Source organism: Channa argus, chromosome 1 (assembly GCF_033026475.1).
Source record: "Channa argus isolate prfri chromosome 1, Channa argus male v1.0, whole genome shotgun sequence".
NCBI classification, from domain to species: domain Eukaryota; kingdom Metazoa; phylum Chordata; class Actinopteri; order Anabantiformes; family Channidae; genus Channa; species Channa argus.
In genome coordinates, this window is record NC_090197.1 from 45903749 (window position 1) to 46173451 (window position 269703).

General features: G+C 39.7%; 7 protein-coding genes across 15 annotated transcripts; 3 read left to right on the top strand and 4 right to left on the bottom strand.

Annotated features, from left to right (window-relative positions):
• Positions 1-894: 894 nt before the first annotated feature.
• On the bottom strand, positions 895-44679 carry plpp4 (phospholipid phosphatase 4). Its single transcript, XM_067526109.1, has 7 exons — positions 42478-44679; positions 21044-21152; positions 18031-18121; positions 15112-15175; positions 14859-14983; positions 5886-6056; positions 895-4426 (listed from the first exon to the last, which is right to left on the bottom strand). Exons 1-7 carry the CDS (start codon positions 42564-42566, stop codon positions 4218-4220), a joined length of 858 nt encoding a protein of 285 aa, XP_067382210.1. The 5' UTR covers positions 42567-44679; the 3' UTR covers positions 895-4217.
• Positions 44680-57571: 12892 nt separating this feature from the next.
• On the top strand, positions 57572-202252 carry cdh23 (cadherin-related 23). Of its 5 annotated transcripts, XM_067526185.1 has the most exons (69): positions 57572-57681; positions 68710-68803; positions 72979-73053; positions 94578-94720; positions 94998-95045; positions 95424-95516; positions 118420-118614; positions 118722-118850; positions 121846-121924; positions 135515-135627; positions 137381-137569; positions 140573-140722; positions 141018-141176; positions 152373-152437; positions 152740-152977; positions 154736-154841; positions 156443-156570; positions 158691-158763; positions 159477-159593; positions 159918-160030; positions 160266-160373; positions 162237-162426; positions 162728-162873; positions 163280-163499; positions 164005-164157; positions 164397-164510; positions 165171-165319; positions 169221-169281; positions 169777-169925; positions 170421-170556; positions 171099-171487; positions 171874-171975; positions 172125-172127; positions 172952-173101; positions 173626-173754; positions 174125-174253; positions 174466-174693; positions 187319-187540; positions 187648-187767; positions 188222-188402; positions 188485-188618; positions 189104-189313; positions 189699-189806; positions 190464-190566; positions 190996-191121; positions 191211-191414; positions 191678-192136; positions 192249-192365; positions 192462-192686; positions 192861-193030; positions 193513-193650; positions 194023-194142; positions 194452-194629; positions 194866-195077; positions 195205-195399; positions 195490-195603; positions 195719-195848; positions 196115-196378; positions 196470-196631; positions 198293-198549; positions 198651-198748; positions 198934-199054; positions 199137-199216; positions 199378-199418; positions 199564-199624; positions 200182-200311; positions 200429-200548; positions 200830-200940; positions 201465-202252. In XM_067526185.1, exons 2-69 carry the CDS (start codon positions 68719-68721, stop codon positions 201804-201806), a joined length of 10107 nt encoding a protein of 3368 aa, XP_067382286.1. In that variant the 5' UTR covers positions 57572-57681; positions 68710-68718; the 3' UTR covers positions 201807-202252. The 5 variants fall into 5 exon arrangements, with proteins under 5 accessions (XP_067382286.1, XP_067382246.1, XP_067382257.1 ...); XM_067526145.1 differs by lacking the exons at positions 57572-57681; positions 68710-68803; positions 72979-73053; ... (26 more) ...; positions 170421-170556; positions 171099-171487 and having other exon boundaries at positions 171883-171975; positions 172072-172127; XM_067526156.1 differs by lacking the exons at positions 57572-57681; positions 68710-68803; positions 72979-73053; ... (27 more) ...; positions 171099-171487; positions 200830-200940 and having other exon boundaries at positions 171883-171975; positions 172072-172127.
• Positions 165451-168071, bottom strand: LOC137139193 (uncharacterized protein C10orf105-like). 2 transcript variants are annotated; one of them, XM_067526131.1, is made up of 2 exons: positions 167953-168071; positions 165451-166505 (listed from the first exon to the last, which is right to left on the bottom strand). In XM_067526131.1, exon 2 carries the CDS (start codon positions 166491-166493, stop codon positions 166005-166007), a length of 489 nt encoding a protein of 162 aa, XP_067382232.1. In that variant the 5' UTR covers positions 166494-166505; positions 167953-168071; the 3' UTR covers positions 165451-166004. The 2 variants fall into 2 exon arrangements, with proteins under 2 accessions (XP_067382232.1, XP_067382224.1); XM_067526123.1 differs by having other exon boundaries at positions 167947-168071.
• vsir (V-set immunoregulatory receptor) lies at positions 175578-186525 on the bottom strand. Its single transcript, XM_067526218.1, has 7 exons — positions 186271-186525; positions 180600-180998; positions 180307-180357; positions 180102-180212; positions 179820-179847; positions 179114-179289; positions 175578-177574 (listed from the first exon to the last, which is right to left on the bottom strand). Exons 1-7 carry the CDS (start codon positions 186353-186355, stop codon positions 177537-177539), a joined length of 888 nt encoding a protein of 295 aa, XP_067382319.1. The 5' UTR covers positions 186356-186525; the 3' UTR covers positions 175578-177536.
• A 1345-nt stretch (positions 202253-203597) lies between the features above and the next one.
• eif3s6ip (eukaryotic translation initiation factor 3, subunit 6 interacting protein) lies at positions 203598-208179 on the bottom strand. 2 transcript variants are annotated; one of them, XM_067526193.1, is made up of 15 exons: positions 208024-208179; positions 207637-207679; positions 207270-207480; positions 207090-207169; positions 206887-206948; positions 206729-206798; positions 206539-206612; positions 206268-206439; positions 205885-206039; positions 205508-205678; positions 205096-205229; positions 204612-204785; positions 204233-204422; positions 204039-204119; positions 203598-203775 (listed from the first exon to the last, which is right to left on the bottom strand). In XM_067526193.1, the coding sequence occupies exons 1-15, from the start codon at positions 208045-208047 to the stop codon at positions 203698-203700; spliced, it is 1719 nt and encodes a 572-aa protein (XP_067382294.1). In that variant the 5' UTR covers positions 208048-208179; the 3' UTR covers positions 203598-203697. The 2 variants fall into 2 exon arrangements, with proteins under 2 accessions (XP_067382294.1, XP_067382304.1); XM_067526203.1 differs by lacking the exons at positions 207090-207169; positions 207637-207679; positions 208024-208179 and having other exon boundaries at positions 207270-207475.
• Positions 208180-209558: 1379 nt separating this feature from the next.
• On the top strand, positions 209559-229746 carry smoc2 (SPARC related modular calcium binding 2). 3 transcript variants are annotated; one of them, XM_067526230.1, is made up of 13 exons: positions 209559-209954; positions 215460-215622; positions 217661-217767; positions 217887-217986; positions 218693-218737; positions 220941-221021; positions 221768-221842; positions 223400-223586; positions 224110-224192; positions 227605-227704; positions 227860-228107; positions 228814-228851; positions 229243-229746. In XM_067526230.1, the coding sequence occupies exons 1-13, from the start codon at positions 209880-209882 to the stop codon at positions 229264-229266; spliced, it is 1326 nt and encodes a 441-aa protein (XP_067382331.1). In that variant the 5' UTR covers positions 209559-209879; the 3' UTR covers positions 229267-229746. The 3 variants fall into 3 exon arrangements, with proteins under 3 accessions (XP_067382331.1, XP_067382351.1, XP_067382342.1); XM_067526250.1 differs by having other exon boundaries at positions 209561-209954; positions 218693-218728; positions 220974-221021; XM_067526241.1 differs by having other exon boundaries at positions 209598-209954; positions 220974-221021; positions 229243-229745.
• Positions 229747-250487: 20741 nt separating this feature from the next.
• On the top strand, positions 250488-255153 carry dact2 (dishevelled-binding antagonist of beta-catenin 2). Its single transcript, XM_067526259.1, has 4 exons — positions 250488-250985; positions 252236-252368; positions 252495-252785; positions 252900-255153. The coding sequence occupies exons 1-4, from the start codon at positions 250713-250715 to the stop codon at positions 254729-254731; spliced, it is 2529 nt and encodes an 842-aa protein (XP_067382360.1). The 5' UTR covers positions 250488-250712; the 3' UTR covers positions 254732-255153.
• The last annotated feature ends 14550 nt before the right edge of the window (positions 255154-269703 follow it).

The following is a 269703-nucleotide window of genomic DNA, read 5'->3' on the forward strand; positions in this document are numbered from 1 at the left end:
ATTTAGAAGAGATTTTCTTTATTTTACCCTTGTCTACCTTGAGGCCTTGTGATCTTTCCAAATGTCAGCACGCTTTAATAAACTTTGAAGAAGACACATAATCGCAACACCTTATCAGTGTACTGAAGAGGGCAGATGTCTGGGCAGAGCAACCTTATTGATCTGTGCTGTCTTTGTCTTGTTACTCAGAGGGAATTGTTTTCATGAGTAACAATGCCAGAAGGGTTAAAAGCCTGCAGGATTTATTCAGAGAACTACTGAATTTAAATTATACTGCCTTTATTACATTACGATCTGTAAAGTCAGAAGATTTTGTGGTAAATGGTAACTAAGCAGCTAGTTCTTGTTAATTTGGTAAAATTCACTGGTGGAAAACATTTCATCAAGTGGCAATTTACTGATTGCAAAGACGTGCACTTACTTACGTACGTTTGAGAGCATGCAATGAATAAGTTACAAAATAGCAAAATAAAGTTGATGTTTGCAATAAAACTTTGTACAGAATTAATTTCCAAAGGATCAAAATTGATGAGTTTGTTAAATGCCTGATTTTTCCCCTGGTACTGCCATGATTGATACTTGACACTTGACACAATGACTGAGTTTCTGTGACAACTAAATTGTGTAGATGGCCATGAAACCTGGTTCAGGTATCAATACTTAACCGAGGATGAATTTTAATAACTTTGGTGTTCCCCTGATATCTGTTCTAGCATCATAAACATATCAAATTTGTCCAATACTTTATATCCGATTTATGACCTGCAATGACAATATATCCCTGTATACAGCTTTATTTATTGTTTATTAGGTAACACACATTACACCTGCTTAGCAGTGAATTATAATGGCCTGCATGTTAGCATGCTAACATTTCCCTCTGCGTTTTGCATGTTTGCAGGTCACAACAGTGACATATAAAGTATCCTCAGTTCTCAGGAATTGCCAGCAACCTGATTTACTAATGAAAAGCAACAAGTGATCTTAAGCATACACATTTATTAAAAACTCCCTAAACAAGAGTGCAACAAAAATTATACAGAAAGCACAACACACATTTATAGCAGAGTTACATTCACACACACACACACGCACAAACACACACACATACACTCAGTAGCACTGTGCAATCTGACGGCAGAGCCACTAAAGCATAAATTCACTGAAATGAACTTATATAGCTCATTCAAATTCCAACGGCTGCATGATGTAGGACTGTTCATTTGCATATAATAAGTAATAACGTCGACACACACCTATGATCTGATTACAGGGTGGAAATTTTTTATCTAAGCATCCTTATAACTTCATTTGCTTCCAACAATGTTTTGAATCCAGGAGAAATGGCTCAAATGCTGGTTCCGGCGATCACACTTTAACAAGATACATTAGGCTCCTTTGTTTTCTTCATGGACACATTTCAAACAGGTAATTTATTGTAGGCTTCATAAAGTATATAAACAGCAAAACACAGCTCAAAGAATTCTCAAGGCAAGACATGCTTATTCATAAAAAACAACCTTTTCTCACAAATGGAACTGGCATGCCAAGAACAAAGATTCTTACATCTTATACTTTTTTTCTTCAGACATCTATTCATTATAACTGATAATAATTTCTTTATTCTTTAATATTTTTTTAGTAGCTTTTATCCCTTCAGTCCTCGGGAAATTGTAATGATTAAAAAAATAACAGAGAGTAACAAGCACTGGTTGCCCTTGAGCATTTGATTGGAAAAAGATGTATTCTAAGTACTTTTTTTCATTTTTTTGTAGAAAATGACTGAATTTTCATGTCAAAATGACACATCCAACATTTGAAAAATTGACACCCACTGCTACAAAAGTATCTATAGCACCAAATGAAAACAAATAATGGAATGGTTTGAAGTATATTGGGAAAGTAAATCCTTAAATAGCAAAATAATAATAAAAATAGAATAGCATAGAAAGACATTCCTAACAACATACAGTATACACTGCACCACTTCATCTACATCTAATAGGAATAAACTAAATGACAAAGTACAAACATCAGGCTCCCAAGTCAGGCAAATGCAGATCTGTAGAACAACAACAGAAGTCTTTTCTCTTACCATAATTTCTTGCCCAAATCTGTGTCAAGATATCCCACAGTCACAGAGCTCCATGTGTGTGCTGAAATAACTTGGTGGAAACACAGAGAAGATACTCTCAGAGTTCTGTCAAATTCCGTCAAAGAGTCTCATGTGCAGTCGAGCTGCCCTTCCCTCTGGTGGAGATACTGTTCTTTGTAAAGTTTTGTATTGCATCTGTATGGGATAGGCCTGGGCAAAACTGGAAGATACACACACACACACACACACACACACACACACACACACACACACACACACATACACACACACACTTAAGAAGCTGTCAATGGGTTGCATAACAACAGATGTTTAATTGTGGCAGAGTTTAATAGATGAGGTTTAAATGAACAGAGAGCTTTTCTTGTCTCCTCCTTCACTACAAGCCAAACTGTGCTCAGAATTAAGCAACCAGCAGCTAAAAATACAGCTGTCTCAACTCATGTTTTCTACAAAACATGTGTTGTCTTTTGTCATTGGAGGCAGACAAATGTAAAAGCAGGTTTAATAACATGCTGACAAGTTAATACAACCACAAATTGCACATTCTGCCCGCTGATCATTTAATATCATGCTCTATTGATGTGCTGTATCCTGATTTCTCCACATGCTTTCAGTACAAATATACGCTTTCCTATGTAGCTAGTTTGGACCCTCCCATTAATGTCACAGCAAAGGCAAAAGAGTCAGTAACCAAGACGACAAAATGTTCCATTATTTTCTAACAAAACCTGTATAAGGTTCCAAATAGTGTTGCTGATAATGGCGAACCTGTAAACTGTGTGTCATTACTGTTAATAAAACATTACAGGGTACAGCTAATGTAAACAGAAAGCCACAAATCTTTGGTGTCTGCTTTATTTTAACAAAACTCCAGAATAAGGCTGAAAATATTAATAGAAAATAATGAATAATAGATCTAAATATGTGTCATCTAATGAATTCTTGATTGTGTATTTGTGGGGCTACAGTAAAATGCAATTTGCAGTGCTTGGGTTGTTTGTGGGGCATGTCGTATAGTCCTAATGTCCTCATATGCAGCAGGGACTGACCTCCCTTAATGAGGATTAATGCAGGATCAAATTGGAGTTTGTGCCAGTCCAGACACACTTCCGCCACACAATTCCCACGGCTCTTATTGATTGCACTCATTGAGCTACAATTTGGGACCGCATCCCAGGGCAACCTCTGGGAATGTGTTAAATGCGGGGCTGGTGAGAAATGATGTTGGATGGTAACAAGGTGAGGAAGAGGACTAAGGCAAGTGCAATATGCAGGATCGGTTGGGAAAACTACAAAAGCCCAGGGGAAACTTGGAGAAAAGAATAATAGAAAATAGGGGGTACATTACATTTTTCCAGCTCATGGACCAATGCTTCTCTCCAACAGTGAACTGTTCATCCATAGCCTACATTTATCATAATTTTGCTATGGAAAAGGAAAAATTATTAAAAGCAGAGAAGGTAGGAATCTAAAGTTTGTATCCAAACCGACACACTGGTGCTTGTTTAAAATGTCGCACTTGTTGTTCCTTTCAAATCCCAACATTTCTTTATAACTTTGTCATCTAACATACAATGTTAAAATTGTTAAATTGGTTGGATTTGATGGTTTGATTGCTGTGACATTTCATGGGGCTTCTCAGGCTCTCCCTAACCACTTTAGTCAGTTGACAGCTAAGCTTTAAGGATATTCCAGGATAAAACAATCTGCCAACCACATCTGTCATTAAGTAAAAAAACAAATCCAGTAAAAACTGGTAATATTTTCATCTTTCTTCACTGCCATAAGTAAGACTTGCTTCCTCTCATTTTCATTTTCTCAGTTCCCTCTCAGCGGCAATGTCCCATATTCATACATTCCTCTCATACAGTACTTCAGATCTAAATATAGACTTTCACGGCTGCTGAGCAAGAACAAGATATAAAAAAATAAACATGAAGAATGTAGGTGTCTCCGAGACAGGGTGTAGCTGGATGGAGATAGGTGAGGAGCATTACTGTCCACTGGAATGTGTACTAGAGCTAGTCAGTCATTGGGAATGGGGAGGTGGGCTCAGAGGTTTGGTGAGGGTGTTAGGGGGAGTCTCATTTGTGGCCACTAGTCATACTGGCCCTTCGGTCAAGCCCTCCAGGGGAAGAGTGGTGGCATTGTCAGTGGGCTGTGGGTCGTCCTGGGGATGCGCTGGTGCGTGGGTGGCTGCAGCCAGGCTGGCATAAGGCAGGTGGCAGTCCATGTGCAGAAATGGTGGGTAGTGTTGGCGGTAGCAGATGTACGCAAACAGCAACCCGATAACTCCTCCAACAAAGGCGTCTGCAAATTCACAAAAACACATATTTTAAGGTATGCATCTATGGCTAATTTTAGCCAATGCGAAGCGAAATAACACCTGCTCTTAGAATGAGCACATCTAATTAGGCATTGCCGTATGTGCCATGGTGTTTCATTGAGCAAGCATCATGCCTGGCTAGTTTACAGGTGGATTAAAGTAAAATGCAAGGCAAAGTGATGAATAAGATCTACTGAGCACTTACCTTACCTTACACGTCTGTCCATTTGTCATCTATGCTGAACAGTTTGGTCCTGAACATGGCCCCATTTAAGCTACAATATATCAGACATCAGAATACCACACTAACATGGGGAATCTTAAGTCTGTTTTGGTAGGTATTGATCAAAGTGACAAAAAGTAGATGTCTTAATATTGTCAAAATTATATTTTTCTATAGGTCTCCCTTTATTTTCTCCATTTCAGTGGAATTTAATGCAATACAAAAAAATGAAACATCGATTTCCACCATTTAAAAAAATATTGTGTGCAATGCATGAGCTCGCTTTGTGAATGTTTCATTGGCTCTGTCAACTGAATTTAATAGACTTTGACTTGATGCAATATATTAGTTTGGTGGCCTCACTGAGACAGTGATTGGAAGCCCAGTCTCTCCTCTCAGAAGACAGAGCACACCTCTAAAGTGCAAAAGGATGCTGAGAATATTAGTATCCATCACGGCTCAGCAGCCAGGCTAATGGGAGCTTCCAGTTTTTGTTTACACTTGATGCAGAACGGGGCCCCTGACGTTTAGTGTGAGGTAAATAAATCCTGGTTGTTAAAAGAATTGTTTATTTGATAGTTGCCCCCCTCCCCAGGAGCATATGGCTGACTAAAACTAATTAACACCATAGGACAGAGCTGTCATCATCTTGCCACATATTTTCTCCCACACCCCACCCACATACTGTATGCATTCTCTTCACTCTGTCCATCCAAGTCTACCTCCATTTCTGTCCAAACTGTTTTTATAAAAAAAAACTGAAGCTTGTAATTAGGATTTTCTTCCCATTCTGCTAAATTATAGCTACCACCCTGTTATCTGAGGCAGTTTTCTGAAAATCAAAACCTGTCATTATGCTGTGGCTAGCAGAAAACAGTCTTATAAAACACAGTTTTCCATCTATTGGGCAGAGCAAGCAGCCCAGACTGATTTACTGTACATTCTCATGTTTTGGGGCCCTTCCTCAATTTGTGCGCTATGCTGATTGAGTTAAAAATAATGTGTGATTACAGCAGTTTTTCAAATGAGCATCCCTGAACATTTTCCTTTTCTGGATTGTAGTTATAAAAGATCCATAGGCCAGGTGTGATTGAAACAGACTCGTGTCACAATAACACAAGCACTTTTCTCTCATTGTATGTATTAGACAATAATTTTTGTTTTATGCAGGAACATAACATTTATGTTCATGTGTGCAGTGCATAAGCTGCTCGGCAGACCTTGCCAGTGATGTTTGTAGTCACAGGTACGGGACAGAGCAATCATCATGGCACTGTAAAGAGGCAGCACCGTGGCACAGAGACGCCAGCTTCGTCCTCGACCCTGATCCGTGAAACACTGCAGCTTCCCTGCCAGGTAGAAGGAGGTGAAGCCAAGGCCAGAGAACGCAACTAGCAGGTAGAGAAGAGGGCAGACAAAGAGGGAGAAGAGAAATGGATCAGGACTGAACACTGTATTCAGCATTCAAATTTTTTAAGTGAAGAGACAAATCCTCTGCTATTCAATAGAAAAGACATAAAATGTAACTGTGTGTCAAGGACTTTGCAAAAGTCAGTCAGAATGCAACTTAAACAAGTGTGCAATAATAAAATACTGTAAATAAAAATATAGTGTTACAACACAACATTTTACAGACCGAAATTAAAAAGGCAGTTTTGCAACACTTTTGCCACCCACTTGCAGGTAAACTCACTGAGGGACACAACTTCAGCCTGTCAGGTAAATATTTCTCTATTAAATCACTGTGTTGAACAGGTGCCTGAGAACAGGCAAAGGCAAACAGACATACAGTCTCATCCATACAGCCATACAACACTCAACCCACACACTGAAGGAGACTTATTTAGCAGTATTTATACTCTTGAAAAAGCGGAGTGTGTTTATGGCATCAGAGTGCATCCCTGAGCCAATACACATGACAAAATTAGGCTCTTAATGACTGGTTCCTATGCAAAATGCTGCATACAAAGGAGAGGCAGCTATTTGAGTCTGAAATTACACCACATCTCACGATTTGTACATATTTTGATTGAGTTTTTGTGTAATATTAGGTTTGTTCTCTCTGGACAGGGAAAATTAAAGCCTTGTCAGAAAAACTATTGGAACTGAGCTGCTGTGCTGTGCTAACATACAGTAAGTCTACGGCTTAGTTGATGATGGGTCTAATTGTTTGAATTAATGGTTGCCTGATGGAGCCATAAAAGGTAATGCTGAGACAGGGTCATTAGTTTACTGCTGCACTGGGCCAAATAGCACCGATCAGCTGCCTATTTGTCACTCAACCCACAAACTGGCCAGGAATACTAAGGCTGGTGGGACACGTGTTTAGCCTTTAGAAAGACAGAAAAGATGGTGGGAAGAGCAGGCAGAGGAAGAAAATCCAACTGTCTTAGAAGCCATTTGCTTCAGGAGTTGACTTCATGAAGCACTCAGCATTTTTCTTTTTCAATTCAGACCAGAGTTTTGGAATATTGCTGTAGGCCGATGTTGGTTTTTTAAATTGCTGGACATTGTCAGCCACGTTGATAATGACAGTAATGGTTGTTTCATTGTATTTTTACTTCCGGTTGAACTTTTTAGCGGGGATGAAATAAAGGTATTTATTGGATTTGTTAAATTTCTTGTTGCCACGTGGGTTATACGTGGTCAACATGGACCCACAAGAAGGCATAAGCTAGAAAATCATTCCAGGTGAATGCAGGCATCATGCTTGTGCTTCTGCTTATCTATGCAGAGAATAGTGTTACATGCAACTGTAAAGTCAGTTTTAGAGGCTCGTAGAAAAAACAAAGTGCACATCTCCCAAAACTCAGCTAAACACCTCAGGCAAGTTGTCTGGTATAAATATTGGAGCTTAACTGGAAACACTAACAGTAGATGGTTTAAGCTCCAAGCTACAGCTCCCTACAAAAGTATTGTAGCAGCTTATATTGTACTTTAAGGCGTATGATGTACTCTAGCACTTTTTGTTTCACCCAAATTTAATTTGGACCAGAAGTATTAGACTGACAGGTGTTTCTTGTTACCCAAGGCGAGTCCTGGGAAACTGATTGTTCAAACAATAAATAGTTCAAAATCACTCTTGGATTTAGTACTGCTTTTACATTTGAAAACTGCATCTGTTGTGAAAAAAGCAGATTCCTCAATATGAAACCCAGACAGCTATATGAGAGAAAAGACATTTTGAAGCTGGGAAAAGAAAGAAAACAATTAAAGGAAGAGTTCTGTGCATGATACAAACCCTCTAAACTTATCAGCAAAGCACAGCACAAATGGTGTCATGGTTTGGACTATTGATATGATATATATGATTTAATTTATGGTGGTAGAAGTAGAATAAATTCAGAGGTGGGCAGAAACATTTTGTCTGCAAATTTACAGATGAACATGTCAAAACTAACTGCAAGGAGCTTTGTCATGTGGCAAGATAATGACAAAACACACTGCCAACAAAACAAAGAATGTCGTTAGAGGGAATGGTTTAGACTGCCAATCTCCAGACCTTTATCCGTTTGAGTAAGACTTTTAACCTTCTGAAGAAGAGATTAAACAGAGAAAACATCAAAGTCAGCAGGGATCATCCTCATTAAATATGCAAAAAGATTAACAAGCCCAACATATTAAATGGTGTACGTAGTCATCATCAGGGAAAAGAGTACCACATGTGTTTTACAGACAACGGCACATTACTTTGATGCTTTCTGACTCTGGTCATGAAGGTCATGAACAAGCAATCTGGCATCCCCAGGGTCTGCCTCACTCCATGTCTACATATCTCACTTCTCTCCACAATTCCCATTATAGAACATCCCCTACAGCCATTGTAATTGTGCCAAAGTTTATTATATTGCTAATGTGGACAGACAGAACTAAATGAAACTCACCATTTTACATGACAGCATCACACATTTTTCGGATTCTGTAGAGCTAATCCTCATCAGTAACACCAGAACAGACACACTTATCTATTAATCATGGCTTTGGAGGTTTTATCCAGTTTCTTTTCTCCTTGTAATTTGTATCAAACTGCCAATAATCATCATCTAATTTAATTTCTCTGTGTAGACAGAAAACAAAAGAAGCCATTATCAATTTTCATTCACAGTAATGAGAGCCAGGCATACTTTGAAAGGAAGCCAGCCAGACACCATGGAGAGGTCAACATAACTTCAGATCACAGATTTAAACGGGTTGGGGCAATATTCCCATTTTTGGGCCAGAGGAACCAGGAACTTTGGGTAAAAGCATATCACATATCAAATAAAAGCTCCTTGAATTAAGAAAAAATCGAGGTCAAAATGACTACAGATTTAAACAGTCAATTTAATGCTTATGTGCAAATTTTTGTGAGTGTGTGTGATGCTTTGAATGCCAATAAAGTGGTAAAAAAAAAACATGACGTTACTGTAAATCCAGATACCCTTCCTGACGCAACCCTCCCCAATTTCTACCAGGCTTAGACCGGCACTACGCAGGTGGGGATGGGAATGGGCTATTAGACCACTGACTCTGTGGTCTTACCAACTGAGCTACAGCCGCCCCTGACCAGTTATGAATATGAAAAGTTTTTTCATTTAAACCAAGCAAAATGCAAGAATGACCAAATTGATTTTGCATCATAGTAGTAAACATGCATTTTCTTTCTGTAATTTATGCAGCATAAGACTCGTTAATTCTACATCTTGAGCATTATAGTAATAGAAATGCTTTGATGACATGAATAATACATGAGTATAGTAATACAGCTGGTATGTGTCTCTCTTACATATCTACACACAGATGCACAACCCTATTTCTACAGCATATATGTGCACCCGTAGATTTATACAATGAATATTAGGTGTGAAAGGCTCCTCAAGTGTCAGAAGGTTCTCAAAAGGCTAGAAGACAGACTAGAGGCACGCAAAAGGAAAAAATGCATTGTGGTCACAAATCCACTTCACTTTATTTTAAAAACCTTGAAAAGTTAGACCCTAAGATAAAACAAGATGCACAATGAGAGTTATTAGTGTAGTGTGGTTTTGTTTTTTTATCTTCAAACAAGCTCAAGGTTTGTTCAAACACTGTAAGTGAAGAAGAACCAAGTGTGATTGCAGTTTGTAGACAAACATGAAGAGTGATTTCTGTGAGGATGGCAGAACTGAGACAACTCACAACACAATAAAAAGGAAGCAGGGCGTTGATTTTGCTTTGGGGATTAATATGTGATTTGTTGGTTTTCTGCATAAATTGATCATAAAATGTGATGTAATATTAAGTATAATATTAGCACAACACACAGTAGTATTGAGCTATCAGGAAATTAATAGGTTATATCTTGAATAACTAATTTATCTGTGTGGAATTTTTTTGTGCTTGATGGCTGCTGACAATTATGTAGACTTTTCAGGCATGAAGTGTATATTATTCATTATATATACACTCACTGGCCACTTCATTAGGTACGCCGAAACCATCTAATGCAATTCAATGCAGCAGCTCTCCCATAAATTGTACTTCATTCATTTTAAACAGGGAGACCAAAACATCACAACCATCTCTTATTAAAATGCACTCCGGTCTGAATCCCCCATCCACTATGAACTCAATAATAAACTCATAGTAAAATTATCACATTTCTGAATGTTTGAACTTAAAATCTGAGACATTATAACATTGTCCTGACTCCAGTTAACATTGTATTGATGCCCTTAACCTTTAAGGCTTTAACATTCTTTTTCCTGCCCACACTGTGTTATCAATGAACATTATCTACTAATTCAGCTGGGAGTAGCAGTGGCTCAGTTAGTAGAGTGGCAGCCTACTTATTGTAGGCTCAACAATTTATATCACGACTACCCCTGGTAAAGTGAAGACACTGAATGCCCAAACTGACCCACTGTTGTGACCCTGAGCTAACAAGATATGCTAAAGGAGGAAAAAAAAAATAAAAGTTCGACCTATTAGCTTCGATGAAGATCTGATGAGATTTAAAACTACATTTATACGTCAGTGCATTTTGTATTATTTAGGCTTATTGAAGGCTGTAAGGCTTGTTGAGTATTCAAAAAAAAGAGCCACATATACTACTTTCTGTACTTGTATCTTGGAAAAAAAAACATTGCTGGAAACACACAGAACTGTTTAAACACATTACATACACTGTACAACTAAGTACAAGTTGGGAGCAGCTTTTTGTTGATTTTTCTTTCTGGAGTGTAAAAAATACACTAAAGGCCAAAAACTGGCAGAATATCCCCACATTGCACTTTAGCCTTCAGGGACGTTTCATAATCAAGAAATGTTTCAATCTTACATAGATCTTCATTAGGCAAACAGAGCTCAGTAACATACTCTCAGCAACATTCTCTCAGCAACATACAGTACAACACAATAATATCAATTGTGCAAACACTTCATTGGCTCAAACTGGTCGTTGGCTCCTCTAAACAGCAGAAAATAAAAGTTTAACTACTAGAGACCGAATAAAGTGAAAGTAGAAACTTCGGCAATAGCAAGATTGTGTTTGGTATGAATGGGAAAAGAAATGAGCAAAGCAGAAACATGTTATGAAAAGAACATCTTGCCCATCAATGTGTGTGGGTTGCATCTATCATGCTTTGAGGTTATATTGCAGCAAGTGTTACAGGGAGCATTGCAAAGATAGAGGGAAGAATTCATTTCACTAAATATCAGCTAATTGTACACACACATTACACGCAATCTGAGAAAAAGACAGGATAAAGATCTGTACATTCTGCAGAATTCACAGTGGACTCAAGAGAGGCACTGTCCCTTAAAGATTAATAAAAGTAATGTGGTCTGAACTACCAAAATCATTATGTCAGATTTAAGTCTAATATATTTGCCTATGTAACCATCCTTTTAAAGCTTATGACCTTCCCTCCAGCCTTTGTTGTAATGCTTAGCCTATTGGGAAATGTTCGTTTGCCGATGTAAATGCTTATAGGTGCAATTTCTAAGAGCTGACACCTTGCCTGTAGACTCTCAGCTTTGTGGTTCTGAGCCTCTGTAAAACTATACAAAGCCAGTTACATGTATGTTCTAGCCTTTTATAATTTCATTACCACTATTTTTTCTTCTTCAAACACATGAACAATGAAAATGTAGAATGCATATTTATGTAAGTATGTTTAATTTGTATATTTCCCACAGTTCATTTCTGAGCACTGTATGATTTAATATCATGGTGAGGGTTGCAAGGTGTAAATGGTTCGAGGCTTGTGCAACAACAGGGCAAATCATTAACAGGTTAAATGAGATGAGGTCAGAAACTGCATGAATGGGTGATAGCAGAACACCACACAGTGGAAGGTTATAAGGGGCTTTTCTTTTAAACGTAATATGGAGTTTGACAAGCAGGGTCAATGGTTCGATCCCCAGTTTCTCTGGGCAAGACATTGAAACCCCAACAGCCCTTTCCCATCCCTAGCTTTGAAGTGCCGGTACAAGCCCGTTAGAAATTGGGGAGGGTTTTGTCAAGAAGGGACAATCAACATGCAGACAATGATCCACTGTGGCGACCCTGAACTCACGGGATAAGCAGGAAGGACAAAAAATAACAAATAAAAAAATTGATTTTGACAAGTGACAGAAGACTTTTTAAAGTATTTCTTTCTGAATTTAGCCTTGATTGGTGCCATGCTCTGGTCAAAGTATCTGGTAAATTGAGTGATCTGGGTAATATTGGTCTTTTTGGGTCATTTCATTTTCCTTTTTTTTGATGAAATATTTATAATAGACCAACTCGATCACACGCAGACACTAACTGTCTAACCAATCAGTGCCATTAGTGGTTATGTTCTCCATCTCTCAGCCTTCACCACTCTATTTCCCTCCAGTTATGACCTCTGACCCCTGCAGGGACCAGTGGAGCACTCATTTGAGCAGATGCAATAAATATTAAACAAACACTTGACCTTGAAGCTACACGAGTGATTCCTAAAGCAGTTAATATTCAAAAGTCCGAAGATCATTATTAAAGATATACAACTGATGCCTAAGTGCACTATAGTAAACATACAAGAGAACACTTTGCCAAAATGCAGTTCCCTCTAGATACTGAACTAATATGGTGGACATAGCTAGCTAAGGGTAATTTAATATAGATGGGTTTGAGTAAGTGATAGAAGCAATGTGGAGATTCAAAGATGTGATTAGGTCCATCTCACAGGATTAATTTAAACAGTAGAGGAAATGTAGATGGTAAAGATGGCAGATGGTTTTTTAAAGCACATATTAATTGATCATATCTAATATCCGCCATTAGATATACACAGGGGGAGACAGTGATATGAATATGAATAAGGAGACAATTTACAGCTTATACTTTAGGGTCTGCTTGTTTTCCGCTTTGTATATTGGTGCAGTGGCTTCAAGGGAGTGTGTATTTATCTGTTTGTTTTTCTGTTTGTTTACAGACATGTCTCCTCCAATTTCTGAAGCTCTTTGCTATGAGGTGAGGAAAAAAATCTAATCACAGAGAAACTAGACTTCTTGAAAAACTTTGAAATGGAATAATAGTTTGTGGTCTTTATGAAATAGCTGTCATTAAACACTAAAGGCTGATTCTAATGGATTATTTTTGTGAATGCGAATGTAAAGAGTTTCTTTTGCGTATTACCATGTCTTAAGCTTCACCCATTCAGTTTTGGCATGTTTTTGATCCCACTCCATGTCAATTTCGATAATAGTCTAAACGTTCTGTAACTTATGCTTTGTCTCTCCAGTGTTGTCCTAGTGAAAAGGGACAGTGACAGGAAATTGCATTTCTCCTGCTCTATGCATATGGGTGCTTCGTGTTCCTATTCCACGGTCCTCTCAATAACTTTCTTACTCATAGCACAGCAACATAAGGCTATTACAGCTGCTGTGCACATGAATGTAATTCATACACAGAGCTACAGTGAATCACAGAGCAGTGTCCCACTCTGCCATTTCTAATGGAACACAGCAAGCACTTCAAAGCATTTCTTTCTTAAAGCAGGGGACTTGGAAGCTGTAACTTTATTATCAATTTTAAATCAGACCGTACCATGAAATTACAGCCATCTTCAACATCAATGAAAATTTTCACTGTCCATTCCATTTCCATCATCCATTTTGGTACCTTGCTTGTTATTGTAACACAGAAACACCAATTAGTCCCATACTCGATTTGAAATCTTTTATAGAGTGGTTCAAGGCAGTCACACTCAGCAGGATGGAAATTAAAGCCATTCATAAACTATTTAAAAGCAATGCATATCTTACCAAACCATACACGCTTTACCTCTGGAAGATAATTCTTCCTGAACCCACTAATGGTTTTAGTATAATTAATACAGGAAATCAACCTGCGACAATGAAATGATTGGATGCAACCAGTTGATTATTTACACATTCTCGTGACATAGTTCAATGTGGATCTACATGTGGAGTGAAAATTTGAAAATAATTTTAAACATAAGCAAAAAATAATAATAATATAATAGGGCTCAGCTCATTGGAGCATATCTTTTTTTTTTCATTTGCATAATAGATAGCAGGAGGATCTTTGTAATTCCACTTTCAACATTGTCATCTGAGCAAGAGAGATAAGGAAAATTAAAGAATCACAAGTAGTAGGGTTCAATGGTGGCAAGGCTAATAGGTGGTGTTTTCCAGGTGTATCTTTTTACATGACAGATGTACCATATATTTTGTACGTATAATTCTTTAAAATGCTCACGTGAAAATGGCTCGGTGAGCAAAATGGTAAGAAAGATGTCCACTGCTCTATGTTTGTCTGCTCAGCAGGTACACAGCAGGAAGTCTGATGAAGCTGAAATAGTAAATGTAACGCAACAGTATTTAGCAAAATTGAATTTCCTTGAAGCAATCACCCAAACCCATAAGCATCACGACAAGCTACTGTGGGATGTGTAAATTGAATGATCTCATTGCTACATGTTGTAATTACCTTTGAAGAGAGACAGCAACAAGAGCACCACTTTGAACTATGAAGTAAACACCATGACGGCAGCCAGTCAGCAGGCACTGAAATTACCTGTGTGTGTGAAATGTGTTGCTCAGAGGATCAAGATCAAACTGAGTGTATAACTACAGCTACTGTACTGTATGTGACATTTTACTGAGCTAGTGTGTGAGTTCTAGTGTACTTTTTATGCAGCATAACTAACAGTGATCTTCTTGGTGTGATGACTGATACTCACAGGAGGAGTGACTGCTGGGGAAGCTCTTACGCCCCTCTGAGACCAGATCTGCCTCCCCTGTGCAAAGCATCTTTGCATTCATTTGTCCATCAGGGAAACAGCGCTGGAAATAATCAGGTCTGGGTCTGGAAATAAAATAAATAAATAAATATGGTAGTTTCCTTCATCAAACAATTCATTCACTTTAAATCTAGTATAAGCTGAAAATCATAATCTTAACAGCCTGCAAAATGTTTCAAAGTGATGGGCTTACCTGCCAACAATCAACTTGATAGTGTTTGTGAAGACTCCATTGAGGGCAAGAGCCAGGGAGACAGCTGGAGAAGGAAGATTCACACATACAGTGCAATCACATAAGCATGTTACACAGGTTTGTGGTGAGGGGGAAAATGACAAGGTTGTAACAGCAAATTCAGTATTTATTCTTCATAAAAACGAAGTAGCAAATGAATTAAAACACGTTCTGGCAGGTACAAATAAAAAAGTTAATTAGGTTCATGGGAATTTCATTTGCACATGAACAGATGTTGTCAGGTCTATGTGTCATAATTTGTAAGCAGCAACAGTAGCACACATGTCTGTACTTGTATCTTTGTGAGGACATTACCTAGTGTCTACAGTATTCAATATTTAGTCTCTGGCCAACAGATGTGTCGGTACAAAATCCTATTGCCATTTATTTTGTACTGTACTTTGTTCTGGATCAAATAGGCAGGCTGACAAATACACCAAGGCTCCATCCATAGAGCCATGATATAGCATAGGATTTGGAGCCAAAACATCAATAACATACAGTATTAAGCAATTGCAGCTTCAGTTCAACTATGGTAACAGGATACAGGAGGACTACAGGTGGCTTACAAGTAGGCATTGCACTGTAACTATATTATCATTTAATTAGCTTCGAAACAAACCACAGGGCTCATCATTAACCAGAGAACCTGCCCTCATAGGTTAATCCTAGTAGTCTGCAGGCCAATTGAATTCACTCCACATCGCCACCACTCAAATGTGCTATCTTCCTGAGCTGATGAGAGGACCACAGTGTCAATGTTATTTAACAGCTCATTAATTTAGACAAACCTTGTGCAAATCAGATGAAATGAGACAAAAAAATTACGACATGTTCTGTCTGACCAGTTCTGAAATGAAACATTATATTGCTGAGCACTCCCTTTGTCAGAGGCTGATCATTTAGCATAGTGGAAAAATATTGCTTACTCTGCCTTCTCTCAAGTCTGACATGATAAATTTGCTGGTGGTCATTTAAGTATTAATTCATTCTGTGCTAGCTCAATACTAGCAATAGCAGCAATTTGACAGTCAGGTTTTTGCACTTGTACACTTTAAGTGGTAGCATCACACAGAGCCACTTTGGCAGTTAGACTCAGTGACAGCTAATTGAACTCATTGAGAACACACTGTATTCTACTTAAAGATTTTCCGGTGCTGTTTGATAATGTGACACATTTTGTGTCTTTGCTTTGTGTCTGTGTGGCTCTTATTCCAGACTGGACTCACTGCTATTATGAAACAGCTGGGAGGAGCTCCTGTGTTTGGCAATTTTGGAAGACAGCCACAAATGCACCTGCTGATAATGCATTCCTCCTCCTAACCTACTTCACTCTCTTTGACAAATTGCTCTGTGCTCCACTACGAGTGTCTGCCTCTGGTCACTCAAACTGGTCACATTCACATGCATTGGCATGCTGGTGTTCAAATTATTTTCTAATGTTTGACATTCACTGACATGGTAGGAGACCATTAGCAGCAGCCCAGTGGTGTATTCATTCCTGGAGGGTGAGTTAGCGCGTTGACATATTAGTCACAAACTCAATTTTCTAAAAACTCTCCCACTGTCTCACTAGCTGGAATAATACTCCCTCAACACACACTAAACAACAAAGCCTCTGCGTCTACTCAGATTCACATTCAGATGATGAACAGTATTCTTCATGCTCTGTGACGAAAATTCAAACTAATCACTTATGTATCTCTGTGTCATTCTCAGTGTGTAGTGTTTAGGAAAATAAATTCAAATTTCCAAAATGACTGATAATCACACAATTAAGCTGCTGGAGTTATTAGACAACGCTACAAAAGGGAGAACTGTGTTGTTGTTTTTTTACTCCAAAGACAAATAAAGAGGCAATGTGATGGCAGAGTGCACTGTGTCAAACAATAACTGCGTTATATTAGCAAAACCAAGTCCCGCTGGTGTTACAAGGCTGGATATCTTCTTCAAAACAATTTAATTTATGCCAGCTCAATTATATCTGTTTGAAATTTGGATTCATATATTCAGAAGTAGAGGACCCTCAGGGCCAACTTTGAACTTTGTAAATTAGCAGGAATTTAAGCTTTTTTTGTGATATTAGTTAGGGATAAATAAGTTTGTAGATAGTTTAAAATAAGCTACTTTTAACTGCACCCAGCCGAAAAACAAAACATAGTTTTTGATCTAATTAGCTTTACAGGTACCAGCAGTTCAAAGCAAGCAATGTTTAAAACCATGATCATGTAGAAACTTTTATCCTTTGTTCTTTTGAGTGATGTTGTTCAGATTTGTACAGGCAAAAGCCTTGTGCCTTGTTTTTTCTCTGCAGGTGGTGACGGATTTGTTAAGTTGTAGACAGCACACTAATCTCTACACTGATGCACTGAGGCTCCCTCTTTCCACCCGATTCATCTCTGTGTGTCTCTTTAATTGGATTTGTGTTAAACTTTAATTCTCTCTGATGCACCAAGGTCCCTGCAAGACTTTCGACCCAGGAGGAAATGGCAAAGGGGGAAAAAATTAGTGTGAGAGACATGCCTAGATGTAGTATTAAGCAAATACTGACATTTTAAATGTATTAAACAACACGAGGCTGCTGTGATTAATGTTACTTGACTTGATGTTGATTGTAAGAAGGGGTGCAGAGTAGAAAGATTTAACATTAAGTGCATCTATGTGACCAGTAGGCACATTCTTTCACGTGAAACTTGGGAAACATGAAAGATATTAAAGAGCAGGAAAATTACAAAGAGTAAAGACTTTTTTGTAGTTATTAAAAAAAAACCTTGCAAACACAGTATGTGAGGCAACTAAAATATAAATTCTCATTTTTCAGACATCTCAGAGGTAGAGAGGAGCAATTTCATGATATTTCAGGTAATTGGCTCCACATACCTAAACATGCCTCTTTGATCTCTGTCTTGTCCGTCCTCTGAATTATCTTCACAACAAATATCACCGCCAATGGGGTAAGGAATGAAATTGCCTGTGAGGAAATCAAGACAAAAATGTAAAGTTATTACTGAGACATTAGTGATGCGCTGCAGCACTCCAATGGGTTTGTTTTGCAGGTTAATCATAAAATGGCTTTTGCCTCTGGGAATGATCTGAACCTATCCTTTATTTGGAGTTCATTTTGACAAGGCAACCCGAGCAACCAAACGAGCTTCCGTTTTGTTCCCTGCCTGCACACAGAGGAATTTGCTCCTCGTCTGATAAGAGCCCTCAACATTTGGCCTTCATCAACATTATTTAGAATTTATTAATTACTTTCTGCACAAATTCAATGTATTTTCTTTCCTAAAGCAACAGAGGCACTAAAAACACACCACTGACTTGAGTTATATTATTATAATGTGCTTATTGAATATCCATTGAGTGCTGTTTCTCAGTTCAGCTGCGAGTATTTGTGTATCTCCACCGTTTCTAAACAGATTTCGCACTTCACTATGCCCTTTGGAGTAGCCGGGTTTAACCTTGACGTGATGATTGCATTCGCACAAATAAATGCACAATAACTGATTGGATTTTTTATTTAATCACTACTCGTGAAATGAGCAAAGATGTGATTTCTACTGTTTGTACTCTACCTATGAGTGGTGTAGTGCAAAAACTGGGTCCAATATTTGCAGCTCCCATCTCTTTATTACCAATGTTTTAGGAAAAACACGTCTTTCTGTGTCAGGGTTAGAGTTTCACATGGCCTCAGATTTTGTGCTGGGTGAAGCAACTATCCTGGAAGGTATAGTTCCACAGGTACTACTAGTTCAACCTGAACACAGGTTCAGACCTATGTATTATTTTGTCACAATGTGACACCTTGTATAAAATTGCATTTATATATTTAAATGGGATGCATTTTTGCACAGAATAATGATCATTATCACCTAAGATGTTTTGATGTCTTAACACAATTATGGCTACAAACTGTATGTGTATCAGTTAATCTTATGCTGGAAACACTTAAATGAATGAAAAATAGGACTATGCCATTATATAAACCAATTTTATCAAATAATTTATCTTTTATTTCACTTAGTGGGTGGACTGTGCAACTCTCACAATATATGTATTGTTAAAGTACAAACAATAAATTAACAAATAATACAAATATTTCTGCCAAAATGTAAATCCCAACCGTGGACTTTTTTTAATGGCCAGATAAATTCTTCACACCTTCAGGGCCACTGTCAGGGCAGTGACTGCTGGGTGTCAACACTGGTAGTATTTTACCTGGAGAAGGTGCCACCTTTACCCTCCTACAATTTAATCAGCAAAGCTCTGTGGGCATTCGAGTTGATATAAACTGTCAATATTTTTTATAAAGTATGTTGATAAAAGAAATAGAATCAGTAGAGGGCAGGTAATCTATAGATAAGCTCAAGGGTTTATCTGTTGCTACTGCCTGGACATTGTGTACCGCAGGCAGAGGCTTCCTGGCTAATACGTTCTCTAGACCTTATACCAAATACCCAGCAAAGCACTTGCTTTTTAAAGCTCAGATTGATATTTTATTACAATAGTAGCTCAGTTGGTAAAGGTAGTCGTCCACGGACCGCAGGGTGAGTGGTTCGATCCCCAGGCCCTGGCTATATGTCGAAGTGTCCCTGGGCAAAACACTGAACCCCTAACAGCCCATTCCCCTCCCCAGCTGTGCAGTGCCGGTCCAAGCCCGCTAGAAATTGGGGAGGGTTGTGTCAGGAAGCGCATCCGGCGTAAAAAACTGCCAAATCATCATGCGGACAATGATCCGCTGTGGCGACCCTGAACTCACAGGATAAGTCGAAAGGACAAAAAAATAATAATAATAAAAAAAAATAATGAAAAATTGCTCAAGCAAATATGCTGGTGAACATTAGATTACTACAAACTAAGTCTCACTATAAGATAGACATTACATGTACTAGAGTTGACAGTACCTGCTATTATTTCTAGTTTAAAACGACAAACAGGGAGCACTCACCAGCTACTCTGCAGTTATTTCACTGCATAATGAGATGACTGACTTGTGTGGAGGAGCATGGGATGGAGTAAAACGTTAGTCAGTCAAACACTGACAGCTGACAAAGAGGTGAGCTTAACAAGCAATGGTCAAGAAAGTGTTTGCCAGTCAAGTTGGTTCAATGATTTCAATAAACAATGAAAACCCAGGAGAAAGTCGTCAGAGCAGGCTGAAACTCTGGCTATGTGGTATAATTTGTATAAAAACAAATAAGCATATTTCTCAAAATGCTGATGTATTTCTATAAACATAGTTTTCGCACACACCAACACTTCATTTGATTAAATTATGAAGGCTTTTGTTAGCAGATGAAAACTAATGAATAAATGCCAGGATTTAGACCAGCAAGGTCCAATTCTGTTTTGGCAAATTTGGTGTGATGACTCTTTGAAAACAGGAACATCTTGTGTCCACCATCTGAGTAAGAAAACAATGTATGACTCACAACAATGTTGAGAGGAGCTCTGTAATGGTCGGTATGCTGTTTTTTAAGTGTACTGAAAATGGTGCTGCTGCTGAGCACTGTACCGAGAACAAAATGAGCACAGACAGTCTAATATGTGCGGGATGGAAATGTTTGCCATCCTGCACATATGAGATTCTTTAGGTTATTTGCTCAGTGTTTACAGTGTCAGACAGAGCGAAAATATTTTTAGTTCCCGCTGCATTGGTTTGAAATTCATCTTAACCTCGCACCACCCACTGCTGTCCATAAGGTGTTAATATTTACATTAGAAGCGCCAATCAACACAGATCTGTGAAGCCCCTGATTATGGGCCTCACCTCAGCAGTGGAGAGAAGAGGCTTTACACTGTTGATCGCACTAAATGAAGTTTTGCAGCACACAGAATGTAAAAGTTATTTAGTAGCATAAAGGTCAGTAGTAAGAGGAAAGCAGGTACTTACGAACATGACCCTCTTGGGAATGTGGTCTGACTCGACCAGTGGATTCTTGTAGAGCCAAATCTCCTCTGGTTGAATCACTCTCTCAAAGGGCTCCAGAAACTCTGTAAATCTGTGGCAAAGAACAAATATACACTGATCATTTCCTCACTTTTAGATAGTTGGCAAATGCATTTACAACCAATTCATAAAAAGTTGGGACAATGTGTAAATCGTAAATTTAAACACAATGCAGTGATTTGTAACTCTCGTCAACCCATAGTTAATTCACAATAGGTCAAAACACATCAGATGTTGAAACTGAGACATTTTAAAATTTTATGGAAAACATGACATTATTTTGAATTTGATGGCAGCATCACATCATAGGGTGATGTTCACCAGTTTGTAGCATCCGTTCCTCTTTTAACGACTGTCTGTAATCATCTGGGAAGTGAGGAGACCAGTTTCTGGAGTTTAGGAGAGGAATGTTGTCCCATTCTTGTCTGATGCAGGATTCTAGCTGCTCAAAAGTCCTGAGCCTTTGTAGATTTTTCATATTATGATGTGCCAAAAGTTCTCTATTGGTAAAAGCTGTTTACTGCAGGCAGGCCACTTCAGCACCCAGACTCTTCTCCTGCAAAGCCATGCTGTTGTGATGGATGCAATGTGATGGGTTTAGCACTGTCTTGTTAAAATATGTTAGGCCTTCCCTCAATGACACGTTGTCTGGATGGGAGCATATGTTTCTCCAAAACTTTTTATAGCATTGATGGTGCCTTTCCAGATGTGTAAGCTTCCCACGCCATAGGGACAAATGCACCCCCATACCATCAGAGATGCAGGCTTTTCAGCTGTCTGCTGATAACAAGCTGGATGTTCCCTCTCCCCTTTAATCCACAGAACCAACTTGATTCATCTGACCACAGAACAGTTTTTATTTTGCCTCAGACCATTTTAAATGAGCTCTGGCTAAGAGAACAGGGCTGCATTTCTGGATCATGTTCACATATGGCTTTTTCTTTGCATGATACACCTTTAACTTACATTGGTGGATTGCAAAGCGAACTGTGTTAATAGACAGTAATTTCTGGAAGACATTACCCCATACAGTGATGTCCAGTAGAGAATCAGGACTGTTTTTAATGCAGGGCCACTTAAGGGCCTGAAGATTACATGCATCCAGTTTTGACCTTCAGCCTTGTCCCTTGTGCAAAGAGATTCCTCCTGATTCTATGAATCTTTTTATTATATTACATACTACCAGATCTTCAAAGTTTTTACAATTTTATGTTGAACATTTTTCTGAAATTGTTCCACAATTTTTAGACACAGTTTGTTAGAGATCAGTAAACGTCTGCCAAGCTTTACATTCATTTCAGAGAGCATTTCTGAGTCACAACTTTTTTTTAATTGGGGTTGTAAGTAGAGCAGCATAAAATGCTGTTTGTAGTTGGATCATCTTTAAAGTTCTGCCTTTGCAGAGCTCCAGAATAGAGGAAGTGTCTATTCTTCCATAAAGTAAAAATAACTCAGGCTGTATGAATATGGCAAGAGCACCTACTGTACATTAAAGAGACATGCTATCTTAAACTCTCGATGAGGAGGAGCAAATTAGCATGCTGCTGCTTCCTCCAGCCCTCCCTGGCTACCAGTAATCTGTCAGACACGACCTTGTTCTCTGTCGTCTCAACAAAGTCTTTTTGTCACTGCACTTTAAAACAATTCAATACACTACTCTGTCGTGCAGTTGTGATATGAGATATCTGCAAGGGCCACAGTTCCAATTAATTAAAATCTAAAGTTAAAGTAGAAGTTTGAAACTGCTGCAAAGTGTTCCTGGAATATCGTCTTAAATATTACTGATAATCTTTCTTTGTATTACAGTAAAATAGGGGAAAGAGAGGGAGCATGGTGGAGGAGTGGTTAGCACTGCTGCCTCTGCCTTGAAGATCCCCAGTTTAAATCTACCTGCCAGCTGTGGCCTGTGGCTGTAGTTTTGAATAAAAAGCAAAAATCTGTAACAATAACTCTTTATTACACATAAACTGCTTGAGTCTAAGTGGGAATAGTGACTGAGTAATATTCTCGCCACTCAGCAAGGCCTGCATTGCGCATCTGCTCTGACAGAACTGCCCACAGCTTTGCAGCAGAATTGTGAGGAAATCCTCGACACTCCTCAGTGTGAATCTAACTGTGGAAACATGAAGGAGGCCATTAGCAATAGGCACATGTATCTTCTGCAAGCATTTCCTACATAAATGTTCAACCGATTTTCCTATTTACCCTCTCTACAGCTATAGGAAAATCACACGTGCATTAATATCTCTAAGACATATGTAGTGTTTTACACATTGATGAAAGTCAATTTGTTGGTCCAGTATGTGTCATGATGTTTTTGCAGGGGAGCAGCCTAATCAGTACTGGCTCATTTTACACCTTGCTGAGCCCATGTGCATGAATCTCTTCAGCCGCATTACATTTGTGGCTGTGGCTCATAAAAAATTATACAGTGCTAATGGCACACTTCATGAATTACTCTATCTTACTAGTTTGTCCTCTCCTCAGCTCACTTATTCAGACATCAGTGACAGGGAATGTGATTTTAGTTCCCCCCCAGGGCCAGGCAGACCCCCAAACACACACATAAACCCAAACACACACACACACAGCTCTCAGATCATTAAATAGCAGTGGTCTACCTGTCACCATGCAAGGCTTATCTTGCTTCCATCCTCATCTTAATGAGTTTGGGCACATGCTCCCCCTAAGGTAAATACATAGATATAATTCATTTTCCCAACATTTGCTTCGATGGGTTCTAGTAGACTTTGCTGCAGTAGGGAAAGAATGATCACAAAAGGCAATTTGATCAATTACTGCAACAACAAGCTTTAGATTAAAAAGAAAAGTTTATGGTTTATAACAGTTCGGGTTGTAAAACCGTTCACAAAAAATGGCATAGGACTTTGGACTGGTAGGAGAAAAGTAATAAATAAAATCATGGAGGTAATGAACTCCTCAGATTTCAAAACAGCAAATATTTTTGTTTTCAAATATTTTTGCAACTGCCTTGTTTGCTGCTTGAATCCTAAGCTCAAAATTAAAATGCCTCCTGGACATAATAAGTAATAATGTTGCTCTTTCTTTTTGAGAATTTGTATCACATCACCTCCAAATCAATAACTCTCTGAATGGATTTCCCTTGGCTTATGAATCAGATTGCATTTCTTCCGCATCTTCTTTTTTCCCATGAAAAACCATATTAAAAGTGTGGTGTAGGTGTGCTTAAAGGGCTTGAAGCTGCAAACATGGTTGGAATTAATGAAAGTGTCTGGCATTTGGGGGAATTAATTTTACTTTTACTGTAATTTACAAGCCAAGATGAAGGGAGTAGGATCTGTGGCATTTACAGGCTGGTGATAGATGATGTACCCCAGCAAAGAAGACAATGTGGATTACAGTCACATGAGTGGAGCTAATGTCAAAGCGTGGAGTGGTAATGACATACACAGCATGCACCCCAATTTATCCTGCTGGGAAATAATTGTAATCACATTGACTAAAAAAAAAGACAAAGAGGGCAGGATGTGATGATAGGCTGCATTACAGTAGAGTCATATTCGAGCAGAATGTGCCAGCGTGATTATGTTTATTGCATTTAGAGTATAGCCTATAGAGACATGCCAAAGAAGAAGAGAAGAAAAATAGTACAGCAGTATTTCTACGAGAGAAGTCTTCCTTTAATGCTCCATTGAGACCTAAGGCACAATCCTGGACAGACCCTGACCTCAGCACCGCCTGGTGGCTGTCTAGAGTTCTTCATTGTCTAATGTGAACTTCTGTTTACTTGTGGAGTGACCTTATTGAGCCCAAACATGCAGGCTTCTGTAGGGGCAAAAGCATTATACTTTAGATTAACCGTCAACCTAGTGGCTATGATGGTGAATATTTCAAGTTTTGAGATAATAAATGTTTAGATGAAACTTTTGGAAAGTATTAGAGATTTACAGTGGTGCAGGAAACCTACCCTTTTTTCTGCAAATTGTTTAATTGCTGGCATAATTTATGCTTAGTGGACCCAGAGTAAATATACGGTGTATTCATATTAATTTCCATAAGGAGAAAACTTGCAGTATATCCTTAGCTTCACTTGTTTTTAAACAAAAAAAACTTTTTTGCTTTTTATCTCTTCCCTGTTCATCTTTATTAAAGCTCTGCAATTGAGACAGTTCATCATCATCAATTTTTATCCATCTCTGCTAGATGCATATTATAAATCTGACGAGCAAAGCCTCAGCCAAGGAAATAAAACTGAATTATTTTTCCTCTTTCTTCCCCTGTTCTGAAACTCTTTGGAGATTTAGCACACAACAGCATCAAGAACAATACGAGAAGCTAATTTGAAAGCTCCTGATTTACAATTCACTGTGGGCAGATTCTGTGGCCTCAGGAAATCATGTATTGTCAGCTGTGCCACTGTGACAGAAAGTAAAATACTGTTGAGAAATGTCTCCTTAATTAGTTATACACGCTGCGAAGCAATTAGAATACAGAATGGTAGAAAAACTTGCCTGGATTAACTTGAGGTAAACTCTTCTTTTCACAAAACTACAGCTGAGTGAAATCTCATGGCTGAATGTGTGAGTGTGTTCATTCATCATGGGTATATCCAAACAGAAGATGAGTGCTTTCATCAATACTTTTCTCATCTGCTAGCAAGGGGTTGGCCAAGCAGGAGCCAAAAGCCCAGGGCCCTTTCTGAACTGGAGTCACACAGCATTGATCTACAGATGCAAGTGGTCACAAAGCAGTTCTTAACTGTTTACTAGATAGCTCACTTAGCAGGCAGTGTGTGTGTGACCTTCACCTCTAAAGGGGAAATGGAAAATATCAGGGAGCCTTAAAATGTCTTTATCACAGAGCCAAAAAGCATCACATGGTACATCTAGAGTGTTTAGATGTCTTGGGTTTGACTCTCTCTAAAGGGGAAGGGTTAAGTTGTCTTTCCTCAGTTTGTTGCCCTTTCCACCAGAGTTGTTCACAGGTATGACTGTTACATTACCTGCTACGGTCCAGGACAGTCATAAAGGTGCAGGGCATTGATTGCATTTACACTCTTAGGAGGTACACATTTGGCAATCAACTGAGGAATGAAGAGTGTGTGCGTGTTTGTGTCTGTCTGGCAAAAGGACTTAGGGGAAGAAAAAAAATGGAGCCAACCATCTGGCAGATTTGAGACAGAACTTGAAATGACTTTTCCCACCAGATTAGAGGTGGGCGCTCATCACTGTTTATGTCTCAGTCTGAATGTCCGCTCACATCGCCCCCTACTTATTACTCCAGTCATTTAATCATATATTTAATCTTTTAGTCCCATGGCAGGGAGCTATTGAAAAATTACTTCTGAGATTTACGAGCTATTAGGATCAAACGTTGTGTTGAACCCCGGGGGAAATTCCCATCCTTCTCTGTTCAGTAGATCTTCTGGTTCTTTTACTGCTGGTAAATTCCAATGTCTCTTCTTGCACGTCATAGAATCCAACTGGGGAACCTCTGCCTTTCAAAAACGCTAAATTTTGAGTGGTGAATGTTTAACTCTGAGCTTGGCCCTGTCTAGGTGTTTATTATACAAAATACTATGCATGGCAGTGAGGAGGATGGATTGAATGAGAAATTGTAAGTGACAGATGAACACAGAAAATAATGGAGCAGACTATTTTCTGGGTCTCTGATTCTTGGATGACATAAGTCCCAGTGGTGGCCGCCTGACAGATAGTTCTGGCGCGGCTAAATCAGCAGCATACTGCTTGGGTGGACACACAACACATCTATGCTCCCCAGATCATCTGAAAAGGGGCCACTGGTTGTTGCACAAACCAGTATTAAAGTAAAATCTCACGACATTATAGGATTTAGTTTAATGTTTAAAATGCACTTTTTTGCTTTGTTTTATATTATTTTTTAAAGCACTCTGTTGTATAGTTGAAGGTGTTACAGCATTAAGCTAATCTGACTTCACCTCACTCACTGCACAGGGTTTTAATTTGCATGGAAAAGAAGACAATTACCATGGATCACATTAGGAGTAGATAAGATATAAAGATAAAAACATTTTTTAACTTTGTATTAGTATAATGTTGAAAGTGGCAAAGCATTACAAAAGAAAATAAATACATTAAAAGGCAGTTTGACATTTTGGATACATTTGAACACATCACTGTGTTTCTGTCGGTTCAAACTGAAGCTACAGCCAGCAGCAGGCTAGCTCATATGGAACATGGTTCTAACTAGAATAACAAAATCCACCTGCCAGCATCTCTAAACTTCACTAATTAAAATGTTATACTGTTTAATTGAACCCATATAAAAACAAAAGACATAGTAAAATCAAATATCCATATAAACAAAAGGAAAAGTGCTGGTTTTACAGGGGAGTTCAATGCCAACCTGTTTCATTAATATGCTGATGAGGAACTTTGTTAGCTTCAGACAGAGGCAGGCTTCTGTAGCAGGTCCTCCCTGCTTGAAGTTGCCAGGTCAAGCTAAGCTAAATTGGTGCTGGCTGTTCTTTCTTAATGAACAGAGAAATGCAAAGCCTGGCATATATTGTCTTGTGATTTTTTGCAAACCAAATCTTGTTATGAAAAAGCACAAATGCAAAATTAATTATCAGGTTTTAGAATGCACAAGTGTGCCTATTAACCCAGAAAAGTGGGCCAAAAACACAACTTTCCAATTCTCAGGCTGATAGAATCATACTGAATTAATTTATGTTGCATATGAGATCATATGAGATCACATCAGCTTTTTTGTGTGTTGTTCATGTGAAAAATGTGCTGTCAAAAAGTTTCAATCTACTAAAGAGAAAAGTGTAATGATTCATAGATGAGAGTCACAGCAGGTGAATCTGGGTTTATCACAAATCCACAACTTACACACTCAACTCAGCTGGAAGGAGAAAGTTTAGCAAGTGTTTTGCTTTCCATTTCTTCCTCCACAGTGAAATTATGGCATTTGCTACTAAAACAAAATCAAATCAAAACTTATTCATCTGCTACTAAAATAGGGAAGAATCGAAATCAGTGATTTACCGTTCCTGCAATTCAATTAGAGGTGGGTCACAGGGAGATAAATGTGAGCCAACTGACTGAGAGAGGATACATTCTCAATCTAATAATTCTGCTTTATTTCATTTATTAGTGAACCTCTAAGAGAGCACAGTACCTTATGTGTGATGTCGTTGAGAGGCTGGAGCGTTTTAAAAAAACATAAGTTTCAGCTGGGAGACAGACCACCTGCAAGATTCCAACTAGATTAAAGTCATGTTAAAATCAGTTAAAATCATGGCTTATGATTTTGGCCATGCGTTTTAAAGGCTGGAGTTTGGATACAAAAATTAGGCCTGAGGATTATTGGACTGCATTATTTTGCCTTGAAAGAAAGGCATATGAATCGCCACTGTGACAGTGTGAAAACAAAAGTGCAAACAAAATGGAGGCATGCACCTGCTCTTGGGAAAATAATGCTCTCATCATATTAATTTCCTCTTCTGAAACTCCCTTACTGCTAATAGAATGGCTGATATTATGACATTTATTTAGTGTAATCATTGGGATGTGTTCAAATCAGATGTTACACATTTTCCTAAATACTTTTTATACTGTACTTTGCAAATGCAAGTCAGAAATTTTGGGAATGCAATCAATGTCAGATCCCCTCTGTCTCTCTCTCTTTGTGTTAGTGGTTACAGTCAGGGCCTTGACCGAACGTGCCGGGAATGCACAGCATCGGTCCTGTCACCAACGGCGAAGAGAAGAGGCGTCCAGGATAGATGCTGAGTGACACTCCACCATAGCTGTGGCTTCCCCAGAGAAATCCCCTTCTCAGATCAGTTACAGAGGGAAAAAAGAAAAAACCTGTCTTGTCACAGAAAATCCTGGTATTGAGATACAATAGAAAATGTGGGGCCAGTCATTTAGTTTTAATTAGCTACTCACACCTGCTAATTCAACAGGCTGTACTGAAACTCTACTAAATAATGCGTAATGAAAAAAGCTGGCCAGACTATAGGTGTCTGTTCACAATAAATCCCACGGGGACACTTTGAGAAAGCTCACTGGCCAGTATTTGAGACAGGCATCAGGAAACTCTGTGGTCTAATGCTAGCAGGACATGGCCAAAGGGACGCAGAGGGATTGGTGAATCACAGCACGAAGGAAAATAGCTGCTATGCACTGGTGGTTTGCCAGAAGGCTCAACAAGAGCTCCCCAGGTCCAAAGCTCATATTTGTGGATACTTGCTGAGTAAATGCATCAAGTGTACTAACCCACTGGTGCCGGCTCATCACATTTGTTAAGCTTTTTCTCCCTCTGTTCCCCTAAACTGTGAAATGCTGTGTAAAGAAACTGTGACCCTCTGATGCCTCTTTATATTGTAATGTACTACTGTAGTGTAACGCAGTTAGTCTATAGTGAAGGGTTGTGGTAGCTTCTCTGTTGTACACAAAGGAATCAGGTTACACAAGAACAAGCCAGGAACATCCTGATCACTATTGATCTAATAATGAATAGTTCTTCATCAACTCCAAGTAAAAAAAACTACAAAATGATGAGTTACTGCAGAACAAACTCAGAGATATTCATGAATCATTAGGTAAAGATTAGTTCAGAAGTGTGTGTGAATCAGAGGAATGCACAACATCTTCCTCTGCATCGAAGAGAATCTAAGGGGGGATCAGCTGCCCCATCATTATTGTTTGGCCCACAGTGAGGTTTCTATGGAAGATGTGACATGCGGCTGAGTTGTTTTACATTGTGCATTGAGCAAGTAATTGATTGCATCCTTCAAATGTCTCAAAGGCCAATTCTTCATAATCTCACACAAATTCGTATTGATCTTATCATCTACGTCTCTGAAGGAAAAATAAGACAGAAAAACACATGTACTTCTCAAAATGCTGAACTATTACTTTCATTATAAATTGCAACAGAAGAAAAGATAATTTCCGCTGCACATTTAAACACCTCACATTTTCGCTACATTTCATTGTATTATTATCATTTCACTGTTCATCGTAAAATCGCCATGTTGTCTGTGGACCAAGTCATTTGCAAATGGCTGCTTTAGAAGCTTTCAACAATACAGTACCTGATGTTTTTCAATAGACACTGTTTCCAAACTGCACTGTCCACACAAGATGCAATGGCAGCTGCTTAATGACAGCATTCACTTGATTTATTCTTTTTTGTTGCTTTAACTGGTGAAAAATTCAACTCTTTGTGTCTGCTGTACATTTAGGACAAAGGTTTTTCTGCAGCTACAGTGCACTCACCGTAGTGTAATTATTGTGTGACCTTTTGGGGAAGCCACCGTCACTGAACAGTGACTCCACATGGAATCTGTGTACTTATCAGTTAACCTTGAAATGTTTTCATCCACAAAAGTCAAGTCTGAATTTCAGTTCATTCCTTTGCTCTGTAACCATTTATTATTATAAGTAGATAATTAATTCTACAGGCAGAATAGTTGACATCTGTGGCCACCTCTAAGACAATTAAGAATCTGATCTGATCATTTTAAGTCATTTGGGTGAGCATGTGCGTTTGTGTTTGCCTTTGTTTGCATGTGTGTTAATTCATTTGGGCATGAGAATAACAATCCTTGTCAGGAAAAAAGTATGGAAGGGATAGGAAGGTGTGAGGAATTAAACAAAGGCAGCCTGATCATTCACACCATCTGCGATGTTGGACACAGATATGGGACTGGGACACAAGGCTGACATTTATCTGTGTTGTCATGCACAATCTTCATCCTTGCAAATGTCAAAGTCGACAATGACAGGAGAGAGATTTCAGCTTTGTTTTTGTTCAAAGGAAGGGTGAACATACCCTCATCAGCATCCACGGAGCATTAAAGCTGGTGATTAGTGGCACCAGAAGCCATTGTACTACACAAATACACTGCCTGCCACCTGGAGTTAAGTAAGCAAATGGGTAAGAGCCTTCCATTGGATAATTATTGCAGTGATGAATGTGTCTCAGCTGGCAACAAGTTATTCAGCACTAACTAATGCAATGAGTAACTTCTAATATCTTCTCAATCATGTTGGAAGACATGTCCTGTAGTCTTGAAAAAGCGGTACAGTAAGATGTACTGTATCTGAAGGGTCAAACTGTGGGCAACCAAGGCAACCAAGGAGATTCCGAAACCTTAACCCCAGTGAGAATAATCAACACCAGATCTTGGTTGAGAAATTAATGCAGCTCTGGATGGAAAAAAAATGTGGTGACATTTCATAAAATCATTGAAAGGATGCCATAGCAAATAGTGCTGTAATCAAAGAAAATATTAGTGTGCGACTTCTTTTATTGGCTGGGCAACCGCACAGATTCCAATACATAAATACTTTTCTTCTATTCATATTATCTTTGTCTTACAGCGATGAACATGTGCATAAACACACACAATAAAGCTATACTTTCATGGATTATAATCACTTCCATTTCACAGTATTTGCTAATTTTTAAGGTTTATATACTGACTGTTCTCTTGGTCTAAAACTCCCTTTCCTCAGGCTAAGTTTATTTGCAATTTGTTTTATTTCCTTTTCTGTTTATTTTGTATGTGGGTCTCTGTCAACCAATCTACAGTACACTGGCATGAGTTTTGACATCATTTTTCTTTCTAGAAAATCATCCTTTTCATGTATATTTTTTCTTCCATTTACTTTATTTATTTTCTTGAAGGGTGTGTTGTTTCAGTTGCCTGGAGGAATTTACTTGTCACATGCAAGCAAATTGAATAACCTTGTCTTTCTTCTGCAGTTCTGTGGGTAAATAGAAAAATGAAACAAATGTTCCCTCAGCACGTGTGTAATTTGCAGCACTGTGAGAATGAATCCCAGTCACAACAATAGACACTCAAAAAGGTATATCATTCATTCGCGCTGATTAACCTCCTTTAGGGAGAAGTTAGGTGAAGCTACGTTGGCAGTAGTGAGGACACGGATGCCACAGAGTGGATGAAAGTGCTGAGGGGAAAAAGGGGAATATGATGACTTCGGAAAATCAGGAAGAAATCAGTAAAAACACTCTGTCCTCTTTTAAGTGATAGAAATTAAATCAGATAAGTTACAGTGAAGACATTCTTCACTCTTTTTCTCCCCCTGGCCTTGACTGCTGTGGCACAAGAGCCCAAAAGTTGTTCATTTTGTTGTTGTCCCTTCCTTCACAAGTTGTGAATGAACTTAACTTGAAAGTTTATTTGTACTTTGCACATTCAACAATGAGAGTATTTTTAGAAGCTGGGGTTTTAGGACACAAATCATTTGATATACAGTTACTCATTCCTACTCTGGTTTTGGATTATATTTGTGCATGTTTGATCTGCTCCATCATTTCTTTAGTCGTCAACCAGACGACATGAATTTGTTCCTGCTAACACAGGACTTTTTTTTTTTTTATCTATTTTGTTTTAAAAGAAACAAGCAGTAGGTGAAAGTGTTCCACAGATTGTGGCTCAGAAATGTGACATAATTATACTTTGTTTCTGATTCATTCGGTGACCACAAGTAAAAAGATCAAGATCAAAACCCTCCACCTGAGCTCAGGAAACAGAACAGAAAATAAGGAAATTTGTCTTAAAAACACTGCAACTGATAGATTCAGAATGGCCCAGTATGATGATTGAAGTGTAATTTGATGCTGAAGTGCATTTTTAGATGAACGTGGGTTATAAACCATGGCCCTCATTTCAGTTCAGTCCCAGTCCGGGTGGAAATATTTGCAGAAACTGTGGAAAGCAAAAAAAAAAACATTGTCTCATCAAACATGGTCTAGTCAGTCTAATTCATTTTAATGGAAACAACCGATGAGTGAGATATAAACATTTATTATAAAAGTGTATTTTTAATTTCCAAGTACAGGAAAAGTCTTGGCCAAACTCTATTGACAGCAGGGAAATAACATCATAAGGTTTGTGATGGTGATTTTAATTCTAAACCTGATACTATCAGACACTGGCTTTAAATGGTAAACGCTCTGCACTTATACAGCGCTTTTCTATCTATTGGTACTCAAAGTGCTTTACACTGCTTCTCATTCACCCATTCGCACTCACAATCACACACACACCGGGAGCAACTAAGTTGTGGTTCAGTGTCTTGCTCAAGGACACTTCAACATGTGACCAGAGGAGCCGGGGATTGAACCAACAGCTGGACAATTGGTGGATAACCGCTCTATTTTCCTGCGCCACAGTCGCAGAAAGAAAGGCTGCTTGTTTTTGACATTTGACACCTTAAATAATAATTAGAGGGTCTAAGTGAAAACTGCAGAAAACTTTTTTTTTTTAAAAAGAAAGACTTATGATAATTAGGGGTTCTTTTTCAATCTACCACAGATAGCACATACAGTAATACCAGCACAGATGCAAGAAAGGCTGAGACATTGTACAAACAATGTTACATGTGGTCATGTAAAGAAAATTATTATTAGTGCTTTATTTCAGTAGCCTTGTAACCTATCGACTCAAGTTCTGTTCCTGTAGTGTCTTTCTCGCTCCGTGGCTGCTAACAAGCTGTTTTTTAATTGCTCTCTCCCCTGGGAGATGCCATCCTGTTTTTCCACAATTGTATCTCCATTCTGAAGTCCATCACTCTTCCCATCTGCACTGCTGCTTGGCACCTATTTAAACAGCTGAATGAACATGACAGATGCCCTACACATGTTGGCAGTGAGTTGCTCAGTTTTCTCTAGTCACAATGTTTGCCATTAGCAGAGGCCATTTGGTTGGTTTGGCAATAGCACTGCTTAGCCTGACTTATCTCCTACAGGAATGGCACCATTTTGTCCACCTTAATGTTCCAACTGAAACTGACTGACAGAGTGTTGTGCTGCAATATAAAGAAACAGAAGTGTGATGAACCTTTGTCTCTTAAACGAGACACTTAGTCGTTTAATTTAGTCCAGATCAAGATCTTTATTTTGCCGTTGTTGTCCGTGCCTTGACTCAAAGATTGAATGCTGCTTTACTCCAAGTATTTGTTTGTCGTCATGACCAGAGAGCTCAGCAAACTGATCTCTCTCACTTTGTTTTGGCCCATTTCTTGCTCAATCCCTCTTGTCAGTGCTGAAAGATACTTTGCATACTATCTTTAGTTCCAGAGCAGACGTTTTGGCCAGCAGTTAAACAGGTCCTTGAACACACTATGCCTCTGAACAGCATCATGCAACAACACCTCTGACTAAACCAAGGCACTGCTTTTGTCCCTCAGAAAAATCTAGAGAGGTGGAGGTCTGCTCTGGAAAGCAGAGGAATGAAGCTTAGCTGCAGCAAGATAGAATACATGTGTATGAATGAGAGGGACCCAAGTGGAACAGTGAGGTTACAGGGAGCAGAGGTGAAGAAGCTGCAGGACTTTAAGTACTTAGTGTCAATGGTTCAGAGTAACGGAGAGTGTGGAAAAGAGGTAAAGCAGGTTGGAATGGGTGGAAAAAAGACCAGCAATGTTGTTCGGCTTAGAGACAGTGGCACTGAAGAAAAGACAGGAGGCAGAGCTGGAGGTAGCAGAGCTTAAGATGTTGAGGTTCTCTTTGGGAGTGACGAGGATGGACAGGATCAGAGGGACATACATCAGAGGGACAGCTCATGTTAGATGTGTTAGAGATAAAGTCAGAGAGGCCAGATTGAGGTGGTTTGGACATGTTCAGAGGAGAAACTGTGAATATATCGGTTACTTATGGATGTAATGAGAGAGGACATGAAGTTAGTTGGTGTGAGAGAAGAGGATGCAGAGGACAGGGTTAGATGGAGGCACATGATTCGCTGTGGCGACACCTGAAAGGGAACAGCCGAATGGAAAAGAAGAACGAGCTCATCTCTCTTCTGGCCCAGCTAAAGCTGTAAAGCCTTCATTTTGGTATCTAGGGACAGAGCAACCAAACATGGGACACCCATAACCAGTGGTGATGGACGATAAGCCTGAATCCCAAAGTCCAGACAGCAATCATTTCTCTCAGAATAATGCTGAACCTCAGAGTAGTCTCCCAGAAGCATCAATGAAGGATGGTGACAGACTTAAGCCAGTGCCTTCAGGCTTATCTGTGTGTGAGTGGGGACTGAAAACTAAGCTTGTTCAGATGATGGGAGCGATCCAGCATAGCAGAACTCAAACTATCTGCCTTAGAAATATTGACGAACAACTGTGGTTCTCCGTGTCACAACCAAGCAATTTTCTTATGGTTCTTCCGGGCTTCTTGTGACATCACAGTAGTAACCATAGTATTTAGTTTATCTTTTTTTGTTTTTGTGGTAACACAATGGTTGTTATTAATCTTATTAAGTTATAGAATTTATGAAAGAGATATGTCACCAACTTTCATTCCTCCCTTTGACTAAGACATATCTGCCTTGTTTACTTTGCCTTGGCAAAAAGTAAGGTCTCACTCCGCACTGACAACTAAGAAGTCATCAAGGAAAGAGGCTGGTCTGACGGCACAGCCCAGGGGCCTGAGGGACACACACACACACACACACACACACATAATAAAGGCTTCTACAGAAGGAGAAGGCCTTGTTGTTATGTGGTATATTTTGAGATTTGGGGCCAGGAAACTGGAGGTTCTTTCATCTTCTCAGTCCCTCAGCTGTCTTTGAACAGATAAGAGCATAATGCTGGAAATGACAGTAATAGAGCAGATCTGTGAAAATACCTGAGAAAGGGACAAAGGAGGGGACAATAGATGAAGAGAAAAGGCAGAAGGGATAGAGGTAATAATAATAAAAAATATCATGATGGGATAAAGTGTAAAACTATGGAGGGAGCTTCTTCCCTGCTCTGACAGCATCTCTTACTTTCACAACTTCCAGATCTGCAGCATTCCTGCCCTGCTCGGTTTTCGTCTACTGTGCCACAGTTATGGCTCAAATATAATGTCATCTATAAAATAGCATACAGTATATTTTTTAAAATGTTTTTGGGATCATTCACAAATAATCACCATATATCCTTAAATGGTCTTTTTGATATTAGACAACAGACTTCTTTATAGTTTCCAGGTTAAGACAAATCACATCACGTACAGCTATCTTCTTGGCAGCTTACTAAATAATTCCAAGCTTCTCTAAAATGTGTAAAATAAATGTTTATAGTTAAATTTTCGTTACAGTGAGAACTTCTTCCTAAAGTTCAGGGTATCTAAAACCCAATTTGATGATAGCAGGAATACAACTCTAGCAAGAGATTATCCAGCTGTGAAATTAATTTGTGAAATGCCTCCCAGCATAAGCACAATCTTTACTGTGTCTGTGGCCTTAATGACTGGAGTTTTGATTTAATGCCCTGTCTAAACAGTGTGATTAATTTTCTTAATTCCGCTTTGTAATTAGAGCTATAGGGGCGAGTTGGGAATTAAGTCAAATTTGCAATGAAAACTGCATTTTCACAAATTGTGATAAATTTGCATTTCTCGTCATTGTCACTAAAACCTATTCCATCAAATTGAGAAAATCTGCTCTAAGTTGTGTCAAAACTCTTTGTGATACACAAGACTAGATGTAGAGTAGATGAGAAAATATTTAAATCTGCTTCAGATAATGTCTGCTTTGATTAATTGGTTGACCTGAATCTGTCAGAAAAAAAAGCTTTTGCCTGCTTTTGACCAAATGTGTTATTCTCTGTGCCTCCTGTCATTGTAAAAACAGTCTCTGACCACTCTAGTGACTTTGTGAGGCTGCAGCCACAGCTGCGCTCTCAGCTCAATGCTATTGTGAATGTGCAGATTTTTAGCAACTGTTATGTTGTTCACTATTTTTGTTTACAAAGCCAACATATGCAATTGCCATAATGGGATTAGTTTTTTCAGGTATTTGGTCATAAACCAGTGCTAACAGATGACATCTGAAGAGATTACACATGAGTAGCTGAGCCAATTTTTCAAGACATGGCATTTTCAAGCCACCACATAATGATGAGACATTTTAGTTTTGCTTATCATTGTCTGATGTATAAATTAACCTACAGGGCAATATGTGCTAAATCTTGGCATGTTCCTCTAAGGAGAACTGGTGAAATGTACATAGTGATCTGATGCCTATGGCAGGATAAAGAGATGGGGCTGGATAGATGGCAGCAGGGACAGTGAGACATAATGAGCTGATCAAATGAATGTGGAGAATAAAATGCCAGAGTAACTTAGAGTGGTGACACACTGAGCTGTCAGGGAATCCCTGGTCATGGTGAGCTAGTCAACCGCATCTGCTCATGTTAGAATCATGGCTATTTCTGCCACAGCACCTGCAGAGCTTCCTCCATTTCCTGTCTTCTTCTGCTAAACAACTCCATTCTAATAATTTTTGGTCCATCTGTTCTTTACATAATTCTTCATTTCTTTGCATTTCCTGTTCCTTTGTCCCTCCATCTATCTTGCACTATCATTTTTTTTACAGACCTCTCAGATACTAAACTCACCATCATCAGATATGAAACGCAACACACAAATCTGTCTTGTCATCATTTTCCATCTTTGTGTGGACAAGTGTGATTTCAACTTTTTTGTTCAACTGGATGTTTCTACCAGCTTTCACAGGCTTCTAATTTAAGAAGTCTATGTTAAGTATAGTTAATCGGGTTGATTAGACATAATCAAATACAACAATGGGCATTCTTTGTCGTTTTAGACAAAATAGATGAACACTCTTTTTTTATCGTTGACTTCTAGCCTCCAGTGGGGAAGTATTTGTCTGTCCCTCCAGCCACAGTCAGCTGTCAAACCTGCATACCCAGGTTTTTTTTCTTCATCTCCAAGGTAATGTGGGTCACAGATTGGATGACCTGTGATTCAGTGCCTCAGATGTTAGCTGCCAATTTAAGCAACACAGAGGGAGAATACACTGTAATAATCATTTGCCGTGAAATGTAAACAAAGGCCAAATTGATCAAACTAGAGATGTGTCACACAGTTGATTTCTGACGTGAAGAGAACAGAAAGGCTCCAGAACAAATTGGAAAGCATTAATTGCATATATGCAAAAACAGAAACAGAACATCATGAGCCTCACATTGGAGATCTCTTTCTAACAATGTGATTATCCTAAACGAATAGTATCTCTAAATGCTACCTGTAAGACTTACTGCATCAGCAGCATTTACTTCTGCTATCTGCTGTCTCCAACTGCTCAGGCATAGTAAAATCAGCATCAATGAGCTTGTTTGCTTGGAGATTTTGCCCGTGGGAGGAGTTGTTTGGACGAAACCATTCAGATCGGTGAAATAAAACAAAGAGCTGTAGGCTGCAGAGTTGCAGAGTAGAGTGTTTATTCCCAGTGGAGTTGGCTGTATAAGAAAGCATTTTACATTATGCTGAATATTTTCAGTGTCACCATTTTATCTGCAATTATCTTTCAATTTATTTGCATTCAGTAATAATCTCTCTCTTCATTGTAGTTTTTATTGGAAGCGGTGAAGTCCACTATTCTGTAGATCATGCTGCAGCTAATGTTAGACAACTATGTCATAGTTAAAACAGTGCAAGTTTGTGTGATTACCCTGTAAACAGACAAACTTCTTCTTTTTCTACTTTTTTTCTAATAAAGTTTTTTTTCAAAGACTGTTTATTTAGACCATTTACATTTAAGTTGCCTTCAACTAAACCATGCTAATCATGGGCCTCCCCAAATAAAATATCACAGACACGTTTACTTTATCATTAATCCAATAACCTTAAGAGACCCTAACATTCTCTTAGATAATATATAATGTTTAATTCATATCATCCTGATGACACTGTGACCAATTTTCTACAAAGGTATTTACTCCACAAAACCAGCAGGTGGGTGCTTCCATCCTAGACATGGAAGCTAAACAAATCACTTACTCAGAAACAAGCTAAGGCTCTGATGTTCACCAACATCTCACAAAGCTTTCTGAGACTTGCCAGAGTGCTAGGCTACATCCCTGGGTTGCTTTTAAGCCTCGCTCTGAGAGGAGGGGATGATACAGTGTGAGTCAAGCACTGTTTTGTGGGATGAACCGTGTTGTTTTAGAGCACGTTATTAACCTTATTTGAACAATAGTCACACTTTTTTTTAAATGTCAGCACCAGAGGGCATTTAACTCATCACACAACTGGCATTCTGACACGCTTCAATGCCAGAACATGTGAAAAACAAAAGCAGCTACTTTACCACCATCGTTTTCTGCAATAAAAGAGTCTATTCTGCTGAGGCCCAAATTATTACTCTTGGCACAAACAAATCTATTCTACTTTGTGGTGTACACCAGCCCGTAAAATAGCTGCCCTCTTTGGCCAATCGCTCCATCGAGAAGCATTTAGAGGAGAGTACTGATAGGAATCCTCAGAGTGGTTTTGGTGCCTCGCTATTTGATGTGCCTTCGCTTCTAATCATTAGAATCTCAAAACAATCCAGATCTCCCCAAAGTCGTATCTTCTATCTACTACTCTCCCTCCTTTGCTTCCTTTTCGTCTATGTGTCCTTTGAGTTATGTCTCCTTCTTCTGTTCTACCTGATTTAGAGGAATTTTCTTGCTTATTCAAGTGACCAACAATGAGCTGAGGCACAAGGAAACTTTACCTCTGAGTTTTTTTTTTTTGTTTTTTTTTTTGATTGATTGAGGACATGGGCGCAATCACATGACCACTCATGGAAGAAATAACTTCTTGGTATTTGGCTAAGCTCTTGCTTGTTGTGCTCTGGATTACACGGAAAGTGAAATAACACCAATCTCAACATATTTCTTTTCTGAGTATTATAGCTAACCACGGAAAGCAATATAAGCTTTTGTGTTTTTTCCCCACTCTGTTACATGTTAAGATCCATTTCCATTTAAACTGGACTTTTGGAAGATGTGTATTTCTGGGCCGCCAACCAAGCTGTGGTGACCACATGGCATTCGTGATTCGGTAGCAAAGGGTCAAACAAACGTCACACACTTGGCTTGCTGTTGAGGTCATTGCACCTCCTGGGGACTAGAGCAGACAGACAGCTTGGCAAGCAAGGGCAAATGAAATGTAATATATCCTTAAAGGCAGGTCATCTTTGGGAAAACTTGAAATTGAATTATGCAAGGGATTGCAAGGGATTTTTCCTCTATACAGAAACAGCAGTCAGAGAGTACAGACCTTCAGTTTAATGTGCGGTGGAGAAAAAAAAAAAAAAAACTGTTTCTGTGGGTGATTAGTTGAGCATTGACAATAATGTCAATGTATTTTGGTAACAGTCAACACATTTAAAAAAAATTTCAAAACATCAATGTGTGATATGTGATTAAAGAGACCAACTGTATGTGCTTATCAACCCAAACTAAAGAAAGATTATTCATGTTCAGCCTCATTTGGAAACAAATATGAAGGAATACGAGCAGCTAAATTTATTTTGGGAGAATTTTGAAGGAAGAAAGGGAATACGTGACAGATAAATTATGTTGGTAAACATGCACAGATGAGGCTGCTATTTTCTTCCCTAAATAAAATTACAGCACGCTATGACTGCAAAGCAGGCACAGACGGTGACAGCTAAAAACTATCCTTTACACTTCCAGTGAAGAAAGCAACTAGTCCTACTTGACCCCAATTATCCTGGCCTCATCTCAGGCTCCTATGTTTGATGTGAACAGGGACCTGCTGCCCTTGATGGACAGAGGTTGACCCCGTTTGATCTGCTGGGCATAAGGCTTGATTTAATACATCAATTACTGCTAGTCCCAAAGAAATTTAGTGGACCAAATGCTCCAACTGACAAAATACAATCTGCAAGCAGGCAGATTATGCTGCCAAGGGATGGATTTTCCCCTCTCAACATTTATTATTATTATATATTTTTTATATTTTTATTTGGAGGTTAAGTTGTTAGACTATGTGAAATATATACATACAAATAAGTAACAATAGCTTTATAAGCACATTATTATTATTAAACAATGTAATATTTCTGAAAAGATACAACATTTTAAGCATGTGCCCCAGTCTGGCCAAAAAACCATTCAGATCTGCGTCTGACTTCAATTAATAGAAAAATAAAGGGAACTGGGTTTTTACAGCTGCCTGTCACAGGATTTCACAGTATCACAGTTGTCCGTATAATCCTGTCAAAAACTCACAACGCCTGATCAATGTGCAGTGCAGATATAAAGATTATGTGTCTTTAGGCATGTGGCAAACTGCCTTTAATGTCCGTGTTAATTTTAATTGATCTGAGTGTTAGGGGCACTAGTGCATTTAACAGATCAAGTTTACTGACAGAGCTTCATACAAACTGTGTTTTAGGCTTAGCTTTTTTCTGAGCAGTAAAGAAAGAATACAGGGAGTAAAACTCAATTCATTACAGTGATCAAGGTCTTTATGACTGGGCGAGGAGGGGTGTAGGAGATGGGTGGGTGGTGGGTGGGGGGCTCTCTGTGGCAGAACACAGCAGTTAGTTGATGATGATGGTGATTTTGTGTGAAATTGTTTTCATGTGGCCCCCAGCCCTGACACACACAACAGCAAATCAGCCCGAAAAGTGAATCTCCCAGACTCACATACAAACACACAAAAAGCAAAACCAATATGCTTCAAGCCTCCTCTCTGATATGCTTCATTTTTGTCCTCAAGCTGAGTTCAGCTGAGTTTGCCTATGACACATAATGTGACTGTGCAGCAGCGACAGAATTATTTTATTTCCTTTTATGACAACAGCTCACAAATCTTGACCACCAAGCCAAAGGACTGATATTAATGATAACGTATGTGTGGGCTCTGTAGCTACACACTCCTAATCACAGACTTTTTTGTTTTCCAGAGGTAAAATTACAGCTGCAGCAAGGTGTATTTCAGATAACAGTATCAAGCAGAAAGTCAATAATCACACTCATGATGCAAACGAGAGTCAACGCTTCCAGGCTTAAAAACAATTAATAATTCATATTTATGTTAGTTTTGAAGGTTGCTCCTATGAGACACAACCTTCTCACAAAGTGTCAAGCTGCAAAAAATGCTATATCTGTATATGAATCTATTTGGAGCGTCCCTCACTGCCCATTTCTTGGGGAGTGAAGGGGTCTAACAAGCTGCCTGCCTGTCTCTCTGCCTGCCTCTAATAAGAATAAATGGTTCCACCAGGAGATTTCTAAAATGTCATCCAAAAGTGAGACACTGATTCGTTCCATAAAGAGAAATGCTGCCGGTGTTCAACTTGTTTTTGTTTCAACCTGTTAACGCTGCGCCTGTCTCCTGTCGTTTAGCAGTGATCTGTCCATGGTGCTGAACTGAGAACTAACACAGGGATCTGTTCGTCCAGCATCACACCGCGGAGAATGAGTCTGAATACAACCGCTTGGTGTCTAAAGCGTGAAAAGGTCTCACAGACAACGTCAGTCAGGAAACTCAATGTTATCGACAGTGCACCGGACTAGATTGATCGAGGGACGGATAACTCAGCAGGTAAAAGCTTTACTTACACGAAAACTCCGAAAAGCAGAACTCGGATGCCAATCTCCAAAGCCAGTTCCCGCATGTTTTTCCTTCGGTCTGGGGGCGAGACATTCATGTTTCTGAGATAATCCGTCAAGTGAAAGAGACAAAGGCGGCCCCGGTTTGTCCTGAAGGTTGTTCACTTTGTAATCCACCTTCACAAAGCGAGCGCTTCCCGCAGCGTCGCTCCCTAATCATACATGCTGTGCGCCTCCATCGCCACTTGGTCACCTGAAGCAGTCTTCCCTCTTCCTTTTTTTCGCCTGTCTTCGCTCTCCTCCGTCTGTTTCAAGTCCCTCGGGCGCTTTTCTTTATTGGAACTCTGTTGCTGACAGCTGCTCCACTATCGAACGAAAGTCTTCCTCCTTCCTCTCCATCAATTACTTCAACTGGGTTGGAGTTTTGGGAGCAGAAGACATCGGCAGAGACGGGAAAACATTAGAGGTGTGGGTTAGTACACGGGGTGAAAGGGATGGGAGACAGCAAAGTATAGAGAGAAACTGAGCGTCACGAGTGTGGGCCTCTCTCTCTCTCTCCCTCTCTTTCATCCCTCTGCTTCACTTTGGAGAATCAGATGACTAGAATCCTCTGGAACACCACACAGGACCTCACACGGAGCCACAGGAATAAGTTCAGCTCTGGTGTCCATAATGCAATGCTGTAATGTCTATTCTGAAGCCAAGACTCACTGATCTCAAACAAACACCTTATCATAAATAATGAAGCCCTTGCAGTAAATGTGACATAAGCAAAGCATATAACCACTCAGGTGGTGAAGTCTGGGAGCTGGGAGTAGGAGCTGATGAAGATTGTCACAGTGGGCGAACAGCTACTGGAACCAATCCATCGACACAGGCATTAGGCTCAACACTCACCCTGGCACATGATATTACATTGCTGTGCCAAAAGAAAGCCAATTCAAGAGAGCCCCTTTCTCTGTTGGTGCGTCTTCATACGGTCCAGTCTCACTGCTATGAAGAACAAGGCCCCTTTGGGTCTGAGCAGCCAGACAGTGATAAAGGAGGACAGGTAGCAGTATACCTGCAGGCAGGGAAACCTGGCTGGCACTTCATAGATGCCCATGAATATTTGATGTCCTCCAAAACTGGCCTCCCTGCATTATCAACCAGCCCAAGTTGTGTGTAATTGTGTGTGTGAGTCTGTGTGTATATCTGGGAGTGTTCAGAAAAAAAGGAGGGAAACCATTGTGGAAAAAGCCCCTGACCCAAAAACTTTCCGGCAGCTTTTCTAGGCCACAGGCTTGACAAGCTAGAAACTGACTCTGCAGATGCAATTTAGAAAGTGAGCATTGGTGCTGGTTAACAAGGCATCCTGTCAGCTACAGTATGTATGACTAAGATAAATACATACACACACACATACAGTGGAGGTTTTAATCTATTCTTTTGTTTCAAAGTTGAGTTCTGCGGGATGTGCCTGAAGTCTCTGCCCGTTCCCTAATGAAAACAAAACAAAAATGGTGGTAGGTTAGGAGGTGAGATCTAACTTCAAAGCTTTCTGGCAGGAAGATGATTTTTCTTTTAGCTTTTAAAAAGTATGACATGTTTATTACGAGCAAGCAACATGATTTTACCTCATAGCACTACAGTGCTCATGATTCTGATGATTTACTCTGATCAAGAATTTTCTAGACCTTTCCAAGCACCAGCATAGGACTACATACTGTAATTCATTACTTTGTTGTCTCCTGTTAACACCACGCTGAGTTGCAAGCAAGAGCTTCATGAAAAAGTTCCTCTTTCCTTTTTATCTCTAGTATGTTTAATTGCAATCAACATTTTAATAATTCAGATTTTTGATTCACATCAATTATTTTCTTTATCTGCAGTTTACTGTGTTACACTGCGAGGTTATATGGCATTCTCTAAAGTAGGCTGTACTTCAAGACAAAGTGGAATACATCATTACAGAGTGCTCCTAATTACCACCATGGGTATGGGTGCATGTCCCATTATGCTCTGCGACAGAGTGACTCATCTGGCTACCCAGGGACTGGTCTGTTGCTCCCTGAGTTTTAGGCTGTATTGGACATCTCTCCTCATTACACTTTGGGGATTGGTTTTATTGGACAGTATCCCTCATTCATGGTTTATGTATAAAGTAAAATCAGTCTGTGGGCAGCATTTTCACATTCTGATCCACCCGAGGGGGTTTGAAGTTTCATGCTTTTGTAAAAACCTACTAACAAACTCCTTGGCTGTGCACTGTATTGTTGGCTAAGTGAGAAAAAAGTAATCTTTTGGAACTTGAAAACTGATGTGTTGTGCTTTTAACCAAATAAAGGGCAGCAAAAGGGTAAAGTCATACATTTTGTTTTCTCCTGGGACTAAAAATTTGAATCAGCACTTGAGCCAAAATATCCAGCTGTGTCAGTTGATTTAACAACTCCCCGAAGTGGAGAGACATATTTCAGCAATCAGAATGTTTAGCATCCCTCATTTATAATGTGGCGAATCTGAATTTATCATCCTTTTTTTTTTTCAGTTTTGTCATTATCAACAACACCTTCATCATCTTGGTGTTTTGCATTTTTGGCTAAATCCATACAACAAAAATTGGTTCTGGTAAAATAAAACAAGTAATTAATCCAAGAATTAGTGTAATCCAGGAGTTTTAAAGCCAAATAAATGGATCACATCTGGTAACTTTGAAGCCTAATGATAATTGAAATTTGAGCAGCTGAGTTTAGATTCAGGACATTTCAGGACAAATGTCACTGTATAAATGTGACAAAGATCCTTTATGGTCGAATTTGCCCTTTTCATATGTGTTTCACAAACATATTACAAGATTATTCAGGGAGATTGTGAAATGCCTAAAATACACAACTGTGTTTTTTTATTTTTTTTATTTCAGGCTTAGTTGATCTTATCATGTTCTATACTGTAAAGTGCACTGCTTCAAATTTTAAGTGAGGGGAAATTCCTCTTTAAACTTTTTATATTTTACCTTGATGCACTTTGGGACAAGTCAAACGTTTTTCATCTAACAGATCACAAATAAAAAGCTCCAGCGTCATTTTTGTTATAACGCTGACGCAGTGAAGCTGTTTTTTACGTATTCTGCACTGGTTTATTTAAACCAGAGTACATGTTAAATACAATTTACTTTGCCATTAGGGTCTGTTTTAATCACTGCCTGGGAAGGATTTTTTTTTGCCATCTAAAGCAAAGAGCAGAGAGAAATCAATAGACTATTTCACTGCAATTACACTGTCTCACAACAACCTGGCTCCAAGTTTGGTTTATGGACAGCTGATATGAACATTTTGGCTAGAGCAACAGTCTACTTTGTAAATGAAATTTGCTTGAGAGTCATGGATGACATGATGTTTAGAACGAGTTCAGTAGCATATTTTGCAGGTTATGGATAGGGACTGGATTGATACATAGCATACTGACAATGAAACTCTAAACATATTACTCTTCACTACCATTCAATACTGTGTCGGACCAAAACTTTGACAAGTTGTATAAATGGAGTAATGAGTACCTTAGGATGGATGTTGAGATTCAAATGTCAGCTGCCAAAATTCAGTCACAGCTCTTATAAACTGTGAAGCATGTCAACAATAAATCTGCAGATCGTTTCGAGAGTTCCTGCTCATTTCCACCTAGACCATACTTTTACTTTTTAAAACATTATAGTTGTTGATATCTTTTTATTATTTGTTTGCTTAGTTTTTATTGTCTTTGTTTACTAAAATATATTAAATGTTCATAGTATCACATTCAGTGTCTTGGATGGATACATTTTTTAAGGTTTCAGGTTTGAATTAAACCTGTAATTCAGTGGTGTTGGGATGATGTGATAACAACAGAGAATTTGGAGAAAAGTCTTCTCTCACAGTTTCTAAATTTTAGCACATTCACAATCTTGCTCTGGGTCTTTAAGCATAATGCAGCTTGACTAATCCGATCATCATCACACTTATCAGTGTTAATGCCATCAGTGAAATTAGTAATTAATGTCAGCAATTAGTTCTGGCTTTGAAAATGACACAAAGTGATGAAATATTCAACTGCAACAAGAATAGAAATGTTCATGCAGCTCTTTTTCTCCGAGCAGGACCTATTGGCTTTATTTGATTTGTAACTCAGTAGGAAAAAAAAACCCAAAAACAAACCTTTTCCAGTGCTGTTTTATATATGTGCATCCTCTCATAGTCTTCACAGTGTGAACTATTCTAGTATCTTCTTATCAGTAGATTAGACACTGGAGCTTCAACAACTTATTATTTAGAGCGAGAATATGATTATTGAGCAATCTCTTAAACACCTGCAGCGAAAAAATCATTGTGATCTAAGACTGGATCCAAAACTCTTCAAACAACAGCAAGAGAAAATGGATTGATTTGGCTCTCAGATGTTTCTTGTAGAGTAAGAAAAAATATTGATTTATCCAGGGTTGTACTGTTGAGTACACAGCTTTCTATTTGCCGGTAATTCCACAGCTGTTCTCCATACCTCCATGGCTATTTTACCCAGCTGATGGGATTGTCACAGCCACATACAGTATGTCTAATATATAGCAAATATCCACATTCAGTAAACATCAAATAGACATTTTTGGTACATGAGGTTCACAGAAAAAACTTTGAACTTTAGTGACCTCCCATTCTTAATCCATAGGGTTTAATATGACGTCGGCCCACCCTTATAACGACTATAACAGCTTCAACTCTTCTGGGAAGGCTTTCCACGAGGTTTAGGAGTGTGTTTATGAAATACATAATACACAGTGCTCGCAGTCTTTACTCCAATTCATCCCAAAGATGTTCTATCGGGTTGAGGTCAGGACTCTGTGCAGGCCAGTCAAGTTCTTTCACACCAAACTCACTCATCCACGTCTTTATGGACCTGGCTTTGTGGACCTGAATTCATTTATTTAGATGGGTGAGCGAATACTTTTGGCAATATAGTGTATTTCTCATGGCTCCACATTATGTTGAATTAAACCCATGTCTGTGGAAAAACTGATTGTGGATGAGGAGGAACCTTTACATGTTCTCTCAAGAACTTCCCCACAGCCTTGACTCTCCACTTCTAAATATCAGACTGTTTTTTTTTTCATCATTTTCAAACAATATAATCACTACACACTAAGACAACCATACTGTAGAAGTACTGGTAAGTAAGTCTGTCTTGGTTTTTATCAAGATCTCTTGTCACTTTTTATTTCTGAATACATAATTATGCCTATTAAGGTATCATGATGGTGATTAGGAAGGGATCGTTGTTTCCTGTTCTCACAAATTTATACTGAAAAATGTGTTTAGGCAGAGAACTATCATGAAGGGCAAAAAGATAAGACTCTCTAATTAACTGAACATTACAAGTTCTAAATCTTATCCCAATACAGTGATATTGTACAGCTTTTTGGTAAAGGTCAGGAATGGCTCTGTTATTACCTATAAAAAGTCACAATAGCCCAACTGCTCCTCTAAGATGTGGGGATTTCTTTGGAGGCAGTAATATGTGACACTGTCTGCACTCTGACTTGAAATACTATAGTTATGACTTAGAATAATATATCCCACATACAGCATGTGCTAAATGCTAACTACTTTGTAAAAAAGATAAAGGTATCTAAACCTACCATGTGGAAAGGTGATAGGTGATCCTTTCAATGGGCAAAGACTGGATAAAAAAAACACAACACACACAGTCCCCAGGTAGCACCGGGTTGGCTGTTGATCAGGAAGTTGAGTAGTTTGTCCCCAGGGTTGGGCGGTTTGATCCTTGTCTAATCTGTCTCTGTGTTTTCTTCGGCAAGTTCCTGCAGGTGTGTGCACAGCTCCTTTGGATAAAAGAAAAAAAACAACAAAACATCAAATGACCAATGTCAGAGTACTTTTAGGTGCATGGCTTTGGTTTTATCAGTGCTGCATCGAACCCCTTTCTATCCCCATACTTCGTCTAACTTTCTGGTTTTGACTGGTTGAGGGGGGGGGGTAGAGCCTATCCCAGAAGTGGGGTAAACCCTTGACATATTGCAAGTCTATCTCAGGGCTAACACAGACAACCACTTGCACCCATTTACACCTACAGGCAATTTTAGATTCACGAATTAACCTAACATGCATGTTTTTGGACTGTGGGAGGAAAGAGGAGTACCTGGAGGAAACCCACCCAAACACAGGGAGAACATGCAAACTCAACAAAGGATGTGAACCTGCAACCTTCTTGCTGTGAGGCAGCAGTGCTACCCACTCTACCACGGTGTTGTCCCCATAGAATACACAACAAAACAAAAAGCAATTCAAAGCAGTTATGTGTTTCTACTTAGATGTTCAATTAAAGTGCATTCCTAATTTTAACTCCCTGGTGATGGTGAGACTCCATTAAAAATGGGATGCCTGAGCATGTGTAATTAAGTAAAAGAGAAAGAGAAGCAGGACAAGTATCAAACAGCTACCCTGCCTGTGCTTCTTCTCTCCTCTGAGCAAATTATCCCTTCTCCTTTCATGCCAAACGTCTGCCAGTAATTTTATTTTAATATGATTCTAGGAGAAACAAGCCAAGGTCTACCATGCTCTATGTTATTCATGAGAACTCAACCTGCCATCTGTTATCGTAACTAAGTCTGTCAAAAACCATCTTAAATGTATCACTCTTCCTCTGCATAGTGTCAGGCACTTTTGTTTCAAAGACCTAGTCATTGCAAACCGTAACATTTTACTGCCCTTCCCCCTTTTAAGAGATATGTCCTCTATGCTTATATGCATGAAATTACAGATTCTTAAAAATCGGAATAACTTTACAGCATGTATAACTTCAGATGCAAGTGCAATTACCTTTAAATGTAAGAAGTCTTTAATGATTTAATTTCTATTCTAAGCCCTTTATCTCTATAGCCATAGTGGGATACATGGTAAAGAAGAAAGTGGAAGGAGGAAGTTCAGGAGTGTATACAGGGAAAAAGGTTAGCTAAGAAGAAGTGGGACACTGAGAGGACTGAAGAGAGTAGACAGGAGTACAGGGAGATGCAGCATAAGGTGAATGTAGAGGTGGCAAAGGCCAAACAAAGAGCATATGAGGACTTGTATGCTAGGTTGGACACTAAAGAGGGAGATGTGGATTTGTACAGGTTGGCGAAACAAAGAGATAGAGATGAGATAAAGAGATAAAGATAGGATGTGTAGCAGGTTATGATGATTAAAGATAGGGATGGAAATGTATTAACAGGTGCCAGGAGTGTGATGGGAAGATAGAAGGAGAACTCCGAAGAGTTGATGAATGAGGAAAACGAAAGAGAACAAAGAGTAGAAGAAGCTACTGGTGTGGAGAAGTAGCAAAGATTAGTAAGAGTGAAGTGAGGAGGATGTTGAAGAGGATGAAGAGTGGAAAGGCAGTTGGTCCTGATGACATACCTGTGGAGGTATGGAAGTGTTTAAGAGAGGTGTGGGTGAATAGCGTAAATTTAATCATATGGTTAGATAATTTGCAAATAGTGAACCAAGATGGGCTTATTGAAGAGGTCACAAAGAGGACAAGAAGTCACAGGGTGCGTCATGTTTAGAGGAATGTTTAAGATCACAGTAGGCACTTTGTTGTTACAAGGCCCAAAACAATGTAGTAGATAGTGGGTCCTGGGGTCACAAGATCTACAAGGAGGTGCCATAAAAGGGTTTTATAGCTTCACAACGGACATCGTTAGATAACCTAGAAAGGGACAAGAATGATGACTGTCAACTGCGTGCACCTGGTTTCTTCAGTCCTGTTTTGTGAGGGTGGTTCCTGTTTTGGGTCTGAGTAGAAATAGAAGGGGTTTGAGAGATACAATTCAGAAGAGACCAAGATCCATGTGTTCTTCTCCATGCTGGCATGTATTAAACTGAGATGGTTCATCACACTGAGTTCTGTCAAGAATTAGTAACACTTGACCAAGGAAGAGAGACACATTTCTATCACAGGTGGCAGTAGAGTTTCTGACAAGTTTGTTTAACAAGATCTTGGAGAGTAAGAGGATGCCTGAGGAATGGAGGAGAAGTGTACTGGTGCCTATTTTTAAGAACAAGGGAGATGTGCAGAGCTGTATCAACTACAGAGGAATAAAGCTGATGAACCAAAAAATGAAGTTGTGGGAAACAGTAGTGGAAGCTATGCTAAGGGCAGAGGTGAACGCAGACAGAATGCATGTGTGTGAAGCAGAGGGACCCAGGTGGAATGGTGAGGTTACATGGAGCAGAGGTGAAGAAGGTGCAGGACTTTAAGTACTTAGGGTCAACGGTTCAGTGCAACGGAGAGTGTGGAAAAGAAGTGAAGAGGCGAGTGCAAGCAGGTTGAAACGGGTGCAGAAAAGTGTCAGGTGTGTTGTGTGATAAAAGAGTATCAGCGAGAATGAAAGGAAAGGTGTTCAAGACAGTGGTGAGACCAGTGATGCTGTTCGGCTTAGAGACAGTGGCACTGAAGAAAAGACAGGAGGCAGAGATGGAGGTAGCAGAGCTTAAGATGTTGAGGTTCTCTTTGGGAGTGACGAAGATGGACAGGATCATAAATGAGGCCATCATAGGGACAGCTAATGTTAGATGTGTTGGAGATAAAGTCAGAGGCCATATTGAGGTGGTTTGGACATGTTCAGAGGAGAAACTGTGAATATATCGGTAGAAGGATGCTGAGGTTGGAGCTGCCAGGCTGGAGGTCTAGAGGAAGACCAAACAGAAGATTTATGGAGAGAGTAGTGAGAGTGGACATGAAGTTAGTTGGTGTGAGAGAAGAGGATGCAGAGAACAGGGTTAGATGGAGGCACATGATTCGCTGTGGGGACCCCTGAAAGGGAACAGCCGAAAGGAAAAGAAGAAGAATCACACACACACTCTCAGACACCGGGGAAACTTCTATGCAGATGGCCTGCATTCCACCGGGAACAAGTACCTTGTGGTTTAGTGTCCACAGTCACAGAGTACTTCATTCCATAATAAAAGCTTAGTCCATCCATGCCACACTATCCTGCAGGTTTTCATAATTTTGTTCTCAAAAAAATTTCTCAATTCAAAAAAGGGGAAGAGGGTTTAAGCGTTGTTTCATCATTAAAGCACCTTTGCACACATATGGGGTTTTTATAGCAAAGTAAGCTTTTGAATTTAAAACATGAAAGAGTGCTTTGGTTTTATTTGCCTTTGGTTAAATCCTTGTCCAATATTTAAATGCTGTACACATAGTTAGCATAATTAGAGATGCAAACTGTAGGGCATACTATTTATTTCTTCTTTGTATTCATAACCATTACCAAAAAAACCATGGAATGAATCAAGAAAAATGCAAGAAGATGACTTTCTGGACTGCAAAGGCCATTAGAGACAATGACATAGTGACTTGATCATAAGAGTATAAAGTTTAAAATGGCTTTATAAAATCCCAGTCTCCCCGGCCTCAGTCATGCTACATGACACATATCAATGGTGTCATGTGTGTAAGGGTGGTTTGCAAGGGTCACTCGCATGGTTCAGTGCTATGAATATATGTAGATTTATTTTATTTTATTTATTTTTTCTTAGTTACACTTTGATCATTTTACTATGTTTACTATTTTCTCATTAGGTTGCATAGACAATTTGAGGACACAGCACCAGGACACTGGAACCACTACAGCTGAAAGGACTAAATCCACAATTAATTTCATCACTTATGCCTGAGCGTTCCCTACTTTCATGTTAAGCAATGTCAGTGAAAGAGGCCTATCATGTTAAAATCAATGTCGCACTCGTGTTAACACTCACTGAACACAATCCTAAACTCCTGTTCCTGTTAACACTCAGTTCATCCCTTCATTCTCTCCTGCTGCTTCCTTAATCATCTACATCAACTCTTGCCATCGCAAATGATTTCATGGTGTGTTAACAATGGGTTTAACATTTCATGTCATCTATAGCTGCGGTCAGAGCAATGAGCAGACTGATGAAATGTCTTCAGCAAACAAGAATGAGGAATATGGGGAACAATAATGGAACCCCAGAGCTGCTTGGCACAATCGTGTTACGAATCTTTTCAAATGTGTTAGATAATCAACACTAATGGGATTGCACATTAACCCAGGCCAGCGATTGTCTAGGTATTCATGAGTGCCAAGGGAAGCCGCTGTGGCAGTGCCAGTGTAATAGGCCGAGCTTTCTTCACCCCCCTGCCCATTTTGGCACTGGCTTCTTCCACATGACAGCTGGGAAAGTCATTAGCAAACTACCGCACTTTGCTCAAAACACACAAGGACCGTTTTTCTACTCTGTGTGCAAAGATGCAAGTGCTCCATGTCAGAGTGAGCACCTTGGCACAAAAACTTCTCTCTAAACAATCCAAAAAATAATAAGCTATTTCTACATATCCAGTCTTTTAATCTTAAATCCTAAACAGTGAAAAGGGGGGGATGCAACAGTTTGTATCTGGCACATCGCAATTAATATCATTGAAAAGGTGTGAGCCTCTCACATCGTCAAAAACCTGAAAACGTAAAGAAATTACTTTTTAAATCCAAATGAAATTGTTCTTACACCTAACAACCCCCCAGATACATTAGCACACATCTGCACTTACAGTCTGTCTGGCTACTGCCAAGTGGCTTTACAAGTTTCATAAAAAGGTAGTGCAGTCATGGGAACCATATATCTAAAAACAACTGAGCCAAGTGTTTAGATTTGTGTTGAAGTGTTGACATGAACAATCATTACACATATTGCAAGTACAAAACAACAAAGTGTACAAGCACAAACTTTCACACTGATATACAGTAATACTTACACAATAGGCTACGGATGTGTGCAGCGTCCAGCCAATCTTGTTATGCTAGTTACAGAATCATTACAAAACCATATATAGAATCATAGAAACATTACATTTAATAAAATAATGACAGAAACGCAGACCTATAGCTCATTAGTAGTATTTATACTGTATGCGGCTCCATGTTTAGCTGCTTCCTCTGTGTCAGTGATTATTGACCACAATAATCATGTTGTTATTAGCTTCATGCGCGCGCTCGTCCTGCCGAGGTGAAATGGCTACTTTATCGGAGGCCTGCTGCAGTTACTGGAAAAGGTTTCTCCGTTCATACGGCGCACTACAATGAAGAGACTTCGGCAAATACATGTAAAAAAAATTTATGGTAAGTTTTAAAAGTTAGTTTTAAAGTTGTCGTGATAGAAAGGAACAGTTAGCGAACGATAAAGTGCGCCCACTAGCATTGATTAATCTTGTTAATGGGCTGAAGGCCTGAACCATATTACATTTCCTCTTGTGACAAGAGCAGAGGTTCCGTCTCCTATTCTGTTCGTCTGTGGAGACCACTCTTAAATGGACATGTCAGTGATTGCAACTTCTCTTCATTCAAAACAAGAAAGTAAACAACCAGTACTGGCAGGTTGGTGAGATAACGTTAATACAACGTTGAAGTACCGCATACTGCGCCATGCTACAGAATTAGCTAGTCGCTAGCTATTTCAATACTACGTTCACCCAATACCCAATGACGACGTAACGCGAAGTTTTCAGCTAATGAGCTAACTACTGCTTGCTAGCTGCTCTCTTTCCACCAACTCTTTTTTGTACTAATTTGAGATAAAGCTACAGTATTACCACACTGATTGCAAAATATGTTTGTGCTGATTGTAAAATTATGAAGATAAAATATGAATAATAAAGACAAGCTAATTAGTTAATACAATTTTGCTCTGTGTGCCATCACAATGCTTTTCAAAGGTAAACAATCAAGGTGTGCTTTAAGTCTACAGTGTCAGCTTTCATTTATGAGTTTGGTCAAAAGTAGTGTATGGCAATGTAGGAATTAAAACTTTTTTATTTTTACATAGGTCCCTGACTTAACAGTCAATTGTCAGTTTTAATCTGTGGCGCATCTTTTTTCAGTCAATGACTTATTGAGGTCTGGAACGTAAAGCCACCTCCGAATACTAGGCCTTTTCTTGGTGATGCTCTACTAGGTTTTACTGCCGCACTTTCAGTTCCTGCTTGTTCTTAGGGAATTTTGCCGTCAGTAAGTGAAGTAAATGCATGCTCAGTTGGCTACAAATCGCAAAATTCACTTGGCCATTACAGATATTGTCACTTCTTTGCTTTAAAAAAAAAAAGCCTTTGTTTGCTTTCACAGTATGCTCTGAGTCATTATCCATGTGCTACATTGAAGCAGGTGAATCTGAGTATATATTACAGGCCTAAATTACTTCAGTTGATCCTGCTGCTTTTGGAAGCAGTTACATCATTAATAAAAGGGAACCAGTCCCTTTGGCACCCATTACAATACTACCTCTTCATCCATAGTTAGACGGAGTGGAACAAATACACAACAAATACATCACACTCACACAAACACACAAAGTACATCTGTTGGTATGTGATGTCCTGGCACTGCCTGTGGGGTTTTGCCTGTGGTTTACTGGGTCTTTTGGGTTTCCTGACCTCACTAATTTACTGATATATATTGATTTGGTCACACTAAATGTATTTGCTTTCTTATAGGTATATTTGCTTTTGCTTGTCATCTCAGTGATGGCGTACTTCACTGGCAATCACAGCTCTTTGACCGTCATAGTTACAATTGAGAGTAACAGATTTACAATCAACTCCAGGTCTTATATCTGCTCAATTGCAAATGCACACACCTGTCCATTACACAGCTGAGCAGCCAGTTGTCCCAGTATTCGTGAGTTTTTTCAATTGATAAAAAGGCTGTAATTCTTTTGCAGTTCATAGTATTTTTGTCCATACCTTTATAGCTGATAATCTACACATTGTGATTGTCTCATTTCAAATATTTTGCAATAGCATACAAGGCCAAGGAATTAAAGGGTGAAGGTTAAGGTTGCTTATTGTGCATCATGTCAGCCCAAAAGTTCACATATCTATTATTATATATATTAAATTTAGCCATGTGCAAAGCACAAAGGATAATCTCTTAAAACCCATCACTGTTCTTTGCATGTATTTCATATGTAATTTTAACTGTGCCTCTTTTTACCTGGAATTTTAAAGAAGTTGTTTCAAAAGTCATTGAGAGCAATTTCAGTGTTTAACATTTCTAAACTGCAGCTGAGTGAAATATCCACCAGATGGCAGCAACATTTCACATTTAATTAGTTCAGCAGCTACATAAGGTGGGAGGAAGGTGGTAAGAGACAACTTGGATTTGTAACTAATGTTACTATCAAGTTACAATCAAGTTGGGTGAAGATTCCAAATAACCAGAATAATAATAATCTGTGAAAAGTAGATCATTAAGTATATGTTATATCTTTAAGATAAAAATTACTTGTTGAAAATGATTCGGCAGCCATGACACATTGTTTGTACAATATATCTTTTTCTTTTTCTTTGTACAAAAGAATATCCAATACAGTCACATTTCAGACTTTTTTTCAAGTGATGTGTGTGCTCCCTCAATTCCCTACATTACACATGGATGTATTTTGTTGCCCATTAGTACATGGAATAGTTTTTTGTATTATTATTATTTTTTATTTTTTTAACTTAAATGTGAACCTCTCTTATCTGTCATATATAGGATAAGTGACACATCTGTTTTTCAGCTAGGAATCAGTGGCATGCGGGGTTTCTGTGTGAAGTTTGCATGTTCTTCTCTTGCTTATGTGGGTTTTCTCCTGGTACTCCAGTTCCCTCCCACAGTCCAAAGACATGCATGTTAAGTTAAGCTGTTACTCTAAATTGCCCATAGCTATGAATGTGAGTGTTGATGGTTGATGGCCTGTCTATGGTGTACCACACGTCTCACCCAGTGACAGTAGAAAGGGGTTTGTATTGCACATGTGCAAAATTGTTGTAGTATTCGATTGATGCAAGATGTAAACATTTTATACCTTTTTATACCTTTTTTTTTTATACAGTTACAATATAAAAATAACAAATTTAGAACCGTTAAACTTTGTTTGGTAGCCATCTGTCGGGCAGGCATAGCTAAATTCGACCACATTGTACCTTGAATATGCCACGTATTGAATTACAGACTGGGCTTCAGAAGCTTTAGGAATTTAAGAAGCAAGCAGATTTCTGTTCAGAAACACAATGTTTTCCGAAACCTCTTCAATGATGGCAACAAATGAGTGAATGCCTTGCTGATGAATTATCTTTCCTGTCCATGTGTATTTATTTTAAAGACAACATATTTTAATACATTACTTACACTACAAAATGGTAGAGAGATATGTGTAAACGTTGCAAAACTTTGAATTGATATACTAACTGTGTACACAATGTTTGTACCTATAGCGCTTTCTTGCACACATACTGTAAAACAACGTGAACCTGAATAAGGTCTTGTTTCTTCGGTCTCTGCTGTTGTCCTGGCTATCCTATTATAAACTAGGACCCGGGGAACTTAATGTTGAATAAATTAGAACAGACGTAAAAAGGGAAATATGTGTATTTGACATGGTGGCTGGTTATTTTATTTGTAGTTCATAGTTTACACACTAAGTGGTGCCATCACACTGGCCATTTCTTTACAATCAATGACCTCTGTGGTTAAATATTGGATTTCTAATTTAATCTGTGTAGAATTAGCTCATAAGCGTATATGGGAGGCTCATAAGTGTTTATTTAATCTCAGTAAATTCAGCCATCTTCCCCGAAGCTTGCAAATTATTTGCCAGCACATCCAAACTAATTATTTTGTGTTTTACCCAAATGCTGCAGGGTCATGTAAAGAGCCTGCAATAAATTCAGCCCACATCAAATGATAAAAATTGGAATAAGTAAAGATTGCGTGGGCCAACATAATTGTGTGTGCCTTTTTAATTGAGCGAAGAAGAATTATATTGAACAGCATTTAACACCTATGGGGCTGCACGTGAAAGTGCTGCTTCTGTCCGAATATACAGTAACTCCGGTTTAGAAAGTGTGAGTATATCACAGGATATTTTCTGGCATTTTTGCCCAAGTGAATGTTTATGCTCCACTTGCTGGGTTTTTAAAGCCGTAGGTCTGAACACTTGGAAGTGAAATTTGTAATGACCAGGGCGTTGATGGTGCGGGAATAAAGCTGACGGGAGACAGAGAGAGAGAGAGAGAGAGAGAGAGAGAGAGAAGGGAGGGAGGGAGAGTGAGAGAGAGAAAGAAAGAGAGAGGCAGCAGATACTTGGTAACGCATCACAGCAGGACAGGCAATCGAATCTAAAGGCGCACAGCCAGCGACGGACACGGACGACGCAGGTAGGATAATATGATAATGACATGATCACCTGCTTACGAGATGGTGGATGCGAAGCATTGTTAGAAAGATGACTGCGGCAGAAAATATGTTTTCACATAAGGGATCTTGTTTTTCATTGCACAGTGTAACATTTCATGCCCACTTTAGTTGCCAAATTCACGACTTTTCAGCTTTCTACTAGTTGTTTTACTTTAGCTCACGGTATTGTTGTGCATTTAGTGTTGAATCTGCGCACCAACATTGAGTGTAGTTTTAGTGTACTTCACTGAAAGCGCGGTATTTTAATGTTCTGGCCAGCAGGAGGGCGGTTTAGCTTACGAGCAACATAAAATCGTATTTACGGTCACTTTATACAAGTTGTGTTGTCTTCTATAATGGTGTCCAATTATTGCTGTCGTTGTCTCACAGGTTATGTTATCATGGTAATTGAGCAGTCAGTTAATGCGGGATAGTTTGCACGCTTACGCACAGGTGTCAGGTATACAGCGTGATCTCAGGTAGCCCTGGCGACCCCTGAGGTGCCTGCTGGGCCTGCTCACTCATTTATTAATGTGTCACCTGCAACACAACGCCAAACTAAAGAGGAACGCCACATCTTGAGAATCTCTAAACTCTGTGGCCCTGGTCAGTTAAGTTTTCCCCTAGCTTCCTCTTGTAACTTCACTGTAGATCTAGCAGTACAAGCTGGTAAATATTTGATGTTATAGAGCTTTTGTCTTCAAGCAGGATTTGTTTCAAACAGAGCTACAATGATTTTGCAGTGTAATGTCATTCAAGTTTTTTCTGAGCTCCAGGCATAGTAACTCATTCTTTTGACCTTTATTTTAAAAATTCCAGCTTTGAAATTAGTATATCTTAAGACTGAGTGATAATATGATTATTGGTATGTTTGTGATATTTTTTAAGGAAGGCAGATTGACTACATTTGAACTCACTGAAAACCTTTAAAATCCATGTCACCAATTTGTCATCTTTCAATTCACTTAAGAAAGATCTTTGATAAATTGTTACCTGTCTTCACTAGTGCAGCAGTTCTTAGGCGGAAAACATAGTATTTCTTATTGATCAGTGAGCACAAATAAGACATATTCAAGACAAAATGCATACGTTTGTACTTGCATTTTTTTCACCCAAAACGCAGAAAAAACAGCAATAAAATAGTTTACATGGTATACTGGTTTCATTAATCCCATGTTCCATTTTAATCCTCACTGTGCAACGGGGTACTGATGTGCTGCTATTGCCACCCTTTTTACAAAGTCAAAGTATACCGTAAATGTGCACACAAGTGGTGCACTACTCCTGTAATATTACTGGTATACCAGTATACCAGTATACTTTAAACAAATATTTCATACTATATAGCTGAGAAACTGCTGTCATTATTCATGTGTTATGTGTGGAGAGAGACCTCTGACAGTTGCCCTTTGTGAGTGTCCGTCACTCTCTGAATTCATTCAGAATATGGGAGGAAGAAAAAAAAAATACTGAAATGGAAAGTCCATATCTGGCAGACACCTTGACTGACAAGCTCAAAATGAAAACCAATATGATGGATAGAGGAATGAATTGCAGATACAGTGACTATACTGAACCATCCTCTGAGGTCTGAGACAGTGAGCAGAACAAAGTGTGAGAACAAGAAAAGATGGAAGTATTGTCAAATTAAAGACCGTAAACTTGCACAAAAGGAAGGGACACAAATGCATTGTAGAGTGTTTACAAGCGGTAGATATTAAATGAACAGCTTATTTTTGTCTGATGGTGTTCCCAGGATTCTTGTTGGTCTGCCAATGTGTTGAAATTGAGTGGAATCTATGGAAAAGGTGTCGATCACCTGGTGTTAAAGCCTCTGAGAAGCTTATGCAACTGCCCTAGAGTAACTATAAGTTGATTACACTGGAATATCATTTTTCAAGTTATTTGTTTATATGCTTATCAGTTTGCATTGGCACAGTGTACTCACATGGTTGCAGTAAATCTTCTTCAGTGGTAGATATTGGTGTAATGATATAGCCAGCAGACAATTTGGTACCATTCAGTCAACAGACTCACAGTTTGAAGAACTCACAAGACAGAATAAAAATAATAAAAGGTAAGAATAAAAAGAAATGGTGTTTATAGAAATAAGTAAATTAACCCTTTTTATGCACATAACATTTCTCATAATCCTCAGAATATCTTGATTTAAATTCAACACCTCTGTCCTCTCAGAAAATAAACAAACCTTCATCACTGATTTCTAAACGATGTCTAAACAAAGTCTTTGTCATGTCCTTATCATAATGAATACAATTACAGTTGTGGCTAGACTATAGAATGTAGTGTATCCCACTGGCAGATGTGGGCTGTAACAGTAATGCAGCTTTGAGGAGTGGTGACTATGACTGTCATTATTCCCTGTGATACCGTAGATCATGTAACAGCATGCTTGCAGTTTTAATTAAACCATAGTGCTTTGACAGAGCCAGCATGACTACAATATTGTCTCCATTTTCTTGCCTGCATGCTGAAAAACTATGAGAGATTCCTCAATTACACCCCCTTTTCTCCTGTCTTGCAAGAAAACATTTTGTCCCATGGCATCCTCTAGTGGTAAGATCGTTTAATTATGGCCACAAGTTTGGAGCTCAGAGTTTAATTGACTTAATATTTTGATCCGTTTTCCACTTTTTCAATATGCCCTTGTAATAGATAGTAGTTTAGGAATCCTTCATCATTTTTATGCCTTTTTCCCACATGCATTTTGGTGTAAATGAGAACATTACTAGGACGTGTAATTTTGACTTATGTACGCTTCCCACTTTGTTCTTTTCTGCTACCTCTCTCACAGTCCAGTGTCTGGTCTTTAAACAATCCAAAGCAGTCAGACAGAACTGAAGGAAACAGGTTGAAAAGGAGAGGAGGCCTGGATTTTGTTGTTAAAACCATTTGCACAACAGATGAATCTTCAGTTCTTGCAGGATGATTTGAAGCTGAGGTTTTCTAAATTTGTAATGTTAGGCAAAATTCTCAAAGAACCTTTCATTATTGCCTAAGTAATAAACCCAGCCACAAATAACAATCATGCTTTAATCTATTTGCTTCCAATCTCTATATCCCTGTAATTATTCATTATTGTAAAAGTCTGAAAGCGTTTGAAGGAATTTTGTAATTGAATTTTTTTGAAGGAAGGGATAGTGGCATTTTATTTCTAACTGTTAAAATTTTGGGAATTTATATCCCAAAGTCACTAGGATTTACCATATCAAATCAGATTTTCCGCTGGAAATAAGCCATACCATGTAAAACACACAACGCAGCAATTTAATGGTAGCTTTGTTGTGTGACAAATCTTTGTTGTTGGTATTCACGCATGAAATGCTGCGCTGAAGAGGGTTTGAAACAGCACAGAGAGAGACAGGATAGAAGAAAGAAGAAAGAAGAAGAAACTATACGGATGAACTAAGATGGGAGGCAAGGTTGAATGAGGAGAGGGGTGATGTGTTGAGATGCAAAGGTCATCTGTGCTGAAGAGGAACAACTAAATTGTATGTTTTGATCTTTCAACCAGGATAGAAACAGTCAGCTGTTGGCAGGGTGGAATGACGGTGCCCTAACAAAGAGAGAGACAAAAGGAGATGAATGAGTCTCTACAGGCTATCGGCTGCCCTCTGACACAGCTGTCTGTGTTTATGTTGTCTGATATACACACAGGCTTGTGCTGGGACAGCTTTGCCAAGCTCATTGCAGCAGATAATGGCCAAGTGAAAATAAAGCCAGACAAAGAAACAGGCATTTTAAGACTGACATCAAAATCTGGGAAAAAGGCAATCAGTTCACATTACGAAGGGTTGGAGTTTGTTTACTGCCATAATGTTTGAGTGCGGAAGACTGGAAAAACCACCGGCTTTGGAGAAATGTATATTGAGATGAATAGTGTGCTAATGCTGTGATTACAGAATAACACAAGGGAAATTCATTAACAATACATTTCATTGTCCCATAAAACTGGTCACAAGCTGCCTACACTGCAAAATAGGGATGAAGCTAAAAACATTGTGATTCAGTAGAATAAAAGTAGAGCAGAGGACAAGAGGGCCATGACAACGTATTGATCTGTGCTGTTTTCATCAGTAGATGGATGTAAGGAAAAGTCATGGGGAGTATCATTATATTCTCACTACAATTTGTCCACAAAACACTAAAAGCCTAAAATCAAGTGAAAGATTGTTTTTTTTTTTTAAAGTCTGTACTCTGGCAAAAGAAGGTGGCAGCAGGACACATGATTTCTTGTTTCCTAAGTGTTATTTTGTATTATTTCTTTTTCTTTTGAATGTCATTATGAGTCATTTATCTGTTGTTAACAGAGGTTCTTTTTGTGAGTTATCTGAATCCTAAAAGATAACAGAACCAGTTGTTTCTCTGGTTTTCTGCAATCTAAACACTGCAATCATTAGAATTGATGTGGTAAACAAAATTTTCTCCCAAGCACTGTGCACCGTAACTAACTTGTGGCTGTTGACACAGCTTCTCAGCATACATTTGACAAATAAACTTGGTCACCCAGCTGTGTCTCAGTGAGTGCCACATCAGGAGGCTTGTAGCCTACTCTTTACTTTCAGTGAACACTAATCAAGTACCCCTCAGACCCATGTCACACATATACACTGCGGTGTTCGTCAGCACAGGGTAGGGTGTGTATGAGTTGTGCCCACTCGAGCATTTTGTGACAGGGTACTGTAATGGCACAGTGGTCCCATCCTGTTCCTGATAATTACTGTCTCCGCAGATACTGTGCAAGCAGCCCGCTCTTTCCCATAGTGTGTTGCAAAGCTCTACTGTCCATAAATGATCAAAGAGGAAGCAGGCATCGTCTCCAGTGGAAGAACAGAGTTTGGCTTGGCATGTGTCCCATAGTCCCCTATCTTCTGTTTGCCTGGCAGGGAGTTAGTGATCTTTTATTGAGAGGAGGCTTCAGTCCAGCTATGTTCGAAAAAAAAAAAAAGGAGTCAGTAGGGACCTGCTTCAGTTCTGCAGATATTGAAGCTGTTCATGTGATGTTTTCCAATTTATAAATATCTAGCTCATTTAGTGAATTTTAGGGAAATTTGCATAACCACGTGTAAAGTGTGTACTGCTCATATGGTTCTGAAGGCTGTGCAATGTATCCAGCTATTTGAAACAGACTCTACATAGAATCCACAAAGCTAAGTTCTGCCCAGTATACATCAGGTTACATGCTCTGTAACTCCATCCCATTTACATAGATCTCCTGTCCTATGAGTGTGGTTTGCTGAGTCAGGTTTTCAGAAAGTCGTGTCATGTTGGAGATGAAGAGATCAGGAGGGTGAGAAGACATTATTAAGCTCATCAGTGCAGCACTGTCCCTCCCTCCCTCCTGACAAAGCCAAATGTCTGCTAATCTGTCTGTGATCACTCTGCTAATGAGTGATGGCTTTTTCATGAAGACCGAGAGGGAGGGAAAAAATCTGCCATCGATTTGTTGTGATAATATTCGGCTGCCGGCTGAGGTCCACCACTCCCTCTGAGAAGGGTGCCTTTGAGGTAGAGGCAAGTCAGACACAATTGCCATTTAATCAATAATATTGAGTGCCACAAGCCAGGAGATGCAGCCATGTGGGCAGGTAGTCCTCTGGAGAGAGCACAACAAATCCAGAAATTACTCTTCACTTTACATTGCCTTAATCACACATTACTGTCAGATAAGCTGTAGCACCACAACTCATTAAATAGACCTGGATCTCAGCCCCCCTAAGCTTTGTCCACTGTTAGGTGTAGGTTTTCTAGGTCCTAAATAGTCACACTTTTCATTTATATGCAGGGCAAGAGCTAAGGCATGTTGGCAAGATTTCATCTTTAGTGTAATTGATTCACAATAATTTCAGTTTTGAAGTGCCTGCTTTTTAGTTCTGAAAAAAAAATTGAATTCATTAATCACGTATGAAAAGTATCTCTTGTAAGTAAAACAAAAAGAAACATAGAAAGAAAACATCAAAGATGTTGTTATGAGTAAGGAGGCGCTGAGGACAAGATGAGCAGATTGAAGGACGGGGTTAAGAAACCAATATCAATGCTTAAGAAAGGACTGATAAATAGTGACAGTAAATGCATTGGAGTAGGGCACAGAGAAGCTCTGCTTGCAGTAAAGATCAAAGATTATGTTCATTGATGCTACCGGATCTTTTGTCAATTATGTCTATAAGGACATACATATTTATTCTGTGTCTCTTCAATTACAGTAAAACGCTAAACTTTCCTGCAGTTTAAGTATAGTTGTAATCCAAGTTTGAGTAAAATGTTTTACAATATTACGTAAAACAATAACTAAAATCAGTTGGCTTTATTAATAATGTGGCAAATTATAAGTTTATGACTTTAAATAGTACAAACTAAATGTTATTGACTTGTAATATTTGTTTGTTTTTACATTTTAACAGTCTAATGACTTTGACACAGCTTATTGTCTAGCTGTTTTATATGTCCTGATTCATCTGTATGATCATTTCTATTAACATTTTGACAAAATTAGATCAATACAATCAGGTGGATCAATCCATTAAGTTCTCAGGTGAAGACAACTTATTTATTGATCCTACATCTATGTGCTCTGCATCTCATATATTCATTCCACTTAAACCTTCTATTCTAACATATTTCAGCTTTACCCTCAGTTTGGAAGGCTGCTCAGGTACAAATTGCAAAAGGTGACTCTTGTGACCTAAACAACCATTGACCTATTCCCAAGCTGTTCTTACACTCCACAGCCCTCAACGGACTAGTCAATTCACAACTATGTACAGTAGCTTTGTGTGGAATACTAATGTCCTTCAACTACAACAGTCAGTCACTACAGCTAGAAGGTTGTGGCTTTGCATCCCTTACCGTCTGCGGTCGTTCTCACTGTGCCTGCGTGGGTTCCCCCTGAGTATTCCAGTTTCCTCCCACAGTCCAAAGACATGTGTGCTAATTGGTCATGTAATTGTATGACTCTCGGTTTTGGCCCTGAGATAGAGCGGCGACCCGTCCAGGGTGTGGGTGTGGTGCACTCTTTCATTTATGTCAAAGTCTTTTGATGCTGTCGGCATTGATGCTACTGCTTAAAAGTGTTTAAAATAATATCTCACTTGTAGAGTTCATACTGGTTTTGCTGGTTATTTCATACCAAGTTCCCACAAAGTTGATAAAGATCAGTGTTGCTCAGCCTCACAGTTTTTTACTTGTACATAAACACTATTAATTATTATGTACTTGTGGCCATGCCACAAACCATTCCTACTCCAGATTACAGGCTGCCTTTGACCATCATATTTTTAACTTACAATTTATTTCAACAATCATATCATACTTACTTATCATACTTATGCTGTATGTGTTGGGAAAAAAGTTGAATAGTCATTTCTGGTATTCAGAAGATATTAGCATGCCTATATTTTCATCTCTAAGGCTTTGCTATGGAATTAACTGAATAAATGCGACTTAATCAAGAATTTAAGAAATGGTTTTAATTTTTGAGTGTGGAAGTCAGGGAAGCCCATTGTTACTGGCGTGCATATGAGAGTCTGCTTGCCACCCCCACCTTCCTACACTCCCTCTGCTACATTGTTACTAGTGATTGCAGTGGTACACGATATATGCTCGATAAGATGAACGTTGTATGGTCACACAATAGCATGAGTCACCTTTGTAAGAGCTTACCATACAATTTTTCATAATTTTATGTTAGGTGGTATTAATATACAATAGTACAATGCACTCCTGGAGATTAACAACAAACTGGTCTACCATACATTACATTTATAGGACACCTGGGGTACCTTGCCGTAGATTGTTTCAGTTTAATTTGTTGAGATTATATTTTATGGTATTTGAAGCACTGATTACTGTGAAATGTGAAGACAGTGGCGTTAAATGGACTTTTTGTTTATATAACTCAAAATATTAAGAAATCACATTTACAACATTCTGCTGCAAAAACAGTCTTTTTTTTCCTTGTCATAATCCACAGTGTCTTCAAAACAAAATAGTTTCTAATGAAGACTGTTGACAACAATGAATACTGCCTTTCTAAAAAGGATTTGTTTCTGTTTGTGTTTTCCAAGCTGATACACTGAGCATCACAAATTAAATTCAGTTTACTTAAATTATATTGGTGCACTAGCAGCAAACTCTGCAGCAGTTATCTCGAACCATGGACAAAACTAAATTTATCTGCATGACAAATTACCCAGGGGTACATTTGAAAATGACTATTTGTGATCTGAGTGAACTGAACCTTAAAAATATGTAAACACTTTAGTTTACTCCTGGTCAGGGTGAGTGGTTCGATCCCCGGCCCTGGCTATATGTCGAAGTGTTCCTGGGCAAGACCCTGAACCCCTAACAGCCCATTTCCCCTCCCCAGCGATGCAGTGCCGGTCCAAGCCCGGTAGAAATTGGGGAGGGTTGCGTCAGGAAGGGCATCCGGCGTAAAAACTGTGCCAAATCAACATGCGGACAATGATCCGCTGTGGCGACCCCGAACACACGGGATAAGCCGAAAGGAGAGTAGTAGTAGTAGTTTAGTTTACTCCTGGTCAGCAGTTTAAAAATTTACTTTTTGCAAGAGTGAAGAGTGATAGTTAAACACACAATCCAAATTTCAAACAGGCTAGAGAAAACAGTTCTGTAAGACCACCTACGGTAGCGTTCTAGTATCTGTAAGGTTAACGGGGTCTTTTCTTTATGAGTATGTTTAATATTCTTTCTGTATCCTGGGAAGAGCAGAGTTGGATCCTACTGCAGTGGGATTGCATTTTTCACAACAGCCTCAGTCTTTCAAAACCAAACATGTCTGTCTCAACCGCTAACTATCACTCATATACACCCATTTTTCATCTCAGAAATGTCCCTTAGCATTTAGAGAAAGTATTGGTGAAGAGCCAGGTGTGTGGCGGGAGATGTAGTGGAAAGAGAAATCAATTGTAGACAATAAAGACAACCTTCCTGTATTATAAACTAGAACAGGGAAATAAAAAAACATACTGTAAAAATATAGTAGCAGAATTTTAACATTACTTTTAAAATCACTACATTGCATTAGATCCTTCACAATGACTTTTTTGTCTGTTAAACATTTTCGGTTTAACAAAAAAAAAAAAAAGTTAAAAAATATTTTAACTTAACAAAAGCAGATAGTATAAAGCAATGATAAGGGAAAAATTAAATTGCATTGTTTTCATTAAAAATAGACTAAAAATAGACTTAAAGAGCCTGTTCACTTCTCTGTGTATCTTTTTTTCCAGTGTGGGGGTAGCTGGGAATAGGCCTTATTGATTTTCCTCATCCAGACTGATCCACTCTAAGCAAGCATCAAAGAGGAACACAGGACACACTGAGATTTTGCCCTTAGGTGTTGTTGCTTTCTGTATTGTAGTTACTGGGTTTGATAAACTGTGCATGTCAGTACATTTGGCTACTTTAAGTGCTCCAGGGTGTCAAAGTGACGCTACCCCAGGTGTGCTTATAATACAGCAGAAGAAAATTATACTAGAGAAAGGAAGTAAATTTTTGTCCAGCAAAGGCTAAGTTGTGGAAATGTGTAATCTGTTAAGGCTATTGTCATCAGCTTTCTATCTGAGCTTCCCACTGAGTCGAAATAATACTCTCTTTGAGGGTCTTCATGGCCCACAAATGAATGCGTATAAGCAAAGGGGAGGACAAGGAAATGAGGAAGGAATGAAATAAAAATAAAATAGCAGACATAGCCATGCAGGTTGCATTGTTATAGGAAGTGAAATGCAATAATGCTGAGGAAACAAGAATCCATGTGAAAATACGCCTTTTTATGCATACACACATGCACATTCAATATGAACATGCACACAGACTATATGTACACACAGAAACATCCACACGTATTGTAAATAGACACAATAAGCAGTGACAGCCTATTCTTTACCATGTATCTCTTTCTCAATCACCTGTAAATTTAAGCTGCTTTGTCTGAATTGAATCAACCAAATACAGTATTTCTCCGATGGCACTAATGCAACAACAACACAAAGCCGTGTGTGTGTATTAAATTTCATTCCTATCATTGTTGGTTTTTGTTGCTTAACTTTTTTTACATCACATACCTGAAGGACGAGCAGCCCTGTCTACCTGTTCTACCGTGAGCTCAAGCGTAGTGGACTTTGGGGAGAAGCAGAATTTAGAAAGATAACCCTTCAGAATTAAATTGTCACTGAATGAGTTTCCCAGCCAGTGAGGCCTTGCTGGGACAAGTGATGGCAGTGAAAAGAGAAAGAATGAGACTAAGGGGAACTTGGAGCAGATGAGAGGAAAAAGAGAGAAAGAAAGAAAAAGAGAAAGAGAAATACTAAAATCAGGCAATATGTTGCGTGTTTTTACATTGGGTTACTTCCTGACAAGAAGCTTCATGAAGCACAGATAATGTGTTTAAAGTAGAGGCTTACTGTATTTACACATAGGCTAACACAAAGGGAAACTTCATCAGAATAGATAGAAGTGAAGCTATTTATTTATAGTTTTTTTGTGTCTTCGTTAATTTCTAGGACATTGAGTAAACACCTAAGCAAACATCCTGAGCATAAACACTATAAAATTCTATCCATTATTTGGCATCAGTCTTACTAAAGGTTCAGTGAAGATGCATCATGTGCATTTTGAAAATGCCATTTATCCCTTTTTTGCACATGACTTTTTTTATCAGACAATTAATGGTGCAATGTCTTGATTATAGCTATTAAAGAGTGTGCACTGTAAATGAGCTGTTGCTGTGAATTTTCCTCCATCAACACCCAACCCCTGAAGTAGACACACACAAGAAAACACCTGCTAGCAGCATGGCATGTAGGGAATCTTTTTTTTCTGTCCCCTAATTACACTGATCACATCTCCTACGTACTTACACACTAATCACCAAACATAAAGCAGCTGAAACATCTTTGGACACTATGTGGCCAGGCTGAAACAGTAATGTGGATAATCATCTAACTGAATAATTGTGCCCGTATTCTTTCTAGGTGCAGGTGATGTCGAGGAGTGTGGGTACAAGTGGCAGGATGACATTTGCCAAGCTCCTCCTTCCTTTTCTAATTCTTCACTCTGTCTGTGCAGGTGAGTTTCCCTCATGATAAAGAGTGAATAGGTGTATACCCACAAAGACTTTATTTTGTGAGTTGTTTATGCTGCATAATTCATACAATGACCATAAATTCCTGGCGCTGCATACATTTTATTTTAATGTATGCCTGAATAGCTTCTTAGTGGCAAACACGGAGTGGTTTTTGTGAATATGTGCAACAGTGTGAATTTGAAGCTAAATAATTGAAAAGTGTGAATGTTTAGTTTAGTTTAGTTTAATCTCTGAATAGTGATGTGAAAATATTATGGAGAAATCTATTTTTTTCTTTATTAGTCAGGATTATGAATGCATATGTTTTTTCAATAATACCTGTATCAGTAACTTGGTAAAAGATTAATACATTTCAGGCTACAGAAAAGGAGATGTAATAGGTTTTAAAGTATTTCACCCATTTCATGCTCAGTTATTCTGCCTATCTCAAATAACTCCTACACCTGATTTATACCCTTATGATTTCCAGAGTAACACACCTTTTTCATTCTAGCCGTGTACATGGGCTGTTTATAGTATCACATTTTATCATTCCTTGATTCCTGCTTTCTCTCCCTTGTATCTCTCACTATTGTTTGGTCTAAGAACTACTTAAAAATGTTTGCCTTCTTGCTGAGTGTGTATCTGTAAGAGCTTGAGAGAGAGACAGATATAATGAGCGTTCGATGTGACAGGTAGAAGACACCTCCAATCACGGTAAACGCTGAAGCAGCAGGGGAAGTATTAAATGAATGCCACAACCTCTTTCCATCAAGCACAATAAGTTTACCAAAGCTTTTTTACTGTATATCTCTCAAGCCCTTCAGTGTTGTGCCTTGTGTTTACTTTCAGTGATACTATGTCTTTGTTCCTCTCTCTCCCTCGCTCACTGTATATTCTCTAACTAACCCATTAGCACACTGGTCCTGTGCTCCCCTCAAACATTACCTCCCTGATGCAACAAATTGGATTGATGATCAGTGCAGTAATTATTTTGCTGATGTTATTAAGCTGCAATCCACTACCCTAGTCTGACCCAATCCTGACACAGTTCCTCAAAGTAATTAAGCCACATGTATGGACGGGAGCTAGTTAACCCTTCTTAGAACTGCTTCCCGTTGTGAAATATGCGCCAAGGTCTTGTCCTCCACTGAGAAACACACTAGCAAACCAGAGGTGATTGTCCTTCACACAGATTGACATGACTGAACAAAAAGGTCTCCCTTTTAAAGCACCGATTCACTCTATCAAGTGGTTACACTTCAAACAGACTGGCCTCCCCTTCTCTTGCTTCAGTGTCTCTGCGGTGTGTCGCTCAGCTCAGTTGATCAAAGACCATCAGCTTTGTGTCCTCAACTTCCCAACACAACAGCCTGTATCACAATGCCTTCTGACACTTCAAAACCCTACACAAACATAGCAGACCATTAGAACATTCATTCCCATACAGAGAAATATGCTTCAAATTGTTAAAATCAAGACAATTATATATTTAATACATTTTTGACAACCCAGTCTCACATCAAAACCTACAATAGCTATGTTGGTCTACAACACAAAGCATACCATTCCCACAACCCTTGTAAAATTGTTTCGCTTTTTCTTTTATTCTATTGGCCTATGCAGGCGTCATATTACTGTAGTTTCTGCCAGCAAAAGCAAAACAAAATGGTATTAAGGGGGCCTGATGGCTTAGTGGTCGAGCATTGGGTTGGGATGCAGAAGGCCACGGGTTCGAATCCCACCCCACCAGGTGTGGACGTGGGCTTGAATACCATCCCACCAGGTGCCTAAAAACTCATGCCAAATCAACGTGTGGAACACATTTTGATGTGGCGACCCCTGAAGGGACAAGCCGAAAGCCATTGATCATGCTTTCAATTATTAACATGGATTTTGTAAACATTTCAAGTGGATAATAATGCACCTTACTTTTTAATAATCATTGTGCAGTGGACCTGGAGAAACCCCGGCACATACGTGAGATTGCTGTTCACCTACTATAGCTAAGCATTTAACACTATTGTGCCCTCTCATCTGGTCATCAAGGTCAGGGATCTTGAATTGAACCATGCCTTATGCTGCACGATCCTTAACTTACTAACAATTGGTCCCCAGAAGATGAGAGTTCACTGTGACCCTCAGCACAGGAGTGTTACAGTCTTGTGTGCAGTCCAGTCATGTACACCCTCATCACCAGCTCTAATGCCAGTATTAAGTTTGGAAACCAGATCACCATCATAGGCCTGATCACTGCGAATAATAGAGAGGAGATAGAAGCCCTCACATCATGCTGTCATAACAGCCTCAAGCTCAATCTCAAGACCACGGAGATGATATCAGAGGAGGATACAGAGAAAACGCAGCCATTTCATTGTCCACCAGAAACCTGTGGTGAGAGTTGACAGCTCCAAGCAGCACTGGAATGCCCTGCAGGGAGTCATTAATGCGGCCCAGCACACCACCAGGTCTGAACTGCCATCCAGTACTACTACACCCAGAGGAGCACAAGAAAAGCTGGAAAAATCAAGGACCTCAAACACACCAGCAACACACTTTTTGCAATATTACCGTTAGGGAAATGCTACGGAAGCATCAGATCCAGAACCAGCATTATAAGAGACAGGTTTTACCCACAGGCCATTAGACATAGGAAGACTATGAACACATGCACAAAACACACAGACACACATACACATACACACACACACTAGTCTGCAAACTTTACTTAAACAAACAAGAAACAAATATCTCAAAACATCTTTTTTTTTCAACTAACTGATGTGGCCATAGCACTTTGTCCATGTCATGAAATATGCCATCTCTCACAAGACAGGAAGAGTCTTCAAGAATGATGAGTCCATCCATAATTTTTGTGACAGGCTTCCTACATGGTTTGAAGCAAGACTTTACTGACATAGGTCTGGAAATTGTGAGCCTTTCGAGCTCAATAATAAACACATAGTAGAATTATCACCTTTTTGATTGTTTCAGCTTAAAATATGATCAATTATAGCCTTGTAAAATTCATGGCAGGGCTGCTGTGAATGTCTAAGTGGTCACTTCATCATTCGTCATTTGGTTGAAATTTAAATCATAGATTTTAACCCGAGGAATATCAATAACTAAATCCAAAGCCGTCAAAAACAAAGTAAAGCAAATACAATCAAGCATAAAGCATAAGCAAGTATGATAAAAAAAGACAATTATCACCTGTGTTTTTATTTTTTAATCTTTGGTTCCCAGAATAAAAACTAACTCCATGGGAAATTCAATTCCTCATCATATGTAGCTCTGTACTGTAAATCAACTGAACTGGATATTTTTTTAACATTTTAAATATCCTATATGCTAGACATATACAAGATAATGCATTTAAACATTTTGCCAAATGATACATTATTTCATAATAGAATTATAGATCTTTATACTCATCGTTTTCATCGTTTTATTTTTACATGGGCCTGGTACAATTATAACACATGTAATGTGACTCATTTAAGTTTGAAGAGGTAAAAACATACATTATTTCCCTCAGATATGTAGTACTCTGTAAAAGTTCCATTCCAAACATTTTAGGTTCCCACTTTAGTGCATTTACATAAAAATTGATATTGCAGATCAAATTCCATTGACTTTGACATTTATGCATTTACAGTTGTTTTTTTTTAATCTTAGATCAGTTTGTGAAGCTGTTTTTTGGAAAGTGTTAATACAGTCTTTATTTCATATTAATTAAACAGTAGAAGTTGGTGAGCATTGCTCTAATTTGATGCTAATGTATTTGATGTTTTTCTTTCCATTTTATGTGTTCTTTAAACTGTTGTTATGCTATGACTAGTCTGAGTCATAGCGTTTGCTCCTCTATGGATGACTCGAAAAATCCTGCTCAATCACACAGCTCTACTCAGTTTATTTCACACACTATGTGTTGCCATTACTGCTGTTCGTAATGTTAAATGCATCACACTCTGCAAAAAAAGACCTGTCAGAAATTTGAAGCATCATTTGCTTTCAACCTCAGGGAAAGGTTTAAACTACTAATCATGTTACATAATGGACATTATTTGTGTGACAATGTGACAATATAAGGTTTAAGAACGTTAGAACACAAGTCTCAATAGAGAGAAACATGATATAAAATGACGTATTGTTCTTTCTTTTCTCTTCACCACAGTCTTAAACGAGCCACCACGTTTCCAGAACTATTTTTTCTCGTCCTACCTTCTCATCTATGAAGATACGCCCATCGGTGAGTCTTTGTGAAATGTTAGCAGGCTGCATTGTACAAAGCAGAGTAAAGCTGTACAGTTGTTTTTTGGATGTATTTGTCAACTTTTTTGCTGTACTGAACTGGCCTGTCATCCGGATGCCTTGGTTTTAAATTGAAAAAGAGAAAACAAGAAAAGAAAAATGTCAAAAAAGACTGACAGTGATAGCAGGATGAGTGCATGTGTATCTGTGTGTTTTGTCTTCATCCGTTCAACGAGAAAAGAACTCAGCAGCATGATCATCTTATAAAATATACAGCATGCATATAAAAAATATGGGATGTTTGGCATATTTCATACCCTGTGTTGCTATTTAGATCTTTGTCTATACAGTATGTTGTATCCCTCCGCTGTTGGGGGCAGTTGGGGGTGAAGGCATGAATATCAGTGATGTTCCAATTCCTTCTGGATCTGTTTTTCCACCTATTTATATATTTTTATTTATTTAGTACATTTTTGTTGGTTGCAGTGATTGACAAGGCAATTTGAAGATGTCTGGCTTTTCATCAGCTTTGTGGGTGTCACTAGCTTAGAATTTAAATTCTTTGTACTGGATTGATTTATTTTTTGGAAGTTTTTTTATTGTATTTTATTTTTTTGTGACATGACCTTTACTCTCTGCCAGCCTGTTAACAATCCTAGTCTGAGTCATAGCATTTGATCTTTATCTCCATACTGTTAGTTATTTAATGTGAATGGTTAAAAATCACAGCCAAAGGATAATTTATGTCTTTCTAATTAACTCCTTCAGCCAATTCAAAAACACTACAAGGTCTTCAGCATCATCTCGTTCACCATTATCTAGTTGCATGTTTTGTACTACAACCAAGATTGGTTGCTCACAGTAGCCCACCGATCCTACAGTAAATCCTCGTTATGACCCCAAACACTATTACTCTCTTAGTTGCCTGGTTTGGCATCTTTGTCCAGCTGTAAGTGATTTCTGGCAGAAAGCCATCTCTTTGTTCAGTCAGCTGCCGTCCTAACCAGTGAAGGGCATGGATGTGTTGGTGGGTGGTGTTGCTAATTTCCCCTTACCACTCTGTCCAGGTCGCCCTCTGGCCATGAATCATAGTGTCCTATCTTTGGACATTTTGGCTCTGTTCCAGCAATCCCTCCCACTGGTCCAGGGAGCTGTCACTCATCTCCCTGCTCTGGCCTGCGATGGAATCTTCAGTGGTGTGATTACGAGGGCGTGCTGAGTGATTTGACAGTGTCAATTTGTCAAAATTATTGTTTATTAGCTCAGCAGATGTCCTCGTCTAGGAGGCCCTCCAATTCATTCACGTGAACACACAAACACAAACATGACACTGAGTCAAATGTTTGTGTGTGTTTGTGTTATGTGAGTAGAGGATGTGACATAGAAAAGATCTTCTTTCTATACTAATGCCATGTGTTTTTTTTACCCGCAAACTTACTTATCATCCAGCGCTTTTGATTTGAGTAAAGGGGAGACTAAAAGTACATATTTTCTCATCTCAAGGTTCAGTGCAACGATTGTGCAAAGAATAAAGAATTGTTAAATGAAGCTTTTAGGGCTGAGTGGAGGCGGTTTTAATCATATTGAAAACTTCAAGCCTTTCTCTGTACTTCATTAGACCTTTTTTTTACCCCGATAACAGGTCCGAAACTGCATAACTTGGGCACAGTGATCAGGTTTCCCCAGCCACTATCATTGGTTGCAAAGAAGTTGTCGATATCAGTCTCAGTGATGATGTAACACCATAATGCTTATGTGAGAAGGTGTTGAAAAGGTGTTAGGTGACACCATCAGCTAGTTTGTGGTCTAACTAAGGGACTACCATACAAGAAAGATGAGCAAAGCGACTTTGTTTACTTAGGTCTGCTTGCATGCACACACTGTCACAACTAACTGACCTGTCCTCCTATGAAATACGACATAGCAGGTCATTACTACCAGCTGCCAAAAATGATCAACATATACAGATAACCGCTTGCCAACGTCTAGCATCTGTACGTAGGTTGTCATGTAGTTATTAGAGTTTCCCTTGTTCGTAGTGTTATGTTTCAGGTTGGGGGTGGTGGACGGTAGACGTTGGTTCCTAAACCAGAGGGAGAGAATGGAAGTCACAACATCATGTAACATGACCAACTTGCGAGCACTCTTTGCACCTTATAATACATAATTCAGTATGTGTTGTTTTTTACTCCAGAATTCATTGGGAAATATTGTACTTTTTCCTCCATTAAATTTATTTAACAAGTGTATTTAATAGGTACTATTCAGAGAAGGTTCAGACATAAGGTTCAGCTTTACTGTATGATTTTCTGCCTTCAAACAGCACCACTTGGAAAGAACACCAGCAGCAAGTTGCTGCCCCAGACGTTTAAAGCCATATGTGCGAATGCCCCATCAGGGTTAAATTAACTTTTCGTGCCTAACCGTAGGCACTGTCGAAAACAGTATCCACCATATGTTGTGTGACTCAAAAAAGGCTGCAATTTTACCAGCACCTGCCTCCCTATATGGCAGCACTATTTCAAAAAAGGTTCAGTGAATTGTTTGAAGGGGTAGGGACAAATGACCTCTGTGGGTGTGAAAGTTGGAGGACTTGTTGGACCCGGTCTTGGCAGCAGATCAGTGACTTCAGCTCATATTCTCTGAGCCAGCCTGAGCTCGGTATGACAAGCAGAAGAATCTGATTTTTCTGTAAGAGGGAATACATTCAAAAACAGCTAGGATATTTGATATGAAACTACACCAACTCCTCTCTCTTTTTTGAGCAGCAAGGGGTTTAATTCAGGAACTGGCAGAAGGTGTTTGAAAGGTGCACCATAGATGTGGGCTGTAGAAGAATGTGTAACACAATGGGAGAAGGCCCTAGCTCACAGGTCAAACACATACTGTCGCACATACTCTAAGCCCACAATATTTTTTACTGTCTTTCATCTGAGCAAACACATCAAATTTAGTTTTACACATGAGTAGGACTAAACACTGGAAGAACCTTCAGCACCCACTGTTTTACTTATTATGTTTTGTGTGTGATTAGGCTGAAATTGTGGTTTGTGGTACATTGCAGTGATACAGTGCATAATTGACTTATTTAAATGTTACCTTAACTACACTGTTCCTTAACTACACCGCTGTTGTTGTTGTAAATATACATGTGTGTAATTCATTTCATATGTTTTTGATACTTTCAGGCAGATTGTTCACTGTTAGACGGGGCAGCTAAACAGTGAAGCCGATGTTTAAATGCAGTGGCAGATAACACTGTGTGTTGTGTCAGGAAATGGGATGTGTAATTAGACTGAGAGAACACTTTGATTAAACGCTCTCATCTCCTAATCCACTTTGCCCTGATTCGGCAGATTAAGCTCTCTACTGAGTAATTAACTTGTGGAAAGAACACATTTGTATAAAATAAGAAACTTCCACACTCTATTGGGATGGCTTGTGCATGTCTTGTAGTTTATGCCAGTTGAGCATACGGCTTTACTTTCTGATTAAAGTTGGGCTTAGGCTAACATTATTACAACACATCTTCATTTGTTTGGGATACATTATTGCATACTTTGCAATTTAATTACTTTTACTAAGGAAATAAGAAGCCTCAAGGAGTAGAGAGTTCAACAGGAGAGAAGATTCTGAAAATATTCATTTCATTTCATGAATGGACTGGATGGAAGATCTCTGTTTAAACAACTATTCATCATTGTCAGGCATTTTTATCCATTCATTTGCCATTTAACAAAAGATTTTGAAAATTTCAAAGGAGAAAGACAGTAAAATGAGAAAATTTTTCAATTATGGATCGCATTTTGCAAATTGAAGATCCAAAGCAGCATTCCTACTAATTTTAGTATAAGCAGTCAATATACCAGCTCTTATTGTTTTTACCACTTTATTTTAGTGTGATTTTATTTTGTTTCTTGTTCATTTTGGCCTAATTTTTCCTTAATTCAGACTCTGTGCTCTTTCCGCTCTGGTCTGTATTCCTCACTCTCACTCACACTCACACTCACTCACTCACTCACTCACTCACTCACTCACTCACTCTGACACACACACACACACACACACACACACACACACACACACACACACACACACACACACACACACACACACACTTGCAACTGACTTCCATCTTATTGATTACGTTGCCTCTCACACACACCTGTTTGCAGTTAGTTTTTCACATTCACTCAGTCTCTGCCTGTTTGTTTATTGCGCTCTTGCAAGGTGTTTTAGCCATTTTTCTATCCATGTTTTTAGTGTTACTTTTTCTGGCGTTTCCCTCTATATGAATGTTATATGTAGTTTTTTCAAACTGTTCTTTTTTTGTTTTGGATTGTTTGTTTTCATGGACTGACTCCTTAGATTTTTGATGTTGCTCTGACTCTTCTCTTGCTTGAGAATCAACCTGCAAAGTAAACCTTATCTTGTAAGTTTTTTTAAACTGTTATTCCATTAAACCTGCTTGGCCAGCATGGACCTAAGGTAAACAGATTTTCAGTGGGACTATACTAAGTAAATTTTCCTTTTGAAGTGTCTAGGGACTTTGTCCCAAAACACCACACACCTGAGAGGAAATTGGCATCCTTGACATTGTAGAATGAACACACCTCTAATACGTGAATTTTGCAGGGTAGCAGTGTTTGTGGATGATAGGGCTGTCTGATTTGGTCAAAAAGTTGTATTGCTATTGTAGACATTCTTGCAGTTGTGATACAATAGGGACATGGGACATACGTCCCTATAACAGGATCAACTTTATTGTATATTTGTGTGATATCTAATTATTAGACATTTTTTTATTTTAGTTTTATTTATTTTTACAATTTTGGAATCAAACTGAGGAATCAGTAAGAATCAAACCTATAACGAGAACAGGAATTGCAATTAGAATGATAAAATTCAAATGATTTCCAACCCTACCTATCACCTTCTCTGTGAAACATGGCGGTGACTTTATGGCTTAGGCATGTCTGGCTGCTGCTGCAAGACCTGGCTCAGTTATCTTCATTGATGTAAGTACTAATGGTATAGTTTTTAAAAGCCAAAAAAAAAGAATCTCTACTCTAAACAAATTGGCCGTGACTTTCCTATACTGAAGATAAAATGGTGAAAATGTCCAGGTGGTGTTTAAATAACACTGATGTAATTTCTATATGTTAGAACCTAAATTTAAAAACACACCTTTAATTAAAGCCTGACAATGTTAACTCTAAAATGTAACCACACATTTATTTATTTATTTTTACAAATCTTATATTTTGAAATAGAGGCAAACTGATAAATGATGGGGCTTTGTCTCATATATTATGGAGAGCACTGATTTAAAGTTGTGTTTTTCACCAACTTTGAAATGTAGCTCCATGTGCAGAGCTTTTAACCCAGCCACTTTCTCATGTTTTGGCCCCAAAGAATCTCAAAATGTAGCGCTTAAAATCACTTTTGCACTTTTTTACTCTACTTTCCTTTTTCCTCACACTCCTGCTCCTTCGCATTCATCTACTGCCACAGTAAATACCCTGCACTTTTAATTAGCTTCATGGCATTCCTAATTCAATAATAATTAGGGAGTAGGAAGTAGCCCCAAGGAATGACATATTAAACGTGTTGAGAAGGTCTGTGTACTCTCTCACCAGCCAATTCCACATTGTCGGCTGCCTAGCACCCTCTACATTAACTATGGCTTGTCAACCCTGTCTCCTGCGGACATCGTCTCTAGCAGCTGTTGGATTCACAATATTGACTATTTCTTCACTCATAAAAAGAATTGTTACTAGGTGTGCTTGATTAGTGGTGTTCTGTGTGATATTATTTTTATTTTTATTTTTTTCTCAACCCCAGGGGCTGACATGAAGTGTCTCTGGGCAAGACACTGAACCCCTAACAGCCCATTCCCATCCCCAGCTGTGCAGTGCCATTCCAAGCCCGGTAGAAATTGGCAAGGGTTGCGTCAGGAAGGGACAATCAACATGCGGAATATTATCCGCTGTAGCGACACTGAACTCACGAGATAAGCTGAAAAGACAAAATGTAAAATAAATATATTTACCTACTACTAAGGTTCAATGATCACATTCTAAAAATTCCATTCCAGGACTTCCTTATGTCATACTGGTCAATTTTCTGGCTTAGTGCCATTGTAAATTGTCCTCCTTTTCCAGTAGTTTTCCTCCTCCAGACCCATTTCACTAGTACATTGTAAAACACACTGTTGATAGGGACATCTTGCAAAAACAATCATAGCAATCAGTTTATCAGTAAACCTGATTTTATTTTTGATTGTGTTGTCTGATTATAGCAAGTAAACACTTTAAAATAATAAAATAATAATAATAATAAAATAAAGTTGCTTATCAAAAATGTATTTTGCTTTATGAAAGTAATTTTTAGGGAGTTATTTTCAATATAAAAAATGGTCACTTACAATGAGAATTGGTTTGTCATCCAAAGCAAACACTAACAAAAATCGAGAAAGGGTCTTTATCTAAGCATTTTTAGATGTATAAACATAAGAAAACCATATTGGGAAGAGAGGCAAATTGTATTGTATATGCTTTCAAGACTTCAGTCTACGGACTAAAATATGAAATGTCTTTGAAAGTAACACATTGGCAGATTTTTTTAAAGAACACTTTAACGCATCCAGGAATGCCTTGGCTGAATTTTGCCTCTTGTATTTTTCCCTATGTGTGAGCTTGAGTTACCTGATACGCTCCGTGCATGTGTCTTTGTTATAAATCCTATCTATCAACTACAGCAATGAAGTATTCATGCATGTTGAGATTTGAACCACCTGATCTCAGCAGGAGATTAGTCCAAACATGTCTGGAAGGTATCCTTAATGACTGGGGTTTTGCTCTCGACGCGACAAGACCTCACCTATGGGATACACTTGATCTTCTCACATACTGTGACAGCTCTCAGCTGTCTTTAAGCTGTTGCATTGACTCCCACAACAACTCCCCAATAATGCCATCAGACTGCTATCCATAAGGGACCTCTGTTTTGGTTTAGTCAATCATCCCTTATCTCTCCCCTGTGGTGCCTCGCTTCCCCCATCCTCCCCCAGGAAATAATGGGGTCCATGGTTCAGCAATGTCTGCAAACACGCAATCCATCATGGCACAGTGCTGCATTATATTGTCTGCATCTACCCAGCACGTGATGTGTTAGCATTATTATGTCCCATGCAAACACTGGCAACAATCTGGCATGCTGTTGCCGCATATCTTCTGTGTGTTCACTAATGGGAAGCATCTCACACATAAACATACTTCATTTTAATTTCATTACGTTTCCCTAATTTTGCTGTAAATTAATTATGCATATTTCCAAAGCAGCTTCTAAACAGGTCAGTCAGTAACTGCAAATCATATTTTGACACAATGCACATGCATCACAGTATACTGTATATGCATTAGGTCAATCATATGTTTAGGTGGTAGTAGGTAGGTAGTAACCATAGCTGTCAAATAAACATAAACGTAACTGTAGTGTAAAGTATCAAAAATTGCAACTGTACACTCCTTGACTACAGGTATTCATTTTTTTTCTACTTGTGGTTATTCAAATCACAAAATGTTCTAAACTTTAAACTGCATTTAAAGCAATCACTCAACACTGCTTGGATGGCTTCTGTACTTTCAGCGCTGAAAGGTAACTGCTATAACACAGTTGAAATTGGTATGGGTCAGACAAATGGACACATAAGTAGTGCTTACATGCCTGTGGTGCGTCATTTCTAATGTGAGCTACAGGTAAGACTAGAAACAGCAGGGCACACACCATGATCTTCAATTTTCACATCTAGCTGACCCATACGGTACATTTACTGTATAAAGCAGCAGTTACAGTATATCTTTGGTTTCATCTGCACAGTCCAACATCTTGTGTGATTACTGTGTTTCAGATATGTTTTTTCAGACACTTGACACACAATAGTGATCTTTCCATCTCGTTTTGAAAGACATACTGGTTCTTTTTCCTTTGTAATAATCAGAGTGTCAATACAGAAACAGAGACAAAGTTGGAGAAGAATGTTGATAAGCTGCAGGTCTTCAGGTTGTAAAAGTTAATTGATATTGTCTGTGGGAATGTGGTGCGGCACCAGGTTGAGCAGTGCTGCCAAGGAAACGACAACTGAGCTGTCAAGCATCACTGTGATGGTGTTAGTGGTCTGATTACCTGACCAACAGAAGTTGGATTCTCACACACTGTCTGTGTCTGCCAGCATTGGCAAAACACTTAACCTCACTGGAAATGTCCCTGTTTATTAAGCGTGTGTGCGTGTGTTTTTGTGTGTGAGAGAGAGAGAGAGACAGAGATGGAGAGATCAGACATACAAAATAAGTACAGTAACATTAAAGCCCCTTTCACACATGACCTGGAATTCTGTGAGAACACAAAAATCCTTGTGAGATGCTCCTGACATTATCTGGACTTTATCCTGCATAACACGGTCAAGTGATATTTTTTCTTTTTTTAATGCACGGCTCTGATATGCTGCAAACAAAACACTGTATCCCACAGCCTACCGTGTCTATCATGCGCCTGTGCAAACTGTCCACACACTAAAATCAAGCAGAGTTTCTCCCATATGGATTCATCAGACTTTGGCAATCTCTCTCTGTGTGTCATATGTGTGAAGTGCAACTCTTTTTGTGACATTGCCCCAGAAGTCCTAAGTGAAAAAGGCTTAAGAGTTCTTGGTTGCCTTTTACTGTCCCAACTCACTACACTCCTTACACTGACTCTTTGCTATTTTTTCCCTTTTTTCTGACTTTTTGCAAATACAAGTGAAGTCTCAAGTCATGTTCGATGTTGTTATGAGTGTTCTCTCACTTGCTGCTATCCAAACTGCTTAGAACACTGCATGTTAGGAAATCAAAGCACGCACTGCATTATCATCACTCCTTCATTTACTAACATACAGTATCGGTATAGATTAGTTGTTTGAAGGTAATAACTTTATTTAATAAAATAATCAGATATGTGGAAAAGTTCTGAATTGCTAACCTATGTAAAAATCTTTCACAAACGTATTTTAAAATATATAGAATAAAAAGTACTCAATGTAGAAAAATATCTTTGTCTGCAAGACACATTGCATCATTAGATTATTATTGAGCTATAATGCAAAATAGAGAATTTTACTGTTGTAGTTGGTTGTGGTGGAGGTCCCTAACTGTAACTAATAACTATTTTCATTTTGGATCAATCGTTTGATTGTTTTCTCCATTATTCAAATGATAAGGTTGTAGAAATTCTGAAAAAAAGTGAGAAATGCAGTCATTTATTAAAATACATGCTAGTTTACTGTAGGTAACAGCGTGACTTATCCTGTCGGCACCTTTAGCTCACATACACTCACTTCTGTCAGCCCCCAAGTTGGGAAAGTTTGTGTTCAGAAAGATCAATGTTTATTTCATTGGGGATTAAAATTTTATAAATGGGACTCATACTTTGATCTGCATTGTTGAAGATGAACAAACATACAGTATTTGATGCATTCCTCCTTTGGCAGTTGTTTTGCCTCTGCAAACTGGAAATCTATCTTCGAAGACAACCTTTGGTTTGTATTTCGTTTGTTCAAAGTAATATTAGGCTGCTGATTTTAAGTTGTTTTTCTGGGGGTAGAGATTAGGGAGTTCAGCCTTGCTTCTTTGCCAGTTAGTCTTTTGCATGTGTGCAAGCACCTCCAGTCTGAATGGCATGGACAGGTGAGATGTGTCCGTCGTCTTTATCCCTTTAGACTCGAGTGCCCATCTCTTGCTGTTTAGAGGTGACTGTGTCCCAGTCAAGTCAATTTAGACCCTGGTTGCTCCAGTGGAAACCCATGTGAAGGAACTAACTTCCAAAAAAAAGTCTTATTTGTGAAAAGAGGCCTTTGTTTTTATAATTGCTTCAGGCTGAAACCCAGTTTAATTCCAGCAGTCCTAGCAAGTCAGATAATTAACAGGGTGAGCCCTCAACCTAAGTAGTATGCATTGTGCATGTGTATGTTTCTGTGGGGTTGTTTGTTTTCTAACCTAATGTGAAGCCAACAGGCTGATATTTAAAATCACAGCATTTTATGTAAAAAGTAGTATGACCATTTTTTATTGCTGTTTCTAATTTTCTCATATTTAATTTGTTGGGTCACATTTATGTGTGTGTGTGTGTTTGTTTGTTTGTTTGTTCACAAATGTATGTGTCTATGTATGTGTTACTCCTTTCTCTAATACTGAGAGATGCATTGCTCACTGGCAGATCAGCTTCTTGCAGCTGCTTATCTGGCCCAGGTGGGTCACGGCTGATACCTGCCCGAGCTACACAGAGCAGCTAACCTGGAAATTGATGTTTCACATCAGCGACCACCTCTCTGCTCCACTGCAGGGAAGTTGTAAGAGTGGGGGGAGAATGCATACACATGTGTCTGTCTGTCTATGCAAGCGTGTGTGTTTGTGCACATGCATCTGATTTTTTTATTTTATTTAAATGCCCCTTTGAAAATGTACACACATAAGGCATTTAGTTTAGTGACCTACTGTGAGTGTATAAATATTGTATATTGGAGATGGTGTAAGAAATTTGGAAAAAGAAAACAAAATATAATGGAAAACTCATTGTGGCTTGCGACTATAGGTCTCAAAGGCCATTTGGTCATTTTTAAACTAAATACCCTACTGGGCTATGCATAATGTTCTTAGAAATTACTCAGAAAATAACGTACTACTGCAAGAAAGAACCAGTGTTTATAGCACTTTAATCACCATATGTTGCGTAGCAATTGTCACTTCACATGCACCGCATTTTTTGATTTTTGTAAGACCAGTAGCCAGTTGATCTGAATATGTTGTTCTTTTTTGCATTAGCAACTGCTAACATGTACAGTAAGTAAGTAATGTAAGCAGTAATACTGTATGTTTCCACATTTTTGTAATTCTAAGATGCCACAAAATTTCATTAGCCTATTAACTGTGTGGTTGATGTGCTTGAGCAGCTTCTTTTAGATGTCTGCAATGTAACATCAGGTTCAAGACAGTGTGCATTCTGTAAAGAAGGTTACCTCATCCTTGGCTGACGTTTGTTCTCTAAAGTCAGCATCGTGGTGTCAAAGAGCATTATTTAACAAGTAGGGTGCTTGTGCCCTGTGTCCCTTATTTACCAGAAAGTCTTAACCTCAAATCTGCCTTCTTTTGTTTAGTGGTGTCTCACACCAGCTTATGTATTCAGTCTGACACTGGTTACACTCATTATGCAAGGTGATGTAACTGTAGCCTTTTTAGCACAGACCCATATGTTTGTCAGTTTTGCAGTTTGTTGTGTTATGTTATCCGTCAGACTTCTTTATCCGTGCTTGTTAGCTCTATGCACAGTCATAGGCCAAGAAATTGTGTGTGTGTGTGTGTTGCCTGTACAGTCATGTGTTTTTGCATGGTTTTTGCACACTAGTGGGATAGTGAGCCAGAGAGTGTACAGTATAATTTAATTACTCTCTCTTATCTCACAGCCAAGAAGGTGTTTGACATTTAACAGGCCCCCTTAGAAGCATGGATCATTTTTAAGGAATAAGGCAGGCCTGTCTGTTGTTTTGGCCTCCCTCTCTTTCTCCCTGCCTAGCCCACACTTTTGTTGTTTGCCCTTTTCTCTCTCCTATTTATTTCTCTGTGCTGTAGTTTGTTTCCACTAAGAAGGCCCACTTAGTAAAAAATCGCAGACATTTTTGCTGCTGCGTGTGAGATACAGCTCTAGCTGTTAATTGGCCATTGATTCCTGCATTCACACACACAAACTTACACACCCATTATACAAAGCTGTAAAAAGGTTTATTTTTGTTTATGTCTGTTCCAAACCTTGCAATTCTTAAGCGATAGTGGCAACCGTGTAGGGTGTCCTCCTGAGAAACTTCTGTTTGATAGGAGGACAGGGAGTTTGTATAGGACCTTGCAAAAGATGACAATATGGGGAGGGAAAAAAGAGGCCAAAACTGATCAACCAGAGTAGATGTTATTACCCATCTCTCCTCCTTAACTCTCTTGTTTTTTCTGCATTGCCCCATCACTGTCCCCCTCTCCAGAGTAGACCAAAGAGGTCAATTGCCAGTTTGCCAGTGCCAATGTCTTTGTCAGGAAACAATATTAATTTTGGCTAATTAAGACCTGAAGCTAATGAGTGCTACAGATAATGAGTCCATTTATAATCCATAAAACAAGTGTGGCGTGTCACAGGGTGAAAAAGCTGTAATGGCAGCCAGACATGAGATTTCAGCAGCAGTGTAGCAAACACCACACAAACACAAACACACACACACACACACACACACACACACACACACACACACACACACACACACACACACACACACACACACACACACTTTAACTTACTCACACTCTCCTTTTCTCTGACACACACACACTTTAGACTCTGGCATGTCTGCATTGCAGTCCTCTGCTGGGCAGGAGTAGCAAATGTTCAGCCAAGCCTTTCTAACACTGACCATCCCCCCCAGCCCCCAATGTATTTCCAGCTGTCCTCTCTCTCTCCATGGCTCTTTCACTCACCATGTGTGTTTTCTTGTCTTCCTGTTGTTGCCCGTATGTCTCATGGTCAACAGTGGATCCTTCCTTATAACAGCAGGAAGTCAAGTAGTAGCAATGTCAAAGCAAGCGATGTAGGTGGGTTCAGGAAAGGCAAAATAGAGAAAGCAAGTAAGAAAAAATGTCATGAGAAGAAGAGGTGCAGAGAATAAGACAAAAACTGAGACAAATGGGAAAGACAAAGAGAGACAAATGGGGTGGGGGGCATGGTATGAAAAATGGCAGGACAAAGAAGTGGGGAGTTGGTAGAAAATGTGGATCTGAAACATGAAGTGGTATGAGTGTATATTGGCAAAGGGGAAAATGAGAGTGAAGGGCAGCCTCACAGCAGATGGCCATAAGAGAGCAAGATAGAGATGCACCAGTGACTCGAAAGTCCATCTGGCCTTGCCCTAGTCTGGCCAGTCAGTTGGCTATACTGAGCTGAGCTGGACCTGACGCGGATCAGATATGCTAGTATGGACTCTGGTGCACAGTGCTATACTACACCTGTTACACCATATGGACTTGTGAGAAAACCCTTTACAGATATTTTCTGGTGGAGATCGCCTAGGCTGCACGCCACTACTTAATCATCTGTACAACTGGAACAGAAATGAGCAAAAGTCTGATGCTAGTCTACTTCCCCTTGTCATTGTCACATTGATCTATCGTGGACTATCGCTTGATGTTGTATATGGAGTTCCTGTGCTGGTGTGATGCCCCAATAGTGCAACAACAACACACCTTTTCCTGTCAATTCAAATAAATCAAAGCTGAATAAAAAAATAGCAGAAGGACCAGCTGAAGAACACCTAGAGCATAGATGGTATATGCTACTTACAAAGTAAATACATAAAGACTGAAATGAATCCACTATCATATTTGCACTGTTTTACTAGATAAACAACCGTGTCTTATCTTAGTTAAAGACGCACAAGTTTCCATCAATCAAACTAGAAAAAAGACGGCTTTTTTAAAAAAACTAGCCAAATAACAAAACCCCAAAGCAGAGATAAGAACTTTTGTGATTTAAAATGTTCTAAAAGTTATGTTGCCTACTATCTATCAGCACTGACAGTCCACCACTACATTGAGCATCTAGTGCTAAGGACCATTGATTGTTAAATATTTTGACAATGTGGTACGAGTTTAGGAAATGTTTAATGTGGCCATGTCAAATAGAATATATTCTCACAGTGCCCATTTAGCTTGTTTAACACAGCTGAAACTACTAACATGAATAATGAGTGCATTTAGTGTCCAGTACATGTTTAAGTAACAAGGTCCGTTGTTAAAATGTCAACCCTATGCTACTTTTGAATGCTTGTTGCTCTTTTAATAGGATTTTTAGATTGGCTTCAACATTCAGTGGCTGCTATTTAGAAAGTGAGCAACTCCATCAGAGAGGCCAAAGAAGAACTATTACTTTAATTACTGGTTTTGATACTTTGCATTCATATTATTTTTCTAAAGCAAACTTTGAAACTGTATTTCTTTTATAAATGGTCAATGGCTGCTTATGTAGCGCTTTTATCCAAAGCACTTTACAATGTTGCTTCTCATTCACTCATTCACGTGTCAAAGCACATATTCTAAAAGCTTGGTGACTCATACGTTATATTTTCTTGTTACCCCACCTGACACCTTTGAAGGTTACTTATTGAGATCGGATATAGCTGTTTTCTGTTAAGAAGATATGGTAAAATAAATAAATGCTAGCCAATAGACAATACCAAAATAGTTTAATGGAAAAATAATTTGAACGTACACTCACCATTAAATTGCCCTTGTGCCTTGCAGATACATCCCTGCATTTTTTTGAAGCTTTTTACTGTAAGTAAAGTAATGTTATACTTGTTAGTGTGGCATACTACTTTCCAAGTAGTATGCCACACTCTTCCTGCCAATGACGGCAAGGGCTGGAGGTCAACTCACAGTTGCTACAGACTCCTTCTTGATCCCAGTGCTTGCCATTTACCAACATCTACATCCACATCTGCAGGGCTGACTAAAACAACATGAGCCCTATATTTCAGTAACACATGGGCAAAATGATAAACATGTAAACGGGAGGGAAAAAAGAAAAGGTCAAAAGGGAGAGGCGGTTGTTTTAGTTTGAGTGTGTGTGTATGTGTGTGTGTGTGCGCGCGCGTGTGTATGTGTTTACAATAGAGGTGGCATGTTCCATTACCGGACCATGATTTAGACTCATTCTCCGGTAATAGACAGCCCTAGTGAGGTCAGCAGAGGGCCAGTGTAGGAGAGAGAAAGTGTGGAGGGGGTGCAAGAGAGAAGGAAATAACAGAATAAGAACAGGATTAAAAACTGAGGTGAGCAGCTAAAGTGAATGAAAAGAGCAAGGCACCAAAACAGAGGGAAAACGGAAGAACTGGGCAGGCGTTGCAAAGTGCCAGTGTTGATAGACATTTTGGCATGTTGGCAGGAGTGTTACGGTTTGGGGTCGATGCGTGTGTGTTTGGGGCAGACGTTTGCTTTGTGACAACGACAGGCCAGACTGGCTCAGCCATCACTCCAGAAGCCTCGGTAGCGCACATCCACCTGTCCACTCCTATCAGGGTTGTCCGTGTCCCTCTGTCTGGCCTCCACATGCAGAACGGGGTGAGACGAGACGATGACAAAAATGAAAGAGAGAGACTGGGAGGACAGCAAGACTGGAATGAGATGGAATAGAAAATAGCAAGAGCAAAGAGCTTTCCTGCGTGTTCAGAGGGTGAACAGAGCTGCGTGTGAATTTGCAGTGACAGGTCTGCCTCTCCTCACCAATGAGTTGGATGACTGTCCACTAATGTCCGTCACTGTCCTCCAACTTTTCCAATGTGATTGTTTAGTCACAGCCTTGTCACTCACTGTTTTCATCATATCACCAGTTGGGTGTATTAGAAGAACAATCCTTGGACGGACATCCAGTCATACGCCTAGTCCTCCCAAGTTCACTCTAAATGTTGCTGAATTGCTCTCATCGTTATGTATGTGTAAATATAGGGCAAAAGAATGATTCATGTTGGAGTCAACATCAAATGTAATACAAACATTTATTCTGTGAGTCCGTAATACCAATTTTATATGAATTATGTAATTTTGCCTTCAACACCTCAAGCATTTGTAAAGTTTTTGATGACTTACTGTGCCGTACTTCATTGTACAGCAATGAGCTACAGGTACTGTACATAAACCATTTGTTCTAACAGTGTGCCTCTCCTGTCTGGGCTTTTTAAGTCATACTTTGAACCACAGTGAAGACAGTCACAAATATGGCACACTCTCTCCCACATTAACAAAACTAAACTGAACGCACAATTTGTTTGTCTGTTTTGCTGTTGTCCTTTGTACCAATCATTTAGAACATAGGAGCTTAAAGAAATGTTAACATCTAAATGTGTGTATATCTTCTTGCCTACGTATGTTCACTAAAGATGTACATACACATACGCGCACATAGTTGGAATGTGTGTGGTCTGTTGTGAGTGTATTCCTGTCAGCAATGGCTAAAGGAAAGGCAGAGGGTGTTCTCTTTCCATCCGTGACAGATTTAGTCATAAATCTGTTAGATTAATACACAGCTCCCAAGGACTCTTGTGGTGTGTGTTGTTGAAACACAGGAGTCACTTAAAGCCAGACTCTAGGCACTATTTGTCTTCGGCTCTCTTCCCCATTATGGTTATTGATGTCACAAACACACACATGCGCACACAAAAAACACACATATGAGAGTGAAGGCAGACAAAAAAGGAAAGGGTAAACGAGAGAAAAATGAGATACAATATAGTGAAGATCTTTTTTTAAAGGAGCTATTAAAATGTAATGTTTGCCTTGTGATAAATTAGTTTTCTCTTCTAACACACAAATATAACCTCCTTTGAAAAAAATCCAGTAGTAATTTATACCCATTATTTAATAAGTTAAGTGTACTTATCTACTACCATTGTTTCAATTTAAGAATTTGTTACATTTATTTATTTTTGGCAAAAAGGCTTGCAAACATAATCTATCAGCTTTTTCTTTTTTACTTTTTTATTGCTAGCTGTCTAATTGATCTCCCTGGGGAAATGGGTTTACTGTCATTCTCCATGGCTGTTTTCATCCCACTAGGAAATAAAAATAAATCTGTATGCATTCTATTTTTTGCTATTAAAGATGCCCTCTGAACACACACACAGCTCTTTGTATGGAAATTGAGGTCCAAGCACTTTGTGTTTGGCTTTGGGTCCTATTGTCATTCCAGGTAGATTTGCAGGGCTTATTTCAAAGTCCAACTAGTTTCCCAGAAGCAACCGGATCCCACATCCCCATCAATACAGCACACAGCACCATGGAGAAAACTGTGACGAGTTGACTTTAACTCATCTCCACATTATTTCTAAAGCAATAAATTATAGTTTAGTGCATCATGTATTCGACTGGAGGTGAGGATGTAAGTTAATGCAGGTTCCCTCAAGAGATCTCTTAAAAGGATGAGCCTGATCAAGTGACTGAAATCCGCTGATGAAATATGACTTAAACCCCCCTCAGTTTAACTGCTGTTTTACTAGAACAATTTGGGTTGTACACTGGTACAGTTGACCTACACAGCATTCTGTTTTAGAACTCCCTCCTGCTGCCTGATCAATACAAATATACAGTATATACTGTAGTTCCACTGTTAATTTGTATTGTCTGAAAAGAGTTCACACCCAGCTCACGTTTAAACAGTTTGAGTTACATGCTGTGCTTATAGTTTGGTTTTAGGACTCCAATGACCACAGTTAACAGACGTTTAATAAAAGTACAGAAGCTTTTCTGGGTTACTGTGCACCTCTCGCTACCACAGTATCATTGTATTGATCTGTCAGTGGAGGTATTCTAACAGATGCCAACACATACTCACTAACAGTGTGAAAGTAACAGACCTGTTTGTTATAATGGAACACAGTCAATTAGCAGGTCGTGGTTTTGTGCTGTATGCTCACTCTTTAGCACTGTGCCTGTTATCCTAGACCTAATGGATTTGATGCCGAAAAGTATACAGTGTTGTAGCTTAGAGTCACGGTCTCATAATCACAACTCATCATCTATGTGACAGATGCGAAAGTTTTCCATTATCGCTTCTCTCCACAGAGCATACTGTTCAATCTCTCTTCACATGGTAATCCATAAAGTGACAAATGCTGCACTATAATAGTAGAAAAAAAACCACATACATTTTGCAGAATGAGTTCATTCTGCTCTTTAGCTGAAGATGGTCTATGCCTGTGTGTATTTTTTAAAGGAGTGAGTGATATATGAGGGTGCATGGCTTCAACATGGCATTGCTGACGTGTTTGAAGGCTCTTTGTCAGTGAATAGATAGTGTGGTAACATGAGTGGCATCATACTGACTCATCAGCCTACAGATTGGATGACTTTGACCCTGAGGCTCAGTGGCCTGTTCTTAAGACAATTCATCAAGTATTTATACAGAGCAGGTAAAGATCAAGGTTCTCTTTGTTCTCCATAGTCAGTCTTTGTCTTCAGTTGGCATTATAATTTCTTTTGTCTGCTACTTTTGTCTGCTTTTAGTGGAGGGTGCACTGAACATTGCCTGTATACCTATTAAGTCTCTGTGTACCATGAAATTCAAAGCTATAAGTCACAACATGCCCAAAATTGTAGTTCTGACAGGACCTGTCCCACTGAATCAGCTCTCAGATGAACGAGAGGTCTAGAGATGTCACCAACATAATGAACAGAGCTTTGGCCTATAGCCCCCTTTTTTTCCCTCAAGCTTTAGGGCCCAGGGCAAGGAACCAGTGCTCATCTAACCCGCACAATTCCTATTGATCCATCTGGGATTGATGTCCTCCAACAGCTGATTTAGTGGTCTCACTGGCCCTCTTTCCCCTCCTAAAAGGTTGGGGTGAGTAAAACACACAGCCCCTGTTGGGTATAGGTTAGCAAGTCTTGTTAATTTTCTTCCTCTTTTCCTCCTCACTTATTGTCTTCTGCCTCTCTAGGCTTTGTCATTTTGTATGTTTTATGGCCATGCATTTTTCAGCCCTGTCACAGAGAAGAAGCAATGCTTTGTCTTAATGCAGAAGCCCTACTCTAACTTTTAGAGAAATGCTTATGGTAATGCAGTGTGTTTTTTACTTTCTTCAACAAATCTCACCTCCCCTGTACTTCTGGTCTACTGTTCTTGTACTTGCATTCTGGTGCACTTCCTTTATTGCTCTCATTTTACACTTTAAGTTCAACAATTGTCCGCTCTCCACTTCTAACCTATTAAACGTAATGCTATCAAAACTGTATTTTCCCTAAATGTCCCTATAGGTAGGCCTACATTAAAATAATTTGGATAAAAGCACATGCTATATCTGCTTCTTCCAAAATAATATTTAAGTTTACAGGTAGTAGAGCTGCAAAAGCACATCCCTTGGAAAGTTTACTATTTGAACATGTATTAAATATAGCTCACATGGTATTTTAAACACAACTTACATCTGCAGTTTTAAGAAGATAAATAAAGATGCATGTATCCCTAATTATCAAATTTAGCAGGCCAGTGTGGAACAGTAGGTAGAGTAAATGCTCAATGCTCATATGTCTTTATGCTTTTCATTTGGTATGCTGGATCTTTTTTGGCTAATCTGGTTTGACCTTATAGCCTGAACACTAAGGTAAAAGTGGGGATTCAGTATTTAAGTTTGCAGAAAGAGTAAAATGTTTAGGGGACAATATGAGAGAGAAAGGTGAAGTAGAGAGATGATTCCTCCAGCCCATCGGTCTTGTCATGAGAGCAGTGTTGCAGAATAGAGGAGAAGGGGAGGGCCAATGTTAATGTGCACTGTATCATTCATAACAGTAACACTGGCATCACTTGCTGCTAAATAGCATCATTTGTCAGCGGAAAAGGCTTAGTGCCACAGTGTTACAGATAAGCACTGGAAGGATACACCATACACACACACACACACACACACACACACACACACACACACACACACACACACACACACACACACACACTCAGAAAACCATACAAATGTTTGTGATTACAGCCATTCTCTAACCAAACCTTGACCTTCAGCAATATAGGTGTTTTTATCTTTATTCTAATCCAAACTCTTCCCTTGCCCCAAAATCTAACAGTAAAACTAAAGTGCACTTAAACTAAACGTTATCCTAGGCAGCATGGTGGTGGAGTGATTAGTTCTGCCACCTCACAGCTAGAAGGTCCCTGGTTGAATCCACCTGCTGGCTTCTGCCTTTCTGTGTGGAGTTTGCTTGTTTTTCCCGTGCTTGTGTGGGTTTCCTATGGTGAACTCCGGTTTCCTCTCACAGTCTAAAGACATGGATGTTAAAATAATTAGTGACCCTGAATTTCCCATAGGTGTGAATGTGAATGATTGTCTGTGTTTGTCTCTCTGTGTGAGCTGGCGACCTGTCCAGGGTGTACCCATCCAATGAGAGCTACAGTTACAGTTAATGGATGATTGGTTAAACCATATCCTAACTCCATATCCAAGCAAAAATTATATGCGAAATAAAAACCCAGAATTACGCAAGTACTCCAGTCTGGCATATGTGCCAGCTCTCCATACTACATATTTTTTCTTTATCTGACCAAAGAATCTAACCCATACACTATGTTTATTGGGTTCTTCTTAGATTGCCTCTCTATTCTAAAAAAGGAGTTTGACAAGGCTTTGGTTCTCATACATAGTATAAATGAAGAAAAAAATAGTTATTATTGATGACTATATGGTAAAATGCCTAATTTGTACCGTCTTCAACCAAATTATAACTCATATTGAAAGCAGCTGAATTAGCATAAATCTCATTAGACTCAATGAGAGGGGCTCATAAATCGTATCATATTAATTAGTCATTTTTGCCACCTTTTCATGAGAAAATGGGGTATATTAATAAAACGAGAGGGGTGTGTGATTGTGAAGCCTAATTGGTCGTTGTGTTAAGCATTTTGGTGAGCAAGTGACAGGCTTGATTAAGTTTGACTTCACCTCTTTTGTCTGGCCATACCTTCACAGAGGGAGCACGGAAAAGTGTATGTGTTGCGTTAAATGCAATCACTGTGTGTATGCGTACGTGAGTGTGCGTGTTTTACTTTATTAGTTATGTGCTTAATACTTTCTTATTTCTATCCAAGGTTAAAGACAGTTCTTAAATGTGTGTTCTAATCATTTTCCTCCTGACAATTCAGACTTTTTGAGCCCGTTGTCCTGTGTATGTGCTATTTATTATGGGTTCTAGATGGAGTGGTGACCAAACCCTTAAGTGTTTGATAATGAGCTATTTTACAGCGCCTTCTAATCACTTCTACAACTATAACTACATTTTTGAATCTCAGATGGAACTTATATTTCAAGCCACATTGATTTACAGTAGTGTAACAAAAAAGACTGAGTGGATGACAGGGTCCAGGATGTGTTGAGACATGCAAAGCTATACAGGAATGTATAGCTTTACAGGTTTACTCCTATTACATTCATTATCATGGACTGTTTCCACACAGGTACTGTTTTTTCCCCATTGTTTAATTGTTACCTGATATACACCAACTCAGAATGTTTTGCCACTCATATGTTCATATGGCTCATAAGTTGTGTCTACATATGAACCATGCATGTACTGTTGTATTTTAATGTTTGTTATCTGTGAATATCCATTAAGTATAACTGATCACATCTTATCCTCCCCCAGGCCATTACGTTTATGTTTAAGCCGGGAAACTACCTTTTTTCTCAATATGAATAAGCACCTGGTCTGAGGGTGATAAATTGTCATTCTTGTAGTTGAGAAGAAGTTATTTTTTTATTTACAGCAGGTTAAGCTCTTATCCTGATATGTGGTTCAAAGTGAACATTATAACATCTAAGAAATTTTGAATGAATATGCAGTAATTGTGTTAACATGGCCTTGGACCTATGGGACCACTGACATTTGACTTTCTGTCTGACAGGTTCATCAGTGACCCAGCTGACTGCACATGATCCTGAAGACCAACCCCTGGTGTTTGGGATCTCAGGAGAGGAGGCCATGAGATATTTTTCAGTGGCTCCTAACACTGGCATCGTGTGGCTTCGCCAGCAGCTCGACCGTGAGGTAAAAACACCCAACAAACATGCAGGCTGACTAATTGTTCCACAGACTTGCAGATTACCAAAGCAAATGCACTATGTACAAGAAGAGACACCAAGACAATTTTGAAAATACAAAATGGAATGTAAATTACCAAATGATGAAAGAGAAGTGAAAAGTGCAATACTCTTCAGTGAGGAGAGATGAGAAATGGGTTTGATTTTTTTCACATTTTTCCACTGCTTCTTTGTGCTACAAGTTCATGCAAGTTTGTGCTAACCTGTGCCTATGTTTTCATCAGACCAAGTCAGAGATGCAGGTTGTATTCACCGTGAGTGACGCTGAACAGGTAAGAAACAGATTTGCACTGCGATCACAGTTATGACATTTGTCTCCACATGATGACACCTGGTTATAGCCAGACCACATGTCATATAGAAACTGTCTCTCTTTTAGTCTTTTGCTTTCACTCTAACCAATATCTTTCCCTTTCTCTCATGTAATCATTCTGACACCTGTCTCACGCCACACAGTTTAGTTGCTGAAACATACCGACATTCAAACTATTTTTCCCTGCGGGTGACTTATCACACACTCGTCTTGTTTTCTTTCACTCTGAATTTTGCCTTGGTATGACTAATATACATTTTCTGTGACTACAGTCCTCTGTCAAGTAATGTGTGGAGGTGGCTTTGGAACAGTTTTACCAAGGTGTTTCCTGCCTCAGGTGGTCAGAGACACAGTAAACATTCAGATTGGAGACGTGAATGATAATGTACCAACCTTCCACGGGCAGCCTTACACAGTCCAAATCCCAGAGGTAAGGAAGACAGTTATTAACCTATAATCTTCATCTAAGGTGTATAGTTTGTTTTGATGTTAACAAATAACAAAGATACCAGCATTTCCCCCTCAAATATCCACCATAAAGTGCTTTAGACAACAATGCTTATAAGAATATAAGAATATAAGAAAAGGCAAGAAAAATATTCACCTAAACCTGTTGGAATAGTAGTATCTGCATGCAGGCTTCATATTGTGATCATCAGCTATTCATAGTGTTCTTCGGTTTCTGCTGTCGTGGAAATGGCTGCATTTTGCTGCACCTGTGATCTGTGATTTGAGGAGTTGTCTTCTAGCTCATGTTTAGAGAGTGTGCACAGTCTCCTTTATAGGAAGGAAAAACACTCAGTGCAGGAGAGACCTAAATCTCCTTTCTCCTCTCAGTTTCTCTTGCTCCTCTGTCGACTCTCTGAATCTGGTGCCTCCCTCCTCAGCTCTCACTTCTTTCCCTCATTTTCTCCCCTTTTTGCCCTCTCCCTCATCTAATCCTTGATATGAAGTAATTGCCAAAGTGGAGTGAAGGACTTCAAACAGAGGCTGAAATCCACACACACAAACACATCCACATATCATGTTGTGTTTATATTGAGTACATACCCCTTTCTGAGACTTCGCCAAATCTTCAAAGCCAAGGGCTTTTTCTTTCCCCAATCCATAAAGTCAGGCAAATAAATGGGAGAAAGCAGGACTGTTTAGACGAGGATGTTTAGACCACCCACCAGGGAAGGTTTTCTCAGGCCATGCAACAACTGCTCAGTTGTGTGGAACGCCGTTATGATCCACATACAGACTTTCCAAGCTCTGCAAACAATAGGCTTCAGTTTAGCCTCTAGAAAGCCATTAAACAGAGATGTATCTGACCCTCATTCACTCACATATTGTTTATGTCACTCCTGCCCTCCTTGTGCTTTCAAAATGTAAGCTTTTTTATTTGAGACCATAGAATGTGGTATCATTTTAGAAAGCTTGAACTGTCAAACACTAAGTCTAATATAGCAGCATTTGTTTTCATAATACTAGGAAATAGATACAACCTGTACAAATTAGACACTGAAATATACATAGTGTGTGTATTAACTAATGCAGGCGGCATCTGTTTTTATCACAGATCTTAATAAAGTTATTTGTTTGTGTAAAATGGCAAATTCATTCATATTTTTGATTGTTCCAATAACAATGCAGTACACAGTCCAATCTGTATACTGGGAGCTCATCATAAAGGTCTTCCACCTCTTCCACTTAAAGTGAGAGTTTCAGGAACTCTGTTCGTTCAGGAGTCAGTTCCTTCCTCATTGGACCTTGTTTTCCTGGGCTCTGTCATTTTCTCTGCCTTATCTTGTTTCCCCACAACTTTCATTACCTGCATTTTTATGGCCTCATTACCTCTCTGACCCTAACTGACCTCATGCCTGTGAAGCAAACATGCTGCGACATCGCTCCATCACGCTGTCACTCACTGGCCATGCCACAGTAACTCAGGTTTAGAATACCATTAGGACTACAAGTAGGTGCTGTCGAACTTCAGTACACAGAAAAACAGATAGGAAATTGTGATGGATGTAAGGGTGACAGAGCAGTAAGAGTGAAAGAGGAGTGATGACAGATAACTGCTTGAACTAGTAAGATTTAACAAAAGCAAAGTGGCACAGAGCATGAAACACATTAGCATAAAGGAAAAGAAACCAACACAAGGAGTTAAAGGGACGTTGAAACAGAAGACTAGTTTGGGAAGAAAATATATTGAGGTGGCCCTAAATTAGCTCAGCAGTGAGCAGATGAACCAATGTGAGTGGTAAGGTGAGCAATGCAGTAGGGAGAGCGGGGGAGGGTGTGTGTAAATGTCGTTTTAATTTGTAGAGCCATAAAGAGGGTGAAGGGGAGCAGGTGGGCTGCTAGCATTCCCTCTGTCAGTGCTAATGAGCTGGCCAGATTTACAACATCTACACTCAGACAGCCAGCAGCAGAGGCAGGATACAAAGAGCGACGACTATCACCAGAAATAATGTTTTGATAGAACAACAGATGGGCCACAACTCAAATCCATTATTGGATGAGATGATGGAGTGAGCCTACAACATACTGAGAAGTGTTTTTCACATTCCCTAAGCGCAACAGGTAGTCCTCTATAGCAAGCTCACTGTTGGCAAAGTCAGAATGTTTTGCCAAGTGTGTATCAATGGAGTCCAGAGCTGCAGCCTGAGCAACTGTGGTACCATTGATGGCTTAAAGAACCACTCTCCCCAGATACACTCACACATACGTCCTCCAGCTGCCTGACCCTTACTCTTCCCCACTGGGAGATGGCCTCTCTGTCAGTGCCACTGTGATAATATCAGATGCCTGCGCTAACAACTTTTCTAACTGTGCCCAGTGTGTGCCATCTCCTGCAGTTTCATAAACTCCCATCCTGACCACAAAAACAGTTTTTTTCTGCTCCTTTAGTCACTTGAGTCTTATGCTTCTCTTTCTCTGGACTTTTTTCTGCCTCCAGATTCTCCCCCTGTCTTTGGTCGTATACTTATACACACCACAAAACACATCTTCTTTTCACATGTATTTATTCATAGTTTATGGTAAAAGGAAAACGCTCATACTATGCGTTTATACATTAACAAACAAGCACTTTACAATTTTCCTCTCATTCAACAATTAGTGGAGCTGCAATGCAAGGCTGCAGCAAATTGGGTTTCATTGTCTTGCCCAAATACACACCGTACGTGGACTTGAGAATGTGGGGATTGAACCACTCCTCCTGCTCCACCCCCTGATTTTGCCATGACCTTAGCAAACATGCTAAAGTTTGTGTCATTTTTTTTCGTCCCTCCACTTATTTTTTCAAAAATTTAAATTCCATCTCATTTTCTTTTACTTGGCAATCCTCCCATTCATCCTTACCTACAATAGATGCGCACTGCAGTGGAATCCTGTCTTTGATAACGCGGCACTGATGCACACAAGATTGTAAAACTGCCTTCAAAATGATGCTGTAATGCGGCACATAGATGGATTAAATGTATTGGCAAACAGGCAGAGAGTCAAGAGGCTCAAAGTGATATATATCCAAACTTTATCTGTATACTGTCTCTCAGGTATGTCAGGCAGGTGAAGAAATTCCTCTTCACTCTCTATTTTCTACCAGCCATATCTCAATGTCCCTCTCTAACGTACAGTAAGCTCAGATGAACTATAGCTGATGTTTAGAGTGCTGTTGAAGGTGGAAACCCCCTAGGTGAAAGTCAGATATCTAAAGAATGAAAGGCCCTTTATCTGATCTTATATGAAAACATTTATTTGTTGCATTAGGTTTGTTTAAAAGAGATGGTATTCTTCAATAAGTGCATAGTAATCAGAATTTTCATTAGATATGTTAGAGAAGTTAATTATTATTATCATATACGTTAAAACTAATGGTCAGTACAGTCAGACCAATGTCTGTCTTTTATAATGTTTTAAATGATTAGTGACATTTATTAGTTATGTGTTTGGGAATCATGTCAAGAGCTCATAGCCACTCCCATGACAGTTTTGTAGAACAGATGAACTGAAACCAGTATAATTTTTGCCAGCAACTTTTTGGCTACTACTTCATCCAAACAATTTTGTGCAGAATAGCATGATCCATTTCATGCACTAAGCAGACGAACAAATACACATATGCACTCGTATTTTAGGTAATATTGGCCGAGGGTTTTTGAGAGCTCCTATTACACCTGTGAATGAGCTGTTTAGTGCTTGATGTTGGCTCTGGCAGCAAAACAGAGGCACCTGCTATTTGATGTGCCCTCTGTGTCTGTCAGGTACAACATACTGTAGATGAATGTGTTACATTCCTTTGTTCTTTGCCTTTGTTCACTTTAGAAAGCTGAAATTCATTTTCTAATCTTTGATCACTCTCTGCCCTATATCTTCATTATTCAGGTTTACATCCACATTTTTGGCATTACACATTTTAACTCTAAAACATCATTTACAAATATTATGTATAACTAATCTTTGCACTTGCACTTGTACTTGCTTTCATCATGGTGGGATATATTCATTTTGAAATAAATTATAAAATATTTGTGACTACAGTTTCATGATGCATACATAATGGACACAGGCCAACTAATACAGAGCATGTTTGTGAAAAATAACACACACAAATACACACACTACCCCCTAGAAGTTGGATTCATCCAATACTGATTTCAGTATCATCTTTCCTGTAGTGTAATTGAATCGAGTAGTTACTGAGCTGAGTGGTGGCTGGTTGACAGGCACAGGCCTCAAAGAGAATTCTGCCTGACACTAAGACCCTGAGCCCCATAGGGAGGGATAGAGGGATTTAGGGAGAAGAGAGAGAAGAGATGGATAAAGTGAGAAGGTTAAATGGGAAGCAGTCAATATTTTACACGCCTCAGGCTCCATTTATAACTTTCCCCTACATAGATTTTGTGCTTAAGGACCCAATTCTAAGTTTTTCAATGGCATATAAGTAGCTGTTTTACTCCATAATATGCTGTATATTTAATAATAAACAATGAATACAGGAAAAATAAGATCTTTGGAAACTGTTAGACTGTTGGTAGTTCTGCTAAGTATATGTATTTATTTCTTTAGATGTTTTTCCATCTGCTGTATGATGATTTCTGAAAGCACTAATTAGCACATGGCACATGATCATTCTCTAAAAAACTACTCTCAAACTCTCAGACTCTTCCAAATTTATACAACACACATACAGCACATATGGACAGTTTTTTTTTACAGGCCCAGGATAATTTACCAGCTATTTCATTGCACATATTTCATGCTGAAAGAGTTTCTGTTTCTGCGTTTAAGGCATCTGCTGATATTCAACATACACCAGTCACCCACAACAATAACACCCTCTCATGGTTTTAATGTTGTAGTGGACTGGGTCAGCAGGTCTATATGCGGCAAGGTGCAATACACTGGGTGTTCTGACAGCTGTCTTTCATAGCCAGGATTAAATTTCCCCATACTGACCGATGCCCATCACAACAATAAAACCCTAAGTGTTAATGTTAAGATGGACATACTGTACTAGTGCACCCCAGCCTGTGTTCTTTTTTTTTAAAAGAATGAGCGCAGTCATTCACTTCCATGAATGATAATTCATTTGTAGAGCTCAGTAAGCCTCATAAGGTAAATGGTTGCTTAAGTGAGTTGTCAGAGAAGATGTCGGACCTGTAGAACAATCAGTCTGTGCATCCTTTCCAGTCCAGGGGTTAATGCAACAAATACTGTCTGAGCATCGCCTGCGCTGCCACTCGTGAAGGTAAATCACCTCCTCTTCCTCTCTTTGTCTTTCTGTCGTTTACTTTATCCCACTGAGCATGAAGAGCACCTTGATTTGCGTGCTACGGTGAGATGAGCGCAGATTTGTCTGTCAAAAAAGTGAACGCTTATGTTGAGTGACCATCGAAAAGCGTGTTTCTGAGAGGGGGAGGGGGAGGAGTGAGAGAAAAGAGAAAGTAGGAACACACAAGGAAAGACTGAGTGAGAGGGGCAAAATTGAAGGGGGAGAAAGTGCGGCTTGCACTCCCAAAAGCCATTAAAGTTTGATTTACCCACTCCTCATTCTTTGAATAAATCAACTTGTCGCTCCCCCTCTCCTTTTTATTTTTTTGTCTGTAAGGCCCTTCCCTCCGTCACCATCCCCACCCTACCTTTTGCGGTCTCCTTCCCTTCGGTTCTCACTTGGCAGAATTGTGAATTCTGATATCATGGTTAGAGGAACAATGTTCTCGTGTAAGAGAGAAGAATGTTTGGAAAATTTTCTTCTGCTGCAACTTGTGCTTTCAACCTCACCAGGGCTCCATTTGGCATTATGCAAATTACTCAACAATTCCTTTCCTCTTTTCTTCAGTGTTTCAATATGCACCTCCCTTCCCATTGTTTTTTTTTTTTCCCCTCACTGATCCTCCGACCGTGGCTAGATGTTCCTTAATGGAGCTTTATAGCCTTTTCAATTTGCTCAAATCTGTTTTGGCTGTCACTTCAACAATTGAGATTTTAGGGACAGAGGCATTAACGGAAAATCACGCATTGTCGAGAAGTACAGGAGATAAGAGAACAGAAAAAGAAACCTAGTTTGCTTCCTAGTTTCCCCTTGTTGTTGGTATTTTTTTTTCTTTCTGCACTTCGGTATAATAAAATATTATTACATATATAAGATATACATACATATCTATAAAATATTGTTATGCACTATCCACCCATCCAATGGGCGAAAGGTGGGGTACATCCTGGACTGGCCATATGTAGAGACAGCCAAAAATGGCTTTGTAGAGCTATTTAGGTAATTTAGAGTCATTAATGATCTTAACCTGCATGCCTTTGGATTTTGGAAAGGAACAATGGAGTAGCCAAAGGAAACCCACTCACACACAGATAAGAACACAGCTGGCTGTCTTGTACCCATGACCTTTTATTATTCACCTTTTTTGAAAGAAAGGTTAACTTGGATTTCATTTGGTTTTAAAAAACAGTGCTTGTTATGTTTTTTGTTTTGCTTTTACCGCTGAATTTACTGTTCAATTTACACTTCAGTTTCCAGCTATGTTACAGCAGGCATATATGACAACCACAACAAGCAACTCTCAAAATAATTAAGGTGACAAACAGATGTTTAAGCTTCAACATGCAGCTCATCTTTGTCAATTCTCTTCTTCATTTTCAGGTTTTTATACTAATCAGCCTGGCGTTTTCTGTCACTGTCTTGTTTGACACTTCTATTATAGAACACTTTCATCTACAGGAAAAACACTTTTTCCACACTGTGTTACGTTACAGTCCTATTCCAAAATGAATACAATTCATTTTTTTCCTCAAAATTGTACAAGCAATACCCGATAATGACACTGTAAAAGAAGTTTATTTGAAATCCAATTTATTAAAAATAAGAAATGAAACAAATCGCATTCTAGCAGGACTTTCAACTTTCAAGATTGTTTAGTCTTTAGGTTTTTCTGACGGAATCTCTGAATATGTAATATAACATTCTTTCGTTCAAGGAATTTGATATTTGAATCTGAGTCTTCCTCGAAGAATCAATGTAAATATCATGTCTTGATGATTTTCTTATTTTTGACAGCATAATGACATTTGATGAGTTGTTTATTTCTTTCAAATATAAATAATATTGCTGAATGTGATTTATTGAATATCTTTTATGTCCCGTGGCAACATTCTTTCACATGTTTCATTTAAATTGGCCTACATGTTTCTCTATTTCTGTTACTATTCACTATCTGTGCCATGTTATTTAGATCGGGGTAAATTTATGGATATGTCTCAGAATTATTTCCTATAAGAAACCCAGTGTCTTTCTTCCTGAATGCCTGTAATGAGTGTTAGAGAATAGGGTAAAACAAAATAAAAATAAAAAAAACACAGGAAATTAGTTGGGCCTCCTCTTTTAAATGAACACCCTTTCCTTTTTCTTCAACATGATTATGTATGTTGCCATTTTGAATTAGTGTTGCAAATGTCTTTTAGTGATCTCTCATCATACTAAATCCATATAAGAGAAACCCTGTAAACCTAGGGGTAACTTTTGCTGTTATAAATTGTAAGTGCAAGGATTTTTGTCCTGTTCACGTCCATCTTCTTACTACATGCAGTATTTTGCTTGCTTATCTCTCTGTCCCCACTCTACTCTGCTGCAGAGCTACATGAAGTGATTGCAAAAGGACCCCAGTAGCATTTTCTCTTTACAGGCTCTAAGTCTGTTTATATCGGGTTGTCGTTCGGTATGTGACTTTCATATTTTGTTCATTTCATATAATTTCACTTCTGTTCTATTTATACTTAGAATAACAATCCAGCTTTATGGGGTATGTTTGAGATCAACACAGCTGGATGTGTGCGTACAGTATTTAGTGCTGTTTGTTTGTGTGACACTACTGATAAATACACAAAGCATCTTCTTTCTTATTCTCAACCTCTACAAGAAGCACACTACTACATTGCTATACAATAAAATATAATAATAAAAACATGTAAACATATAAATCCTATTGATATTCTAGTCAGCATCAGCACTAATATGAAGTTATCTGTTTAACAAAGTATCATGTGGGTTTTAAAAATAATTAGCCATATTATCTCATAACTGAACTATTGAACACTATTACCTTATAACTGAAATGTTACTTATATTAGCATGTTCAAAAATATTACCCACCTAAAACCTGTTGTTACCAAGCTGTAATGTAAATTACAACCAAATAGAAAATGTGCTTTACTGGTATGGCTAAATGTTTGTATATCAACTGCAGTTATAGTGACCAGAGCAGATGGCAAATATAGACTTAAATGCTGTAAAGTAATAATTCATGAAGAGTTTAAAACATTTTGACAGATGTGATGATTAAAATGAGAAATTTTATTAAGTAACCAGTCTTAATTTTCACTAGGCTGATCTGTCTGCCCCAATCTATTAGTCTTTTCATTTCCTCCTCTCTCTTTCACACAGTTATTAAAATGAAAAAAGTGCATACTGTACTAACATATCTGACTGGCAATTTCAAGTTAGTTTTCCCATCAAACACTTCAGTTCTATTAGAATTGCTTAGCTGGTAAGCAGACAGAAGCACTTAGTGCTTCAGTTGTATGGTCTCTTCTGTAAAACAGAAAAGGAGGGATGAGTATACACATATATTTACACACAGTGTACTTTGGGGAGTAGCCACTGGTTTTCTTCTATCACTGGAATAATGCATTGGAAATTAAAGACACCTGGGGTCATAGTGTGATAGAAAAGCATCCCAGATATATGTAGTCAGACATTTCTGCATTTGCTTGAATTCTGTGAATTATGCATTGGATGGGAAGCATGTATATTTCTACTTTTGTGTGTGTATGTGTGTCTTTGCAGAGAGACACTTGAGACATTAAGACTCATGGAAGTAGCGCCCCAGCTACCCTCGTGATACGTCATGCCTGAGGCTACAGATGGAAAGAGATGTTGATATAGAGTGCATGGTACCTATAGGACCAGACTGTGAATTGGAGAGATTCAGGGATAAAAAGTTCACAAGGGCTTCAATACAAGCACACACAGAGATACAAGTAGAGTGGTGAAAAAGGCAGTAGAGGAAAAAGAACAGGGTATCTATTGAAAAACAGCATAGGGTGCCTTGAAGAGTTGAGATGAGATGGCCGCAACATTGGCAGCACAGTTTTATGAGAATGTGGTGTGTAAAGTACAGCTCCTCTTGGTCCTGTTACATAAGTAGGTAATGTCGTTAACACAGTCAAGTCATGTCAAGTCGTGTTTATTTAGATATAGCATTGAAAACAAAATGTTTCGCTCTTAAAGAAAGTAAAAGAAAGACATACCACAGAGCACCAACCAGGAAAACTGTAAAAAGACAGCAAGGTAAAATAAATGTTTCCATTTAACTATTGTAGTGATTTGATGCTTTGGGGATTCCACCGAACTGGGGCTACACCACTTTTTGTCGTAATTAATCACCTGATGAGCTGAAACCAGGATATGTCATCATGCTATCAGTGTAATTACTAGATGACAGTTAGTGGGGAAGTGGTGAACTAAACATTAGAGGAGCAAGCTAGTTTGTCACCCCCATCATGTCATGCCATTGAAATCAGCCATTAATGCCAAGTGCCCAAGACCTTAGCCTAGCCAATTTTTTTTTGTTTTGTGATTTTCATGTTTTTGCCCTGACTTTTATTATGTAGATTTTTTTGATCTAAATCTGTTTCTGCCACTTTGCGCCAACTGGCCCCTGTATGTTAGTTACAGGTAATCACCCAAACAATATTTGCTTCCCTTCTTCCCACTGAATTTAAATCAAAGGACTTGTACTTGTGAGTATCTGCAAATATGTTCGAGCTATCATAAAAAGCCCCTCCAAAGCTTCATAAAGTTAATGCTATGTATTGGATTATGGAGCTTTGTAATGTTGTTCCAGATGTGTACCTTTACAGGTGATTGCCCTCGGTGTGAATAGTAAAAGACAATTAACATGGGAGAAAATGGGCCTGGCTAATTAAATAACAGCAACACCAATTTACAAGATGCTAATGAAGTTGTACAGGTCGATGGATGTTGCAGGTTGGTTTCTCTGCCTTGTTCTGTGCTCTTTGTCAAATGCCTCTCAAATGCACACACACATATACAAGTTACCGAAATACACAAACTCTAACACGGCTCACTTCCACTGGTCCCTGATTCCCCTATGTCTTTAAAAGAAAGTGTGGACTGATTAAAGTCAGAGTTTTATGGGGAACTGTGAAAAATATGACAAAATAAATAAATAATTTTTCTGTGTCTTGCCCCCCTAGGCAACAGCCGTTTATATGATAATCAGCTCTACTCTAATTTGCATTTAATTCTATTTTAAAAAATGACTTCTTCAAAAAGAGAAGTGAAGAACAGGCAAAATATGTATGAGACCAAGATACGATAGTCTGCATGAGGAAATCAAACAGGCTTTATCGTTTACCTTTTGTTTTGTTTCATGAGGTAGTTAACTATTTCATTTGAAATATGAATTGTCCTCCAGAGCCACCCAGTTCACAACATATGTGTGCATTGATGTTTGTGTATACTTACATCTATACCTAAAAATATAAATAAAGCCCACTTTCCTCTTGTAGCCATCAATTATTACTTGGACAAAGGGTACATCATTGTGCACACAATAATTCCATGTGTTTGTAGCCTAATGTTTTGTGGCTCTCACATAGCACATAGCTTTGGCTCTTAAGTAAGGCCAGAGCAGGAGTGTGTTGCTCGTCACTCAGTTGTGGATGCACAGTACAACTCCAGCTTATCCCCCACAGTGCTGCTGTCCAATCATAATTGTATAATGCACCATTTTAAATAGAATCACTTCAGTTTAGAGAAACATTATGATTACTTACTTAGGCTTACTTACTTACTTAGGCTGGCCTATACAGTATTTTTTGGATTGTTTACTTTTTGTAGCTTGTTGTACAGGTTTGATAAGTGTAGGAAATATTGTGAACAGAGGTTGCTTAATGGCTCAGGACACTGTCCCTTAAGTTAAGTTAAAAACAATTTCTAAATCCAGTTTTACTAATGTCACTCAAAGAGGAACAAAGAGGGTGCAGGACATGCCTATGTGGCCCGTCCTTGTACCCTTCTCTAGGGATCAACCCATCTGCCTTTCTCTGGGTCTGTGAATCCCTGCAGCATGCTGGACCTGATTACCTTTACATTTTAACAAACAGCTTCAGCTCTTTGGAGGCAGTCAGCCATGAGCTGTGACTGGGGGGCTGCGGTTAAGCAGTTGGGGATAAAGATCAGCCGATAAAAGCATTTGGTTTTTTTCTCTACTGATAAAAGGCCCTGTACACAACATAAACACACACACAGCCTGCCATTGATTTCCAATCTCCTAACCCCTGTAACTATTACTACTACTTCAATTGCACTTTTACCTTAATCATGATTGTAATTTATGTAATTCCAAATATATTAATAAAAACTTCAACCCTGAAGGCTATCAAAGAAGTAAGTGCCAGACAAAATGGTCATCCAGAATAAAAGTCCTTAGGTCCTTATACTATTTGTTTAGCTCTAAGGAGCTAAAACTGAAAGCAAAGAACACATCACATAATAACCAGATGCGCTAACACACACATTTGTTGGCTGTCCTTGCCTTTCTAAAGTGGCTCCTTTTGCTGTCTGCTGGTGTGGAATCATTTTGTTTGGCTGAGTGCTTCTCCAGAAAATCGTCCATCGCTCAGCCGGACCATCGGGTGGACAAGAGAGGCAAACACTGGAAGGGCAAGATAGAATGAACACAGGTTATAATGTGAGACATTGTTATCATCAGGTTCTGTGCAGTACACAAAGACTTGCTGCATATTATGCTGTTTTCTTTCATTAGGTACTGCAGGTCAAATTAATGATCTTGAAAAGCCTAATGGCTGTTTAAAGAAGGAAGAAGTAAAGAGCATTTTAATAGTATTGTCAATCTAGCCAGTACACCAATTGATTTTCTGACCAATCATAAGCCAGTACAAGGGCCACAGTTCATGGAGTAAAGACTACACCAAACATGAAATGCAGATTGTTTTTGTAGCTTCTGTTTGTCTCTTTAGAGTGTGTGTGTAGTTCTTTTAAGTTCAGTGAAGATAATCTCTTTCCACAGTCTTTTGTCATCAGCACAGAAATCCCCAGGAGTTCAAGGGAATGAGAAAAATGTCACGTGGCATTTTATAAACTGCTATAAATAGGTTAAAAGTTAACTTGTTTCACATTTACCTGTAGTTAAATGCAAACCTGTGCAATTACTCATGGAACTTTATAACTGGCACTTACCTTTATCAACTAATATCTATCACATTGCTGATAATATATCTAAAGTTTGACTTGACAAGCTGACTGCTCTGAACTAATATTATCTCTGAGACTAGATCATTCATTTTTGCAGAGGTGACAGCCTACAGTTGATTTAACATTGTATTTTTTTGTGCAGGTAGCTAAATTGAATTTTCATCTTTTTTCTCTGCATCTCAAATAATGAGATGGGTTCTTTCCACTTTTGGATGGACAAAATGAGTTAATTTGGATTTCTGAGTAGTGAAAGCCCTTTTTCATTGAGGTTAGTAGAGTTGAGTAGTGGTTAGGTAGTTTCCATTGGCTGGACTTTGAGATTTCATCAAGACTGTGAAGCAAGTACCTCAAATGAAAACTGTAGATGTGATCTGTGGATGTAGATTATCTGACAATGACAAAACTTTTCCTGGAAAGATATGTTGCTGTTGAATTTTCTAAAAATCTTCTTTAATAATAAATTCTGCACAGCAAACTGAATTGCATGCATCTCTGGTGAATTGCTAAAATTAACAGATTATTTTTTCAGATATAAGAAAAGTGTAGGCATTATGTTTTTAGGTTTTCCAAGTGATTAGACTTTAGGGCTTAAACATCAAGTTCAGTATGACTTAAAACCCATCCTATACTTGTGAAGGTGATATCTTTTGCATGAGGGAATTTCTTTAAATGTATCATAGATGTCCACTTGGAAGGATAAACTGATTAGACTCAAAGTTGGGGGTCAAAGGTCAAGGTTACCAAGACTTCACATCTGTACCATTTTTGTGATTACGATTATTGGGAAATATCATCAGAGTTTAGTTGAGTGTTGTAAAAAGACTTTCCAGATTTTATAAAACCTATTACAACCTACAGTAATACCAATGTACAGTGTCGATTTTTGTAACTCGTGTCCTTGTCTGTGACTGTGTCTGTGATGTGTATGTGAGGCAAACTAACTTAGATTAGCTGTGGTAACAGGTCTGTAACACTGTCTATTCTGGGGGTTTCTATCATTCTGGAAACTCTCCAGGGTTAACGTAAAGGTCAGAAATATTTGATCCATTGAATTTTGCAAGATATTGTTTCATGTATTTGGAATTAAAAGTGTGCAATCAACTCTTTTTTTTCTCAGATTAAAATCCAAACTAGCATACATCAACTCATGCCATGGCTGCATACAAAGAATAAGTCACATGATGGGTGGCACTCTATATGATGTAATCAGAATCAGAGTTTGTTCCAAAACACTAAAATTCATGTATATGTAAAATAGGTACATCTTTGTACTGGGCTAGCAATAGTATGCACTGTAACCTAATAAGCCAAGTAAAACAATTGATGCTCTCAGTAGACTTAAAAGACTGTTATCTTACATTCTATTTATCTCAGTATGCCCTTTGTATTCCACTATATTTTATAAAGCTAAACTACAATCTCCCTGTAATAATCAATTTGTCTTGCCAGAAAAATCATTGTGACTCTCCAGAGGAAAAAATATAATATTTAACCTTTGCTGAAAAAGTATCAAGAGCTGTTCTGGACATATTCTGCATTGTATACAGTAAATTTAGAATTTGTGTTTTAGCACCTGCATGTGTTCTGTGCAGAATACTATTTATTTCTACCATTGATAAAGAAGAGATTAATAAATTAAAAAGTTGCTTCTACTATGCCACATATTTAAATTATACACAGGCCCTCACTCAGTTTCACACAGAAATCACTGCTGCTAGCGCGCAATGACCATACTTATTTATGAAAGTCAAATAAATGGAGCTACAATCTACATTTGTTTCTCCAGCAAAAGACACTGTCTGATCAAAACTAAATTGTGAAAGTGTGAGACCCTGCATTTTGACACTAAAGGAGATGGAGCTGAGCTCTGGCGGGCTTAGTCTCAGAGCAAGGCTCCCTTAACACCAATTGTTAATCCAAGAATATGTCACTCTTGCAATTTGAGTTTAACTATACCAGAGCTATCAGTACAACTATCAGCAGATAGCATGTTGTCACCCAGGCCCTGCTTCAGCTTAAAAGGATGGTCTTTGTGATCACTGGTACATACGGTGAAGGACTGCAGCCTTGCGCTACAAGGAAAGCATGGGCTCTGAAGGATCCCCTGTCACAACTATTGCCTTAAAAGTGGAATAACATTATCATCATTTTATGAGTAAATCTGTCCAGCTGGTTTGCCGATGCTATTGCCTTTACATGGGGATTAAAGTTGGAGGGGAGGGGATTGCATCAGGGAGCCTATTGCACAAGGTGTTTTTGTTAGTTGCTTGTGTGTGTGCGTGTGTGTGGATGTGTTTGGAGGAGGTCTTTGTGAACCTCATTTATTTGATTTTTTGTGTGTTGTCTCTTTACAAAGAACAACTCAACAGTCACTAATTTGGCTCTTGTCTTGTGAGCATGCACAGAAGATGGTGTACAGCCAAAAGGACATAGATATTAGACTACTACACTACTATTAAAGTACTACAGGCATATATAACAGGAATTTTAATTGGTTCAAAGTAAGCTAAACTACACTTCTTTTACACTTTTTAGCAGATTATAAATCATTTTTTGTATAATTTTTCCCATTTACTCTTGAAGCCTTGCAGATGAAAGACACTTAGTCTTGTTTCAATACCAGTGAATTATTGATAAGCTAATTTCCAATGTGAAATATAGCTTTGTGTGTCACCTCTATGATTAATTTAAATGTTCTTGTGATTCACCTGTTTCAGCATCTGTGCCAAAGCTACACATTGTGAAATCCTAACCCAGCACCCTGACCTCATTAGATCATAAACCAACGAATGTGTTCTATATCAGCCACGACAATGTGTAGATGTACCCACCTTGTTGTTAGGGCAATGCTGTAGTCACTTATTTGGTAGTCCTGAACTTTATTTTTTTAATAGGGAATATAAGCACTTAAGAACGTTAGATTCTTAATTGGCTTGCCCATCGTCTCAGGAGTTTAAGTCTGTTAAGAGTGCTGTACTAAATGTACACAATAAAGTGAAGAATCATAATATTGAATTTTACCTGAAGCAAAGGGTGGCATAGACATGTGATAGCAGCAGACATGCTGTTATTCAGTGGTTATCTAGGAATAAGTCATTTATGTCTACTTTTGTCAGCCCTACCCCCACTGTAACTTACATGTTACATATTGCTCTAGATACTCCCCAGACGGCTTTGAATGTTGTTTGTGTGTACTGTTTTTGTTTATTGATGTCACTCTCCTACTACACAATGGTGTAGGGGTAACACATCTTATTTCAGATTCTCAGCTTCTAAATATGGGTTTATCTGACATAATAATCTGACATAATAATCACAAGATGATATTGTCAAAATAGATATTGATTATTATGAAGGGTCTCTAGGTAAGGCAGAATCCTGTGTCTTAGATAGGCATCAAAGCCTTTTTAGTTTACATCTGTCTTCTTCGTTACTTCTCAGTTCATTATTCTGTTTCACTTCTCTTCATTTGCAATACATTCCCTCACATTGGTCAGAAAAATGCCAGTGGCAGTGTGACAAGGCGCCACATGTGGGAGGCAATGATGGAGGGACAGAGGTTGTGAGAGGCAGGAAGTGAAAGGTTGAGCAGAGCTGGTACAATCACATGCCTGCTGGGTTGGAAGCAGAGAGCAGACAGCCAGGGAGGAACTGAGAACTTTGCAGGCAGTGTAGGTGTAATCATGGCTCTATTGTAGTGAACAGCTGGGCCTCTGGAACTGTGAGCAGTAGGGGGCCAAAGCCTGGGCACTGCCCTTGCAAATCACCATGTCTTTAACATTTCTGACAAAATAAGAGCAGTTGGTTGATCAGTTAGGCAAAGACTAAGTGATTGTTCGCTGGTCAGTTGGGCTATCCGTCTGTCTAATTCAGTTTTGAGAGGCGGTGAGTCACATCATCATCATCTCAATCACTGCCATTGTCAAATTCTGTATATTTGTCATGCCAATCCCTAGCTATGAATAAAAATGTGATCATTAAAGTCAGGTTAACCAAAACTGTTGGATGCAAATAACTGCCTTCATAACTTTGCGTTCATAAACATTTTCAATTTTCATATGAAGGATGCTTCAACATAATAGCATTTAGATTAACAGCTAGAAATATGGTCGGGGTTATTTAAGTTAACTACTTTACTCTACATTCAAAAGCCTCAGATAGACTTGCTTTTAACTATGCCTATGCAGCATGGCACCCTTGCATAACACAGAATACTAATTGATGTTGAACGTTGCTTGTGGAAATTGTCAGAAATTAGCCTACGCAGTCCTATGTTCAGTTGTGTCAGTGAGGCAGTATCAGCAGCAGCTTTAAATCTTAATGATAACAGGGAAAATTTTGGAGACACACTATAGGATACTGGGTCAGATTAGGGCCAAAGTTGCCCATTTTGTCAGTAGAGGGAGTTTCAAACTCGAGGGTGGTTGGGACCGATCGGCCCAAAAGATCCTGTAGTGGGGGGGGATTAAGCATTAAGATCCCTTGTGATCTTAATGCTCCTGATGGGCTCAGATTCTCCCCAGTCTCAACCTTAAATCCTGAAGTATGAAAGGAACAGTGAGAGAACATTAAGCATTAACCAGCAACAGCCAATAAGAAGGAGCTGACTGCGAAGTCTTAACAAATGTTTACTTGTAGACGTAGCCTCCACCTGTCTTGTTTGAGATAGGAAAATTATTTCATTTTTATTTTATCTCAAGTCCTCATTGCACTGCAAAATATATAAGCTATAGTGGATCAATTTTCTCAGACTGTATTCACATGTTTAATGTCCACTTTACTTCTACTTAAATAAGTACACTAAATAATAATAAAATAACATTTTGGAAGTTTAGTTGAGGTGACATTGATGTCTACTGTGGTGTGGCTAACAATGGGATTTTACTTCTGGTGATTGAAGTGATGTTTATCTGTAAAATGTGTATAATAATCTTCAGTTTGTCATGGATCTTATTTTTTTTCAGTATGTCAAAAGATAACAAGGACCTGGATTTTTTTCACCATTTGGACTCCTGTTTCTCTGTTCTGCCCTGTTTCCTCTATTTGTACACGTCTGATTGGTCGGAGGTTTGGTTATTTGTTGGTCACTGTTTATCTGCCTCTGTTTTACTGTTGATTTAATTATTAGTTTATCCTTATTTATCCCTTTACAGTTTGTCCAGTCCCTGTATGTTAGGACTTCTCTTGGTTTAGTGTATATATGTATGTATGTATGTATGTATGTAGGTGTGTGTGTGTGTGTATGTGTCCCATTTCCCTCTTTCTCCAGCTCAGTTGCTGTTTAGTTTTAGTTCCCCTCACTCTTGTATTAAGGTTTATGTTCTGACTCCTAGTTTCAGTTTAGTTTTCCCCTTTTACTGTTTGTGTTTTCCTGTCCTCCCAGTGGAGTGATTTTCTGTTGTTTTCTCTTCTAATTCCCCACAATAAACCCCAGTAGTTTGAAACCTCCTCTTCCTTTCCCCTTACTTTAGTTCTCAGAAAACCTAATACCCTAATCCGTGACATCTGGAGGAAATCTGATGCTTTACAGTACAGTACTATAGAACAATAATGGATGCATCAGTAACATGCACCTAGTAGATGAACAGATATATAATAACTAGCTGTGTTGAAACTGTGCTTTTCTACTCACTCAGAATGATGGCATAAATAAAAAGTGCAGAGTACTGGTATTATTTATTTATTTGTTTTCAGAGAACAGTTATACAGAGAGATTGCGTTAATCCAAGATGTTTATAATTTCCCCTTAATCTTTCACCTATGGGCTGATAGTGTTAAAAATGTACAAGTATTGTGTTTGGGTGATTTGCATATTTTTTTAACAAATCATACACTAATTTGGGGCTTTTAGCATGTGCACCTGAAGAGGATAATTTACCTCAACACTGCAGTCTGAGCGAATTTGGCTTCAGTTCTTCCATCACTAGAGTGACATATAAATAAATTAAAGTTGTTGTTGAATATAGCATCCTCATGCACTGTGGCAACTACTTCTTCAAGATCACCCTAGAGAACAGAGCGGACGTTTAACCAGTGGAATTCGTTACACTTACAGCTCCAGCCCTCAGTGGACCCTAGCCCCTGTCATCCTTCAAGGTCCCAGAGAGAAACACGGGCTGTGTAGTCCTGAGATCTGGCCAGCCTTGACTCTCTAGGGTCCCAAAAGTCTCCTTGTCATGTAGAACTTGAAATGAGACCCACAGGAAAAAAGCACTCAACTACTGCCTTAATCCAGGCAGTAGTGCAAACACTACCATATTATAGAGCGGAGGCACATTTAAAAGCAAATGTGGACTTTCTTTTTTATTAGAGATGTCTCATAGCTTTCATGTCTCATGTCAGTGCTCTCATTTCTTTCTCTTCTCTTACGGTCTGTCTTAATTCCAGTCTTTGTTTTTCTTGCTCTTCTTACAACTTGGAATCTGTCATTTTCTCTCTCATTTCTGACATTCTTCTTCCTCCTTTTGGAGAGTAACCAAACTTCTTTTAACATTTTATTTTTTATATTCTTTTTGCACAATCAAACTACACATTATTGTGACAAAGGCAAGATGTACAGCTGTAATATGACATATGTAGAAAATAAAGCACAAGTTGGGACCCTTTTTTCAGCTGGTCTTCACTACAAAGGACTACAATGTTTTCAGACTTCCTTTTCACAGTGATGCCCACTGTGTTCCAGAAAAATTTTATTGATTTAGCCATTTTTCCGTTGATCTGTGCCTCAACACAATCTTGTCATGGATGTCTACCAAGCATTCTTTGGACTATAGAGGTTTCAGTTCAAAGCACTGCATGTACTTTGGACTCTATTGCATTGTTTACACCGTTGTGGGCCAGTAATTCACGTCTAACCTACTAGCTCTTAATAACTTTACCGCCACATTTCAGCTATGATAAATTAAAAGAGAATCATAAACCACAAAAATTATCCTGAAATGCAATAACCAGTGGTATTAGTATTCCAGGCAATTAACATTTATCCTGTTAGAATTAATGAGTTTTTAGAAATGCACATTGCATATAATACATCATGTGTGAATAGCACAAAATACTGTATGATCCTCCTTTAAATCTCTATCTATATACTCAACACTATGTCTCTCCTCCTCTTCTCCCATAAGTAATAGCTCTCAGAGGGAGAAGAGGGCAATTCCTGCAGCGCACTTCTGATAAGACACAGCAGGGATCTCTCTTCATCCCTCTCCAACCACCTTACCACTTAACATTTGACTTCCCAAAGGAAATAGCCCCCATTTATTTAAAAGCTACAAGGCACTGCCAAGGCATACATGCAAGAATATGACCCATGGCTAACCAATTTTTGGCTTTTGCACTTGCAAAAGAAATGGGAGTAACACATACAGTGGTCCTCAACAAGCACACAATAATACCCAGTTGAGTGTTCACTGGTCTCTAGCCCTTGCTGGGTGTTTATTGCATTGCTTGTTCACAAAGAAGTGATTAGACAGACTTACAGGCTAATAAAATCAGAGGGATTCATTGCCTAACATTTTGCGCCTGGTCACACACATTGACTTGTAATCGGCATCACACAGGTCCAATCAATAGCCTGATGGTGAGGCTATTTAGTTCCAGTAAAAATTATGAAATGCCAAGCAGAAGTCTATATGTCTTTCCTCTGTGATTAACTAGTGAGCAGATTGCCAGATAGAAAGTAGTGCTCTCTGTAGTGATAGACTGCTGGAATTGTAAGAAATTCAACACGAAGAGCTAATGATCCAAGAAAACTGTTTAAATCAGTTCCTTTTTTTTTTTCTCTTAGTATTAAAATGCACAATTTATGCAGAATCCATTGACCTTCAAAGTAGTAGCACTTCTCAGCAGAGCTTTGTTGTGCCTTGAAGAGATTTATACACCATGGCATCATCAAATCTGGAAAATCAAATTTGGTGTGTGTGTTTATGTCTCGGAATAAGTGTGTGTGAGACGTTATTTTCAGAAGCTTGTGGCTTTAAACCCTGAGTGGTGATAATGAGTCATTGTTTCATAGGCTGCTGTGTAGAGAGAGATAGAAACTGGCATGCTTTAGGGTACAGAAAGGATACGTCATATCAGACACTTTTCTCCACACACATTCAGATCTCATCCACATTTACTCTGCCTCTTTCCAAAAAAAGGTGCACACATACACAGACTCACCTAATGCTCAGCTATCAAACTGCCTGCTTGACATCAAAGCAAAGTTGATAAAACAGAAACTAATGCCAGACACATATGCAGTACACAAGTGCACATACATAAACAAGCAAAAGCAATGATATTTAATTAATTCACCTCAAGTTTGATTTGGGGTATTTTTATCCATTTCATTTGTGCCTGTGCCCCAGTATCATGCTGTAGGCTGTGGGTACTTTTACAGGTGTTTCCAGTTTACTCGTAAGCTGACAGTTTGACAAGCATAATAAATATATCAGAGAATTGCAGCTTAGATGTTTATTAAAGTGCACATTATTGTGGTTGAGAAGTGGATTAGTAATTCTGTTCCTTCACTCAGCAACTTTCAGTAAGATTCTGCTACCCAGGAAAGCTTCTCAGAGACCAAAGCAGATGTGGCCACCTGACAGACTGACCAAGAGACACAAAACTTGTGGTTAAGCCTAGTTAGGTATGCCAGAATAATATTGATCAAGACACCAAAAGAGACATAAGGGGGGGAAACAAACAGAAGTTGAAAGATCTTAAATGTACAAGAGAAAACCAAGAACACAATATTAAAAAAATGATAAAGAAGGTGGTTGTTTCATATGCTAACAAAAATCTGAATACTTATTCTGCATCTGATCAAATCTAAAAATATATTTTTGAACATATTTTAGTAATACAATTAACAAGTATAAATAATTAAACATAAAGAAGCAAAATTTATTTTTATTACTCAAACATGTTTCTCTGTGTAGACAGTACCCCAGAAGACAGTAGAAGACAGTACCCCATGTGTTGGGAAACTGGATTGCCATTGTTGAAGAGACACACCAGGAAAAGAGGACAACTGCCATTTCAGAAAAGACTGCCTTTGAAACCTTTCACAAAGAAACTATTTAAGACTCAAAATAATTTAAAAAAAGAGGCTTTAAGATGTTTTGCATGGTCATGCAAGGTCATGCACCTTGCTGACAATTTATGTTCTTTAATACCAATTTTGTATAAGAAAAATTAAAATGAGAAGATACAAGTTATATAGCAACTTTTAATACCTCAGTCTCATAAGAGGACACAAAGGAGTGCTCCAACTCTAGGGTTGAGAGACTGAGCCCTGTAGTACCTGTTGCTCTCCTCGTCTGCCCCTCCAGCTACACTGCTTGGACCTTTTTCCCCTTTCAGTGTTTCAGTTCCCGTGTGGCAATCCGGCTTAACTGGATTAGACAAACCAGTTCCCACCAGTGCTCATGCATGCGTAGAAATTCACATTAATGATGGGAGAAAGCAAAGGAAGAGAAACTGAGTGACACACAAATCCCAAAGAAGTTTATAGGATCTGCAGCAACTGTTTTTTCATGTCATGTAGTTGAAAGCAGTCAGTCTGACTTTGCTGTTATGTTGGTGTAACATCGAAGTACTGTCTAAGCTATACATATATGCCAACACATGCATACAGTCTGAAGTACATTGTTTAGTGCTAGGAGAGAGTGTTACTACATGGGAATCTCATGAAGTTGAACTGAGGTAGGCCCTGGGCCAAAGCTTTTGAAGAGTAAAATCTGTTTTATCAGCGGGAGTCACAAAGTGCAACTGCAGCAGAAAATATTGCCACAATGTTTCCAAATTGAACTCTGCTGCCAGTTGGGTATGGTCAGTCTTCTGAAACTGTCTCTGTGCACAGGAAGTGATCAGGAAAGTTCAGCTCAAATTGTTTTGACTTGATTTGTAGTACAACTGCTCAGCGACAATGTAAATAAGACTTTCATTTAAGGGCTGCAAAGCAAACACAAAATGTCCTCAATATTTGAAACCCCTCCTGCAGCATGTTCTAAGCATTTTGTGGAAGTTGCTGTTACTCTGTTGATAAGTTGGATATTGTAGTATAATAAGCCGGATTGGGTTTGTTGGTGGGAGTCACTGGTGATAAAATTTTTACTTTGAAGGACAGTGTTCTTTCAAAGTATAGTACTTGTTTGTCGACTTGGTGTCTAGTAAGGTAAATCATTAGAACATAACACCTGTCATTTGCCAAACATTAATAGCTATGATTTATCCCAGTGATGTTATGGGGGAGTAGCCACAAGGGATGGATACACACATTCACAAATAGGACACTATGTTTCAAAAATGATGTAAAATTAAAACTGTCCCCTGTGGTTCTGAAGTTTCTGTGTTACCACAAAGGTCATAAGTTTAGTTGCTACTTATTAGTATTCATTCTGACTATTTCTGTTTGTAATAATGAAAAAACAATCCTACCACAGTGTAAATCAGGTCATGTATTTGTTATCATGCCTACTTTGCTAATGGCGTGTTCTCATTGCCATTACTTGTTTACTGATTGTGTGTCTGTCTTCGTTTATGTGCCTTTCAGAACACACCAGTGGGACGCACAGTGTTTATGGTAAATGCCACAGATCCAGACCAGGGCACAGGAGGCAGCGTTCTCTACTCCTTCCAGCCACCTTCTCTCTTCTTTGCCATCGATGGGGCCCGAGGCACTGTCACCGTCACCACACCTCTGGACTACGAGAAAATCCCAGCCTACCAGCTCACTGTCAATGCTACGGTCAGTACAAACTTAACAGAAATATTTGGTCTATGTTATCACCAAACCAACATGTCAGTCAAATAATGCTCATGCAAAACCTTGAATTTTGTTTACATCTCAATCAGGATCAAGACAAAGTGAGACCCTTGTCCCAACTCGCCAACTTAGCCATCACCATCACTGATGTCCAGGACATGGATCCTGTTTTTACCAATCTTCCCTACAGTACCAACATAGAGGAGGATGTACCCTTGGTCAGTAACACAATCCCACCTGACATCACACAGCCAACATTTGCATTATCTTCATGCAGCTTTAATATGAAACCCAGAAATCTGTAATCAATTCCTTTTTCTCCCATCCCTCTCAGTTGCCAGCATGTACAACTTATTTTCCAACACATCCCTCAAATCCAGCTTCTCCTGTCCCATGTTCACACTTCTCTTTGATTATTCAGGAAATGTTTGGAGCAGGTGCAAAAGAAATACAGGTTAAACAGAGACCTGAGTTACTATAAGCAGAAGTCGTTTTAGCCCTCTACTGTACCTTCCTCCCAAGGCCCCCAACCCCCAGTAACCCACACACACAACAAAATTCAGGCCCGGGACCTCTAAATACAGCACTGAAGGTGTTAGAGACTGTAATTACTGTGGAAGATTTACACTCCTCCCTCAGGGATGTAAAGCCTCAAGCAAAGGTCACTGTGGCCGTAGGATTTAAGTCACCACGCTACCTTTTGTGTTCATACTGCTGGATGTGTATGAAGTATGAACTCGTATCATATGCAGTATGAACCAGTGGGGCAGTTAGTAAGATTGTAACACATTAAATACCTGTTTTTCTGTACACCATTACACTCCCTCCCCTGACTCAGTGCTCTAAACTCTGTTCCCAGGTGGCTAATGGTACAGCTATTGATGTTTCCACTTGTAGGGAGGGAATTACACACAGGGGCATAATACTGTCTGTCCTTATTTCTGTTCTCTCTCTCACTCTCAGTTTTCATTCTGCCTCTCCCCTGAATCTCTCAACCCCACACCCCCTAGCTTGAACACCCACCCGCACAGCTCTGGTCACCAGCTGCAGCAACCAGCAACAGTAGCAGAAATGTCAAGTGCTACATTTGCATGCATATTAACGGGGCGTAACGGAGTCCACGCCCGGTGTCTCCCTGACTATCTGATTCATCAACTGTCACCAGGAAGGTCACAACAGGAGGAAGAGGGGTGGGGATGGGGGATGAGGACAAAGAAAGAGGAAGAGGTGTCAGAGTAAATCAAGAAAAAGCAAAAGGATGTGAAGTAATGCACCAAGTTAGATGAAGAATCAAGAGGTATGAGTTAGAAAGTGCAGCATTATGTTGGATCACAGAGTTGACATTGTTGACTGAATTCCAGATTTCTCACAGCCACTGAGCAGACTTAAGCTCTAGTGATACTGCCCGAGAATGTTGTAGCTCTTGCTCTAGCAGTAGGGGGCAGTGGATAATCCTTTCATGTAAGAGAAGGTCACGCCAGGCATGCACCTAAAATCTGTTACTGAGCTCCTTTGACCCTACAACAGATACAGTTATGATAACAACAGCACTCAGAGTGAGACACAGAAATATAGTGTGCCGCAGCACTTGTGCTCACACACACATTTTCGATGCCCTGATGTGGTATTCTAACAGACGTGTCATTTCCATTAGGCAGTGTTTGGCTGTGATAAGCTGAGGGCGTACAGTGACTGAAAGTGTGTCAACTGTTCTCAAGGCCCATGACATTTACACGTAAAGGAATATCAAACTTAGATCCCTCTCATAGGTCATTTCTCAAAGGTGTGAGTATGCACACACGTACACACAAACAAATCCCCTCCATTTGTGTCTATCTCTGTTGGCTGCTTCTGTTTGTTTCTCCATGTCTGCCTTTCTCTTTCTCACTAGCTGGTCAACCTGCCATCCATAGAAAACCTTGACAATAGAGTAGAAAAAAAAAAAAAAAAAATATATATATATATATATATATATATATATATATATATATATATATATTTTTTTTTTTTTTTTTTGGTTGTTGTTTTTAGATAAAATCTCAGGGCAAGGTTTTAGCTGTTATAGCTGTGAATCCATGCTGCTTAGACTGACGTTTAAGCCTCTTCTAGGACAAACACAATTTGGCTGTCAAATCAATGAAGAGAAAAAGAGAATGGGTTGGGGGGGGGTAATGCACTGTATAGCAAGAAACGATGAGGAAGGGGAGAGGGTGCTAGGTTCGTGTTTGGGAAGATGTGCCAGTGTAGGAGGAGGGGAGATTGTGTCTTTGACGGTTGATTGAACAAATTCCACTTGTGTGGACAGCTCAAGAATATTGCTCATATTACTTCAGCATCACTTCTCCTCACTCGCTTTCTCTGTCTCTTATTTCTCTCTTAGTCTGTCTCTATATCGTGTGTGTGTGTGTGTGTGTGTGTGTGTGTGTTTCACTCTCAGTTCGTGATTTGTGTGAATCAGTCTCTCTAAAAGGCTTGTAATTGATTCTGATGTAATTGGTCAATGACAGGAGATGCTCTGGCAGAAATGGAGCATAAACATCTTAGACACAATTTGCAGGATCAATGGGATGCCGCTTGCCTGGATGTGAGTGAGAGAGGTACAGGAAGAGTGGGGTAGGGACAAAGTGTGGAAAGAGGAGAGAAGGAAGGAAACTGGAAAGTAGGGAGGGTCTGTTCATCTCTCACTGCAGCACAGGGGTTTTTAACTATCACCACTGTATTTGATTGTGGCACGACCACGGAGAAAACTCAGCGGATCAAAGACTTTCCAAATATCCAAATGGCTTTCTCTCTCACTCTCACTCTCTTTTTTATGTTTTTTTTCCATCATCCTGTGGTTGTGTTGAGTTGTAAATTCACTGGTGCAGCTGGAGAGCTTTGAAAGAAGGGATGAAGAAAAAATCCCCAAAGAAATGCTAATAACACATTCCATGATGAAATAAAATTGTTGGTAATTTGCCTTTCTTTTTATTAAGATTTTACTGGATTTTTTTCTATCCAGTGTTTAACTACAGTGCTTGTAAAGGCCACAAACATAATTTTGTTCACATAGCAGCCAAATACCATAAAATATAAATAGGATTATTTTATTAGCCAGTAGCTGTTTACTGTGATACAAGGTTTCCTGTCATTGGAAACCACTGTAGAAATACTAAATATGTGACTGAGGATTACATGCAGCTTATACAGTATGTTTTGTGTGTTTCTCTGCAGGGGTACGAAGTGCGGAAGATAACAGCCATTGACTCGGATCTTGGTCAACCAAGAGGCATCGGCTACACAATCATCTCAGGTCTGAGTTGCATAATCAATCTGACATCCACAGCCTAGAGAGGGGAATCGATCACTTCTTATCATAATCCCACAGCAATAATAGACAAGTCTCATCAAGCATAACAGTCAATAACAGCAGAGAGCAGCACCTCAGAATTGGAGAATAGGCTTGGCTGCAAGCACTTATTAATCAGTGTTTGGTGCAGTTTTGTAGAAGTCAGATTTCATTTTTTGTTATCATTCATATGTTGGCTCATGCCATCAAAACAGGATTATGATTTAAAAGGGTGACAAATTTTACCTTCTAATAAAGGGGGTGGGGTGTCTCATGAATTTCTGTTATTACCTGCTTGTGTTGGTTCATTTACATTATTTCTTGGGTCATACAAGAAGTTTGGGTACAGTGACTGAGGCAAAGTGTCTGTTATGACTGCCATATTGGATCTCCTAAAATTCACAGCTTGAGTCAGTGTTATTATGCTGCAGAGTTTTACTTTAAAGAAGACAAGAGGAAGTTAAAGTTTGCATGGTGCTGATAAGGCTGTAGCAGTGATCCTGCCTTAATGCTGCTGAAGTGAGCTCTTGCCAAGGATGTGACATTTGTGCCTGCCAGTTACTTTGTCTGTCTGTCTGCCAGGAGTATATCTTTAAAACTCATGACCAGATTTTCACGAAACGTGATGGACAGATTGACCTTGGGTCACAGGGCTCTAAGTTAGATTTGTTTGTTGATTCCCATCTTGCATTTATCTCTATTAGACAGGCCTTTAACCTTATCAATGTAATTACATGAAAACACATAAACAATTCCAAATCTGGGTAACATTTGCTGGATGAAAAAAATCAGTTGAACAAACTTTTAATGAGAGAAATTGTGCAGGGAAACCCATAAAGTGATTGTTGTAATATTGCTTTTGTGGGTTTTGTGTGTCTATCCCTGCTGAACCTTAGTGTTTACTCACTACCAGTCTTGACCTTTGAAGGTATAGCAGGTTAGCCTAATGACACGTCAGTACACTTAAGTGGTCTGAAAATTTGAACTGAAAACCTGCCAGTACACTCTCTAGGACACTTAGCACTGACCTTAGTCATTGCATAAAAAGTACCTTATTTTGCAATCCCATGAAACTCACATAGGTTTCGTTTGTGTTTAACGTACACAAATAGACTGTGGCTACACTGAAGTGGGTAAAAAAATAAAATAAAATAGGTGGGGAGAAGGTACTACAGGCTCACAGAGGGAAATGGACCTACTCTTTAAAGGAAAACATTGAGTTCACTACTGTGTTTTAATTTTAACTGGATTCTGTCAGATTGATATTCGGATTAATGCAACCTGTCATGTTTAGCCCTTAATCAGCTTATCCTACACACAGTAAGTTTGGAAATGAATAAGCGTTAGTCAAATTAACGCCGCTCAGTAACATGAGAATGACAAGCATTTAAATTACTGTTGTATGAGCTACGGGTATGTTGCATCCACTGGATTCATGGTGTTAAAGTTGTAGACACAAAGGTCAGATGGTGAAATGAATGCAAAATAAATCATTTTATTTCCCTTCTTTATTTTAAAGTGGTAATATTTTATCTTTATGGCTGTAATTCATCATTGACAGTAATGTCAGTATCAATTAACTCATTCATTCTCATTCAATCTGGGTACTGGAATTAAATTGTTTTTGTCATACATAACTATTATTCACCTGACATCGACATGTGATATCAATATGGCCAAGTGTCTATAAGATTTAGCCCTCCTTTTGCTAACCTTTCCTACCAAACTTTATATTGCTATAAAGATCGAACACTTTTGACTCTGCGGTCTATGCATGTTATAATAGTGTTTTAATAATTCCCGTAAGGTGATTATTTTGACCACAATCAACGCTCAATCCTCAAGGACGAGCAATCACTTCAAGATCCTTCAGAACTGAAAAATTGATCAGTGTGGTGAAAAGAAACACCGACTGGGAGGATTAAAGCCGTGTGTGGCCTCTATCCTTTAAACTCTGCATGCCCCCTGTCAAGCCCCGAATGGCCTGAAGGGAAGGACATTGGTGCCTCCAGTATTGCCAGCTGGCTGATAAGGGCTGGCACTGCTTGATAAGTCTGGTGCACCAGGGGAATTTTGGTGATGAAGATATTCATTGTTCTGCCATCTGCTGAGTCACTGCCTGACCTCACTGATGAGCAAAGGAATTTGACCCTGCATTTGTGTGCATACATGTGTGCAGTCATGTATCATTTGTACGTGTGTGTGCTTGATTATGTTACACTTTGGACACAAGTGTCCACAGCCCTAGTGCACTTTTTCATGGAGCTCACAATAAAAACTCTGCTCCCGTTCAGTGCACACACCTACTCAGTCTTACTTACCATCTGCTGCCACATGTTGTAGTGTTGTGTGGTGTGTTTGTTGTGAAGTTGAAGGGCTGAGTTAAGCTCTAGAGGAGAAGAGCATTAAAAAGACATTAATTAGGTGGTGCGATGTATTCCCAGTCATTGCAAAATCAAGAGTTATAGCAACACACTAAGCCCTTATGGAGATGGAGTCTGTAGGCTTGATAAAATCATTATAACTTTGATAGATAATGGAAGTTGAAGGGTGATGCAGTGCCAGGAGATAAAGGTGGGAGGGTAAGGTTGTCAGATGATAATTTTTTTCCTTCTTTTTTTGAGTTAGTGGTGTTTTTTTTGTGTGCGTGTGTGTGTGTTTGTGCATATGCCTGTACATTTGTATCTGCACATATGACTGTGTCTATCCAGGCTCATGTGTTGAGCTAGAGTCAGATTAGAGTGAGGGCGTTCTTGTTTGCAGACTTAAGTGTGACTCTGCATGACACTGCTCTTGCCTTCCTGCTCCTTGCCCTGAGTGTCCTCGGAGAGCTCGGCTCAGTCCTGCGGGACTCGTCTCATTAGTTCAGTAATTAAGATAAACGAGGTTTTAATTGCAGCTGTGATTTATGCTAATGATTGTGGGATTTAAGATGAGGATTTCCTCCTTCTCCTCCAATGAGAGGGCAGATCTGGGAATTGATGTGTACAAGCGATAGCATCGCAGCAGCTCTCTGCCACCAATGCAATTGTTATTGTTTGTCAGGATGGTAGAGATTCAAGGGTGTGGTTGTAATAGTAAATCGCTGGTCCGCAAGGTGATTATGTACCCTTTAGTGGGCCTTTGATCTACTGATGTTATTATGTATCAAAAGCCTTAAACGTAGCCTCCTGCTGATTAGAGCTTTCTTTAGACATTTTCATACTAAGATTTAGTCTGAATTCTCTCTTTTTGTGCAAGATCATTCATCTTGGATGAGCAATATGAGCTGGCTCTTTTGGCCCTCAAAAACCTCTCTGTATAGTAAAAATTTGAGCAGTCAAATTTAGATATGATTTGTATGGATGCATGTGTATCACTTAAATTATTCAAAATGTTTATAGTAACCTTATCATTTCCATTATACCATTACCTTACATTATTTATTGTATAAAATGCCATCCATTTTAATGTTAATCTTTTGTTGAATTTTGGAAATTTGCATTTTGCTATAAACACTAAACACAGAGCATCTGGTCCTTGTGCATAAATATTCAATATACTACAATGTCTACAAATATATAAAATAAAACAAAGAAACTGCATAACCCAAAACAGATCTTCCCCCTTCCCTCGTGACAGAGCCGTGTTACTAAAATATAATCCTAGTATGCTGTTTCATATTATTTAAAAAACAAATAGAATGGCATCTCCCTTCATCCACTGGTTAATATCTGGTTAACACATCACTAACTAAAATTGCATTTTCAGGTAATATTCTCCAACTATTTCTTACTATTGATTACAACTAATATATATTTTTACAAATCTTTAATAATTGTTATCGTCAATTTGTGAAAGGTGGCATACATATAAGTGGCAAATTTATTTCTGTGATTATTTTTTTTGCAAATTCTCTAGGCTGAGAAAAAGCTCTGAGTCCCTGAAAAATTATTACTGATCAGATAAAACTTATGGAGGTGCTCAGGCAACAATCACTAATACCTAGCTCTCCTTTGTGCTTCTCATCTGTACATATTTGATATGTGATAAAATGTGAGGGCACTTTCCCTCATCTAAAACTATCATCCTCTTATTTATGATACAAATAGTTTTTTTTTCTGTTTTATATGGCCACTGATATATGTATCAAGTGATGGTTTACAGTGCATTCCTGTTTCTGTTTCTGCAGTCCTGTTTTAAGAACTGTATTTGTTTTAGGCTTAGGCTGGTATTTGGCCTCTTAGGAAATGCAGGGAGGATAGCAATGCCAGGTGTTCAGGTATCTCTTTTGAGTAACAACCATGTGTTCAGTGATTTAAATATGTGCTTATTCAGTCTTGTTATAATTTGTGCTATGACTCTAGCATCCACAGGAATACTAAATTACATTTTCCCGTAACAGTCCTAGTCTGATCTCCATCTTGTTGGAACTGAAATAGATATTTACGAAAATATTCAGACCCGTAATTCAAAATAAGTTTATTTGGCTGCAATTACAGCTTTTTTGGATAAGTCTCTACAGGTTTTGCACACCTGGATTTAGGCAATTCAACCCATTATTTCTGGCATATCCCATTAAGCTCCATTAGAATCAATGGGCAGCCTGTGTGTGAATTACCATCTTCGAGTGTCTCCACAGATGTTCTACGCAGTTTAAGTCTTGAATCTGCCATTCAAGGGCAGTCGGACCTATACTAAAGCAACTATCTGTGTCTCAGCTGCACACATCAGGTCATTAACATACTAAAAGATGAACCATAACCTCTATGTCATGTTGTTGGCACTCTGCAGTAGGTTTTCTTCACTATTTTGTATTTGGCTCCATTTATTGCTGTCTCTTAAAAGCCTATCAATAGTATGATGCTGCCACCAACATGGTTCACCGTAGAAGTGGTATCCGCCAGTGCATGGAGTTCTGCCCAAAGGGATTCATTTTGTCTCATCAGACTAGAGAATAATTTGTCAGACCACAGCATGTTTGCAATTTTATGCATTTCTAATTAAATTTACTACACAATATAAGTGTGTGTGTGAGAGCATATAGAGCATAGAGCGTACATAACCCTCAGTTTTATATATGTTCACAGGGCGAAAGTGGAGCATGCTGATGTGTCCTTGAGCAAGACACTGAAACCCAACTTAGTTGCTCCTGGTGAGTGTAGGCCAGCTGCATAGCAGCTCCCCCATCGGTGTGTGAGTGTGAATGGGAATGGGTGAATGAGAAGCACTGTAAAGTGCTTTGGGTACCAGTAAGATAGAAAAGTGTAAGTGCAGACCATTTATCAGCTTCTGGTGATGGAATTTGCATTGCAACCCATTGAGGAGCAAAGCGGGATTTTGGAAGAGTGCTTTTTAACTGCAAACTAAATTTACATTATTTCTTTGTGTTGTCGTTTTTAAAACTCCTTTTAAAAATTATCTATTGATTTTTTTTTTTACTTATTTTTAGCTATTTGATATAAAAATACATCTAATACATTAAAATACATGGCATAATAAATGATAAAACAAAGCTAAAGCACAGTCAGCGTAAAAAAGGAAATACAAAGAAAAAACATTTTACCACATGTTTATACATGTTAAGGTCAACATCACAAATTGTATAATTGAAAGATAGGTTATGAGAAATGAATCAATGAAAAAGACACTGATAAAACAGATAAACCATAACTTTAGTAAAGCTGTGGCATAAAGCAAAATGCATTAAATATTAGATTGTGTTCCTATTAGCTGGAGGTTAATGTGGAGGCCACACACATGAGCCAATCAGAGTAGGTGCTCATCAATAATGGATCTAAATATGTTTATAGCTTCTGAAACAGCCGCTGGAATTTGTTGCAACAAAGATAGATATTTTGCAAAACTCGCAAAACTTGCAAAACATCTTTGGGTTGATAAAATGCCTTTGTCAAAATGCCACACATAATTAAAAATGGGACCATAATATCAGCCAAATACCAGCTTCCTAAAAAGGAAAATACCCCATATTCTGTCACCCTTTACCTCTGTAAAAAAAAAAAAACTTTGTATCTTTGATTCCTATTACAATGAGTTAGTCTTGTCCAAGATTATTGCTCTCCTTTAGGATATGATTTAAAGTGTAAAGTTTGTGCAGCGTGTCCACTGTGAAGTAGTAATAGTATAAGAACAAGCAGGATAAAAGTCAGCCTAGCATCTCAGAGAATGAAAGGACATCCCCGAAGCCCCACATGAGCCCCTTGTTTATCTTTTTGTGTGCTTGTTTTCTGTCTCTCGTCTCACACACAAGAACAACTAATCTCATCTTAAGCCCTTTTCCATCTCTACCCTTTATTTTCTTTTATATGGTTCTTCCTTTTTCATTCCATCGTCTCAGTGTTGGGAAACCACTGCAAAGAATCGGCAGCATTGGATTTGAATTAGCACCAACAAAGCTGAATAACTGTATAAGTTGATAAAAACATGTATTTAGTCACAGCCTGCAAAGTAGCCTCTGTACCATATACTGCATTGACATAGACGTACACAGTGTAGTCACGAGCATACACTTGACTTCCCTGCTCTTTTTGTAGGGAACATGTGAACACCCTTTTTGATTTGTCTGGCCTTGTATTCCAGTCTTTTCACAGAATACAGGTCAGACAGGTATAGCTATGCTATTTCCCACATGGACAGATAAGTAGTAAAGGCGATTATTTTCCCTTGTCTGCGTTGCACGTATCTTTATCCTTCAGTGCTGCTACACCCAGATGCTCTGATTCCGTGCTGCTACCCAGCTTGTATCAGCAGGCATGCTGTAATATGGACAAGGCTAATACCTGTTATTCTTCGGGGAGCTTTTATTGTGACTACTGTGTTGCTGGGATTTCTCTGGGTTTTCAATTAGACGCTCTGAGACTCTCAGCAGCCCGTTGCTATGTAATCTCTCAGAGAAGGCAGATAGTCTGCCAGACACTGATCACAACACAAACCAGACTCAAGTCATTCTAGCAGTTGTGTTCACAGTCAAGTTCAGACATCGCGGGCTATGGTACGAGTCTTGTACAATAGTGTTTCTTTATTTGATCTTTTATGTCCTCTTCCTCTTTTCATCCATTGAGTTTATTCAGGATCATTCAAGGTTTTCTCAGTCATCCCATGTCCCACCTTTATGTGCACTGCAACACTTCAAGCTATAAATTCAATTACATCTTTTTAAATTACACAAAATCGGGTGTTAAAGCATATATGTTGAAAAGAATACACAACAGCAAAACAGAAAATAAGAAAAACATATAGCATTAAGAAGTATTCTGCTAGAAGCTGCTGTTCTATTTTACAGTATGTCTTTGCTAATTGTCCTTTTCTAGCACTATTTTTTAGTAACATTAAAGAGTCTGGCTTTGAGAAACTTTATCCATAGCTACAGTATCTGCTTCTGAATATGCACATTTCCAGTTGTCAGACCCAATTGCTTATGCCAGTGTCTTTCATCTGTTCAATCTGTTTACAGATTCAGATTGTTATCATCTAGATACAAAAATAATAGAAAAGTCAATCTGTACAGTCTTGTAATAACACTATTACACAAAGAAAGGAGGTTAAATATGAAGCTGCAGCTTTTTGCTAAAAACAAACCTCTACATATGAACAGACTAATTTTTTAATACACAATTGGCCATTTTGGTTACTGTTTTTGGAGTTTTTGGAGGGAGGATGAGAACTGCAGGGAACCTTCGACACCATCCTTCATATCAGACATGCTCAGCTTATTGATCTACATCGGTTGACAGGAACTCTAGATGTGGCAGAAGTTGATTCTAGTCAGATCTGAGGCATTAGGACCGCCTGAATTACTGCGAAATTGCATCTAACCAGCTATATCAAAACAAAAATAAAACTACTTTCACCTCCATACATTGTCTTAAAATATTTGTCCTTGAATCTTTTTTGAAGGAAAACTTTTGATAAAAGTAGTCCATTGCGTATTCATGAAATGCGGGTTGTCTGCCAATGGCATTCACCCACAGGGCCATTATCAGTCTGCATCACACACACAAAAACACATACATATGCACTGGTAGCTGTCATACACTAAGGCATGTGTCTCAGCACACAGATGAGCATGTGCACAAGCAAGTGAATGCAAAGCTTTTCATTTAGATTTAGAAGTGAGAATCGTTTTAAGACAATAACTAAAACCTCATCATCAACATGATTAGCCTGGAGGCAAAATTCTTAAAAGTGACACTAATTTGTGTACATTTAGTACACAAAATCTTAGCCCCAAGAGTCTGGGCACTGGCTCCATGCCATATCACATTACTAGAATGTTCCAGCGCCCCCATGATGTTGTCATAAACGAGAGAAAACAGTTGTCACTAGCTTAGTCATGGCGATTACACTTGGAGAACTCCCGCTTCGGCTGTCCTCAAAAGCTCATTGCTCTGAGAAAGTCATTGTCATCTACTTGTCTTATGCCCGATTGAACTCATCAAATGAAAGGTCTTATGTCTCCTATTGTCTTGGGCAATCCCAACGTAATAACTACACATGTGTTTTTTCATTTTTGAAACTTGGTACACTCACTCTCCAACTTCCAGCATCTCTGTTTCTCCCTCTGTCTCTGCCTTCAGTGTTTTGCTTTTTGTAGGTAGAGGAGAGAATTTCAATGAGCAACCTCTTCTCAGTAAACGAGTCCTCACATTGTTCATGACACAATACTCTAAATGTGTTTGTCAGTACATAATATGAAATACGCACCCATGTTTTTTCTTTATGCTTTGGTAATAGATTATTCAAAGTGGCAAATTGTTTGAATTGCTAAAATCTTGTAATTATATTACTAGATATTGAAGCTATTGTACACATACAAAATTTGCATTGGACAAAAATAATTGTGTGTGTACTTGCTTGTGGGCATTTATTTAGTGGGATGTGTGCATTTGTGTATGCACCCCACAGTAGACAAAATCATGGCATGGTTTCTCATTTTCCAGTCCAGTACTGTCGGTAATGTGAGAGCATGGCTAATCCCCTGGAGTCTCACATCACAGAATCAAACTCTGCCGGTTAGCAATATATGCACTCTGACACACATACACACATGCTCTTTTTATTCAAGATTGAAATATCTAGCTACAAGACTAAAATTCTTACAAATTAAAATACACAAAATACATAAGCACCACTACTAAAGACCAATATCAAATTTAAATAGAAAGTGTTCCTTTATTTGTGCTGAATTTGAGTGTGTCTTTGTGTATGTACAGTATCTATGTGCAGCAATTTTCACCCCCTGGGGGTCTAATCGCAGTGCCCTGGTTGATCACTGGAGAACACTTTGTATCAGCAATTAGAATATGATTATATTTTCTCCCTCAGTGGGACCTGTGAGTCACTGTGTAATTTCGGTCTGTCTCTCTGGTCCAGCTCGACAAACAGCTGAGCTGAGAGGGGAAGGCTGTTCTGTGCAACCTGAAGCAGTGAGTCAAAGCTCCCTGCATATAGAGAATAGAACCAACAGTCTGCTGATACTGTGCACATCTACAGTACAGTACACCACTTGCGTGTTTTTGCAAGTGTGTGTTTGTGTATATACACCAGCCATTGCTTGGCCAGGTCTCAGTCGTCTGCGTAAGGAGCGGCTGTGGGAGTAGATTGGCCTTCTAGCCAGGCCACTGAAGCTGACAAACCAATTTAGAGGCATGATGGCCTCACTGGGTGGGTTTGAGTCCTTGATGCACGTTGTCCCACCACCATGAACAACCATTGTTAATCCTGTGCTTGTCCCTCCTAAACGGAATTGTTGCAATACATTTTGTGTCTGCTTATTTTCATCAAATACTTATTTCAGGATAATTACATTGATCATACTGTAGGGTCTGCTTTGTCAAGAGGGCATTTATTGTTATTCATCTTCTTTTTGTGGCATATCCTGGGATGTTCATTTTTTAATGATGAATCCATTATCCAAATGAGAAATCCAATGGCCAAAAAGCAAAACAAAAAACAAAAGAAAACAACAAAATGGTAAGTTCAGTGTTTCTTTTAACTATTATTATTATCTTTACTTAACCATAACAAAAACACTTATTTAATGTAGCCATTGAAGTGAAACTCCATTAGCTTGTCAAATTAAAACAGTAACTTGTAATAGTTTTGGAAGACAAAATCAAATAAGTCATCCCCCTGAGCAGCCATTCTAGAGAACATGGTCAGAATACTCATTCTGGTTGTTTGCTTTGGACAACACATAAAATGTTATTATGCCTTTGTTGATTTTAATGCATTTTCTTTTCTGCATATGTGTTTTTATTACGTACTAGTTATTTACTTTGTTTTTATATACTGATATTTTTAGTTATCTAGGAAACATTCAACATTACAATCTCACTTTTTTTCGGTCGCACGATTAAATGGGTTATGTAAACTGGATGAAATCAGGAGTAGATTTTGTCCCATCTAACTTCTTCCCTCTCTCCACCTTTTGGCCTCAATCCAGGCTAATTACCCAAGGGCTGTGCTCTCTCTGCTGTCCTGTCTCCGCTCCTCTACGCCCCTTCTGTGCTCTTTGTTCTGTTGCTTCCCTCCTCTCCATTCCAGGTTAGGTACAGTTCAATAATAGAGCAGTGAGAGGAGTGAGGAACACAGGCATGGGTTAATCTGTTGACCCTAGCCATAGTGCAGTGTAGACTTACCATCTGAACAAGTTTCTCAAGAGACTAGACCTCAGCTATTACCACCGCAAACTCACCTCAAAGTGAATGATTCATAATCCCTTAAAGTGCAGTTAAAGGTTTATGGCGCCCCTTATTTAAAAAACTAAATAATAATAATAATAATCATATTTAAAGTTAATCTTTATCCTATGTCATATGAAAAATTTGATGTGCAGCCATAATTTAAAACACCATTTACCAGATTTAACAAAGAAAATCATTAGAGAAGAAAACCAAATACTCTGGAAAATTAATTCATATGTTTAGATATTCAAATTGGACTTTTTATGTAGATAAGGGCATCATTGTAAATTTTGGATGAAATTGTTTCTCTTTTAAAGTTTGAAATAAAATCATTTCCTGGACAGCAACATAAAGCTGATCAGTTGACAATGATAAAACAAAATAAGTGAATGATCTACAAAGACCAGTTTGCAAAGAGATGTTACCTTTGTGAGAAAAGTTCATTTTAACAAATTATTTAATAGTTTTATAAAATACTGTATAAGCTCAGTTGCCCAGAATCCTTAGTTAAATCAATTGTTACATACATCTAACCCTTAAATTTAAGGGTAAATTAGGATTAACTTCACTGTTAGTGAAATTCACTGAACAAATTGTGAAGTTTTTGGTCTCATTCTCTCTCACTTTCCTGTTGACTGGATATTTTTCCATCTTACAAACTTCAGGTAGATGTTCTTCTCCCTGCGCTACACTGATGGAAGGGCTTTTACTGGGTTTTATGTAACAGGTCTAATATCTATTCAGTGATGTAAGAACATGCTCTGCAGTGGACCAGAGCTTGTTCTCAGAGATTTACTAATATTCAGCACAGAGGCATTGTGTCCATTTTATCCCAAGCCCTTTGTTTTACACACAAACCGTCCTCACTAGCAGGCAGAGGGAACATGGAAACAACAGTTAAAAAATACCAGGTGTGCCACAGATGTCAGTTATTCCAATTATGACACAGGTCTGCACAGCACATGTAATGTGACACCTGTGAATAATATACAATAATAATAAATAACTGGTTCATAATTAATAAATGCCCTGACAATTTACCATTTAAATACGTTTTACTCACGAGCAAATGAGAAGTGATATTCAGCAACAGATTAATGCTCTAAAGGAGGATGTTGCGTGAATTTGTGTTTCATGCTTGTAGACGCAATTTCTGCTTTCAACCCGATTCCCTGAAGTGTGTATATACATACAAATATGCATGTGTGTATACAATAAATGATGTCACTATGTATGTTTAGTCTTTTTCAATTGTTCTGTGTGGCAGATGGAAGAAGTAGTGTGGTGGAGTATTAAAAGCGTATTGGCATGGTATAAGTGAATTAGTTCCAGGCAGACTTGACTGTCAGAGTCTCCTTCTTCAGTCCTGTTTGCTCAATTGTTTGCTTTCCACTGAACAGATCACTTAGATAACATTCGTATGTATGAAGTACTTCTATCCAAAGATTGCATGGAGGCCTCACATGACACATATGGGATGCACAAAGACTTTCAATGAAATTGTGAGGGTTTTTAATGTTTTTGAATGAGAAATCATTCATCTGATGTGACTGAAGGAATGTGCAGAGTGGATGGATAGGAGGGCTGAAGAGACACGAGCCAATGCAGAGAGAGAGGAATAAAACATTTGACGGCAGAGAGATGAGGGTGAACGTGTGTATTTTCGTTTGTTGTCTCCATCTGCTGGGTGTGATTATCAGGTAACAGCCACAGGGTGCTGAGAGAGCCTCAAAGAGTCAGTGGAACAGAGGTGAGAAAGTTAACAAGAACGATGGTAATTTGAAAAGGAGGAGAGGGAATAAGAAAATATGACAAGAGGACTTGAGTGGGTCTCAGTCTAATGTTTTAACCTGCTTAATTGAAGTGAATAGAGAACACCAGACACATTTGAACTTGTTAATGAGAACAGTGCAGCGTTAATAATTTGAAATGCTCCTCTTTGAAGGAGTGCATACACTATAACAAAGTTAATGCAATTCATCAGTCCATGTGAAGCAATGTAATTCAGAACCACTGTGAGGTGTGCTAACATAGGAGTCAATCAGTCTTGTATGAAATTGCATTGTCTTAAGTTAAGTTCACCAAGAAGTAGTTGTAACTTAAGAATTTGTTATAGTTTACATAGTATAGTTTACATTATTTTATTTTGCAAAAGTTTTGTTGTAGGGTCTGATAAAAATTATCCAAATATTTACCATTCAAAATAAAGTCCTGCTGAATTGATTGAGAATTTGCAAATTCTTGAATAGAAAAAATTTTGATTTAACACAGCTTTTGGCAAGAAAAGATTGAAAACACCTACACACATTTGTATTTCAAATATATTTTCTTAGTTGTATTGTATATCAATATTGTAGTTGTATTATATATATCAAATAGTTTTTTATTTGTTGTGTGTTTTATGATCCATTTACAACCATCTGATTGAATAAAACCAACAAAACATTATAGATCAAAAAGTGTAGGTGTTTCCAAAACTTCCCTTGCTAGTTTATGTAGCGTATGTCATCTTCATACTGAAATAGACAATATAAATTCAGTGATTGTGAACTGATGTAACCCGGATGCACATTCAATATAGTACATGCTGAGTACATGCTGACGAAGAAACAACAGGATGCAAGAAAAGCACATTGTGCCCTGGTTGGAGGTTGTGACTCAAACTATGATGGGCAGAGAGACAAAAGACAGCACAGCAAAAGCTACATCCATATTGCATTAAAAAGAGATGTGCACATAGTTCATTCAGCGTCTTTTCTTTCAAAAGTTCCTTGCTGCATCCCAGGGGTGGTGTTGAATTATCCACAACACCAGTTTCGTTTGTCCCTATGACTTTCTTATCTCTGTCTTTCTCTTTCCATCCATCCAGGGAACACCAACAGTGTTTTTGCCCTGGGCTACATCAGTGGGTCCCTGACAGTGAATGGCCAGCTGGACAGAGAAAACCCACTCTACGCTGCAGGATTCACTCTCACTGTCAAGGTGAGCTGCTGAATGGGAGGTATTTGGAGGGATTGTCTTAGCTTAGACAAGAGATCGAAAGGCTGTTTCTTCGCTGCATCAAGAGAGAGCTTGAGTATGAGTGCATTAAATCAGTGCAGTGTCTGGCTTGACATACCTTCAAAAGACCTGCTAAATGCAGTACTTCACCCTGGCTTCCATTTTCATACAATGATGTGACAGTATTTTATGTTGACATAAGGTTGACATTAGGTTAGAAAGTCATTTAACACTTACTAATTACAGTACAAGATCATGCAATGCCTGTCTGAAGACTGCGTTAGTATGACTCTGCTCCTGTGTGACCCAGACAAATTTAAATGCCTTTATTGGGCTTGTCTGCAAAGGCATTTGTAGCTGCGATTCTGTGATAATGTCCCCTTCAAAGGCTTGCGTTCAGAGAATAGCGAGCAGCCAAGGAGGACGGGAGGAGCAGAGGAGGACAAGATAAAGGAAGAGGATTTAGTCTTCCTCAATACCGAGTACTCCTTTGTTCCACCCTTTCTGTCTTTTTTCTGTTTTGAAGCAGGTGCAGCCTCTGAATCCCCCTATCCTTCTACTGAACCTAAAGCCCATCTACTGTGCCTTTTGAGCATGTCAGTCCTCCCATCTCATCCACTCCCCACCCACAGCCTTCCTACCTTGTCCACTCTTCCACTTTTTAGTGGTAATTTTCTTCTCCTCTAGTATTGTACAACAAGGATCTCCCAGAGAGTGTGAGAAGGTGCGTGAAATGGATTTCCAAGTGCTACTAAAAGTGAGAGGATTTTTGATCGAACACATATATTTTTCTGAGTAACTCCATTGTTACATTGTGGATTTTACTAATTATTGGCAATAGTGTTTATTAACATTAATAAAGCTGAATGATGCTTTTATGAAGGACTGAGATGCAACTGGCTCTGAGGTTTAATACAAAAAGAATTCTTGCTAACATATTCCAGTCTCAGTCTATCTTTTTAATTAAAATCAATAATTGCAAAGGAGAAAAGTAGAACAAGCAAAAGTGCTGAAAATGAAAAAAATGTCATCCAAAAAATGTATTTATAAGATATGGATTTTTTCCCTTTACATTTTCTTACTCTCCCTCTCCCTGTGCTTGTGCTTTCTTAGGTGGTGCTACTATTGATTGTGGTGTGCCATAGTAATACAACTAATTTCTCAACTTCAGACAGCTTAGATAGTGCTGAGTATATGGAGGTGGAGGTCAAATGATTCAGTGGCCTTGGGAGGAGAGAGGCTAAACTAAGCTGCCTTGATCATCTAGAGACCAGCATGTTGTTCCTGCCTCTTCTCCTATTGCTTGTGACACTCCTCTATCAGTAAAAGACCCATTCCTATCTTTCTCTCCCATTTGTTTTACATTTCAGAGGAATCACATCTTTGTTAGTCAGGCAGCCAGAAACGGAGACAATATGTAATTGTGACTCTTCGGTGGGACAGCCTTCTCATAAATCTCATTGTGTGCATGTGCGTGTATGTGAGATTGTGCATGTGCTGGCCCTCTCTTGGCCTCTCTTTGAGCCTATTTCTATGATTGCTTTGAGTCCGTCTGTGCACCTTTTGATCCAATAAATGAACAGCTGTAAATACCTGGCTGAGATTGCGTGCTGACCGCCTCCATCTAAAATGACATTTTCAGTCCAATCAAATGCACCTCATGTCTCTGTCTCTCCCCCACCTCCCCTCTTGCCTTCTCTCTCTACAATTGCAACTCTCTATTGCTCTCTATAAGGCCACAGAGTTAAAAGAGGACCGCACTCCATCTGACGCAACAGTGATGACCACCTTCACTATTCTGCTAATTGACAAGAATGACAATGCTCCAAAGTTCAACAGTTCTGAATATCGGGTCCGCATCACTGAACTTGCCCAGGTGGGCTTTGCCCTGCCCCTCTTCATCCAGGTGGAAGACAAGGACGAGGTGGGTGGTAGTTAACCAGTATCAGGTGAAATGTAACTAGTCATCCACAATTGTTTCAAATTAGGTGGTTAATACTCTTAGGGAGCAACCTGATGTTAAGTTGAGTCTAAGGGAGCACTAACAGGCTAAAATCAGTCTGATTCCAGGACAGGTTTTACTTTTGTTCTAACAATATCAAGATCAAAGACAGCAACAATGGTGAGCATTCTTCATTTTGTGTTTCATTTGTAGGTCTAGACTTATCTTATTTATAAATGTAGGAGCCAAAAAAGAACATTAGCCACTACATTAAACTACTTGCATGGCACCAGTGCCTTGTTTGTATGGACTGTCAGCACCAGTGTACAACAACTAACTTAAGAGTGTCTGTCACTTCCTATTAGCTGCATCTATCAAACTACTGTCGTGACGCACAGTCACACACACTCAGACACCAACACACAGGGAGATCTCAAGCACTTTTTCACCTTACGCCTGCTCTGCCACTCTTGTCTCTCTCACATGCTCTCTCCCTCCTTCACGTGCACATGCTCGCTTACACCAGTGCATTGGACTCAACTACAATTTAATTTGCTCTGGAAGAGATGGGATAGAGCATCAAATTATACCTAACGAGGAAAATCAATCACCTAGGTGCAGATAAGCTGAAAGCTAGCCAGCTCTGATTGATTCAGGCACAGCAGCTGCCAGGGTGGAATTTGACAGATAACTGCAAGTCAAGTGGATAGTGAAAAAAGGTAGAGAGTAAAGAGACAGACACACACAGAGAAAAGGGAGAGGAGAGGGGGAACGCTTAAGGAAAATGGAAGTGCAGAAAGTAGCCTTCAATGAAGCAAAACCAGAAGTCAGAATAATTGGTGGAGCAGGAAAAACAGAGCAGACAGGACGGAAAGAAAAGCACTTGAAGTAGAGATAGCTGGAGCATTTAGCAGTAAGTTTGTTTGTTGCCACCAAGGAAGGTGTTTTGCAGTAGTGAGGCAGAGAGGGGAGTACTGTGAGTGCGCTGCTGCACGCAGGTGGGGTGACGACCCAGACACCTGGCATGTGATAAGAGGTCCCTCTGTATGTTTGCATCCAACATTTTACCACTATCAATAACAGCACTCAGTCTGGGGAGGTACCCAGGCACTTAACATTCCAGCATGTCTAGGCTAGGATTGCTTACCACAAATGGTGGGCTAGTTGAGGTAATTCCAAGATGCTTTTAAACAGACTTACCAAAAAACACAGAAATTGTCTGAAATCCCCGAGGTTTAATGTTGTAACATTGCTGCCGTAGGGTCCGACACACATCCGTGGATGAATATCTATGAGATGTTTCTTGTCTTGCAGTTTTGTTTTGCTATTTGTCATCCTTTAAACCTGCATGTCAGTGCTGGTACACACACTCTTTCACATTCTGCTACACCTGTGTTGTAATCTCACTTTTTCCTAGTGCAAAGGATTAAAGGCAGGCATTTCATTACTTAGAGTATGACACAAGTGGTAGTTACCTCTCGCCGTCTGTCTGTCTGTCGCTGCCTTCATATCCTCTTCTGCTTGGCTTGCGTCTTTAAAACTTTTGCTGCTGGAACTTGTCACTGAACTTTGTGGCAGTCGTGTCTGACAGGGTGCTTTTATTGGGGCTTCTAAAGGCAGAAGCAAATGGACGGGCAATTACGTTTATGGGCAGTTTGAGGTGACATCCCTGCATATTGGATGGTCTTTTAAATAGGAGTCATCAGCCACAATGTTTCTGCCAGAAATGAAAACAAAAACAAGGGGGCTATTTCAACCGCCAGCATAATGCCAATCGACCACCCTGTCTACCACAATGTGATTGGATGCCCTGCAGCTCTATATGTCAAGACAGGAGGGATCTAGAGGTGTTTTCTTAGCTCCTGACAACCATAGGCTTTCAGCAATGTGATATCATTGTGACCCTGGACCTGGTTTATATCTACCTATTATGCTTTTGGACTTGGGTATTTATCTGAGAGAGGAGACTAAGAGAAAGTTGAGGTTCATTGATGCTCTTTTTTTTAGATATTATTAAGAATTTCAGATAACCATTAATCATACAGTAGACCCACCCAGTATTGCAGCACAAAGTCTTTCTTAATCAGACCACATCCTCATATAATCTAACGTTGTAATGGCAACATATACTGTAGTGAGCTAGAAACCAATAGCAAACGTGTGTATCTGTATTGAGGAAGATAGTCATGGTTGTCATCAGGGATCACATCATCTCTCCTTTTCTTCTTGTAAAATACACATCATGATGATGGGTTTCCACCTTCTTCAGTAGCTGGGGGTTCACTCTAGTCAAACATACTGTATACAGCACTGTGGGCAGTGCATGGGGATTTGTTCCATGTTGCGTTATAATGGACATTTTCATAACGTGAAAAAGTGCTGCGTAGGGTTTATCTGGTGGAACTAATCGAGGATTCAGATGAGGAGTCGAGACAAACGTAGTTATGGGCTATAATTTTTACTGTATGTCTGGTTTGCAGCCTAATCTTGCCATATCCATTTTACCACACTTGTTGATGGTTTTGCTTACTAGCTTGTTTGGCTTGTAACTGGGACTACATGGAAGCACAAAATGCAGCAGATATGCCTCGCTCTAAATCTTTACCTTTAACCTTATCTACGCTCTCTTTGACCAGAATATGGTTAGGATACAAAAGCCTGACTTTGACCTCTTACCATTAGGTGATTATTATCCTCTTAGGTCATTGTGATTATTATCCTCTTTTGATGCAACCATTGGTATAGCAAAACTATGTGTAAAGTTTAGTGCACATCAGAGGTTTGATGACTGTCAGTTCTTCCTTTTTATGTATATGTACAGTCTCTTCTTTAAAAATGTTCTATAAATACTGACATAGTAGTGTAGGTTTTATGTCTCTGTTTGTCACTCGTAGCTTAGACAATGTGCTCTAAGCTCTCTCAACAAGCCATTTTTGTGCTCTCTTTTTTTCTCCACGTACCTTTCTCTCATCTCTGCTGTGGCAGGGGGTGAACAGCATGTTCCAGGTGTTTCTGACAGGCAACAATTCAGAGTACTTTACCATCTCGCCCACGGCGGTACAAGGGCGTGCTGACATCAGAGTGAGGGTGGCCATACCTCTGGACTACGAAGAGATTCGGAGCTACAGCTTCTCTGTGAGTTTCAAACTAATTTTCATCAATCTCAATATGTTATTGAGAGAGAGAATACTAGGATGTCCTAGAAACCTCCTAGGATCCAGAAGGTGCCCTGTTGTGAGTATAATCCAAAATCCTCAGAAGTTCTTTGGAAAAATGATTAATTATATTTTTAAGATTTCCGGTAAGAATTTAAAACATTTTATATCAATAGTCCAAAGTAGGCAATCGATCTGTGCTGTTTTTTCTTTAACTGGAAACTCTTTGGTTTGGATGTGTAGTATGTGATATACACCTTATTGTCTCTCCTCAGCTTTTCGCCAATGAGTCCATATTTGACCATGTGGGATTTGCCCGTGTCTTTATTGAAATAATCAATGAGAATGATAACCGGCCCATCTTCAGCAGACCACTGTACAACATCAGTCTTCCTGAAAACACTCCCGCCGGTACCTCAATGCTGCAAATCTTGGTGAGTACCTTAGGTAACTACTATGCAGTGTTTTTTCAGTTTGGAATACTCTGAATGGTCACTTGTAATTTATTCCTGTAGAGTAAATAACTGGGATCAAAGAGATTTTAATGCATTTTCATTGGAAATAAAATCTTTGCCACATTTGATCCACTTCTCTCTTTAGAGTTTACCATGTAAATTGTGATTTATGGTGACTTAAGCTATAAACAAATAAACACTCACTCAATATACCGGGTCACTGTTAACTAACACTTAAAGCTAACTTGGTTTTAAACCCTGTTTAACAGAATTTTGGGAGAAGCAGAATATCAAGTGCAAAATAATAGTGTATTCCAGTTAGGTAATAGATGTTGAAGTACTCAACTCAAGCAAAATGCGAAATGACTGCAGGATTATAAGTTGATAATAAGATCAGAAGTACCACTATTAAAATTAATCCAGTTAAGACTAAAGAGTTCATGTAAGTACATGTTGTTTTATTCATTCTATACAGGTTTGTTAAGCTTTATTTCACTTCTTAGTTAAATTGTCCTATAGTGCAGCAAAGCCCACCTTCTCTTGGTGTCCTGACTAGCAGCTACTACTACAACCAGACTGGAAATAAATCTTCAACAATGTTCCCATAACTCTGCATTCTTATTCATTACAAGTCATTCCTGTGACAGAACACCCACAATCCACTAGATACAAGTGCTAAAATCACAGTGTGAAAATCAATAGTGTTTATAAACTGCGTGTTCATGAAATGGAGATTGCAAGGCAGTCTAATACCCGATAAGTCTGGCTGATGTTGGCCCCGTGCTGGGGCGTGCAGCCCACTGTGGAATCCTGATTGCTGGCTGTAGAGAGTGAATGGGTTTTAAATAGAATGAGATGTGACGGCTCTCAGTGAGGACTGCACTGGCATGGATGGCAGCACTCGTATATACACACTGTTAGACGAAGGTTTCAATATTCTGACCTGCTCTCACACACACGCACACAACTATGCACCCACCACTGGAGACAAAATACACATACAGATTAAACAGATGTTTACCAGTCGGCTTGCTTGGCTCTAGGGCTGAGAAGTGGAAATAGTCACACTCACGTTTACTAGACAACCACGTCCCTGAACTCCCACAAGGTCAGCACATGGGTAAGCACATCAGCATTTGTTATCCCATAAGATTATCATTTCCTATGTATGTGTTTTTGGGTGTGTAAGTTCAACAGTGTGTTAGCACAGACTTGATTACCTAAGTGGGTCTGTCCTATTTCTATTCATTTAACTCATAGACAGTAAGTTACAACATTTTTAATCCAATGTAAATAGCTGAGACTGTTAATTCAAATGCTGCAGTCTGATCAAACAAGCCACACTCATGTTTGTGTGAATAATTAGCTTTTTTTTTTTGGAATGGGTATAGCATCCGTGTATCATACAAAACAAGTTAGAAAGGCTAAAATGAAACACAGAAGGAAGTTAAATCCACCTAACTATTAGTTTTTTTTCTTGTTCTTTCAAAAGTAGTGCAATGTTAAAGGGAATGATGTCTTTCTTGTAAATGTACAGTAATACTAATAATAAGGTAATATTTATTCAAATGAATTCCCTGTTCTCACTATATATTTTAAAGTATAGAGTACTGACATGTAAAACTACCCCTTATTATATTCAGTCTTGAGTTAGAACACGTTTCAACCCACTTCTGACTTAGCAGCAGGTAAAATAACTTAACTTGTCCATCACCCTACTATTAAAGAACAAATTATCTTTCTCGCAAACTGCAGAAAATCATGTTGAGTTGAAGTGTTAATTGTGACAAAATGAATTCATGAGCCACTAACAACTAGTTTTGTTATCACAGGATTTATATTACCATTCTACTTAATTCAAGCTTGTTTTATTCTGTACTTAATGCTTTGGATTATACATTGTTGGACCTATGCTTTTAAATGCCATTTAATTTGATTTTTCAAATTGTGGGTATCTTTTTATGTTCCTGATAGTCTTTAAAAGTCTTTATTTAATCCTCTTTACCGCTGGAGCTCTGCTCCAAAAGAAAGGAAAGGAACCACACCAAAAATGACCCAAGCCAACACAAAAGTAATACATTAAATTCTAATAAATTTGACATAATACAGTTGCATTACCAAGAACAAAGAAAATCTAAAGATGAATAAAATAAGGTTTACAATAAACAGCAGAGGGGTACGCCTCTTACTCAGGCTTTTGCAGAAGTGTAAACTGACTGCTGAGTGCAGTGAGCAACTCAAGATAGTACAATATAACCAGATTGTTGGGTTGAGACTAACCTCTTGGTGCTCTCTATCAGATGGCTGCAAGGTGCAACAGATGGTGGCCAAATTGTGTTTAATTCCTAATCCCTCAAGGTAGCCTAGCTTCCTCCACATACAATTATTTTTGGGGAATATGATCAGGGGCTTTCTTGCCTAGAGTGTGATGTGAAGATTGATGTGTTCTTGTGTGTGTGCAACAAATAGTTACTCTTATCATACAGACTGGAAGCTGTGGAAAACCGCTAACTAAGTTCCTAAGACACTCTCAAATACACTTACCTGCACCACTAAAGATGAATAAATAATACTTAACTTTAAAGGTTCCAAGAGTTCACTGAACCCTTTCAAGAAATAGCTAAGGCATGTAACTCCTGGTAAAACCACAACGTGTGGTGTTTTCATTTTAAATACAGTTTCAGAGTTGCTGGTACAGTAGGGAAACTTCCTTTTTTTCTATCTGGCCAGAGCTGGAATAGCAGTTTCCCCTGCTTTATGTCTGTGAGCTTAGCAACTCACGCTGCACCTTCTACAACACAGTGTTACTTTCCAAACGTCTAGTCTATGCACAAGGACAAATGATAGGTCCACTTACTTCATATGACTTCTGCAAAGTTGTATACAGTATGATTTGTGTCAGGGAGTGGCTATTGATGGGTGGGAGACTGTGTATACTTTCATTGAAGGTAGAATGCCTCGAATGCCATCAACTGTCTCATTTAACTCTCAGAAAGAGACTTAATTAAATGTAATTACCAATATTTAAGATTTTTACTTTAAAATATTGTTGGTCACATTTGTCACAGTTGTGTACATGTGTTCATCATCTGCATACTACATCATTTAAGTAAGCATTTGTCAGTCAGAATAGCTTTTTACTAATATCATTACTGATGACATTGATGAAACAGAATCATCATAGCAAGTCAGCAGTACTGAAGTTAGTTTTCCATGCAGTCTTATAATAGAAATAATATATAGTCGTACTTTCAATAAATAACTGTGTCCTGAGCCTTTTCTCCAGCAATTCTGTGATTGGTAAATAAAAGAGTAGGGTTTGGTTGATGTGTACATAAAACTTTATATCTATGCTAATTAAAATAATGCATGTTCATCCCCAGTTGTTTTAAAAAGTGCCAAACAGGCAATTTAATGATGTAATACAAATGCTATCTTAGGGTTAATATTAATAGCTCTTCTGATCAAGCTTATGTACAATGTTAATGCATAATAGGTAGTGCCCGCTCTTGCATCGCTGTGGACACTTATACTTAACATAGGAATACATGCACATATACACTCACACACATAGAGGCAGTGGCTGTTTAATATTTATGCTCTGCTGCATTACTTATCATTATAAATATTTATTGTGATTTACTCTTTTGTCTGGGTTCTTTTCTTTCTCTCTTTCTCACTCTCTCTGTCTCTTATTTTCCCTGGAGACTTTAGACACCAGCAGCTGCTCATATCAGTGGTTTTCTCTCCTTGGATTCAGAGAATTTGCCTTTCACTTCTTATTTATTGTATGCCCTCAGTTATTGTTGTTTTTCCCATTTTCTCAGTTTTACCATTAGATTGCTAATGGTTTTCAGGTGTTGCATTGATTCACTCTTTGGTTCGCTCTCTTTTTCTGCTTTGATTACACTCTCTCTAGCTTTTTCTACCCATCATGCTTTGCCTTAGAGCAGGGGTCTCAAACTCGCAGCCCGGGGGCCAATTGCACCCCGCGAGTTTTGTGGCCCGCAGAACAGACCATATGAAACTTTAATATTAGTGCAGCCCGCAAGTTTAATATAATTGGCACTTTACCGCGTTGTGTGCGAAAGGTTCCTTTTATGTGCAAGCTGGAGCTGAACCAACCAACCAATCACAGTGGAGTGTACGGCTCCCGTGGGCGGGGCCATCGGCCGAGCTTGATGCAAGCACAGAAACATTGCACAGCTATGGAGGTGCCCATGTAAGCCCTGTATAGCATGCATGTTGAAATACATTTTACCTGCATCTTTCTTTCTTTTTAAAGTTTGTCTGATCAGAATCATTGGGTTATGGTCAGTGACTTCCACCAGGGTTGTGTGTTTTACGGGCTTTGTGCAGATGCTGAATGTTTGAGGGCTACGGGATTGGGTAAATGTTATTGGCTAAAGGTTACAAAATTCACTGTCCACTGATAGGCCTTAATAGGGTAATAGTAACAACAGTAATTACAATTCATTATTGCAATAAAAGGATTGAAGCCCAGCTCTCTCCTGCTACTGGTAGCTCACATAGATGCAAATGGCCATGCCAGGCAGAACAAAGAATTAATGTAATGTATGAATTTTCCCTGAGCTGGCTGACCATATCAGTTCTCTGAAAAGGTCTGATTTTCATTCTACCACAATTACAGATATTCAGTTTACACTGACATAAAACACAGCAAATAAGGAAGAAATAATCTTAACTGAGAAAGATTTGTTTGTGATTGTGTAAAGCCACCATCTCAGCTCTGCATCTTTGACACATGACCATAGGCACCACATACAGCCAGCACTTGCTGGCTTTGCTATCTCTCTTGCAACTAGTGTGTCTCTGCATTGTGCTCTTTACTCTTTATCATTCTCTACATCCTTCTTGTGCTTGTGCTAATCTCATTCCTTCATCAAGGAGGACACACTGAGAAAGAGAGGGGGAGGACCAAGGCCTGTTGGCAAAGTGAAGCTGCCAGCCACATAGAGCTCTGCATTAATCCTTTTCACTGGCAGCTCAAACTCTATCTTCATCGCATGCCCACATTACAGTCCTCTCTCTCCACCTCACAACCCACTTTATATTTTCAAGGTAACTGTGTTTCACATGTGGTTTGAATAATGTAATTGTGGCTATTTATGCATGCAAATGGTAATATTTGTTTTACTTAAGCTATTACTGTTAGCTATTACATACAGTTCACTTTATCAAACTTTCCATTTCAAGTATAGAATACATTGTTAGAATGTGGTAATATTGTATATCTCGCTCGCTCTCTATATGTCTAGCTGTTATCTGGGTGGTCAGGAGATAATAGAAACAGGATTTTCGATCCTGTCGGCAGGCAGCAGTTGCTGTGAGCACCCCCACTTGCTTGTTAATGGTTTAGAGAAATAAAGCAGTCGTAAACATACACTCACCATCGCCATTACGCTAAAGTGTCCGCAGTAAAAACGCACACAACTCCCATCAACCCCCGCAGGTGTTGTAGGTCACAGCTGGGGGATTGGCGGAGGATGGAGTTGGCCCTCGTTTGATCTAACTAGGTGAGATAAGGATTTTGCATCTTGTGTCTGCTGAAGTAGGTAGTGTGAGTCTTGCACCATTTCACACAACTTTCTCTGTACATTCACTGTCCAATTTGAAAATTATGGAAAAAGTATAAATTCACTCATTAGTTTAGTCATAATGTTGAGTGAGCAGCTGTTATGGATATGTGATCATTAATTGGAGACGTCAGCATGGTGTCAGAGTTTCTGTTCTTTTTCCAGGCAGCTGCTCTGCTCGGACTCTTGCTCTGTATTATTGATCAGAGATGCAGTCTGGATCAGCACAGTCTGTTGGCAGTTGGCAGAGACCAATGATGTTACTGAGAAGAGAGGGAAGGCCAATGCCAAAAATAAAACCAAAAAAAATGGATGCTTTTATTGACCTCTTTAGTCTTATCTTTAGTTCAGCAGAGAGACAGACTTGGTATTAAATTAATGTATCTGACTTAATTTGTGCATCAGAAAAGTGGTGAAGGATCTTTGGTGATTGCTTATTTTTGATAGCTGAGGGAGAATCAGTTTTCCTGATTTAACTTCTGCTAAGCTTCACTTGTTTCACTGGACATACATTACGTACATATTGTCCTCCCTAACACATTTCGATGCTTGCTAGGTTGTTAGGTTTGTCTTTAAACAATAGTCACATGCCCAAATTTACATGATGACAGTTTTTGTTTGTTGTAATGATTCTTCTTGTCTTCACTGGCTGAAAGTAGAGATCTTTATCTAATGTGTGTTCGGTAAAAGAGAAAACCCACAGTCATACATTGCCGAGGTTAGCGCACAATATGAGGCTTCAGTAAGTTAAATAAATCGGCTCTTTATCTCAAAATATCAGGGTTTTCAGTACCAAACTCTTATTATATTATAGACAGTATAAAAAGATGGATGAAGCAACATCACATCTGTCAATCACTGCCCACATGGCAAAGTTCAAGTCCCTGGAGTCTTTTTATAATCCAAAAAAGGCAACCTAGCCCATAATGTCTCCCAGACAAAAGAATTCTTATTCTTAAGTATTTCTAGAGGTAATGGTTTTTGAATGGGAGTCAAATGAGGCCAGGAGTTGGAAAAGGTGATCATCAGTAGCTTTACATTTTCACATTCACTTCAGGGTTTAGCCTTGGCACTTGCCACTTAAGGTATCCACTGCATCTTAACATAGAAAGACAATTCTATTACTAAAAATTCTATTGCATATTGTTTTATTGATGATTAGCCAACATGTGCTTAGTAGCCTTTGAGTGCAGTTGTAGCCACAAACATCGACACTTGACCTAAAGGCACTTAATCTTGCTTAGATGATGTATAGCTATACAGATACAGTTGTTTTAAATACAGTCTGTCATGGGATTTTAATTTCTTGTTTCCTGTCTTGCTCTTTTATTTTGTAGCACCTTAGTTCCATTTCCGTTTTTTTTTTTGTTTTTTTTTTTTGGTGAAATGGACACAGCAAGCTTTTGTAATGGCTTTCCCAAATTTTGGGCCTCAACCTTATCAAAGATATCAGGACTATGCTTGAGAGTCAGGTCTGTGCCACAAAACCAAGCTCCACTAGTTCTGCCAAAATGGCTGGTCAAATCCATCCAGTGTTCTGCCAGCATGAAAAATATGTTATAATATCTAAGCCTTTGTTGATGTCAGAAAACACCAAATAAATTAAACCCTGTGCACAAAGTTCTTAATGTTTAAAGTTATGATATTAAGTCATTCTAGCTGAACATAACAAAACATAACAAAAATATACTGTTCAGTGAAATATGGTATTGCAATGACAGTCTATTATGAGTCTATAATCTTTTGCAACTGTACCATAAATTATGACATACTGACCAGATTGTTACTGTACGTGTCTCTCATTTATACACAGTACAATGCACACAAAAATAACCCTTCTCTGTATCCCCCTCGTATAGCATTAGTGAAGATTGAGCTATGATCTTGTCATGGATACTGAAAATGTGAGAGAATAAGAGCTGGGGAACCAAAGCTAAAGAAGACAACCTGACAACCATGTCTTTATCATTGTCTCCCTCACAATGGTTGTCAACTGGACATCTTCACTCTACTGCTTGTAGTGCTGGTGGTGTGTGTGTGTGTGTGTGTGTGTGCCTGCCTGCAGTGTATTCTTTATGGTTGTGTTTAGGTGCGAAACACCAAGCAAGTGGAGGTTGCCTGTGTTTGGACTGGGGGTCATCTCTATTTTGACAGCATGCTTTGACAGCCAGTAATTGGTTTCCTTTTCCATGCCTCTCAAAGCTCCTGCAGAAAAAAGGCAATTTTGGGAGCCAATCAATTTAAATTCCAGCTCACTCAAGATAGAGAAGTCTATGCGGTCTTTAACCTCCCCCACTGTCCATAAGATAGCTGTGCTGATAATCTGCTCCTGTACCCTCCCTAACCCAAACCAAACTTGCACACACAGACACACACACTACCCCTGTTGTTCTGTCACCCAGGAAGCTCTCATTTCCACTTTCTTTTGAGAGCAATTGAGTGTAATAATAGGAGTTTATACTGTAAGTGGTTGCTGTGCATATTTACCTCAAGACTGAATGAACCTGGAAATACTGTGCACCTCTGTCCACGTGTCTCTTTTTCACATGCAGACCATCATATGCACCCACATACACAATGTACAACATTGAGTACATGCATCCAGTCTTCACAGACACACTGTCACACTTGCATTTACTTGGATGCAGACCCAGAAATGAGTTCCCTACCACACACATGCACACACAGGTTGTGTTTGCCTGCTGGCACCTGATGGGAAGAAACACATCATTTAACCAAACTGGTCAACTGAGAACTAATTTCTCTTTTGTAGTTACTGCCTGAGGACTCTAGGGTTTGTGGCATTTATATTGGCAATCAGGAACACACTGACTCTTAGCGCAGAAACTCCTTTACAACTTGGTTTGGATTTTGATCAGAACGCTAACTCTGATACCTCAGGAGTCTGCTACTTTACAGAAAATTTTATATCTGCAGTCTGGGTCCAATATTTGTCTACAACTCTGCCATTGTATCACCCACAGGCACCTTGACAGTAAGAGAACATGAAATCAATCAATAGGTTGTTTGTACAATAGTCAGTGGTGCAGCAGTTTTCTCAATACCTCAATACTCTTATTTTTCGTTCAGTGTTTTAAAAAATATTTTAAGAATACATTAGAATTGCTTGTTTCGCATTAAAAAAAAAATGCCATTGCCATAATAATTACTGGTTGAAATTGTCAATGTGTTTATTAGGCATATTAATTTTGCACATTGCCCTGCTTTACTTTCATGGAACTTCTTTCCTTAGTAAATCTTTCACTAGTTTTCTCTCTTTTTTTTTTTACACCCCAGCTTGGCAACTTTTGCATCAACTTCAACTACCAACACCCAAAGAAATTTTAAGCTACCATGGCAAAAAGGGCAAGTGCATAACACCCTGGTGTCAAGGTTCCAGCTCCATGGTCTTAAGATACAGCAAATCCCTGCACATACAAGTCCCTCTTGTCCATCTGCTGTGGGCCTTCTGTGTCTAAAGTTGAAAGTCTTTGGCACGCAGTTGGCAAAGTGACTGGGCTGTACTGTCGTGATTGTTTGGTGGGAGAAAGGGATCTGGTCGGTGAATGAACGGCAGAGGGGTTGAAAAGATGGCTATCGTTTTTTACTCTTTATTTTTCTCACTCTGTTTGCTGCTCTCTCTCTCTCCGTCTGTCTGCCACTGTGGCAAGAGGGGTTTGGCCATAGAAACAGAGGGAGTATAAGCTCCCAAGCTGAGACTGGCTCCTGTCACTGCCTCGATAGCTGTCACACTAACACCCCCACTACTATCACTGGCGCACTTATGGACCTGTCACTCACCTGGGAAAGAGGGAGCGAAGGAGGGAGGGAGACATCGAGGGAGAAGAGTGTGCTAGGGGAGATATGTAGAGGGAAGGGGACACAGTGAAGACGGAGGAGGAGCTCATAAAGGAAAGAGCAAAGTGAAGGGAAGACAGAGAGAAAATGGGAAAGATTAAGGAAGAGGAGAAGGGAGTATTGGCATAGAATGCAAAAAAAGTGGAGAGATTCACCAATGACTTTTTGTATAGGCCCTTTTGGCTATACAAATAGTAGAAAAACAAAGTCTCACATTTTTCAGTGCATAAACACACTCAGACAGCAACAACACACACACACACACACACACACACACAGGTCCACATAATGTATATGTGCTCAATGACAATAAAGGTGGTTCTTTTTTCTTCTAATAAGGTCAATATCAGGGCATCACTGAATCATAGTGACCAGCATCATGGTTGACAGGGCAGGCTCCACACAAGTTGAAGCTCGGCCCTGTAACTGACTGTAGAACGACTGAGGTGAAACTCTATTACAACGGCCTCTCCAGCCGTATTCTATCAGCACCAACCCAACACTGTGTGTGTGTACACACCAGTGCATGGTGCACATGGACAGATGTGTTAATGTAGCATTTCATATAGTAGGTCCCTGAATGTGTTGCTTTTCCTATGGTATTTCTTTGACACTGCTTTAATCTGCAAAACGAATGACACCAGCTTTTGCTGCTTTTAAGGCACTGATAGGTCATGTGAATAAGCAAAATGTGTCAGTTCTCCCATCAGATTTAATCCAATCAACACCTCTGGATTGTGAAGCGTGGCTTGCATGTTTTATCATAAAGTCATACAGCTATAAACAGCTGTTTGAGTGAGAAATTTAAGAAAATCAGTCATCACAGTTTATTTTTTACATCCATTTGGGTGCATAATGTTAATAAACAGTGTTCACCTCACACACACATATACACACGTACAAATCAGTTCCTCCAGGATTTCTCTAACTTTTTTTGTAAATGTTGCAGCCTAAAATGCCAGATTTTACGACAGCTTTTCTAAAATGTTGCAATAATTGTTACAATGTTATTGATGTTTTAAATTGCAATTGATTAAATTAATTGTTGAAATAGCAGACAAAAGTATAATAAAGAAAAGTATAATTCCATAAAATAAAGTGGACAAAAACATATCTATTACTCTGCTTTAAAGAACTTGTTTAATTTTGTTGGTTGTAACATAACACCACTTTTACTCGCCACATTTTTCATCTGATTAAACTACGCCATGAACTTTCTTTCCACTTTAAATAATAGCATTTGAAAAAGGCAGCAGCAGTCTGATAGATTAAAATGCGTTAACCTCTTTAACCTTTTTTTTTTTACTTTTTGTTGATATTATTCAGTCTTCCTTAATTGTGTTTTTACTTGTGTGTAGTTGTCTGTTAGTAGTTTATATTATTTGGCTGTGCCATTTCCAAAATGTTTCAAATATGGACTGTCTTTTGGTATATACAGTGTAATATTTGTAAAGGTTAATTGTCTAATAAGTTGATTATAATAAAAAGCAAACAAAGCACATGAATATATCCGCGTCCTGAAAGAGTGTGAGAATGTTAACAAGTGAACCCAAACAAAACCCCCAAAAAACAAAGTAGATAAGAAGAGTAAAAAAAAAAGCAGGATAAGAAGCAAAGTTGGTGGACAACAGAAGTTCCATGTATTACACCTACTTTTACTACTAGTACATTTTTCATTATTTTTGTTTTGTTTTGTTTTTGTTTTGTTTTTTCTGTCTAGGCTACAGACAAAGATGCTGGCCTGTTCGGGGTTGTCCGTTACCACTTCAGTGATGAACCCGACCAGTAAGATACAGTTATACGTAGTCAAAGACACATATTTATGACAAACACTCCCCCATTTATTTTATATTCTGTGTATCCAAAAAAAAAACATTATTATAGCTTCCAAAGATTTTATAGTCTTTTTTTTTAACTCTTTTTACTGAACACAACTCTGTGTATACTTACAATGGATTGTTTTAAAATTAATGCTATGGCATAAATGTCATAAAAGTACACTGTTAAATTGAGAAAAATATTATTTCATATTTAACATTCCCAAACTTTTTTGGAAACACTGTACCTGCCTCTGTTTCATCTTGTAGGTTTTCACTGGACGATGTGACAGGCTGGGTAATTCTTAAGGCTAGTCTGGACTATGAGTTGATGCAGCGCTTCACACTGACCGTGCTGGCGAGGGATGGCGGGGGGGAGGAGACAACAGGGAGGATCCGTCTCAATGTGTTGGATGTCAATGACAATGCACCGCTCTTCCAGAAGGAGGCATATGTGGGCTCTCTGAGAGAAAACGAACTGGCTGTCCAGTCAGTGGCACGAGTCAGGGTGAGATGGGTTTGAAACATTCATGTTTGAAGATTTAAAACAGACAAATGAAGCAGAGATTAATCTTGTTGTAAGACGGTTTCATAAAACTGTCCTGTGTACTGCTGCTGCAAAATATGCGAAAAACCTACACCTGGTACTGTCCCTGATTTGAAATATTAACACAAATTATATCACACAAAAAGCCTTAATAATGGTATTGAAGTGTTGCTTAGCAGCTATTGTTTAGGTGAACTAAATGGACCTCATTGATAGAAGAGAAAATATCACTGAAATTACTATGCATTTAAAGTTACTAATTCCTTTAACACTTGCCCACATTGTCCAATGTTCACGTGTACAGCAGAGGCCATTCACATACAAATTAGACCTGCAACAGAGGATCTCATCAAATATCACCAGTCGTCAGGCTCACATACCTTTGGTTTTGCTGCCCTCCTCCTTTTTCCTTGTTTCCTCTGTTTTTCTATAATCAAGCCATTCTGTTTTTATGTGCACTTTGTCCAAGGAGAACAGGTAGGCCAGGAGTGCTGGCCATCAGTCACTGCCACACAAAAGGCAGAGGCAAACTGGCACAATGGTAACTAATGGCTCAGCGTTTCCTTTGATTGCACCCTGGGGAGAAAGACTATTAGGACCCTTGTGGAAGTGGGTACAGCTGTGGCTCACCCTCCCATTGTTGAAAGCTGATGACTGGGCTCAGTGCTGAGTGCTGCCTGAGAGGAGTGGTGATACCAGTCTCACAACTCTGCATGTCAGTGTGGAACCTATACTGTACACATATGTACACACATAACTCTGGAAAACAAGCAGAGAAAGAGGAAATAACCTGAAAAAGATAAGAGACAGGTTTTAGAGAGTTTTGAGACGGGGCAAAGAAAGGCTTTCTGCTGTTTGCTCTTTTTCTAAACAATGCCTGCAAGGTTTATGCCTCCTACTACAATGCTGCTACTTTTTTAACTGCTAAACTGCTTTTTTTTTTTCATTTCCGCTACATTTTTTATTCATTTCTGTTCCTTTTCCACTCGTATATTTGATTTGCTGCCCCCATCTCTTCTTACCTTTGAGTGGTAAACGACCATCTAATATGAAACTGTTTCGATATACTGGAATTGGATATAGAAGACAGTGTGGAAGAGAAAGCCAGCTTAAGAAGTTGTGGGGGAAGAAAGGTAGTGCTTACTCGACGTTTTGGCATTAAATGAAAGAGTAGCGATATGCGTGTTATTGTGAGATACAAGTGAATGTTTTTGACAACCTGTCCAGCCTCTAATGATGGCAGTGAGACCCAGTAGACTATCCTCACAGCCGGAGGACTTATGTTTAAGTTCCTGGCAGCTTGAGAATAATGAGGGAATGTCATCATCGTTGTTGATGTTGTTGTGGATTAGTCCTGCAAGGTATGGTTTCATCTGTCCTCTGCCTGTTTGGCTTGTCTTGGCTCGGTTGGTGTTCATCCAGTATTGACGCCTGCGCCACTAATAGCCAAAATAAGCTTTGATCTGTCCAATAAACTGGCATCACTAACTGACAGCTTACTGGCTGCACTCATATGCACAGAGTCATACACACCCATGCTGTGCAAACATACATATAAGTATTACTCTGTCTACTAAAGCATCTGTCCTGTCATCCTGTCTGTTTTCTTGTCTTGCTCACTCAAAACTTTTTCTCTCTAAGGACTTTGACTGTCTCTGCAGCGTATGTTAAGGGTATTCCCATCCTTCACTCTCAACTCTGCTGTCTGCCCACCTACAGGCTACAGATGAGGACTCTCCCCCCAACAACATTCTGACATATTCTATCACCTCAGCGTCAGCCTTTCCCGATTACTTCAGGATCATCATGGTGGAGGGTTACGCAGGTACGCTCTCCTTTAGGGCCACGAACCCACAATCTGACATGTTTGAGCACACCGGTTACATTATGGGCAGGAATGTTGTGGATGTGTATTCCTGCTAAACTCACATTTTAAGTTGTAAAATAGTGGGCACATCTGGTAATATAATTTGTGGTTGTAATTTGCTTTTTGAACCACACTTGGCTGATCAACAAAAAATGAGGAAAATATTCAACAACAGTAATTTTCGCAATGACTCCTAACTGTAACCTCCGGTCACTATTCCTCCCTGTTCTTTTCTCTCTAGCTTTTAACTTCCAACCACAAATAATATCTCCATCATCATCATCCATAAATTTATCCCTCCTCATGTTCACTTGATCCCCTGCCCTCAACACTGGTTAAAGCTTGTCTCCCTCCTTAGTCTACTTTTATCACCAACATTATACATGCCTCCCTCACTTCAGGTATTATCCCATCCTTTTTAAAACTGGAATAATTACTCCCATTTTTGAAAAACCTCGTTCAGATCCTTCCAACTTTAATAATTTCAGGCCATTTATGAATTTACCATTTCTCTGAAATATTCTGGAAAAAACAGTTGCTGCTCAGGTCTATTAAATGATTATCTGTATGATCAATACCAATGTGGTTTCCGCCCCATTCATAGCACAGAGAAAGCCCTGGTAAAAATCACAAACGATCTCCTGTTACCTGCAGATTCTAGACTACTCACTATTCTCATCCTCCTCGACCTTACCACAGCATTTGACACAATTCCTCACCCTATCCTACGTAACCTTTAACCTCTATTGGCATTGCAGACACTGTACACACCTGGTTCACTTCTGGCAACTCTCAGTTTGTTCAATGACAGAACGACTCATCTTAATCTGCCCCTGTCAATACTTGTGTCCCTCAGGGCTCAGTCACTGATGCCCTCTTTATTATTAGTTTAAATTAAAGACTGGTTTTCACACGATTTTCTCAAACTTAATTGCAATAAAACCTAATTTCTTCTTGTAGGAACTAAATACTTACTCCCCAAAACATGTAGATTCTGGGTCTACATCCACTGTTCCACCATACCACCCTCCTCTCAGGTTTAGTCTGGGTTTCATCTGTCATCTCACTAGACCTGGTTCCTGGTCCAGCTCCGCATTAAATATAAGATTAACTATAAGATACCTGTCAGACCTCCTTTAGTCATATACACCCTCATGCTCCTAACATTTATCCTCAGCCCACTTTCTGTTCTCTCCACAAGCCTGCCTGTTTTCTATGGGGCTAGAGCATTCAGTCGCTCTGGAATTCCCTTCCATCAGATCTCCGATCCATAGACTCTATCCCCATGTACAAATCATATCTTAAAACTCACCTTTTTCATCTTGCCTTTTCCACCTAAAATCAATAATCAAAACATTCCTATTTTTTCAAACTGTTTATTTTATGTTGGTTTTCTTATTTGCTACTATCGCTAATCTGTTTGTTGCTTTATCTTGTGTCTCTAAGGTGACCTTGCGTGTTGAGAAATACACTTATAAATAAAATGTATTATTATTATTATTATTATTATTATTATTAAAAAACACCCTTTCAGTTGCTCCCCCTTCTCCTTCCATTAGTGATCAGTGTGACGAGGCCTCTGGACTATGAGCAGGTTCCCAAAGGGACAATCTACTTAACAGTAATGGCCAAAGATAGTGGAAACCCATCCCTCAACAGTACCGTCCCTGTTACAGTGGAGGTTATTGTAAGTACAACCCTGCAACACACAAACGCTGAAATGCTTTTTTTTTTCTTATGGTGGACTTATGGTGCTGTTACATCATATAAACTGAATAACTGTACTTGTGTGAATGTTGAACCAGTGTGTAACAGGTGTCAACTGGGGGATGGTAGGTTTTTACATGTCCTCAACTTCATTCACATATGGGATCCCAGTATTTTCCCCACTGTCTGTAGCATTTTGTGTACTTTTTGAGCCATGTCTGACTACAGCTTTGTTTGCAGTTTTGTCACAGACTGTGCAGCTATCTCAGCTTCCAGTCCAGTTGTTTTTGTCAGTCTTATCACCAAATGTCTTATTTAAAGGTATTGGAAGAAGTCAGCTGTCTTCTCACGCACACAGTGGTTCAGAGATGGTTTAGTAATGAAAGTAGACACACTGCACACAGTTCTGGGTCCTAATTTTGCTTGATATTTTCTGCACAAGTTCTACTGTTTTTCACTTTAGTTTAAGTTTTCTTTTTGTAAATGTTTAAATTTTTTGACATTTCAATTTTCTCTTTTAGAAAAGACCACATTTTTTTGCTCAATCTAAGGAATTGCAAAAACTGTTTAGTGCCTGGTGCTTACATATCTGTGAGCAAGGTTTTCAGTGCCCACTGTAGCTTTTTGCTTTGTTTGAAGTAGAGGTGGATAATTAAACTTTAAGTATTGTATTTGTTAATTGCATTATGAGAAGCATCCAGAATTAATTCATCTAAACCATTTGTACTATATATGTTATATATATATGTACATAATGTGCTGCTGACATTTTCTGCTATCAAATGTTATTTTTCAACTCTAATTTCTTCTGTCTGTTTCTTTGCAATTCTTTTACCTGTTAACTAGTAGACACCTGTGCTGATCTTTGTTGAGGTTCTATAAACACAGCAGTAAAAATATAATGAGCAAGTATAATTTATAATCTGTGTCACTACTGGGTTTAGACTCGTCTCCTGATAGACATTGGTTATAAATATAACATTTTAGTCATTAAAAAAAAAGGAAATGACAGAGTAGGAGAAATGAATCCAGATGGAATCTCCTTTGATAAGTAAGGACTGTAAGCATAATATATACACTGGCTACATGAGTGAGAAATATTGTGTTCAATGAATCCAATGAATCTGTGCTAGTATGTAAAAACCAAAAGAAAGAGACTTACTCTCTCTCTCTTTCTCTCTCTCTCTCTTTCTCTCTCTCTCTCTGTCTCTCTCTCTCACTCTCTCTCTCTCTTACTCTGTTTCCTACACATTGTCATGGCTCACACCACAGGGGTTTATCAGTAGCTGGCAGCATCATACACACACAATACTGTGCACCAGTGTAACACAGAGCCCAGATGGATAATGGTGCCAGTGACTGTTGTTTAAGTGTTAACATTTCTCAGCAGCTCACACAGCGGGGAGGCTCTCTGCAAATAGCCACACAACTGGACATGTTGATGTGAAACAGAGTCTAATTCAATAAGTGGGAGGTTGTGAGAAATAATGCTCTGGGAAAGTCCGTGTGACAATAAATGCTGTTCTGTGTTGGAGTCATTATTTTCCTACCTGTCAAATTACAGGTCTTGATTACACTTAGTTTTGGGTAATGACATTAATAATAATCCTCGGAATTATTTTTTTGCCTATCATTGCAAATGTGTCTTTTTTAATATCTGTCCTCATCTTTTGCATTATTCCATTGCATTATTCCACTTCTTGCCAAAGCAACGTTCCACCTATCTCTTACAGTTTTAAAGCAATGAATGGATAATTAGTTTAGCTACAGTAAATGTCTTTACTATGTCAGGTATAAAGTAATTGTTTCTTAAGTGACAGAAACAGAAGCCAACAAGAAAACCCTCGGTTTGGAGCCATAAAATAAAGTGGCCCATGGGGGTTTCAGTTTAATCAGCTGATTAGCCATCATCTATGGTTACCCCTACTGTTCTTTTACTTTTATGAACATTTTCCAGTCCTCAGTGTCTTAATTCTCACTTGTGTTATTGTCAGTGTTAATTTGTGACAATGGATTCAAGCTCTTTTTAGTTCTCCCTTTTTCGGCATCGTTTGCATTTTTACATTGTTTAGTTGTTGATTATGTTTATTCTTCCTCCAGGATGAAAATGACAACCCACCTGAGTTCAGCACACCGTCCTATGTCATAAAAATCCCAGAAAACATTATTGCTGGTGAGTCACTTTATACTGTACATTTTGGGTTACAGTTTAGTTGCTAGGATTTTTTTCTAGTTTTTTCCTTTGCACTTATTGATTTTGACTTTTTATATTTTTTATAAATCAGTCAGGTTGCAGAATGTTAACTATTCTAAGCAAAAACATTGGCTGCCATAATTATGCGTGCATTCAGAAGACTTTTTTTTCTCAGACAAGATTACTTTCCAGTCACTAAAAGGAAACTAAATATTTCACTGGCCCTTTCAATCTCTGAGCTTCAGCTGATGCTGGACACTTTTTGTGTCTCTGACCTGATTTGAAGGAGCATATAGCTGAGCGGCTTGGGCCTGGGCTAAGGAGGTTTTGGGGACTTACCCCTTAGGGGTTGGACTGCAAGGCTGAGCTCAGGGCTAGCCCTGTGGCTAACCAGTCATTCCCTAGCCTGCCTGGGTATTGATCAGGCCTGCGCCAAGAATGGGCTGTGCCAGACAAGCTGATAATCCACTAATCCATAAACCCACTCACTGCCGTGCCATCACTTGAGCTGCGGGTGGGGGCGGTGAAGAAATTAGCTCTGCGAATGCCATTTCAGTATGTCTCTACTTGTCTCTCTCTGTCTTTACTCTTTACTTCACTTTTTTCCCCATGATTTTTTTCCTTTTTTCTCCCACTCTGCAAGTTGTAATTTTTTTTTCTGTCTCACTCCCTTCATCCCTTTCTCTCCTTAGGGGCAACTGTACTGCTTGTGAATGCTACTGATTTGGACGCCTCCCGGGAATTTGGCCAGGCCTCACTCATCTACTCCCTGGAGGGCTCCTCTCAGTTCCGTCTCAACTCACGCTCAGGTATGTGTGTATGTGTGCCTGTGCTTGTTAAAATGTGTGTATTCTTGTGATTGAGACTTTTTTGCGATCTGATTTTATTTTTAATTTGAATCACACCCTTTTAAATTTGAATGAATGGTTTAGATCACTTTCTGTCAGTTCAGATGCTTGTTCTGTTTCCCACTTTACTTTGCTTGTATGCACATTGTGGTTTGGATGGGCCTGGACTGTATACTTTAAAGAGCTGATTGTAAAGAGTTTATTTATTATTCTGACTTTAAAATCAGTTCACAACAGGTGTCTTAACTGGCTATTTATTCAATCAGATTTTTTTTGATGTTTCAGGTGAGATCACTACCACAGCCCTGTTGGACCGAGAGCTGAAATCAGAGTACATCCTGATTGTCAGAGCTGTGGATGGAGGGGTAGGCCCACAGCAGAAGACAGGCATTGCCACGGTAACACTTTGTAGCTATCATTTATTTGATTCTACCTACATCATACAGCATAATCTCCTTCTTATTTTTATTTAAAAATCTAATTATTCCTAATCTATTAATAATTGAGATGAAATTTGTTTATGTTCTGTTGCAAAACCATGATGGTCCAGGCTCTTTTATATACAATTTGTATTAAAAATACATAATTGCCCATTTACAGTACCTTCATCTCCCTTGCTCCCACATGGTTTAGGTGAACATTACCATCCTGGATATCAATGACAACGCCCCTGTGTGGACAGAGGAGCCGTACTATGCCAACATAGTGGAGATGAGCCCAATAAACACCGATGTTATTGCTGTGAGTGCACCTAGCCCAACTTGGTAAACTTTACACAGGTGGTTGTTAACTAAATGATCATGTAAAAAAACACAATCGAGCACACTGAAATAGTATTTGTGGTTTATTTCGAGTTGTGATTTAAGCATAAGGAATAAGCCTATTGAAATTTGGCCTGTAGACAAAAGGCAAATATCCCGGAGGTGTTTTTTTTTTTTTTCAAATACTTAAGTCTATTGAATTCTTACTTACTTGCAAATTTAAATCAGGCATAATGTGTGTTATAATTTAAATACTTGGTTTCAGACAAGAGTGATCAAAAAGTTAAGTAATCTTTAAAGGGATACTGTACATACTGTGCATGTTAGAGGCTGCATCTGCATGAATACTCCCCCACTATGGATGGACAAATTCCCATCACTGTGTAGGTCATCACAAAGTAAACACTGTAATATTACCCCAAACTCTCTTTATCCTGCTGGTGTCTTTGGCAATGTGTTGTTGTTAATTAAGCCCTGATTGTCCATTAATTAAAGAGGCGTCAGTGAGTATAATTAAGAGAGTCCGATTGCTAATTAAAATATAGCCTGCAGTCTTATGCATAGCTAATTATTCAGCTGCTAGGCAGAGAAAGAAGCATGAACCCATCTTGCAGAGGAAGAGAGTATAATGGGGAAATGGTGAAGAGGAGAACTAAAACATACAAGTGCTGCGCTGCTAACATGTTGCTAGATTTTCCACTTATTCCCATTCTTTTGGAGCTGATGGTCACTTGAGATCATTCATAGAATATCCAGCGATGCGATTCATACTGTATGTGACTCCCTGTGCTCAGTCGACAGACACTGTTGCCCCTCTGACCATTTTTCAATAAATCGGACCACCCAGGCTTACAATCTTATAATTGGCCCCAAAGCAGCCCTGGTCCAGTCAGTGTTTCCATGGTGACAAGAGGCCACCTGCTGAGTCCTGCTGGAGGTGTCCAGCGAGCCGATGAATTTGGTAGCTGTGCCCAATGCAAGGATAAGCCCAGAGTACTCAAATCCCAGAGCATCCCACCATCACTACTGCAGCGTTTTACATTTAGCACCTGTACACACACACACACACACACACACACAGGGAGCCTCTTATAATATCTAATTTCTAATCAATATTCTTTTTTCTGCCACTTGGCAGTTAGTACAGGAATACAGTTCAATAGACAAGGCTTAATATATCTGCTCACTATTTTTAATGTGCTCTGCTCAGGACAGAATTGATTAGTTCAAGAGGTACTGGTCAGGCACTTCCCCACATCTTATATCACCTACAGCACCATTGTCTGTGCTGTTGCTAATCAATGAACCTCTGAGATTCCTGCCTAACATGTCCTTTTAATAATTAAATACCTGCAAAACCTTTGTTTTCCTCTAATGACCAATTAACTAGTTTCTAACATTTTTAGTCAGCGCCCTTAATAATTGATTAGCTCTTTAAAAATCAACCAGTGTTTTAGCCGGGCTCCCAGCTTCACGCCTTTATCACCAGTCACTAGTTTGCGCCAAAAAGAGACGTCTTATTTTTCTTTTAGCTGGCTGATGTGTTAGAACAGTTAGAAGGGATTTCATCTATGAAGATGCTCTGGGGAGGTGGAGGTGTGCTTATTAGGTTTTTCTGTTATTTTCTTTCCTGTCATAATTAATTTCCTCTCCTTTCTCAAATTCTTCTAGTCCTCACATCAACAGTTCCCTCTGTTAATCCACTTTCACTAAGCCATACACTGTAACCTGAAGATTGTTATATATGTCTACAGGCTTACCTTTTGTTTGGACGGGGTTGTTGAAGGAGTTCAGTTACAAACAAATATTCAGAAAGGCTGTGGCTGTATTTTCCCCTGTCCAGGTGTTGGCAGTGGACCCAGACAATAGGGAAAATGGAACAGTAGTGTACAGTATCAGTCCAGAAAACCCCTTCTATACCATCAACAACAATACAGGGAAGATTCGCACCAGTGGGGTAACCCTGGACAGGGAAAGCTCCAACCCCAGAGACACAGTACTCATGAGAACCATTATCATCTCAGCTGTCGACCGTGAGTAGTGTCTATATGTGTTATGAGATGTCTGTGTCAGTTTGTATTTCTGTTTGCTTTTTCACCGTGTAAATTTGTCTGACTCATGAAACACCTAAACAATCTGTAATCCTAAATTGTTTTATGTTTCTTTGCAGAGAGGCTTCCATTCTGAGTGATTAGCCTGTTTCTCCAAGCCTCATTTTTCAAGTTTTATGTTGACCATGAAACTTTTTACTGTGGCTAATAAACTCTTTCGACCATAAGATGTGTGTGGTATGTGTGCTTTTGTCTTTACATGTCCCTCTGGCGCCATCTGTAGGCGGTACACCTCCACTGCGTGCATCAGTGAGCGCCACAGTATTTGTCAGCCTGCAGGATCTCAACGACAATGACCCAACCTTCCCCAACCTGCCATTTGTGGCCGAAGTGCTAGAAGGACTGCCCATTGGATCCTCAGTTTTTAGGGTAAAGCATAAGACTGTATTAATGTGGTTTAAATCTTAAGATTTAGGAAAAAGCTCTGTACAGGCAATGCATGGCACATTCATTGCACCTTATATTATTTGCAATATTACATTTGAAATTGCATTTAACCTTCAAAAGTGGCTTATATTGACTAATGTTTAGCAGATGGAGAAAAGGCAGCCTGCTGCATGGTCATTTAGCACAATAAATTATCATCAAACAGCTTTATGGAAACACTCACAATTGTTGATTGATGAAATTCTATTATATGACCTCCTGTGCACATCTGCATTATTACCCCTAGAAAGCAAATTTAGCTCAAAAGATCTCTCTGTTCAGTATATGTTGTCCTTTACTTTTTGAGTAATCTCCCACATTATTTCTTCCCCCAAAACGTCTCATCTAGGTCCAAGTGGAGGATCCTGATGAAGATGAAAATGGTTTGATTACAATGGCATTACAGATGGGTATGCCTCGCCTCGACTTCTACCTGAACACCACCACTGGTGTTCTCACCTCCACAGCAGTCCTGGATCGTGAGCAGAATCGACAGTACCAATTGAGGATCATAGCCTATGATGCAGGAAGGTTTCCTCGCACCTCCACGTCAACCCTCACTGTCTCAGGTGAGAGTTTGTGTGGTTAATGATGATCATGAGGTTTGACTTCCCTTTGCTCTCTCTGAAATTACATTCGTAACAAAACTGCTAAGACCTTGTATGATTTGATCCCGAGTTACATGAGCAGTTACTTCATTATAGTTAACCACTGACTTCTGAGTTTGAATCTGTTGTGAAAGATACTACCACCTGCTGGTGGGACAATGGTTGGACTGCTGTGAACATGATTTAAAAAAAAGAATGGAAAATTTGAATCCAGTCATATGGCATTACTCAAATAGACCAGATGAGTCAGAAGCATCAAAATATTTTGAACTGTTTCCCAGAGATCTTTTTAACACAGGTTAGCAACAGACATCCAAAGGGCTCGTGGTTTATCAGAAACCAATTCCTCCAGTTTCATAATTCTCATTCTACTCACTGCACCACCTTGCTGCCTTATTTGTCCTCATGTACATCTATTTGTGTGTCCTCGTCTACCTTTGTCTTTGTGTTTGTATGCTTGCACCAGTTCTGGATGTAAATGATGAGACGCCCACCTTCAACCCTCGCGTGTACAATGTTTCCCTGATGGAGAATATCCCTAGAGACCGTTCTGTAGTACACCTCAGCTGCTCTGACAACGACACTGGCCTCAATGCTGAACTTAGCTACTTCATCACAGGTCAGAGGTCACAATGGAAAGTGTTTTTGTGTGTCTGTGGGCTTTGTTAAACAGTTGTGGGGACTATACAGTCACGTTGCATGTCAATATTTTTGTCCATCCATCCATCTCTGTGTGAATCTGTGTGAGGCAAGCTCCCCTTGCATGCTCAGTTTACTATTAATGCTGTACTGTGTGCGTTTGGAATTTTTACCAATATGCTGTAAATTATGTGAAATATGTGTTGTGTTTTTTTTTAGGGGGCAATCAAGATGGTAAATTCAGTGTGGGGTTCAGAGATGGAGTTGTTCGTACAGTGGTTGGCCTAGACAGAGAGACCCAGGCAGCATATGTTCTGGTCATAGAAGCTATAGGTGTGTCAATAATTTACATCTTAATTTATGATGATAAAAGTCCTTTATAATTTTTTTAATTCTCATTTAGGCATAGTGTTTTTATTTGTAAGAGTGTGTTTTCTTGCTTGTTTTGTTTTGTTTGTCATCTTCAAAGCTGCTCCTTTCAACTCATATATGACTCTGAGGGAAAAAAAGTGATGGCTGCACATCTGCAGTGATTTCATACTATTGCTCAACTGCCTTTGTTCCTGTTTGAAAAGAAAGAACAAAAACTGAGGTTTTCCTGTTTTGGAAACCATTGAGTCAGGGTTGCTTATCTGCTAAGGCGGCCAGAGACACAAGAGAGGGGAGAAGAGGCAGAGATAATGTAACACTGTACATGGGAACAGAATTACACATATTGTCCTACTTCACAAGCAGCTGAAAATGACCTAAGTTTTGATGCGCCAACAATGTTCCAGTCTTACGTCTTTGTAAAAATCTATTTTTGGTTTCTGCTCCATTTTTCAGAGAGTAGTGGATTGTTTAATTAAACATATTAATACAAAAGCAGTTCCATTATGTATAGCCTATAGCTTTTAATGATATACTTCAGAGTTTCTACTTTTTGTCAAACTTAAAGTTTGCATAAAAGTGAATGATTGCAACTAATGTGTCTGTGACTGTTTCTGCACATAGACAATGGTCCCACGGACAGCCGGAGGACAGGCACAGCCACTGTATTTGTTGAGGTGCAGGATGTTAATGACAACAGACCCATCTTCCTTCAAAACAGCTATGAGACCAGCATAATGGAGAGCGTGCCTCAAGGAACCAGCATCCTTCGGGTACCATACCATCCATCCACACACACATACTGCTAAACACATGTAGAAACACACCGATGTTTCTAAAGTCAAATGAAAAAGTCACTTTATTTCTTAACACCACAAAAAACAAAGAATAGGTTGCAGAGTGATTTCTTTTTGGCTTATGTTGCATTTGTCATTACAGTGTCATTGGTGTGTTTTAACTGCTACTATAAAATACTTCCCAGTGCTTCTCTTAATTTACATGATTGACCAGATGAATGGGGTCCACAAAGCATGAGAACCATTAGCCACGTAGCGCAGAAAAACAATGCCTGTCACATTAAGAGCAAAAAAGAAAAAACTGACTTGAGGTTGGCGTCATTTGAGGCACATGTTTGGCCCACTGTATCGGTTTAATCCAGAGCAGAGTTTGATATTTGCGGGTTTTTTTACTCTAAGGGTGACATGATCAGTCACAAAAGTGCATGAATCTGCCACAACAGCTTTTTGATTGCTTAAACTTTTAAACAATTGCAGTATATCGTAGCTATGGCATTTAACAAATGTTAAAACAAATGCTAAAATACACTTTTAAAAATTGCAGTTTTCTTCATATACACCTGGTATTAGTGATATTTGCACCACCCACAATAAACTATACAATACAAGTAGGTATCACTTGTTGGAGATCAGTTAAGTTAGCTTTCAATCTGTCCCCAAGTCAGATTTCTGTGACATAGTCAAAAAGACATGGCATAGTTGGGTGAGCCTCTGTGCTGGCTTCTGGCTGTGGTGTCTGTCTGGCTGGTGACTGAGATACACTTGTGTGCTCACGCTCGTATGGCCTGCGATGTGGGGGTCGTCTGAAGGAGAGGTTGTATGAACGCCGATATGAACCCAGCCTCCTCCACACCTTGAGCTGGGGCTCACTGGACCGACTTCTTCTACGAGTCAAGCTCTCCCCTGGGCCACAGCTTGTCTCAGAGTCTCCATCTCCTTCAGAGGGCTGGCACACAGCCAGAAAGGCTGCCAACCCTGCCAGCAGCAAGGATAACCCCAGCACCACCATTATAGTGAATTCTGGGTCATGGGTGTCAGAAGAATTGGATGGAGGTTGTGGAATGGTGAAAGAAATGGTGGTGGTTGTCAGGTTGGAAGGAGTGGTGTTAGATGTAAAAGTGAAATTGGAGCCTGGCTCAGTGGTGTTCATGTTGTCTTGGCCCTGAATGGAGAAAACAACATTAGGTTGGAGATGTGTGGGGTTGTTTGCTGGTGTATGTGGCTGTGTTTGCAAGTGTTTGTGGTCAACCTCTATCTATCAAAGTGCCTCTTGTTGTAGTATTTTGCCTCACTTGCCAAGCCTAATCCAGCTGAGTAGGTTTAGGTGGTTTGTTTAGGTGCTTATTTTTCCTATATTGTGATAATACACACAAGGACCTACAATACATGTACACATACACAGAAACACACACAACACCTGCACGCACATGCAGATGTAGTGAGTGTTTGGCATTTGTAGCAATTATGTAGCTATTAAATCATGGAATACACAACAGTCAATGCTTGACAGGCTTTCTTCAATGTAAAACAAATTGGGTTTATTAAAATGCCCCTTGCAAAATACAAGGCACCCACCTCTACTTCCCCGCTCTCCAATTATCCCCACCCCCCCCCCATTTTGCACGCCCCCATCTTCAGCATTGTAACATTTGTAAATGTCATCGTCCTTAATTCAGTGGAGACAAAGCATGGCTTATCGGTTTAAGGGAAACACATTGGGACGTGAAATTATTTTTAAGACCAAATGCCAGGAAAGCTGTGAAAAGGCCAGTGGAGCAAGATGGCTCGTTAGAGAGTCAGTTCATTAGTCAGCGCCTCCAAGCACATACGCCACACACACACCCACACAGCTATTCAAATCCAAAGTTTCTTTCTTACCCACACATACTGTAGGCTGTGCAGCACATATTCATGATTAGGCACGCTGCTCTTAAGCTTGGCAGCTTAGCTGTAAGGTACTCTCCCCTCTCCCTCTATATCACCCCACACTGTTGCTTCTGCAGATCTGACGGCTCAGCTAGTTTTGAAACACTGAGCTAATTTCTCAACTTTGTTACAAACACACTTTGTCTAGCCTGGTCATGTTTTTAAAGTCTGAGCAAATTCATTCACAAGTTCTAACAAGTAATTTCTTAGTGACACACTTCCAGATTCTTATTCGATTTATCTCCCTACCATTGCCTCTTGATTGGTTTTTGGATTTATGGTATTTAAAGTCATATATTCTGATTTATCTACATAGTGGAAATAAGTTGTAGTAACACTTTAGTAACATAGATTTCAGATATGCATAATCTGTTGACTTATTTTCAGAATCACGTTCTTGATAAGTCCTAAACAAAATGCATTAAACTGTCCTTTCATACTCCCTTTAGCAATGCACAGTTACTCAAGCACATGTCAAGCAGCTCACTCATTTGAAATGGGGATTTTAGGAGTTTCAAGGTGAGACTTTATAGCAGAGAAACATTACATATTTTAGAAGACACCAATGAGAGGGTTAGCACATGAATATTTAAAAGAATTTAACTCTAATCAATTGATGATTTTCTTCATAAATCTATGCTAATTTGTAAGAAAACCCTTAAAACATATATACTCACACCCACACTTTAGAGACACTTTAAATAGCCCCTTGCTTAGTCCAAGTAACTGAGGTCAGATCTGTTTCTTAGCTCCACACTCTTGTTTTCCCCCTTAAACTGCTGCTTTCCCAGAGACAGAGGGGAAATTCTGGGGAGGGAGAGGGAACAAGGAGGAAAGGGGGCAAAATGTGGGTAACAACATTACAGTGGAAACATCTCTGTGTTGTTTTAATCCTAGGGAGCCAAAGACAATAGTGTGTTTTCTGAGCCATGCAAAGGGCTTAGTGAATAATCTCTCAGTTCTTACAAGCCACATGCTTACACTTACAACATCTGGCTCCGCCAAGTAGTCTTACACTTTATACACCCCTTTTATGGCCTAAGTGGTGCAGTCCACTGTGTAATACCCTATTCATCACTCACTAGTCTGACCCCCCAGCCTCTTTTTCTCCTGTCTTTCACTACCCTCCCTTCCTCTTTCTCCTCTCCTCTCTACATCTCTTTATGAAGCTAATGAGACTGAAGTTGGGCCCCTCTTCACAGAGGGAGCGAGACAGAGCAAAGAAGGACACACATAGTGATAGTGCGTGTGTGTGTGTGTCTGAATTTGTGCATCCCTAAGTGCATGTACATGTGTCTTGAATGTGTATCTTTATATGCAATTGAATATGCACTTTGTAGGTACTTCCACAGATTCTGACACATTAACAGAGAGGTAGAGTGTGACTTGAAGTCAGCCTCATCCAGTGCCAGCGGCTCTGTGCCACACTGGATTCAGAAGTCAGTTTCATCAGTTTCATGACATGGCCCATTCACCAGCAGCCCAGCATGCTCCACTATTTATCTGTGTATGCTGTGGAGCCATGCTGTCTGTGCATGCTTTGGGTTTTGGCTGCTATTGGCTTTCTGTCTGTGAGAGAGAGAGAAAGAGAGAGAGTTTTTCTCTCTGCCAAGCCATGATGGGGTTGTTGTGGCAACAAGACACTGGGCAACAGTGGATGTTTGGTGAATGGGGAAGTATACAAATTTGTCCTTTTGTTTCTACAAACCACTCAATACTCGTTTTTTGAAATGTGCTAACTTTCATATTACACCGTATTTCTGGGATAATAAAAAATTAGTGCTAAATGCAGCTTTCAACTGAACGACAGAACCACTGTTAATCAGATCCAGCTGCTCATCTTCATCTCATTATCATAGTTAAAGTAATGGCTCTTGTATATCTTGCCAGCATCATCATCAGATTGAAAAAAGGGCAAATGTTATAACTTCCCCTGTGTGTGTCTTTAAAGGTTCAAGCTACAGATGCAGATGAGGGTGAAAATGGCAGAGTTCTCTACAGGATCCTCACTGGTAAAAGTTTCTGTTCCTAGATTTTTTTTCCAAACGGCCTTTATACATGGTCTCCTGGCTCACTTACAAATGCACTAAACAAATTATGCACTATATTAAAGCTCTTAATATGTGACGATATGTTGTTAAACCAAATGTTCACAGAAGTTGCAAACAAGGTGTTTTCAATGTATTTTGCAGTCAGTGTGTAAAAAGCATACTGAAAATTACTGTATTGACAGGCTCTTAAGACAAATTATTGTGCACTGAAAGCAGCTGAATTATCTTACCCAAAACAGCAGATGTTCTGAAATCATCCACTGAAATGATCGAAATCCAAAGACTAAATGCTTTACTAAAATGGGCATTTTTATAGAAGTCTCACTTTTCCCCTGTCTCTTACTGTCTGTGTGTGTGTGTGTGTGTGTGTGTGTGTGTGTGTGTGTGTGTGTGTGTGTGTGTGTGCGCGTATGTGTGTGTGTGTGTGTGCTTGTGTTTGTGGATGCATGTATGCAGGGAACATCAATGACCAGTTTAGCATAGACAGACAAACCGGGCTGTTGGCAAGAAGCCTCAGGCCTCTGGACAGAGAAACCAGAAGCTCCCATGTGTTGGAAGTGGAAGCCTACAACAGTGATGAGGGTAGCATGAGGAGCTCTGTGAGGGTGAGCAACAGGAGGGAACCTGGAGGGGCATGGACACACTGGTTGACACACTAAAACGGCCAGATTTCATTCTTATACCACATGCTAAATGTGTTGATGCCTTATGTCGAAGTAGTTTATTCTTTCAATTATACTTATATGTGGTAAGCTGTATCCTCCTATAACATCTCCCAACACTCAGCGTGTCTCTGTAAAAAGCTCTCAACACAGAGATCTTTTTTCTGGTATAATCACCAGCTGATTTTGAGTCAGCTCAGTCTCACAGTTAAAATGTTCATATCGTGTCAATAATTCAGGGTCAACTGCCCACAATCACAAGTATGTGGCATATATCGCATGGGGATCTTTTAAAAAAGCCAGTCTTGTTTGCCCTATGTGTTTTTTAAAATCTAGACTTTAGAGAATCCATCATTAATGAGAGCCAGCTTTGTAAGACTTTGTTAATCGGTTTATTATGTCTAAGTCATGAACATCCACATATTTCTTCCCCTGCAGGTGATCATATATGTGGATGATGCCAATGACGAGGTGCCAGTGTTTACCCAGCAACAATACAACCGCCTGGGCCTCAGGGAGACCGCTGGCATTGGCACCTCTGTGATTGTAGTCCGTGCCACAGATCGTGATACAGGTGAGTCACATCTCAGATTAGGAGTAGAGGAATTAAGAGTTTGAGGTCAGTTCTTGTTTTCAACCCATCAGTATCACTTCATATCATAAGCAGAAAAGAAAACTTTACTTCTGCTCAGCTGGCATGAGTCCATTGTTTATATGTAACCAACCTGAACCTGCAGCTACAAGGAGACGCATTACAGCTCTTTTTTTTTCCTTTTATATTTATATCATAAATGACATTTACTCTAAATGGTTTTAAATTTCTACTTCTACTCAACAATTTGGAATTCCAAATTTATTAATTTCCTGTGGTTTAATGTGTTTCTTAGACACTTTCTGACACATTGGGTGGTGTCACATACATTTTCCAAAGCATCAGCTCAGGCCCAGAAACTGAAATAAACACAACAAAGCCCAAAGCACACTGCTGACATCAACATTAAACAAAACACGGTAGTGAGGGATGTGCCTGTTGTAACTATACAGTAGCTTTATTTTATATTACAGTTGAAGTTTAAAACATTTCACTGAGTATGAGCATGCCTTCTACTTGTTCAGGTGATGGTGGAGCTGTTGCTTATGCCATTGTGTCTGGCTCAGATCGCAAGTTTGATGTGGACATAAGCACTGGTCTAATAACCACTCTAGACTACCTGGACTACGAGACTAAGACCAGTTACTTGATGAATGTTTCGGCCACTGACCAGGCTCCACCTTTCAACCGAGCCTTCTGCACAGTCTATGTCACATTACTGAATGAGCTGGATGAGGCTGTGGCCTTTGTCTCCACCGGTTATGAGGCTTCACTACGTGAAAACATTGCCACCGGGACAGAAGTGGTGCAGGTGCAGGCCCGGTCGCCTGACAACTTAAACCAGCTGACTTACCGCTTCGACCCTGATACGTCGCCTGCAGCTCTGGCCCTCTTCAAGATAGACAGCGTCACGGTGAGTGAGGGAGCAGTGAAGGAAAGGTCACTGAATAGATTAGCACAACATGCATGCTTCTTTTTTGTTCACTTCAAGGACTACACCCTCCTTCTGTCAAATATATTTGATCCATTAACCACAGTGTGATTGGATAACACCTCTTCCTCTGTGATTTGAACTAGCACTCCTGTTGCTGCATGACTGTGAGCTGATCAAAGAGCTTGTTTTCTTTGAAGTTATTTGATTCTTTTGATAGAAGAGAAATGGGGACTTTTTGACATTGTTGATTTTTATGATACTTACTCTAAGATAGATAGTCTGTCTCTTTCATGGCTCTTGGTCACAGTGTGAATAATTCTTATTGAAGAATCTTTATTGATATATATGTGGTGATGATGTTACAGGGCCGCATAACAGTGACAGGCCTGCTGGATAGAGAAAAGGGAGATGTGTACACTTTGACTGTTGTAGCTGACAATGGAGGACCTAAAAAGGACTCCACTGTGGTAGGTTGCATCCTTTTGAATTTAGTTTTTTAAATGCTTTTTATTATGTGCAAATTTGAATTTATTTATTATGTTTACATATCTATTCTGTTATAGAAAATTTAATGGCATTCCTCTTTTGTTTATTGCGTCTCCCATTGGGACTGCAGAAGGTAAGACTTCACTGTCATTAAAGCTTTACATGTAAAGTACAGTATAATGTGTTTTACGTTTACATTTACATTTAGTCATTTAGCAGAAGCTTTTATCCAAAGCGACTTACAAGTGAGGTACATGGCAAGCAAGAATCTAAGTCATGGAGAAAACATCAAAGCAAAGTCCTATAAGAAAAGTGTTCATATTTCATGAGAGGCAAGTGTAGGAAGAACAGAAAGGAAGTTTTTTTTATTAATAGATTTAAGTGCCTAGGAAGGTGTGGAAGAGTTCTGTTTCCAGCAGTTTTTTGAATATTGGGAGTGAGTTTGCTGAGCGTGCAGAGTTTGGTAGCTCCTTCCACCATAATAGGATCAATCCGCTGAAGAGTTTTGCTTGGTGTCTTCTGTGCGGTGCTGGGACCACCAGACATCGTTCGTTGGCAGGCCGCAGCGGACGCGAGGGATTGTAGACCTGAATGAGGGAGTTGAGGTAAGCAGGAGCAGTTGAGGTCATCAGCCTGTAGGCGAGAGACAGAGCTATGAACCTGATGTGAGCAGCTACGGGAAGCCAGTGTAGAGATCTGAAGAGTGGTGTGACATGATTCCTTTTGGCTGATTGAATATGAGGCGTGCTGCCGCATTTTGGATCATCTGCAAGGGTTTGATTGTGCATACCGGTTATGCATACCGGTAACCCCATTAACAAAGCATTGCAGTAATCTGCAGTATGTGAGCTGATTAGCTTGTATTTTTTGGGTTTGGTTACCTTTTTGTATTCTCAAAGGTAGGTATACGTTTAGTGATGTGTGTTAGAGCCCACATTTGAGCTTACTTCTTAACAGGTTTCAGTCACCATCCTGGATGAGAATGACAACAGCCCAGAGTTTGATATCACATCTGATACTTCAGTGGGCATCCCAGAAAACTCACCCATGGGGAAAAAAGTGGCAGTTGTGCTTGGAAGGGACAAAGATGCAAGACTGAATGGACTGGTGAGAAAAAAAGAGACTGGAAGAACACTGACACTTTCCCACGGACATAAACATTGCCTAATTATTATTAATTAATTAATTGCCTAATTATTGCCTAATGCAGTACACAAAATTACTTTGCTTGACTATTAATTTGACATTTCATTATAGTAATAGACTAATGTCGCGAGCAAAACATTTTTTTCTAGTTACTACATGTTAGACTTTAATTTCTAACACTCTTCTTGTGCTATTTTCTTTTCTTTCTCATCAAGATCTTCCCTATCTCTTAGTTATGTTTTCAGTTGTCTTTCTTAATCCCAAATTCAGTGGCATTTCCTACCTTTTTGTTTGTTCTTGGTGCTGCTGTTACATAGGTTCTTCATCTGGGCTTTCCATTGACTGTTTAGCATGCTTTGTGATTTAATTAAGATTTAAAACCTGTACAGTCAAATTCAACTATTAATCTACATTTTATGATTTGAGCTTCTGACTGGTACTTACAACCTGGTATATTCTAATTTTGACTCATTATTCTTCCCCAGGTTAATTTCACTTTGGTGGCAGGAAACATGCAAGATGTCTTCATGATAAAGACTGCAAACTACACCTATGGGGAGGTTTACGTGAATGCTGCTCTTGACAGAGAGTCAGTTGACCGTTACCTACTGAAGGTGAGGAAACAATTCATGTTTAGTTGTGACATCCTTCAACACCTCATTAATAAGGCCATTTAACACATGTACAACAACAGCCGTTTTTAAACTCCGCACAAAACTAACATGATTACATATTAAAATTACATGCTGCACTACTCACTTCCAGTATTCTAAATTTATTCAATGTGTGAATATGATCAAGACAGTGGTTATATATTTACTATATATTTAACTGTGCATTACATAGGTAAAGTTTGGTGTATTGTATGTATATTAAAGGAAAGTAGCGTGACATGTTTTGATTTTGATGGATTTGTTTGCAGACCAGCACTAGTCTGTACCTCCCTCCTTGTGCATTTTCAAAAGAAAGTAACCATTCTTACAGGTACGTGCCACCGACAACGGCTCACCTCCCAGATATACAGACCATTCCCTCACCATCAACATCCTGGATGTCAATGACAATGCACCTGTTATTGAAAGTCAGAGGGGCTATAATGTCAGCATAAGCGAGGTAGGGACACTCTCACTCTACAATGCACTAAATCTCAATGTTTTATCCACACATTATTTGCATTTGATTTTGCAAATCCGTTTATTTTGTGTGCCTAATCATGTACATAATGTGATTCAAAATAAACTTAAGTTTCAACAATAGTCACAGGTCACAGGTTTTTATTTATTCCACTGTAGGCAATGCTTAATAGGGTTTCTTTTACACTGCAGAATGTTGGAGGGGGTACATCAGTCCTCCGTGTGATGGCTACGGACCGTGACATTGGTCAGAATGCTTTGCTGTTTTACTACATTACTGCTGGAAACCAGGATCTTACCTTTCGCATGGACCGTGTGACAGGAGAGATGGTGACACGGCCAGCCCCTCCTGACCGAGAGCGCCAGCAAGAGTACAGACTCACTGTGACTGTGGAAGATGATGGAACACCACCTCTGTCGGTAAGATGCAGTAAACTACTACAGTAACCAATGTCAACAATAAATTACCAAAGGTGTGGATAACATATAATATTCCAACATGGTTGTTAGTCTTATATAGAATCCTAAAGGCTAGAATCAAGTGACAATTTTATGTCATTGCTCTATATTATGAGGAAAAAACTTATCTTTATTAAATATAATGCAAATACAACAAGGGTTCCTTGTCACATTTTATACAGAGCCCTCCTCTGGCCAGTCGCTGTACTACAAAAATTCCTACCTGAAAGATTTGCTCATAGTGGGGATTTTGGTCCGCTGTATGTATTTGTTTTTATTTGTATGAAACATAGTAATACCATTGTGGACTGGTGTTTGTGGATCTTCTGCAAGAGGTGATCAGCTGTGAAAGCACAGGAAACACCTTCATCTATAAACAGGAAAGCCACAAGATGCACGTTGTTTCTTTTCCTGTTTAGAACAGCCAACATTTGAACACCTCTTTAGTTGTGCCCATACAGGATTTTTTTACTGCATGTGTCATATCTTTTGTCATATGACAGTACTCTGTATAAACTGTTTTTTTCATACCTTTGCATGGCTACACACCTATATAAATATACTTGTAATTTATGATCTAAGAAGTCAATGTAGCGTTAGAAAATCCACAAGTATCCCCTCCTCCCATCAAGCTCTGTCGCTTCTCATTGAACAAGATGTACTCAAATTGTTTTATCAATTTCTCTCGGACTCTCTGATGTGCACTATTTTAAAGGCATACAAGTGGAACAGCCTTGCTCCATTTGGCTCCCTAGGTAGCAAGTGCAGCATGTCCTTGTATACTGGTAGTTTTGGCGACCTGTCAGCTCAAATGAACAAAATGTTTTCAAAAACTAGATACAAGGTTTTAAGGTTTAGGAGATCCACTTTATTAGACAAGCTGAAACCAGGACAATTTAAATTCAATATACCAAGCTTTTTACTGTATGAAACACATAAACAGAAAATGCAAAACCTCATGCCACTATGAATGCACACATACACACACACGCACCCACACACACATACATGCAAACTTAACACAAATCTTATCTACATATACCCTGACCTGTTACCTATAAGACACCAGAAATATGATTTCTGTTGAGCCCCTGCTGTACACATTTTACACAATAGTGGTTTACAGACACACACACAGACTTCGGTGATGTCAACATTGCAATCATTTCAAATCACTTTCCATTAAATGTTCATCTACATTTATATGATTGGTTTATAGCTAACATTCAAAACCTATACTTCCGTACATCTAAATGATAATTAGTTATCAACAGTCCCATTGCACATTAATGAACTATGAATTAATATCCACATGGCATAACATTACAAAGTTATTCAGAAAACTTATCTGGCATCTTAATGCCAGTGAATACTATGTTGTTGATTTTATTGTTGTGTTTGTTTTAAAAGTTAAAAATCTGTCAACCTACATTCAAAAGAACACAGTATTAAACTGTAAGCGTATATGACAATAGCTTTTATAAATTTCTTTTAAAAAAATACTATACACACTTAACTTTAAACACTTTGTGAACACATTTAAGGCCATGGTAAACTATTGCATTACTGAGAGTTAAGGCAGGAAGAGTATTTAGAGCAACAGAGCTGAAAGTAACTGAGGTAGCAAATAGGGAAGAACAAAAGCAGAGGCTAAGTGGAAATGATATAGAGGAACCATGTAATGCCATAACAACAGTTTACCGTCATCTTGTTCAAGAATAATGGGGTGGCTGTAGCTAATGTTGACTTCTTCAGGAATAATGGCTAATTGTAGCTATTGGGGCGGCTGTAGCTACATGTCGAAGTGTCCTTGGGCAACACACTAAGCCCCAAGTTGATTCTGGTGGGTCAAGTGTACAACATTGTAAAGCGCTTTGGATAAAAGAGCTACATAAGCAGATCATTTACCATTTAGTAACGATTGATTCTCCTCCTAATATGAAACTATTAGAGCGCTTGATTAAACTGACAAAGGTGAGTTAGAGCCCTGGACACTTTCATAACTGTGATAACACATAATTGTAATTCTAGTCTATTTTATGTTCCCACTAACTTACTTTATTTGAAACAAGACATGTAAACATGAAGGGGGTGGGGGGAATGTGTGTTTGATGTGTTCTTACTTTTTAAAGAGGAACTGCCAAATTACACAGTGTATAAGGTAACATAGTTAACAAATGCGCTTACATCATGGGAGATAGTTCTTTAAAAATTCCCACAGTTACAAATGTGTAATTTTAATAGTATAATCCTATATTTGGTTAACACCTTTAATGAACTGCTTTAGAAATCCTCAGTGGAAAGAAACCAGGTGGCTGAAAAGGGTTTAAGTTGCTGAGTAAACCTGATTGAATGAAGCAAAACCAAACAAGTAAATGCATCCTAACTCATCTGAACTGCACCAGACAAATCCGGTGTGGAAGGAACTTTACAGTTAAGAGAAGCTACGGGACCCCCACTCAAAGACTCTTGATGTATCTCAATGCACAGTGTAGTAAGCCCCACTAGACTGGGGCACACTATTGCATTTTTAAGCGTTTAAATAGAATGTCACATATAAACCCAGCTCTCACTGCTACAAAGGTTGCTCTCTGCCTCCAGCTGTTGGTGCAGGTGAAAATAGTTTATAATGAAAAATGCACTACACTCCCTCTTGAGGTCCAGACCATGTATAGCCAACAATTTCAGCAAGACTTAATTGTGAGGCAGCTTATAAGGACAACATCGCACCGGAGAGAAGACGAAGAGAGTTGTGGAACTGTTTCCAAGTGAGCATTTATGGAATGAATAAGTCGCGCCCTCCTTTATTTGTGCAGGAAGTCTGGAGACTCAGGGATGGGGTCTGAAACAGAGAAAAGTGCAGATTCTTGAGATCATATACATAACAGCAGGCAATCAACATGTACAGCTACACATTTCGTGTTTTTGTGCCTACATGTGGAAACTTGTATGAGGGAGTTTGCACATTCAAAACCACAGTTCCTCCTCAAATGTAGACATTTTCAAAAGATACGGCAGTATCTTTTTCATATCCTCCCACTCTATACAATAAATTGACAGATTTCAGAGAATCTAATTTATTTCACTTGAAATTCATTAAAAAGGGAACAAATACTCCTTAACTCTGAATTGCGACATGATAAAGATAAGAGGGGAACTGCTGCATGTTGTATTTCTCTCAGCCTGAGGTCAGCAGGCCAAAAAACATGAAGAAGGAAACCAAAGTGTGGCTTTTATCGCCGTAACATGAAACCTCAGACAAGAAACCAGGTTGTTTATCCTGGATAACAGACAAGTGAAAGAAATGAGCTCTGGCAGGGAAAACCCACTTTGAAGGATTTAAAGAATGTAGTTCATTTCCAAGTTAGTCAAAATGTTAAAGAAATGTGAAGAAAGATGTTAAATGGTTTTATCAATAATTGTAGCTGTATCCAGACGCCACGCCATCAAGTTTTCATCTGTAACTTACTTCCTGAGCCAACAGGAAACAAGCCAATCCAAGTCGGTATGCCTGGAATGTCTGCGCAGGTACCCTGGAATCTGTAGTGGAACTTTTGGGATTGAATCTTTTCACCAGTACTAGTTTTTCAGTATTATTATTTTAGCTAGCGGGGCCATTAGTTTTAAATGACAGAGCCAGTGGTTGGAGAATGATGAGGCAAGAGAAGAATCCAGAAGATGACTGGAAAAGAAGGTTGTTTCATTTGTGTGGGTGAGGGAAATTAAACTCCGTAAGCAGAATTGTCTTTCTTAGTCACGCCAACTCACCCCAGCTGTTTTGAGTGTAAGCGTGCAATTTTGCACAAAAATGTTAAGCATCTTTCTGCCAGCACTACTGCAAATTGCAGGAAGCTTTAGCAGAAGCACACGTTCTGTTCTTTGATTACATAAGTCTTTTACAAAATTCAGTGCATTATGAAGGTTTTGTGTATTCAGAACTGTGGCCTTGAGTAATTTATCTGCCATTTTTCAAGTAATTCTGTACATGTAAGGATCAATCATGAACATGAAGGGATGTCAGATTCATTCTGAATGTCACATTCAGAATATTAATAAGCCATGACCTACAAGTGCACTAAACTGAACTGAAAGCTACACATTTGAAATTGAGATAACTGATAGCCTTTAGCTTATAGTGGTGGTCATAGGGTGGTTTGAGCCAGACTAAGGAACAAAGGCTGAATGAAATGGCGTGGGGCCTGTACTAAATGACTTGGTATGTTTCGTCTTGTTTAATGCACATCTTTAATCGGTTGCTTGCTACTGTGTCATATGCTACTTGTTTGGGCCAATTAATATCTCAATAGTATGTTGGTTGAGTTCCAGGTGGTGTGAGTTAGTGCCATGTTGTGATCTATAACTTTGTGTGTGTGTGTCCTACCCTCTACTGGGAAGAATACATCCCCATGTGCAGGAGGACTAAGGGGGGTTCCTGGCTCAGACAACAGGTGACGTCCTGTCTCAGAGGACTGCCTGGTCATGATCTGAGAAACAGTTCGGGTCTTAGTCTGCGATGATCCACCAAGAAAGACTGGGTTCTCATGGCCATGGGCCTCACTAAACACACACAATGAGATGCACACATTCAAATAAGAAAGAGAATCATACAGATGAGTATGTAATGCTGCTAAACAACACTCATCCGCTGCTCAAGATATTTATAAGCTTTAGTCACTTATTATCTATTATCTATTATCAATACTTGTGTACTGTTCAGCAATAAATAGGTATTACTGTACCAAAAATGTTTTTAAGTTTATTTAATGATTATTCAAAAGTCTGCACACTCTGGGGATATTTTAATAGCTGGTATAGAGGCATATACTCTTACTGTAACTGTATTCCATACCACATACCACAGAGGGTAAATACCATTGTTTTATCTAATAACTCAAGTTGTATCTTACTTAATAATCGTGATCTTTAGCAAACAAACGTTTGCAACAGAGTTCTAACAATTAAAATATGCTGAAAATATTTACAGTGATGTACAAGACATGTTGTGGCCAGAATATTCGTGTAAACAGTGTCATTATTCTAAAGCGCAGCTGTGTTTTAAAGCTGGCCCAGACTGTGGGAAAACTTACCTGTCCATTCTCACCAGCTCTTGTCCACCTGGAAGAGAGGAAAAAGGAAATGGGCTATTGTGCATGATGTGAAACAGAGCGGAACACCACAGATATTGTGTGTAAATGTAGTTCCTATTGTACGAAATGAAGTTAATCGACTTCACTGAGAGGAAATATGAGTCAGAAAAAAACACTTTGGGGAACCAAGTGTTGAGAGATTTATGTTTACACACACCACACACACACACACATCATGTGTGTGTGTGTGGTGTGTTCCACGTATATCAGTGTCATACTTACGTCTACTAGATCCGGAGCTCTGCCTCTGTTTGTACACAAGCACCAGGATGAGAGGCAGAGAGAGCAAAGCCAAGATACAAGCTGCTATGGCCAAGGCAACAGCCACAGAGCCTGGAGAAAGCATGAGAGAGGCTGTGAGTTAAACTAATGGGTTAACTGGCCAGTCATCCATTGGCTGTGCCTAGCCTTGAATAAAGTGACATACCTCCAGATGGTGTTGAATCCCACACAGTGCAATTTTGAGATCCTTCTTTCTCTGGAAATTGAACAAATATATTGATTCTGTGTTACACTGCTGTGTAGGACTGCTTTGGGTTTCAGATAACTGCAACAAAAAGCTCTCATCATAGCACATGACATATAAGAAAAAAGTTTTAGGCTGCAATGAGCATTCATAAACCACATCACATTTGGAGAGTAGGGGAAATAACATGGTGACCACTTAACTTCATATATTAGCTTACTAAACATTCACAGTGATAAATATAGTGCCCTTACGTGGCGTAACATGGAGAACAATGTGGCTGTGGGGTCTTTGCAAAAGTTGTCCATGTTTATGTTCCACCTGGTAATCTAGGATGACGCAGCAGTAGCGGCCCTGGTCAGCATGTGTCACATTCTGCAGAAGCATCCAGAAGTTATGGTCTCCAGATCCAAAGTGTAAACCGGGTGGCAAGTTGTGGGTACCATAAATACTCTTTAAATGCCGAGGACCTTCCTTCCTCATACAGTCCTCGTCAAAATGCGGTGTGAAAGACCATCTTGGCTTCAAGGAATCATTGTCGTGCACGGGTTTTCCTCTTACGTTACACACCATTTTGACAGTTGAACCCTCAGGACAGGCGTAGTACATGTTGGGGGCAGAAACATCCATGGAATGGGGTCTCTCACTTTTGGCTAGACAGAGAAAACAAATATAGAAAAATGTAAGCAATATATGTAATAATTTCAGCAACTTTTTTCCATGAGCTGTACCTTTTTCAAAATCTTTCCTCCTTGGCTATACCCCACCTCAAACAAGCTCTACCCACCAATTTGTATGTAGAATCCAAACATAACATGAAATGGCTAAGAAGTATATATATTACAGATGACATACAGTAGAAAGCAGGGGAAATGGGCATTATATTACCAAACTATAAGTAATTTTCGGAAATTTGCTTTAATGGAAGTGGCAGTAGTTTTTCCAAGGACTAAATGCAGTACATAAAGACTCACCATCAGAAACTGCAGTAAACATTGTTATATATTATGTTCTCAGAAAAGAAACATTATTAAAGAAATAAAACATAAATGTCTACAACATTTAGTAATAGAGTATATCACAACTAATTTCAGTACCTTTTAATGATGCCGTCGAGTAATTTTGAGATATGGGGTTTTTAAAGGCACAAGATAATGTGCTCAAACAGGAAATAGCTCAGTAAATCACAGTTCTATTTAAATAATTTGGTAGGTGAAGGTGAGTAGGATGAAGTTCCTTCCTGGTACCACAGTGCACTTCTACCGCAGTGCAAAAACCAGTTATAGCAACTACTACTTTCAATATAGGTTTAAAGCCAGAGTCGAACAATTTTCCATGCCCTATTTTTGCATGCTACGTGCTTCCTGGTTTTTGTGAATTTGCCATAAGCATTGGTTGCTTACTGTTTGTTTTTGTTTTTGTGTGTGTGTGAGGTTGGAGATATATTTTATACATATCTGATGTGACGTCTATTGCCATCATTTATCCTTTTTCTGCCATTTCAGCTGTGTGCTACCATTACTTAATGACTGCTGAGAAATAAGCCTTTGTTTCTCAGAAGACTGTACATTGACACAGATTCTCTATACCTTTTATGTACATTCAGGAACTAGATATACAGCTGTTGGAGGTTTCTTTACATACAGCATAAAACAATCTACCTCTCTCACTCTCACATGCTGCTTTCAACCACATCCGGCTTAAACATTAGTGCAGCAGTGGAATGCAAAAATAGATAAAATGACTATTTCATTGCAGAAACACCATATGAACCTATCCTCAGGCTAACCGTCTGAAGCTACTGTCTAAGTCTCGCCAAGAAAAAATAAAAACAAAAAATTCTTTAAAATGCACCCATTGTACATCGGTGGTGCAGCAACACACAGTTCTATTATCCCTGCATAGTCTTTTTAAATATCCAACAATCCTTTGTCTGTAAAACATTAACTATGTGGTTTTCTATCCAAGATTGACAAGCGCTGCAAAGACAACAGCAAGACGAAGGAGTTTGTGCATGTGAATAACCAATGTGTGTGGGGGAGTGGACTGGAGTTACAGAGCATGCATGCAACTGTGCATTGATGCAGTGAGAGATTTTAATCATGGATAAGACATTTTACAGTAAGTGTTTGTGCACGGGCGGGGAGTGTGGAGGTTAACTGGTCAGTGCCAGAATTTTAAGAGAGGATTTCCTTCCTTTCCTTTTCCTTCCTTTTGCTTGCAAACACAACTCCCACTCCTCCTGCTGTCTGACTCGTTAAAAAAGTTGATGGGAAGACACGTTAAAGGGCTACAGCTGCTGCTGCTGCTGCTTATTATTGGCTAAAAATGCCCACCAGGTTACATCCCTAACAGTGCTCAAAACAGTGTTGATGTCACTGTAGATGTTTTACATCATTTACTGCTGTCAAAGTCAGAACACACCCAGCAACAGACTGAAAGTGTAAACCCACGGAGAGCTGTGGAAGCATTTTTGTGTGATCCACTGTTTACAGTACACTACGTTTGAGGGCATAGCATGTTTCACCATGGGAGAGGCTTTTGTGTCAGCTGGACCATAAATGAGGAAGCACTTAAATAGTTGTAAATATGAAATGTCCCTGCCAGATTTAAATAGTTAGTTTACACTCAGCTGAACTGCAAATACAGCTGTTGACCAGCCAATGTTCTTTGCGTTCGATTAGCTGACTATGTTTGCATCCTATGTGTGTTTCTCAGAGAGTGTATGTACATGCCATGTTCCTGTGTTTGTGACTGAACTCTGCACTAGCCATTGTGTGCTAAGAAACGCAATAGGAAGACAAGGGAGGGTGATTAAAGTGAAACTGTTGCCCCTGCGGCTGTTCCTGCCTTCTTGGTGGGACAAAAGGAGGCAAAGCCCTCTCCCGTTTCACACCCGCTCTGCCTTCCTCTCTGCCCTTCTTTTTCATGGCTCTTCCTCAATTTTTTTCTTATTTGAACTAGCAAAAAAATGAAAACGATTTTTGACATAGGAGACACATAAGTGTTGTTTTACCATGCGTGTTAATCAAACAATCATTAAATGAATCAAACTGAAAGTTCTAAGTTTAGAGAGTTAAAGCTTGATCAAATGCTAGGATGCCCTCTACAACACACTATATACATCTATATATATAAAATGTAGCTTAATAACAAGATAGGACCTATTAGAAAGAAGAATGTTGAGACCATGATCATTTGTTTCAACATCTTAGGTGCCAAGTGGGTGGTGTAACTAATGTATTAATGTTATTTGAGCTCTTTTGATCTGGTGGCAACCAGGTAAAAACAGTAAGCTTTTCTCTGTGTCTGTAGCAGACAGGATCTTTTTCACTGGTATACACCAGACATCTGTGTCTTGGCTCTATTGTAGATGAAAATGTTTTCCTCTGATCACTTTTCTCAGGAATCGCCCCCAGGGAACAGAAACAGGGCCTCTTCTCTTTTTTCCTAAATGCCACCTGTCTAGGACATGTTTCCTCCGACAGCTTTCTTTCTTACTGACATGCAGCATTGGTTTGGTGTATTCATTTCTGCTAAGTTGAACTACTTTCACAATTTCTGCCCTGCTGGTAACTCTGGCATGTGTTCACTTGCTTATAGTCTCTGTGTTTGCACAAGTGCAAACCCCCCACCCTTTTCACACCTACTGTTATGGTAATGATCATCCACCCCATTACAGGGTGTTAATGAAACCAGCAGGAGTATCCAAGATTAGCCCATCGACACACACAGAAAGTGAGAGAGTTTCAGTTGATCAGCTTCTAGTTTAAAAAACTTGCTTGGGACATCTTTTCAGCAACAGGAAGTGTTAAAATGTGACACTGCACTGAGTACCTACTCACAAAAGGAAGTGGTTGTAGGTCATCATGTTTTGGGCACCATGTAATTTATATACAATCCTTTGCTAAATCTCAATTGACTTTCTGAGCTAATATGTGTAAAACATGCTTGTTCAAGTGGTATTTAATCAGCATACACACTAGTGACTCTGAGACTTAACCACCCTCCTCGTCTTCCTCTACTGACCTAAGAGTTGTGTAACAAAGGCTTTGTAAGCATCTTTACAACATCATTGCAACATAGTTTCCTCATTTTACTGTCTTTTTGAAATGTAACGGGGCTTCTTTACACTTTTGCAACATCGAAAGGTAATTTTTTACATAATCTTCACAAACTTTCATCATATCAAGTAGTTTGCCTGCTTCTTTTTCAGTCCTTTTTGCATTACACTTTATAGTGCTTTTCATACTGTGACTATAATGTTATACTGTTTCTGTTATGGGTAAATTTCATAAACCTTTAGCACATTAGGTGGCTGTTTGCATTGCAAGAAGAATCAAGGCTCTGTTGGGGGGGTTGATGCTGTATCCTTGGGCATTTCAGAGAATCACCAGTACAGGAGACACAGTTACTAGTATGAAGGTCATCAGTGTTTAGGGATTTTCTTTTTTACTTGTCATTCTCACTGCATATTAAACATAAGGCACCAAATTACAAATGTTTGCCAGACCATCAAAAAGGTGATACCCTTAAAAATTACCACAGAATAAGGGAGCTCCCCCACCTCCACTGTCTCCTTATTACTCAAGCACATGTTATATGTTCCCACACAGTTGCTGCACATCAGCAAATTCATGTACTCACTGCGTGTCCTGTTTCAGCCTTGTTCTTATCAATGGGACTGGCCCAGAAAAACATTTTTAATTTCTGTAGCCTAATAATGATTCATTTAGAGAACAGGGAATGGAAATACAGCCCAATCTGTGCCAGAGGAGGAGAAAGTTGGAACAGACAGAGAGCCAGTGGTCACATCCTGAGCTCATTGATTGCCATAACTATGGGAGTGCACTATGGAGTTAGAAATAGACGTTTTGAATATGTTTGTTTTTTTAGGCCTGCTCACCTACATGCTTCAGAATAGATTTTATATAGTTACTGTATCTGTTTGAAATACAATCATGTGCTGAACAATAAATAATTTTCTACTTAAACAAATTCCCTAAACGTTTAGTAAACAACACTAGTGGCCTTTGGCGGACATATGGCGTGAGTTCATCTAGACCACGTCGTAAAGCCGAGAGCTGAACCTTTGAAAGGCTTTGGTGGCGTTTGAAGCGAAGAGCCGCGCGCCCTGGAGGCAACAGCTGCTTCATCTCTCTTCTCTGGCATCAGTTGCGTAAATCCCAAGCCATGCCACACTCCTTAAAAAAGTGTCTGCTTTTGACGCACATCACACAAAAATAGGAAGATAGCTAGAAAATTAGCAAATAGGGAAGTGGAAAAAAACTACTATAGGCCACTGACGTGTGTGTCCACTGAAATGTAATTGTGCAGCAAATTGTCGTGGTTATGGATTTATGGTCATTTTAAGCTGCAACTGGAACGGCAACGTCTCGAACTCGCAGCCGTGATTTGGAGTGACTTTAAAGTATGGATTTGGACTTCACAACATCCCGTGGGAGGATCTTCAAAAAACAGCTTCACGCCAGATGTGGCCGTATCAATAAAACAACTTGAAACTGTGTTTACTGCATCAGTTTTTACAGCGACATCCTACGTAGCAAATACACTACCAGCGTCTGTAAGTAGATATTACAGGACTATCACATGGTTAACGCAGGATCACCTGCAAAACAGACTTTAGATTCCAGCTGCTATTAGACATTTAAACATGGGCGGTCTTAAGACGACACGTATCCAGTAAAACGCTCCGACACACATTAATGTATTACACTGGACTTGTTTTAGCTTTTATGGACCCGAACCTGCGCCAGAATTACCTGACTCACTAAAGACAAAACAAATTGTTCAGTTAATGGAGAAAAAAAAACTGTCAGCAAGTTGGCACACGCCCGGAACAGTCGGAACAGACACTTACAAAACACGAGCAACAGGGTGGATGTCAGAGTTTCTCTTACTTACCTGTAACCAAGGCAAACAGAAAGCTGCAGAACCAAAATATGAATCTCGTCCCCCGGAGGGATGTCCCGTAGGGTAACTCCTCCATGTAGAGAAAACACAAACGGCAGGTCAGCGTTGAGCCACCAACTAACTGTACAAGTGTTTCCCCTCCACTCCTAACGCTGGTCAGTCAATACTAAAACACGGCAATTGACCTTGTTACTTTCTCTGAAACGTCTGAGCTTTTCAGTGCAGTCGCTCAGTGATACTAGTCAGGACGCTCCTCCCAGCCTCTGCCCCCCACGCCCGAGAGTAGCACCAAATTACTTCAGTATTGAGTGTATGTAGGCGTCCTCTCTAGTGGCAATGGTAAGGGGAAACTGTGATGAAAGAAAAAAAAATGGCTCCAGTGCTTTAACTAAAAAGTTTTTGTTTTTGGGTTTTAGGGTTTGATGGGTGAATGGATCTCTCACAGTAGATCTTAACATTTAATTCTCTTTGTTAAAAAAGTGTACTTTAACTGTTTCATCCAATTTCCCTTATTAAAAACAACTACATCCAAAATATTTTTTATATATAGTAAAAAACTAACAGCCCCTTCCCCTCCCCAGCTGTGCAGTGCCGGTCCAAGCCCGGTAGAAATTGGGGAGGGTTGCATCAGGAAGGGCATCCGACGTAAAAAACGGTGCCAAATCAACATGCGGACAATGATCCAATGTGGCGACCCTGAACTCACGGGATAAGCCGAAAGGACAAAAAAACCAAAGCATATCAATTACACTAGTAGAGAACAGTGTATAAAGACATATGTGAGGTAGGGGGATTAAGTGTGAGAAGGTGTGACTTACATGATGTCAGTGTCAAAACATTACATTGAAATAAGAAACTGAGATTACATTAATTGCTGATGTGTTTTGTAAGTACCCATAACCCTCTTATAGATTTTCAGCGTCATAATGATAAATAGAAGAGCAACTTTTGACTCTGGCAGTCCCAGCATTCACCATTTTTTGGAAGTGAATCACGTATAATACACAGCTGTTTCCCCATGTCTCTGTTTCTCACACAGACCTCTACTACCATCTATGTCCGCGTTGTTGATGAGAATGATAACGCCCCAGAGTTTCCTGAGGAGGAGTATGTCACAGTGCTGAGCGAGGGCCCAGAAACAGTGGGTGCCACCATCGCCACAGTAACAGCCATTGACCCAGATGAGGGTCTGAATGGCACTTTGCGATATGCTATTGTGGGTGGCAACCTGATGCAGACTTTTTTTATTAACAACATCACGGTAAGACATAAAAACTATGTAAAACAGTAAACTATACTATACTGTAGTGCTGCTAAAAGCAGAAAAAACATAAACTTTGACGTTCTCCATATAATCTGTGTATTTAGGGGAGAATAACTGCTGTAAAGGAGTTGGACTATGAGATCAGCAATGGACACTACACACTGGTTGTCACGGCAACGGACCAGTGTCCAAAACATGCTCTTCGCTTGACATCAAGCACAACAGTAAGTACGCCAAAAGACATCTCTTTCGTCAGTTTCTGAAGTGACTTCATCCCTGCAAATACATACAGGCTAAAGCTATTACAGGGATCCAGGCTTCTTGAAAGTCCTTGAAAGTTTTAGATTTTAACAAAACTTAGATTCGTTATTTTTTTAGATACAACAGCCATCCATCTACACACCTATACACCTCAGTTCTGTGGACCTCTCTCCTTCACAGCATCAATATTTAAAGAAAAACAAAAACATAGAAAACCCTGTAATGAGTATTTATGTCAGTAGAAAACGGCAATCTTAAAAATTAGTGAAAACTATGAATATGACCAGATTAGTGTGAATTGACCTACTGTAGTCAGTGTTGTCAGTTGTCTAGCGTCTTCCACACATGTTGCATACATCACATCAACCACCCTATATCTTGATGAACATGTTCAAACTCATTCCTCTACCCTTTTAGGTGCTTGTAAATGTCCTAGATGTGAATGATGTGACACCTACGTTCCCCAGAGCCTATGAGGGTCCTTTTGAGGTTACTGAGGGCCAGCCAGGACCCCGTGTCTGGACGCTGAAAGCCACTGATGAGGACTCTGGGCTCAATGGCAAAGTGGAGTACACCATCACCGGTGGAGATCCCCAGAGTTAGTAGCAGATTGTTCATTTGTTTACGAGTGAATATATGTTATAAAATGTGGTATCTCTGAGCCTCTGTGTCTCTGTCAGATGAGTTCATCGTTTCTCCTGTTGAGGGTGAGCTTCGAGTAAGGAAGGACGTCGAATTGGACAGGGAGAGCACACCCTTCTACAACATCACTGTCACAGCCCGAGACTTGGGGATCCCGTCTCGTAACAGCTCGGTGTGTCTTTATAAAATCAGCAGACATACACTCTAATCATGTCTTCTTGAACCCCTAGGATCTTCTGAGGCTAATTTCTGTGCTGTAATTTGTCTTGAAGTGCCTTTTTAACAAATGTAAAGATGGGTTTTAATGTTCAGACACATAGCCAGCATAGTACATAAATAGCTCCATTAAAAAAAGCCCTTTTTTACACAGATATAAGACGACGTATATTGCTGGGAAATTGACATTACCATTAATCCTTTACCATTTTTGATATCTTCAAACAGCATTTCTTCAATTCTTTGATTTAAAAAAGGCTTTTGGGACCAGTTATTATTCTACACATATACATAGTATTTTAGATAGCTTTTTAGGCAATCGAGTGGTCTAATGTATGTTTTTGGATATTATTAAAAATTCTTTATCTAAAAAAGGAATGCATCCCCATCATAAACATTTTTTATTGTTTTTAAATTTGACTTGACTTGTGTGTTCTTAAGATGGTGGTGGGGGTTCGTGTCCTAGACATCAATGACAATGACCCAGTGCTCCTGAACCTCCCTTACAACACCATTGTGAGTGAGGGTGCCGCAATACACACATCTGTGGCCAGAGTTCAAGCTCAAGATGCAGACAGCGGACGCAACGCGCTGCTCACTTATAACATCACTGCTGGCAACCAGGATGGAGCATTCTACATCAGCGACACAGTGAGAGAAGTGGATGGTGTGGTTTACATAGCACAGTTGCAACTTCTTGATGTGGTAAAAGTAAAGCAGGTGATGAGAAGAGAGGAGCATAGAGGTGCATGACTTGTAACTGACAGCCCCCAGATTTGATTACACATTATGCTGTCAGTTTAAACCAACTTCCTTTTACCGCTTGTACATCATTGCTACAGATATATTCACAGAGCAGCAGATGTTGGCAGAATGTTTGTTTTACAGCATAAATATGTCAAAGAGTATACAAACACTGCCATGTCCTTCATGTTTAGAGAATGTAGGGTAAAAGGGTAAAGGCATACTGTATACAGTACTGGTACAAGGGTTTAAACATATAATACATGACTACTTCTTCCTCTGTGCCTCTCAGACAGGCGTGGTGCAGGTGAACAGACCACTTGACAGGGAACGAGTGGCTGAGTACAGGCTCACTATCACTGTCAAAGACAACCCTGAGAACCCCCGCATTGCTCGCAAGGTAATTCCACTCTGCTATGCATGTCTACGAGAAGCATTCACAAACTTCTGTATAGTCAGTTTCAAATAAAGGCCTCTGAAACAGTCATAAATCATTGCTAGTGATGTAAAACCCTTAACGTCAGTCAATCCTGAAGGGGTAAAAAAGAACACTTTCAAATCTGTGCTTTAAGTTGAACACACCAACAGGCATTTTTTCGTAAAATTACAATCATCTACAATAATCAGAGAGTTAAAAGACTGCAGTATTTATATCGTTTTCTTATCATTTAGGCCTGTTTTAAGTCCAGCCAATAGTTATTATTACACGCAGATACACGCCTTTGTCTTGCATCTTGTTAACAGTCTCATACATATACAGTTTACTTTAAGTAAGAGGATGAGCATTTTTTTGAATTTCCTTTGTGGGAAAGGTGAGAAACAGTTGTAGCCAAAAGGTGCAAACAAGTCAAATATCTGCACTACAAAAGCAGCTGGCTACAACACTTGCAAAACTTACTATTCCTACTTCTCTAAAACAGTGGACTGCTTCCGTGGCAACGTGCCTCTTAGTATGCTGAATAACTTATCATTGTTCTCTGTTCTCTTACAGTAAAGTCACCTTTACTTAATACCATATAATCAATTGCTTACACATTTTGTTTTTACACCACTCTAGGATTCAGACCTCTTAGTGATCACCATTCTGGACGAGAACGACAACAGACCTATATTCACCAGGGCCAGCTACAGGGCTGAAATCACTGAGAACTCTGCAGCAGGTAGCATCCAACCTGTTGTGTCTGGCTCTCTTTTCCCCTGAGTGGGGCGAAATCTATAATTGCAGCGCAGCACTGTCTGTGACACTGTCTACCCCATTTCCTGACTTTGTTTATTCAGCTTGTGTTAAGTGAGTTTTTTTTTTTACTTTAAGACTTGAAAGGTGAGATAACCTCACAATTTGCATTTACTTTATAGCTACAACAAATGTTTTTACACAACAATGATCAACCTGTAATTTGGGATTCATGTGAGATTATTTGAGTCAAAACTATGAATCATAGTCTCCCTCACATAGGACGGACTAGAGTGAAACATGCTGAGCTGGTACCTGACACAGGAGCATGTTCCAACTAATTTCGTGTAAAAAGATCAATGCTGGCTATGTTTCACTTTAACTGCCCCTCTCTTTATTTCTGCTGGTCTTTTAGGCACCACTGTAACAGTTTTAAATGGGCCGGTTTTGGCTGAGGATAAAGACATTGAAGCCAATGCTGTGGTGAAGTACCGACTCCTGGGAGCCAGGGTGGACCTCTTTACTGTGGATGCAACTACTGGTAACATTATGCACCCTCAGCAAGCAGACTCAAAGGAACATTGAAGAACTGCAATGCAGGTACTAATCTCTGTCTATATTTCCCCGCAGGTGTGATACTTGTGCGTCAGGGGGCAAAGTTGGACCGTGAGGCATTTCAGGATCCTCGGGTAGAGCTCTCTCTTGTTGCGGAGGACATAGGAGGTTTAAACAGCAGTGTCCCTCTAACAGTTAACATCCTGGACCAGAATGACAACCCTCCTGTCTTCAGCCCATCCAGTTTCAGTGTTCGAATCCCTGAGAACAGCCCCACTGGTGTGTGTTTAGGCTTGGGTCTAATGATCTGGGAGGAGAGCACTAGGAAAGATATGACATGCGCCTAATCCCTAGGTGTTCACCAGATTCAAGCTAGCACAAACATGATTGAATTAGAGAAACAAGCTCGACCTCTTTGGGAGGATGTCTAGATTGTTACTATAATTAGGGGAATGGATGTTGTGAAAAACCTGGTCACAAGGATAGATGCCTGATCACATGTTTGCATGCCTGTGTGCTTGTGTCTGACTTGCTTCTTTCAGGTGTGGTGGTGACTCAGCTGTCCGCCACTGATGCTGACTCTGGCTCCAATGGTTGGCTGATGTATCGCCTTGAAAGCGGAGCCCAGGACCGCTTTGTTGTTGATGCGCTCTCTGGCGCTGTCTCGGTAGGCAATATCACCCTCGATAGAGAAGAGCGTGATTCTTACCGCTTGGTTGTCATGGCAACTGATCGTGGCACACCCTCTATGTCGGGAACGGCAACCCTGACAGTCATTCTGGACGATGTAAATGACTCACGGCCCCGATTTATACAGCCTGTAACTATAATAAACGTCAACGAGTCCACACCGCCCGGCGTAGTGGTGGCCACGTTGGCTGCTGAGGACCCAGATCTTCATCCTCGGCTAGAGTATTACATCATCTCTGTGGAGGCAAAGGATGATGGAAACAATGCAGTGGTTGGCCTGCAGGAATCCTTTGGCATTGATTTACACACTGGTGAGATTTTGAAATTATTGACAATTAATATATTGATCTGAAACACTTACTTGACATTTGAAAGCCAGTGATGGTAATATAGTTATTTAGATTGATTTCTGGGAATTTTCAGGTGCAGTTTTTGTACGCAACCCACTCAACAGAGAGCTGGTAGCTACGTTTGAAATCATTGTGTCTGTCCACGACAATGCCAGTGATGTTATTGACAAGTCAGGGAGTGTTCCCAATGGTAAGTCATCATGAAACCTAGCTACAGTTTTATACATTCAGTTTTCTAAGCTTTTCTCACCATTTGTCTGTCTTCTCAATGTGAACATCTTTTCAGCGAGGCTAACTATTAATGTGTTGGATGTAAATGATAATGCCCCTCGTTTCCGGCCCTTTGGAGTCACCAACTTCACAGAGAAGATTTTAGAGGGAGCTCAGCCAGGCACCACACTTCTGTCAGTGTCAGCTGTAGACCCAGATAAAGGTCCCAATGGCCAGGTCACTTACCAGCTGCTTCACTTGCCCCGCGGGGGATACGTTAGACTGGAGGATCCTGCCACTGGTATGACCACCAGCACACCTCTGTTTAATTTATGATACATTCTACATTTGTAAAGTAAAGTTCTACTAGTAATTTGTTACTTGTATATAGTCATTCCTTGTTAGTTATGTAAAGTCACAATATTAGTATTGACCAGACCAATCCTAACTATATCCCTGTCCACCACATTCTCAGGTAAGATTGTCGCCAATCAGACAGTGGATTTTGAGCAGGTACAGTGGCTGAATTTCACGATTCGGGCTCAGGACGCCGGCACTCCTCCCAGAATAACTGAGCTGCCAGTTTATCTGTCTATTGTGGATGTCAATGACAACAACCCTGTCTTCCTACAACCCTCATATCAGGTACTTAACAGGAAATTCAGAAAGTAAGACTTACTGAAGCCTTTGATAGGCTAAATGTGGGCAGTTTGGCATTTCGTGCAGGAGAGATATTTATGTTATAGAACATTCCTAACAGCAACATTCCTGTTGTTGTTAGTAATGCATTGTTAGTTGCATGTGTGTGACAGGTCAATATGAAAAACTAAAGCACAGTAAAACAGGAAAAATGCACCATAGCAGGAAGTATGGTTTGTTTAATTCAATAACACAGGACATTTGTCCATGTTAGATCCAGTTATTGTTACTACTCCATCTCTAGCTTAGTATTATTGTGTATAAAATGAGTATATTTAGAATATTGTTGTGGAAATCATTTGGTGTGCAAATACAATGTGCATACACACATAAGTAATACATATAAAATATTATGTTACTGGTAAATCAAAGTAATAATTTAGTCTTGTAGTGTCCCAGAGCCACAGTGTACCTATCTGTTTTTGTAGGTGAGGGTGTTTGAGAATGTCAACTTGGGTACCACTATAATTTCCGTCACGGCAACAGATGCTGATTCTGGCCTCTTTGCTGTCATCAGCTACAACCTCGTAGATGGAGAGGGCAAGTTTGACATGAAGCCGTCCACTGTAAGTTAACCCAATTAACAAACCCTAACACATACCTATAGAACTTGTTCTAAAGTAAATGGAAACATGAATTGTCTCGATATTTGCTTATTTTACTTTTTCTGGTGGCATGCTTTAAATGAATATTGATACCAGGCAAACAAGGTTCTAAAAAAGAGATTGGTAGAATCACATCTGTGTACAAATGTGAACAAAATTCACAGAAATGCGTCTTTTAGTGATCTCAAAGAAAACTGTATTGACTAGTAAGGACATCATCTTGCCTGAAAATGAAAGTCTCCATTTCTGTCACAACCTTGAATAAACATCTAGATACAACCACCACTCCCAGTCCGTACTTCCTTCCTAATCATCCTCTCTCCTGTGTGTCAGGGAGAAATCTACATCCTTTCTCCTCTTGACCGAGAAACAAAGGACCATTATACTCTAACTGCCGTCGCCCGCGATAACCCTGGCGGTAGCCTCAGTAACAGACGAGAGAACTCTGTTCAGGTAAAATCAAACAAGGATCTCATGTTAAGGATGGCTTTAATACATCTATATATACATATTCTGGGTTCATTGATTATGCACATATTGACACCCTCAGCAACTCAATTCCTATTTAAATGAAAAGTTGGCATATAATAAAAGGAACTGAAACTGAAAACCTTTTTTGTTATCCAAGCCGAATCAAGTAGATTTCACTGGCATGATAAATAATAAAAGTTGTTACGTTCAAATCTATTAGTATGACTTTCTTTCAAAATCATTCTGTCTGAATTGATCCTCATACATCGTCTGTCTGTTGGCATACATCAGGTCCTAGTGACAGTTCTCGATGTCAATGATTATCAGCCACGCTTTACGGAGAGAGCATACAACACCAGCATGTTTGAGAATGAGCCTATTGGCACGTCTGTGATCACAGTAAAAGCTGTCGACCTGGATGAAGGAGAGAATGGAGCAGTACTCTACACCATGTTGGGACCTAACTCAGGTAATACACTTGTAAATGCCTAAGTAGAGTCGCCTGGCTGGTTATTCTGAATGAACTGGTCTTTGAAAGTGCAAGAGTTGCAATATACATGTATAGTATTCTTCCAGGAAATACCCAGCATGATTTCTTTATTTATTACACATTTAATGGGTTAAAACTATAACTGTTTAAACTTTGAAGGGGCACATGGATCTGCTTTATATTTTCATTTTTTTCCATATTTTGTGTCTTTTTAGATGCTTTCTCCTTGGACCCAAACACAGGAATGGTGCGTTCTCGCCGTCTCCTTCAGTCCTTTGAGCGTTTTAACCTGACTGTGGTGGCTAGAGACCAGGGTCGACCTCCCCTGTGGGGAACTGCTGACTTGATAATCACAGTGGTAGATGTCAATGACAACAGACCAGTGTTTGTTAGGCCACCCAATGGATTTATCATCAATATCACAGAGGTATCTGCTGTTATGTCTGTCTGTGCATGTCTTTGTTGATGTGAATGTGTGTAAGGCCTCCTTCTTACTATTATACATTTTTTTAGAAAAACACAAAAAATCTGTTACACAGTTGTGCTCTATATAGGAGGAACCTCCAGGCCTGTCAGTGTATCAGGTCTATGCAACAGACTCGGATGAAGGCGTGAATGGAGAGGTTTGCTATGCCTTTTTGCAGACTGGAGCAGGTAACAGCGACTGGAAGAACTTTAAAATCAATGAAACGTCTGGAGAGATAACCACTGCTGCAAAACTGGACCGAGAGAAAAAAGCCTTTTATAGCGTGAGTAAACTGCATGTGCACTGTGTGAAGCTGATGCACTGAGTACATAAGCATTGCATGTCTCTAACTGAGTGCAAACAACTTTTCTAGCTTATCATTGTGGCCCATGACTTGGGCCAGCCAGTGCCTTATGAGACCACACAGGCTCTGCAGGTGGCACTTATAGACATTGATGACAATGAACCTGTCTTCTTCAAGCCACCAGTGAGTATGAAGCTCTCTGAATAGCTCCTTATCTAATCTAGTTATCAGTATAGAATAGCTAAACTGTATGTTTATGTCCTCCCCTGGTTTGTGTGTGCACGTGTGTTTACCTCAGCGCGGAAGCTTGCCTTACCAGTTGTTGACAGTGCCTGAGCACTCACCTCCAGGCACCGAAGTGGGGAACATAACCAGGGCTGTGGACGCCGACGAGGGCTCAAATGCCATTGTCTACTACTTTATTGCTGGTGATGTGGTTTTCCTTATAGATAGCGACACTGCATAGAAGTACAATCTTTTTCTGATCAGAATAAGTATCCACGGTAATCTAAACACTGTAAGGACTGGCATTCTGAATTATGTCTATGAAGTTTGTCTGGAGGCTTTTGGTTCCTTTCTATGGTCAAGAGGAAAAGTGGACATTTTGTACAGATTAATTACATTTCTTTCTTTTGAGCATGAGATGATTTAACAGCAGTCATTCTGCTGTTGTTATCAAAATCTCTTCCTGCAGGCGGAAACAGTGATGGAAACTTTGCCTTGAGTGTAAATGGGCTGTTGACAGTGCAAAAAAATCTGGATCGGGAGGAGATCCCAGCCTACACCATCATCATCAAGGCTTCCAGCAACAGGAACTGGACTCCTTCCAGGGGCCAAAGGGCAGCACGAAACAAAGCCCTAGACCCTGCCCAGGACCCCAGCCTGCTGGAAGTCCAAATCGAACTAGAAGACATCAATGACCAGACACCCCGCTTCGCCAAGGCAGAGTACACTGCAGGTGATGTACATTTTTCTTCTGTGGACACACGTATGCTGGTCTACATTTAATCATCATAATCATAATCTTTCTCTTTGCTTTCTTGTTTTAGGAGTGGCAGCAAATGCTAAAGTGGGCTCAGACATAATCAAGGTTGTGGCTTTAGACAATGACATTGGCAACAACAGCTTGGTTGAGTACCATATTGTTACAATGCGCTACTTTGAGTCACAGAACAATGGAAGTAAGGATGTTGGCAACCTGTTTACCATCGGTGAGCAATAATAAGAAATATTTTTGAATCAGAATTTAATAATTCATTTTAAATCTAAAGTTACACTGAAATGGTTTTTACAAAAGCAGATATGTTTTTACTTCCTGCACCTTCTTACTATGTAGTGCTTATACAGAGGGCTGACAAATTAAAGGAAAAACCTGAATGCTTGACCCCTAAACTGAAAGGAACCAAAACTAGAATTGAGACATCAACGGGTTGAAGGGAGTTAGGAGTTCTTGTTCTTAGAAGAGGTTGGCATTCAGATATTTTCACAGCAAAAAACCACAAACACAAACATAAAACTAGAACAAGGTTTATTACACTTAGCAAATAGTATTTAAATGCCTTCTTAGGTTTCCGTGCATGTGCATGTGTATCTCTGTCTGCGGAAACAAAGAGATTTGGGGGGAAGATAAGCAGAGAGTAGCTGAAAGAGAGACTGCATGTACTGTAAGAGTGGAACAAAGCCGCTTTTAGCCAGCGGGGAGCTTCCAGCTTGGTTTTTTAAGAAAGTGAACACTTTGTCCACTCTCAACACTGAAATCTCAACTTAGGTGGGATGTGTACAACATAAGACAGAGAGGGGGAGGGGGGGCATATCCAGTGGGATCTATCTGAATAGAAGCAGCATTCCAATCATTAGTCTAGGCCAGACTTAATATGAAAGCAATCGCAATAAAAGCTAAGCAATCAACATGGATATGCAGTTGTTTATCTACAAGTAAACAGTTACATAAAAAATTTGTCTTGAAAGATCTTTGAGAACAATGAAAGTTGAAGTTGGAGAACTATGCAAAAATGCCAGCCCTATTTGTAGATGCGAGAAAGATGTCCTCTGTGTCCATATTTTTGTTGGTTTTCCTCTCAGTTGCTTGTAAAGAATCTGTGTTTGTGGAGTTGAGCCACCTGTATGCGTGTCCTTGTCTTCTGGTCGGCCCACACTGCCTGTGTATCCATTTTCATCTATTCTTTCTAAAACAGAGAAAAACCTGGCCCTTTGAGAAAGCTGGCTTTCAGACAGGACTGACTTCTCACAATTGAGGTGTCTTTATCCTCGATCCTCTGAACTTCCAGTGAGGTATCTCCTTACCACCAAGGGTGGGGCAAGGGAGAAAGAATTTAAGTGGACCGGAGCTTTTAAAGACTAAAAATAGGTAGTTCAACTAGTTTAGGCAGAAAGTTGAGAATGTTTATTGGAAACTAAGTGTATGTGACTAAGAGTTGGTGCAGTAGCTTTCAGTCCACTTGTACCTAGAGGGAAGGCTCAGTCATACTGAAACATTTGTATCCTTATGGGAGTGATCTCTTAGACAATGACAATGCTCCTGTCCCCCCTTCCATAGGAAAAGAGGAGTCACTTAATGGTTTAATGAGTATGAAAATTACATGAGCATTGGCATTGACATTCACCAAATGTCAACCCATCAGGACACGTATGGGAGATTTTGGATCAACATGCTATACAGCTTTCACCAGCGCTATCATCAGAATCACCTAATGATGAAAAATATTTAGCAAAATCAGTGTTCCTCCTGTGGAATTGAAGCTGTTCTGGTGGCATGTGGTGACCAATCCCCTCACTGAGCCACTTTATGCTGTTTTTTTCTTGAATTTGTCAATTGAGTTCAATTGGTGTCTTAATCCAATGATTTCCACAGGTTTATCAGATGGTATCATCACAACCCATGGCCTCCTCAGGACCTACGGTTCAGGCTATTTTCAGTTAGAGATCTTGGCATGCGACTTACTAGGACACAGTGCAACCACCAATGTGAATGTCTATATTCTCCGGGACGACCAGAGGGTCAAGATCGTCTTCAATAAAAACCCTGATTGGGTCCGTGAAAACCAGGAGAACTTCCTCAGCCTGCTGTCATCCATGACAGGAGCCATTGTAAATTTAGATGACATTCAGGTCAGGCTTTTTTACGGCACTGTGTTGTTTGTTAGTTTTCCTTTTTTTGTTTGTATTGTATTAATATCTGGTCACCTTTGTCTCATTCGCCCTTTATCCAGTTCCATGTGGACAAAAAAGGGGGGGTGAATGCAAATCAGACAGACATGCTGATCCATGTTGTCAACAATCAGACCAACACCATCCTGGATGTTGAAAGGTGTCTTTAATTTAATTTAATTTACTCAAATGCTCAAAAACTCCAAAGCTGCATGCCAACACAATCATTTGTGCTACAGAGTGTGTGCGCTGTAAAGCCTGTTATTCACAGTGGTTTATAGAAATTGCCCAGGTTGCGCATGGATTGTGTTCTGACATAAGTTTCAATGCGCTGCGGTTCCGCAGGATAATTCAGATGATCGACGAAAACAAGGACCAGCTGAGAAGCCTGTTCAGAAAATACAGCGTTTTGGATGTTCAGCCTGCTGTCACTGACAAGCTGCCCGATGACATCTCCACACTTCAGGTATGTGGAGCTGGGACCATCTGAAACCTGTTGCAGACGTTGTGTGTTTTTGAACTCTGTTTCAACATGTTTTCTTCTACAGCTTGTCATCATTATCCTGGCTGTGCTGCTGTGTGTGGCAGGAGTTCTGTTTGTCGCAGTGAACTGGCATTATCGTAAAGTGTAAGAATCCTTAATTATTTAGTTTAGTTTTTTCATTAACATGAATTTTGTGTGTAGTATATCATTTGAAAGTTGAGATATTGACAGGTTTATATAGTCTAAGCAGGGATGTCAACATGTTTTTCATTGTCCCCTGTTTTGTCTTTTTTGCTGTGTTGCAGACACCAGAGGAAGCTGAAAGCCATTGTTGCGGGATCAACAGGTGAGCATCTGTTCCGATGAGGGGACAGTCCCACCAGTGGTAACTTAAGGATGTGGTTTCTGCCTGCTGCCTGTTGATGTACAGTACTTGTCAGTTTACTGCAGTGAGGCTGTTTTCTTATAAGTATTTGTCCTTTACCATCCAGGAAACCCAGGTCTAATGGATATCCTGGACATGCCCAACACCAACAAGTACTCTTTTGAGGGGTAAGATAGTAGATTAATTTTCACACCTCGGTGGCACAAATTGCTTTTAAAATGCTCTTCCAGATTCCAGATAAGACTTTTAAAAAATATACAGAATTATCTATTTTTTTGTACAATTATTTAATATTGAAATATTGAAGATATTTTCAGTTCCATTTTCAGTTTAAGTTTCATGTCATTCTGTGTTCTTAAGCAATCAGCAGAGAGACCAGGAAGTGATAGGTGATCAGCAAAATTTCTGCAACATGTTTTTGCACTTTGTTTTTGTACTTTTCTAAGCTCAGCTAAGGGGACTGCCTGGATCTACCTTCACATTTAACATAGAGATCTGAGAGTGGTGTCATGCAAATGTCAACATGAAAAACAAAAAAATGTGTTTGTAAAAAGAAAAACAAAGAAATACCGAAAATTCAGTCAGATAATTAGAACAATAGATATTAGAGTTGATAAAACAACAACAAGCACGTCAAAGTCAAACCTGAGTTTGATTTTTGTAGCTCACCATTCTTCATTTTGCATTTTGTTGATGATGTATATAATGCTCTTTGCCTGTGCAGGGCAAATCCAGTGTGGCTGGATCCATTCTGTCGTAACCTGGAGCTGGCTGCACAGGCGGATCACGAAGATGATCTGCCTGAAAACCTGAGTGAAATAACTGACCTGTGGAACAGCCCTGCACGAACTCATGTCAGTACCTACATCGATCAAATTGAGTTCCCAAATATCTCTCAACAGTACTCTGAAGAGTAGAGCTGTGCCCTCACACTCTTTTCTTTTTTAACTAACATGTTTGTGTGTTGACAGGGAACATTTGGTCGAGAGCCTCAAGCAAAACCAGAGGACGATCGCTACCTTAGAGCAGCTATTCAAGAGTATGACAACATAGCTAAACTAGGCCAAATCATGAGGGAGGGGCCTATCAAGGTAAGACACCCGGGTCAGAGGTTCAACTTTTAGAGGTCTCTTTTTGTCAGTCATGTACACAGGCCTTTCATTCTTTCTAAAACACTGAGGGACAAGGTCAAAGAATGGGACCTCGGACCCCCAGTCCTGAGAAGAAAATACAGACAGAGAACCCAAGGACTTAAATACAGTTTTGTGAGACACTGATGTTTAGATAAAAGGCTAGCCTGCTGTGACAGTGAGGGGTGTGTCATTTGGATTATGTGATAGACTCTGTTTTATCTTAACTGCCGTTCTGTTAGGGTTCCCTGCTCACGGTGGTTCTGGATGACTACCTGAGGCTGAAAAAGCTCTTTGCAGCCCGACTTGTCACCATATCTACCACCCAGGCAGATCATTCGTCAGTCACTGAGGTGGGCTGGGAAAAGTGGATGGTCCATCTGCACCGTCTGCACCTGTGTGCTTCTTGTCTGTCACCGCTCGACAGTGATCTTGCATTCCTTTGATTTCTTCTTCAGCTGTCTCTGCTACCTTGAACCAGATTCTTAGAGAGCTGGCATTTACCTTTCAGAGTTCAGCTGGGGATGCAGGTTGCCACCCAGAAATTGATTGAGTTGATAGAACATTGTGAATGAGTGAATTTCTACAATATTATACTTTTCTGAATTGCTTTGAGGTCAAAACTCCACAGAGTCCTCACAAACACGTTACACAAACAAGTGTTTGCATCTATTTTACCCAGGCCTTTTGTGACATCTAAAACCCTCTGCCGATCTGAACCTGAAATCTTTCCTTCCACTGGTGTGAATCTATCCAACTTTCCCTAACCCTTTAAATTTGTCAATCTGATACACTGTATGGACATACAATTAATTAGCAGCTTAATTTGTTCTCATCGTAATGTTTCTTTTCCCCTCTCTCAACCTTACATTTTAAGCTGATTCAGAGTGATCTGGATGAAGATGAGGAAGAGCGTCTGAGTGTGGGCGGAGGTCATGGCACACTGCGTTTCAAGCATAAGCTTCCTGTAGAGTTAAAGGGTCCCGAAGGTGTGCACATAGTACATGGTAGCACAGGTACCCTCCTGACCTCTGACCTTAACAGCCTGCCAGAGGATGACCAGCGGGCTCTGGCACGTTCTCTGGAGGCACTAAATGCTGACGGGACACTTTATTCAGAGCGCAATGCCCGTACTGAGTCAGCCAAGTCCACCCCAATGCATCGTCACAAGGATGGGGATAACCTGTCACAAAGTCCCTTGGAGATCACAGAGTTATGACTAGCCGAGGCCTCGCTGGTCTGAACACAACCGTGACTCGTGTGTGTCCATGTGCCTCCACACCATCACCCTGAGGAGGACTGGAGGAGTGTGTGTAGTCTAGAGAAATCATTAAATCATTAACCTCAGCGCATCAGTGAGACAGCCTTCAGGAGGACGCACTCATTAGTGACTGGTTTTGAGTGGATGCTACGTTGACGATGGTGCAAAATAAGTTCTTCAAGAGATGTTTATCTTTTCAAATGGAAATGGAGAGTTATTAGCAGTGCACTTGTCTTTAGCGCAGCAAAAACCAACTGGTATCATCGACTTTCATCCAAGGTGCTGAGCGTAAAGTGACTAAGCCTCCATGTGGGAGAGGACTGTCAAATTCTTGTCATCTTCAAAAGGTGCCTCATTTTTACTAATCCTTTTCAATTTGAGTCTGGACTGCATACACTCAAAAACACACACACACACACACATACCAGCGGATGGCCACCAATGGAACACTGAGATGATGAGGCTATTTCTCTTAATCTTGTGATATATTTATTTTTGCAAGACAATGCAGTGCTGAAGGAAGAATGGGACAATAAGATAGATATTAGTCTGTTGGTGGAAAATAGATGGATGTTTAATGAAGATAAAAGCACTGCTAATATTTTCCCCAGTGACTCTTAAAGAGGGAATTTTCACCTGAATGCAAGAGAAAGGTGGTCCCTTACCCTAACTGTACTGTAATAGTTTGTTGAAAAAAGCTTCTTTGGATCAGTGGCAAAGAGACTGAAGACTTCATTTCTGCACAGAAATAGTGAACAGACCTCGATTCTACTGTCCATCTTTAGTGTGGACTGAATCAGCCATTTATGAGGAGACTTCTCACTAATAACTAAAGACTAAGAATAAAGAAGATGGTGAAACGTGAATGAACGTTATCTGTCATTCGAGCCACGTGTAAAAAAAAAAAAAAAAACAAACAAACTTTGAAACTCTCAAGAAATTTGATATTAAAAGGTGGTCAAAAAGCCTTAGAAAGTTTTTTTTTTAAAGTATAAATTATCACATTTTTATATACTATGTAAAGATGGCATTGTGCCCACAAATACTTTACACTGCCATCTGATGGAATAAAAGAATCATACTCAAAACAAGCAGATTGCTTCATTTAATTTTATTTTATAGAAAATGTGATGGAATTAATATTTTTGAAGAAAATGCTGGCTTAACCAAAATATGTAGGGGAAAACTTTGGATGTTTGGAGTTTGTGTGTACTGTGCTATGGTGACGTACAATATATTTTTTTCCTTTGTATAACAGACACTGTTTCTGACAAGTGTTTTTAAAACTGTTTTTTTTAATATTTCCATTTTGTAAGTTTCTTTCTTTGTCATTATTGTCACCAGCCCTGCGATCTGTGTTGGGAAATGTTGTTGGATGATCTGTGATAATAAAAAAATATGCAACAACCTATGACTTCAGCGAGTGGAAAAATGTGAACTGCTGCAACAGAATACACTCTGCCAGCATATTTTAGAGCAGCTCATCATTACAGCCAGGCAGACACTAAAGTTTAGGAATATTTAAAAAAAAAAAAACTGATTCTTGAAATCTATTCGTTGACTTTTATTGTACCAGGTACAACTGGAACAGACAAAACATAACTTGCCAATTAAAAGAGAAATCTGAAAATGTAATTTATTTGCTATGTGTGTATTCCAGTTTCTAAAACTTAGCATCTCAGTGAGGCAACTTGATCATTGCTGCCATCTTGTGGCTCTAATGTAAAGAACTAAACAGAAGGCAATGGGTGGAAAAAGATTTACTTCCTTTTATTGTTACCAAGTTACATATTGTCAAAAAAAACCCAAAAAACTGGGACTGAGTCCCTGAGGACTTTACTGCTGCTGGTCAGACTCCTCTGGCTGTGACGCTCCCTGATGCCACAGTGGTGCTAGTGGCTGGCATTTTCTTCAGTGTCCTGTTCAACTATAGAGGAAACAGAGGAAATTTTTGATTAATGATTTAATAATTTAGAAAGAAGCCCAGCAATGTAATTAGTCGTAGAAACTGCATTTGTAAGACTACATCAAAAGTCCAATATTTCAAATGTAGTTTATTGTTTTACAATACTGAACAGGAGTTTGTTCTAAATAAAATGAAAAATGTCTTCTTTTGCATAAAATAGGTGACGAATAGAAAATTCTGTCCTTTTTGAATCCCAACCAGTATCATAATGCATTACTAGTTACCTCCTCAAACTTGTGGATCTGTCTGATGAAAAAGTCTCCATATCTTCGAGCCACTTTAGTGTCAGCAATGTGAATCATGTCCTGTAGAGGGTGTTACAGACAAAAGCTCAAAAATACAGAGCAACTAAAAGTCATACAATCAAAAAACTTTTACCACCTACAGAAAAATACTTTAAACTGACTTTTAAACAAACCTTGTCAATGTAAAAGTCAACCTCTGAAGCAGACTGGAACTCTCCATCCAGAGCGGAGATGCCACTGGTCCACACCAGGTTCTTCATCTTGTGTTTGAAGACCAGCAGCTGAATACGGAATTCCTGCTCAGTCATGTCCAAGAATCCTGCCAGCTTGGCCACTGGCATGGTGGTGTACAGCTTTAGAAAACTAGAGGGACACACTTTCTTAGTTGACATGTATTGACCAATCCTGCAAGTACAACCTAGCCACAGGTCACTAGAAGCAATTCAAAGTATAATTGAATAAGAAAATAGATGGAAAAAATACACTTGGAGCAGCACTACTCCACACAGGTACAGTAACTTTGCCACCCAGGCAGAAAATAGTATGTGCTACCTGCGAATGGTTGAGAGCTGGGCTTGCTGCTGCACCTCCTCAGCAAAGACCTTTAGCTGCTGCTGGAAAGGTTCTTTGTGATAGTTTGGGTGGACGTTGTCGTAGTTTGGGACCACAGGTGATAAGAACTTCGGACAGGCAAAGCTGAACAACTCTTCAAACACCTGCAGGTCTCTAAGATAGAAAAGCAACAATATCTGTGTCATATCAAAATTATCGCTGCTCGGACAGCACAATTACCGAATCGAAACAGGGAACAATGGATGCAAGGTACGTAACTTATTGCTGGCCCAGTGCTTAAATCCCATAAGCAAAAGGACACATTTAGTAGAACAGTGACAAAAACAGTGTTGGACATACTACCTTTATGTTAACTCTTGTGTGAAAAGACAGTATAAAAGAGTTCTCAAATGCAATAACAACTGACAACATAGAAAGACAAACTGTGTATGTTACAGTACAATGTGAGGAATTGCATTCTTACCCTTTCTGCATTCGCAGCATCTTGTCACCGTACTTTTCCCTCAGCTGGGTGTGGATGCTCTCATCAATGCGCATTGGGTACATAGTGAGAGCGATGGCCAGCAGGCCATGCATCTGCTCATTTTGCTTGTTAATCTAATAATAATAATGCATACAAATATTGCAACATTGTATTAGCTCATTTTAAATAATCCGCAATGAAATGACACCTTCTAAAGGTGATTCAAGGTGGAGCACAGGATACGTTGCGGTTTATACTGAGCCTGGGGTTTTCCTTTTAAACACATTACTACTAACTGTACACAGTACAATGACATAAACTGGCTATAGCAATGCATTTACAATATGTGCACCCGTGAACCATAAAAGACAAAGATAGTAAAAATAGTAAACAACTTAAAACAAAAAACTACCATCTCATATTTATATGTAGACCTCTGGAACATGTTTCTCGTCCTCTGGATGTAAAGCAGGATGTTGGCAAATACTCGAATTGCATCCTGGTAGCGCCTCATCATTAGGTAGGCAAAACCCACATAATAATAGGTGGTGATCTGGCACTCGGGTACACGAGAGTACATACTCTGAAAGACCAAAAAAAATTAAATAAAAATGATACAGGGTTTGGACAAAGAAAACAAAATGTAACCTAAACCAAATTTACACCAGTCAAAAAGGTTTCATAGACTAAAAATTTCAATCAAATTGTAAAAATAAATAATGCACTCAGTATTCTCAGGAACAACATAGTACCGTTCAAGCATTTTTATCTCTCTACATCAGATTTTACCTTCTTGTTTAGTTCAATGTTCTCTAGGACTTTGATGGCCTGGTAATAATCACCAAGCAGAGAGTGAAGCCTCAAGAGCCCCACCAAGCTAAAGTAACCCAACATCTTGTAAAGCGAGTGACGCCCATATTCTCCAGCTACACTCTCAGGGTCTCCTGCAACACATTGGCAAATAACATGTTAGCCAACTCACACCTAAACTGAATACAACTGAAGTTTACATGTTGATCTACCACAAATTTCTTTTTCAGGACTTTGAGTCTACAGAGAGCAAAATTTTATTTAACAAGGTGGAAGGGGAATATAAACAATTAACATTTTCCAAAGGTTTACTACATGTTCCCCACAGTAACTACAAACATCTTCAAAACATTCTTATTTACCTCCGCTGGTGTATACTTCAAGCTGTCCGTTAATGTTGCTCTTGTCCACAAGTGAGTGGAGAACATTGAGGACGCTGTGGACGTTCCAAATCTTTGGGTTGCTCCTGAGGAATTCAATCTCCTCTTCAGACTTCTTGGCTGTCTTACAGCGATACTGGCTGAAGGACTGGAACTGAACAGTGGAGAGGGTAAACTTTATCTGATCACCGATTCTTACTCATGCTTGTCTCTTGTTAGTGGCAAATCCTGAACGAGTGATAATGCACTGTACCTGGTAGATAAACTCATCAATGATGTCCCAAAGCCACTGGTTTGGCAGTTCCAAGGGTGCCGGTCCATCAGCATCTGTTTACGAACAAAAACTCTCCCATTAACAGTCTCTCATTAGCTCTTCTTTGAGGCTAATAATTACAGGTGAAATGAAATGGAGAGAAAACATAGTGACTTTTCGTTTAACTTACTAAGAATGTAGTTGAAGAGATTGCAGTAATTGTAGTAAGACTCAAACCTCTGCTCCAAAGTTGGTCCTCCCTAATTGTCAAGAAACATCATATTTACAACAAATTACCTCGAATGGTTTTCACACATTTTCAAGCATTATTATTGACCAGTTACTTACGCTGACTTTAGCATAGATGTGCCTGTAGTAGAGTTCCTTATAGAGGATAAGAAACACAGCATCTGTGGGAGATAATCAGACAAAATTGACATGAAACATTCCCTGAACTACACACAAATCAACTAATTTATTATCTAGACTAAACACTGGGAGAATGAATTTCTCCACTGAATACAACTTATCGGTTGACATATAGTACTCACCATTGCCAACAAGTGATGCAATACCCTCAGCTTCTGGCCAGGGTGACGTCTTGAAGAAACGGTCAGTCAACTTGTTCCAACTAACAAAAACAAAACGTGAAAGAAATTTATCATGCACCAAACTTTTAGATCTCTGTTAAAAAAAGAGGCAATCTCACCACCATGAGGAGTCAAGTTTACCTGTTCTCATAGACGTCCTGGATCTCATATATCTTCTGCTCGATGCTCTCGCTGGACACACGGTTGGACTGCAGCTCATAAACCTTCTGGTCGATCAGGTCAGAGATTGTTTTATGAAAATACTGCAGAAAGTTCTTGATCACCTCGGGGATGACGTGATAGGTCTGCTGTTCGTATTGTCTCTCATAGGCCAGGTCGGCTTTAGGGTCACCTGCAAGAAGATAGGAAAAATGATAAGGATATAACAGTGTAACCTGCAATTTTAGGTACTTCAGCTGCTTCTGTACTATGTACTGAAGCGTTTTTACACAAAAGCGATCCCATAACACGAAATGAATCGAGAATAATTTAACATTATTATACCAACCAGTGTGCAGGTCGTAGTCGTTTGAGTAGGCGTATGGATCATACTGTGAGAGAAACAGTCAAACATCTGTATTAAGAACAAGCACTGATAACATCTGTCAAACGACTCATTTACGTCACCTCACTTTATCTAAAACGTTATTCTCTACGTTAACTCACACGTTACATAATGTTGCAGGGGCTATAACATCTGGTCTGCATTCACTTCAGAAACACGGCTACAGCAATCTTTTCATGCTAGTTCACTGTAAGCTACTGTTGTGCTAATGGAGTTACGCTAGCGGCGGAGCTAACGTTAGCTAGCTAGGGGAGCTAGCTACAGCTAACCGGTGTACCCTTGTTTTTATCTTTTAGTGTTCAAATGTATACAAGAAAAACAGGTACTGACCTCCTCTTCCTCTTGATAAGACATGATGCTCTTTGTTACTTCAAGCTCGTGAAGCACCAAAATGAAAAAAGACTATGTGTGCCGAACAGCTAACACCGCCAGACCACGCAGCTGGCGCTGGAGAGATGACAGGAAACGGAAGAAAGAACCTGTGACGTAAAGATTAAACACAGAGGCAATGATATTATGGGAAATTGAGTGACGGCTTCAATGACCTCCATCCTATGTCCCCAGGACTAATTCCGTGTGGAAGTTAACATTTTGTCAACCTGTGAAAACATGATCTGGCCTCCATTGAAGGTTTCAGGAACATATTATATAATAATGTAACATAAAAGAATTTCTATTATACAGAAAACTACATATAGACAAAATTCCTTCATATTTTTTCTTATTTCACTGCTGTGCTTTCTTGATTAGCATCGCATTCTTTATTTTATTGTATTTATTTTATTGTATTTATAGTCTGAGTCATAATGATTTGTTTTTTTTAACAACAATTATTCTAACAATTTAAGTTCATTATAAACAGGGAATAATAAAGCCCAATAGATTTTAAAAGTGTAATTGTGAAAACAAAAGTATCTGTTCATATATATCAGGTAAGTACTAGTATCTTCGGTGATGATTACACGTTGTATTACACGTGGTGATTAGGATGTGAACACTTGTAACGACATGCGAAAACCAGTAGGTGGCGTCATAGTTATTTTATGTGGCTCTGCAGAAATAAAGACGGTTCAGACGCACAGAGTAGCATAAAGAATAAAATATGCTTTAAATCTATTTTATCTGTTGTTCAACATTACTGCCCGTGTGGAAAAAGAATAACTTTTAACTGATAACTTGAAACGGATTCTGCAAAATGTTATCACAAGCTGAGAGAGTGTGTGCATGTGTCTGTGTGCGCTCGTGCGTGCGTCTACTTGTAGACCTACTTTAATTACTCCTTACTTTCCTCAAATAATTTTCAAATGCAATTTTGTTCTGACAGCTTTAGTGAGTCTACAAATTGATATTTGTATATGGTGCCTAAACCAGCCAACACTAGCCTACAGCTTAATCAAAGCTGTTTTGATGACGCTGAAGTAATTATTCATCTAAAATTGCTAGCAATGTGTTAATTCTTTTTAATTCATGTTTTGGCTTGGTTGTTGGCTCTTGGCAACTGGAACGAACCTTCTTACTATTTTAAGTTTGTTTGTTTTTGTTTTGTCCTTTTTTGTTTGTTTGTTTTTTTACAAACAGACGATTCATTAAGAAATCTTTTTAAATGAGTTCCAATTTACTCGAATAATGCCTACAAACCAATGTATAAATTATGTTAATTTATTTTGTGGATTTAAAGGGAAAGAAATTAAGGTGAAAGAAAAAAAATACCTGACGTGTTTGCTCGAGCTACCAGCAGAAGACAGTCCTTCTAAACCTACGCCTATAGGTGTAGGTTTAGTACCTACCTACCTACCTGGCTGGTGAAGAGTCTGCATCCGACAAGGGATCTAGTTCACAAAATCAAGTGGGGAAGAAGGAGGTGCAGAGAAAAGAAATAATATTGTAGAGAGGGAGAACGGGAGACACTGAGGGAGGGGAAAAGGTCAGGGACACGGGGGGGGGGGTTATCGTGCTGCCAGAAATAAGGAGAGTGTCTACACAAATGGTTTGGCAGAAGAAACCAAGGAGACGAAGTGAAATAAACCAGCAACCCACTCTCCACCACTGACAGGAGTACTGTGGATTTTTTACACATCTTCGACTTTTCACAGCGGCAGTTCGTGTGCTTTAAGGAAGTCCAGACAACACAGAGTGTATTTTGGACCGTGCGCGATTTGGAAATTTTATTGCCACGCTGCGTCAGGATGCGCGCCTGTCCGCTGCTGGTCTTCTTCTGTCTGCTGTGCGCTGGACGCGCTCAAAAGTTCTCTGCCCTCACGGTAGGAAGAACTACATAACTCCCAGAACACGTCTGTCCATGTATAATGCATGGACTTTAATTTGTGTGCACTTGTATATCCCATGCGTAAACGGTCATTACGCACTGGCAGATTCCTGTTTAGAACAGAAAAACTGTCCGGAAATTTTTTTAGATATATTTAGATACATTTAAACATAACATTAAACATATATTTAGACATATGTTTAATAAAATTGGCAAAGCGTTATAAACTATGTTGAAAATAAGATTTTAAGATTTAATGTCTCCAAAATAAATAGCTTAAGATGGAATTTTAAATCTCATGAGATCATCAGAGGTTTGCAATGAAAAGCAGCGTGTCCTCAATATCAGGTTCTCTGGTCAGTGAGTTGTGTTTTGCTTCTTCTGCTTTGGCATGTCTGCTTTTTTTCCTGATAACTCTTGTTGTGCCAATGGCTCTCCAGAAGCAGAGGTTTCAGTGTCAGAAAGTCTTCTGCATCACAGGGCATTGTTCACTGCAGCAAAGAAGATGAAGGGAATTTCATGGCCATGATCAAGTGCAGGTATGGTGCTGCAGGAGGAATAATAGGGACCAGAATGTGTCAGAGGCTTCTCCCTTGATTTAGGGGTTAAGGCGATAGTTGCCTCCCCCAGCACATTATTTATGTTCTCAGTGAAGATGCTTTAATATCCAATTGGAAACAAATGGCCTTGAGTTGTTAACCTGCAGGTGAAGGGTCGAAGATCTTTTCTCCCCAGCGGCACTGTGGATGGACTTGTGGAATGTGGGAGGAAGTGTTGCACAGAGCAGACGCTCCCCTGAATTTTCACCATCAAATGCACATTTAAACACACAGAGTATCAGCACAGATAATGTGAGTGTTGCTTTTTTGAGGTCATAGTAATATTTATCCTGCAGTTATTGTATTTGGTGATCATACAGCACACAATGCTCTGTAAGTGACTATAAGAATGAAAAGCCTGTCTATTTCATTGAATGTTTCTGTTGTAAATGTGTTTATTATTCCTCTCCACTGTGGTAAATTGGATCTTATTTATCGGAATAGTGCATGGAGTGCTGGCTCTTTACAGGACTTTGAGTGATTAATAGCTTATTGTTCAAATGACACAGGAGAGGTTATTGCTAGTTTGAAGAAAATGCCTCTGTGTCATATTCTGTGCATATTTGAGGTGGAACAGGGAGTTAAATATATGGGATATGTGCCCAGGTTGATCATGAGGCAGACGTTTTCCATGGTTTATGGAAGTATGAAAATTGTATGAAAAGATGAGGGCCCATAGAACATTGGCTCCCTCTGTTTGTCAAACCTACATAAAGCAATTTTAATATAACATATGGACTCTATTCTTCAAAGAATTGTACACCTGCAAATAGACTTTTTTGTTTCATTGCATCATCACCATCAGTGGCCTTTCACACCAGCCCTCTTTCTTTCACAGCCTTTTGATCTGATTGAGTTAGTAGCCTGGTTAAAGTCACTTTCTTCCTTTTCCACCATGCTGGAAACTAATGATCCCCTTTGCATCCTAGCATCCATGCAGGAAACTCCCGCCAAGGCCATTTAACACGTCTGCTCTCAGCTGGGTCTCCCATTGACCCTGTGAGGGCATGGTGTGTGGGGGCCTCTTGGGGCTCTGGAAGCAGGGGCCTCCCAACCCAGAAGGTCCTTATCATCCTACAATGTGCTCTCTGCTGGAAGCTCAACTCCTCCATACTCTTTTCAATCCCACAATACTGCAGAGCCAAGGGGAGGTAATAGGATTTGATTTGTATGCTGGTTGGTCTTGGAAAAAAAATTTCCCTTACACTCCGCCTGTCTCGCCTTCTCTTGTGTGTCTCTTGATCCTTTGCCAACCCCTTGTATTATTTGAGCAGATGCAAAAAGTTTCTTCCAAGAGAGGTCACACAAAGAAAAGAGAAATCATGGTACAGGAGAATTTAAAATAAATAGAAAGAAAAATGGAGAAAGTGAGAGCCAGATGCCTGGTAGTAGACAAGAAAAGGACTTTAGCAGTACATGGATTTGAGTCTAGACACATTCAAAATATGTGTTCTGTCTTGTACAATTCTCCTTTTATAATGAATTCGAGTGAAGCTTGTGCTGCATGTAGCCGAGGCATAGGCCATTCATCACTCTCCACCATGTAACTGTGCACAGTGATGGTGCCAGCTTGGAAACGCTGGAATAAGACATCAGGGGAGTGTCAGGGCTCTACCTCAGTCTCACCCATCAATCACCACAGACCAAACACGCAGACCTGCAGTAGACAGCTAACTACCATTAGGACCATACTCGGCCAGTTACTGGTTTGATCACCAACTCCTCCGGTCACATGTCGAAGTGTCCTTGAGCAAGACACTGAACCTCAACTTAGTTGCTCCCAGTGAGTGTTGGCCAGCTGCATACGAGCTCCCCCATCGGTGTGTGAGTGTGTGTGATTGTGAATGCGAATGGATGAATGAAAAACAGTGTAAAGCACTTTGAGTACCAAGATGTAGAAAAGCATTATATAAGTGCAGACCATTTACCCTTTATTCAGGGGGAAGAAGCCCTCAATGCACCATCAGTCTTGAACACTTCTTCCTCTCATTGGCTTTCACATTTTCATTGTTTTCCTGCTGCAGAGTGGCCTACTTTGAGTTTGAAATAAACACTTGGATGTCTGATAGTGAATCTGGGTGGTTGATTTCATGGGTGGCTGATTTCATGACTGCGTTTTTCCATGCTGTGTTCTCGTCGCTTTATCCTAAACTTGCAGGAACTTGGCGCTCTGCTGTGGGCTCAAGAGTGGACATCTAGGAGGATGCTGAGTTCCTGAATGACTCTGTTTGGGTTGTCAGTCTGCTGGCTGGCAGCGGCTGTTACTGATAATGCTGGTCTAGTGTGACCACTGGGGTGGCCAGCATGGGCTGTGGTAAGGCTGGCGGTCCACCACCAAGCATGCCTGGGTGCACTCAGACACTATCAGAGCAGTTACTGGCTTTGGATGATTGCAGTCTTCTACAAATGAAAAGACAGTCTTAAGTCCAGTCTGTCACGCCTGCTGGACTTTATGTGAAGGAGTGAGCTGTGAGTGACAGAGTGGAGGGTGAGAGGAGGTCACCGCTGCAGAGGGAGAGACAGAGTTAGCTAACTGCAGTGATGCAAACCATCCAAGAATCGCAGAAACACTAAAAAGGAGAGGCAGGGATATGTTGGACCCAAAGTTGAAAAAAAAAAGATATATGTAGCTGTAGAACATGAACTAGAGTTTCCCACTAAAGTAGTACTGATATTCTGTAAATCTTATTTTATGTTTTGTTTTGTTAAGGTCAGTTGTTAATGTGACAGTAGTTATTATATAACAGGTGGTTAGTTGGGGAGAGCCCATTGTACCCAAACTCTTTGGCTTGTGACCCCTATGGCTTGACTTGTGGCCTTAATGTGGATGTAAACAGGGGTTTACTCTCGCAGACTGTTCGACTCAAAAGGTTTTTGAAGCCTGCAGAACAAGAAACACCTAGTGGTTAAAGTACAGACGATGAACTGCCACATCTCAGGTTCATGTGTGACCAGGGACTTATTCTCCACATTTCTTGTCATGTCACTAATGATGCTAGGAAATAGACATAAAATCTTTAAGAAATAAGAATAATTTCATAATCTTTCTTAGGATTTATTTTGGGACATTTTGGGACACCTGAAGATAAATGTGAAAGTCTCCAATGGCTTCTGTTGACCACTGTAAACAAATAACTTTTCCTCATTTTTTTTTCATTATGGAGATTTTTTGTTCTGTCTACAAAGATGAAAGTGTGTTGAATATTCAACACAGACAGTTATGAAGTAAACATTTTCTCTGCAATTTAAAGATACTTTTGTGTTTTCCTCATGACAACGCATAATTTATAAAAGCCTGGGAAAAAAGGTCCTAAACAATTTGTTTTTTATTTTATTTTAACTCAATCCAAAAGACTCCTCTTCCCTCCCTTGCGGCTTCCTTTCCACTGTGTTTGAACGGGTCTCTCTATGATCACCCCCCTCCCAGTCCCAGTGCTCGAGTAAGATTTATGAGTAGGGTTTGACAGAGTGGGCTGTGTCACCCCCCCGGCTTGCCCAGGGCTACGTTGCCTTTTCTGCCAACCCTCTTCCAGGTGCATGAAGCCCTGCTTGTCTGAATACAGAAGGCTGCCACCAAACCTCATCGCTCACTTCATTTGTAAGATGTCAGACACAACAAATCTTCTTTACCGGCAACCATCCTACCATCTTCATAGATGTGTGTCTTCTCTTCTGTCTCTAAATGTGGCTCTGCCTTGTCTTCTGATCATTAATAACATTTTTTTTATTGCTTACTTTTAAGAGACGGCTTTGATAATCTGCCTTGCGTGTGTGTGTGTATGTGTGTGTGTGTGTGTGTGCGTGTATGTGTGTGTGTGTGTGAGAGAGAGAGAGAGAGAAAGAGAGAGAGAGAGAAAGTGAAAGAGCAAGTTTGTGCATGTGTCTGCTGTGATACATTAACAGAGGACATGCAGATTTTAGATGTTTGTAAAAATACAATATGACAAAGCAAAAGAGCCAACTTATCGAAAAGTGATTCATATGTGCACATTTTCATTGTAAGAGAAGACAAAGGGAGTTGAAGAAGGTATTTATCTTTGGCTACGACTGTCTGAAAACAGGTCCTGCATGGGCATGGAATATAGAGTTGTTTTTATTCTGCACTACCCAGGTCATTATTCCATTGAGCTGAATGAATCAAGCCAACTTTAGGTCAACCCAGTGCTCACACTGTAGCAGCACAAAGCTCTCTGACATCTAGTTTATTCAGCCACTTTATCATTCACTGTCTTTTTATTCATTGTAGCAGTCACAGCTTGTTGCCACCCCCCACACCACCGCCACAGCCCCATTGTGTGGCTTGGCGAGGGTTTCATTTCGCGGTGGCAGATACAATGGTGGCATTGACACAGGTGATCTGATGCATTCAACCAAGAGGCTCGGCCCTTGTTTCTCTTTTCATGGCTAAGTTAAACATACTCAACAATTCCAGGTGCCAGCGTGCAGGTGTTGGCACAGACAAAGGAAAAAGGAAGCGTCAGTCAATTCTTCCCCAGCCCTTCAGACAAAGAGAAATTGTAGCTGCACCCTGACAGGCTTGTAGTGGCACTGCCTCATCTTTGTGTTTGTCTGCTGTTTATCAGTGCTTTCTGATGTATTGGTGAATGAGTGTTGCACTTGTTTATTTATCTCGGATAAAAGTTTTGTGATAGAAAAACGATTTGTATGGTTTTTCGAATGGACACCCATCCTATGACTATTATTTTAGTGTAGAAGGCTGTTTCTGTGTACTGGATTTTCCTACTACAAAAGCCCAAAGCCCCAGTCTTCATAAATACCTCCAGAATCACACCTCTTGTTGTTGAAATTAAACTCTTATGATGCATTGTTCACTGATTCCCCAAAATGAGTCATTTAGCAAAATTTTCCCCTGCTTATCTAATTTTTTCTCACTCCTGCAGTTCCTGCGGGTGGACCAGGATAAAGAGTGCAACATGGAATGCAGTGGAGGTCCTCGCAAACCCCTGTGCGCCTCAGATGGCAGGACCTTCGCATCTCGCTGCGAGTTCCTCCGAGCCAAGTGCCGCGACCCCCAGCTGGAGGTCATTCGAGGGCCATGCAAAGGTCAGATCATAAGTCATGCTTCAGCACCGCCTGACACTCTCAAATGCAGAGTGAGTCACAGTAGCAACTTGTGGGTTAAATTCATTTCAGCATAATTGATTCTTTGAGTGCTGGGATGACAAGTGAGGCTGACACAGTGTTATGGGGGAGCCGCTGCTGTCTGGCTAGTTTCATAATTGCATTTGCACTGATGACGGTCATGTTAGTTTATTGTGTCAAAAATTACTTACAGATTTCATCCTTTGTTACGACTCAAATACACAGCGGTGTCCCTGGACCAGCAACTTGTCATTCATGTGAAATGTCTTTTGCTGTCTTACATCATTAATATACAGAAGTGAGAGCGTTTGAATAAAGTATCTTTCTAAGATGATTATCTAGGAAATCATTGTATTTTGAGCTTACACTGAATTTATGAAAGGCAAATGGTGAAGGAGTGTCAGTGAGGTTGGGCAGCTCATAGAATCAGTCATTTTTGGGGAAGAGAGAACCCATACACCCCAGTGCTACAGCTTCAAACTCTCTTGCCACACTCGCTCACTCTTTACTAATAGTTCATTGCTCTAATGACTGTGGACATTGCCCCATTCTTACACATTACAATTTTAGATCACAAATGAATGAGTGTGAGCCAAAGGCTTTACTTAAAAAGAAGTCTCATAGGATGGAAAAGCGTTCCACAATTTTATGCTAGTGCTCGGTTTCTATGGTAACATCTAAGCAGACATCTGGATGTGGCGGACAGCACTAAGACACAGAATAGAGGATTCCAGCTAGGAAGCTGAAAGGGACGAGAGTCCATGAAAGTTGTATTGTATGTGTCAATAACATCGGGGCTATAAGGGTCCAGACCCCCCTCTGCTTCTGGATGGCCTGGGTAAAAGACACAGCAGCAGCGGCTGAGTCAGCAGCTGAAATAAACCAGAGGGCCAGTCTGGTCTAAAAGCACAGAAATGGGATTGTGTTTAAGGATGGTGAGACTGGCACCACATTTGTTTTCTATCAGTGTGCTCAGATGATTCGTGTCCTTCGTGTCATTTTTTCCAGTCAGCTTTTTGGTCGGAGCCCCCTTGAGAAGGATGATGGTTTTGGGTTTTTCCAATGGAGCTAACTTTAGAGCTCTTCAACTCCCGTTTTCTCATTCATCCGGAACATCCACCATTTTGCCCCCTCTCTTTGCCAGTGACAGTGACATGCACACAAACACACTCTATAGACTGAGGGAATCCAGGGCTAATTTCAAGGACAGTCTCCTATAAGCCATCCTAGGGACATACAGCCTCCTCACCGACCTAGTGAATGTTTTAAAAATTAGCATGAGTCATTGTTTTAATGGGATTGGAACCTACCAGCCAGATGAACACTGTGTGGCAGCTAGTGTGTCACACCAAGTTACCATCAAACCCCTCACTGCCCAACATCTCCTGAGAGTTTTCACAGCTGGTGCTGTTGGTCACTTGAGAGTAAGTATATGTGGGATGAAATGATGAGCCATTGCCCTGACAGTGAGATGTGAAAAGACATAAGGTACAGATAGGTGAAAAGTCGCTGACCCACGTTTACAGTATATCAACAAATACTTGGAGTATGGCTCCAACTGAACTGAGGAGAAATTTGAGGTTTAGGAGGAAAGTGAGACAGACTATAAGATATTATTGAAGGGTCAGGTTTTCCTTGTGCATCAGCCCTTTTCTTGGGTGACTGGAATGTTCTACAGGATCAGTTCGAGCTGCCTCACTCAGTAATGGCTTTACCACCAGGCACTCTGCAGGCTGGCCTGACTTGCTCCTAATAAGACTGGGGGTGTTGGTTCTATTCCCAGCCACACAAGTATCCGCCACTTCCGAAATGTCTTAAATTGTTTCCCCTCCAACTCAGCTCTCTGCATTTTTCTTTCATTCCTTATCATCTGTGAGATTCAACATCCACTGGCTTTTCAAGTATGTTGGTTTCATGCATAAGAAAATCATTAAGCTGTGGGTTGAGTCATGAGTCTCTGTGATGTGTAGTGATTCTGGTGATTTGTGGTGCTTCCCAGATACATCCAGATGTGTAGCAGAGAAGAAGTACACAGAGCAGCAAGCCAAGAAGCTCTTCCCACAGGTTTTTGTGCCTGTATGCAACCCTGATGGGACATACAGTGAGGTAAAAATAAACAACATTTATAAAACCCGTTTTGAAAATGATGCAAGGCATTATTCTAAGAAAGTCACAGCACAAAAGAATCACTCTTTCTTTGTGCTTTCATGCTGTTTTGATTACAGGTTCAGTGCCACAGCTATACTGGGTACTGTTGGTGTGTTACCCCTGATGGCCGGCCCATCAGTGGCTCAGCAGTGGCCAATAAAAAACCTCGATGCCAAGGTTGGTAAAACCCCTGCAGCCTGTCTTCAAATGGGCAACTTTCTAAAAAGTATGCTCTTATACGCATGCTGTGCTGAAGCTCAGACATCTGATTTTAAGGCTAACGCATGACATTTGAAATGGCTTATTTAGATTCATTTGCAGTTTCTGTAATTTTGTGAAGCAACAATGATAAACTGAATTCAACACATTTAAGCATGAAGTTCCATGTTCGTGGGAGATGTAATCTTTGGTCCTGTGGGAAAGTGGTCAGTGACTGGACTGATGGCCACATAGTTGGAGAGCCACCCGAGGACTGAACGTTGCTCAAGCCCTAGGGCTGTAGTGTAAATAAGCCTCATTGAAAATCCTTGCTGAAAAGTTGAGCAACATAGTTAAAACTGTAAGGAATGTAAGTGAAAAATGGCATCTGCCAAACAATCAAATAACCAATGCCACATGTCCTCCCTGTGTACTTCCATTGGTGTAACTTGGAAGTTGCTGCTGTCTCCAGAGATCCAGAAATAGCAGTAGTAGGAGCAGTAGTTGTATTTTAAGTGCCAGGAGTGTACAGTATATGAAGTATGTTTCATAACCTACTTTGTTGCAGGAAACAGTTTTCCAATGTGGGTCTCTCCTTGCCAAAGATTTGTAATTTTCTGTATTTTGTCACACAAGAGAAAATATGTGCTGATTTTTTAATTACTTGGAGCCTGTTGCTTTTCAGGATCGAAACAAGAGAGACCTACCACCAGAGAGCCAGGTAAAGCAGGTGAGAGTTAAATTTGAAAAAAAAAAAAAAAAAATCACAATGATTATTTGACTCCTATATATGCACGTGTGCTTTTGTGTTTGTCCATGTGCTTGTGTGTACCTATCTACGCATGCAAGCAGCTGTGTGTATTCGTTTGTATCCATGCTAGTTTGTCTTCATCTGTGTTGGAGATGTACAGGGCAGCTCGCCTGTTAAGGCTTGCCTCTCTAATATTTTGTGAAGTTAAGAGTGTGAGCAGCCTGAAGGCTGATATAAAAGCATTCGGTTACTGAATAACAAGTCTAAGGAGAGAGGCTGTGGTGAGCTTTAATGCACACCAGCAGCTACAGTGCTTATAACTGTCTTTACCAGGCACCCAATTGGCCAAGGAGCAGCCAGAATGGAACACTGACTTCTCATAAGCTCTTCTTCTTTAACGTTATCTCCATTTATCTTCGTTCTTTTTCAGCACCATGTCAAAAGATGCAAGGAAATAATTAAACTTTATCCTCACACTGTGTTCAATGTGTCTAATCAACCTTGTCTACCCTCTCTCTGACATAGCACCACTAGGTTTTTCTCTGGCTCCACTCTAATTACTGTATATCTTGCTCTTATCCTTTAAGAGAATGTTTGTAATTTGATAGCTCAGAAAGGAAAATGTGAAATTAGGATAGATTTAGATCAATTCTTCATGTGATTGTGTGTGTTTGTATGCATGAATGTGTGTGTATGAGAGAGAAAGTTTGTGTTCATCCACTTTTGTTTGTCACATGAGTTATTTCTGTCAGTGTGACATTTACGTCTGCACCTCTCTCTGTAAACAGTGTTGGGTATAGTGTCTGTCTGAACCCGGCCAACTCATTACACATAGATCAAGTGGGAATGCAAAATTCAAGAGAGGAGGCGGCCTGGTGGGAGAGGGAATGAGGGCGTAAAGGAGGCAGAGGGGGAGTTGTGGTTCAATCCGAACTGGTTGAATAAACAGGGTGGTGAAAAGCAGAATAAACTGTAGATTTGTGGTGTGCCAGCACTGAAAATAGCAGCGATTGCATCAATATTTTGATTCAGCAGAAGCTCATCAGTACCTAAGCACTGCACAGAACCATAGCTGCACTTTTATCGTCAGATTATTGGTAAAGTCAAACATCAAATGCTTTGCCATAAAGCCATTTCTGGTGCTTAACTTGGAGAATTTATTCACATGCTGGAATCATATGCAGCTGACGACTGACAAACGGCAGTAAAACTAATGCTGCAAATGACCACAAATAGCGCGGGGGTTTCCTGGCAGATGCTAAAAGAGGTGTTACAGTCATGTAAAAGGCCACAAAGTAAAGATAGGTCATTAGTGGTTTGTTGTAAATCCGAATCATAAATACCCTTTTTGAAATGGCATTTCCATCCTTTAAGTGAGCAGAGTAATAACACGTCTGCCTCAGTCAGTCACACTCACTTTCTGTATTTTTATCCACCAAGCGTGCTTCAGAAGATGAATGGCTGGCATAACAAACATGCATTAAATGTAAAATCCTAATTTTGCAATGGAAAATTCATTGTTTCAAAAAATGTAGCTTAGACTTAATGCCTCCCCGTTGTGAAGAAACCCATCGGAGATACCCTGACTCATGCATTAACCAAGCTTTACTTTGAGCAGAATGAGTGACCCACACTGAGGTTAACCACACCTATGGCCGTGGTTTCACCCTAAGCAGCTCAAAACCTCTATCCCCATCTCCCTCCTACCACAAATCAAATAAATAGAAACCAAACAAACACTGAGCATCATTCTCCCACCGTTCGTCTCAGACATGACTACTGCATTCTTCACTCTTTAAGTCTATTCCGCCTTCACAGAGGTCTCTTTACTTACATACAAGCCACGAAAGGATGGAGAAGACTGTGAAGGACACTCGTCATTCATTAAAACTGATCTCAATCCATAGCATAATGCATAATGATCTCCCCTGTTGCATGAAGTGAAATAAGGGAATATGTGACCACTAAACTTCTGGCTTTTCACCTCCCCTTTCTTAAATACTGCAAGTCACCTCTTTCAGATTCCAACATACACATAACACACACACACACACACAAACACACACTTCTCTCTGTCTAACTGTCCTCACCTCAACTTCTGCCTGCATCCCTCTTTGCCGGGCAACGTGCAAATCTCACATTGTTAAGTGTTCTCTAATCTTGCTTACTCTCGTAATTGTAGTCTCCCTGCAAATATTTTCCATTCTAAATGCAGATGAGACTGGCCTAGTGGTGGATCCACAGCCTGCTGTAGATGAAGAAGGTGAGTAGATTCGACTGTGATTTGAAAAACGTTTGATACTGCGCCCATGTAACCGAGACACCTCTCACTGACTCAAAGCATAGCACAACAACATCCTTATAAGGGCAAAGCCGCCTGAGCATGAGCCTGCTATACAGAACGATTCTTCAAAAGAGTCACTTGTGAAAGTTTTATGATAGATTCTTTTTTAAATTGGTAAAATCACAAACTTTGCTCTAAATAGGAGTTTTTTCCACAAATAAAACAGCATTTTAAAACAAAAGTTTTCACCTTAAAAATATTACAAAATAAAATAAAAACTAATTATTGAATAGAGTATTTATACTTGTAGTGGAGTATTTTAAAACTGAGTTCACTTTTTTAAATGCCAAATGGAAGAGAAAACAGTCTAATACATTTATACTTCAATCACGACCATCCATTACTGTGAACTGGCAATCAAATCTGGCAAAGTTACATTTGTCATTTGTCTTTTATGACCAAATAATATGTCTTCTTATTATTGTTCCCTGAAAGAAAAGGCCATAGTTTACAGTACCATCCATTTTGGTGCTATATTTCTGGTCACAGCTGTCATAATTAGTTTATTCTCTACATCCACTCCAGCAGTTTGCAATCCAATAACTTTAATGTGCATTTTACAGCTTGTGAGTTTTGGAAGTACCAGATGATGGCTCTTTTATCAAATGATGAATCGGTGTGTTTTCATCTGAGGCTAATAAAGCTGTCTTGGTGATTTCTTTCAGACATCATTTCACAGTACCCCACTCTGTGGACAGAACAGGTTCGGAGCCGACAGAACAATAGAACCAGAGCACCATGTAAGTTTTAAAGCCAACTTTTTCTTTAATGACGGTGATCGGGTATTTGCAAACTTCAACTAAAAGCATGCTCTGTGTTTTTCCTACTTGAGTGAGCAATCATGGTTTGAGGCTGTTCTGTCTTTTAAGGACAGATGGTGGATTGTGAAACCCATACATCTTGGTGTTGGATAGCATCGCATTTTGAGAATCTGCTTGTCTGTGGTTCTTCGTACATATTTGTAATTATCAGCACATGGCACCAACACAGGATCTCCTATTCTTTTAACTGGTCCATTCTACTCTCCTCTTACACACATACAGGTTTATCTTATTATACAGATCAGTTGCCTTTTTGCTCTTTGAAGAAATATGTCGCTTTTTGCATAAAACTGCTTTTTTGAGGCCAGCCTTGAGATGAGAACCCTGTGTGCATTTGTGTGTGAATCACATTATCATAATTTACAACCAATAAAAAAGCCAGAGAAATGCAGCATTGATGGTTTTGATTACCATGTGCTCTATGGGGTATTGGGGTGAAAAAAAAGCACCCACCCCAACAAAGAGAGCACATACGGAGGAACTGGAGCGAAGAAAGTTGGTTGAGAAAGCAGGGAGGCATTTCATTTGGTTTCTTTTGTGTGGGTAAAGATCTCTAATGAAAATAAACAAAGAAAAGGGATATCCATAATCCCGCAGTAGCTTCCGAGCCTTGGGGCAGGCAAAGAAGAGAGAGAGAGAGAGATTGGTGATGAAAGCCAGAAGAGCTCTACTTCCATCCTTGGGTTTAATGCTCAAATCTCTGTTGGAGAGCCTCGGCAGAGACCGAGGGTGCTGAACAAAAAAAGAGTGATTATATCCTTCTGAGGCTCTGCAAAACCTTTCTACCACCAAGCCCTCAACATTCTCTGAAAGTATGGATCTGTGATATTTGAACATGTAAACATCTAGGTTACTGGTACTTTAAAATATCCAGTAGTAGTGTGTCACTGTGTGTGGGAGTGTGAAAACAAAAGCCTGACTGACCACTGATCGGCTTTTGTCTCGTTTCTTTCTGTCTTCATCACACACATGTACAGAGGGCAGCTAAGTGTCCAAATATTTACTTAACTTGGGGCATAGGGAGCTGTACTTAGTCATTAGCCCGTTAATGTCCATAAACAGTGCCACGGGGGGCTGATACAGTCTACATACACTGTCCCAGAGCACTCATTCTCCATCCCTTTGTGTTCCTCCTCCTCCTCTGGGATTTTGGAGCAGTGGTTAGAGAAATGAGAGCGCTTCATGTTTTATAAATCCATAATAAGTCAGATCTGGTAAGTCTCCAAGGTAAAGAACTAGCCCTCTGGTTCATATTGTGTGTGTGTGTGTGTGTGCGTGCGCGCGTGTGAGTGTGAGTGTGTGCGTGTGTGTGTGTGTGCATTTGTGTGTGTGTGTGGAGCATCTATTTACCAAGGGACACAACCTTGACCACAGAGACTAATATAGAGGTGTTTTTTGTGTTTGTATGAGGAATCCACTGACACCTATGCTGATTGCTGTACCTTTACCTCTGGTACCTCTGATTCCTCTCTCCAGCCTCATCATGTGACCAGGAGCAACAGTCTGCTCAGGAAGAGGCAAGGCAGCACAAGAACGATGCAGTTTTCGTACCAGATTGTGCCCAAGGAGGACTGTACAAGCCTGTCCAATGCCACCCGTCCACCGGCTACTGCTGGTGTGTGCTGGTAGACACTGGACGACCCATACCTGGGACTTCCACCAGGTAGGAGGAACTTCACTTATACAAAACTTAAGCTCTATGGTATTTTCACCCTTTATTATGAATATTTGTGTAATTTATTGCTAAGCTCTTTGTGACAAACATACTGACAGTTGTACAAGTAAGGTAAGTGATTATAACACAGGAGAGAGGAAGCAGCTTCACGATTGTTGTTGGCAAATATTTTCTAAATGTCCCAGAACAAACGGAAAAAAGCTTCATCGTGTCCCACGCTCCCTATCTGCCTCTCTCTGACTATCTTTCTCTTTTGCATTCTCATTCCCCCCTTCAGTCCTCATACCAGCTCCAAATCCTTCCCCTCTTTTTTGGATGTGTTTCACTGCCTCTGGTTTCCCACAAAACAATTATTTTAATCCCAGAGATTTAACTGTACGGAGGTAATTGGAAAATATGGAAATCCTCTCTGATTCTACAATGAGGATAGTTGTATTTTAGTTTCTTATAAACATTCCCTTTTCCCTTGAATAAATGTGCAGTTGCTCACACGATATACTCTCTGTTGCAGGTATGAACAGCCAAAGTGTGATGGCAATGCCAGGGCCCACCCAACTAAACCTAAGGACCATTTCAGAAGCAGACATCTCCAAGGTAGGTCTCGAAAGACTGGACTCAAGTCTCTGTTTATCCTCTCTGTTCAGACCATATGTTGAAGTTGTCTAGCAACTGGCCTCAAACTGCAACCGTGCTTCCAAGGTTGCAATAAATGTGTATGTTTGTGTGTGTGTGTGTGTGTTTCTGTGTGTGTGTGTGTGTTGGTGTGTTCATTTGTTGATATCATTAGCCCTGCTATTGGTCATGGAAATACTTAGATAAAGACTTGAGAATTGCCAGATACTGCCCCTCACTAGTCAATAAGCAAAGAGCCAGAGATCAATCAGGATGAGGAGACAGGGCAGATGGAGGACTGTGGGATGATAGCAGGGTGGAGAAACAGCGGGGTAGAGATAATAGATAATAGGATGCCAAGAACAGGTACTGAAAGACTGACAACAGTATTGATAAATCAGGTGATAAGGTAAGCCAAATTACAGGTGAGCCTGTGTTTGCTGTGTGTCCTGTCGATATGGCGCATCACATTAGAAAACACTAATTAATTTAATTTGAAAGGATTGTTTAAATCCCTTTTCTGTGAGGGAAATAATTTTTATTTTTTATTTTGTGGCCATCATTCCATATAACTAGGTCTAGCTTTTTAATGTATTTCTAAAATGGTGGTTAAAATTTTCCCAAAATGTTTGCCATCTAGTTTATGGTTTTTCAGAGCTGCGTCCAGATTAAACTTTGACCTAATGTACTTACTGTAGTTTTACACAGATGTGGTTTTGCTAATTTTACACTGGATGGAGCGATCCACTGTAAAGATTTGTTTTCATTATGCACAAGATGATAAATATCTATCATATCATGTTTATATTTACCTGTAATTGCAAGACTTGTTTTTAGATACAGCATACAACCAAATCACAGTTATAAGATGACAGCTTCTTGGCAAATTTTGTGTTCTGGTAAACATGTTAATAGTCCGGCAGCATATAAACAGAGCTGCCACTGTTCTATCCCATCCATAACTGTTTATATAACAGCGTGCTGGGCCAGAGCTGTGCTTTCTGTTTGCAGGTGCTGCATTTAGCAGCAGAGCAGCACTCCGTCACTGCATCAATGAGTCTTGTACAGTGTGTATAAAACAGTGGGATAGACAGTCAAAGATGAATGCTCCAGCATCTTTGCCTTCCATTTGCACTGCTAATGTATATTCCTGTAAAGATATTGAGCAGCAGTAATTACAGTGTCTAATTTCTCAGAAAGTGTGAGTGGATGATGGAATGGAAAACAGCCACTGTTATTCCATGAAAACCCACCCAAGCACCTCTTCTAAACGTAGTGTTAGGACAGAAATCTTATTCAGCCATTTAGTCACCTAATATAGATGGTCACACGAATACAGACTTCTTTCTAAACCAGTCAAAGGAAACCTGCACCATATCAGCCAGTCTTCAAATTATAAAATATTCCACAACACAGTCGAAAAACGCAGCATCTTGTTTTCTTTATGAGCAATTGCGTCAGTGACTGTAAAGTCTGTTACTGTATGAAACGGGGATAATTACAAATGTTGCCTTCACATTGCTGCAGCCCATTTGCTGCTGAAGCTCTAGTGTTGAGAGGTTTATGGGGCGAGATGCGAAAAAGGAGCAACTTGCCCTGAAAGCAGCAGGAGAGGAAAGCAGAGTATTTGGCGTGTTTTCTCCCTAGAGTGGGATCATGGGGTAGCGTCGGGGCAAGCATTGGGACCTGTGGCGGTGAGTGTTGACAGGGTTCTGCCCCATGTGGGTCTATAGAAAAACACTGCTTCTTATTGACAGTAGCACTTGGGCACACAGATACAAACTTACACTTACTGGCCAACTTTTTTGCAGGTAGCAGATAAAGTATATAGATGTGTATAAATAGTGGTGCACATTTCAGCTTTTTAACAAAAAAAGTCATCATTCTTTACTCGATTCCATCTCACATCTGTCAAACTTGGGCATTACATAATTATAATCATTAGGGACTGTCAAGACAGCAGCCGTTTCCTGCTGCAGGTTGTGCATAGAAAACGACCAAACTCAATTTCCTCTTGAAGAAAGTAAGAGTATTTGTGTCCCTCAGCTTAACAGTGTCCAGACAGACACAAGCTGATCTGTTATGCCCTCAAGAAAATCTCTGCTGCCAAGCGGAAGGGACTGCTGCTTTACCTGATGGCTTGAACTGCTGACATTAAAGAGAGCTTGTATAATTGCATAATGGGCTTTCCATTAAAAACACTAAAGCTCAAACTAATTCAACTGCATCCCACAATTATCTATTAAGTCAGAAAAACACTTTGCCCTCTGAGGGTCCAATTGTGTTTACCACATTTTACTGGGTTTAAGCCAGGGAAACAGTCTACTGAAACTTAGTGCTTAGTGGTGTGTTTAGTACAGAAATAAGACTAAAGTACAGTTTGGTCATGAATGTTTTAGTGCTAAGTTCTAAAGTCCAAGGTGAGGTGGAGCCTGGGTGGTGCCAGTGCTGGTCACCACCTGTTAGAAAGGGGCGAAGCCTGCCATTATCTCCAACACAGGAGAATCTGGCCCTGCAGGCTTGGGCCATAAAACCCAAAAAAATCTACAGAGAAATGTTTCTTCTCCATAGGCAGAATAGCAAAGGGAGCCTGTGAGAAAGCAGAGGAGAGCCAAGAAAGGAATCCAGGAATCTCTCAGGTCTCCATAGCCTTCAGCTCTTCCCCTACATCCTCGGCCTTCTCACTCTTAAAACTATAAGACCTAACAGACAATGACTATCATTAAGGTCATTCCAATCCAGTTGCCCCTTATTTTAATTTTTTCCCGTCACTTTACATGTAATAATGCTTGTCTGTTGGTTTTAGCTGGGAAGTTAATGACAGATTCTACTTTATGGGTTTATGTGCTAATTATATCTCTTCACAGGTGACATTTAAAATGGTAATCCCTCCACACATTGAAGATCAGCTGTTGTGTCGTTTCCATTGGTCTATTGATACCAACATCTAAATTCACCTGCTGGGCAAAATCCTAAGTAGTAAAAAGTGTGTCTGTCAAGGCCAGGTCAGCCTTTCGCCCATACAGGCAATATTTAGTTACATCTTCTGTGCCTCCAGCTGTCAGGGGCCACCAGGAAGATTAACAGCTAATGTTTTCCCCCTCCAGATGAGGGGAGGCCTGACAATTTATGAGAGGGAGTAAAATACAACTGTGAGAATAGTGTTTAGATTTATTTTCACCTCTACTTTATTTATGTCCTGTTCACGTTCAAACTATGCTACCTTTAACAAGACGTTCCTCCCCAGACATTTATTGGGCCACCTATGATTGCAGCATTCCACATTACAATCTGCTGTAGTGCTGCTGACCGGGGGGACTACTTGTCTGTCTTTGCTGACATATACATACACAATTCCAACTCCTTCAGTTACTTCAGTGTCTTTATTTTACAGGTTGTCCTGGGGCAAAGAAAACAGAGTTCCTGACAAGTGTACTTGACGCACTGTCGACAGACATGGTGCACGCTGTCACAGATCCAGCATCTGCCAGCAGGTATGACATTTGGAAGTGGGTTGAGTCATTTCACAAAAAAGCATAAAAGTGATATGGGCTATGGCTAATTTGGTTGGTTTTCAATGCCGAGTTATTTTAGATGGGATGAATGAATGGATGGGCTTCTGGTGAACTGATAAACTGATGTCATTTAGGATGGCTGAGCCTGACCCGAGCCACACACTGGAGGAGAGGGTGGTTCATTGGTACTTCAGTCAACTGGACAAAAACTCCAGTGGGGACATTGGAAAGAAGGAGATCAAGCCTTTCAAACGCTTCCTGCGCAAGAAATCCAAGCCAAAGAAGTGTGTGAAAAAGTTTGTGGAGTACTGTGACATCAGCAATGACAAGGCACTTTCCCTGCAGGAGCTGATGGGCTGTCTCGGGGTGACCAAAGAAGAAGGTGAGTCAAAAATCACAACGTAATGCATACATACACCAAATCAATGTTCAAACTTGCATATTGATGATCCTCCAATCTCCAATCATAGCTTAACTAACTTGGGGACAAATAGGTACATGGTAAATGGTCTGCAATTGTATAGTGCTTTTCTACCTATTGGCACGCAAAGCAATTTACACTGCTTCTTATTCACCCATTCACACTCACAATCACACACACACTCATACTCATACTCATACTCATACACCAATGGGGTAGCTGCTATGCAGCTGGCCAACACTCACCAGGAGCAACTAAGTTGGGGTTCAGTGTCTTGCTCAGGGACACTTCAATATGTGACTGGAGGAAGTGGGGATTGAACCAACAACTGTGAGATTGGTGGACAACCGCTCTACCTTCCTGCGCTGTGGTGAGCCTGATAAAAGCTTGAAGGGAGACTATTGTATTAGCTTTAAATTTAGAAATATGAGTGGGCAATTCGCATAATAATAATAATAGCACTGGATTAGATATACATTAATGTAAAAAGACAGAATTTTTTAATAAGCCCTAATTAGCTAGTCAATTTTTGGATATCAAGGACCAAGTGGACAGCGCGTATTGAGTTGTATTTTGTGGAGGCATGATGTGAGGTTTGAACAGACTTGCCATTTTCCTTTTAGTGATATTTTTGTTCTCAAGGTTAACCAAATTTTTTGTCTCACAGGGGCGAAACCAGGAGAAGGCTTATCTTCCAGTAAACTAGTATGTAAACCTCTCGTTCCATACTATAATATGAATAAAACAAGAGAACTTGATTGAGGCATTAACAGTCTAATTATGCTCAGTATAATGCTCTGTTATTTACCCCAACCGGTCAAGGCAGATGGCCGTCCACCCTGAGCCTGGTTCTGCTGGAGGTTTCTTCCGTTAAAGGGAGTTTTTCCTCTCCACTGTTGCCTATGGCTTGCTCCAGGGGGAATTGTTGGGTTCTCTCTATACATCTTTATAATCTTGACTTTATTCTGTAAAGCGCCCTGAGATGACTTTGTTGTGAATTGGCGCTATGTAAATAAAGTTGAATTGAATTATTTAATGTAAGTCGTTAAAAAAGTGGGGGCATATGTCTGATGTCATTTTAATTTCCTTTCTTCAGAATCCCTCAAAGAAGCAAGGCTAAGCCAGCAACTGAGATTTCCCCTCCTGCGCGGAGAATCTGCCCTCACCAATCGGCAATAATGGAAACCATAGTATTTGCACTTTGTACTTTAAAAAAATGTAAATTCACTTTGTAGAAATAAGGTATTTAAACAGACTGCTGAATCTGTGAATGATGTAGTTAGCTTTTTATGTCCTGACAAACAAAAATCATTTAACACATACAATGTATGTGTCCTTTGTGTGTCTAAAAGGTACGTATCAGAGTTGTACAAGTTTTAATATTTGATGTTGCATTTTGTGCCCCTGCCATCATTGTTCTTTCTCTCTCATGCTGATGATGTTAATGCAGAAATAGGGATAGTGTGCCACACAGCTAAACAATAACTTCATACATCTGATCTGAACAGATCTATAGCATCTCTTCCTGTGCTTAATCTAGCAGTTTTAAACATACACTCTAGAAACATCCTACATGGTCACATGTATTCATGTTTATTAGAAATAAAGAATTCTTTTATACATTTTCTGAGTCTACCTGTCTTATTTTGTCAGAAAAGATTAATTTTATTATTAAACCTTTAAACAGTATATTATTTCTCACTTTATGGTGTATTTATTGGGTGCCTTTTGCTATTGTGTGTTTCTCGCTGTGTATGTAATAAAACATGTTGACACAGTGTTTAGGAGTATTACTCATGCATAGCAAAGATTGTGTATCATCCCATTTTTCGACAACTTGCCAGTTCCCCTGAGGGAACATTTTAGAATTGGAAAAAAAAATGATACTTATTTTGGTCCTCTTCACATATTTACCATGTAGACTGAAGACAGACAAATTGATCAATATTGTATATGTGTAGTGTGTAGGAGGAATGCCCATTACCATAGTGTTTCATGAGCCAGTGCATTGTGTGCATCACATACACACTTATACAGACACTGGAGTTTGAATGAATATCTTTTTGAAAGAACAACATATAATTCACCGAAGCTTTGACACATTACACTACTGTACATTGTTCCTGCCTGATTATGTTGGGGCTACTAAGTGGTAAGCTGTGGCTTTTCACACAGAAACTCCCCTTATGGGGCAGTGCACATGACCCCAGACTGACCTGGTCACTCAGGCTTGGGCTCAAATTCATGATTAACACATTAGTCTCCTTTCAGTGGTATTATCCGCTGCAATAGTCTGGTTTTAGCCCCCCAGGAAACACCCTGGACAGATTTGGAGTGTCTGCTCTACGATAGTGGATTAGAGCTGAAGAATCTATGGCCTTATAGATACTTTCTCCATCCACACCAATGAAGAATTTAAAGCTTAAACCCCATTAACCTCAGCTCAGTAAACTGGTAACCAATGCTTTCATCTAAAATCATCCGTGTTCTTTTGATGATGCATTGAACTATAAACAATTCAGCTCCAGCTTTTTGTTACCTCCCTAAATTTAACCCATATGCCTGGCTTAAATCCCCTCTGAAGGAGATGCTAGCATCATGCCCAGAACAACACTTGCTTTCTCCACACAGCCACGTAATCAGTTAATGTGGCCGTTCTGGTTACAGGTGCAGCAGCTCAGAAGCTTTCCTTACTGCTGCTTTCTTCATCCAACAAAGTCATCAACCTTCACCGACACATCTTGCCAACTCCTTGCTGGTGAAACTCTAACCTCAACCCAAAACAATGCTAAAGCCTTGTCATGTGTAATTTCTACTCCCCTGGGCTGAGATGCACATAAACACCTTTTACAATTTGGCCTGCTGTCAAGGCATGGTTCTCTGAATATGTTCCCCTAGTGGCTTGGACTTTTGCCTAAACTGATGGAGTAGCTGAGGAAAAGCATCCAAACCTTTTGGCCCAGTTACCAGGACTGTCTCACGATTGGCGCGGCACCCCCCTCTCATACACCTTAGTCCTGCTTCCTCAATTTTCTCACTCACACATACACAAACACACCGACTGAGCACAGAGATACCATTGAGTGGGATTTGTGTGTTTTAATGGGCAAGAGGAGGTACCAAATCTCACCACTGGCAGGCCCCTTGGGCTGTGGACTCATGAAGAAATTAATGTCAAAAGCTATCAGGGCTTTAATGGCCTCTGGCTCAGTTGCGGCTTCCCCCTGGCCCTCTGAGGGGCTCTGGTCTGTGGATAGACAAAGTGAGGACGGTCTGCACCCTCTGGTACTTTCTTACTGCTTCCCTTGGTGTGGTGTAAACACCCCAGTTTTCCAGTCAGCAGTGCAGGACGCAGCTGGTCATTTTATGTTACATTTTAATAGACATACTACCTAAGAAAATTAAGTTGTATTAGGTGTTGAATGGGGCTAGAAGCTCTTTCACAAGGAGGGAGTCCTTTCCCAAGTTAACCTAAAAAGAAAGTTATTTGTTATGGGGCAGTAATCGACATTTTGTAAAATTTGCAGAGAGCTACATAATGTAGGAAGGGTAACACCTCTCTCATTTGTACAAAAAAGCTATAGTCTGCCAACCACTTGGTTTAGGCTAAAGACTGGAGAAGGGGAAACAGACAGTGATAGATACTGTCTGTGGGAAACAAAAACCATCTACATGCAGCTGTAAAGCTTCAAACAGATTCCATGTTTCAAGTCTTTATGTTAACCTACACAGTCATAATCCTGAGCTGGGGTGGACACAAACTGCAGTAGCAGTCCAAGAAACCAACTGAGCAGGATTAAATGTTCCACTCTGGATAGACTTTCTTCAGTATCACGGAAAATCTGAAGTTGTCTTTTGCGTTTGTAGGGTGAATTTCGCAGCTTTTCTCATGTATGTGTTCCGACTGAATGGGGTGGTGGCCAAGTTCAGGATCTGGCTCAACATCAGAATTTCCCGGGGTGATAAAGAGACTCTTGTTTGAATCACAGTTAATAGACAGTGGGAGAGAAAAAATGTGATACTGTCAGAGTGATATGGGCAATTAGAGGAGTGAAATTACCAGTAGACAAGAGACAGAGTTGTGCATGTGTGCATAGCCTTCACACCTACAGACACAGAATAATTACAGGTATTTACGTACCAGAATGGACGGCAAATTTCTGCAAATGCTTTGAGCATTAAACCTGTCATTTGTATGAATTTATTTCAGCATTTTAAATTAATAAAATCTAAATCACAATGGAATTAGATAAGTCACTGTCCCACTACAAGCTCGCATATGGTTACAGTAATATGTTTTGTGTCCAGCCTTTTCTCTGCAAAACCAGCCTGCAGATAAGGACATAACAATATTTGCTTTCATTCTTGAATATTTGGGCGGATTAAATCCTCTGGGCCCTGGAGCTGGAGGGTGGGTATGCATGCAGGGGGACTCGTCCTTTAATCTTATTCTCACAGTGTCTACCTTTGACAGAGGAGTATCTCATTTGTGCCTGACCAGGGCTGAGAAGGAGAGCCATTAGCAGTGATGGGAGAGAGGGAGGCAAAGAGGGGTCCTGGAGGTATTGAAGGAGGGAGGAAAGGAGATGGGGGGCATAAACTCAAAGGATTAACGGGGTGACTTCTCCTCTGGAATGTTCCTCTGACAGCCAAGGCCCTCCCACCCACAGCTGCCTGTTACAGACAGGTGCACCACAGAGGTGAGGTGGGTGGTGGTGGGCGAATGGATCAGAAGGACAGGGTGGCTGAAGTGCGGAGGAGGAAAACAAACTTCCATACACAGACTGACGAGTACATCAACAGCCAAATGGGACGTTTCAAAGTACCTCCATCAACTTCAGTTGTGGGGTGCAGAGATTTTCCCACCTGAAAACATAAACCTGTCTGTAGATAGCTGTAAAAGATGGACTGCTAAAATAAGGTTTAAACACCTTACACATACGACATGTGGTAGTGCAAAAATGCCTACAAACACCTTCCAAAGCAGTTGATTCTGTGGTCTGTTAAATGTTGAAAGCCTACACTGAGTGTCCCAGAACGAGTAAGCTGAATAAGTTACAGATCAACCTCAGACACAAACCTCTCCGTTGATGTTCACACCAGAACAATGCCTGTGTATCTCAGTCCAGTCATCTAATCAGCTTTCTGTATACAAAGCAGACATTTGGTAAAACACACAAAAGTAGGTGAATTAATTTGTCCTGCCATAATGTATGCTTGGGAATGTACGAGAGCTTGCCCATGCTTGCTGTGCAGGGTTAAGTATTACTTTGCAGAAATGGAAGACAAAGGATGAATTTTCTGCACTATTATTTCTACATTATATTAATCTAGCACACTCTTAGTAACCTTCCAAGGTTGTGTCAAATAGCAACAAAGAACATGGATGAACACTCAACGCTACTGCTGATCTACAACAATCCGACGTTCAGAAGTGAGGGAAAAATCCCTCACACGTTTCTCTTTGAAGCTAGTGGGATTCCTGTAGGTTGTGTGATTGTGCTCCTAAGATGTTTGATTGATAGAGGGTCTGTGAAATCTGACTCTTTGTTTTGCTCTCTCCTTGGTGACCTGCCCTGTCATGTCTCCCCCTGTTTTGAGACGCAGCTAGTCTATCCAAACATCATGTGAACACGGGGAAACACATTGCTCAGGTGGTGGGGCTCTGGAAGGTTAAAGGTGACAGACATGGGTCATTCAAGGATCCAGGTGCTGTGGAAGAATATCACAGACGTTTGGTTTCTGAGTCACTGAATCGTGACTTTGCACATGATCGAAGCAGTAAGTAACTTTTGGTGTAACACAACCGTTGGATCAGACTGAATAATCTATTATCTATAATCTATCTGGATGAATTGTCACACAGGTGACACCCCTGAATTTTGCTCTAGTGCCTCCGGCGGGTAAAGGTATTTGTACAAACCCTACTCATCCAAATATCTCAATATTTGTGACACTCATTACCGTGAAATATTGTAGAGACATCCATGTCCACCAGATGATACATCCTTACTATGGGGATCTCTTAGTGCTCCTCCCCTCTATCGTGCCTCCATGTTGATGAAATTTGTGGTAAACCTTTGAATGGACTTTCATGAAATTTGAAATTTTGACTTTTTCTTTTCCTCTGTTATCAGCATTACTTTTGCTTATAATCAAATAAGCATTCATAACAGACTAGTCTCATGAAAGAAATGCTTCTTTTGGTTTTTGCTGCTTTTAATGCTTACTTTTTATATTTTTGTTTAATTATTATTTTGCTGATCCCCTGTTACTGATACATCAAATACTTTTATACCTCAAATTGTCAAGTAGCAAACACCAGGAAATGAAAAGATATCCACACCTGGATCAAATTCAGTCTTCTTTCCTTTAAGTATTCACTATTCTTCTACTTCAGATCTAAGGTGCCTTACAGTCTTTGCAGATATACAGGATGGATTTTCAGTTGGCCACAGTAGTGAGGAAGATGGTGTTGACAAAGCAGGTGTGTCTCTGCCACGCCACCATCCAGGCTGTTTTGGGCAGATCATCCAGGCATGTGTGCAGACCACCAGGCAAGGCTTTGTACTTTCCCTAGAAGAGTCTGACTGCTGAGCTCTGGGTTTAAACACGCGGGAGAAAGCAGCTACTCATTACACAACTCTCCTCCAGTCACTCACTGTACATAATCAAAATAGCACAGAGGCAGATTAATAGATCACTAAATCACACGATTCCCAAACAAGTAAGTGCAACAGGAAAGCAACTCGACAGGCCAACAGTAAACAAATCTCACAATTCTTTCCCTCATTAATCAGCCACATCTGCTACTGAAATATGGTTCCATCTATTAAAAGTCTCTCACTCTGCTTTGACAATATAACAGTTTTCATTGGGCTTGAGACAAACTGTACTTGAGCTAAATGTGAATTTGTTCAAATACTAGCTTGTCACACACATCCTTAATTTAGTATTTATGATTAAAGACAGTCAAATATCTCTTCTTCTGCCCCCTCCTCCTTTCTGTCTCTGCACATGGTTCTTGTGTGGCTCCAATCTTTCTTCCTCAGTTTTCTTTCAGTGGTGAATAAGGTGATTTAATGATTTATTAGCTCTGTTGAATCCAGCAAAGCTGCAAATCACGAAGCTCTTGTGGTCACTTTGTTAAAACACGGGGAGCAGTCAGCCGCTGAAATGTCCCTGAAAGAGGCTCTTGTTGCCCCCCTGCCTCCGCTCCACTGGCTGGAAAACATTAGAAGTCAGGTTACAGTGTATAAATGTACAGTGTCACAGGGCTAGCATAGTTTTACACCCCCCCACCCCACCCCGGTTTTGCTTTTTTGTCATTTTCCCTAACTACCACTATGAAATAAAGGCTAAACAAACCCGAATATCCTTTAAGAAAATGTGAAGAAGGGTTTTGCTATCAGCCTTAAATCTCTACCACCTCTACAATTTGAAGATAAGGACTTTCCTGATGTTTAGTTCTTGTTACTGTTATGACATGTCATCTGTTCTCCCCTAACAGGGTTCCTACCCACAAGCAGCAGTCAGGCTCATAGCCCTGCAGAGATGTGGCCAAGTGATGAAACCTCCCTTTAAAGCTGGACGAGGGGTGTCAACAAATGACAAAGTGTGTTATGACAAATCAGACAAGATGATTGTGGCACTATCATGGCTGGATGATTGCACACAAAGCACTTCATTGAGAGCAATTTTTTTCCTTGACTTGGTCAGGGATTCTGTCACATCCTTTCAGAATATGTCCCGGGGAGCTACTGACTCAAAATCACACATAACGACCCACCCCCATCACTCTCATAGCCCCTCCACCACCATCCCTATCAAAGGCTTAGTGTGATCTGTGGACAGATGAAAAAAATGAAAGAAAAAAGTGAGAGAATAGTGGTGATTGAACCAAGCCACTATGTAGCCCAAGAGAAGCCTGGTGTGCTCTGTAATGCACCAAATGTCACGCAGTGCAGCACACTGAGCTGAGCAATAAAAATCCTAAAAGAGGTGATGCAGAATTATCTTCAAGTTACTGAAGTTTTGGGATCTTTCTCATAATTGTTTTGCATTGAGTAACATAAAAAAGTGGTGGTGAGTGATGAGGATGATGAAGTGGATGACAGATGTGAGACAGCATCAGAGGTGTCAAAGCAAACCGAACTAAGCAGAGAAGCCACAGGTGTGCAGGATGCTCACCTGACTGCAGACAGGCTCCAGCATAGACAGCTTCAAGCGCTCATCATGCATACCATACAGACATGGGCCCTGCAGGACTGGCCGCCTCCATCCACCTGGATCGTCTGTGTGAGCAAAGGAAGAAATACCCAACAAACGTTTGTTTTGATGTGCAACACTAGAATGTTACACCTTGTGAATATAATGAAGGGATTTTAGATTTGTGTTGTGTTTTAAATCATTCAGTCCCTCACTACGAAATAGGTTGTAATTTTTTTTGCTTTTTTTATTTGAGAAGCAAAGTAACTTTGATCAGATTTACTTTTTGCTGTGTAATGTGGCACAAAAAGTAGTATACAACAACACGTTTACATATTTAATCCTCAACTCGGGTTCTGTTTCTCACTTCACTTTATGTCTCATTCAATATTTTTGCCCCCCAGTCCTACACAATGATTTCTCTCCTGCTATGCTTTTACACTCCCTTTTTTCTCACAGCTACACTGACCCTACACCCTACCTCCCCTATCTGAGGATAAGCTGTGGTTGGGAGCCTGACATCCCAAGTAATTTACTAAGTCAACACATAGTGGAGAGGGGCCATGTGCTGCAGAGAAAGCCCCTCTGTGCTAGAGTCATGGTCCCTGAGGAGACATGACACACCACAGCACAAGGCTGCCATGCTGAGAATCGTTTAAAAAAACAATAAAAGTTCTAATACCACATATGTTTTGGATAGAAAGCCAGCAGATAATAAATAAACAGCAATTTATTGGTCATTTAATCAAATATTTAATTCACTTGCAGGTTTTTTCATTTACTGGAAAATGGGCTGTTATTTGTCCTCATCATATCCATCATATTTAATGAATGGACAGGGTTTGTGCATACAATCCGATGCCATCTTACTATTGCCATATTGGTTCTTCATCAGACCTTTGTTCTTTGGTATAGTGCCATTTAAAATAATTGGATACATTGTATTCTTAATAATAATAATAATAATAATAATAATAATGATGATGATGATGATGATGATAATAATAATGATAATAATAATAATAAATCTTGATTGTACTAATCATTTAAAATAATTTCTCATTTATTTTACCTTTAACTGGCAGGGTCAGCAGAGAGAATAAGAAAAGAGAAAAGACTGAGAGGAGGGCCAGCATGCAACAATATGCCCTGCAACCAACTGACTAGTATCCCAAACCCCCAGACCCCCACCATTTTAAAATCACACTGCCTTGACTCATATATTATATATTTATATAATAAAGTTTATTTCTAGGCCTGAAAAATGTTGTTTTAAGGGGTATACAATGATTGTTCCCTATTTTTAAAAATCAATCAGAAAATATTCATTAATGTACAGTTAAGTACTGCTAGGATTCAAAGCGGTACCTAACAGTACTGTGCAGTTTTAGAGTTTAGAGACCAAACCATGTCCATGTTGTTTCACAGATTAGGATACAGCACCAACATGCACTACATGAATGTGCATACACACATACATCAACACACATGCTTGTTCAGGTGCAGCAGTCTACGCTTACTGCAGGCTGCTCCTTGTAGAGGAGCCTTGGTAATCACTGTTTGCTTTCCCATTAGGCTGCTCTTCAGATGTGAGGGCTACCTACGCCTGTTCACTCCCTGAGGAGAGCTTTTCACTCCTCTCCAAAATGCATTAAGAAGAATTAGCTACATAAACACCTGGACATTAAGAATCAGACTCAGAGCCTTACCAAACAGATATTATCTGCAGGAGAAGTTCATCATGTGCCCAAAAGTCCATCTCTTTACTCTCTCCTCTTTCAGTGGCTACAAAAGTGCTTGTGAGCAAGACAATTAACTCTAATGTTAACATACAGCCACTCTGTAAGGAGCAGAGGTGTTTAGCAATATCTATCTTTCGTAGATAGGATGAAAAGTGTTTCGCTTGTCTGAATTCAGTAGACAACAATGCAACTTTTTATATCTATAGCAAAACTTATACAGCTGTTCTGTACTACTGCTATGCAAACACTAATGACAGGAATACAGATGCTTTAGCCTCAGATGTGTGTCATGCAAAGTGGCTGCAGATATTCACGAGAGGTGGATTAGGAAGATAGCTTCATCTAAGGAAGTGATGGGGCTTTCAACAATGAGAGGTCTGAGAATTTACTGCCAAGCTCACCATAGACAGAAGAATGGGCTGCTTCACAGGAGAGAGGAAGCTTTATGCAATGACGAACGATGAGTCAAGAGGAACCCCATTCTGAACCCAGCATGGAATGTTTCATTTACAGTGGCCCACATGAACACCCTGGCCTGTGCCTCTTCTGCCAAGACACAAGAGGAATGGGGATTTCAAACAATGTAGATAATTCAGACCTCAAACTTCCCCCCACTGCTCAGAAGGTCTACATGCACTTAGATAGACCGAAAGACACTCTCTCTCACTTTGTCTCTGTTATCTCACTGTCTCTTTCCTCTCCCAGTGATTTGTCATCTTTAAATTATTTCACATAAAGAATTCCCAAAGCAAATGCAACATGACTATACTGTTGCTGAAATTATTATAGTCACTGTTTAGTGTATAAGCAAATAAGGTTTTCACCAACAGCCTCTTCCTTGTGTGGGTATTTTGTTTAGATACTGCATCATTCAGTTTCTCAGGCATTGAGACAATATTTTGACTGAAGTAACTGCAGCATATGAAATGTAATCATTACAGTTGTCAATAAAATCAGGTGTCATGCTCACAGCTGGCAGCTGGAGATGGAGCTGAGATGTTGCCATACTGGGAATTAACCCAGCCGAATGAAGGCTTATCGTTATGAAAACATTAAAATGTAGGTTATGTTGCAACTCGGATGAATGTCTGGCAAACACCAGCTGAAATCAAAAACCATGAAAGGGGCATCAACCCTGGCATGTTTTTTCATGCTCGAGTTCAAACTCTCCACTTAATCCAGCCGGTGCAAGATGTATATTTTATGAGTCCTCACAGCCCAGTGGACTAGTATATCTTGATATACCAGTTTTGCTTTCAAGAAAGTATCAACAATTACAAAATATGGGGCTCCATTATGGCTCTTTTTACCATGATGTTATGCCAAGCCAAGTGAAAGCCAGTAATGTTCACTGTTCCTCACCGGGATAGGTCATGTATAAGCCATGGTCATCAATCACAAACAGTGGGGACTGCATAGCGACCAACTGGCAAAAAGAGCTGATGACTTGGCACGACTTGGCCTTCTGTGCCTCCTAGAATTCCAAGCCATTGCTGACTGAAAGGATTACTTGCATAATCTAATATTTGGTGGCACAAGACAGCATTCATGCCTGATTTTGCTTAGGTTTTTATTGGCTTTTTATATGTAATTTAGGTATGTCTGGCTCCAAAACCTGCTTCCACTCCTGATATTTTCCTTTGCATATCATTAATACTTTTTCATTAGAATTTTAATTTCTTGGGCACATCCACATTTAACTCTTCATTAAACCTACTAAGACCTACATAGTAGAATGTAATTATTCTGCATGCAACACAAGCCCCTATTCCCCTGTGAAAAGACATTCTGTGCTTTCATTTGAAGTAGTGGATATCTCATCCACGCACATAAACTTGCATTTTGAAAGATATGCTGTTTTGTCTGTTTGTTAAAGGGACTGAGTGATGTAACCATGTGTTGCCTCAGGGCATAGAGTAGCAGCTAAACCTTAAACACAACTGCATAATGAGAGTTTAAACTGCCATAAATCGTCTTTTTGTGCTCTGGGCCCAACAAGTTAGTTATTTAAGAACACATAACATGTTGTCATAAAAATCTCTGAAATAACTGTAGCTTGGGTTTAACTGACACTAAGGCTTGGTAAATAGCTTTTGACGGGTTGTGACAGGACCATAGCCTGTTTTGTACTGGCAATGATTGTTGTTTTTAATTGCATTACAGACAGATGATAATGTAGTCAAAGCCCATATTTTTGACTACACTAAATATTCACCAACCTTTCTTGTATTGTCTTGCAGTTGAGTGAGAGATCTTGATAAAGATGGAAACCTGGCACGTTCCTTTTCCTCTTTGTCTCATCATGGTGATGACACTATCTGTGTGACGCATCCGGCAGACCAGTCCCTTGAGAGTAATCTGTTATTTTATTTTACTCAAGTCACCATCTTTGCACAACTTGGGGAAAGGAGTTGTTGCACCATGACCCACAGTGGTGAGTTTACATAACTCAGATACCTGAAGAGATACCCAGGCCTCTCACTGTGCACATCCCTGTCAAGCAGAGAACTGATATGAACTAATCAGTAAATGGTGGTTTTAACTGGCAGGGGGATCTGACGTGAGCTGGACCTCACAGGATCTCCTGTATGTTGTCTGAACATGGGGCAGATTCCATCACAACAAAACCTGCTTTCATTCACTGACTGAATGCTGTGTAAAACAATAGCGTTTTATGTCAGAGTTTTCCATCACTTATTTGAAACTTACATTTGTACATTGTATATTTGTACTACTAAGTCATCCAAAATAAACAGTCGAATTACCCCTATAAGGCTCTACTTATGCACAGCTGTGCTAACATTGATGAACAAAATGTTAATGTCACTCTGCTAACATACTCAACAATGTTAATATGCCAATGTTTAGATATTGTTATGTTTCCCATGTTCATAATTTAAGTCAGTAAGCTAACATTTGCTAATTAACAAGAAACACAACACACAGTGGAGGACAGAAACCTAAGCATTGGACAAACAGCAATTTGGCTTAGTGTCAGGATTGGGTAATATTTTGACATTTCTCCAAATTTCAACCTGCCTATGGCAGCTGAGGGAAAGTTAGTTGAAGTTTTGCATTTCTTGGGGATCGTGAACATCCACACAATCCACCCAATATGCGGATGTTTCAAGTGATGAACTGGGCAACCAAAATCACTACATGGCCATCCTATGCCACCAGCATGGCTTAAAACAGTTTGGGTTTTTAGCTCCTAAACGCAAACACCAGGGCCTAACATCAACATGATAAACAGCTATGGAGGAACACAAATCTTCCCACATGGATTTTGACAACTTAAGATAAATGTTGGTTCAGTGATTCTTAATAGTTGACGAAATCTTCAGGTTTAATATAAACCATCTGTTACTCAGACGAGTGGTTACTAGACCTTGTCGATTTCTTGAACTTTCTGACATTGATGAAAAAAAATAATGACAAACTTTTTCAAGAGTTTCGTTTCAGACTGTCCTGGGGGAGTTTCTCTCTTGAACGCCACAACCTTTACAAAATTTAGTTATGTGACTGGTTGGTCTACTCTGTTTTTTAGCGTTGAACATGATTAAAAGAATAGTTGGAGATTTCTGAGAGATATCTTTTATTCAGTTTGTTGTGACAAGTTAAATATTAGGAACAACACCACCTCTTTGCCTATTATCTGTAGGCAGTTACATCTACGTATCTTAGAAGGTTATGAGGTTAATTCCATACAGAGGTGTAGCTCCAGTTTCATATGTAATCATTATGGCAAAAAAAAAAAAATTCTGTTGTAATAAATGCAATGAATAAATGGGTCAGGAATTTCACATGAATGTATTAATTTAGGATAAATTAATTTTTAAAAATGTTTTTAAATTACTTTTGGGTAACTAACAGTTTCCTGAATCAAGTGCTGTTATAGTCTGCAAACATCTTTATAAGTGTAACAAAATGTAGGTGAAGCTTCACAAATTAACAGAGTCAACATGTGGCTGTTGTGGGATGCTGTCAGCGACAGTACTCAGGGGTTTCCATGCAGTGCAGAGAGGTGACAGAGTTTCTGTGGTTGGCTCACCACACAGACCTGCTCTGTCCCAACCTGCAGAGCGTCAGGTTCCCTGCGTCAGACCTGGCCTTGGAGAGAAGGGCTATATTATTGGGCCTTTGCCTCTGCCTCTGCCCTGTAGTAGTTCACAACTTTTTCACTACAAGAAAATGTCAGGGATTCAGTCTTTTTATTTCACCCCCACATTTCCCTTTCTAATCACCCATCACGACTTTTGGCTTAAGCAAAACGGAAAGTCAGCACGCTCATGTGCTATCAGCCCCTTCATCAAAATCTATTTGCCATCCAAAGACAACGATGAATTAATTCAGAGCTGGGACACTGATTCAAATAGTCATCTGGCTGTGTACCTTCTCAAATACCTGAGCTGATACGTGATACTGGGAGGATTTACATAAGTGCTTTGTAGGCCTTGTCAGAAGAAATATATGACCAATAAAGCCAGCAGAGGCCTCTTACCACCCCTGCACATGATGTCAACCAGCATTTCTCATGTCTTCCTTTCACAATGAAAGAGCCTTGATTTTGTGCTACATCTTCCATAAACATATTGCAGGCTGAGCCTTGTGAGCACAAAGGACAAGCAAGGGAAGGAGATTTAAGCCATTCCACTGATAAAGCTTTCCCACAGCCTCCACGAACCACTCTCTGATATTTTATAAATGGCTCCATGTGTTCTACACTTGACCTTTGGCTCCTTCTGTATAAGGTGTCAGGTCCTGGTCATAGGAAGATATCACTCAATATAAAGCACTTTAACAGTCTAGAGCTCTCAAATAGGAGTGATTCTGAGGAATTTGCAAACATTTGCTGTGCATTATCTTGTTACAAACACTCCTAATCCTCATTCTGTCCCTGAGAGGAGGAAAAGATAATTACTCCTCCTTGGGGAAAGATTCATAGCAATTGTTTTTCTCATTGGAAGGAGCCTTGTTTGCCGGATTCATTGTTCCTTATATGACAGATAACCTTGTTGATTTGGTGTTTGGAAGTTGGCTTCTAAGATGAAAGTATAGTAAAAAACGTGATTCTATGTGCATGGACCGAAGTAAACACCCGTTCATACCTTTAATAGCATGCAAGTTGAGGAGGCTGTTGGGAAACACCTCAAAAACAAAAGATACATTTTTCAGTGGACTTTCACTCTACGATGGCTCTGGGAAAGCGGCCTCCGAGCCTTTGTTTGTGCAAAATCAAACTTTAATCTTGTGCCTTTGATAGATGTAGCCTTTTATTTCAAATGTTTATGGAAATACCCAACAACAGTCTTGTGTGGTCCTGTGTCTAATGAAACACACTCACGTACGCTTCTCACAGCCATCAGATCACTGGCCAGCACACGATGTTCATCGTTCAGTATGTTTTCTGATGGGGCAAGCATATGGAGAGCATAGGCGCAGGAGTAGGAGTTTTCCTCGGCATCAGGGTAACATCTGCGAAAGTGGGTGCTACAGGGCTTCCACTTCCACTGAATAGCCCTATTTACAGGCCAGCTGTGTTGGCGCTGTCAGCCTCATCGTCTTCCAGTCCATCTCTTTCCATCCACATGAGCTCCCATGGAGAGCTCCAGGAGGATTAGCACACCAGAGACGGGGGTGAAGGGTTCAGCAGCAAGTGTTCAGGGGTCAGCCTGGGGTTTTACATTTGATCTCCTCTCTAGTACAAATTAATGTGCTCTAATGGGTTATTTTGATTGAACCAGCTTTGTCCAGACTCACGCTAGGGATTCAGCACGAGTCTGGTGTTTTCCTGTTGAGTATAACTGAAGCGAGAGCTGCAGATTGTTTTGCTCTGGGTTGACAGGAGAGGGTCGGGCTGGTGGTCACAAACCATCCAAAAGGTGTTCAGTGGTCAGCAGCAAAGCTCTGATGTCTTGGTAGCAAACAGCTGAAGCAAGATTTTACCTTGTTTTATTTTGAAGCAAGAGAAAGGGATGGTTTGGTGTGTCTTTGAACGTGTCATGAAAAACAATTCCATGTGGAAAGAACTAATGCAACCTTCAGGGCACAGGCAATTTTGTCACATTCCCCACGGGTGAAAAAACTTCAGGCTATTCTCTAAATAAAAAGGCATCTTAAACTTGCACACCTGTGTGGTGACAGAGACCACAGCATTATGCATAGCCTGTGGTCATATTCCTGTGAAGCTACACCTCAAAGGTCCACAATATCTAAGCACAAACTCACCTCATGAAGACTTGATGCCAGAATCATATGCTGATCAGACATGAGGAAGGTTTAGACAAGGCAGGTTTGGTTCTTGGTTGGAGTTTGCGTTGCAAATGCACAGAAATAGCTTAGTGGATGTCTAAAGCCACATCTGCTGGTGTTCCTGTGCACAAGAAGAAACATGCTCTGTCAAAATAGCTACCCTTCTAAGGGAGGAGAGGAGACTTGCTTGTTGCAGCCGAACCAGGCTTTTATGTCTCTGCCACCATCTTGATAAACATACAAAATGCACGAGGTTCGCAGAAGCTGGGTTCGACATTAGACTTCCTCTTCTGTTTAGAGTGTATTTAGGGAGGATTTAAACTTTCCAAATTCAATATACCTACTAACATTTTAACACTGTCTACATGATGATTTCCAATAAAGATATTCTGAAATAATGCAGAAAACTCATGACACTGGCATGCCTAATATGCTAAAGGGTATATAATAATAAACTTTCAGCCAAATACTAATGTTAGACTGCTATCAATTACAAAGCTGACATGCTGATTTTTATTAGGTATTATATTTACCACAGTTACTACCACTGCATTTAAGTGTAATATCATTTGCTTATAAGGAAATACAGATGAGGCTGATGGTGATATTATTACGATTACACTTAAATTAAAATGACCAGATGGGGTAGACTAATAATCGGATCATATGTAGATAAATGGTGTCACCAAAATTGTTACAGTTAATCCTGAGAGGAACAGTTTGTAGCATTTTTAGACCAATCTGTCTAGAGGTTACTGTATTTCACTTTCACTAAGAGAACAACCTTTATTGTCAATGAGCACATTTACATATTACACATACATGTTACAATGAAATTCTTTGTCTGCATTTAACCCATACCCCTGCTGCTCCACCCATTGAGCCATTGAGCCCATTGAGCACATAAATGTGGCCTTAGTAATTGTGATAAAGTGATAAATAGTGAAAGAAATTATGGGAATGACTATCGTCGGGCCTTGATGGCCATCTGTGCCAAATTTAATGGCAATTCCAAGAGTTGTTGAGACTATAAGTCTGAACAAACTAATAGACTAACCAACACTGCCATTCCTGAAACCATTAGACAAAACAGCTTCAAACAGAAATTGCTCTGTCTTCCGAGCTGCTGTTCTTTATGCATGATTTCAGAAAACAGATCTCTTGAACCACAGTTGTGTTACCCAAAAATTTGCTGACTCAACGACTCGTGCACAGTGAAGAGCTTTGATCAGCAGTGTCCTCCAGTGTGCCTTGCTTGGTTGTAAAGGGTCAGACTGTTGCTTAGCTGCTTCTGCTGTTGCTTATAGCCAGCAAACCATATGAGACTGTAATTTTGTGTGGTCAGTCTATAACAATTTCATCATTTAAATCTGATTTGCACTGGAGCAATAGTCTTCCTCTTTATTAACAGATGTCGAATTCGATTTATTTTCAACTAAGTGAAGGATGAAAGGTAGTGTAGGTCTTCAAGGCTTTGCAGACAAGGTCAGTTAAGTACGATGTCCAAATCTTACACAGCTAAGCCGTCTGTCTCCCTGCCTATGAAAAGATATGGGCCAACTTAGTCTAACCATGATAAGTATCCCTTGTATGGACCTTGACACTTTTACATCCATACCTGAAATGTGGCCGTCCCCAGGTAAAAGATGTCTTTCAGACTTCAGTCTAGTTAAATTTGTTATTTTTCCTTCTGAAGCCCAAATAGACACATTCTCAGTACACGCATAAGTTATCTCAACCCCTCATAAAATACTTGTGGGTGAAGCAGGTGTAAACATATTAATATGATAAAAACTTCAGGTCACATTAATGGCAATTGTGCATGAGACACAGAGCCCCTTGACAAATCCACACACACACACGCACATTTTCCAAACAACTCCCCCAAGCTTGTCACACAAGAGGAATAGACCATCTAGTGGAACTTGGCTGACAGCAGCACACTGCATTCATAAGTGAGGCAATGCTTAATCAGTTAATTTAGACTGATGTCTTTATGATTTGCAGGAGTGCAGCATGGAAGCCAGTCTTTCTCACTAGCCGAATAACCCAAAATTTGTTCAGGTTAAATAAAACTTGATGAGGAGATAATTTTGCAAGAGTACAGCATAAAGGTCTCTCTCATGTGCAGGGGTGCTGCACACTAAGGGCAAATCAACAGAAAGACTGAAGCAGTATTTCAGCGCACAGTGGACAAGATGAGATGAGACAAGAGATATGGGTGATCAGGTCCACCAATGGGGACACGCTTCAACATGCCCACAAAACAAAATGCTGGAAAATGCTGGTCAAAAATCATGTTTGTATCTTTAAATATTACTCAATTGTTCAGAACGCATACAACCCTAAAGAATTTTATGAACAGATGAATGTATCATGTGGTGTGTATTATTTTGTCAAATAAACACACTAGATTAGTTAAAGTAACCCTATATAGAATTCCAACAACAGTAGACAATTCGTTTAACTTTTGCTGGCATGAAAAACTTAATCAAAGCCAAAAACCCACAGAAACAAGTCCCTAATCTGGGATTTCATCAGGAGATAAATCCTGGAATTGCTCCACTGACAATGAAGAAAAAACTGACATGGTGGATTGTGCAGTGACTGTCTGTTTGCTCTCAGGTAGCTTGGACCGTATCTGTAGTCGCTACCAGTTATGAAGTGAAACATATCTTATAGCGACTTGTAAAACTCTGGCACACTGTATGCAAGATTGATATGAGTCAAAGTCAACAGCAGGAATGGATTGTGTTTCTTGGATACACCTCTGAATACAGGTCTCACTAGATCTGTCCAACAAATTTAGAAGAGTAGATGTGACTTTTGCTTTCTTTTGGACCAAGGGCTTCCCAACAAGTCTGCTGAAATACCTAAAATCTCTCATGGGTCAGAATAGATTAGAAACCACTTGGGGCTTTAAACCCAAGATTTCAAAACACCACAATCCATGGAGATGTAAAACACCCAATACATGTGTTGTGGCACTGCAGTGGTCACAGGTGGCTCTGACGCAAAAGGCCACTTTAATCTCTGAACATTTTTGCCTTAGTTGGTGACAGATTACCTGAGAGAAGGGTTTTCAGTCAGAAAACCTGCATGGGAATCCCCTGACACACCACAAGAGGAACCCACACAGAGAAATATGTGAAAATACAAAATCACAACACCCATAATAGGAATTCTGCCATTTTTAAGCAGTGTCTTTTGTATGATATCTGATTGTTGCCCTCCTTCCCTACATGTGAAACATGTGGTTTTTTCCACACAGGACAGATTCTACCCCGACTCCTTATGTCACACATACGCAAACACTCCATCAGTCCCACATATGACACCACCCAGTGTTTACCCCTCAGACTTCAATCCCACGCATCCTGTTTGTGGCAGCATGTGCCATTGTTCCTGTCTGTATCTACCTTAGCAGGTACAAGCACTCTTTCCACTGTGGCTGTTCATGGCTGCAGTTACAGGGATCCCTGCCCATGTGCATTTGTTTTGGTGTCAACATACATCTGCTTTATCATTTCTTAAGTGGATGGAGAGGAAAGGGAGGGAGGATGGAAAATATGCTGATAAAAACAGGACACAAAGAAGAAGCCACACAAAGAGAAACCTCCAGTGAGGCAAAGCCTTTTGGATTTAGCCTGACAAAGTAGTAGGCAAAGAGGTTTTTTTTTTTTTTTTTTTTTTGAAGCCACAGGAGTGGGTGAGGTTAAGAAAGTGCTGCTGACTCCAGTACAAAGCCCACACTTCATTGCTGAAAAGAGTGCACCTTTTGGAGCAGGACCCCAGCTGATGTCACCCTGAAGGAAGTGCTTTGAAGGGAATGAGGGCAGAGGGTCAACCAGGCACCACAATGCAGTGTTGTAACTAGGACATGACGCTATCCAAGTGAGGAGTGGGCTTCACAATACATTGTACATTTGCTATAATTTGAGAGTCCTGAGGAGGTGCCTACCAAAGTGTATCATCAAAGTGATATGGGAACATCTAAAGAATTGATTTAGCTCCCTGTCTATACAACATTTTCATTGCCTGTTTTGTGAAAGGGTTAAAACAGCTTAACTAAGCATTTAAGTCCACTCATTGACAACCCTAGGGCAGAGAAATGGGCATCATCCATGTACACACTGTCCACCAACAGCACAAGAAAGTACAAAGCTAATCTTACAGGAGAAGCAGTGTGACACTGCCCTCTAGTGTCTCAAAACTGATGCTTAACTGCTTTCCTCACCTGAGTGTTGTGACTGTGAATTAAGTACTTAAATCCCATTCAGCATGTAATCCACATATTGGTGAACAGGAAGACTGGTTTATTAAACTGGGATTTAAAGTACTTTAATCAGCTTATCTTAGATCAGACTGTGTGTGTGTGTGTGTGTGTGTGTGTGTGTGAGATACTAACACAGGTGTACACCCCCCACCCCCACCCCACCCCCACCCCCCAGTATTTTGGTATTTCCTTTGAACTCCAGCTTCAAGATAGCTGCAGATATCAGCATGCAGGAATCTCCCCAACTGTGTTATACTGCAGACAGCAACAGTGTATATGAATACTGTGAAGCTACCTCATGTGGCCTTCGCCTGCGATGAGGGCTCAATCATTCTCTATTTAATTTTTATCAGATTATTGACAGTGAAAACAAGTGGTTCATTTGTCTCAGTTAGATAAACTGCTCATGTAAAAAGAAAACAAATATTTATCCTATGAGTCATATTGTTCAGAAGACTTTGATTTAAACCAAGAAACAGCAATAGACAACTTGTGATGATTTGATTTTCTGTAGTAGATTCTGCTGTAGATTTCATGTAGTTGACTTGTTTTATAAAGGGAGAAGAGTTTGATGTTTTACCCCAACATATGGTGGACATTAAGTAAATGTCATATACTGTCATGAGTAGATTACAAAACAGGCCTACAAGCCACAGGTGGAGGGGTCCAAAAGAGTCAGGAGGCCCTAGGCTATATGTGAAAACATGCAAAACTGTTACTGAATAGTGACTACAAAATGAGAAGAAAGATATGAAAAATAGCCACCAAGAGATGCAAACGACTACAAAGAGATGGAAAAGGATGATAAAGAGTTGCAAAACAACCCCACAGACAATAAACAACCAGGAAGACAAAAGATAGTAAACAGACTCCAAATAACCACAAAGTGATGCAAAACAAATGCAGTTAAGATACAACTGTTTTATGCTTAAAACTGAAAAACATTCAATCAATGTAAACCACAGTTAGTGTTGTGTTTGGGCACTTATTGCCTAAAATATAATACCTGTGTAGTATGTCTTTATTGAAATGTGTCCAGTTTAATATTTTAACTCCATTGTACAATTATTGCAGTCCCCTGAGATGGGTTAAACGAGAGCAATCTATAGTTTGTATAATTCAGCCACTTTTTTCGTTTCAGTTATTTCAATTTATGTGCATTAAAATACACTGAATTAACTGAGATCTAGGAATCCCAATTCCATTTTGGCTAGTGATGTCTTTTTGTGTGGCACACAGTTCTTTCTGTGTCTTTTGCAAAAATCTTCACCTTTCTCTCACGTGGAATCAACAACAGCCAACATGAGGTGTTTTAACTCACATCAAAAATTTGAAACCGCAGCAATCTGTGCTACCGCAAGGGGGCGTCATTTAGCTTTCACTAATCTATACAGTACAGCCAGAACTCCTAAGATCCTTTTTTTAAATTAAGTCTATTTTTAAGGAAAATACCACTCAAACTGTTTGACTTATAGTACTTTTAAATCGATAGTTGCCACATTGATGATTTTAAGTGTAAGAGAATAAAAGTGATTAATAATCTGCTACAGTCGTTCAATGTAAACTTGATTTAGAGCAGCTAAAATATATATATTTTTATTACCTGTGCACTTTTCTCATTATGATTTTAACAATTGCCATGTTTATTCACCCATTTTCATTCACACTCAAACATTCAAAGGCTGAACAAGCAGCTTAGTCCTCTGTTGGAGAGAATAATAACAACAAAAGAGTAGTGGAAATGGCATAATAATATGCCCACCATGCCCTGTGGTATTATGCAGATGAACTTAGTACGTGCCTGGGCAGCTCCAGTTGGGACTTGAATGGGGGGCGGATTACTAGCAAATGTTCACTGGGACCCAGAGGCCAATAGGGAGGAAGCCCATTTGGTCCATGGGAGGAGCTCAGTTTTTCCTCTTCAGCTCAAGATTTATTCTAACAGGTAGTTAAAAAACCAAACAGGTCAGCGATAGCAGCAAGCGCAGCCAGACAGTGACAAGCCAAGCAGATATCACACAGTCTGACGGAGGACTGTCCTTCTACAGCATTTTGTCTTTGGATTATGCGCGGACGCAGCTCCCCATCATGTTGAGCAGGAAGGGATCTTGTGTAGGGATGATGAGTGCTGCAGCGGGAGTGGACCGCACCAGGGTCGGGGAGAGGCTGCAGGCTGCGCTGGCCGGGCTGCAGGAGCTGCATCTGCTGAAGGACAAACAGAGGGACATGGTGAGCTGGGCCCTGAAAGTGGACCGAGAGGAGCCGATTACTTCTGTGCACGCCGGGCCGGAGAGTCCCGGGACGATGGGTGCTGAAGAGCAGCGTCTGGAGGCGACGCTGACAGCCTTGAAGCAACAGCTGGTAGGAAGTCCTTCAAAGCAAAAACCATGAACCAAAATAATGATATTACGTCTCTAGGATCATTAGTCCATTCAGCAGTTATAATAATACTTTAATTTTCCTAATTAATTCATTCGTTTTAGTATGTATTCAGATTAGAGGAACAAACTCTCAAATGTACATTTTATTCGTCCTCAGGGAAACCCCGCTTGTTTCAATCCTGCCGTCAGCTGATGCTTAGGTGCATTCAGTCTTCAATTATTACCAGACACAGTTTTGTGGTCTCAGCTGGGGGTAGGAAGTAGGATAGGTGTCATAAATCAAGGTTCACTGTAGGACCTTGAGTTGTGTGTGCGTGTGCACACCGTGCACATGTAGACTGTAGGGGGTGAAGAGCAATCATTAACCACTAATGCCAGGAAATTTAAAAAATGCTGGTGCGTTTAGGAAAGTGGTTATTTTGCTGGGGATGAGACCCAGTGAGAGTCTCTTTCCCGAGAGGCCTCTGAGACAACAGGCTGTGTGGAGTTTTCCATGACATACTTTTTCCATTCAGGCTGGTGTTGTATGTGCAGGGATTAAGCTTGACTTTTGGGACAACTGGGCAAATGCACTGTGGGATAATTTGTGGTTCTACAGAAAACAAAACAACTTCAGACTTACAACAACTAATTTTAAAGCACAGTAATAGAGAGATAATCTCACTGCCCAACTTGATCCTTATTAAATGCTGGACTCTGGCTATGGCTCTCAGTCTTCATTTTACTAACTACTGTAACAGTACATGCTCAGGCATAGCTGCAAAGCAAACAGTCCTACTACACCCCAGCCCCCAAGCTCTGCTCTTCTAGTAGTTTACACAGTGGCCAGGCCCTCGCTGTGGGGGAGAAATGAGTTACCCACCACTGCTTCTTCCATGCTCCCCCATGTCCTGCTGGGGTTAATTATCAGCCACAGCTGAGTTGCTTTTGTTTTTCTGATGGCTATACATTAGAGCATTATTAATCTGCACAAAAGACCTAATTTTGACAAAATTTTAGCCTTGTAACCTACATCCACATCTTCTGCTTTTATTTCCTATTGAGACACCTGAATGGGATTTGTTTTTCTCTAGTTGTATATGCGTGTGCTTGAGAAGTTTGCACAACTTCCAACTGTTAAACTCCCTCATTTTTTGGGGTAATCTGATTAGACTTGGCTTTTGGTTTAGGCTGTGGCGAACATATTTTTGGGTGTGCTGGCTGAATTGTGAGGTGCTGTCTGTTTTACAGTCTCGTCTTCGGAAACAGGATGTGGGCCTGAAGACGCACTTGCAGCAACTGGACCAGCAGATCAGTGAGCTAAAGCTTGATGTTAGCAAGGCCTCCACAGAGCAGCTGGAGAGCGACAGCAGGCCAAGTTCAGGTGTGTAAGCACACATTCACACAAAAAGCCTCAAAGCAGTTTACTTTATAACTAGTATCAAAGCATACATCCAGCCTACTGTCAGTTGATATTAAATACTGAGAAATATACTCATGATCTTTCCAGGATTTTATGAACTCAGCGATGGCGGCTCCTACTCCCTGTCTAACTCGTGCACCTCCGTGTATAGTGAGTGTCTGTCAACCTCACAGACAAGCCTTCTACCCCTTCCCACAAGCCCTGCTAATTCCCACGTTGGCCTTTCACCACAAGTTGAAGTCTGCCGCCGGTGCTCTGCTGATGAGAGCACTACCCAGCCCCACCCGCCACGGGCCACTGGCCTCCATCTGGGCAGCAGCAGAATCCGAGCAAGCACTGCAGGCACTGAACAGGCACGACCAAGACCTGTGTCAACAGGTAATCGTATCTTTAATTTTCTTAAAATCAACATATATTTTGCTGTGTAATAAGGTATTTGTCAGTGGATGAGCTCTCTGGAAGCCTAATCCATTTTTTTTTGTTACCTATCAGGTGATCTTGATAGGATGATGGCTCAAGGAGTAAGCTACTGCAAATCTGGGGATGCAAAGACACCTTCGGTATGCTCAAACCTGAAGACCTCCCCAGTGGACCCCAAGTTTCGGAGCAACCTGTTGTCCCACAGTGGCACTGAAGTGTACCACTACCCCAGCCCCTTGCATGCTGTAGCTCTCCAGAGCCCTATTTTCTCCAATGGAGGTGACTTAGTCATACCTGGACTTCTGGAGGGCCAAGGACCTCCAGTAAATGAGACCAAAACTGTGAATTACATTGACAAGCTCCTTCAGCGCAGCTTGAGCAAAATTCTTGTGGAGACAGGCACAGACACTCACAGTGACTTTCACAGAAAGCCTAGTGAAATCTTAACTGTGTTTTCTGAAGTGTGTAAGAGAGAGGAGTCTATGTTGCAGCCTTTTCAAACCCAGACCACAAACATCCAACCATTAAATAGTGACCAGAAGAGACACTGCATGACATACTCCAGTCAAGAGCCAGCTGAAAGCACTGACCCCAAACAGGCCGTGGATACCCCAGATGTTTCATATCAGTACTCCTATCCTGCTCCCTTGGGGGAGTACAGCTCTGATGAGGTAACTACCACATCTTTGAGGAAGAATGATAAACTGCAAGGGGAATATGCCAGTATGCCAAGATGTCATTCGGATAAGAGATGTGGGCATAATCTGGAGTCGAAACCACAAGAGAGGAAAGGCCACAGACAAAGACCAGTGATTGGTCACAGTTCTAGCACAGAGGAGAGTCAAGGCTTTGAGGTTCAGTACGGTCACACAACTTCACCTGAGTTTGTTCATGCCAGATTTGTTCCTGCTGGATCTCAGAGGGTCAAGGTGAGACAGGCAGACCGTAAAACCAAAGCTGTTAAACTGAGAAGAAAAAACAGTGAGAATCCTCGAGCATCTAGGCAGCAACATGGATACTCCTCTGGCGAAAAGACAAGAGAGGCCAGTGGTGTAATTAAGGGGCAGCAGAAAGGCCCTGCAAAGGGAAAGGTGAGCCATAAGCTTACCACATGTCACATAGATGAGCGCAGACAGGGTTCAGGATCAGACTCCAGCCATTGTAGCCCAGGACTCATGTACACCCACAAGGCCCATACTAAGCCACATCCTGTTCCTGCTATTGCAAAGAACAGCAAAAGCCAAAGACTTAAGGGCGTTGACTATGAGCAGCCTGCAGAGCAGAGGAAGAGGAGGCAGGGGGCTCCTAAGTGGCCATCTGAAGTGGAGATGTTCCAGGCCTCGTGTGCTCAGCGTCAGAGGTCAAAAGATGTTCAGGCACCAGGGACCATGCAGATGGTCCGCAGCATGAGTGCCAAGCCAGGCCAGTGGATAAGGCAGTCTCGCCCCTTTCAGTCATCTATGTCCTCAAACTCTTTCCTCCATAATCTTAATGCCAGATACCCACCAGTCCCTTACCCTGTGTCCAGCCACTACCCACCAAGATGTGAGTCTGAGTATTCAGCTGAATGCGCCTCCCTGTTTCACTCCACCATCGCTGAAAGCAGCGAAGGGGAGATGAGTGATAACACCACAAACCGCTTTGGAGATAGTGAATCCAGCCACAGCTTTCAGTCCTTCTCAGACTCTGACAGCAGCCTGTCTCTGGATGGGGAGGACGGCTATGAGGAGGAGGTAAGTCTGGTGTGGGCTGATGCTGCACTGGGATCCACCACGAAAGGACAGCCTATCCAGCAGCTGCCACACCCTGAGCCATCAGCCTGCCGCATAAAAGCTTCTCGAGCTTTGAAGAAGAAAATTCGTCGGTTTCAGCCTGCCTCCCTGAAGGTCATGACCCTAGTGTGAAGACGATTCCCCAGGCAAAAAGAAAACTGCTGGAAAAACACTGTGGGGAAAGCTCCCAAAACTAGTTGGAAAGAATTCTTTTAACCGTCATTAATCATCTGGGAGCAGCAGCCATCAATCTGGACTTCTTTTATGCACTGATTGTTTGTTAAAACAGCAAAAAAAAATATTTTATTGAGACTGTACAAAATGGTGCATTGTAAAGGCATGTGTAACAATTATTACACTTAATATAAACTTAGAAGTTTCTGTAATTAAACAAAAATTCAATTAAACTCCTAGTAGGTAGCTACATTTGACATTATGGACATGGAGATTTGTGTCATATAATTTTATGTATCTAAGAAATAACTCATCTTCTGTTAATTTCTGCATTTATCTCACTGATTGTAACTGTCCACGTTTATAATATTACAATAAACTGATATTTAATATAGATTAGTAAAGTTTGCTCTGGGTTTTTATGCATCCCTCACCATTATCTTACATTTTTAACAGTCTCTTTTTCTATACCAATATCACGGAGAATAATTAGCTCATTTCGCTAAGTTTTAGCTGTGGTATAATAGCACCCATCATCAGTTATTGAAAAATGTAAGGATCACATAATGATCACATACTGGTGAAGCTGAAAAGAATTCTCCACTTAATTCTTACCAACATCCTACTGAGGCTGACCAGTTAGCACATATAATGTTAATACTTCCTTATCTGGTTTCCTGATTTTTCCCAGATGTGGGTTTAATAAGTTGCAGCTTTAACAATCAACCAATCAACGACAGTCATGTTTAATTAGAGGGTGAAACTTATCTGACCCAGTCAGTAAACAGACTTGCACCAAAAGACTAAAACACACAGTCACTCTCCTACAGTTTCACAACTGTATGAGACACGGATGGTAGAAGAAATTTATTTCTGTAGAGAAACCTGAGGTTTTAAAACAGGTGGTGCAAGGGGCTCTTTAGATTTAGCAGGAATGACAGATGATAAGACGCTTCTCATTTCGACACTGTCATGAGGAGATTACACAGTGAGCAGCTGCACAAGAGTTGTCCTAAATCTTATTTCCAAAACTCTGCCATGGTATCTTTGAATTAAAATTCTTTCAAAGATGCGGTGAGAAAAAGGGCAGTCGTGAAGGTAAGTGGTCCCAGTCACTAGCTCTTCAGCCATCAGCCCTCTCTCATGTAGTCACACATAAAAATGTTTTCTCCCACCAGGCAGCCAGTGTGACCTTAAAGTTCCCAACTAAGAAGCTTATAGAGTGGACAAACATTTTCAGCATTTTATCACATTTTACTTTGAAGTTGGGCTCCCTGCAGATCGGCGCGGAGACCATTATTTTTAAGACTCATGAATGATTCATTTAAACTCTCCCTTACCCTCCTTTAACAAGAAAGGTTCAGTTTGCTTTCAAAGAAGAAAAGGCATCATGTTATGGAATAAAGGCTTTCACCAAAAGGCATTTCTAATGTAGCAGCATTTTTTCTCTATTCACTAAACACAAGACAAAGTGTAAGAAAACCAATGCACATCAAAGGTAATTTTAATAACTGAACTGAATCCTTATTAGGATTTGTAGATGCAGATGACCTCTGTCCTCACCGTAAGGATTAGTGCTGCTGTTTTCAACCCAGCTCAAGAGGGCCATGACAGGCCCCGGACTTGTCTTTGATGTTGAGTATAGCAGGACTATGCTGGCTTGACCTTGTGCGTTTACTGACCTTTCCAGCTGTAGAGCTGGCTCATCTCTGAAGGCACCTTTTTCTATAATAGAGAGGTCAGGACCCTTTTGCACCCTCTCTGTCACTGGGCTTGTCCTTTTCGTGTTTCTCAATGTTAGACATGGCTGACATTTACTTTCTTTTGACTCAGTGCTTGTCTCTTCTAATAAGTCCACAGGTTAAAGGCATGCCCCTGTTTGTGTGTGTGTTTGTGTGTGTGTGTGTTCATGCCTGCGTGCGTGCGTGTGTGTATGTGTGTGTGTGTGAGTGAGTGGCATGTCATAATCAGTATCATGGCAGCTACATCATCTAATTGGATGCTGGCAAAAGGTAATGTAGCAAGGGAGTCAAACCTCAGGGGTTCAAATGTGCGGTAGGTTTACAGGACACACCTGCACACCTGCAGATTTGATTTGTTCAAGATAATTTATAAGGTATAAAGTTGAGTCCAGATAGGTTGGTGTGTTACTGCCACACTGCTTTATAAAATATTCCCTACGGATGGCTGTCAAGTCATACTGCAGAGCTACAGATGTTTTGTGGGATCTCATTAAACAGACTGTAGTTCAGTTTCTCTGACTTTGACATCATATACATGACAACAGATGAGCAAACACTCACATGTAATAAAGATCATGTATTTTCATCTGACAATGCAACAGCAGATGAAAGATCCTGACTGAACAACAGAAACATGATGACCTTTTCATGATGACCATAAATTCACAAAGTTGTATTTTACTTTTCCCATGATCTGGACAATGAGATGTAATTATAACCTAAGCAATACTTAAAGTTCATGGTTCAGTCAGGAAGTGAGAGGTTTTTGACTTCACACTGCACTTGAAACCCTGCAGTGGAACATGTTAGTGTGTAGTGAAGTATAAATAGGTGGATGTGCCAGGGGAACACTGACGTATTAGAGAGAATAGATGCCACTGAGCTGCTTTGTACAGTGAACTTACACATCAGATACCAGTACTCCTTTTTTCTTTTCCTAACAGGCATTTTATTTCATAGTTGAATTTTTCATTCAGAGTCCTATCTAGAGAAATCCAAAAAAATACATTTCAGAATATATCTAAGTATTAAATCCAGCACTGTTCAGTAGATTGAGCAATTTCTTTAGAAAGACATTGCAACAGATGTGAAAGAGAGCAGAAAATGGAGTAAGAACAACAAAGGGTGTGCTAGACAGGTACTTATTCAACTTTGTCATTACGTCAGAGTTGGGGGAGGAGTTCTCCTTTAACATGTTCATGAGGTAATCCCAATACCCAGCAGTCATCAGCCCTTCCCATTCTGTCTTCATGTTCTAAAAACATAAAACACAATCTATTGGAACACAAAATCTGTTCACATGTGGATTGGCTTTTCTTAGATCATCTATTGTTTCTTGCTTGTGTTTCATTACCGTATATAAATATATAATATGTAACTATTTTAATCTGGATGTTTATGAGCCTGTGCTGCTTACCTGATATGAGGGGAAATGGTGATTAACCTCAGATATTATATTTGAATTTACCACTGTGTAAAGCTGGAGCTCATAAACTGAGTACCACTCCGATGAGAGGAGCTTTCCACTCCCGCACACAATGATCCTCTAAAAACTCAGAGGAGGTCTTGCTTTTGCGGGTTCCTGTAAAGACAGATTATCTCTAGTTTGACATGATAAATGTCCGAATCAAATCTTCTAAAAACATATGTTATTCAGAAGAACGACATTAACCATTTAGAAGTTGGCACAAATTTTACGCAAACATGTTGTTTCCGATTTTTGTGACCGTAATCAAGGAAGCTGCGTTGCTGGTTCTACTAGCTTGAGAACTTTGTTGATGCAGTATCACATGGAAAAGAACTAGGTTACATTTCAGTGCAGACATGCAGTGGTGACACACAAAACAAGGTCAGCAGCTACAATTTGTTTGTTTTATGTCAACTGTAGATTTTACATTGCAAACTGTTTATGATTTATATTGTCTAACAATAAAGAAACTTCATCTCTAGTTAAACAACTGACATTCACCCAGCTCCTCTGCAGTCCTCACATGGGGGCTGGGCTCTATAGTGTGTTAGTCGGTCTTTGTCCCTTTGCTTACTGTACATATGAATGGGGCTGGACTGGAATGTCCAATCTCATGAATGTCAATTGTCTGAGGCCGAAGTTAAGGAGCAGGATTCTCTGGTTGTGTAGAACTGGACAATAGAGATAGAGCACTGGGATGGGAAGATAGAAACAAGGGAAATGAGCAGTAAGACTAGATGAGGAAGATCAGGATATCAGAGAAAAAACCAAAGGGAGATTGCATGATGTTATGCCCCTGGAAGGCTTAGCTGGCCTTCCTCAAGCACCACCTGCTCCTCTTTAAGCACATCCTGTCATTTAATACTTAATCCCTTCATTCACTCCAATGTGTTTACTAACCATTGTCTCTACTCTGCTTCAAGCTGTGGTCAGGAGGTGGTTCAAAAGTTCGCAGTGTATAAAGAGCATGAACTCACCGTTACAGAGGGCATTGTGATTGTGTTCGCCCCTGCCAAGTAATTGCCTGTGACAGAGAGAGACTGCGCCTGCAAGTCTTTGGGTCCAAGCTTGCGGCAGCAACATCAGATTTTTTTTGGGAGACAGATAACTGGACAGTAAGGGGCGGCTTTATTTCAGTTGGTAAAGGCAGTCGTCCACGCATCACAGGGTCAGTGGTTCAATCCCCAGTCCCACCTATATATGTCGAAGTGTCTCGGGGCAAACCACTGAACCCCCAACAGCCCATTCCTATCCCCAACTGAGCAGTGCTGGTCCAAGCCCGGTAGAAATTGGGGTGAGTTGACTCAGAAAGGGCATCCAGTGTAAAAAAAAAAGTGTTAAATCAACATCCAGACAATGATTTTTCTGTGGCGACCCTCACTCACGGTAAAAGCCGAAAGGACAAAAAAAATAACTGGACAGTAAATGTAATGATTTGTTTTAAGCCACTGGCTTTAATACAACACACTGTGTGTCACATTTGAATGCAAATAGATGTTTTAATTGTTTACTACACAGTTTTCTGTTTTCTACACAGAATAATGTAATAATTTCCTGAGGTAAACATTTACAGCAGCAATAGCAGTTTAGCAGGGTGAGGACAAAACATTAGCATGCTCCTATACAACAATTATAAGTATAATGTTTATGAGATGTGATGGTTACTATGTTGATACCTTGGTTTAGTGTGTTAGAATGCTATTATTGCAGTTATGGTGCAGCTGTAGCTGTCGTGGTTTGACTCCAGGTTCCTCATGGCTACTTGTTGAGGTGCCTTGCATGGCATTCACCTTCATCAATGTTTGAGTGTGTGTATTTGTAAATGAGAAGAAGCATTTTAAAGCAATGTAGATAAAAGTGCTACATAAGCAGTCTCTTTCTATTTCTCTCAGCAATTGGCAGCTGCAATGTATTTAGGTACTGGGTTATAACCTAACTGTATGGAACAAAACAAATCACCAAAATTATTACAATTAAGACTGAGAACAAAAATATCTATACCACATCTGAGGACACTCCATCCAATAACAGGCATTTTATACTACAGAGAAATGGTCGGGAATTCTCACCTGGGGGACAGGAAGTTCTGTAGAAAACTTTACTGCAGCAGCCTATTGATATTCCCCAAGCAATGTTTGACAACATGAGAAATTAGGACAGACAGATTATGGTCTGTGGATAACAACAGCGTATGGTAAAAGCAAACAGTAAAAAAGGTATCGCACAAAACAGGAGTCACACGTGCTCTTTCAAATGAGCCACAAGATTACACAAATGTGTGGGACCTGACAAAATAAGAGTAGTAATCCGGTTTACTTTGGCTTTGGCTGAAACATATTTATCTTAGTTGAGCGCCAAACCTCATAAAAGCAGTCTAGCACACTCTTAAAATAAGCATTCATGCTTGGCTACGAAAAAGTAATTACTCCGCAATCTCCCTATACAATTTATTTGGCTTCTACCTAAACTGTGTGGTTTTCAAAAGAAGGCATGAGCTCATGAAGAATAACGGTGTAAAGTGCAGTTTCAAAGAAGTTTCAGAGGAACACATGGTGTTCCCCCCCCCCCTTTTTTTATCAGTCCTAGTGTCTCTGTGAGGATATCCTGGCTGTTTTATGAGCAGGATGTCCTGTGTCATCCAAGAGGACTCCCTTTTGTCAAGCCCCAGGCTCTAAACAACTAAATTGAACTGCCCCAGCCCTGCATATCCTCAGAGAGGTTTAAGTATCTTGCTTTATCTTGCGTTTCTTCTACTGTGGGGTTTATCAGCTGACTCACCAACAAAGCCAACTATTCTAATTATGAACAAAAACAAGCCTTTGACTCTTCTGTGTGTGTGTGTGTGTGTGTATGTGTGTGTGTGTGTGTGTGTGTGTGTGTGTGTGTGTGTGTGTGTGTGTGTGTGTGTGTGTGTGTGTGTGTGTGTGTGTGTGTGTGTGTGTGTGTGAGAGAGAGAGAGCTCCTGGAGGAAGACATCAAAAGAGTGGCGAGAGTGACAGCTGGTCCTCCTCTTGGTCAGGCCCCCTGATAAGATCAGAGTGACAGGAGAACATGGGGCCCAACAGGTACCTCCCCTGCCCTAGCACCCTCCCCAGCACCTTCCTTGTTAGGGCTCCCATATGGCCGCTAACAAGTCCCTCACCTGCTAACGTGTATGTTAATTTGTCTCATATTACAAAATATCTAACATGATTATGTATAGCATTCATTTATCTTTATTAAAAATGAATGCTATAGTTAATGATGTTTATTTCTTTATGCAGTCATAAGAGTGTTTTATCTTTGTTTACTAGTTATCTCCACTTATCACCTCCACACTATTTGTCCTTCACATGTGAGTGCACTTCTTCTACAAGATGCCATAAACTGGAGTGTTCACAATGACCACTTGAAAGCTAGACCTTAAAGCCTAATATTTTAGACTCTCCCAAATTGCTTCTTTCTAATGCTTGTGCTCCACTTAAAGAATAGTTCACAGGTTAATGGTTCCTCGGGTCTCACGTTTCACTAAAGGTTTTGTTGTTTTTTCATTTTGTGGTTAAGACATATTTAGAGTAGAAATAAACATCTGAATTTATATGAAAAAGAAAACATACAGACTTTATTTCAAAAACATGGGAGACCATCCAATTAAATGTTATTCAGCAGGTGGGAAATTGCTTGTTATAGGGGAAACTGCGGGATTTCCTTGGGGTCAGTACTTGCTGTTTGGTTTGTTTGTCTTTTGTCTCCCAGGTATAGTTAGTGTTTTGCTTGCACACCCCCATCTCAGACAGGTCCCAGCTCGCAGGTGCAGTGGAGAAGATCCAGCTGTGAGAAACAGTGGAAGATAATAAGGCTTTTTCCTCAAACCACCCTGACTCAGAATTATTGTACAGTATATCTGGACAAAATATGTTGCATTTGTCTACATTTTACAGTTGTTTTTTTAATGTGTATCTTAAGGACAAAAGCAAACACAGACACTTAACTGCAGCACAGACAAATGTAATTTCAGCCGGCTCCACTAACACACTGCAAGATACCCTGAGGTGTTGTCTCCGTACTGATATGGATAAAATGGCCCCTTACTAAGTGCAGGGGTCATACAGAGAACAGGATGATCCTCCATTATGTGTCAATTCTCAGAACATATAGACACAACACAATCAGCCCACTATCACTATCAAAGGTAATTTAAGTAATTTAATTTTAGTTCATAATAACTGGGGGAAAGCTTTGCTTAAATGGCATGCATTTGAAAATGAATATTGATCCATATGCAGTTTACACCAAAAACATTTAGAGCTACTGTAAATGTTAAGTTAAACTGGATCATTTGAGCTGAAGAGTGCAAAAGTCAGAAATGATGCATGCTTTTGTGTACGCTGCACTGATGAATAGGTCTTTGAAACGCGACCCAAAGGCAACTCACGGGGGAGGGTTGGCCTTAAACCTTTGAACCAGGCTATTAGGGAAAGTTGAAGGGGAAGGCTTATGTAAAAGAAATGGATCGTGTGAGTAGTGGTAAAGGTATTAGGAAAGGCTTCAACGTTGGAAGGCAATGCATAATATTATTATCACATATGTTTAGGTTGGATGTATAAACAGTGTGTTTTCACAACAATGCCTAAAAAGGCAACATATGGCAAGCCTTTCTTTATCTGCCGCTGGCTGTTAACACCACAGCTTCCTGGCATAAATATGTTAAAAGAGTGGCAGCTGAACTTCCCTTTATGGCTGTCAAGATAAACATTAACACCTGACAGTGAATGTGCTTCAAGATAAACTGAAATTCTTATTTCAATTTAGGTTGTGATGGCAAATATGAAGGTCCTTCTAAAGACAACCAATGACGAGCTGGCTGTGGCTAATGTTTGATTATATTAACAGCAGAAAGGAAGATAAAGCTTCAAAATCTGGAATACAGCTCTGTGAAAAGTCCCCCTAGAGGCCCCAAATGATGACATGTGGATGATATGTTTATATGGTGTGTGTGTGTACCAAGGCAGTAAATCACCACAGGCCTGTGCATGGAAGGATGACAGTCTATCAAGGGCCTCATGTGTTTTTAGAAGGAAGGGGGCTAGTTTTGGGGTAAACGCTGTCACTTTGAGAGGGGTTGACCTAGCAGGTTTGACCCCAGAGTTCCTTTGAACAGGACAACCCAGGGTGACACTCCAGGCCGGTTTGTTGAGGGATTTACACATGAAGGACAGAGGATTTAGTAGAGTATCTCAGAGAAGACCTTTTTCTTGTAGTGTGTTATTCATTAAAATAAAAACAGACAAGGTTCCATATATTAAACCAGAATTCCATTAGATATGGGTGTTTAAGTGTTTTTACATGTATCCTAATTTTAACATCAAAGCATCCTTGAAACTCGATTAACCCACTGGAAATGATAGTCTTTGACTAGCAATACAGTTCACAGTGCAGAGTTTACTTGATAAAATCACTAGCTACATTACAGGTTTTTTTTAATACAAATGTAATATATGTATTATATGATTATAGTAAAAGTACTTCAAAAGCTATTTATTAGCTACTTGAGTAAAAAGCCATTAAACATTTGCCACTACTTTGTTTGTACAAAGTATTGTAAGTGACTGGAATATTAAGCTAACTGATACTAAACGCAGCTCTATATTTTAGTAAAGTGCCAATTTAAAGTTATATAGGTTGGTGTTTCCTCCTACTAAGTTAGTGAGGTGTTCTACTTCAAAACAACAATTATAGTATTTTCCATGGGAACTTTACGCAACATAGCCTCAGTTAGGATTATGTACTCACGATTCCTCATGGCGCCACTTAACAAATGCCATAATCATTAAATAAATAAGACAAAAACTGACAGCTAGGGTGACACAGAGGCTCCTGTCATGCTGCTCTCCGGCAGCCATAAAGCCATATTTAGTACAGTTTGACACCACCACACTTTTGTCCTTCAACCAGATCTGTTTTATTGATCAGTGCTGGATGTGGTTTAGTTGGATCAATGCCCGTCCTTTTCACTGTTCTTTACAATCTGTACCAAAAGCATATCCTCCCTCAGTGAGATCAATGACAGAGAAGACATCGTCTACAAGACAGGTGTATAGATGTGGATTTCCTTCTTACTGGTCATTAAATCTATTATAGAAAAAAAGAATGAAAAGCAAAAGAGGAATGAGGCAGTTCAGAAGTGAAAAAGGTTCAGCTTTGATGCTGGCTCTGTGTGAATCTGGCATCCAGATGACCTACTTTTACAGAGAAGATTAGCCTTGACAGTTTTTTTCTGGAGAGAGGGGATAATCTAAAGTTGTCTGGAGATCCTCAGTCATGCAATAGAAAGGCCAGAGCAGGTAGACTGTGTTGGAAACCCACAGAGCACTTCATTTGGCCTTATCTGAAGACTCCAGTGTAAAGATCTGTGAGGCAGATTGAAGCATTTACATTTGGTTGCAATTTTATTCTGACATTCCTGTAGAATTAGACATGCTCTGAAAGCCAAGAGTGGAATCTTCTGTCAAGCAAATTCTGTGTCCCTGAAGACGTTTATTTCTTTTGGTGGCGTGACACTGCATAAGCCAAAGTTGCATGCCCTCACACAGAAGGGCACTGCTTGGCCATATCTCAGTGTGTATCCACCTAACAAACACCCCAACTCACTGGGAGATCCACTGTGTTGTCATGGCAGTCCTCCAAACACAGTAGGGATGCATTTAGGGGCTTTGTATTTCCTGTGTTTACCAAGCGTCTTTGGAAATCCTGCAGTGAGGCACCGGAGACTGGTCTCCACAATGGCAGCAGAGAAGTCTCTGGATCTTCTGTGGAGGAACAACACACACAGGCAGAGAGGAGAAGCTAATCTGAGATGATAATAGTGTGCAAGGACTGAGCTGTTATGTCACTTTTGCATTGCACTGGCTAGAATGCTAATGACTGACATCCTCTCTACTCTTGCCCTTCCTCCTTCTTACCTCATCTAACACATCAGTAGGCATGACTCAAGATTTGGCTCATTCTTACACAGATAATGCGACATCTCTCTGTGGCATAAGTGGATTTCCCAACCAGGACACCAAGCTGTATTTATAGAAGGATCTAAGTAAGATTCAGAGGACTGTAATCTGGCCTGTTTTAGCCTGACATCAGCTAGAATATAGCCAACTGCATTCAGGGTTGGAAGTGTAAGTGGCTTTTCCAGGTGTGAGATCAATTTCCTGAAACTCTGTCTTCACCAAGCATGCATATCCACAAGTAATGGGGTGCTGTAAATCCCTAATGCACCATTGAGTTTGTTGAAGTGGTGGCAGGGGAATAATTGTCATAAATCACCTATTGTAAACACCAGTTCAATTAAGAAGGGATGCAGGCAGGTGTTTAACATAATGAAAGGGCAAGCCTGCTACCCTGTTATGAAGAGATCTTTACTGGTGAAAGCTAACAAAGCCACCATATTGACTCTTGTGTCTTAACACAATAATCAATATTGTGGGTTTGTTAGCTTTTACTGGAGAAAAAATATGAGGTACCATGCTAAAGCTACAAAACTGCAAAATTTTGAAGTGGTTTACATTTTCCTGGTATATTTTTACAAGGAGGTACCATCTGTTTTATAGCTTAACTCAAGATTTTATCCCCATATTACAATAATGTGACATTCAGGAGCAATTTTAGCCAAGCTAGAGGTGTTGCTCAAGGGATGGAAATATTGCTCTGTCTGTTGGTTGGTCAGTCTCGTCAAATATTGGATGAAAATTCATGTTCCCCTGTAGATAAATTCCACTGACTATGGTGATCCCCTGACTTTCTCTCTGGCAGGTCTAGCAGATCAACATTTATACGTATTTATATGTCTACTTTTACTAGATGGACTGATAAGATTTTGTAAAGCTGTTGATTTTCCCCAGCAGATTAATACTATTGACTTCGGTAATCCCCTTACTTTTTCTGTATCATGAGGTTAATATTAATAATTTTGGTGTCTCAACAACTATTGAATGGACTGGTATCATCTTTGGGACAATCATATTCGAGATGTATTTTGACATAGAAGCTATAAGGTGCATACATTTCTCTGAAACTCAGATATAAATGAAACCTATGGAAAACGATTTGTCCTAGCTAAGAAAATATCAATGTCTTAGTGTTGTTGTTAATAAATAATTTCAATTATGTGTGTTGTAGGAAAGCTATAGCTAAGGGACAAATAGTGTCTTAACTAAAGAGAAAGAGAAAATTAGTTCAAAGACCAGTCAGCTAACTTCACAACACATTCCTAATGCTCTACGACTTCTTCATAGCAAGTCTGATATCACGGCCCCCCCACAGAGTCTCATCCTTCATCCATGGATGAGTCTCTTGTTTAATGAGGGGCTTAGATTCAGACCCAATTTCTTCACCATTGTCCAAAGCCTGTCTTTCCCATTATGTTGCTCAGCCTTTCTGCCCTTGCATGCCTTCTTTCTACTTCTGTATCTAAAGAACAAGCACAGGAGCATGTATGTGTGCTTACAAATAGTAAAGAGGGCACCAAGATATTAGTATAAAATATTATATAAGTTGTGCACATCTTTAATATATAAAATCACACTCACTTTATTCTTAAACGTGTGTAGTCATAACACTGCACAATGTATTGTTAAGCCTTTATAGAATGACAGTAGAGAGTTTAAGAGATTTATCTTTATTATCCTCAGGCTACATCATAATTCCACATAACTAGTTAAATTCCTGATTTAACTTGACTGAGAACGGGCAGATTTATTCTATCATTATGTAAATTGATTACACAGATCTTCCACATGATTAATGGACAATTTAGTTCCAAGTTCTAAATTAACTTAAATGGTTTTTGACGTTGTGTGCACCCTTTTTGAAACACAGTATCAGAACTTTACATAATGCTGGTGCATAATACTACCTAAACAAATCTCCATTAGAAAGAATTTTTTGAAAATTAGATACTAGATAGTTCATATGCACTTTCAGTACTAAATGTGCCAGACCGGCACTTAGTTGTCCCCCAAAAGTAAATACATCAGCAATGCAATTAGCCTGCGCTATTGTAATGATAATTAACAGCTCCAAAATACAGGTAATCAACATGTCATAAACCCATTATGCTATCAAAACAATGGCCAATTATAGATTTATATTTATTTACATTTTTTATTTACATATTCATTAAAAAGTGCAATTCAGTTATACAAATCATAGCACTTCACACAGCACAGAGAGAATGTACTCTGTTCTGAATAGACAGTGGTAGACGAGTTCCTCTTTACACACAAACACAACATGACAGAATGAGTTTTGGTGTGAGGCTTCTACCTCATGGTGTGAGGTACTTTTTTTCATTTAACACCTATTCACAAAATGTCAATTGACAAATAAACCCAGCTCACCCCCAAAGAAGAGCTTGATTAGGCTGGGTGGGTGGCACCAAAATGCTAAATGTAGGCAAATAAAGAATTATAGACCTTTAAGTGTTTGCCACCTTACACAGTACTAATCATTTTAAATCCTAAAAACTCACAGATGCAGACACAACACACAAATACACAAAGTTAACACGCAACCATTATCTGCATGACAGCTGTCTTAGCTGAGCTTTTCTTTTAACAGAAAAATGCAGACTTTGAATGCTTGAAATGTTATCATCCAGAAAATCACAAAATGAAGGGAGACAAACAAGTAGAGGAAATATGGTAACATATCACCTGCAGCACAAAAGGTCCTTGTATCTGACAAGATGTAGACACAATGTGAACAATGAGCCTATCTACAAGCCTTTTGGTAAGTGAACAGGCTTCCTTCTTTGACTTTTGAACTTTCTCTGCTGCAGGCTTTTTCTACTTCTCTAAGATGACTGTTGTTCTGGCGTAGTCGTCAGCATTGACCTGGGTGTGTATGGAGCTGGTCTACAACTCAGTGCTGCTCTTATTCTTGTTTTGCCACGTGAACAGGCCTGAACACACCCCACATCACAAATGCTGTCAGGGAAGACGGGAGACATCAGCTGTAGACCTGTGTGAGAAAACGAAGATGTCTACAACGCTTGACTGCAAAAGCACAATTCAGTACAAATAGAAACGATCTATAACAATATATCATTTATGACAGCTAACTGAAAAAAACATTTTTTGTGTGTGCTGTGGTGAGAGCAGATGTTTTGCAGAGAGCTTCACAAACCAAATCCCAAATTACTGAAATCTTGATCTGAGAGTTCTTAATTGTTATCGTGGAGTCTCTACATTTTCACAAACACTGCCAGGCAATTAATATACATGTTAGTCCCTAATGCATTGCTTTAGGCTTTAATTCAGCTTCTACGCAAGTAATGACCTAATTTCTTCTACAAAGGACAGCCAGTCACAGGGTTCAACCCCACAGGTGTCCAGTGTGCAAGCCCAGAAACATCAAAAGACATCTTTTATGATCTTTTTTATGCTCCACTTGTTTTGCCCATTCTGTTTTCCCATTATGCCTCTTTCAATGCTAAACAAAGCATCTTCTAGGGATCTGTTACAAGTCCAGTTATGTAGATAAAAGCATGTATGGACATGAAGCCTTTGCTTTCCCCAGAATTAGAGCCAATCTTATTGTTGTATGTCATAACTTCTGCAAACACTGTTTAAAATGTGTAAAACATTTTGACACCTTGTATGTTTGGACACTTCACTCTGTAGGATGAAAATATCAGAAATATGGTAAACAGGGGGGAGCTAAAGTACAGGTTGTATCACTAACAACAAGCTTCAGAAACATGCTAAAATTTCCCATGAAACACTATGAGAACTAATTTTGTGTATTATAGGGCAGTTTTAGACAGATTATTTGTAAAACTACCTCATGCAAGCTCACAATATAATTATGTGGATTTAAGGTGACATATCCAAAACATAGTTTAAGCATTTTGAATTAATCTGTATCTGATGAAAACTATAATCATATAACACAAAATACACACTCTGTTGTTCATTTATAACATATAAACAATGTTATTTACACTATATGCTGTTCTCATGCATATTGCTCATATTGATTATGAGCATGATATATGGGTTTAATTTATACCCATGACTACACTGGATGCATTTACTGATTAGTTCCTCCACTCCCTGGATGACATTGTGCAAATCACTGTACTAATGAGTGTGGCCGTAAAGCCAAACCTAGGTAGTTTTCCTATGTTTACTCATCCTTGCTCTATGCAGTAATTATTAGCTGCCTTAACAGACTGACTGAGCTAGGCACCAGAGAAACAAAGCATATCTGATTCTTTACAGCATCTAATTTGTGTCTCAGACTCAGCCCAGGCTGTCCGTCCTGCATCACCTCTGGACTGACTGCACAGAGTGAGGAGACTACCTTCCCCCCGCTGTGTCCACTCCTTGATGCTGTGTTCCTGGAAGACCGCAAAGAAGTAATCAATGACTCATGTGTCCTGATTACAACCCACTCCCTATGGGGCATCTTCAAAGGGCTCCAGAGGAGATGGACAGAGGGAGCAGCATTACCCTCCATGGGGTAATTACTACAAGTTGGGACTCCGTGGTTTCTGCTCCCTTTCAGTGGAGACTGAAGCTTAAAGACAAACCAGTTAACAATTCAACCTGTCCTGTTAGCGCAGTGGGAGGCTCTCCCAATCACTGAGCACTGACTGGTGATGCATGCCATCAGAAATTATACAAATCCACTTTCAAGCACGCACAAAAACATAATATATATTGTGGCACAATGTTTACAAGATG

Excerpts from the sequence above, each read along its gene's own strand:
- plpp4 (XM_067526109.1), bottom strand. The coding sequence starts at position 42,566 with ATGAATGTCTCGCCCCCAGACCGAAGGAAAAACATGCGGGAACTGGCT. Across the intron at positions 15,176-18,030 it reads GATCAAAGAGGCATGTTTAG|CTGTCTCCCTGGCTCTTGCC; the intron begins GTATGTGGAGCC and ends TTCCTTCTCCAG. Across the intron at positions 4,427-5,885 it reads CTACAAACATCACTGGCAAG|ACGCCTTTGTTGGAGGAGTT; the intron begins GTCTGCCGAGCA and ends GTGAATTTGCAG.
- cdh23 (XM_067526185.1), top strand. The coding sequence starts at position 68,719 with ATGTCGAGGAGTGTGGGTACAAGTGGCAGGATGACATTTGCCAAGCTC. Across the intron at positions 140,723-141,017 it reads TTCGGAGCTACAGCTTCTCT|CTTTTCGCCAATGAGTCCAT; the intron begins GTGAGTTTCAAA and ends GTCTCTCCTCAG. Across the intron at positions 160,374-162,236 it reads TAAACACCGATGTTATTGCT|GTGTTGGCAGTGGACCCAGA; the intron begins GTGAGTGCACCT and ends TCCCCTGTCCAG.
- LOC137139193 (XM_067526131.1), bottom strand. The coding sequence starts at position 166,493 with ATGAACACCACTGAGCCAGGCTCCAATTTCACTTTTACATCTAACACC.
- vsir (XM_067526218.1), bottom strand. The coding sequence starts at position 186,355 with ATGGAGGAGTTACCCTACGGGACATCCCTCCGGGGGACGAGATTCATA. Across the intron at positions 180,999-186,270 it reads TCTGTTTGCCTTGGTTACAG|CCAAAAGTGAGAGACCCCAT; the intron begins GTAAGTAAGAGA and ends TTCTCTGTCTAG. Across the intron at positions 179,290-179,819 it reads GAGCTGGTGAGAATGGACAG|TGAGGCCCATGGCCATGAGA; the intron begins GTAAGTTTTCCC and ends GTGTGTGTTTAG.
- eif3s6ip (XM_067526193.1), bottom strand. The coding sequence starts at position 208,047 with ATGTCTTATCAAGAGGAAGAGGAG. Across the intron at positions 206,613-206,728 it reads TCTCTTCAACTACATTCTTA|ATGCTGATGGACCGGCACCC; the intron begins GTAAGTTAAACG and ends GTTCGTAAACAG. Across the intron at positions 205,679-205,884 it reads ACATTGAACTAAACAAGAAG|AGTATGTACTCTCGTGTACC; the intron begins GTAAAATCTGAT and ends TTGGTCTTTCAG.
- smoc2 (XM_067526230.1), top strand. The coding sequence starts at position 209,880 with ATGCGCGCCTGTCCGCTGCTGGTCTTCTTCTGTCTGCTGTGCGCTGGA. Across the intron at positions 227,705-227,859 it reads GATCCAGCATCTGCCAGCAG|GATGGCTGAGCCTGACCCGA; the intron begins GTATGACATTTG and ends GATGTCATTTAG. Across the intron at positions 228,108-228,813 it reads CGGGGTGACCAAAGAAGAAG|GGGCGAAACCAGGAGAAGGC; the intron begins GTGAGTCAAAAA and ends TTTGTCTCACAG.
- dact2 (XM_067526259.1), top strand. The coding sequence starts at position 250,713 with ATGTTGAGCAGGAAGGGATCTTGTGTAGGGATGATGAGTGCTGCAGCG. Across the intron at positions 250,986-252,235 it reads CAGCCTTGAAGCAACAGCTG|TCTCGTCTTCGGAAACAGGA; the intron begins GTAGGAAGTCCT and ends TCTGTTTTACAG. Across the intron at positions 252,369-252,494 it reads CGACAGCAGGCCAAGTTCAG|GATTTTATGAACTCAGCGAT; the intron begins GTGTGTAAGCAC and ends TGATCTTTCCAG.